Here is a 281,994-nt window from a genome sequence, read left to right as displayed (position 1 = left end):
TGGCCGTGAAGACACATAATAAATGTCATGAGAGCTGGCGTTTAGATAAAAGTGGATCTTATTACTTCATGCCCCTCATTGACAAAACGAGGTCAGAATTCAGTTCCTGAAAATTCCAATGAGCCCCTCTGCCAGCATTTTCCTAATTGACCCAGGGGGCTGTGGAGGATGGGGCTGGCAGTATGGTGCTGTGTGTCAGGTGAGAAAAGCAAAAGATGTGAGGACACAGAGCAAAGTGACCAGGCTTAACAAATTTCACTCCTTATATGGAATAACTCTTTTAAAACAGAAAATCTTCATTTTCACCACCAAAAAACCCCAAAAACCCAAAAAAACAAAACCAAAAAACTTTAGCCCTTTCCTGTTGTCACGGGAAACCTTCGGTGAAATCAAGTGAGACAATTGATATTAATAATGAAAGCCCTCCAGTTCTATAGTAAGGGGCTGGGAAAATGTAAATATTGCTACAAAAAATCACACAGGCACTTTTGCTATATTATGTTAATAATCTTGGTGGGGGGTTATCTGTAGATTAACCTTTTCTGTAGCACACAGTCCTTGGTAACCCTGTTCAAAGTAATAATATGATAACCAGCAGCAGCAGTTATTTACTTTGAAGCCTACCCAAAAACGCTTTTGCTGAAAACACCTACTAATGTCAGCGCTTGAGCAGCTGTTACAGTGGCAACTCCCATTTTATGACTCACCTCCTAGGTCACGGTTAGGATCAGCAATGGGCTGTTCCCCTGTGCTAGCCAGGCCATACCCGGAGCACTGGAGAGAGAGGCAGCCAAGAAGCCGACTTCTCTGCCCAGAAATGTTTTTGCAGCTTGCCCTTCTTCCGTGCTTGGCCTCTCAGCTCTGCATGGACACGGAAAAAAGGGAAGAGAGTAAAGTACATGATTCTTTTCCCACCAAATAGAAGAACTACTTCCTCTAATCAATCTCATCCCACCTTGGGAATTTTGACAAAATGCCGCTGATCTGCTTCTATTTCTTCCCTGTAGAGTGTGTGCACTTTACTGGGTGAGCTTTCCCTCTTATCAGTGCTTCCTCTTCCTGTCTCCTTAGTTTTGGTACTTTTTTTTATTTTCTTGGCCAAGTTGTGCAAAGTACTTGCAGAGGAAAACTGACCCAGATTATTCATTTTCCCTGTGCCCCAAGCTTTTTTAATCGATGGCACTAGTTCAGTGCAGCAACTGAATAGGATTAGTCACTTTTCCCTCTGGATTGAGTTTGGAAGAGGCTGAAAAGATAAATTACTGGAATTCAGTTGCCTTTGGGGCTTTGAGCTTAATTCACAACAGAAGGTAGCCAGTTCAAATCGCTCTGACTCTTCTGCTAAGAGAAGGTGACTCAGATTAGTCCTTTTGTACCATCTCAGTTCCGAATACCTTTTCAGCATTATTTCTGGCTGGTCTGTTTGGGTCTGAGCCAAAGCACCCTTATATTCCAGCAATTTCAGTGAGTTTTGTGTCAGATCTTTTGTGGGGAGCAAAAAGAAATTATCATTTCTTTGGGTCTCCTAATGTCAGCTTGCTGGTAATGTCACACTTGCAAGTGACAGTGGCAAAGTGAGAAACATGCTGATACCTCACACAGTCCTGTGATGACACACTTTGTCCTTTCTGTGTGACCCTGTGATACAAAGTGAGGTGGCAAGGAAAAGTTACAACAAGCTCAGGACTTACGATACAACTATTTGAATAAAGCTAGACAGAAACTCTTCCAAAAGAGGAAGGAACTTCATTCAAATGAGACAAAACGTAACAGAGAAAACACAAGTGGCTTATGTATGCAACATAAGATAGTGAATTTACCCGTTGGTTTCCTGTTCACAACTACCTTGCCGTAACTTAATAATGCTGTCCAACTTCCCTTGCTGTAATTTTCTCACACAACACAGCTCTTAGTCCTCAGAATTATATCTTTTTCAGTTCCTTACAGAAGAATGAAAGGGTCCACAAGCAGAAAAAGACTTGTTTCCTCTCCTTTTATTCCAGTACAAAAGAGGACTTAGTTGTGAAGGAAAAGTTTGGGTCTCATTGTCAGACTCTTGCTATTTACTACTTGGTTGTGGTTCTGTTTGAGATTAGTCCTGGGACCTGAAGGCCTTGCTGGGAGACTCAGTGCAGACAGAAGTGCTGAGATCTGTTTTTGCCTTGTTAAAGTCCTGGTTGAACCCTATAGATGTAGAAACGGCAATTAATTCCAAAAGCTGAAGTAGAGAAATATAGCTGCATATAACTATACATATCTTCTGCCTCTACTATGCTCCCTTTGTGCTCCTGGTATATGGTCTGGTTTGTTTTGGTAATTGAAAAACTGGAGACGCTTAGATCAATTCAATTTCACAGCCTCATAAGAAGTTTCATGAGATATATTTCCAGGGGCTTCTGCCTCACTTCCAGGTGATAAGATTGAGTCTTAGAATTGCTTTACCTTGAAGATAGAATGATTCACTGCTTTCTCAGTTTGCCCAATCTATAGCTATTACTTAACAATCAAGACTGAAAGATATGTGGTGCTTCCCTTGTCTGTGTTTCTGGCATTGACTCCATATTTCTGATCTTCTTTTTCCATCCTGTAAAAAAAAGAGAATGATGTTTATCTGGATTTAGACTGAAAGTATAAATAGAGGTGCACATTCAGACTTCACTCATAGCCACTCATTAGTCTTTTTTGTCACTTCCTTTTTTGTGCCTGATGGATTGATCTCCTTTTAGGCAGGATGCTACCTTTCTGTTCTTCCAATGGTCTTTGTGCTTCCTTTGGGCTTTGCAGTAACTGGCTGTGCTTTTCTTCATAGAATCATAGAATAGTTTGGTTAGAAGGTTAAAGATCACCTAGTTCCAACTCCTCTGCCATGGGCAAGGACACCTTCCTCTAGATCAAGGTGCTCAAAGCCCCATCTAGGTTCCCTGGATTGCTCTTTGACTTTTTCTCTTCTGGCAGTGCATGCTCCCCTAGTTCAGATGTTTTCCCTGTTTCTGCCTATTTTTCAGTTTACAGGAGCTGTTACTTTATTGATCATCATCAGTTTTCCATTTCTACATACCCCTTTTCTTTGGCAGCAGTACTCAGGTTCTGAAGAAACTCAGATAGTGGAGGGATTATACTAGATTAAGCAGTAAATGGACTATCATCAAACAGTACTGCCATAGGAGAGATCCCAGGGTGATGGCATTCCTGTTGTCAAGTGCTCTGGAAGAGATGAAAAATGTGGGCCAGCATGACCCAGACAAATGGACTCCTGGAAGTGATGGGTGAAACTGCAGCAAATACACTGCTTTTGCCTCTTTTCTCTTGCTAGCATGCAGGAAAGCAAAATTTGACATTTAAACTTGTGTTTGCTGTTTATTTGTCACCACTAAGTGGCCAGTGGCAATGTCCACTGCTGGAGAAAATCCATAGCTGACATATGGTTAAGTTATGACATGTCTTTGCTGGGATAACACCAGGTGTAGCCCAGTAAAAGCCAGTCTAAAAGACTGCTTTGCCAGCACAAAGTGCACCTCCTGACATTGCATTTTGTCTGTACAACTGTATTGCCTGCACAACTATCCATGAGATCTTTTTCTGGTGTAAGCTTAACCTCGGAGTGTCTCTGTCTTGAAACAAAATAGGAGAACTACTGTAGATGGCTTATTAATAGTGCAGGCTCACAGTTTATGCCAGATTAAAAAGGACAGTATTTATCATTTGGTCACCAGAATGTTAGATTGATATGGAATACATATCCTGGAAAATCATTCATTGTGGAGATGTAGATCTGCAATAAGACATATAAAATGTCAGTCAGTTGTACTGAATGGGCTATTTAAGAACTCAGTAATAAGTGGACAAAGTAATTTTCCTAGTATTTGAGATAAAAGAGTTTCTTGCTTTATAAATAATATTTACACCTACAGTCCTTTCTTCCTGCACCTTCAAATATTTCTCAGTATCACCATAAGTGTCTCTCTGGTTCAGATGGATTAGTACAAGAAATTCTGCTTTGCTTGCTCATATGCTGAATTGGTAATATTCTAGCTTATTCTTTCTATTAAAAAATGAGAGATTTCCCATCTGCTATAATTCTGTGGATTTCTAAATCCATCTGAGGAAAAAAATCTACATGTCCTAACTTCTTAGAAAATGTATTTAGCAAGGATTTCAATTGAGTCTTTCAACCTCTGGCTCCTCATCAACAAAGGTTCTTCTCAACAGAGAAGGATCAGGAGAGGTGTTCAGGGCTCAGTAATTTCACTCTGTGGCTTGACTGCAGTTCAAGACTTCAATGGTCTTCAACTGCAATTTTTCTCCCTAGGCCTTCTTATTATCAGGGCCTTCAAAAGGAAGCAATAGAATCACTCAGACTTTTACAGATCCCTGATGCTGCATTCTTGAGAGGCCAGTGTATTGCAATTCTTTTCTTCTTTTTGTCTGACCAGTACATGAAAGCAAAGAATAGAACATGCGTCTGATTGTTAACCAGCACTTATATTTAACACCTGAATCACGTAGTTTTTCATCTTTATTAAGTGATAAAATATTCTTCATTTCTCATGTAAATAATTGAAACAAAAAGTGTAAGTTGTTAAAAACTCCAGCTTTAGAGAGCCCTTCATTTCAAAACTTCTTAAACATTATTGTCTATATTTTTCTTCCTGATATAGACCACGGTAACTCTTAGATTATGCCAAAGGTTATAGAAGTGTTCACAGCATGGACTAAAACTTCACACATAACACTTTTTCATTATCCCTTCTCTCATTCATGTTCATGAAAGATCCACATAGCATATTCAGCAATTGCTGACATGGAAGTATAAGCTTAGGAAGCCTAAACATTTCTGAGTACCTGTAAAATACCTTTGTTGTTGTTGTTGTTGCTGTTGCTGTTAAATGACCTTGTGCTGTTTTGTTCCGTTCCCATACCATCATAAAAGGTGTCTTTGAAATGTGACTTCTTGCTAAGCTAAAAATAACGTCATGTCTATGGCCTGAAGGGCAGCTAGATATTTCAGACTTTATCCACACAGACACATTTCACCATTCACATAAATGCAACCATACAGATACAGTTGAACAAGCATAACCCTACCTGTGAACTCCTGTCCCACCATAAAAATGCTGTCTCCAGTTCAATTAACAGTCTTTCTGGAGCAATATAAGTCGAAATTGGAAAAGGGTTTACTTCTAGAGCCTTTACACAAGGTACTGTATGATTATATAACATTATATAATATAACAGCCTCTTTGGTTGCACAGACTTGCTTTGGAAAATTTTATCCGTGGTGTAATGAAGTTTCTTTGCCAATCTCTTCATTCAACATTTCTGTTGAGTTAGAACTGGAGCAGGAGGAGCTTCCTTTAATGCTGTGTTTGCAGCTCTTTCTCAACGAATTTATTGTAGCTTTTCTACCCCTCTGACTTTTTCTTTTATCTCCCTCTCCCAATAGCCTGAAGCACTGTCTTTCTCCGTATTTGTATGACCACGATTCTTTGATTGTTTTGCACCTTTTCAATTTCTTCTTCCTTTTCTCTTTACTTAACCCTCTGCAAGTGATTCCCTGAATTTTGGCCAGTATGTCCAGTCAGCCAGATCTTTTTCTCCCATCATCTCCAAGCATACAAAGTGGTCAATTTCCCCCATTCTTTCCCAAGTAAATGCCACTACATGAGTTCCTTCTCCATATTTCCTGTTTCTTCCAGGCTGCTCCTTGAAGGGCCTTGCAACTGTCCATGGAAGCAGCTTTCTCTTGACTGATCAGTAACACAGGAGATGCTCTACAGCCTCTCAGGTCCATGGCAGCCTGCAGTTGAGGACCACTACCTCTTGCATCAGTTGATGTGATACAAATAGGAGCCCTCTGGACATGAACTTTTCACTCCTACAGCAAAATTAAGGCTTAAGGCATTACCACAGTATGAACAGGGCATAATAACATAATTGCTGAATTTTAAGTCCTGTTTCAAGGGTTTTAACTCCTTTATTTTTATTTTTTTTTAACCATACCCCATGTCAATAGATATTTACATAGAAATGTCTCCCAGCCAAGAGACATGTCTGGGAAGAATCCAGTGATGGGTGTGCTTAGAACAAAGCAGAAGAACATGCCTCCTATAGAGAATACAATGTTTAAGGTGTCAGTGAAACTGCACAGCTCTGTGGCACTTTGGGTGGCAACTGTACCACACCCTGAAAGGGTTTGTTTTCAAAACTGAGGTTGAAAAAAATATATAAAAGACACTGAACAAACAGATATCAAGAGTGCTTCCTCTGCTAGGTATAGTCAGAAGGAGAGTTGCTCTTTGAAGATTTGCACATAAATTGTCGTGTCCTCAAAAATGAAATTTGCATTTCAGATCTCAGAATTTATGTATTGAAACTACAGGCAGTCTTTACAGTGTAGGCTGATATGAAAGGCATATTAATATGATTTTTTAAAAACAGCTAATAAGGAAATTGAGTCAATTTTTTCTAGGAATTTGTTGGAAAAGAACTTGGAGATTTTTAAATAGCAGAGACAGGACCAACACCTTTCCAATGGCAATGCTAAATTCTGCCATTATTTTTGCTTTAAACATCTGCTAATCTCAGAAGATGCTCACTTATTTTTTGTCCATGACACAGAAAGATGACACTCATCCTACTAAATATCCAGTGTCACACGGGACAAACAATGCAATACAACCATCTACAAACCTGAGAAACTGTGGGTTTATTTAAAATGACAGTATTTCACCAGTTTGCATTTTATTTACATTCATCGAGCCTCATGTACTGACTGATGAAGTCAACAAGATTCTTTTCATCAGTTTAATATGTTTCAAATCAAGCCATTGGGTAGGAGCGGATTTTTAGAAGCAACTCATTAGTGGAAATGCTGCTGCTTTCTGTAACTTGAAGATTGCCATTGGGGGAATCCTTTAGTTGCCTTAACATCCATGCTGTAGCTGTGTGTTGTGGAGATGTTACCCAAGTATTGTAGATTTCTTTAATTTACCTGTCTTAATATCCATTCAGTTATATTTTTTCCATTGCTGTGAAATATTATTTTCCTGTCTTTCAGTTTCTGTGCTATTGGCAGCCCTTCCTCTGTGCTTATCAAAAAAGCAAGAGAGGGGACAGTGTCACACTTGAATGATTTTTTATAAGGTTCGATATACTGTGGGTTTCACAATAAGTTAGCCTGGCCAATGGAGTTTGTATATATAGATTTTTCAGTTTTGTTGCAGCTATGGGATTAGGCAGCACAGTAAAGGGAAAAAAGTGAAGAGAGGGATTCTGACTTTGCCTTGGCATAACTCTATTGAGTTCAGCAGGCTTACTCCAGATTTACACTGGAATAAAGGGAGCTCAGAGTCAAGCCCAATAGATCACTTTACGGTGCTTTTGGAGGCATCAATTTACTCAGTCACTTGGAAAATCTTACTCCCCTACTGCCAAAGATCTGGGACAATCACAATTCTAATATATTTGTGGGCCTGCTCTGTGCTGTGTAGATGCTTAGTAGAATTAGGAATCTGTTAAGCAAATTTCATACAGCAAGCCCTTCCCTCTCTTATGCTCAAGGGCAAAGTAGAAAATAAGATGCACAGGGAATTTCCCACCCCTGTAGGAAGACAAAAAGCTAATGAGTGCTGCTGGCCTGTAGCAGACCTGGATGCAGCCTTCCAGCCACTGCTTGCTTACACAGCCCTCAGAAGCAAACTCAGACCCAGGTCTGAGTGCTGTTGTTCATGAGGAAAAGGATGCCAAGAGCCTGCTGTGAGGAGCCCTGACTGATAGGATTTCTCCCACGCTCAACAGCAGCTTTTCTCCCCTTCGTTGGCTGGACAGCATTTTCATTTGTCTATTAAACGGCTTAATATACCTCCCTTGTTCTGTAATTGAACAGGCTTAAGCAAACTTGGAGATGTAGGCAAAAAGGCTGTTTGCTTCCTGTGTCAGTGGCAGCTGCATGAAATGTCAGCTTATCTATGTTGCTGTTTGGAGTTTTTTTGACAGATTCGTTTGGTTGGGTTTTTTTGGTCCTCCCCAAGGTGTGAATTGCCACTTGGCAAAAATATCTGGACACTAGAATGTGTCATTTGGTGCCCTAAATGTTTATGTCCAAAGCCCTGCCACTGATGACACAACATGCTGCAAGAACCAAAGTCTGTTGGCTGGAGTCCGAGCTGGTTTCCTAACTCACACCTGTGCATTGGCAGACAAGCAGCCATCAATCACTGACTCCTGTGTATCCTGGGTGCGCTCTTATGGGCAGGGCTGGAAACATTTCTGAGTGCTGAGGGGAGGGATTAGGTAAGAAAAAACAATAGAAGAAAAGTAAGAAAGCAAAGGTAATAGATTTACAGGAAGCAGGGCTGCAAAGGATATCAGGAGGCTGAATAGACAGTGCTGATGTCATTCCCAACAGAAGAGATTTAAAAAAATTTCTTTCAAATGTGTTACGGCCACAGAGCCACAGATACAATTTATGGGAAACAATTTACTCTCTACATCTGCTAAATCTTAAAGCACCTTCCCAGAGTGGTAGACAGGAGTTTGAGTTGCTGTACAAAAGTTGCTATATCTTGTTTTATTTGAGTACGTATAAAGTACCTGTATAAAATATTTATCTACAGGATAGAAGAGTATAGGCGTGCATGATTTTTGTAACAGTCTGACAAGAAATGGAAATTTCCTAGAGTAGAACTTGTGTAGCCTGCTTGAAATTTGGCTCATAGCCAGCTTGTACTACTTTCAGGTTTATGGATGGATTTTGTGTTTAAGAAGTAGAAGTAAATAAAAGCAGATTTTAAAAAATTGACTACTATGCAGCTAGATCATCTTTAGAAAGGTATCAAGGCCATGTCTCCTCATTAGTTTCCTTCTTCATTAGTACTAGAAGAACAAAGAACAGCATTTACTCTATATTCTAAAGATTAATTGAAGTGGGGGATGGAGCAGTGAAATTGAATTAGTAAATTATTAACCAATTTCTAAGTAATAAGAAATAATCTATTACAGAGGCTATCCCTCCATCTAGAGATTTGTCTTAAGCATTTTTCTTTAGGAGAGATGGAAGGAATAAAGGGATACAGACTACAGACAATCCATCAAGTCAGCTGTTGGAACATGAATAATGAAGACCTTTGAACTTGGCAAATCTTCCAGATCTCTCTCTCTTAACTGTGACTTGCAGATTGTTTCAGGGTTGCTGCTTAATCTAATAGGCTCTTTTTAATTTTGCCGCCCCCCCCCTCCCGTTATTAAAAATGTTCCTATTATAATCTCAGCATCTGACAGCGAAGGCAACAGTTAACAAGGCCTGAATCTGGCAGTGTGTCAGCTCAGGAACTCCCTCCAGCCTGCAAATACAGCTCCACCCACTCACATTTTCAGAAGAGAAGCCTGGTGCCAAGGCAGTGCTGGCAAGGTGGCGACTGGGGAAGTGGAGGTTCTGGCTGCTTTGATTTCTGAAGCTATGAACAACCGGGTTCTTTCTTCCTTTTTGAGTCAAACCTCACTTTGATGGCTGGAAGGTTTCCTCATTGCCTGTTTCTAAGATTAAAACTCTGATTTACTTTTAGAAACCAAAATAAGTAATACTAGTGTCCAACTGAAACCAGTAAACTTGCCTCATGTAAAGTTCTGACTAAGAGGAAAGGTCTGGCTCTCGCTAAGAATACTTCTCAAGAGCCTTGTGGTTTAAAAGTGTTTTGAAGCAGCTCACAGGGGTTAGAATTTAATCCGTCCTTCCCTCCTGGCTCCTGGCATATGGGATGCACTTACAGCATGTGTGAAAATTTTGGGAAGGAGGAGGGGAAAATGCTTATGGGATACTCACAAGCATCTTCACCCACCCCAGCTTCCCAGTGGAGGTTATGGCTGTTCTAAGTCCACGTGGTCCCCTGGTCTGGGAAGGGCTAAGACCTTTACACCAGGTGCAAAGCTCTGTTTCTTTCTGCCTGTATGGTGGTCTCCTTCTGCCCTGCTTCGTAGATGTACCTCTCAGCTCACAGCTGCAGCCCACAATGCAGGCACAGTCTCTGCTCAGAAGTACAGATGTGTTTTGTCCCAGTGTCTAACTGTGCTCCACAGTTTATTGGGCCCTAGGAATGGCCTTGATGGATTTTAGAGATGGGAGTGGGGAGGCCAGAAGTTGGGTTTTTTGGAAAACCAGTGGTACCTACTGTGCAAACAAACACTGCTGCCTCTCAGACTTTTGCTTAGGCTTTAGTGCAAGCCCACAAATGAAGTACTGCATTCTTTACTCCCACCTCTGGTGTTAAATGAATAGCTGCTTGACTCATTGTACTTTATGCAGAGTTTTAATGAATCACTTCAGTTCCAGGGGTGAGCCCCTCTCCCCAGCCTGCTTCCCTGTGTGTCAACACCCCTGTGTCCTTCCCACCCTAGTCCAATGGCTTAGACCATCTTTCATTCATTTCCAGGGCCTGCCAGGGGTGGGAAGTCACAAAAGGACACAGGTGAAATTGTCCTGTGCCTGGGGTTCATTTTCACCCCAAATGGTGCTGCTTTTGTTCCCTATTAGCCTACAGCTCTCAGCTCATATTCAAGAGGGGCCTGAATCCAATTTATCCTTTACTCCCTCCCCGTCACCATGATTGCTGGCTCTTGTAAACAAGAGAACAGCTACACACCTCAAGTAGCTGGTTCAGAGTTTCTTCAGAATATACCCTACCTATGAAAAAGTGAGAGGAAGCTCTTGGGCTTGTTCTGTTCAGCTTCACTGTGTAATTGGGCCCTAAACCACCTCAGACCCAAGGGCAGATCCACAGTGATTGCCTGTTGTCTGGCAACACTGACTGGTGATGATTTCTCAGCAGAACTTTCGCCTGGAAAACTTAATTCCTTCTTAAAATGCTCTCACGACACTGTGTGCAAAGATGAGCTTCAGCAGCATCCCCAGCAGATGCACTTCTGGATCTGGCTCTCCCATCCCTCATGCCTCATGCAAAGTTCTGCTCTTCCTCCTGCTGTACAGAGACACGCTGCAGCTAGAATGCATAGATGGGGAGGGCCTGCACAAAATTTTTCTGACTACAGTGCATGTGGTGCCCTTTCTCAACACTAGTCTGCATTCGTTCTTCCTCTGTGACTCAGGGGCAGGCTTACAGTCTCTGAAAAATTCTGTTTTCTCCTTCTTATATCCCAAGCCCTTTGAGTTAAACCATGACAATGGAAGATACAGAGATTGCAAAGGAACAAGGGATTTTCTTGTAATTTCAGCATTTATTTCCTTCTTAAAGATGCAGTTGTATAAAATAAGTGATGTCCTGGCAAAGGCTAGTGTTATGCTGTGCCAGACAGTTTTATCACCCTAGCCCATGAAGGCTCTAGTGTACAACATAAAGCTGCTTTGCTTTCCAACGTGCCAGTTTTTTTCACTGCCAGACCTCACTTGGCGGCGCCAAGGAGTTTTCCTTCAAAATCAGCCCGTCCTCAGCATCCTTCTGCCCTGCTGTGGGTACCACGGGCGCCGACCGGAGCCGCCCCGAGCCGAGCGGCACGGCGGCGGCGACAGGAGGGGGAGCTCGCAGCGCGCCGGCTTTAATCGGCGAATTAATTCAGCAACGCTGCAAAATCACCACTGCGGCTGAGATGTCCACAGGGCCTTTTCCCGCACCTCCTCCTCCCCCACGCCCCGCAAAAACAAACAGGAAAAAAAAAGGGAATAAGGGGGGATTATTTTGGGGTTCGGGTTAGGATGGAGACTCTAAACTGAATTAAAAGGGAGGTGAGAGGCAATGCGGCTGCCGGGAAGTGATGGAGAGAGGGTGGGTCTTAATATATATTTATGGTGCTAGCAGCGATGAATAAGATGCTTCCAGTAGTCAATAACACCTCTCCTCTGGTAGGCTGGGACAGGTTCACAGCTGGTGTAGGCTCCTCAGTTCATCTGAAGGATCAGGGTTTGTGCCCACTTACACTGGCACTGAACTTGGTTGTGTATGTGCTAGGAGACCTGTGAAGAGAGCAAAGCCCATGCCAGTGGGATAGTCTTTGTTTCCTGAAGTGAGACAGAAAAGCATCAGCTACCACTCTCAACATAAAAATCACAAGACTCATCAAGCTCTCCTCTGGAGTATGAATTCAAGAAAAGGGTACTCAGGTCTGTGCTGTTACATGGGGTAATAGGGGCAGAATTTGGGTTCATGCACAAACTTCCTGCCACACTCGGGCTCAGCCCAAGTTAACATCAAGCTTCTCAGAGTTAGGATGCTTTCCTGGAAAATTCCTCTCAAACTGGGGGCACCACAGTTTGCTTCTTTTGCCTTTGTTATTTTTACTCTTTTCTCTGATAAGCCAACTGAAGGCAGAATTTGGGAAAAATTCCTAGCCTGTCAAAGCACCTTCCCGAAGACATTTCTCCCCAAGAATGCAGAGGAAATTGCAGTTTTCAGAATGCGTTTGTCCGGACAAACCTAACACCAGTTGTTATGGATCCAAGCCACAAGGAAAACCTGTGTTGGTTTCACAGCGGTAGCGAGAGCAGGTTTTCCTGGAGGTAGGAGCGAGCCCTGCCTGCCGCCGTGCACAGCCTGCTGGTGCAGAGCTGCAACTGAGCTCACCTCTAAAGTGGGCAGTCGTTTTCCTAGTGCAGACAGCCCTGTAGAAAGTTAATCTCCTAATATTGTAGTGATAAATTGGAGAGAGATTTCTTTTATGGCCCCCCTAAGTGCCTGCATAATTCTCCTGTATAAAATCCATGAAAACTCCCAAATTTGATAACCGGCAATCTCTCATGAGAGATTTTTAAGGTTAAACATCCCCCTCCTTATCTATAAGCTCATGACCCTCATTATTAGTGCAAGCTGAGCACATGACTAGTAAAAAAGAGCTTACCTCTTGACCTGGAGGAGAAAGAATCTAGAGAGATCAAAATATATAGTGCCAAATTAAATAATTTCCTGATGAGCTCTCACAGATAGAGGATTGCATCTTCCCTTGCCGTGGAAAAGGAGCAGGTTCTCTGCAGGCACAGAAAGCTTTCTACAGATACAGACCTGTGATACATTTGAACAGAATGAACCTCATTCTAAAACCTATCTAAAAATGTTAGTAGAATCATGAACACTGACCTTAAAATGAAAAATGATTTGCAACCTTTGCAGAGGTGTCTTTATCATAGTGCCATATTTTAAAGTATTTTATCCACTCAGCTACACAATCTTACCATTCATTTGCAGTTGTCATTTTACCTACAAAAGAGTTCACTTAATATCCCCCAAAGCAAGAGAAATGTAACGAATATTACAAGAAGAAAATTATTACTAGTATATTATATAGAAAGGCTGTAAAGTTCAAACAGAGGGAGTTGTGTGTGCACACCACGATTCATGCAAATTAAGCTTAATAGTTTAACGCTGCATTAAATTTTGCCTCCTGAATAAAAATGCTTCTTTAGTTATTTTTCTAATAATCTATGTAACTTTGGGGAACTAATTAAGGCAAACCATTTCCAATGTGCCTGTTTAGCTGCCTATATCAAGCGGCCTGATTTTTAAAAGTGCTGACTGCTGAAGCTATAGTAAATATTTTGCATCCCTCACTACCTGGTAATTTTTATGTGGTCAGTATAAATTTAGAAGCCCTATGTCAGCTACCTATGTGATACTTGTGGTTTAATTATTTACCTGCAAGACCATAGCTCTCAGTAAGAAAATTAAATCTAAGAAACCTTTTTCGTAAGCTTATTTAAGCCTATTTCTCCTTTCCTTGTCCCCCTTCTGCTCTAGGAAAAGATGCCAATCTATAAGACTTTCAATGTAAAGGTGTTTCTGTAGCTGCAGGAAAATGCTGATATTGCTTCTTGATTGCAAGAGGAGCATGTGACACGTAATTAATCCGCATATGGACAAGGATTTCTTCCAAGGGTAGAAATGGAAAACTCATCAAGAGCACATATGACACACTGAATCCAACACACATGCTTCCCTAGGACTTCTTGGCTGCTTCACATCTGGCTGGCTTGGAGTGCAGGCAGAGCAGCACATGACTGCCTGCCTGCTTTCATAGAGATGATTGCTGGTCTGAAGCCTGGCTTTGCCTGCAAGGCTTCAGTTTCATCAGCTCAGAGAGTGCTACAGCATGGTTTATCTTGCCTGGACTAGGGTTTTGAATGTATTCATTTGTTTCCAGTGAACTAACACTATCCAAAATGAATGTTTTTAATCCTAAGCCTTTGACTTGGTGTATATACAGGTTTTGTATTCATGTAGCTAACACAAATGCTAGCATGATTTTTGAAACTTTTGTTATTTAATCCAGGGACATAACCTGGAGAAGAAAATCCCTGCTGGCATCTGGCTTGAAAACTGCATATGGAGACCTTATTTTGACTACTGATACAGATGCTGAATTCTCATTGAGTGTAGCAGAGGATCTGCTTTAGAAAGGATAGAGGTGTCATGTCTTATATCACTGTGTTGGCTACTGGAAGCAGCTATCCAGTCACAGGGAGAATTACTGAGGTCTCAAACAGGATGCTGAGATTCACATGGCTGAGCACCTCTGGAAAGGTTTAGATTTGGTTTTCCAGAAATTTATATTATTCCTCGACACGTAGATGAACTGGAAGACAAACTAATTCTTCATTCCTGAATGCCATACATTATATGAAGATTTACAGAGCTGTTTGTAGGAAGTGCTTTGGCTGTGCTGTTTACTGCTTCAATGAGAGACCAAGCAAGATTTTTATATTCATCTTCCATAATATTTAATGAGCAATATTTATGCTTATGTCAGAGATATGCTTTGAGCCATGATTATTGTCTGCAATTTTGCACTCTAATGTGATGTCCAACTTCAATACTCACTGTTACGAGGCACCATTATGAGTCAGTGGTCCTTGTCGTCTGATCTTACACAATGTAGAGAATGGTTATGGTTTAGGAGGCTGAAAAGGTCTGTGAATGTGAGTAGTGAATTATGAAACTGTGGAATTTTTGTGTCCTGAATCTGAGGAGCAGCCAACCAAAGCAACATACCTACAATATATATACACACACAGACATAAAAATGCACACATGCACACACACAGAAACAGTACAGGTCTGGAGACAAAAATTCAACTCTGTACATGTGTCCTGAATCAAATATACTAAAATAAATCTCAACACATCGTCTCAAAAGCATCCCATGAATAGAAAAATGCTCAGACCTATTTGACCTTGCTAGCAGGGTACCATGCTTCAGCTGCTCTGTAGTATCTCACCTGAAGTATCTGACTCATCAGTCATGCTGCCTCCCTTGTGCCATGGGCCAAGGGGATGGGCACAGTCTCCCATCTCATGGGATGCTATTTGTTGGCTTTTGAAGGCAAGAGTCTGAGCTCTGTTTCTGAGGGAAAGAGATGACACAAGGCTAATTCAAAGAAAATATAAGGTACAAGACCTTGGTGTAGCCAAAACACTGTAAATGTATCAAGGTGAAATTTGCATCACCTCAAGACAAGGACTGCTGTACTTTGGAAACCAAGAGCCTTAATGAAACAGGGCATCGTTTCTCTTTAAATAACTGTTATCTGTTACAGGTCAGATCCAATTAGCACTTCAAAATGCAATTGATAGGCAATGATTGAAAAAGGACTTTAGGCTTCCCTCACATTCCCTTCCCTTAGTAGAACTGTGTTCAAGGTACAAAACTTTCATTGATATCTTTGCACAGAGGCTTTTAATCCTTTCCACGGAAAGATGGAAGGAAAGAAAAGCAGAGAGTGAGAAACATTCATGCACAGGTTCGTGAAAGGGGAGGGAGGGGGTTTAATGTCAAGGAAGTTGTCAAATCCGGAAAAAAAACTATCAAAAAGGGCTTTCACATTAGCTCTCTTGGGGAGAACAGTTCTTCAAGCAAGTTCTCTTGGGGCTGAATCACACAATTCATTAGAGACAATTGCTGGGTAAAATAGTAGCAATGATCTTTGAGAAAGAAAGGTCCAATTTCCACTTCCCATTTTGTCATAAGCTGTCAGGAAGTGTTACACAGTGCTATTTAACAGCTGTTGCTGTTCTTCTTAAAGATGGGTGATGTAATGCTGGTAGAGAGTCTTGCCCTCAGGAGATCTGTGAAATGGGATGGAAATACCTCGGACCCCCACCCCATAACGCTGTGAAATTTTAATTGCCCTGGTTTTCTTTCTGAATTCAAGAAATTCCATTTTGTTCCCTGGGGCATTCCTAGGTTGGATTTTAATATTTTTCTTGCAGGGTTCTGTCACCAGCGACAGTCTCTTTGGATGGTTCCAGGTCTGAGTGAGGAGGCAGTGGAGAAACAAGAAAGAGGAGATGATGGTCATTCAGCTAATCAAAGCAGGTTTTTTTAATAGCTAGTCGTAGGTACCACTTCAGCATGCTTTTGTTTGACTGCTGACAGGCAACAGTTCTGTAGTGACATCTACACTCTGTTAGGAGGTTTGGAAAGGAATTAAGACTGCATTTTAAACAGGGTCTCACTAGCTCTTGTTGACATCCTCCTGATTGACACCAGCATAGATGAGAGGAGAACCAGTCTTTAGGGCTAATAAAAAGCCCCCACGTTACTAAACTAATATTTTTGTACGTAATTAAAGCTGGTAGAGTGTTGGTGCTACCTCAGAGAGATCTGGATCAGTACCTAGTCACTTTGGTCCATGCTCCTACTGCTCTCCAGGCAGCCAAATGACAGAGAGATGGAGGAGCTGTGATGAATGTGTTGCAAAAAGCACTGGAGTGCAAGAAGATGGGGGAAGAGGCAAGCAATTCCCTGCTTCAAAGCACCACCCAGCAAAGACTTCTAACTCAGTGGTGCAGCTGAAGCTGTCAGCCCATATCTGATGGAGATGGTTTGGATGGCTACACTGAGTTGTTCAGTGTTCACTCCACTCTATGAGCCCAGCTGATGCTGTGAGGTTTGTGTAGCTCTGTCACTATCAGTGCTGTCAGCCCACTGCAGAAAGGTCCTAGCTGGCAGAACGGTCCTCTTGCTCAGGTTATCCCACCTGCAGCAGCTGTGGAATGCCTTTTGTTGCGAGGCATCATTAGGCACATGAGTCTCACTGGAGATGGATCTTGTGGGAAACTGCAGTGGACAGCCTTGTTCTTTAACACACTCAGCATCTCCTGGGTTTGTGCATTAAGAAGACGTTTTTAGGCCTGCATGCAGATAGTAGGTGTTACTTTGCAAGAGTTCATATTTTAAGGTCTCACAGTCATTGGTTTATATAAACTGCCAATTCAGATACTCCTTTCATCACACAGCTGCAAAGGAGCTGTTATTGGGACACCTTTACCACTGATCCAGTCCAGCAGCAGACTGTGCAACCTGAGACTCTTAGGAGGAAAGAGCTCACTCCCACTGCCACTAAAGACAAGTCTATTTTCACAGTGTAACGGATCAAATGCCAGTGGGAAGAGCCAAGAATTTTCAGGCTTCTCAGAGGAATATTATAAACAAAGCAGAGTAAAAGCAAAGGTGTATAAAATGCCTTAACAGTGCCTTTTAAGAGAGTTGCCATGTGTTATTTTAGCCAAGTCTTTATTCTTTCCTACTTAATGTCATGTGCTAAAGTTCTCAAAGCTGCTGGCAATACTCAGTGGAATAATTTTAGAGCAACCTTAATAGAATGAGCAGAATAAAGGATTGTTCAAATATATTGTAGCAAGATAGCTTTTTAATAGAACAAGTTATTCAAAACAGTGATGGCTAGGGCTTGTGAACGGAAAAAATCTCCCCTGTGTTTAATTACCCCAGTCTGTCTTTATTTCTTTTGTATAATTCTAAACACTGTTCGCTTGTGCTGGATGTAGTCCAGTTGGAAAGTTGGTATTTGTTCAACGATGTGTTCTATTCACAGGCTGGAGATCCAAACTGGGTGAATACAGCCAACCATCCTTTCTGACCTCCCACATAATATAGGTTATGCCATTACACCCTGCAAAACCTGCAGTGGAAGGAATTACTCTTTGCCACTATTCCTGATTCAGGAAAGCATTTCTATTTAGAGCAGTACTTAAGCACACACTTAACTTTAATGATATGCTTAATTCCTATTTAAATATGCAGTGAAGTGCAACTTTTGAGTTTTCACTTTTGTGAGCAAACATTATGGAGTCCAGTAACTTGGAAAGTGTACTTTATGACTCCCAGAGCAAAGTTAAATCTGAAGAGTTTATTCAGAACAGTCAGATGGCTTGCTGATGTGACCTCCAGGGAAGTCAGTTTTATTTGGGGATTTTCAGGCCTATGGGGCTGCACTGGCGTTGCCATTTGCAGTATGAAGCTGCTCAGGAACTCTTAGTGATATCCCTTTTCATTTCACTCAGTAGATAGGATATATGAATCAATAATATTTCATTAATTCAGTAACAACCTCTGTTAAACCTCTCAAAAGACAAGAAAGAAGAGAAGCTGATTTTGTCTTAATTTCCAAGGTTTTTTTCGCTTGCTTGGGGAATGGAGAAAATCTCTGCTGCACCATAATACCCTACCTAATTGAGCTCTTAGATTAATGTTTAAACTTCATTTGCAAGTCCATTACCAAATCTAATCAGTTACAAAGGTACCATTAAGGAAAGGATTTTTTTTCAAATCCACTTCTAATTCACATTTCCCCTCACAACTGTCCAAGGCACTGGCAGTGGCTGCAAGTACTGTATTATAGATATTGTACTTATACCAGGAGGGAAAAAGAGACTACAGAATATTTTCTGTGGAGATAATAATACACAAAATTACATGAAATTCATATGCTGGTATGAGCCAAAAAGGGATTGGTTAAATCTTGAATCTACTGAAACTTGCAATTATCAAAGAAAAACAATACTAATGTTCAGCCTCTTTTAAAGTGACGATACCACCTTTGAGAAGGTGTTTGATTGCACTGAAGAGCTTTCCCTAGATCTATTACGTGCAAGAGATGTGCAGTGCTATCCACAGATTCTTCCTGCGAACTCAAATCCTGGCACAGCCCAGAAATTTCAGGTCTGTGTAATTTTAAATGCTCATGTAGTCCTCAGCCATGTTGCTGATAAATGCTCTTTGCATTCGAAGTGAAATGTTCCTTTTGAGCTGCACATCAGAGCAGGACCACCAACTTCTCAGTACTTGGGATAGCAGACAATATAAATGCTAACACACAGCTGACCTGACCAAAGCTGAATGGATGACTTCAAGCCAAAGGCTGTCTCTCCCATTACCTAATCCCTGAGACATCCAGACTCCCATCCTCATCAGCACTTAAAAAAAAAAAAAGCCCTGGACTTTATTTTTGTAACTGTCCTCAGAAGATAAACAAAGCTGAAATGAAGATCAAGAAATGAGCAGTATGATATTATACAGACATCACTATTTTTAGGCAAATCAAAATTTTGCTGTTATGTCTGTGTAAGAGGGGAAAGCTCTGCCTACCCAGGGTGGTCAGCCCCGAGCTTTGGAAGGCAGGGCTGTTTAGAGGTAGTTGCTAGTAGTCAGGGGCTTAGTGACCTCTTCTAAATCTCCTGATGTATATATTCATTTCCTAATCCCTATGCACTCTTTGCAGCCTGCTTACCCCATCAGCCTAGTAATCTCTACAGAAAGCAGTGATTGGGAAGGAGTTTTACAGAGTGCTGAGAAGAAAGTAACCCAACAGCTACAGTAAAGATAATACTGTGCTAAAACAAGGATATCTTCTGCTGGTCAAAAATTCTCAGATTAGGGACAAGAGAGGCCTTTCCACCAGGCTTCTTGGCTTAAGAAGCACATAGCATAAAGCTCTGGAAACTCTAAGGTCTCTCCCATGCTGTATCACTGGCCTGCTATGGTTTGACAAAACCAGGAATGATAATTGTTGTATTAGCACTCACCTTTGTAGAGCACTTGGAGATTTGTGTATAAAAAAGGCGCTGTGTAAGTACTTCTGCAATGATTTGCTGCTGCCTTTCTGTCTCCACGTGCAGAAAAGAACAAGAGCAGAGAACAAAAAGAGAGGCAGGTAAGAATGATTAATAAATATTCAGCCTACGATGGTCTCTCTCCCCAGATAAATGTAATAGTGACAATGAATGCAGAGGAGGAGAGGGGCCAGCGTATGGCAGAAATGAAAGTGTAGACAATGCCGGTATAATATCCACAGATCCTTGTCTCCATGGACTTCAGTCACCGCTGTGCGCTTGAAGCTGGTCAGAAGAATCCCCAGCAGAGGTATCTGACTACAGGCCCTTAACATAGGATCATTCTGCCTGCTTTAAACATGAATTAAAAGGAGGGAGGAAGAGCCCCAGGGTTCAACGTCAACAAGATCTAAACTACTTGACATTCTCGTTCTGAAATGCCAGCTCTTAAATTATCAAGGCCTTTTTTCTTTCCTTTTTTTCCCCCCAAGAGCTCTGTATTTCCCTATGTAAGAGTGAGCAAACATATTATCAGCAAATACCAAGGGGGTGGGGTGTGTGGGTGTGTGTGTGTGTGAAAAATCGGCTATCTAGAACTGATAAAGCCATTTGGCACAGACACAGCAGCTATCACTTCTAAATGGCTATGGGCTTTCCGAGGTTGAACAAGCTGCAGGGATAAAATTCTGGGGACTGGCTGCTCTGAGGGCAAAGGGGAAGCTGTGACATTCCTGCTCGCTCCAGTGCCCGTGTTCCTGGGACTGTGCCCTAACGAGAGGGGTGATGCTGCCCTGCCGTATGGCACCAGTCCGTGACACTGCGCTAACAGCGTGCTTGGGACCATTACTTAAGTGATAATCTCACCGCTCCTTTGTTTTATGAGGCAATAATCTGATTCCCATGTGCATGAAATGAGGCCAAAGGGTAAATAGTTTGTTATAATGAGGGAACAACATTAAGACTGATGAAAACTAGAGGTCAGTGTTATTATTTCTGTTATGACACCCATTCATTTAATAATCCTTCTGTTCATATCCTAACAGCGGGGATCCATGTCCTGGCTTTTCAAGGCAGTATCTGTCCCCTAATAAAGGCAGATATTATCCTGCTGTCTCTCGTATCTAGCTCGGCTCGCTCTCGATGTGGTTCCTCATTACAATCACATCTGAAAGACTCCCAACATGGCTCTGTGGTGAAGGACTACTGGAGAAGGACCAGGGACACTAAAGGGACATTATCGGCATGGCCTCGAGGTACCAGGAACTCATCACACGTTTTCTGTTTCACAACGAGCTTCCCACTTAGAGGATGCTCCTTTTCTGCTGCATCTTCCCCTGCCCCCAAAGTATCTACTCTCTACTGACAGTTTACCATTCCCAGCTGGGAAAATATTCCCAGTATGTGTTAGTACATCAGTGAAGCATTTCTATAGATCTTTCTTTGGGTTGTTTTTTTGTGGTGTTTTTTTTGTTTGTTTTTTTTTTTTTTTTAATTTTTTTTAAATTTTTATTGGTTTTAGTTTTTGCATAGTTGGTCTACTTAGAATACATCTGAACACAGCAATATTACTGGGTGTTCTTAATCACAGAATAAAATAAGTAGTGTCACGCTTTCTGAATAGGAAAAGTGTATGAAAAGTATGTAGTGGTATTTATAATTTTGTAAACCATCTAAATAAATAAAGCATTTTTATATAGACATTTATTATAATATACAATCTGCAAGTATCCTGGATCCACCCATCTTATTCTCTTGTCACCTAGTTAACCTCCTGTTAGGTAAATTCCTTCTTCATCTTACTACTGGCACATATTCTTCTGCCTGTGGAGTGTATTATATATAATTATTATTACTATTTCTATCATCATCATTGTTATTATTATTATGATGCTGTGCTGGCTAGCAGAGGCAATATAGTGGAGTAATGGACATGGAACAGAATGTACGTCCTTTTTTTTCACATCATCTGTGGGCAAGAACATTATTATAAAAACAGATGGGTGATAGAAAACAGTAGATGAATAGGGGCCTTATTGTATGTTTTCTAACTCTTTTAAAGTACAGTATTCAGTATTAATGTCACTTAAAAAAAATCTTACTATTATTAATAGTGAGAAAATTTGACTTACAGTTCCAGTGATATCAGTAGAAGTAGGGTTGGCTCTAATGATCCACATCCAAGATCTTTACTTTGCTTAAACACATTTTTTCAGGTAGTCCTAAAGGCCAAGTTTTCAAGAGGTTTGATGAAACAGTGAGGCAGGTAAGACAGATAAAAGAGATCATCTTAGAAAAGAGCATTTTTATTATAGGAGCTAAATGAAACACTATTAGGATTAATTCCTTTCAGGTCTTCTAGAATATTGTCTCTTGCTTTTGAGGGAAAGAGGGAAGTTGAAAAGCAAAATTATTTGGTACTGGTAAGGGGAAACTAAATTTTATGATGGAAGTCAGTCTCCTGGTTATGGGAAAGATACAGTATCTACAGAATAATCCAAATCTTGGCAAAATATAACTTGTTGGGTGGTTTATTTAAAAAAATAAAAATTCCTACAGAGTGGAGAGTTTATGACAATATAGATGGGCTTCCCTGTTGTGCATCCATCCTACCAAAGTAGCTGAAATCCATTCTATTGACCAGATGTGGATACCAGACAACTGCATAATGATTGACTGAATGTCAGTGAATCTGACAGAACTGCTACTCAAAAAACTCTGTGGAGAATCCCTTTAATTTCAATGGTCTTTGGACTGGACTTAGTATTAACTGTTTGTCACACATAATAAGGGGAATCTCCAGATTTTTATTTCATTTGTTAAACAAATGAAAACATTTGTTTAAGCAAGAATTGAAAGCATAGATTTTCAATTACGAAAATAAAGAAAATCCATTTTCCAAGCCTTTTAGTAGGGAAGAATTTAGCAATGGAAATTCTCAAGACCCCAAAAATAAATTAATTTCTTGCCCTCTAATACTATTACTAAAGAGTAAAATTATAACTCAGGTAGCAATCTTCTGAATGTTAGAAGCATCTTCCACTCCTTCCTAGATGTCAAAAGCACCAGTGCATCCTCTTCCAGTCATTAATATGCTGTAGTACCAGAATATGTTCCTTTAATTCACTGATGCGCAGAAGTTAAGGTGAAAAGGGATCATTAGATATTTGGCATAGCCTCCTGTGCATCACAGACCATTATATCTGTAATGAAGCCAATAATTTGCATTTGGCAAAGGCACAGCCTGATTTGAAGATGCCATGAGACAGAGAATAACTTGTTCCTTTGGTCATGTGTTCCAATGGTTGATCACCTTCGCTCCTTAAAAAAACCCCAAACAAAACCCTTACTTATTTGATTTGAACTTGCCTGGCATTGGTTTCCAGCCATTAGTCCTTACTACAACATTCTCTACTAGGCTGGGGAGCACTTCTATTTCCTGCTCACAAGAGAGGTACTTTGTGCTATAACTCAGTGCCTTCAATATGCTTTACAACAAGCTAAAGCACTAAGCCCTTGCATCTCTTGCTGTAAAGATTTCTCTCCTTTCGGATTTGTTTCAAATACCCTGTAAACCTATGGACACCAAAACCAGATGTTGTATTCCAATATAACTTGCTCCAGTGTTCTACCCAGAAAATAATTTCCTTAGTCCTACACAGTAATCATCAATTTAGAAGTCCCAGTGTAAGATTGCTCATGTATTATCACCCAATTGCCTTTGGAGTCCATGCTGAATTGCTTTTCTGCTATAATCATTTTCAAGTCCATTCTTCTACAGGATGAAGTCTATAACTTTGGCTTGATTCCATACTGCTAAATGAATTGCTTTACATTTTACTGCATAAACCCACATTTCATCAGAATGATCCAGGATTGCTAAGCTCTTGGTCAGTTTATATGAGTGGTCTGTACTAATAATTGTCTTTATGTCATCTGCAAATTTTATTGGCAGTGATTTTATATTCATTTCCAGGACATTATTTTAGAGATGTTGAATGCCACTGATCCTAATGTTGATGCTTACAGAAATCTGATAGAAGCTCCTCAATACCATATTATACAGTTATTATTACTTTTTGAACTCTTAGTAGTGTGTTTCCCAGTCCACTGTAGGCTATCTCTGTGGAAATTGCATAATGCCAAATTTAAACGAAATGGCATGAAGTACTATGTCAAACATATCAGCCAGTAAAAATAACCACATAGCTATAACATTCAGTTTGCTTTACCTGTTTTCCACAACTTCTGTTGATTGGCAATTATTATATTTTGGCCCTCCAATTCTTTATTAATTGAGCCTTGTATCATGATTTTTTTTTCTCCCCTGCGATTGAAACCAACCCAACCACTCTGTACATGATGTGGTGACCCTGGAACCTTGGGATGACACCTGCTAATGACCAACACAACAGCTATGCAGTTTATTGTCTGGTATATATGCAAACCTAATACAGGGCAAATCTCATATGTAAAATGTATTCATAAAACTTCTGCAAAAGCCAGCTTTGTAGCAATTGATCTCACAGGTGCTCCTGAAGATCATGCACAGCTCACCATAAAATAACTGTGGACACAAGTTATTGTTCCACACATCTGGGAGCCAGCCAGGACTGTGGATTGTGTGGTCTTGAGATGCTTGGAGTTGCTAGCACAGGCCCAAGCTGCAAAAGTGGGACAGACTGTCCTGCATCACACCAGCATCTGAAGCAGGCAGGACCATGGGAGCATTCAGGTAGCTCTCTCCTCCCAGTGACAAGAAGTTTTCTGCATCCCCTCTCAGTAAATGTTTGGGTGGGTTTTTCTGCCTCTGTACTGCTTGACACAGATGTGTCTTAAGTACTGGTTGGCACTTTTCACAAGGGCTAATGTGATGTTTGTCCTCTCTCTCACATTCATCCCAAAAATAAATGACACAAAAATTAGCATTAAAAATAAAAAGGTGCCCAAAGACATTATTGCCTTTTTTAAACTACATACACATCATAAGATATATGAGCAGTACTCACAGGCAACTGGTGGTATCTTTTGTCCTATCCTATCTACAAGTCATTGAAATTCTGAGTCTCAACAATTTCTCCAATTTGTGCATGCCCAATAAACAGCCATTAGCACCTGGTGTATTTTTATTCTGTGCTGGAGAACAAAAAAAATAGTGATAAAAATAGAAAAACCCCACAAGGAAACAAACACTAATGCTATTGAGTATTCTGAATAAAACCAGAACTCGTTGGAACCCTACAAGTATAGGTAGTTGATGTGCCAAGAGTACATCATGAACCTCCCTGAGCTCAGTCAAGGTTTTACTGGTTTAGATGGATAGAACAAATTTTACTTTTTTTTTTTTCTTATTACTTGTATCTATTCAACATGAGTATCCAATTAAGATTGCCTGGATCAGGACTCTGATTTGTTTGCAGTGCCACTGGTGGAGAAGCTCTGACATGAAATTAGGCCTGAAGTGTGGTGGTAGGAACCCACATAAAAGGTGCTCATGGAACACCCCCCCGAGGACATGTGGGGTAGCAGGAATGTTGCAAAATACAACATGTAGCTCCACAGACGAAGGAAAAGAAAGCCCAGTGATTCAGTCCAGGGGATTAGGAAACCAAGTGTCTGCTGATGAAGGGCCATGTTTAACAGTTGAATGACACAGACAGTGTATGATCCAGGCGATGATGGACAGAACGGGAAATACTCAAAGACAATATTGTAGTCATCAGCCTTGCTGCTGGAGGTGCTGTGGGCTTGTTTCTCCATTGCCAGTCATGTTTGCATTGGGCAACACAGCTTTCTGTACTTTTAAAGAAAATGAAAAAGCAATATGGTATTGCAAGGTCAGCTGCAGGCATATATGTTATCAGTGGTATCTGGAAACACATGAAACAATAATCTCTTTCTTCACACCAGTTCAGTGCTGCCTTCTTGTGTAAAAATTGCTTACACACGAGGAGCTGAGAGTGGGTTTATTTTTCTTCCCCTCTGTGCAATTCTTTCATGACTTGTGCAGCCTTATGTCTTGAAGAGTAGCTCCTGCAAAGTTGGTCCATTCCCATGAACAGCTCTGAAGGCGATGGAAGTGGAAATGCCACTGTGGGAAGCACCACCCTTGCACCTTCTGTAGGTTTTAAAGGAGGTGTTGGACCAACAGTTCAGAGGGCAGAGATAAGAGTGGTGATGGCTTTCTCCAGTCCTTTTGTGACTTGTCCAACACTCATAGCAAGGATGACAGCAGGAACATCTACCAGGAAAGATGTGGACTAGATCTATCTAGTGCTGGTCCTAGCACAGGTTGTCTCCAAACCGCAGAAATACCATCCTGCCTCTGTTTATCTGCCTCTGTGGGAATCAGCTCTTTGCAAAAGATTAAAAAAAAAAGCTTTAAGGCAGGATAGTTGCCCTCCTTTGACGGGTGGCAGGCACATGGAGTCTCTCAGGTGTGAGAGCTGCAGCTCCTGCTGACTTGCATCTGTCCCCAGGGGTGAGGCAGGCAGCAGGTGCAGGTGCTGCTGGCGTGGGCAGCCCATGGTTTCTGTAAGTGTGCAGCCTGTGCAGGGACGGCTGCCACAAATTCTTTTCATGGGAGGGACAGGAAACAGTGCTTCTGTAGCACAGTGGAAAGCAAACCATTCACTGCTGTCAAGGTTTCGTCTTCTCACAAATAAGATCTTTGTTTAGAAATGTGGCTTTGTAGTTCTGTGAGAACTGGTAGAGTTGCACTTCCAGGAAAATATTAATGATTAACCATAAATAAGTAACGAAGGGTGAGACCTTTGGGGTGTCTGCTGAGAGATAGCAGTTATTTTGTCATAGCTGACAAAAATCCTAAGTCCGTGGCCTGTGAATGCTTAGTTCAAACTTCCACTTACGCAAAATCAAGGCATATGTCACGTTATTCTCCACATTTATCCAGAATATTCTTCCCTCCCTTCAGTATATAACCCTGGGGATTCCTACCCTGAACCTCCCCTGGCCCCCCGCAGCAGATCAAGGGATAATGACTCAGATTTGCTCAGATTCAGTGAAACGGGACTGAAAAGTTTATTAATTTTTCCAAGGTAGGAATTACTATCTGATCTTCCTCCTTATTCCTCCTCCATCAGCACCAGCTGCCACAATGTCTATTGCCCTATAAAACACTTTTTGTTGGATTCTGGTGCCCTCAGGTGCCCTTTTCCTCCCCCCGCCTCCCAGATGAACACCTGTGAGAGGCAGATGGTACAGCTAATCCAAAATATATTTCTTGAGTCCATGTAGAGAAGCTGCCAAGCTGCTGATTTTTTGGCACCATGCCTTGTGGCATCCATGGCTGGTGAGAGACGCAGATGCTGCCTGAAAATAGCTGAAGAGGAAATTCTCCCAGTGTCTCCAGAGGTCCAGGGAAGGCGGCTGCTGCTGCTGCTGCTGCTGCTGCAGGGTTCATGGGCAGATGTCCCATTGGAACCCTTGTGGGAATGCCTTGTGAGCAGAGCTTCTTCCCTCATGTCTTAATCATCCCTTCCTCCAGCTCCACTCCAACAGGATCCACGGGCACTGCCTTTCCTTCTCGCCCTGAATGGTGAGAGGCCAGCTCTGGTTGGACATGGCCTGGCAAAAGAAGGAAATGTGTTTGCATAAAGATGGGAGCTGTTGCTGGGAGCTGTTGTTTCTGCCTGCAGACTTTGTGTCCATGCGCACTCAGAGTCTCCAGCAACAGACATCTCTGTGCGTTTGTTTTCAGAAAAGATAAGCACTGGCACATATTTATGTCTGCCAGGGATATATAATACTCACTCTCTTAACCACTGAGCTTTGTCAGAGTGGTTGCACAGGTAAGAGAGGGCAACTCCTCAGCATCCAGCACCCCCAGCCCTCTGATCTGCTATGACAGGATCCCTGGGACAAAGCACCACCAATAGTGGTTCAGCTCCTTCCTGACAGGAAGAGTGCTTTTCCAACATGTGGTTGTGTCTAGGAAGCAACCTGGTTCCCACATGAAGAAATGAACTCTGTGGTAGGATTCATGCCCAAGCACAGCCACAATACCCCTCCTGACATTCAGATATTCATCTGGGCCTATCACAACTGAAACTGGAGGCCAGCAGTCATGAGGAAAAGGAGCTGAGACCAGTGCATCAACACATAAGGCCAATAAAAAATATCAAGGAGTCAAGATACTGTGCTCTTCCTATTATGTGGGGCTTCAGGGCAGTGCAAGTCCTTCCACTACCTGGCTGGTCCTGAAAGGCACATTCTTACTGCCAAGGATCTGCCAAATGCTTTGTGGATAAGAAGGAGAGCACAGTCCTTCCCTGAAGAGGATAATGGTCATTGGCAGACTAACAGTAAGGAAAAGGAACAATTAAGATGAAAAAGGCGTGCCAGTGTTGGAAAGTGTGTGGTTTACCCTAGTATATTTTGAGAAACTGGAAGAAAATGATCATTTTCTTTTCATTATTTATTCTTCACAAGTTCTATAGCCTTAAGACCTGTAACTCAGAGTCTAAGCTCCTTCATTGCCAGTATTCAGTTCTTTTATGCACATTTTGCAGAAAAATACCTCTTGCTCCTTGCCCTCTCTTCCTCCTCCTCCAAAACCAGAGCACTACACCCAGCTCCTTAAAAACACAGGCTTACCTAACCCCACTGGGATCAAATAGACTTAACCTGATTTAGGTGCCTAAATACCTTTGAGGATTTAGATATTAATCAGCTCTTTTAATGAGCTCCTGGAGTCAAAATGCACAAACAAGATCTTAAAGCCAGTGGCTCTGAGACCCAGTGCAGAATAGGCTCTCCAAATCCAGACACCAAGGCAAAGGGTCAAGGCAATTCTTGAAAGGTAGTACTGAGGTGGATGTAGGGGTATCCCACTTCCAAAGCAGAAACACTCTGTCTGCACCGGGTGATGCAGTAATGATCAAAAAAGAGTAGTATCTGCAGCAGACCTGCTTTCTGCATTCCTTTTATGGCAGCCTCTCCTGCTTCTGTCTTCAGAAGGAACCTGATTTCTTGTGAAGAGAAGGTGATCCAGAAGCAGGAGGGCACCACAGAGACTTTCAGCTGTGCCAACACAGTTTTGGGAAAATCCTTCTTCCCATTAAAGGACACAAGTAACAAATCAACATCAGCCACAAGCAACTTAGTACAGAGGCTCTAAGGAATTCACAGCTGTGGCTGCTCTTGTTGCCTTACCACAGAATGGAAAAGAAGCTCCCTCTTAAAAATAATAATGCTATTCTCACAACCACTAAACCTACTCTACTAAAGAATATAACCCAACCTGGTACTCTTTGAACAGAAAGCAAAATTAAAAAGAATTTAAAAGATGCCTTTTGGCTGGAGAAGTTTAAAAGAAGAATAGAGAGTGCTATAAGCAACAAGAGGCAGTATTGCTGTTGCAGCAGCTCAAACATAAACAAGTCTGGGCTGTGGGTTTTGGTAAAGTGTCACAAGAAAAGACAGGGAGAAATTTTAGTAGGAAAACAAGATTGGTTTTTCAGCAGTTTGTAGGCAGCCTGTGGGTATGAAAATGTAGATGATGAGGGCTAAATAGTGCTATGCTATGAACTGTGGCAGTGCCAGCCCCAAGGCTCAGTGAGGACTCTGCTCTCCTGAGCAGATGGCAGCTGAGCACGAGGGCACAGACATGCACAGCAGCACCCAGCCTCTCCAGGAAGTCACTTATCTGCTGCCTTGCTCAGGAGGTCTGGCACAACCATGCACACATGATTCATGCTTGGTCTGCTTTGTTGAAATGCAAACAGGTGTTATAAAAATATGAGATAGTCCTCCATGCCTTTCACAGGGGATCTTGGCTTTGATCATAGAAGAAATCAAAATTTTATATTATTTTATATTATTCAGCATTTCACTGCATCTGGATTGGCTGACAGATCTCAGGAGCGTTTTCTAACAGTCATATCAGGCTGGGGAACCATGGGCCCCTGACTTAAAATAGTGCAGGCAGCATGACAACAATTTTCACTGCGAGTTCATCTAGGAAAAGCCATTTCTTGATATTATTACAGAGAAGGGTACATTGATACTAAGTTGTGTGTATGACCTTGGAAAATGAAGAGGTAGTTTAACAACATCTATTGCAAGAGCTGATTTCCACAATAATCAAGACAGGTGATAAAAATAGTTCATAGTAATAGTTACCCATGGCGAATCCAACTCCTGGATTTACTTTCTCAAAGAAATGTTGAATGAGCTGGAGACACGAACGGAATAAAAGAATTGGCTCCACAGCTGGCAGAGCTGTCTGGTGCTTCTCTGTGCTACTCAGGCAGGACTGGGGTGTAGAAACTGTTTTGTAAGAACTGCAGCATTACATGAGGCAGCAGAGAGCCCTTCTATCTAACCACAGCGTGACCCCTCAGCATTGCCTGCTGCACCTGAAGACATTTCTCTTTAACCCAGTACAGGGCACAGCTCACCTGCTTTGCTGTTTATCAGGCAGCAATGGGCCTTGATAGCAGCATCTGCAGGATACATTAGAAGGGGCAGAGGGAGCTGGGATAACCACAGCTTGAGTAATAGCAGCTCTTGGAGGAGCTGACACTTCTGTTTTATTCGAGTGGCAGTCGCCAGGTTTAGGGCTGTGCTGGGTTTTGGCAGCAGGCCTCCTTCAAGGCAGCTGTTTTAGAAATCCTTGCATATTTCATAGATTGCTCCCCATTCAAGTCAGCACCCGTGCCCACTCCAGCCCTTCTCTTGCTCTAAGTGATGTGGGAATACTCAGAGCAGCAGATCTGGAAAAGAGCAAATGGTAGTGAACACCTTTCCCTGGGCACTTGTGGAAGTGTCACTACACCTGACCGTACTCCAGGCCACTGCTCTCTGTAAAAGACCTGCTCATTTTGAGGCTTCTAGCTCAACCCTCAACTCCTCTGACACAGCAGCTTGGATGAGAACTACCTTTTCCTTCAGATGCAGCCAAATCCTGCTGGACAGCCTGATCTCCTGGTTGCTGGAGGGCAGGATTTCTCAAGTTAGGAAGGCACCTGAAGGCCAATTTGACATTTCTACAGATTCTGTGAAGTATTGGTGCAGGAGCAATGCTGAACTCCTGAAATCAAGAAGAGCTGAGGACTAAGCCTGAAGAGACATCTTTAGAGTGCAGATATCTTAAAAACATGTCCCGTCTGCATTTTCACGAAAATATGCTCCTTTAAAGATTGTTCTCCATGGTTTCTTTTTCATTTTAGAAGTGCTCAGGGTGTAGGTAAATGTCACAGCACTTCCAGTGAAAAGAGGCATTAGTGCAAATCGTAATCAGGCCCGAGGATTCAAATCCTCCCTCCAAGTACATCATTGTGACCCTGGCTCCAAGGCGGGGCACTGCTCCAAGAATAAAATGGGGAGTTCTCTGAGGTCAAGATAGATTGGAAATTCAGCTCAAGCCCCACACAGCTGCACTGTAGCCAGTATGGGAATCCCTGCACACATATTCACCTTTTAGGTTAGCTTTCACTGCAATTAATTTCCTTTTATACTCTCCATTTCATGTGTACCAGCACCAGATTCTGAGCTGATGTAGATCAGCAGTGATCCATTGCTGTTAAGTGAGTGGCATTATTTTATAGCTGTTGAGGGGATGGCCCCTGGCTATTAATTTTGCCTTTTTCCTCTCTCTTGACAGGAATAATCTCTTTTAGAATTTGAGACTAAGTAAAAAAATCACCCCTTGGATAGCTGAATCTCGTCATTCCCTCCTGGCCTCCACTTCTGCTTGCTGCCAGTGGAAATGAGGAGCGCTGAGCACCTGGCAGGATCAGGCCCTCGGGTGGCTCAGGGGCTGTGCCAGCCCTCTAATTCTGGGGTAATGATAATAATCGGGCTTGCACCAAGTGTTGACACATATTTATTAATTGCAAGGTGCGGCTGGCTCTGCACTTTGCTAAGACAAACACTGGCAGAACAATGTGCACAGAGGATGCTGGAAGCCATCCAGCCATGTGTCAGCAGCAGCTGAGAGGGGAGGAAATTGCTAACTGTCCCACACAAGGAGGCAGGGAGCTCCAAATCCGTCTGGAGATGGAAGGATCTCCTTTTCTCGGGTTCAGCTTTCCTCTTGGAGAAACCTTTCCTGTTCCACCACAAAGCCCCTGACCTCGCCATGGCCCCAGCAGCTTGTGACACAAGACCAGGATGACACAATTGGAGCCAGGCTTCGTGCCAGGGCTGGCAGTGATTTAGTGACGTTCCTAGAGAGCAGGGGGAGGAAGGCCCTGGCCCACAAGCTGAAGGTTATTTGAGCAGAGTCATATATTTAAGGTAGGAATCACATGAATCCCAGAGTGGTGGGAAGGGAAGGGAGCTTGTCTGCCTGCCTGCCTGTGGAGTGGCTTATCTTACAGAGATAAACTGCTGCATGCTCAAGGGAGAAACCTGCAATGAGACTGGGACAGAGAAGAGCTTTCATTCTTACTTTTAGTACTAAAATAATAAGTAATATGTGACTACACTGAATTTATTTACTGCCCTGTAAACGGGGCCCAGTGACTCACTCCTTTTAGTGCTTTCCTTTATCAGTGATGAAGTTACTCTCTCTTGTGAGCAGCTACTTTCCTTCCTTTTCCTGCAGCCCGAGGATTTACATAGAGCAATACCAGATAAGCAAAGACAGTGCAAGACAGCTCAGTGAGTTTATACCTCAGCTTTGGTTGAGTTATGCCTGGCAAAACTGCAGCTAGCTTGGATGTGTCTGTGGGCTCTTCCTCACTGTGCCTCTTCCTGCTTTCCCACACAGCTGAGAGCACTTTGAAGCTGCGCTTACTCATGTCACTTAGAGCAATTCTCAAACTCAACTTATCTGCCCTGTCATAGCCGTGACCAGCCTGGCACTAATCCGGATGTTCAAGAAATATCAGCCAGTTACTCACAGCTGTCTGAATCAGCGAAGAGGAGAAACTTCCTTTCTCGTTTTAAGTAGTTTCTATATGTCTAGAGACGTGTTACAGAAACAGAAACTATACCTGATAAAGTGCCAGCATTAATCCATTTGATGTATTTAAGTGCGGCTGTTTAACAGCAACATATCAAGTTAATGTGATACTGATGGAATAAGAAATGGCATCAGAGGGTTTCAAAAGATTTCTTATCACAAGGAAAAGAAAGGATTTTGACTTCCCATTTCATTTCTCAGTGAATGAGAACACCTTTGCTATTTACATTATTTACTGTTTACTGTAGTAGAGTCACTATTGAAAATCAAAGTGATTTGCAGAGCCCTGCCAGCTCTTTTTATATCTCCTTTGCTGACTCAATAAGCATCTGACACTCCAGAATTGTAACTAAGCGTGCTGATTCTGCCCTCATTGAAAACATCTTTCTAAGAGAAAGGAATTGTTCTTCTTCTGCTTAAAAATGTGATTTGTCTGGCGAAGCATTTGTAAAAGCTTCTCCCCCCCAATGTTACTGTGGCAATTGTAAGCAGTTAGGCATGTACAGTAACTTGAGAAGCTCTGTGAAATCTTCTGATATGCAAATACACTGCTGTATACATGGCAAAGAAGGGTTTTGGGCGCATTTACATGAAACAGGGTTGCAATAACAAACGATTCCCTTATATGTCACTTTGAAACAAAACTTGATCCTGAAAAATGATGCGAAGTAAATATTCCAAAAAGCCTGTGGCAGTTAGGAAATGGTTCTGAGTTCAGAGCAGCTGTGCCCCAGGCTAATTCTGTTTCTCCTGATACAGCCATCTTTAAATAAAATAGAGCAGGATTGAAGCCAAGGAGCCTGAGCAAGGTGCAGCAAGGGAAGATACTCTGGTAGCAGCTGGCAAGGATGGGGCCTTTCATGTCTCACCCACTGCTCAGTAGAATCAAACTTGGATGAATGTCCCAATGGGAAAATGTGGCCTTCCAGTCTACAAAGGACACATTGCACCTGGTCCATATCTGCTCTTACATATGAATTCAGGCAGGGATGAGAAAATGGGAAAGAGGAAAGAACAGTCTAATGCAACACCACTATGGTGTTCTTGGATGGCAGCCATAGGCGAGTCTTCCAGGTAAGCCTGGAACACAAAGGAATTTATGAGCACATAAATCATAGGAGCTGAGGATGGGCAAGGCCACTGGAGGACTAGTCAATGCAGGCCTGCTTTCTACAGGGATTTTCCCAATTGACAGTTTTAAGAATTTCAAACAATAGGGCTTTAACTTTCCTTTGGAAGCAATTCAAGGTGGTTAGGGACCTATTTGAACCTTTCAGCATCTCCTTGTGTTTCATAAGACTAGCACTATATAGATTCCTAGCAGCTCTTCCTGCAGGCTTTCAGATTTTTTTTTCTCTGTTTATTGCAGGCTGATTCTACAATGAAGCAAACCCAGAAGTAGAGATAGTCACTTCAGGTTTGTCTACACTGAGGGTTTCCCCATATTTCCTCTCAGGTAAACTGAATCAACAGGAAGCAGTGTTGTGAAAGATCCCTGGGTGAACAACCTGGTTACAGGGAACTGGGGAAATGTATTAAAAGAATGGAACAAGAAATCCTGTATGTAGCATTGTTGTGGGATGGCTGCAATGTATTGCAGTTACCCTCTACCATAATGCAGTCTGTGCAGCAGGTCCCTAAGATTTGAGCCACTTCCACAAATTGCTCCTGGAAACTAGGCTGAGTTTCAACAAGGCAGATCACATCTTCAAAAGGCTTTGCTGGTCTGCAGGCTGTTCATCATAAGCTACTCCACAATAGATTCCCAAAGAAGAAAGAAAGGGCACACAGAAAGATTGAGGAAACTACCTCTGCCCCTTACCTCTGAGAGTAAGACTGTTAGAACAGGAACACAGACCTGCCTGTACTTAAATTCCACTTTGTGTTCTCTGTAGAGATGAATAGAGTCTGTTGGCATTTTGCAATGACTGTGAAGAATTTTAGTGGTTAATTATATCCTCTGTTTCTTTCCTTGCTATCTCTATGCACATTCACACAAGTCCTAAAAGGAGTTTAATGTTCAAAATGCCTAGGCTCCGGGCCAGGAGCAGCGCCTAGATAGAATACTGTGAAACATCTCCTCATGTGCTGTGTTAAAATGCTTGGGGACATACTATAAAGAGCTATGAGTATGCCTGCAAAGTCATGAAACGTTATGTCATCAGTCCTGCGAGCACTGCAAGGTTATGATCTCAGAGCAGGCTCTCAGCCAGAGTGGGACAGTAACAAATATAGACAGCATTAAGCATTCATGGACTGTGTCACCATTAGATGGTTTATATTTCAACCAGCTGGGTCCAGGGTGGGACAGAGGTGGGTGGCCAAAATGTGCAGGTTAGTGCAGTGGAAGAAGTGAGGGAGTAACATAGTGGGTGAGAGGAAAGGAAGGGTGAAAAGCAGGTGACAGCAATGGTGGCAAAGTGGCAGGACAGGGGGAGGCCAAGAGAAGATTCCCAAGGCAGTGGTGTGCTTAACCATTTCTTCTTGCCCTGGGTTGGTCACTTGCTGATGGTGAGTGAAAGGGAAGACAGTGGTGTGTCACTATGGAGTGCTAGGTGAGAGTCAGGAAGGGGGGGAGGAAGGGGATTTGGTGTGATACTTAAGCCATGGCTGGAGGAAGAGAGCTTGTGTTAGCCTATGGTTTGTTTGACTTGGTCACCACCCTTCACCTTCCCTTTCACATCAGTCTCACTACCGTTTAAATTAAAATGCTAATCATATGTAAAGAAGGACAGACACTTTCTACTGAGGTCCCCTGCCTTGGACTGGCAGTCTGGAGATCCATGTTTGGTCACAATCTGCCCTCTCCACATGTGTCTCCCTCCTGTGTTACAGAGACATCCTTGCTTACAAGCAGGGATGCCCTTGGGGCCCAGCCATTAAGGCTGTGCCCTGAAACCCTGGCCAGGTGAAGGTAGAAGGGCAATATAGTTAGCTAAGATAGAAAGCAGTAAACACATCCAGTGCTGAAATGGAAGAAGGGACTTACTTCCCAGCTTTCCCCAGTGCACTACAATTCTCTGGCTAGATCTCACCAGATACCCTGCCAGTCCCAAAGTATTCAGCAGTCTTGACTAACCTGAGGCAATCACAGTATAATATAATTTAGTCGGAATGATCCACGACAAAGCCCCCTCTCACCCATCAGAATTTGGCAGGTAGAGCAAACCCTGCCAGAATCTGACTTCTTTCTTTACAAAGCACTTCACCTCCAAGCTCCTGATTGAGCCTTACAAGGTGCCCTGACATGTTCTTGCTCCAACAGTTCATTAGCTGTGTTTTTCCACAGTGATTGCTGTATTGCAGTATTTCTTCAGGGCTTCCTGGCTCTCCCCAGGAGACAAGGAGATGCAGGATCAGCAGTGGGGCGGTGCATCAGGCAGCGCAGTCGTGTCCACAGCGCAGCTTTGCTGCTGATTCCAGCAGATTGCAGTCACGAGAGAGCTGCACTTGAGTGCAAGCCGGCACTGAAACACAGGCTTGGCCATCTGGCCAACGTGATTGCAAATGGATGTGCAGGTACTGATCCATTTTGGCATGACACAAAAGAGAGCGGGAGGGCAACTGGAGGCCAGTCAAACCAGCTGAGAGGCGTTAATCCTCACTCACAGCGCATTATTAGTGAGCAGAGCACAGACCCCAGTGCTCATACCCACTGGAAACTGCACTGTGTGAGTGCAGGGAATTTCAGTGAGGATAGAGCTGGGCTTGCTGGGAGCCCTGTGCCAACAGGCTCTGACAGTAATAGCAAGTGTGGGAGGTAGGAAGCATGCTGTTAACTTCTTGGGGTTTCCTGAGACCAGGTCCTTCTTCTTGGCTTCTTGCCCTCTTCCCTGGTACCAGGTCATAGTGACACCCTTGGAGCAAGCTCTGTCCCTTCAAATGGGTGTGAACGGAGGCCTGAAGATCCTTTTTGGATAACTTCATCTGCACACTAGCTCAAATATTCACAAGGAGGTCCTTCCTTGCTTAACTCTCAACCTGTACTAACCCCTCTGCCTGTGTATCTGTGTCACAGTGGCAGAGAACTACGTGGCAGGAAAGGGTTAACTTGTCGGGGGGGTGGGGCGGTTTGCCGGCAGAAGGGAGGAGCAGGGTAGTATTTCTGTATTAACATGCAGCTGGTTAATGCAGCTGAATAGCCCTGGCTCAGCTGTTACCTTTCTCAAAGCCAATGGCAAATGATGAAAAACCGTGGTAATATCTATTAAAAGTTTGTGGAAGGGGCCTGCTCAGTGGGAGCTTTTCTATCTCACATACAAGTGATGATTTAGAACAGAGAAAGATCCCCTCGAGGGGATTTTGTGAACCATGCAATGCTAATTAACTCCATTGTTGTATTTTGTTTTGAACATAAGAGTCCCTCTGGGATTGCAGCACTCTTTCCTCCTGCAATAGATTTCCATTTTGCACCACTGTATAAAATCTTCTCCACATCCCATCAGCAAAAGGGATTAACAATAGGGAGAAGCATATGTGCATAGTTTTATGGGGTTCTAGGGAGGAATGTCTCTCCCCTCACCTCCCAGATGCATTCTCAATGGGGGTCATTTTGTACATCCTTGCTTTCGCTGCTTCTTTAACCTTGAATTAAGAACAAGTGTACATCAGACCCTGGGTAGCATCTTCCTTTGATCTTTAGCATATTCAAAACACTTTGGAACATGCTGTGCTAGAGTTTGTTTTAGTGGTCAGGCTGTTTGGGCAGAAATGCAAAAGTTAAAGTTAAAAAAAATAAACCAAAACCCAGCCCCACCAGAAAAATCAACAGAAGCCATCAACACCAAGAGTGGAAGCACTGATGAAGGAGTGTTTTGCTCATATACAATATATTCTGAAAGGAAAGCAAGAGAATAAAAGCTCTCATCTCTTTGTAGCCCTTACTGGCTTGTGCCAACAATGGTCAGAAGAAATTTGACTCCCTCTGTGCTGGATCAGCTCTTCATTTTCTGGACTTCTGGTGTCCCACTTCAGTTTGCTCCAGTTTGCCCCAACTCTCTTCACTCTGCTCACTCCTTTTGTATTGAACAAAGTGGATCCTGACTGGCCATGGTACTCTGGTTATTAAAGTTTAGCAGCAACTTCAGTGAAGTCAGAAAAAGGACAAGAACAAGGTCTTTCAAGTGAATCAAACAGCTTCTTAATTTTTCAACTTCAGTCTCTGGCCTTTCTCCACTCTGAGAAAGCTCAGATCTTCATAGGGTGTCTTGGATATTCCTTTCTCTTCACTGCCTTAAATTTCACCTTTGTACAACCCAAAATTTAGAGAGTGTTGATTCCTGCTTTAAGCAATTCTTTAATTCTTTCTTTAAGCAATTGTTTCACTGTAAGAAATACTTAGCAAGCTGTCCCAAGGGAGTGGCTATTAGTGTACTGGTGTCTCACTTATGTCTTCTGGATGGTACTGGAACTGCACTGGGAACTACCTGCCACCAGCTGTAATGGAAATTTTGAATTAATTTGACTAAGAGAAGCAGAGATTTGCAAGTAAGAGACTTTTTTTGTGCGCCTTATAACACTGTAAATTCTTAAGCCTTGATTCTTAAATCATCCTGGAATATATTTAATATATTTAATTATATATATTTAATATATTTAATTATAATCAGGGTGATTTTTGAGCCTTCTGAATGAACAACTGGACAGATATTTAACAGCATCTTCAGGAGTGTAAATAGCACAAGTCATAGAGGAGCCCAAGCACTTGTGCCTTTTCATTCAGGCCCTTGAGGGCATGACTGCTGCCCCTACCCTCCCATTACGTCTTCAGTCAGCCAAGCACAATCCTGTGTATATTAAACAGCTTTATCAGGGATCCTATGGGGATGCTTATTGAAGCAACAATGTGGCATTGGTACTAGACTGATGAAGTAAAATTATTCTTGTAAGACTTGCTGTTCTCCCTGCAACATCTCTCGCTTTACTGCCAACTCCTTTTTGCTCTCCAAAAGGAGGAGAATCAATTAAAAATATTTATACTACCTCTACCCTACAACCTTCCAGCAGCACCATAGCTGGATGGCTTTTCTCTTGGAGCAGTGCATTCAGTGATCCCTGCAGAAGGTGCTCCTGACACCCTTTTTGTTCAAATGTTATGACATTGTCTTATGCTCTAGGGTCTTGAGGGCACAGCTCTCGATAAGCAATCACAGCAGCCCAGGGAGGTCCCCACCACCTTCTCTGGTGCTCTGCAAGAGGCTGCACATCCCCAGTGTGCAACCCACAGCTGGGCCTGCCAACCTTTGGTTTCCTTCTTTCAGCAGCAGCAGCATGGAAGTATTTTTGTAATTTCCATGGTATGGATGCAAAATGCCGATGTCCATTTGTCCTCTGCAACATATGGTTTTCCACAGTCTGCTAGAATGGGTGAGAAGCAACTCTACTGCTACTTGAGCAGCTTTTGCACACTGTTAGGAAGAAGCTAGATATGGAGAAGGGGGGACAAGGAAGGAGGGAGTTTATTTCACAGCCCTTGAGCTTTCTGGCAGCCCCACAGAACTCCTCCAGGTCAGGTCCCTGAAGTGCCCAAAGTCCCCCACTCAGCCGCCAGCCAAGTGACAGGAGGCAGAGGCGGGTGTCACGCCAGGATGCATTCCAAAGCAAAAGAACCCTTGTTTTAAGTCTGTACAACAACCTTTCTCCCAGAAGACTAGCTAAAAAGCTTTTAAAATTAATTTGCATAATTGGATCTTTAATTCTCTTTAAATGGAAACCAAAATGGCACTGTTCTCAACAAAAAAGACTTTCACAGAAGCCAGAGGATTGGTTGCAAGGTGGAGATGTGTTACTGAGCTGAAATTAAGCCCAGATAAAAGATAATTAGGTAGACTGAATAAAATTCTTCTTACAGACAGAGGACAAACTCTGAGGTAGCAACATGGACTTCAGTAAAATTACTTCACATTCATGTCAGCGTAACTGAGCCTTGGTCTAGAGTAACTACTTTAAGTTTCCAGCTCTGTGGTTAATTAGCAACCCTTTTCATTAATGTGGCTTTCTTTTAATTTAAGAATTTATCAGATTAATAAACACTGAAGATATTTTTGTAACAGCAAGGCAAAAGTCCTGTTTGTGCAAAAGACCAAGACACCATTTGAGTCAATCTGACTGTGATCATTTAATTCAGTGGAAATTTTGGCCCACTGAGATATTATTAGGGGAGCTGTGCATAGAAAACCAGAAAGAGTTCAGATAGTAAACCACTATTTTCATGTGTTTGTAGATGAAAAGCAACCCTTCTAATGAGAACAATGTATTTTATCTTTCATCCCTCCCTGAATTACATGTGCATGTTTATATGGTGTTTTTACCTTAAAAAAAGGAGGAAATTTTAATACATATAATCCACTTGTTTCTGAAGAGATGCTTTTGTTGTTAAAAATATCCAAATGGCAAGGTACAAACCTGTTCTACAAGACAGCTTGGTTTTCTCCCCCTGCTTGCAACAATTCATTCTTTAATCAAATACAAAGAAGCTCCATTGGTGTCCTCACCAGGGCTTTCAGTTAGCCAAAGCCTGAGCACCAGCTGAAGGTGTATGGCCATAAACTCCTTAGCCTGTGCTTTAAAACAGTAATGAAATAGAAACAGAGGAGCTGGGGCAAGCTGGCAGAATACAAATGGAGTATCTCTGTGACTTGTCAGTCCTCCTGGGTGCTCCACCACGGCTTGTGCCATGGAAACGCGGTCCAGGCAGCAGGAGCACATGGAAGCTCATAGCTAAATTCTGCTCATGGGTAGCCCAGTGTAAATCCAGAACAGCACCACCAGAGCCACCTGACTTAACTAGGATTTTCATCTGAGCAACCACAATGCCTGAAGAAGCAAGACATAGCTGTCTTAATAAAGCTGAGCTGTCAAGGTTAGTTGCAAGTAAGTACTGCTGCTTCGATCAATTTTAAATAGTTTACAGCTTTCACAGATATCAATATTGCCCTTCTATTGGGGGGGTGTACTTTAAAAAAAAACATTGTAAGAATAAATACTGTGCTGCTATAAATTAGAAAATCCTCATGAAATACAGTGAGAGCAACACATACCACACTGTGGCACCAGGGATGTGATCTGTTTCAAGAAACACATGGCTTTATGTTTAATGAAGGGAGCCTGTTGAAGGATTGCAGACCAGGAGGGCACACTAGATTTGTTGTTTTATTAGTTTCTGGGTTATGTACTTCTCCTTTCGCTGCATATCTGACAACGTGCCATATCATTCAAAACTGAATGGGCTGGGGGAAGGAAGGCAGAAAAAATAATTTATGAAGGATTGGAGCCCTTTATTTTCTACCTTTTGATAAAAGTGTTAAGAAAAAAAATTGCATTATTTTTTCTAAACTAGAAACAGATGGAAAGAAAAATGAAATTTAAGCACATAGAGAAGAACAATTACTCTCCACATGCAAAGGGAAGGAATTGTTAGAAATGCTTAAGTACACTCACCAACATCCAGTTCATTGAAATCATGCCCTTTAGATGCAGCAAAAAATCCTCCATTATATCAGGGCCAGATCTTGAAAATACTTCATGCAGGATGTATTGGAGGCACTTTCCATCACACATGGGATAATTTGCACTTTATGGGGTCAGAAACTTCATGGCTGTGATCAGACTGCTTACAGTTATGTGCTCCATGCTCCACCTGTGGAACTGCCTGAAACTAGTGAGTAAAGGGAACTGCTGGGGCTGGCATTTGCTGCCCCTCCTCATTCAGCACCATGGTAGGACACTGTCAGAAGGGTCAATCCTGAATTCCTCTCTAACACTGGCTGCCTGCAGGGAGGTGTCCCCACCACATTATTTTGGATTTTGTGATCTGGCAACCAGTGCTACTCCATTTCAAGTTTGCCCAGGTTCCCTTTGTCAGGAAACTGGTCTTTCCAGACATGCCCCAGAAACCTCTTGACATCAGGTTAGCAAGTTGTGCTGGTTTGTCTACAGATGCACAGGAGTGAGATTTGAGGCACAAAGTGGTGAACTGGAATCTGGGGCTCAGGAACAGGAAGGGCTGGATTATCCCTCACATAGGGATAGCTCACATAGGTGTAACATGAGGCCATTTGTCTAAAATGAGATTCCAAACACCCCTCAAGACATTCAGCCCAGCCTGTACACTAGGAAACTGGCAGAATGAGCCCACAGAAAATATGAACAACAAAAGTGGGGTTCAAAATCCTTTCCCAACCCCCAACTTTCGCATTGGAGGATGGCTGCAGGAAGGTTCACTTCTGCTTTTTATGTTTGAATTTCATAATCCCAGACTGACTCCTGAAAGACATATAAACCTCCTTCAGCCTTTAACATGATAACCTTCCACTTAAGATGTTGATTTGAGATGTGTAGGGACTTGGGCTCATCTCCCTTCAAACTCAGAAAGGAGTTAGATCCAGGCCTCCTAGAAATTTAAGGGATAGGTGGGAGTGAGACTGTCTCTTGACAGTCTAGCACTGTGTGGCAATGAATATAAACTCATAGAGTTGCAGCTAAACAGAAAGGAGCATTAATCCCCATCTCCTCTCTTTAGTCCCTGATTAGGGCAATGAGTGTGAATACAAATTGCTCTTCAGTTCTTCTCCTCAACCCCTATCCACACCTGAGCCTGTTCTCCTCTTCAGAGTATCATGGATTTCTTGCATCTGGTGGTTTGGTGCAAAGCACTTAACACTGGCAGGACTTTGCCTAGCAATGGCTTTGGTTGGAGTGCTTTAAGCCTGTTGCACAATTACGGCACTCTGGTTCCATGACATCACCACCCAGCTGGCAGTTCTGCATGCTTCCTGCTCTCTGCTTGAGCCCCTTGGAGAACACCTTTTAAACTGTTTGCTATGAGTATTCTGCACAGGCTCCAAGATATTAACAGTTGGATTTTCTCACTCCCCCACAGTGCAAATATCCTTTTATTAGCTGCTAGAACTACTGGATATGCTGATGACAATGTCATAACAAACTGCCAGCACTAGTTCAACTAACAGACCCCATATTTACAGCCTTTACTCCTGGTTATATAAATAGACTAAGGCTGTGGAAATCAAAGATTTCTCCCTCACCTTTGCTGCCAAAGAATAATCAGTAAAATAGTTGGCCAGGCTGAAGTGTGGGGGTCCCCTCTCGGTTGCCCCAGGCTTCTCTCTGACAGGGAAGGTGTGCACTTTTTTGCTAGAGAGCTGCATGCAGCAGCACTGCAGAGATGGGTGTCCATCCCCCGGGATCACCCCTGGGGGAACATCCTTCACTTTTAATGGTAGAGGCAGATTTCAGCTTTAAATCCATGCCACATTTTTTTCTCATGAGCTCAGAATAATAAGTTGTGACTCTTCAGTGAGAAAACCCAACACATTTTAACATTTCTCTGAAAACATTCAGAGAAAGTCCCAAGACCATGGGGTCTTGTTTATAATTGCTGTCAGGCTGATAAATCCTGGTGACAGAGGCATCTGTATTAAAAAATAGAAAAAGATTTCCAGTAGCACAGGAAAACTTGCAATACCAAGCTATCATCACCTTCTGATAGACAAAACATTTATAGTTTATTGTCAGGAGGACTCTGGCTACAGAGCCTTTCCCTGAGCCAGAGAGGACTGACCTTTCGCAGTAGGCACTATAAGACAGCAAACATGGCTGAGCTGTCAGAACTTCTGCAATAACCCCAAATCCCTTTTGATAAGGGGAATCAAAAGCACACAGCTCTCCACCACCTCCTAATAATGCCCATGACCTCAACAGTGCCTTACAAATCTGCTACGTAGTTTGAGAGCTAGGTGCAACACCTGCTTCCTGGCAACAGCCATTTGTTTTCCTTTGGATAGGTTCTTGGGAATCTCACACCTAGTTCTCCAAGCATCAAATGGGAGAGTTTTCATTTCCTATTATGTTATCCTAGTGCAACTTGTCCAGGAGGCCTCATTGATAGGACAGAGGTGAAGAGCTTGACAACTTCCTCCTAAATGACACCCTCTCACTCTGCTTTGTGCTCTGTGGTTCATTCCTCACTGGGTATTTTTGGAATTGTGTACATGTAGTTGAAAGTATGTAGTCTTTAAAGAGTCAAAGTGCATGGCCCTTACTCCTATCACCTTTTGAGGCATTGCTTAATAAAGAACTCAGAGAAGGCTCCAAACAAACCTGAAATGGGTACAATTGCTTTTTCCTCTGTAGTATGCACTTCTATATATTTAGAAAAACTTAGGTTGGAAAAGACCTTTAAGATCATTGTGTTCAACCATTATCCCAGCACCAATGTGTTCACCACTAAACCATGTCCCCAGCTGTCATATTCACATGGCTTTTGGACACTTCCAGGCTTTGTGATTCCCCCACTTTCCTTTCCTAGGTAGCCTGTTTCAATGCCTGACCACCCTTTCAGTGAAGACATTTTCCCTAATATATATATATATATATATATAAACCCTGCTGTATCACATCAGGGAGTTTAGCAACTGGTTCTTGCAACTACCTAGCCTGCCATAAAAGCAGCAATTCTTTCAAACTTCTTGCTTGATTTGCATCAAAAGGATAATTTTTTTTATTTCACAGAAGTTCACTAATAGGGCGCATGAAAAAAAAAGAAAAAAGAGAACTTAAGGAAAAAATGAGAACAAGCCAGATAATGAATCATGTTGGGAAGTCACCAGCCTTGGGTGATGGATGTGAAATGCAAGTCCACCTTTAGAACCGGGGTACTATTGCCTAAGCCACAGCACTTGTGTTCAGCTGTCAGCTCCAGGGGAGCTTAAAATCAAAAGGGGCTTTAGGCTTTTTGGGTTTAACTGCTATTTAAATTGGTTTAAACTGTTATTTGGATATTTGATTTCCACAGATCCCTAAAAGTCCCTAAGTGCTCACTACACCAGCTTGCTCAGTGTCTTCCTTACACCCAACCCCCTTCCTGTGCTTCAGTCATTCCTCTGCCTATGAGAGAGTTCTTTGCAAAATCACCCTGAGCTCAAATAATTTCGTTAAATAACTGGATATTACTTCTCTCCTTAGAAAATAAATGCAAACTTGATCCAAAGAGGGTAAGAGTTCTTCCATGTGTCTTTGATTCAGGCAGTGAAATCCTAAGTAGAAGGCAGGCTTCTCTGTTTCACATTTTTTGTTGGCAAGGTAGAAAATTCTCCATTCGGCACGCGGATTTGCTGCAGTTTGCTTAGACACGAAGTCTCCATCTGCTCTACCAGGGTTGTAAACCTCTTGGCTTGGGTTTTGCTAGTCCTTTACTTCCCTTCCCCTCTTCCCTTATTTGAGGGTAAGAAACAAACCATAGAATCATTTAGGTTGGAAAAGACCTTTAAGACCATTGAGTCCAACTGCAAACCCATCACTGTCAAGTCCACCGCTAAACCGTGTCTGCAAAATGCACATTAAGTATTCAGTTCCTGTCTGCAAAAGGAATTTCAATTAAAATAAACAAAATTGCTGAACGAAAGTGAGCATAATAGCATTTTATTGCTGCACAGCAGGGCTGTGAAGGTAAGTAAAGATTCCGAGGTTGGAGTAAAGGGAGATGTATATGTTCCCAAGATAGATGCACTCATTTTCATTTAAAAATGTAAACCCAAAAGATGACTGTGACTGTACGTTTCCCTCCTCCACCCTGGATAATTGAATCCGTTTACCTAGAGTTTGATCAAGTTACAGCACAAAAAGTCCTATTTAAAAACAAGGCACTCCTCTTCCCCTTTTTACTCACATCTTAATGCTTTACAAAGCAAAACTCCAGACACTTTGTGAGTCACATATCACTACCAAATAAGTTGCAGTCATTGAATGGTGCCTCATAAAGGAGGCAGGAAACAGGAAAAGCTCAAAATAAAGCTGTTTGTAAATTAAAGAACTGAGGGAAAGAATGCATAGGAAATGAGTCCCTTATTTCTTCTTCAAAATTATTCTGATTAATGAGGAGAAAGATCAATAGCCTATCTGCAGCTGCCATGGGGAAGACAGGGTGAAGAGTGAATCCAGATCCAAGTATCCCCGCGGTGCCAACACATCACATTCTGCACAAGCTCGATATAATGAGCTGCAGGGTGAGATCTCATGCGACTGCAGTACTTTACCTGTCTGTCCATTCAGTTCCTCATTATAGCTCGATGTGCTCAGTTACAGGGTACCAAAAGGAGAAGTGTAGGCATAGATTTGTGAGTAGTCAGAGAAAGGATTGCTTTCATTCCTGTAGCACTGCTTTCCTCCTGCTGTAACAAGAGTCCCAGACACTCCAGGCTTCCTCCTGCACTGCTGCTGCATGCAGCTCGGAAATCATGTGTGCATGTTTCCACAATTCGGGGCAACATCCAGGCCCATGGCATACTGAAAGCAGCAAAACATTCCCACTGACGTTTTTAAATCAAGCCCTAAATGAAGCACCTCAGATATCGCTGCTTCCTTTATTAATGTTCGGTTTGGGGACTTTGTAATTATGTTTAGCAGCTTTTGTGGGCCAACAGATTCCAAGGCAAAATGACCTGGCAGGATGCTGGGTCCATTTCCACTGTTTTTGGAGCGCTGTGTAAGGAGAGAATGACTGTTTTTTGGATGGAGATCCTGGGTGAAACAAGGCAAGGCATCATGCTCCCATCCACTTTGGCTTGCCCCAGAGACAGGGAGAAAGTACCCAGCACTATTTCATTAAGGTTTTGGCATGTCTCTTAATGGCATTTGTGGTAGTTACAGGGACAAAGGAAGCATTTATCCCCGGTTGTTTTTCCCATCTGCAGCCATTCATTTGCAGATTTGCCTGGAGATCAATTCACACTGGCAAGAGAGATAAGAGGGACCCCTGACGCTGGACTTGGGAGATTACAGCAGCCAGGCTGCTCCGGGGGCAATTACAGAGCCGCAGAAGGGTGCTGTAATTTTGAGCATCCCCTAACACGAGCATCCCCCGACACAGGCACCCCAGGAACGCTATCACAGGCGACCTGCTTGCTCCGGGCTCTGCCGAGCTGATGGACACCAGCACTCAGATGCAGCTAGGGAGGGATTCCTCCTTCCTACAGCAACCGGGCGCAGACAAAGCAACACACAGGGAAAGGCTAGTGCCGACAATTATTACCGATTATTATACCGATTGGTTAGACAAAACTCGGTTTCCATTGCCGGCTCTCCAAAGACATGGTCTCCTTTTTGGCATAACCCCGCTCCAAACGGGGAGGCAATCAAAGGGCTTTTAGCAGAAACCTCTTAGCAAGAGACACTGCTCCCGCAGCCACAGGAGTGACCGGCAGTCAATGGGACACAGTTCTTAAAGAGCTGCCTCCTTGGCTGTAAATACTTCCAACATTTAAAAATGCTTAATGTGAGTGTCTGTGAAATCAACGAAAACAGCGATACAATGCTCGTATTTAGATTTAGTGAAGAAAATATTTTCATTTAGTACTTAACTGTATCCTTACACTTGGGTTTAAGCCACCCTTAAAATTGGCTCAGGCTGCCACAAAACAACAGCTTAAACCAATTTAATTGCTGTCTGCTGCAATCCCACCCCTGGTTATACATTCCCCATCTCCTTTCTTACGCCAACTCTCGTGCTTGTCCAGCCCTGCTCTGAGCCATTTGGGCATGCAAGCCAGACACACACCCTCGACACCCTAAAACCCACTCTTTTCCTACAGATTTAGCATGCTGGGGTGACTCAACACCAGCTCAGAGGCACACTAGAGGCAGTGAAAAGAAAGGCGTGGAATTGCTCAGTTGAGGCAGGGTGGGACCATGAAGTTCAGGAATATGACATCTCATCCCTGTAGTCCTGCTCCCTCCACCTCTGCCCAGGCCATTTCATCCCATCCCGTGCTAAATTATCCAAAATTTAACCTGACCCTCCTCCCTAGACACACAATACATACACACACATACACACACGCGCAGTTTCTGCAAGGTCAGTAAATTCACTCAGCTCAGCAAGAGTCCTTACCAGCATGGAAATGCACGGCTGGAGGTGATGGAGGTGAGAAGGGCTTCTCCCTTTAAGCACCAGGGAGCCATTACATCATCTAAGCCCTGCTATCAAGCCATATCTTCAGGCGTCTGCATGCATTTGAACCCCTGTTACCCTAAACTCCGGGCTGGAGAATTACAGACAAAGCTTTAAGCTGAAGAGAATGGAAGAGCTGAGCAATAACCATGCTTCCTAGGGAAGGCTCCTGCAGCCTTGGCCATGTAGCAGCTGTTCTACCTGGTCATTCTAATAGCCCTGTTTTAGTATAAGGATACAAAGGACTAAGTCAGATCTTTCTGGAGGAGATGTAAGTCCATTTACAGGAAATTCAAAGACATGGAAGTAGCCAGAACCTAATAAAAATGAATGCAAAAGGAAAAAAAAAAAAGGAAAATAAAAGAAAGAAAGAAAGAAAAAGGAAAATAAAAAGGCCAGAAAAAGCAAAGCCCTATAGCAAGAAGATAGCCAAGATTTCTGACAAGATACCCTTCTCCCAGTCTGGATTTACCAGTGTTTTGCAACATCGACAGAGCCTTAAATATGAAGATAAGTGCTCATCTGTAAAGAAGTTTTCTCATACATTATGCAGCATTGTCTCATCCACACTTCATATACATCTGTCTGTACCTATAAATAGAAATTATGTCTCATATACATTATCATATATTACAACCTCTGATGATGTGGTAAAGGAAAGGAAATAAGCAAAGGAAGTAGTGTGCTTCACCAGAGCAAACTCCACAGAGCCTTGGTTAGTCAGCTTTGGGCAAACCAGCGCTGGAAATAGTACAAAAACACGTGGAAAATCAAAAGGATGAGAGAAAACACAGTAAACAATGAGTTTATTGCATAACAAACAAAAGACCAAGTAATCTTGTGGAGAGGCTAGAAGACCAAAAAGAATCCTTGCATGCTTAAAACTGGAGTATTGCACCAAGTGGCACAGCATAAGTAGGGAGAACAGGCCAGAGCAGGTCTGCTGGGCAGCACTGGGAGGAGGAAGACAGGATAGGATCCCTGCAATGCTGAGGCCAAATCCAGAGTCAAACTCCAAATTCTCAGTCTGAAAGATAGGGGCCTGAACTGCTGATTGCTTTCCTTTTTCAGAGTGTGTCACCTCTGCATTGCTGGAGGGCTTTTTCCCCCTTCAAAACAGAAGAGAAATCTTCATTCTCCTGCATTTTATGAACTGATGAAATATCTTCATAACTTGTTCTCATCAGTGTTTACTTGTTTAGTATTTCAGCTTGACCACTGTGCCTACGGGGCTAATGAGCCATGACTGGCAATACAATTAAAGATAGATTTGATGGCATCCTGGCAGACAAAAGTGTTTTAATTAAACTGAAAGAAAATTGTTGTTTATGGGCCAGCAGCCCATACTGAATAGACAAAAATAAGCCTTTTGATAGGAAAAATCAGTGCTACATCTGAGAGATGGGGAAACTGAGGTTTAATTCTTGGCTCTAGCAGAGTCCATTATTTTGGACCAAGGGCATGTTTTGATTTGTCTTTTGGAAAATGTGAAGAGTTCAATCTCAGCCTCCCTGGAACTTTTTTTGACTATTTTCACTAGGGAGGGCAGAGCAGAGCCAAAAGGAAGCTCCACACTGGTTACCATCAGCACCACTTCCTAGTTCTCCCCACAACTTCATTTAACAGCAAAACTCAGAGCTTAGTTGTTTAAAGGCCAAGCTAAATCTGAACCAGGCAGGGTTGCATTGAAAACCACAAGATTTATAAAAAGCCATTCCCTCTCTCACCCTGCTAAGTCTCTAACAAATAGCAAAACTTGCTTTGACTTTCCTAAAAGTAAAGTTTGCTCTTTTAATCAACTTCAATTACTTCTCACCAGCTTTGAAAATAGTGTAGTTTTGAACATTGCTCGATTCATTGTGGAAGGAGATGGAAGGAGATTTTGGAGAGAGAAAGAATGGTAATGAATCAATTTCTGTAAGGCAGAATTATCACATATAGGCATTTCAAAACCAGGTAGGCACCTTCCCCTATTGAAGTTGTGCAATACTTTGCACTTAAATACTATATTATCACTTGCTGCACTTTGTCAGCTTATACTGCTTGATCTGAAAGCTCTCACTGGATGCCACAAGTTAATCAAGAAGATACTTTTTCTGGTTTTATCCAAGGGATTCCTTTTTTTTAGCCTTGCCAGGAAAAAAAACAATCAAAAAACCAACCAACCACAAAAAAAAAAAAAAGAAAGAAAGAAAAAAAGAAATAAACTGCGGAAAAGTGTTTATTATAATAAACAGTGCACATACATCCACAGGTGTAATGGTATACATTATATCTGGAGCCTGACAAAACAATGACCTGTGAAGTCGATGAAAGACATGAGAAAACGAAAGTTACAAGACTGACAGTGTACCCTTCTGAGCTCACCCTGAGTGAGTGAGAAGTGTAGAGGCAGAGGATCATTTACACAAGAACTGAAGTTGATTCAAGGCCACCATTACCTCCCAGTGATCATCTCTCTTTCAATTCAGATTTAAAAGCTACAGTGCTTTGCAGGTCTCTCATACTTTCTGTGGGTGTCCTTTAAGCTGCAGGTAAATCCCTCTCATTTACAGTAAGCTTTCACCTGAAACAGAAAATACATCCTACGGTTTTTTTATCAACTGTCATCTAAGAACTGAGGCACCTCCTGTGGCTTCAGTTGCTGAAATAAAACAGCGTTTTATTTTGCAAAAAGGCTCATACATAGAAATACTCATAATCTTTTCTCTTTTTTTTCCCCTCGTGACACAAGAGGTCAGAAGCATTCGTATCTCCAGTCCACAACCTCAGATGACACTGTTAGCTAGGTACACATTCAGAATACATGGTTTTAGTTGGTGTCAGCTCAGGAAGAACAGGAACACATTTAAGCTCAGAGAACAAGTCTAAAAAAAAAACTAAAAAGGAAACTAAAAAACATTGCAGCCAAATTTCAATAAATAGAAATGGAATCATGCCATCTCAACCTCAAATAAGAGTCCTACTTACCCTGGCTCAGCAACCAGCTTTTTTCATAGTCTGGTCAGCATGGAAAGTCTTCACCCCTTACCCACTCCTCATCCAGCTTCCACTTCCAGGGCTGCCTGTGGATGCCATCAGACCCAGAGGACAGGTCACAGAAAATCTCTGGAGCTCACTCCTCCATTTCCAGATCGCTTCCTCCTGGCAGAGCACAGCTGCTTGGAGCACCAGAGCCAGGCTGAACACAAGGAGTAAATCAACACCTCTCTTTGCTTATGCTACTAATGACACCCCAGATTACTAGCACTTAACTGAATTTACCTTTCCGTGTGTTTTTTACATTTTGCTGTTCTATCAGTTGAGACAAAAAAAAAATCAATTTCTGTAGGGCAATTTAATTTAGGTTTACATGGTGTTTTATATTCAGATTTTCAGTGTTGCAACGTTTGTATGGCAAATCTGTGCAGGACTGTTTTTTAAGTACTTTTGTGAAATTAAAGTAAAACATACTGAGAGTAGGCACTTTAACAAGCAAAATGCTTAAAAAACAAATATGTAGGAAAAACAATATAATAGATAAAAGTTATTTGGCCAACTGATCAAGATTGGTTAGAGAGATCTCATACATATGCAAGAAATACAGTTACATGTATAAATATTTGGAGGACTGGTGACACAGATGAATAATTAAAAACTTTTTTTCTGATGAGTTTAGTAAGATTGCTTACAAAATACTGTTGAAATCTTCCACTCTGGGCAAAACTACCTACCATATAAAAGGTCTTGCTTATGAAATACATCTTCACGTGCTGAGCTTTGTGGATCAAAGATGGCTGAGCAGATCTACAGGCTGTCTGTAACTCACAGTGCCTGAACTGAACCATGGAGCAGGCTGGCTGAGACTGTGCATGGGTTCTGTGGTCTGTCCCAACTGCTCAGGAAGGGTGGAGCACTGTGGTAGTTGCTGTAGGGAAATGGGAAGTAATTTCAGCCACTACTCAGCACCTTACCACTTCCCTGGAGAACGACCGACTGCAATATATTTTACGTTTCCCAAACGATTTAATAAAGACACAGAGATATTTTTCATTTTCTCCTTGCTGATGGGCTGTGCTGCTTTCTGGGAGCAGCAATGTTTATTTGGAGGAACAGGTCTTTAAAAGGTCTTTAAAAGACAGGTATTTAGCGTTAGGAAGTTCAGCCTGAGGAGTGATTTGACTTTAGCAGATTTAAATATTTCTAATAACTTTAATCATTCTTATTCAACAGTGTAATAGCACATACGGATTAGGCAACTAACATTTCAATATGTTCCTCTCTCACTGGACAAAGCAAGTCTATAAATTTCAGGGCTATGTACTAGATGTCTAGTGGAAATGTCTTGTTCCTCTTTTACCATGGTGTAGGGCAATGCTAGACAGGGAAAAGCTGCTCTGTACTTTGGGATAATAATTTATGACTGCAAGGTGACATTTTGATCCTTAATTCACCTATTCAGACAAGTTTCCTTTGCTAGACCTACAGAATGTTTGTACTGACATTTCCCCCTTTTTGAATTCCTAAGTGCCTCACCATTAGTTCCTGTTAACATTATTTTTTAAATTTCACCTTCTGCATTGATGGAACTACCCCTTGTGGGCAGCACTGGAGGTGGTTGTGCTTTCACCCAACACCACATCACTGGGGACACTTCTTGGAGGTTTAACCAAACCCTCTTTGGTCTGGGAGGTGCCAGCACGTGTCCAGAGCAAAAAATATGTATATTAAAAATACAACAACACACACACTTACCTGCTCCTGGGGGCTCGACAGGGGAAAGGCAGAGGGGAGAGGAGAGGAAAGGATGTATATACATTGCTGGAGGAAATTTGTAGTGCATGAATGCAGTGTTTATTTCTATAATTACTTTTTGTTTCTTCTTGGTGTTTGACTGCATCTCTCGTCCTTCAGCCTCCAGAGTTTCAGTGCCACCTCTGAAAATTAGGCAGAGTGGTTACACCTAACAGCTCCAAGCAGCACATTAGCAGGGCTCGAGTGACTACTGGCATTTTTTGTTTGCAGATTTCACTCAATCTTTTATTCAAATTGAAAGGAAGAAGTTACAAATAGGATTATGTTTTTAAGACAAGTAAGTCTGCACATGTTACACTGCAAAAGATTCTTCTTCTTCCACTGGAAAATTACTGATCAAAGTTATTCCAAACTGCATTTATTTTAAGTAGATAAAATGGCAAATGAACATGGTAATGAAATATAGTATTTCATGATGTATATTATGAAATGAAGAGAATGAAATTATTTCTTTAAGTCTATCAATTATTAAATTAACATTAAAATGTATGTATATAAATAATTCTATGAGACTTTCTTATTAGATTACCTTGATATGACAGAACACATTGTGATTATTCTTTGATGCTTTGCAATAAGGATTCAAATTCTAAGTAGATTTCAGGAAGATTTTCTTTTGAAACAGCAGCAAGAGGTAATGGGCAGACAATACTTAATGAAGCAGAACAGGAAACAGAAGAGACTTTTTAATTTACTCAATTAGTTTCCTGTGTAAAAGATGATGAAGTTACCACCATACAGGTTTTTTGGGGGACGTTTCATTTGGTTTATTAGATATTCAACATCAGGGCATTTAATACAAACTGTTTTGCTACTACTTGCAATGCTGGAAGACCAAAGGAGAGTGCTGTTGTGAACTTTGAGATCAGGAGATCAGCAGAGAAAGGATTTGTACCTTACTGTAAGTGCTGAGCACCAGGGAGACTACATTCTCCTCCACATAAAGAAGAATCAAACAGGTTTTCATCTCTCTTTTTGCAAAGATGGCAGCAATCTCTAGTGCTAGGGTGGACTCTTTCCTTCTTCAGTGAGATGTTGGAGCACCACACTGAGTGCTGGGCTGTGAGCAGCCTGGAGCAGAGGTGACTGGTATTGATTGAGCTAAACAAGGGTTTTGGGTGCCTGAAGCCTGAGTAAAGAAGCAGATTTAGGAAATGGGGAGCAGCAGAGAGGAGTAGGGATGGAGGTTTCATGTGGTTTCAAGGACAAAGGAAGCAGGATTTTTGCAGATCCCTGGCACTGAGCAGTGATTACTAGAGAAATGTTCATATAATTGAGAGCTGTCCAAGAAATGTAAGTGGAAGAGTTTGAAGGTGGGCAAGTGCACAGCTCAGCTGTGCTGTCAGCAAGGTGTTTCCAAAGCTGATGAGCAAAGCACTTCCTTTGCCTGTTTATGACGAGTGAAGAAAGGAGCAGGGCTGTATTGAAATATGTGTGGCAGGAGCCCCATTCATGTGAAGAGGCTCCATTCAGGGCCTTACAAAGGCTATGAGTCAACTGCAAAGAAAGGAGGCATTTCACAGAAACTGAAGTGTGACCCTTTGTTTTGCCTGACCCCAAGGTCCCCAGTGACACAAAAGGGGACCCCAGCACTGATTCTGCAGCAACAAATGCCTGTTGTGAGTGAGTGTATTTGAGGAGCAGTGACAAAAAGGAATGACCCCAGGTTCTTGTTTCCAGCCCTTGTTTCCCAAGGGACTGTCAAGGAGGGAGTCCTCCGTGCAGCCTGACTGAGGTGGCGAAATGAAGGCTCTTCCTAGTGGGTGTATTTCTCTTGAGAACCTCTCCTGAAATGTATGATCTGATGATCATCCACATGTACTGTTAGGACACCTGGATAACGAGGTTTTTGGACTTTGCTCTGCAAAGTCTATAGAAGTTAATATGTCTTTTATTCAGTTGTTAAGTGAAGTGGGGTTTGTCTAATTTAGGACTGCCAAGAGATTAGTGTCTTAGTAGCCCTGCCGTTGTTTCAACCAACCTTCCATTAGTCCATGACTACCTTCTTTCACAATCAAAGTGGACATGAAAGGGATGTTTTTCTTTGCTCTTTTCATTATTCCAGAGAGCTCTAAGTCCCTATTAAAGTTCACGATGGAATTAGGGTGCAGAATGACGGATTTAAAGGTATCATAAAACTCTTCCTGGTAAGTAGTAGTCCCCAAATATATTCCAGTTGTGACCTGAGAGAGGCTGCTGGAGGCATCCCAAGCAGCCATGCATTGGCTCTGCAGATCCTTTGAGCTGAGGAAATTCATTTGCATATGGATGCCATGCTAAGGAGGCGAGCCCGGATTTCATTACTGCTAATGATGTGTGTGGGAGAAGTGATTTGGTTTACAGCCAGTGCCAGGCATGGCACAATGAGGAAGTACTTGATTCATACAAAGCTCTTTCTTGTTTCTAAGACCTAAAAATCAGGGGACTTCAAGCAGCTCCAGTGTTACAGATGTGGTGTCTTCATGACCATGAACAGAGCTGTGACTGAGGCAAGGGAAGGAGAGAGAAGGAAACATCAGGATGTAGTATTGATGTCATGGAGGAGAGGATAGGAGGAGAAATGAAAGGGAATGAAAAGCAGAAGAGAGACCAACGGAGGATGAAAAAAAAACAGCAGGGAGAATTGGCTTTGCAGGAACTGTGGCTGCCAAGGCTGGATGTTTTGACTTTGGAGGCGACAGAATTTTCACTGGATCTTTGCTATAGTTTTCAAAACTCAAAATACAGGCCTGGAGTAAGTTGTCCATCTTCAGATACAAGTTTCTGAGAACTGGAAAGGAGAAAAGGGAATTCCCTACCACTGGAGTTGGAGTAGTTGGGAGTTGCTGCACTGCCTGCAGGCATCTTCCTACTCCACTGGAGCCACATCTGCCTTCCTGTTCTAACAAACATTGCTTCAGACAAGGGCGGTCAGAGAGGGGCCTGGGGGCAGATTTTTGGCATCTGCTTCAGGGGTCCAGGGGGCTACTATGCTCAGACAACTTCAGGAAGAGCTATTTGAACTGGGATCAGTGTCTTGGGTGGTCTCTCAGCTGTGAGTGATAAATTACTGGGTGAGTGAGTGGACTAAGTCAGAGGGATTAAGGCACACCATACCAGCATGCTGAAAGTTGTCTAGAGCATGCACCGACCCCAGGGCATGTGTTGGGACAGAATTTAAAAGGTCGAGAGGGCTTGGAGGAGGAGGAACCCAATTCTGGGGTTTATGGGTCCTAACCCCTCAGGTATTTTATACTCTGCTGCTATCATTGCACAGGGAAGGAGGGCTGCGAGCTGCTATGCATCGCTTGGGCAAGGGATATGACCGTCCATCTGCAGCCCACAATATGAAAACCTGAATGAAGATCTTTCAAGAGGAATCACTCCTGCCTTATTCATGGCACAGCAGCTGGTTGTAATGAATTTTAACTGTTTGGCTGCAATCACCCACAATGCATGCAATCAAAAGGGTTATGGCCCTGCTCACTCCTGCAGCAGCCTGGAAATGCTATCTCTGAAAAGACAAGATGGTTTTGGGAACCTTGATTTAAGCATTGTTTTTCTGCAATTTCCTGAAGAGGGAAATCAGCTGGTCAGTTGGACAGGGGGATGTGAACGCCATTTCAGTAATCTGTGAAGGGGGAATGAAGTTTGAAGAGTTCCCAAACTGATTTCTGCTTCATTGGAGTTGAACTCAAAGGGTATGAACAGTGACATTTAGCTGGGGTTACTGGAAATTAAATATTGTTTACTTGATATTGCAATTGAATTCAGAACAGCTGTAAGATGTCTTTAAAGAACAAGCCCCAGCTTTAGCATTTGTGTGTCCCTGAGAAAATACAGATATTTGCTGAACCCATGGCCTTTGCATGTGGTTTTAGACCAATTGTGAGCTCTTGAATGTTTTAGTATGTGCAAGTCACTTGAAGATCTTCATACCCAGCTGTCTGAGAACAGCACACAGGCTTCACCAACTATGAAAAATGAGAAAGATGATTTGTCATAAAAGAAGAAGCAGGAATCAGCTAAATTTAGAGCGGATCTGAAGAGCAAAGGTGAGACAAAATAAAGTCCAATTATTTCCTAGACCAAGGGGGAAAAAAGGAGAAAAAGAGATTATGCCAATGCATTAATTTTATTGGGCCTCTATTGGCAGACTGAATTGTGTTGGGGATGGCTCATTTCTCCTCAGCAACAACAGCAGGTTTTAAATAATGCTTCAAATTTCCCAGGTTTAGCAGATGAAGAAAAGTAATTACTTGGGAGACAAATAGAGCAGATTTGCAAACAGAGGAGAATGTTTTATGGCCAGACTTGGAAAGATTTGGCTCCTGCAGATGCCAGAAGACTCTGCATCTGCTTTAATCAATGTGGGTTGGTCTTTGTTGATTATTTCTTTGAGATCCTCATGGTTCTTAAGGCAGTATTTTTATATTATTCAGGACAATGTGACTGCACAGCTTCACAGAGAGGGCAACTTATCTGCAAATTCAAAGTGCACAGCTTTCGAACTGTAAGAACTTCTGGTTCAGAGAAGTCTGAATTTTGTGTTTTGTTTTGTTTTTGGAATGTCATTGTTCTTCCATGTCTGTATTTAGGATCCACTGGCCTCGAAATGCTGTATGGTTGGGCTTGGAAACACTTGGCTTCTACAGACAGCAGAAGACTCTCTATTTGCTTTGCTCAAGAGAGTCTGATTATTTCTTTGAGACCCCCATGGTTCTTGGGGTGGTAGCTACAGACCATCTTCAGCTACATCAACATTCAGCTTTTCTTCATGCCGAGGGGAACTCAACAGCAGATTAAAGCTGAATGCATGCTCTGTTTATTAGCAAAGGACCAAGTGGAAAACAAAAGAGCCCAGAAATGCTGAGCAGTGCAGTGGTGGGTGTAGAGGCCCTGTGGTGTCACCTTGACTGCTTTAGTTTTCATGAAGGTTGAACTGGGTTGGAGTGTGATGGGATCGGGTCTCCCTGTATGTTTATAGTGACACTGCTGTAATGTATCTTCTTTAAGATAAGATCTTCTTTAAACAGAAGAGGCAAGGAGAGAGGGGAGAGGGCAAACAAGCAGTGTATATAGCATCTGTAACGTTTAATTATATGACAGAGGGATTTTCCAATATGCCTTGCAACACAAAGAACATTCAGCTATCAGCATCACAGTATATATTTTCTAAATCACTACACCCACACATTTCCTTAGCCAAGTAGAAGTTTTCCCTCCACGGCTGCATATCTAAAATTAGCCTGAAGGTCAAATCTGAATAGAAATACCCTTATCATTGAATGTGCTGGGAATGATTGGTGCAGTGGGCTCAATTTTCCCATCGAAAACCTTCATTTATTTTTTTTTTTAAATAACAGTTGCTTTTACAGTCAAAGAGCTTGGAGAAAGGCAAAACGAGGCCTGCTGTATAAAATCAACATCAATATTCTGCTTTCACTGCAAGGCTATTTTTATTGCCAACTATTTTAAATGTAACAAGATGGATATAGTGAAGCCACAGTGTAAAAGATGCAGCAAGAGGCTTCTGAATAGCAAGGCTGAGCACAGACATGTGAAAGAAAGGCCTTGAAATCTGGAAGATGTTTGTATATGAAGAAAGACACAATGAAGAATTCTAAGTTAAGAAATGCATTGTTGAGAAGAAGTGAATAGTTCAGGTCTAAAAGTAGTTTTTTAACCTGCAGTTGTATTATGTGAGGACTAAGCAGCCTATGGTGCATAAACGCAAAAGCACTGTCCTGCAAGAAGTGCATTTATCAGCCACAGTGTTTTATTGAGTGCTTTAATAATACAAGTGTACATCAACTGATCCACAGTCAAAAGTGGCAGGTCCCTAAGAAATTTACAAGCACTTTTTTTTTGTTGTTTTTTAAGTAAATCAAAATACATATTAATTTGTTCAATGCAATAGCCTTTTGTGTGGGAAACAGAAGGCTAGTGATAAACACAGTCTTAGTAATGCACAGTGATTCTTGATTTTAAGCTTTTATACAAAACTTGTTCCCAGTAGCATGCACCCACCATTAAAGACTTCAGTACAAAAAAATAACCCTAAACACTACATTTAAGTAGAAATGAGATATAATTCTGAATTTGTTTGTTTTCCCCAAAATCACATGAAAGGAAAAAAAAAAAACAACCCCACACATTAATACAAAGCTTTCTGATAAAGCTCTATACTATTACAGATCCAACATTCTTTGCACTGATAACCAAAATTCCCTGTCTACATTTGAGGGAAACAACTTTCAAGTTAACAGAACAAAAAAAACCCCAGAACAAATAAAAATAAAAATAAACCAAAATGAACCAAAAAAGGAAGTAAGGACAACCTTTTGTCACAAAATGGTTCAAAATTTAATAAAAAATAAGAATGAAGGGAAGGGCTTTTGATGCACTTAGTGAATGTGCTTGCACAGGTCCAGCAAATCCTAGAGGAGGCTCCTATGTGGCGTATCGCTTGGTCCACTGTCTGGCCATTCTGTCGTGCTCTGCTCTGTTAGTCATGTACTGAGTGGCAATGCTTCCAACCAGGGGGTCAGCTGAAAAGGAAACACAGACTGTGAAATGCGTGTCAACCTCAGGAGGGTGAAAAAGCTGTTTTTAGATCCACGTTCGTTCAGTTCTCTTAGGTCTAACTGCAAGAACAAGGTGCCTACATACACCAGCCTTGTTTTCAAAGCATGGAAGGAAGGAGATGAGGGGGAGATGGACGGCAATTAGCTATACATGTCCCGTAAACATATAACTGAAACAATTTTCTAGAGTTCTACCTCACAAAACAAATGCTCCAATAATTTTATTTTGAGCTAAAACTCACCTTCAGGTGATGTAATTTATTTATGGTATTAGACTCCCACAGCTATTCATATTCTCACATAAGAAGAGGAGGACCTCTAATTCTATTATCAGGTTGAATGTTGTTTTGTTGTTTTAAAATACTTTTAGTTGCAAAGCATAAAGAAATGTAAGGAATTAGGGCAGCAAGTATTATTTTCAAAGCAACAGAAGTTAATTCCAAATTTTGGATTTGTTATTTAATTTATGGGATCTTTCTGAGCATTCCTATGGCCAGAAAGCTGCATGATAAAGTCTGGATCTATGAACTGATTCACAAATAATTAGTAAAAACCGATCAGTCCCCTAAAAAAATCGAAGACAAGACGGTCCCATAAGCGACTATATTTCATCAACTCTTTTCTTTTTCAGACAGCATTTTTCATTTCTCAATTTAAGCAGACAAAATTTATAGTTTTCCCCTTTTTTTGAGAGGAACCCATACTCTTGATATTTCTGCTGCAACACTGAATGTTCTGAGTTTGTTCTGAGCGAGTCCAGAGGAACTGATACCACACTTTTCCCTGACTTGGGACAGATGAGTAAGACTTCTGTGAAAGCCAGGTAATAACCAGCATTGTTGTTGTCTGAAGATGGTGCCATTGAACAATTGAACATTGGCTTCCTCTGTACAGTTGTAATCTGAGCGTGGTGCTTGCACTATTAACCACCAAAATTCCCGGGACAGGATGTCAGGCTTTCTGTCAAGCAGAGTAAATCCGAGCTTTTTTGTTTGGTTGTTGATAACAAGAGTTTATGATAGGGGAAACATTGGCCTAGTCAAAAACTGTTTGATTGGCTGACTGCCAATCTCACCGAATATTAGTATTATCTAATGAAAAAAATTCTTTGCTTTCCATGCATAACCTGTACTTTCAGGAAAAGCCTGTGATTTGAATGTTAAGTTTGCACATTCTAAATTAGTAAATTATCCCTTGTGACATCACAAGTTATCACCGTGACTGCAGTGTACTAAGTCCCTGTAGTCTCAGTCCTGCAAACACCTACTGCATGTGCTTACCTTTAATATCTTAATATATCCAGAGGAGGTCACTGAAGCCTGGACTTGATTATTTTTATATGCATGTGTGTAAAAGAAGTGTATCTGGTCTAACACAGAGTTTGAAAGTTGTAGATTAGAAAGTATATCACACCTTTAAGTCCACAGCCAGGGAGAAAAACTGTGTAGGGAATTATCTGAGGGATTTTGTCCTGTGCAAATAGGGGGTTAACAGTCTACAGGCACTTAAGTAGCAAAAAGTTATTTGTGGCTGGAATGAGTTTTGAGAAGCACTGCAGAGTAAATGGGGAGCCTGAGCAATAGGAAAGGGAAACATTTCTCTTTGCAAAAGATTTCCCTGAATAGCAAGAGGGAAACCTTGTCACAGTGTAATGGTAGCTTGGGGATGAGCATGAAAGCACTGCTGCAAATTCCCACATCCTCCTCAGATACAAGGCCCCTGTGCAAAGAAACACTTCCACAGACTCATGGAGAAATGGAGACTAAGGGTTGAACTTGAAAGGAATATTTGAAGCAAAATTTGAAGCATATCCTGGTTTTTGTGCTTGTAGGGGAAGGTGGGGTTTGGCCTTGGAGGCATCTGGCTGGGAAGGGTTGCAGGAATATCACAGCATTACCATCTGGAATGCAGCAAGTTCTTATTGAGGGTTAGTGTGTATTTAAAGTGATGACTCTGAGATCTTCATAAAACCTTGTCTGAGTCAGTGAATAGTGATGTGCTGTAGTAAAGGTATATCTAGTTCAAATCTGGAAGGTTTTTTTATATGCAGGATGAATGTTTCTGTGGAAGCATGTCTTTCACATTGAGAGCTGTAAATAGATTTCCTTGATATACTGCAAAGATACTGAGGATCACATCATCATCATCCCCAAACCCAAACCTGGATGATAATTAGAACATTTGGTTTCCTAGTGTGGGGTTTCATCTGTATCTCCTTCTAGGACCAAGAAAGTATCTCAATAACATACATCTTACAAGGCTTTGTAAGGTACAGGCTCTTCCCCCCACCTCCTCTCAGCACGGGAGGATGTCTCCTTTGCTTTGGGGTGAGACAAGCAGTGAGAGGTGTTCTTGGAAAGGTGTGGAAATCTGTTCAAGCCCAGTAATGTAGAGAACTGGGCTGTTTATTTATCCTTGTTGTATGTTCAAGCCTTTGTTTCTGCAGTGTTTTGTTTGGCAGTTGAAAGAGTGGAGTTGACTGCCTGTAAGATGTCTGAGGTCTACAGAGCTTTTGTTGTGAGTATGTAAATTCCTGCCGAGTGACCCGAGAATCAATTATCAATCATCTCAGGTGCTTCCCCAAGCCAGTGCCTCCCTCCATTGGTGTCTGCCTCCATGAAGCAGGACTGTGGAAGCAGAGAGAGGTCCCTGCTTGCTGTAGCATGAGCAGGACCAGCTGCACCCATAGCCAGCTGTCAAACGAATGCTACTAAAAGGTACTTTCAGTAATTACAGCAATGACACTGATTTTTTTTAGTTTGACTGTATGTTTTATTGGTTATAACAATATTGAATAAAAAAGCCAAACCCATAGTTTGGGAAAGCCGCTTGCTCATTTGAGAGCAAGGAATTTATTTCAAGGAATAGAAAAATAGTTATTGACAGCGAGGCTCAGCTATTTCACATCTCTGTCAGAGGGCCTGGAGGTGTGTCACATATAGATATTTATGAGGACTTTAAAAAGGACACTTCAGGAGGTGTTTGAAGAAGTGGCTTATTTGAGCAGTTGTTGTGAAGCCATAAAGCCATCAGGAAGCACAACTGCTTTGCTTGGGAAGCCAGGACAGCTGGCGAGGGGGGAGATTTAAACTTCAGAACAGAGCCACCCAACCAGGGGTGCACTGGCCAGTTTGAAGCAGCACACTGCATTTGTGCCACAGGATGTAAGGACAGTGTTTGTGAGCTCCAGAAATGCCACTGGTGTCTCCCTGCATCTGTGTGGGCAGCTCCAGCCAGCAGGTCCAAGGAGACACATCTCTCAACACTTCATGAGTAATTCACTGTCACGGGCGTAACACATAACACAGAGATTACAAGATAAATTGAAACATCTTAATTAAAACAATCAAAAGATTTAACTGCCAACATGCATAAGCCTTTGTTACAGTGCCCAAGTCCTACAAAATATCAAGTATGAGGAAGAAATCCTACAAAATACCAAGTATGAGGAAGAAACAATGGTCTTCATTTACACCCCTAAGCTATGTAGCACATGGCTGAGCACCACCTGGTGCTCAGCTGGGCTGCAGTTTGAGGATTATTGTGAAATATCCATTAGTAAGGCCAAATATGTATTTATAAAACAACCGCTGAATAAACTATCTAAATAAGAGATGAAAATTGGATCTCAAAATTCATAACAAGATATTTCTTTTGTTTCCATTTCTCACTACCAGAAATCTTTCTTATTTTCCATTTGTATATATCTGTGGTTTTACTCTCGATGCTAGAAATTTGTTTCTATAACTAGCAAACTGCTCTAGTTTTTTTGCTATTTTTTTTCCTTAAAGAAGGAGCAGGATTCATCAATGAATCAAGGTTAATTTCAGAATTTGACTCTAAAAAGGACTGTGTCCAAATGACAACAATTACCAGGCAATAGGAGCATAAATCTATGCCAGGAATGTGTTACTGAAACAATCTAATGAAAGAAATTAAAATAAACCCACAATAAATTAATAAAAAAAGCATATCTATGCAACTTGTGTCCTGGCAGGAGAAGTGTACTCTTGGATCACCAGATGCACGGTGGCTGGCTTGAGAGGTGGGATGGCACCCTCTGTGCACAGCTCCTTCCCTGTCCTGTGGGCAGGAATGGGCTCTGAACTTCTAAAAACCCACCCTAAGGATGCCTCCATAACCTTTAACTTGTGTGAAGGAGATTTTTTTTATCCCGTACTCTGATTAACTCCATGCAAAATATTAACACACCAGGAATTACAGAATCAAATTTCACGTCAGAGGACAGCACATGAGTAATGAAAATATATAAAAAAGACACCATATTACACAGGCAAGGATAGAAGCTATGGTTCAGCAACGTAGTTTACAAGGAAAATGTCAATCTAAAGAACTAGACTATGAAAAAAATCCTCTGGATGATTTACAGGAAGACTGCAGCTGCTAAATCCCTCCTCACCTCACCATATGTAATCCTCATGCTATATCAGAATTCATGAAATTGCCCTGTATTTATGTGGTTTTGAAAGCTGGGTGAGCTGGAGCTTGTCCCTAGCTTAAAAAGGTTGGATGCACTGCTCTAAAATACCTTGTCATCTTTTTTTCCAGTCACTTAATATGACTGTATAAGGAAGAACATTTGTGTCTCACATCTATTGTAAGGCTAATCAAATTTACAGTTCAATTCTAGGGAGTTAATGCTATTGGGGATTTGGATGAGCTGAGGTTTGGTCATTACAAAATTTCAGCTGTGTTTAATGCTAGTTAAACTGCTTTATCATTCAGAAGACAGACTATAATTCTTCTTTAGAAACTACTTTCCCCTCAAATAAATGAAAATATATTGCTACACTGTATTTTTCTCAGCTTGTATTTTTACAGCTATTTCTATGTCAGCAAATAGCAATTTCAGAGCAGAATTCATCTCCTGGGCTTTGCAATGCTCTTTTAAAAATACAGCAAACATACTCTAGTGAAATAGAAAACGTAGATGGTGTGTTTAACAGCTTGATTTCAATGTGCCTTCCCCATCAGCCACACAATATGCAATGAAATTCCAATCGGTAATGCCAACATGGTTAAAGAGATACACATTTAGACTTAAAACGTACATTACGGGTGTTTGTATGCATTTTATATATTTTTTATGAGCATTTATAAAGCAGAATTTTATTTCCATAGCAGTATTTTGCAGTTTTAATAGAGAACAGCTGATGGAGCCAGTTACTACACCACCACAAGTGGGTTCTCAGAAAGACTTCTGGAGTACCTTAAAACCTAAAAAACCCACAGCCCTATAAAAATCTCACAGTTTCTTCAGCCAAATATTTAGAATGTACTTTTTTTCTTGGTCCAGGTTTAGATTCAGCTCTGTATCAGGCTGTAAAGAGTTGGGCTCCAGCTGAAGAGCAGAATTAAAGTGGAAGAATTTCCAAAGGTTACACGTAATTTGAAAGGTCTTATTCCTTCTCCTGGACTTAATAATTCCATGCTTATATAGGTGTGAGAGCACCACACTGAGAGGCTCTACAGAACTACCTGTACTGAAACAGCAGCCAGGAAAAATTAAATGTTTCCTATTCTTTGGACAGAATGTGTGACATGAAACAAAAAATTAATTTTTCTAGTTATTTTAACTTCAGTTACACATTTAGAAGAGATTTTTGGTTTAGGGAATACTACTTTTTTTTGTTTGTTAGTTTTAGCTCTCTTACCAGATATTATGCTGTATTTGCTTTATTTGTTTTTCAATTAAAAATACGGAGTGCTTGAGCTTTTTTTTTTTCAGGAAAAGTCAATGTACTCTGTATGTCATCTACAGCATACCTGCATTGGAGTCATCTCTATACAGCAGTACAGGCAGGATTGGTTACCCCCAAACCAAAACTCCTTAGAATACAAGTTCATCTTTTCAGTAACTACAGTTTGTTTGGTGCTTTCATTGCAAATAGCAGTACAGGACATATATTCCCATATTGGCTTGCAGTGAAAGCCAAGATTTCTGAATTCAATTTTTGTTGGTTTTAATATTATCAACCTTTAAGGCCCAAAAAGCAAAGTAAGGAAAAAAAAAATTAGGACCAGGGCAAGAGCAGAAACTAATACTTCACCAAAACACCAGTTTTCTTAACAGCAAATGCTAACAGTTTGATTCACACCAAAACTATTTAATATATAGTTATAATTTCTTATATTGTTTTCAGTGGTATCTGGGTTAGTGTTATAAAAAGACAAGTCAGTGAAGACTGCAAAGGCAGTGTGAGACATGCTATACTAAATATGTCAGAGAACAATTTAGTATGCCAAGGGGAAGGGATTAAGAGAAGATGGATTGTTTGTGAGTAATTTTATTTATTGTGTCACTTTGCCTCGGAAAGTTTTCATAGTTAGCCACATATCACCTGTTTCAAACTCAGTGAACTCCTAGAAGACCATGTCAAGGATACTGTGAGTCTTGATGCAGAAGAGGAGATATGTGAAATGCATCACGGCATCCTTCGGTGATCTTAGAGCAGCAGTGTTGCTCTCTTTTGCTATCATTAATAATAATGCACAGACTAAGTAATTCTGTGGAGGCAGACAGGTGAAGTGGCACACCGAATTACTCCACTAACCCCTCACCTTTGAAAAGAGTGCCCAAGCCCAGGGCACGAGTGAAAAGGAGCGCGGCAGCACTAATCCCTGTTTGTGCGGCAATGAAACGCGCTCGCGGTCGGGAGCCTGATCAACACACGCGCACCACCGGGAACAACAGCGTGATTCAAGGCAGAACAAAGGGTGGTAGCAGGCCTCTGAATGGCTTGACACAGCCTACAAGCTGAACTACAATTTATTCCCGACTTTCACAAAATCACAATTTCAACTATCCACATAGAACGTATTTAACCATCTGCGGGGCTCTTTGAAAGCAACACAGAAGAATGATAAAGTGATCAATAAACACTGTATTAAAAAAAGAGAACAAATAAAATTAGTTGTTTCAGTAAAGAAAAATGATTGTCACTAGAGGAGAAAGGAGCAAATTCTTGAAAGATCAAATGTCTACTAGGAAAAAAGTCAGTGAAGCTAATATCAGTTTTAAAAATTTTAGTTCACAGTAGAAACCATACAATATGATACATAATGAAACCTGCTTCTCATTTCAGGAACTAGTTTTACAGATTTGTCTGGTCACTTCTGAAGATTCAACAGAAACATTCTGATACATACATACAGAAAGTTAAGGGGTCTTACAGTGGTGCCTTAGCTTCCCATCTGTGAAGCTGGACTAAAGCTTTTCCATCACTCAGGCAAGGTATCTGGATACTTTCATAAACGTGGCTGTACAGATGTACATCACAAAAAAGACCTCTATCCATGACTTGACTTGACTCTAAATTTTGAGCTCTGTAGAACTGCCAGAAATACATTTGACTTCTGTTAAGTTTGCAATGATTGCAGTTACACAAATATTAAGGCATACGTGACTTGATTATGATGTCCAAACTGTTGTCTGGAGAAAAAAATGTTACCTATATTCAAAAATAAAAGAGCTCTGCAAATCTAGTTTAGGAAACATCCATTTACTAAAATATCCATTTTGTAAGCATGGAGGGAGAAATTCATTCCTCTCTCTAGACTTGTGTTTGATTGCTGTCAGGCTACCTACCACAGACCTGTGTGAAATATGAGGCTGCCTAAGAAAAAGATGTTTCAGAAATAAGGAGTATTATCTGGCCCAATTTTATTAACGCAGCTCTTAAAGGAAAGTGTTGGCAGTGATTCATCTCTGTATCTTGCCAAGGGAAATCATTCTTGTTTAAAGAGAAAGATTTTTTTTTTCAGTCTTCAGTTTTTAGCAGGATTTCTATAAACTTTACTGGCTGACTGGGAGTTAGCTGAGGTAATCATGGATCAGCGAGGCACAGTGTACTGATTTTGAAGAGTTGTCTTTAATTAAGGAAGAACATGCACCTATTAGAAGTGCCAGTATGCTGGAACAATTAAAATTCTGAAATAACACACTTCACTTTGATGCTTGGATGCGTCTCAATATTAAAAGCACAGATACATTAGCAATGTGTCTGTTCATAATAACGAACTCAATTGAGAAGCAGTCGTTGCTATTAGGAAAGGAATTAATAAAAAGGTGTTAGTAACTGTAGAACTTAATTTGAAAGACATTACATGGCATGTGGTTTGATAAAATTTGAAGAAGTTACAGCAATATGCATTTACCTTGTGGAAGATGGCTGTGAGTGGATAATAAGAAAATCACAGCCCTCAGATCTCAACATGTTGTCAAGCAACCAAAATGCTAAGACCCATAATTAAACTGGCTTTTATCCATAGGGTCATATCTGTATTTTCAGAAAAGCACCGTGGATGTGATTTTTTTTGTGTGTCTGAAGATTCACCAAGGAAGGATAGCTACTCTGTAGGAATGCTTGTGGTTTTGGCATTTCTTCCCTCTAAAGATAATGGAACCAGTTTTCCTCTGGATTTGTCTCTCCTTACTTCCCACTAATCACCTCCTCCAGGCAAAGGACTGACCTATGAGTCTTACACATCCTGAGCAAACAGTTTAACCCCTAAGCAACTGTGGGTAAAGCTATTCTCTGTGACCATGCTTTGTGAGGAGTTACACATCCCATAATTACACGTACCAAAGGGAGATTGCTCTGCAAGAAAACCAGGAGGTCCAATAGGATCCACCTACCATGTGGGTTCCCAGAGGACAGGGAGGAGAGGAGGTGTTACTGCATGGTCTGAGACACTGAGAGGCATTTAGACACTGAGAAAAAAAGGAGTCCTAAAGACATCTTCACTCTGAGAAGAGTGTTTGAATGTGAGCAATATCAAAAATCTTCAACTTAAACACACCCATTTTAGGTCAGATGCAGGAATCGTCTGAATTCTGCTCTTGAATCTATCCCTTTATACCTTTATTGCAATTCATCCTTAGAAAACAGAAAAGCCTACGTATGCTATGAATGCTGCTTATTTTGGTTTAATCTGATTTTCCCCTTCTCGTCCTATTAAATCTCATTATTAATTTGTCAAATTTAAATCCAAACCTAATTACTAATTTGTCAAATTTAAATCCCAAACTGCTATTAAGAATCTCATAAAAATGTCAAAAGAACACAAGAGGCCTTTATTTACAAAAGGCGGGGTGAGTGAAGAATTTTATCCCTTCTAAAGGCCTACTAAATAAAACCCTTTCATAGCCCAGGGCCTGAAATCCCTTGGCAAGTTGAACATCCATTGGAACAGGAATAGGAACTTAGGCGTGCCTTGCATGAACACACCTCTTACTGTTACCCAATAACACAAAAAGCAGTCAGGGCTCTCCATTCCCTATTTGTACAGGCAATGACTGAGGAGTCAGCAGGTGAGGGAGAAAATAACCCCATTTTAGCAACCAACCGGACTATCCACTTCTACATTAACTTCAGAACATGAATATAATCATGCCTAATTATGACCAGGTTCTAATAGGACGGGAAGGAAAAAACAGGTTAAACAAAATAAGTAGCGCTCATCATGTAGGCAAGTTTTACTCCTGGATTAGTTGCAATGAAGCTACATTGCAATGTTGAAAAAAGATTGAATTTGTGATATTTTACAGCAATAATTTCTTATTTAGTAACAGTTAAAATAACTTTATTTGGAAATCTTATCTTTCCTGCCTGAGGGGTCACATTGACTCCACTGGCATGCCTGACTAAATGATAATCACTTTGCAAAATGATTTCAGGCACTGGCATAAAGAGTCCTAAGATTGAGCTGTAGAAAAAAGCTACACAAGGTAGAGATAAAAAAAGACACGGAAGGTCATTAAGGAATTCCTTTTGCTACTATAATATTATGTCTTACAGTAAGTTCTACTTTCATGCCACTTTATACAGCCACTTTATCTAATCAATATTATAAAAACCCAAGCAATGAGGATTTCAGCCCCTGAGAATTTTCTGATATCTAATTCATCTTGGAGTTGTAAATGCTCCACTCCATAGAAGGGCCTTTTTCTAAGCCTTGTACAGATGGAAAATTCTAAAAACAATTTACTAATCAAAGCTCTATTTCTATATCCCACATGAATATGAAATCTTACAGTACAGCCCATGCTTAAATTTAGGACAATGGCACCATATATTTCGGTATTTAAGTAGCTGTCTACAACTCCATCTAATGCACCTGAACTTAATTTGCTGTGAAAACAGGCATTCTGAAACACGCACTGCATATAATTTGTTTTATTTGTTGCCTTTGATAGATCTGCAAAACTGTAAAAAATAAACAACTGTTTCCTCCTCCCCTGCTGAATAATGTAGAAAATTAGCCATGCAAAATACGAGAGACATGTCTTGCAGGGGTGTAAATCATCACTGAAGGTATAATCTGAGTGACTCAGGAATACTAATTTCTGAAATCTTATACAAGAAAGTGAGACACTAAATGATTTAATAGCTAACATATCCAGGCTTATAAATTTTGCTTTTCAGGACTGACTCTACATTCTTATTGGGAATCTGTTAGCCAAATGTAGCAAGCTTCCCTTCAGGAGCCTAAAGAATGTGGAGCAGTGTGATTTCTATGGTGAAACAAAAAGAATTGTATTTTCAGAACAGGAAGAATCAGTCTTAAAAATAGTTGTGCTAATTAGGGTCCTGAGGGTGGTTCTTGGGCAGTTAGAAACATATGGCAAGAAATTTAAAAATCTGTCCTTGCCTTCATGTTAAAAAAGGTACACAGGGAAAAAAAATCAACAAACACACAAAACAAACCCCCACTTAGAAAAACGGAACAAAGTCTAAGTGAAAAATCTGGAGTATAAAAGCTCAGCAGGACTGATGCCAGTTTATTCCATCTGAGATTTGAGCTATTTTTACTTACAGGGAAAAATGAATATTAGATTCAATTACCGTGAAATTAGAATGTGATGTCTAAATTTATTGATTTTCTATTTTTATGTATTTTTCCTTTGAATACATACAGTTATATTAGTGAGAAAAATATATTCAGTAGTGACAAATGATGTATCTACTTCATACGAAAGAAAAAAAAAAAGATTCCAATGTGGTTAAAGACATATCTGTATTGGCAGACAAAACCTGCATGAGATGAAGAAAATACATTTAATGACTGCAAAATATTCGAGAGTATTTTGAAAGGCAGTTTACTTTTTATCTTGGAACTCATTCAAATTAAGCTAGAAGTCTGTATTTTATATATGAGAAATAACGAAGAGCTTTATTTAAATATTTCACGTTGTTAAACATTTAACATTGATGACTTGTTTTAGTCTTGGTTCACCCAAAAATTTATTATGTGTATGCAATAAATTACCTGTCTTCTCTCTGAGGTAATGGGGATAGGAAACCTCCACTGGTACTATTTTAAATTAAACATGTTTATTGGAGAGAAAATTAATTGTAACCTTTTGTATTTGTAGCATCCATCACTCATGCATTTTTTCAAGTACTTTCGATTTTATGATGGTTGAGCCTAAGCTTAAAGAAACTCTGTGCAGAAACTTCTTGAGCAGAAATCAACAAACTTTTAAAAGCCCAGTATGTATATTTATCATATAGCTTTTATAAGTTTCATGTAAAAAAAACCCCAAACCCAAAAGTCAAGTGTGTATTTTTCCAGCTTTACTTCCATTTTGTGATAAGCCTGTATTTCATATGTTCTAGAAGCCCTTTCTGAGGAATAGTAAAAATGAGGAACAGTTAAGTGTTGTGACAAGACTCTTTTTCCTTATGAGTGCCCGTTAGATCTCTTTACATTTATTTCTTGTCACAGATGTACAAAGCCTCTTTACTGATTTGGATTTTAGTCAATCTCTGATTTAATCAGATGCCATTTAATAAACTGATGGTTGGGTATTATTATGTCTGAAGTTCAATTTTTCTCACATCTCCTTAAGCAAAAACAAATTAGGAGGAGAAACATTATTGAAAAGGACAAGAAATCATTAACAGCATGGTCAAACCTTTTCCATTTAAGGAATGGTTGAAATCTAAGGTGATTTCTTCAAGAAGAAAAAGACCCACAAAACAAGATGTGACAGGTAATTTGGTAAAGAAGATTAAAAAAAAAAAAAAAGTGGTCTTGCTTAACTTTTCCATGGCAATAAAGGAACATAAAAAAACCCCCACCACATTTAGCAAAAGTTAAAAGAAAGGAGATGCTTCATACACCAAATTGTTAAGCACACACAAAAAGTATAGTGCAGGAATACCAAAGGCGATTTAGGAAGCTGAGAAAAGAATTAGAAAATTTGGTAGCCATGCACCACCTGATCTATCATTGCAAAGGCTGTACTGCTCATGCTTCAGCACATTATCTGATTGTTAGCTGTGGCCAGGAGGGAATTTCCTCTCCTGTGTATTACTGTGTGAGTAAAGTGCTCTGAGGGACTTGTACACTTTTTTCTGAACCACTGAGGGACGAGCAGTTGCAGGCAATGTACCTGACTCAATGAGTGGCACTGCTCTTCTGCTAGAGTGACTGTGCTCCTTCCAGTCATTATGCTTTGCAGAGCTCCAGATGCCAGTCACGCACACACTTACCCTGTTGTTCTGGGTTTTTTTCTGATGTATAGCTAATGACTGCATCATGCCTTGGATATCACAAAATCCAGATTTTATTTTTAAAAAGTAACCTTTACCACTCGCTTTCTAAATTACATAAACCCACCAATTTTCTTATGTAAATATTTCTACACACTTTTCAGAAAAAAAAATTATTTAAACAGACTGTAGATTTCTGAAACCATAATGAGGGGTTTAAAACTAAGTATTTCTCAACAATCTTACTTCTATAGTTGTGTTAATCTTTTCAATGAAGTCTTGTGAGCTTTGAATAGCCTACATCTAAACACACTAAGAGCCTCTATACTCACAAATAATGGTCTTCTACCCATAAGGTGTTGTCAAAGTGCAACTGAAAAGAGCAGTGATTTAGGCCAACATCAATAGTAATCCTGATCCAAGCCTCTTCCCCCTGCACACATAATTAGGAGATATTCCAAGACATATTTTCCTGAGAACCACTAAAAGGATGACAGTTCACAAATGTTTTTCCTGCTGTTATAATAATCCCCACAGTCATGAGTTCATGTTGAGGGGACTTAGTCAACTGATAAGAACAAATCTTGTAACAGTTTCATCAGCTTTTCATGGCAAAGGAAATTAATTCTATTTCAATGAGTATCTATATGCAATTTTCATAATGCGCTGCTACATTTCTTGTATTTACATCTATTTAATTTAATGTTTATAGATCATGTCCAAGGAGTTTAAGACATATAGGTGAATGTGTCTGCAAATATTTAAAGACCAGATGTATAGCAAGTCTCTTCCTGGCAGTGCTGAGAGGCTCCTAGTGAAACTTCAGATGTTTAAATCCCATGGGAAGTACTGAAAACCCTGCCAGCTGTCAGCCAGCAGCTTTAGGTGCCTAAATGCCTTTAACATATTGGTACTGTGTGTTCAGCTCAAAATATAGAAACTGTAAGTGGTTCAAACTATAGAAGTTAGTACTGTATACACACTAGAGCACAACTGGTACAGAACAGTATCTTTTTAAAAAAATGGAAAGAGAAAGCACTGATGAACTACCAAGAATTTGTAAATATCGACTCTAGATTCTATGATATGATCAGTGCAATTATGTAAATTTACCTATGTAGCAGGTTCTGCAGAACAGGGAGGGGAACTTACAGTATTTATAGATACACAAGTACTTTCTTGCAAAAAGAACTTTGTTGCAATTGATGGGATCACTTTGCTCATGTTTTTCCCAAGACAACCCCACCTTTGTCAAAGTTATTCTGCACTCGCTGAGAGCAGAACAAACCTCATCAGTTTTATACTGCATTTTCCTTTCATGCTCCCTTAGGACAACTTATTAGGATGGCCTTTATGCCAAACACCCATTTGCTCTGCTCCCAGCCCAGCAGCACCGAGGCACCAGAGCAACCACACACTGCACTCTGTCTTTGCTGAGCCAGAGCCTCCTGAGTGAGCTCATTTTGGTCAGAGACAACCCACGTCAGAGATGTAAAAAGGAACAGAAAGGTTATGCTGCAACTCAGAACAAACCAAAAAACCTTACTCCCTGAACTGATTCCTGGCTGCTTTAACTTTCATTTACTTTGTGTTACTCATTGCCATGCTTGAGTGACATGGCATAGAGTATTTTCCTGCTCCAGATACAAAGAAAGCATTTTCCATTGTGCTGAAACAGTCCAGAAACCTGCCCACTTCCTGACAGAGTATAGTATACAAACTGTGAAGAAAAGGGAAAAAACAGCTCCAAGCTAAAGAATATAAATAATCTGAGACAACAGAGCAATTTCATTGTTTACACGACCCTCTGCTGCTTACAAAAAGGATACATGGGAAAATGAGATTGTTTTGTTGTATGTCTGATAGTACTGTGCTGTGACATTGCACCTGGTAGCCTGTGGGTGCCAGGAAAGAATCAAAGTAGCAGGGCTTAGCCAGCCTCATAAAATTGGACAAATTAATATTGTTTTACCGATTTAAAAGTATTTAGGTAATTTTCCAGAATATTCCTCACATCTGACAAATCTACTCAAATACGTATTACTAAAGAATGAGTATTTATAATGAGTACTTATCATTTTCCTGCCTTCTACATGTCTTGACAAAAATGTTCAAAAAGGACACAAAATTTTACTTGAAACCACGACAGCATGTACTTGGGCACAGGAAAGCCTAAGAGTCCTTTTCGATAAACTGAACAAAGCTGATAAGATGTTAAATGAGAAAGAAAGGAATTCGGATTGGATTCTGAAGCAGTTTCTGATAGCAGCAAAATGTGTAGATTATGGCTTTAAGGAAAAAAAATACAAGAATGAGGAAAATGAGAAGTGGCTCATCCTTTGAACTTGCTGTCATCCAGAGTTTCTAAATTGACTTCACAACGGGGGATGAGGGAAAAAAGAAGGAATGATAATTGGGAAGTCTAAAAAATTGCAGAAGAAACACCTGATGTGAACTGGCACTGAGAGAAAGCAGCCTCTGCTATGGGGAAGCACCAGATGAGGAAGAACATGGTACATGATTCCTGCTAGATCAAGATATATGGAATAATGGGCAGAAACGAAGATACATCCAGGCTGCTGGCTGGTGAGGAGCACAAACATGTTCTTCGTTACCTAGGGCTGGGTAGCTATTTAAAGTTTGAATGTGGAAGCCAAATAGCAGAGCTGTGACCACAAGTCAGCCAAATTGCCACTCAGAGCCAAATACTCCAGCATGGAACACATTTTATTATTACAGCTATGTTACATTTTCCTATATTAAGCTGCCTTGGATTTATTTTAAACTCTTTTTTTGGACAGGCTAGTGTTTTCAAGTATCACAGTAATTCTGAAAATAGATCTTTTTTATTGACACAGTGGACATCTATTAGTGTATTAAAATGCATGCTGGTATGGCTGGGGTTTTGCTGGCTGAAGAAGTAGAGCTATTCCTGTGGAACCTGATGCATCAACACACACTTGGTTTTTAAGTGGCTGTGGCAATACTGGCTCTTGGTGCCTCTGTGCCAGAGATAATCAGCCCAAAGCAGTGTCAGGAGCATGGAGTGTGTCAGTGAGCATCAAAGTCTGGCAGCCTCACTCCAACTCCTGGTGGGAGATGCATTTTCCTGAGAGGGTTTAAGTGAATCTACCCCTCTTTGTCTGGGGTGTGCAGAAGACAGTTCCATGGGTATTGTATTGTATATTGGGTATTCCAGGTATTTCTGTCAATACCTTATGAAAATTTGTAGAGATGGTAGAATTGCTATGAGCAAACATTTGGATGAAGCTTCGGTTTCCCAAATACCAATACAAATTCAAAATGCAGAGGTGCTCAAAACGTTCTAGAGAGCAGATCTATCCATGTTGCACTTGGAGGTATGAACCTGGCTAGAGTAAAGCCTAGCTGGCTTTGGGGATGGCTGCTGAAGGCAAACCTGCCACAGGACAGGGCAGTGGCATTGCAGCAGGACACCATTCCCTCCAAGAATGTATACTGCTGTCTGAAAGGCTGAGAAATCACTAATTCAGCTCCCTCCCTTGCATGTTGTCTGACTTAAATCTCTCCACCTACTCATGTTTTGCAGAAGTTCTGGAAACAGCAGCAATTCCAGCAGCTTTGTAGCAGGGCAAATACCATTCAGGCTTTTAGGGCTTTTAAGATTATGTTGAAAAGTCACTCTCCAAAGTGCTGTTTTAGATCCCATTGAGGATCAAAGACATGCATTAAATTACACTATTGAATCCTTTTCTGCAAAAGATGACAGAACTGGGATTTTATACCCTCAGCAACAAGAGCACAGAACCTTGCACACTCTTAGGAAAATGATAAGGGGGGAAAAAAGGAAAAAAAAAGAGAAAGAATAATGTAATAACTGAATCCCATTTCAAAATTTTCTTAAATACCAGTACCTTCTTGCAGGTATGTAAGGGCGTTAATATCTTCTGGCAGAAAGTTTTGGCAGACCTAAATCATGCCAAACCACATGGATAACTTGTAATTGCAACAGAAAAAGAACAACAGCATGTTATCCAAAATTGCCTGTTATACCTAGTCCGTGATAAAAACAAGAAGTTTCTGGGGAAGATAAAGGCAAAATGTAAGGATGACTCATATGAATAAAGCTTAATGTCTTGTGTCCCTTAGTGAGACACATAAAGATCCCCACAACCTTTGGATCTTTGACTTTGCTTATCTGTGCTTAGCTAAATGTAAGTCATTAAAATGCACAGCCACATTACTTCATGTGGGTTAACAAAGTATGAAACCATCTAGTAAATTCATGATTCATGGCAGTACTTGTAAAAAACAGCATATCCACTTCTAACCGCGGTACAATATATTTGAAAGCCACAGTGTACGTTGCAGAGTTTTTTAACATAAATAGTCTACTTTTCAGATGTGCTGTGCAACTGCAACTGCTATAAAAATTGATGGGTCTCACATTGAAGTAATGTAGTGCTACTTGTCCAAAGCAATGGAGTGCTACTCATTTACTCTTATAAGTACATTTAATGTGAGGACATGGATGCTTCAGCCTCAAACTGGGTTCACAGCAAACTTTACAAGTAACACTAAACAAACTGCCTCACACTTTCTGGTGCGTTTAAAAGGTAACCAGACAAGCATCTTTACACTGATAATATGTTACTGACGTATCTGAGAGCAGAGCAACCAATTTGACTCCTGCTGACCCCACTGAAGTGGGTACTGCATGCAGGTTTTTTTGCATATCCTTTGTCAGAGGTTAATGCCCTTTCTAGCAAAAGCTTTTTCTTTCTTTTGCTCTTCCTTTGTTTGTTTTTTTTCCTTTTTCCTCCTTCCTTTTCCTCTTTTCCTTTCTCCACTATTTCACTCAACTGGGTTGAAAAGCAGACAAACAATGAAAATGACAGCGCTAAGACAGAAATAACCTTCAGTGGGGCTGCCAAGTGAGATAGGCACATCCAAAAGGGAGCAGTAAATGTTTCCACCCAGATAGCAGTGATGGTGAGCAGGTTAGTCTGCCTAGCTGTGCCTCATGCCCCAGTGAACTCCAAGAGTCAGGTGCATTCAGGAAGGATGAGTGCAGTGAGGATGAGCAGGGGAACAGAAAGCCTCTCTTACAGAAGGAGGCTCACAGACACAGGTCTGGTAATGTGCAGCAAATAAAGACAACAAGGGAAGAGGATGGTTCTTCACTAGTACACCAGAAGTGAAAACCAGAAAAATGGTCACTTAAGGTATAGGACAAGAGTTGCTTAAAAGCAAGTGGGTATAAAATCCTTGTGAGTCAGTTCAGGTTAGGAATCAGGCAGAGGTTTCTAAAGAGCACAGCAAGTGAGGCTCTGTAGAGCCCTTCAGCAGTTCCTTTGGCTACAGCTGCCATCTAAGTGATCAGCCTAATGTCTGTGGGAAAGCAGTATCGTGGCTGGCCACATCTCACATCTCAGTCTGCCACTCATCCTCTGTGTGCATCCCCTGGCACATCCCCATTGCAGGAGCTCACAGAGGGGCACGGCAGGGAATTGGGCCAGGAGCAGCAGCAAAGCATTTGGTTCCAGAATGCCAACTGAGGGATAAAATCACCACTGGCCATGGCACTGCAGGGGGGAAAATGGTAAAGAGCTAAAGCCAGAGGATGACACCTGAAGTGAAGAGGCTGCTCTGAGGGAGAGGTAGGCTTTGTTCTGATGTTCTAATCAAGGCTTAGCTGTGTGTTATTAAGCAAACAAGATTCCATGTTAAGACTGTTCAGACATCAGGGATAATCAGGCCAGCCAAGTTCAGATTTTTGAATGTGAAGAAGGAGGCCATGCAAAGAAAAGTGTTGCAATGTTACAATTTATTTTCTCTGAAGTATTTGCAAATGATATTTTTCCTGGGGCTCAAGAACCTTTAGCAGGGCCAGGATGGCAATGATCAACTGAGAAAAATAAACATTCTAACCCTGATTAGCATCATCGGCTCTGTAACTGTAAAAAATAATTAATTTGCTTAGCACTTCAAACTCAGTAAAACACAAAAATCTCAGGGGCCATCTGCACTTGAAAGCTCTTTGGATTAAGGCAATGTGGGAATTTACACTCCCCAGGCTCTGCTTGAATACTTGAAGTATAGTTGACTTCTAGTACAAGCAAGACAGGTTTTAGTAACTTAATATATTTTCAAAGTGGGGAGAGTCCACACACGGACTTACACAGAATAACTCTGCAATAATTTACTGCCCACACAGGCCAGCCCTAGATGCTAACACTGGAATCAGGCATTTTCAGCACTCAAGCACAGAGCCTATGAACATTCACTCACTCACTCACTCTGTTTAATGCAGGTGAATATTTCTACCAGGTTTCATGGGGTTGCTCACGCACATGCCAAAGTATTTACAGGACTGGAGCCCTGATTTCCCTGATAGAAAGGGATGTGTGCTGTGGCCTCAACTATCACCTTAAAGAAAAATACTAATGCCTGGACTGCACTAGTGTATCCTACCATCTCTGCCATCCCTCTGATACATTTGGCTCTCTTACACTCCCAGATAAGGCACACGTGTTCAGTCATACACTAACCCTATGACACCCCTTCCTCCCATGGAAAAGTCAGCCAGCTGTTACAAAATTCAGACCTTTCATTAACACAGTTTACTGGCTGCTACTGCCAAGCAAAACAGAGACAATTAATAATAATCAGGACTGAAGGGTCTGAGACAGCTTATGAGTAAAGGATTGTATTAGTTGTTTTAAAAGGACAAACTTGCTCCTGCCTGGAGTGATAGGGAACAAAGGGCAGTGATGTATAACCAGGGAGGAAAGAGACTCTGTCCGTGGCTTTTGTAGATTACTGTGTGAATGACAGGAGAGGCAGGAGCAAATACCTCTTTTCATTTGCTCAGCCTGCTGGAGAAGAATAGCAGCGCTTGCCAATGAAGCTGCAGCTGTGCTTCAGCGCCGTTTAATCACTGTGTTTGACTGAGGGTTAATTAGCTGCCATTCTTACTCCTATTTGTTGTTCTAATGAAGATTTGCATAAATGTAAGAGTAGGGGGTAACTGATACTTGATTCTTCGCTTCAGAGGCCAGGGTGGAAGACTCGCCCATCCTACGTGTTTATGTTTGTGGGAGATTCAATGTTGCCTTTCCATTTGACCTGATCTGCTTCTGGCTGATGAATGGTGAAAAAAGAGTTCAAAGTTGCTTATCAAATCGAAACTCCTGTTGTGCTTCTGCCTTTAGAAAGGGGCAGACTAGTTAGATGAAGGAGGATTGAGGGATTAGAAAATTACTCCCAGCTGACAGAGAGGAAAAAATATATATGCATGTTTCTGCAGCTACTTATGTGTATATACATATGTGATATATTTCAATGATATATGCATCAGTGACATCTTTCTATCCATCCATCCATCCATCCATCCATCCATCCATCCATCCATCCATCCATCCATCCATCCATCTATCCATCCAATGGCAAGTAACCAATAATTTTTTAATGATAAAATATCACCAGAAAATAATGGGATAGGCAGTACAACTGCAACGTATTAGGCAATACAACAAAAAGGAAGGACTTGTAAATTTCTGCAAGCCTTCTGTTGTACATCACTCACATTCAAAGTTCACTTTCAAATAAAAAGAATATCTAACACGAAACAGGCAATTTCCAAGGAAGGTGAAAATAACTCAGCACTTCCAAAATACCTGCCATCAGTGTCTTGTGAGACTGGGACACAAATAAGGAAATTGTGTTAGTTCATTAAAAAAAGAAAATTTTACCATGAAGCAGTGACAAAATCTAAAACTACTTCATAATTAAAGAGAAGATTTGAAGGTGAAGCATCACAAAATTCTTTTATTTCCTGTGTTCAGGACAATGCTTATGGCTGCTAACTGAAAGAGGCTAAATGGAAGAACTTCCCATTTTTGGTATGTTAACTCGTTGTACATGATAATATGGTATGGATAACTGTTTTCAGTATTCCTCTTACACACTTGATATGCTGAAACTGTTGTTTGACAGCATGTGTAAGGATTTAAGATTGAGGAGGCAGAAGTAGTGAATTTCTGAATTTCAGATCACTGCTGGCAACTGTCCAGCTTTCAGGATGACTGTATCCCTCCAAAGAGAGCTGACCACAAGACAGCATGTATTTACTGCCCATTTCTCAATCCACACAGCTTTGCAGTGCTCTAGCTCTTTACCTGGTCTCTAAGACACGTGAGCAAATATTAATTTGGTTTTTGTACACTTCTGTCATCTGCCTGACTACCTACAGACACTTCTGTGTATTTTTGGCCAAACACTAACAGAAATCAATCTTTCAGAGACGTTAGCAGAGAGCATTCAATCCATCTGAAATAAATGTGCCTAAAATGGTAACACTCTTATCACTCCACCTCTTAGCTGAAAGGAACACCACAGATTTCAGTGTTCTATACAGCAACAAATCCACATGAAAATAAAAGCAGTTCATCACGTTTTTGCCTGCTCTCACTTTATTTTGAGTTTTGAAACACTTCAATATTCTTTACAGCTTTTGATTCACCCCCTGATTATGCCAGATTCTCACATTCTGCCCTTTTCTAAGCAATTTTTAGTCCTTCGGGCAAACTAAAAATAATATTGTAGTATATAATAAAAATCAAACCAACAACAACCCTCACGACATATAAACAGATCACATAATTTTCCTTCAATGATTCTTTAGTAGTTTCTATATATTATGGTTTTCCAAGGCTACAGTCAGAATTATGCATTGGTAAATAGGGTAAGAGAAAGTGAAAATTACAGATCTAGTGGTCAATGGCATAAAACAAATCTAAAGGAGCTGAGGGGAGAGGTTAAGTGCTATGCTAGTTAATAAGAATGACAGCTTGCTTTGAATACTCATGCTGACTGTCCAAGATATTGAATAAACCTAATTTAAACCAATTTTCATTATTTGTAGAGTCTGCGTCAGGCATCTATCATTGTCAGTGCTATTAATATTCTTTTCAGAGACCACATTATCAGCATATTTAAATGAAAGCTTTCCTTTTCAATATTTATTAACTCATTAATATTTCTTGGTGGTAATATCCTGGTTGTAATATCCAAATTAGTGCATACTAAGGTATTTTCTACTGATCAAAACTTTCTGAATTACAAAAAAATTTATTTTCCAGTACTAAAATTGCCCTTGAGCTTCTGAAATTGCTTTCTTTTTTATACTGTTTTTATGAATGGCATTTAAAATTTACATTTTTGTGTTTTTTTCAGGTACCAGTAAACCAGATCACTGACCAGATATTAGCGAGTGACCAAACGTGAATGACAAACAAACAAGGATATGAAAGTTAATTCATCTTACCGGGGTTACAGTCTGTGAGGAGGGAGCAGATGGAGAGGAGAACTTTAGAAATGGTTAACGCTGGACTCCAGTTGTCCTTTAAAATGTCCAGGCAGATGACGCCTTGGCTGTTAATGTTACAGTGGTAGATCCTTGTCCGGAACGTTACCTGGAATGGACAGCGTGTCTCAGTGCAACAGTGCTCAAGACAGTAATTACACAGTAATTACACAACTATTAAGCAATGAAAAATCATAGGAACAAACATTCTGCTTTCCTGGCTGAAATTACAGTACTCTGCTACTGCTGGTTAAAGACTGGGCAAGACAAAATAAAGGAAATAAACTCTGCCTCTTGCATCTGTGGCCAGCAGTGAAACAGGTTTGTGCAGGCTGAGAATGGTACACATTCCCTGAGTTTCCTCCTGCCTTGGTCTTATCCATCTCATTATTTTGTATATGGCCAAAAGAAAGCTATTCCAGGCCCTGATCTGGTTAATGTTCATAACTCAGGTCCACAGCTCTTTCACACTTTGAAGGAAGTCAGAACAAGACAGATTCTTCTACTGTCTTCATCTGTTCATCATTTGACACAATAGATTAAGCTGTAAAAAGAAAAAATGCAGAGGCATCACAGCAGTGACTCCTGAAAAAAACTGAAGTGAAATATTTTTGAGAAAGGCTGCTCAAATAAAATGCTTTTATTTCCAAATTTTAGGTTACATTTTTATCAGTAGAATTGTTTACGAACACCTTTTGGGGATTTTTAGTAGTTTATTTTGATGATTTCTGTATCTATTTTATATGGTCTTCCAGGTAATCCTATAGGTAACAAATCAAGGAGATTATTTTAGCCCAGAAAAATCTCCTCCTTTTTCAAGGAACCAAAGAACACTATTAAGCAAGTTCATCAGTTTTTCTTTTCTTTTAATTTCATTTAATTTCATTTCTTCTGTATCTAAAGGTATTGCTAATTGTAGGATAATCTGACAGTTTGCCACTCCATACCCTACATATTTGTATGTTCTTTCATTTTTCCCCTTCCCTTGTGGTTTTGCTCATTGTTTTCCAGCCTAAGTACTTCACTTCTGGGGCTTCTATGAGAACTTAAAATATTTCTGGCACAATGATCTCAATTAATCCAAATGCTATAGCCAGATGATCTATTTTCTCCCCTTCATTAGAAGCCCAAGCACATGCAGCATTTGGAGGGAAGGAAGTCTTCTGTGAGATCAAAAAAGTTATTTATTTAAATAATTATAATTTGATGATAAAATTAGATGTCTGTCTACCAAGGGAAGCTATTTTGAACAAGGAAGCCTACTAATGCACAAAAGCCATAAATTACCTTACACTAACTGCATGTCAAAAGTGCCCTGAAAGGGAGATGGTGTGGAGGACCATCCTGGGAAATGTAGGTGCTCATTATTTCCCCAGGTAGATTAACTCCAGGAACTCTTATACTTCAGTTAGAAGTGAATCATTGACTGCTTCCTAGCAGGATGTCCCAGGACTCAGGTGAACACCTGCTTAATTTTAAGTATTGTATGCTAACTTTTCAGTACATTGTTGAAATAAAGCTTATGCTAAAGCATTTTACCGCAACAAAGGTGCTTCCCTATACTTCCACAATGAAAAATTTGAGGACTTCATTCAGTGGCACTTAAATACACCGAGTAATAAGATATGTGTGATCTCACTGAATGTGGGGGAAACACTGAATCCATTACACAGATAAAATTATACCCTCTAAAATATTTATAGACAGGTCAGTCTGAGTTGGCAACCTGCTTGGGAGAAGGTCATCAATTTCAGCATGTATTTTAAGTGTAACTGTTTTGCTGCCAGCAGAGAGGACAGACACTGCCACACGTTCCCCTGCCTCAGCTGCTTCAGAAGCACTGGGAATTTGGCAGGATTCAGAGCCACTGAGATGAATGGAGGTAGTTCATGTTTTTCATGAGCTGTTCAACACTCCATTGCCATCTCAGGCTGGTGGATAAATATATGTGGGACTACACCTGTTTGCAGCTGGAAAGCTATTTTTAGAAAATACTTAGACCTGAAATATAGCATTTTTTCACTATGAGTACATATTAAACCTGTGACATTGAGAAAGGCAAGATAAGGCTTGCTGCTTACCACTGACAATGTCTCCAACTGGCTAAATATGCCAGCACACTTTAAAATGACTGCCTAAGACAGAGGCATTTTAAATATTTAAATAATCAACATATCAGTTATTTTATAATGGCAATATGTTATAGTTTATTAATAAAGTTTAATATTGAAAAATCAATTCAATTAATTAATGAAAAGAATCACAGTGTTTAGAATTGCAAAAGAAGCTGTATTAATGACAGCCTTAATACACTGGAAACTGTGGCCTGAAGGTGGCAGGTAACAGAGTTCTTACCCCAAGGCAGCAGAATACAAATGGAATGACACATTGCTTTCCTCATCCATGTATTGCCTCAAATTGCTGATAGTGTGGGAAACGCTGACATGTAATTTTCTGGATATTGTGCTTATCATACCCACATTATAAGGTTATGCAGAGCCCTCCTTTTATACGTGTAGAGAGAAACCATGTGTTAATACCTTTCCAGGGAAACTGCATTTTCTTTATTGTGGTCATATTTTCACCTTTGATGCCACTTAAATGTTTCCTTTAAATGCTGGACTCTAATTCCATTTATCCCCTAATGAAAACACCTAAACAATCCCATGCAAGGGCTCAAAGGAGTGTGTGGGTCTGCAGGCAAAGCCACCTTCAGATAATTAAATGGTAGAGGAGCAATTTATGGGTTTTCTTGAACTATAAGTGTTCTCTGTGGGTATATTCTCTTTCATTCTGGAATTTAAATAGTGTACCTAATTTTTGTTGAATAAAAGTATAGGTCAGGAAAACACAAACGATGCGAAATAGAGAAAAATGGGACTGCCTTCTGAAAACTGTGAGTACTACAAACAAACTTCCAAAAGGTAATGATAAGGATGAGGTAATGATAAGGAATTTACATTCAATCAGTTTTGGAAGTAAAAAGTAATAAATTCATCTGTTATCTTCTACTGAATGCCAAACATGCAAAGCTGTGGCTAGCTGTTCACTGACTAAGTTCTAGGACTGCAAAAAGGCTGTTAATAAAACCTAGGAAGAGGAAACTAAGATGGATTTCAGTTGAGTGATTGGAGGCAACTGGTTGAAGGCAAGATAAGTAATTTCTGGATCTCAAGAGTGGTTTTGAACACCAGCTTTCCAGCATGATGCAGCCTTAAAATAACTTACTATCTCTCTTTTGCATGGAGGTCTAAACACAACAGTCTCTATGGTGCCTGGTACATCATCTCATACTTTCAGACTCCACTGAATTCAGTTGCAATCTTCTTCAAAAATGTATCAGGAGAAAGAAATGATTTCCCAGTTTTACAAATTACATGCAAAGGGTTACAGTGTGCCCTCAGGGTTTGCTTTCATCAGCCTCTTCGGGTTCAAGTCCTCACCTTCTTAGTCACTGGAGCCTGATGACTGTGTAGGGAGAGAGGAAAGATTCCCAGAGCCAACAGGAGAATAAACAAAAACAACCTCCTTCGCTCAGGTAACACTGGAAGCAGAGCTGAGATCCCAGGGCTCTCATTCCCGTGATTTTGGAAAGTTCCTTTAAAAATCTTTCATTTCTTACAGGGATGGAATCCTGCATGCCTGCCTGAGATGAAATGTCTGTCTTCCTCAAATATTCCCCAGGAGTTCTGCTTTAATAAAACTGCAGTGGCACTACCTGAAGTGGAAGAAGTTGTACTGCATACAGAAAAGGTTATATATATATATATATATATATATATATGAAATATGATACCATTTATGATAATGTTCATAGAGCTTAGGAGAGAGTAAGTTGTTCCCATCTCAGCTTGTCAGACTTTATGAGCAATACATTTGTCTGGTCAGATAGAGAAAACAAAAACAAGATTGGGGCTACACTCTCTGGTCATATGAGAAAAATACTCTAAAACAATCTAAATGAAAAATGTATATAGCTCTGAACGACACACCATTCATGCAATAACCTTCATATTAATTAGTACCCTTTAATTTCTTTGTAAGTGCACTTCATTTATCTGTGAGCACTGATGCTGCCTTTTTAAGACAGGGTGGACTATTTCCAGTTTGTTATTATAGATTTGTAGCTTGCACATGAACAATTGTGAAGATACTTTATGATTTATCACAAAAAGTGTGCAAAAAAATGACTGTCCATATGATGCTCACTATTTAAGAATACATTTTAAGTTTATGCCAAGAACTGAACTTCATCCAGTTCTCAAAACACTTGATTACATTTAATTTTACTTGGTAAGAAATAGATATAATTTATTTTATTGAAGGAAAATACATGGTATCTGCATTAGCAGGAAATAATAAACTGTAATTATATTTGCTTGACCTACAGAGAAGTCTGATATGCAAACTGTGCTGTGCTTCTTTGGCAAAATGCATCATGCAAGACATCAGCAGCCAAAAGTGGTAACAATTTAAATGGATATAATAGCATCCACATGAGTTAACCTTTAATATGACTGAAAATGAATCAGTATGCAATGTGAGTAATTATTCATTATATTCATCGTAATTATGAAGCTGAGTAACTGCTCAAAATGTCTCATTGAACAGTGTTGCAGGGGAAAGGAAAATGAATAAGCACAGCAGCCCCAAGCATGTATATTACATATATGCACTCATTTTGCACACAGATTTAACAGTAGGAAAAGTAAAAAGGGGCCTTGATGACCTTTAATGTGTTCAAGAGGGCAAATAAAAAAATTTCCTAAATAGTAAAAAGTTTTCTGAAAACAAAGAAAGAGAAGGAGAAGGAGAGGACAAGAGAAATGGATTACTGTTTGGGTTAGGGATGTTCAGACTAGAAACAAGATGGTAATAGGCCAAGCATCAAAAGCTTTCTCTGACAAAGTCACTATGAGTTTTCATAAAATAATTTTCATATAATCAGCATAATCTTTCTTACAATTAGTCGTTCCATATGGAAAGTCAGCAAAAAAGTTCTTTTACAAAGAATGAGGGTTTTTTTAAAGATTTACCGGCCATTTAACTTTTATAAAATAAAACCTCCCTTTTGAAGTTTAAAGCAGGCTGTACTGTCCTATGTGTACACCTCTCTCAGTTCACCAGAGTGCTCCTGCATGGTGCTCCAGGCATGAGACTTTATCCCCAGATTTTATTCTAAGAAACAGGGGCATCTTCTTCCTCATTCAATTCAACAGCCTTTGGGGATTTAGGTACTCCATACATGAGAAGCCCTAGGCAGACTGACTTTAGAACTAATAGTTTTTCTGTCCTGATCAGTTCATCTGCTTTCATGTTACAGTAATGATGTACATAAAATTCTTTCTCTCACATCTGTGTGTGTTTATCTCTGTGTGTGTAAAAAAGGACAAAGAAACAATATTGACATATTATGTATTTTTAGATTGCATGGATTTTATGCAGTAGTAAAACGTGCTTGATACAGCAGAATTATGTAGCTTCTGAAATTTCCAACAGACAAGTTGTCTTCTGAAAATATATTTGACAAGCTATATGAAAAACAATGCTGTAAGGCAGAAGATATTCTCCATAAGATGCCTCTACAGCCTTCTTAAAAAGCTTTGAATACTGGGCAGCCACAGGAAAAAGGAAGAAATGATAAACCACCTAAGTCTTGGTGAAGGAAAACAGGAGTTTAGTTAGATAGAGCTGTTTGCATTAAGATAATAAATCAATAGAAACTACTGATATAAATTAGTGTATTATAAGCAGAGTGAATAAGGAGGCTATTCATTAGAAGAATCATTGGCAATTCAATTTGCCAATTACTAGAAGAATTATCAGATGAATGAATTTAAAGGAAATCTCAGAGATTTGCATGGCATTGCCTTATCAAATACATGTTTTGCATTTATTCACTATAAAACATAGCTACTGATTCTCTCCTCAGTCTAACATATTTCTGCTCACATCTATATCCTCCACTTTAAAACTCTCATTCTGTCATTTTGAGAGACATTCTTAAGCAGCCACCCGGGTTTGAGCTGTCCAGAGCCCTGTACCACTGCGTGCTGGTTCAGCATTGCCTGAAGTCATCACAGACTCACAGAACAGTTTGGGCTGGAAGGGACCTTGAAGATGATCCGGTGTCAGCTCTCCTGCTGTGGGCAGGGACACCTCCCCCTAGACCAGGTAGCTCAAAGCTCCATCCAAGCTGGCCTTCAACACTTCTATGGCTGGGGCATCCCATGGACGTGACCTATGGAACAAACTCTTTCACTGCAGGCGGTGGAAGCACGGGAACTGCACTCTGCAGCTCACACGCCTGGAAAGAGCTGCTCCAAGGAGAGCAGGATTGGAGCTGATCCTGCTGGCTCTGACAATGCCCTGCTGGTGGTAGGTTGTCCATTTCTCCCTCTCAAAAACTCCCCTGCATCTGATTTCTGCCTGCAAACACCCAAAGACTTCACTTGCTGGGAAAACCTGCCAACTCCGTTTATTGTCATGGATGAAGGATTCCCGGGCTGCTCTCAGCTAGAAGATGCAAATAGCAAGGCTGGCCGAGAAGAACAAGGGAGCACGGAGGCACAGCAAAGGGGCCATGGGAGGCAGGGCTGTGGGAATGTGCCGGGTGAGGCACTGCCACACCATCAGGAGGAGGAGGAGGATGGGGAGGGCAGGAGGCAGCTGAAAAAAGCCGTGAGCAGCACAGCACGGCACTGAGAGCTAATAGGATGTGACAGAGGCTGTGAGAGAAGTATGACGAGGCAAATGAATGTAAGGGATAAGGCTGACAGGAGACCATTGGATTTGAAGGCTACCCTTGTGATGGCAATATCTGGGAAGGGGGGCAAGAGGAGGTAGACTGAAGCCCTGCCTGCATCAGGGTTGCAGAGATGGTAAAAAGGGGTCAATCACATGGTCTGCACTTAAGGAGTTTCACAGCTTCGAGAGTAAGTTGTGTTAATAGTGATAAATGCAATTTAAATTGCATGTCTGCCTTGTAAGGGTCTTTTGAACAATGTAGGTTAGAAATACCAAGGAATGCTTATTTTTTTGGATCTACTCCTGTTAGCACTGTTTTTCTATTACACTGCGGATAAAAGTGCTTTCTTAACAGCCAATCACATATAAAACAAGTATGAACATGTAGAGTAGAAGCCAGGAACAAAAAGAATTGCCCCTCAGACACGAGGCTGAACTTAAAAAATAGGTTGAAAATGTCTACTACGGGAGAAGAATTCCACAGAAGGATATTTAGTGCATTGAGATTAGTGCTGTATTACAATTATGTATAAAAAAACCTGAAGAGATGTCTAATATTGCCATTAAGATCAGACTCTATAAACAGTGTGCACTAATTTTTTTAATTTAAAAAGGAAAAGGGCCTCCCTTGCAGTCCAACAGCTGATTTAAACCATCTAGGCATTCAAGTGCTGAGAACAGTTTTTCAGTCAGCCGACAGGCATAGGAGATTTACATGGAGGAAACAGAGTTTTCTGTTATTTTAATTTTGATTTAGAGGTGATGTAGCATATTGCAGCTTTCAAGTCCTATGAACCATTTTTCAGTCAGCTGAGATTAAAGTCCCTAGCAAGATTAATTGTAAAGTTGGGATTAAGAGATTCGATAAATCACTCAAATTCAAAAATAAAGCTAGCAGAATACTAGGATAATGATAGATATATCCATATTGTATCAGCCACAGCTAAATTGAATTGACACTGTAGTAGACTGAATGTAGTCAAATATGAGAGCAGAAGTTATTAATAAAGATTATTCCCGATGAAAATGCAGACTCCACTGCAGTGACAGTTCCTGGGAGGAAAGTTCTCTTGAAGAGCATTCATTTTTCTACAAACACCTGTACAAAAGACTGGTATGGCTTCCTGATTTGTCAAAGCTTCCTGCTCCAGAGGGACAGTATGCAGGATAATGAAATTATTGCCTTTCCTCCAGTTGTGTAGTGTACACAAAGTTGGGGTGTTTGTACTGATGGCTAAATTTTAAAGGATCTTGCATCAAAACCTTGCATACTTGGGGAATTCACCGATTTCTTATGTGGACTGAGGACAAAAACTGAGGTGAAGTCCTTTCTGTCAGACCAGGCTGACTAAAAGATGCAATATCCCCTACTCAAATACACGTGAACATATACCTATATAACCATACATCTACACACTTAGATATACACACACATCCTCCCACAAGAGACATCTACGCATGGCTGGATCCCATTCAGTACCTCAAAGAAGGAGCTTTGGGGTATTGAATGGGATAGAGAGAGAGAAAGCTTTCCTCTGTTAAAGCCAAGGGGTGAACTGTCTGAATCCATTAAGGATGAAAGGAAGGTAAGCTAGCAGGAAAAAGAAATCTCAAAGGTATTTCTAGAAAAGGTAGAAAGGGTCATTAAGCCCCTGAAAAAAATGCAAGGTTATTTTCTTTTATTCATTTCTGCTCTGAACAGGGCACAGCTTTGTCTATTTTTCAATCCCCTACACTACAAGGGATGTGCTGTATTTTTGGGCTGAGGTGAAACCTCACCTTGTGACCAAGACTGAAGCCTCAGCAACATCTGGCTTTCAGCAGAAAGTGAGCACATCACCACATCTATGCCTGACTTTGTGTGTTCCATACCTTCCTTCTGTCTGGCATCTCATAAAACCAATGTGACACTGAGGATGCAGCTGAGAGGAGAACAGTGATCGCCTGCTTTCTTGCTGACTCAGACAACCAGGTGCTCAGCTCATTTCTGCAGTGCTACAGCAGCTTCCTCACAGTGGAGGCAAGGAAATATTTAAAATTGATTAGAGCCTCCCAGAAAGCCAATCCTAATTTGTCAGTTCTCAGATGAGCTGTTCTAAAAATCTTGGTTTCTGGTTGTAGAGCTAAATCAGAGTTAGGCTGGGCTGGCCCTCCATCACTGCTACTCAAGCTGGTCACACAGAGATAAACTTTTTTGGGGAAGAACAACTCCCTCCTCTGTATGGGTGTGCTACAATTGTGAGTGAAGCCAAATGCCACTGATTTATAAGGAAAGCAGAGCTGAAAAGGTCAGTGACCTCTGGCCCAAAAAATTCGGAGTCTAGTTTCAAACATGTGACAAAGCTGAAGTACTGAAACAGACTGTCTTCAAAGAGGAAGAAATTAATAGTGTGAGAGCAAATTATACTCTGACTTACCACATGGTTTATTCTGTGATGGTGAAGAGTAACTTAATTTGATACAATGCTTATGGTTTAACTTTGGAAAGACACTGACAGGTAAGGACAGACGAAAAGAAAAATATGGATCCATAGGAGAAAGACTTGTTGGTGCAGACTGGAAGGGAAACTTAGTAACAGTGATGTGTTGCTATACAAAACCTGAAATGTGAACTGGATCACACAGGAGAATTAATGTGGAAAATGGAGATAAAACTTGAAAATCTTAAGACTGTTGGAGGCTACAAAAGTGCAAAACTGAAGAAATACCTAAAAGTGAAAATTTAGATAGATACTTTGTTAACCTGAATGAGTAATTCACTTTTATGTGATAAAGGCAAAGTAGAAAAGCAGATAACTATCTAGAAGAGCAAATGAAAATTACTTTGTACATTTGTTAAAAAGAAAAACCAAAATACAGGTTGAACATCTTTACTTGTGCAAATGTGGTCTCTTGTTTATTTAACTTATGTTTTCCAACATGCAACAGGGTGCCCAGTGATCAGAACAGGCATCAACAGTGCTTATAAAAGCAATCTGGATCCCTCAGAAAATATCAAGGACTTTATATAATACAAATCAAGCAGTGGTTACACCACAAAAATATTTTAATGATGGTAATAAAAACAAAAGACACATACCCAAAATCCATTTTCAATGTATTTTTCTTATTTTAAAATTATTTTACCCTCCTCAAGATCCATATGTGACATACACATGCATGATAATGGAATGCACAACATGTGGGAGTAGATAAGGAAAGGGATCTTTCTGCAGATTTTAACACACTGTGGATTAGGCCCCTTAACAGTGACTATGTTATGTGACATGGGAATTTGCCTTTGGAACCCCAGGCTGGGTCAAGTAATTGCATCTGGGAAATACAGTTTCTGTTTCTTCCCAGGTTTTTTGTGGTCACATTTTTGGAAGATCAATTTTGACAGTACTTGTTTAAATATTTCCTTACTTCATAGTGAATGAGGGATGAAAATGGCCCACAGAAATCTCAGGAGTAATTTATGAATTCAATCATAGTGAAAAATGTGAATTAGACCCTTTCTGCTGTGTTTTACAGGGAGGTAATCTTGCCAACACTCAGGATACATTCTACGTCTTTCTCAGTACATTTCACAGTCTTGTACTTTATCCCTAGGTTTTTTAAGATTATAGAGCCTTAAGGAGTTAGAAAAATTAGAATATGACTACAAAGAAGTCTAAAATGATCCATGCCCATAACCCTATAAACCATGATTCCGAGAATAGCACAAAACATCACAGATCTTGTGGTGAAGTGGAAGAGATGCCAACACCCACTGACACAGACAGCACAGTATTGTGAGGCCATGTGCTATGTTCCATGTGCTCAGAACCTTTCTTTTGCTCGAAATCAGCCTGGAGAGAACATACTTAGCTATTCTCTCCCAGCAATGCTGACTGGCAGCAGATACCTTATGATAAGCAGTGGTCTTCCCATGCTGCTTTATTCAAGGGATTCCCCTAACTATCTTACCTATGAATGAGTTTCATAAGGTCTGGGAAATAGGTGTAATGGAATAGCAACAGTTTGCGAGGTCATACAGCAGCACTGAAAATGGGGGTAATTTAGAGCCGTGGCTGGAGTGAATAGAGTCAGAATCCATGTGTGTAACACATGCTTATGGCACAGTCACACCTGACATGAGCCCCCTGTGCACATGCACTCATTGCTTTCCTACAGATGACAATTTCCCTCATCATAAATACTGGCCATTTAGTAATGCAGTACAGCATCATCAATTCTCTTATCCTTTATCAAGCAGCACATTTTCATATTATTTATATGCACACATTTCTTACAGTGACAACTGGCATCAAGATAAAGGCAGACAATAAAATCTATTACGAAGCAGGACAAGAACCACCTCTTTGCCTGACATTTCATTAATAAGCAATGCACAGCTGCATTACTCATGTCTCAAAATAACACAGTTGCTGAGCACAACTGAGTGCAGATTGAAAAAGACTTTACCTTGTGGTGAAATAGCAAACTGGACCTGCAACTTCTATTTGAAAAGGGTGTCTATTGCATACACTGGCTCAAGACTCAACAGATTCAACAGAGACAAAAATTCAAGATTCAACAAAAAACTTCGCTATAACTTGTCTTTCAGAGCTAGTTCTTAGGTATTAGTTCTCTGAGAGAACTTCAAGCTCTATTTTATACACCATAAAGCCATTTTATCCCCTAAATAATAGAACTTCAACTTTTTGGGGGGACTGAATGCAATCCTTTCACGGCAGCTAGCACAAACAGACCAAGCCCAAGAAAGAAGTAAATAAATAGGACTTGTTAAAGCAGACCTTGTACAGACAGTGGGCTGGGCTGGGGGGAGGCAGGAAGAACAGGACAGGGGAAAGAACAGAACAGGACTGGTGCCAGCTCCGCGTGCTCAGAGCTTTACCTAACTGAAGGAGACATTACAAAATTTCAAATTCTTTCCTCACTGGGTAACAACAGCTGCCTAAATCTGAAACTATGCAGTCAGCAAGGTGTACAACTCCTCTAAGACCTCTCAGTGACATCAAGGCTTCTCTAAACTGGAACACCATAAGTGGGAAACAAAGTTAGACCATCTCTAACACTGCTATACTCGCCCATCTTTAGGTTACTGGCTGGGAAAGTCCAATCTACAGAATAACAAGTGCTTTGCATTCACTCATTTGTTTTACAAAACTTTTCCTGATAATATCAATGTTATCTATTGCTGCAAACATTGCTACTGTGGCATTAAAATTCTCTATATAAGCAATATTATTATATTTCAATAATCTACTCAAAGTAATCAAATAGGAATTGGCTTCTCTCTCTTTTAATGCAATATCCTTCTATTATAGATCAACATGGCACATCCATCCTTTGATAAATGCATCAGAAACAAGGTAAATATTTTTTGGTCTCATAGCTCCTTCTGTAGGGATCTTCCAGACACACTCTCCAGAGTGGCAAGGTGAACAATATACCTTTTTCTACTTTGTTTCATGGAAGACAGCCTCATCAATTTATTTGATTCTATTAAGAGCTCTGTGGGATAAATTTTCCTGGTTTCTGTTCCTACTAGCAAACATGTGTATTAAGATTGGCACTCAGTCTTCCAGATAAGGTCTTCCAAGCATCTTGTATCTGACATTGGTAATTCCTTCTCTCTGTAGGCCAGAGGATGCATTTTAGGAGGATATTTGCCTTTTTTATAAATATATTAGGCAGGCGGTTTGCAATTAGCTTTGCAATAATCAAGCAATAAAGTTGTGTTCTGACATCCTCCTCAGCAACTATTACTATTGGTTATAGATGACAATCTGCATTGCCACATTCCACCCATTTCGGTTTTTGCAGTCTTCCTAATCACTAGATTTTTCATGTTTGACATTTCAAGTTGATCATGGTAATGATCTGTCACTTCATGTTGTTGATACAGTTCTTTGTTTCTGGCTGGTATCATTACAGACAGCATTACAGAAAGAATCTCTAAGGATTTCTGGAAATCTCTGTCACTCCAGTTTCTTGACTTTGGTGCCATGTTTCCACACTCTTCCAAAAAACGGATGTAAAGCAATTACTTATAATATCTTGCACCTGCAGATATTATATGGGGTAATAGTGAAATAGGTGCACATTTTTGTTCAGACAGCCATACAAGCCTGGTGAATTATATGGGTCAACAGGAAAGATGAAGTATCTTCAAGTATAAGTGCTTTCATATTAGAAACAAATCAAAATTGAAAAAATAGCTACTGCAAATTATGCAACCTTTTGCTAAATAAATCCACATCCATTCAGCTATACTGGCAGCATGCATGCAAATTTTAGCCAGTTATCTGAATTCTTTCTATCAAAAGAGTCAAGTTTAAAAATTCATTATTGCTTTGGAAGTTTTATGTTTCATCCTAAAATGATACACCGACACACACATTAAAAATATCAGAAGGAGAAGGCTCCTATCAGACTTTGAATATCCTTCTACTAACCTTGGGTGGTTTAAAAGGGTAGTCCGGTGAAAAGGTTATGTCAAGGAAGAAAACTCCACCTTCATATACAGACCCTGGAGGCCCCAGTATAGTTGACCTCCATTCATAAATGTTGTCTCCTTTGGGTCCAGCACTAAAATAGAAAACAAAAATATAACATAATAACCACATACAATCAAGGACATACTGCATCAGTTATACTCTACCAGTAGCACTGCTGGTTTTGCTGTAACATCAGAAACCAAAATTGTGTATCACATTCATTAAGTTAGTCCCCAATAGAACATGCATCTGATGTCCTGTCAGAGGACAGGAGCTGAGCTCTGTCAGAGAAGTGATATATTCAGCCAGGTAGAAGTATTAAAATCACATCATAAATTATTCAAATAAGCATAGAAAAATTCCCAACTGTCTTATCTCAAATATTTTAGTGGGCAGACGTGAAGTATTTACAGTGCAAGGATATAGAGACTTTGCTGAGATGTCTTGTCACTGCCTGGCTTCACGAGCCATCCTATTTTCACCTACCTCCTCATCCACCTACGTCCTCAGTCAGTAGCAGTGTAATTACACACATTACACAGCACAGACTGTACTAAACACTGAGCAGGGTACAACCAGCCTTGTTCCTAACCTAAGGTCTCCAGTCTCTACTACAGAAGGCTGCTTTGCTCTGCAATCGTTGTCCTATCCTAAAAATAATATAAATAGTTACTTATGTTAAATCCAATAGGAAGTGTTGGATTATGTTAATTCAAAGTCCTTGGTTTAAAGCACAGTATTGAAATTATATCTAAAATGTACAAAACATAATACTGTATGAAACAAGAAAAATCTCTCACTTGTATGGTGAATTCCTGAAAAAGATGAAATAAAATACTACCTAATAAAAGTTCTTGGGCACGACTCTTCTAAAAGCCAACACAGCCTCCTTTCATATGACATAACACCTGTCCATACAAATACCTATTTAACTCAGGATGGCCTCTTAAAGCATATGAAGACTTCTTTTCCATTCACAGCCTGCTGATTACAGTCACTGATACAGGACCTGAATTTTAATTAGAGTCATTTGGAATGGTGACTTCCAGGTACCTGATTAATATTTTTTAGAGGAAGGCAGTGATGGTCGGTATCTCAAAAAAGTGATGTGGTACTGTCTTAAGGCATGTCTTGTGAAACAATTCTTGTTATGTTTGCAGTAAAGGTTTCTGCAGCGTACAGGGGCTTGTGGAATCACTCTGTGTGTAGAACAGCTGAAAGCTCTTGGCTATGCTCCATGCCTCACAATGTACCCAAGGCATACAATTATTATACGACATCATGTCATGTTCACTGCTCAACTATTCGTTTTGTTCACTGGAAGTTAATAAAACACACTTTCACCTGCAATTCCTTGGGCTCCCTTCATTAAAACTTCTGACTGCATGATTCCCTGAATACAGCTGCATGACTTAGTCCTGTGCAGAGCACTTCATTAGTCATGGTACCTACATCCATTTTCTATAATAGCTGTTAATGCTTCTTGGCTTTCTAAACTACCTTGCTTTCTCAACAATAATGGGTTACAGAGACTATAACATTATGGAATATTCATTTTCTATCAGCCATAGTAACAAAACTAGCAACTGTTTCAAAGATAAAATCTGCCTTTTTAAGTGGCACAATAGCAGAAGTGTTGCCATCCATATTTCACAGTGTCGATAATACATCAGGTTGCTAGCTGCCAAACAAATTTAATTTACCCAGTTCTCAGTTTGCATTAACCTTTGAATAATAAAGCACAGCTGAGACTGCTGTAAGAAACAAACCAGAGAATGAATAATTAAAACCACCTCCACTGCCTTTAGAAAGACCAATCCTGAGTCAACAGGGAAGGTTTAATTGTGACTGAACTAGGCATTAAGGGGCTAATTGAACTCTTTTTAAGCCCAAACAAATGCAGTCCTACATCAGTGGTATGGTATACAATGTTCACAGAAAATAAAACTCTTAAAAAAATGCAGGCAATTATTTAAAATAGAAAAGACAAGATGCAAGGCAAGTCTAAATCTTACACCAAAAAAAGCCCACAATATATGAAAGAAATCCCTTCTTATTTGCTGTAGGAAAATGTTCTAACACTTAAAGAAGCAATGCCTCAGTTGATGCCAGCAGGTTAAAATGGAAGTGATATAAATGTCATACCCAGAGAGATCGTTGGAAACAGTAACAAAAGCTAGCCCGAGATCTTTCAGAACTTATTTAGCCAGCAGGGGATGGTTGGGCCCTTTGTAGATTTGAGTAAGGCTCACTTTTTAAATCATAACTCTCTCTGATAGTGGCATTTTCGTACTGTATATTATTTTTATTTGTTTTGCCTATTTATTTAATTGCATCAACATTTGAAATGAGCAGTCATTAATTAGAATAGTTGGAAAACGCTCCATCTGCCAGTTGAACTGTTTCGGCACGTCCAGCTACAAGCCCAGTCTGATCACATTCTGAGGATGCTGATTAACATTAATTGAAGGTTTTCTTTGCAAATGAGAGATGAAGCTTTATTAAGTATTATTATTAATTTGAAGAATAGCTTAAATTGTATGGAGTGTGGGAAGACTGCTGTTATTGACGCTGCCTGAGTGCTTGCTTGGCAGCAGGGCTGTTCAGCCATGTGAAATACCAGCCCATGTGCACAGGCAACAGCTGGTATTAAGGGCAACAGCATGCACAAGCATCACAGCTTTTCATTTGTGCATTAATAACACAAAAAGTTTGACAGGTGTATTATCTTTATTTTCCTTCTTTCGTAATTGTTAAGCCTTTCATTTATCCACATTGCTGGCAATCTGAACAGGCTTCACCAGAGAAAATTCCCACATGTGCAAGATCTCAGCCAGAGACTTACTCTATAAGGTTTAAAATGAAGAGCATTTAATTACCCTTCTCTCTACATGGATATCTGCCTGACACACTGAAGCCCAAATGTTTTACATTCAGTATGATTTATATTCCAGCCCCATTAAAGTTACTGGCAACCAAACCACAGATCTCAAAGAAAGTGCACCAAACAGCTCAGTGCCTGAAGTTCTGTAATCTTTGGAAGGACAGATTCACATATACATCCTCTCAGCAAAAGGCAGACTGAATCTGTCCTGAACTCAGCTGACCCAGGGCCAGAGCACACACCTGCTGCCTGAGACAGACTTACTGCAGCAGCAGTCAGCTCCAAGGGAGAGGTGACGGTGGCTGGGCAGCTCCAGGTGGAAGTGGATGAAGTGTAAGTGGCTAGGAGCACAGGTGTGCTGTCACACCAGCACTGCAGCCTCCCAGTGTGAGCCCGGATGCTGACAACAGTGACTCTGCAGGGTGGGGCAGTCAAGGAACCAGCACAGAGGTTGTAGGGTGGCTCTGAAAATGGTGTTCCCTAAGTTTCCAGCGTTACCTTCCAGGTGGAATACATAACACAGGACCAAGGAGGTGCAGCTGAGCCCCTGGAGACTTGAAGTTATTAATGGCTTGCCAAGAGCCAGCTGTCTGTATTCCCCTACAGCTGATGAGACCCCCCACAGAATACTGTATTTCACCTCTGTAGAGGTTTGCTCAGTGGAAGAGCTGGAATAGGTGGACATGAAGCCAGTTTTCTTCCAGAATGACATCCATATGAGTGTATGAAATTCAGGACAAAGGAGTGAAAATACGTAAAACAGTATTTTTATTTCACTCTCCTTTGCCTCTCCAGTATTTCACTTCTGCCATGGATTCCCATAGATATTTGCAGGTGAAATGTATGGACATCAGTTACATTTGTTAGCAAAACACTTTAAATTCTACTAGAACTGAATTAACTTTGCTTCAAATATGCTTACCACATGGAGTATTTTCAATTCCCTCAATGTTTTAGGCAGGCAGCCACTTGAAAGTAGTGCTGATAAAAACTGCTTGTCCAGTGCAATGCACTATAACACCAATCTTTCCCTGCATCTAAAATATCCTAAAATATTAAATGCAAAATAATTTATTAGGAGAGTTGTAAGAAAACAACAGCACCCATGAGATATACCAGATGAAAACCTAACTGGAGAAGTTATTAAAGTTACTGATTTTTAGCTCATTTATATACAAATGTACTTAATTTCCAGAGAATAATTTCAAAAAGTGAAAATACAGAAGGTCAAAAAAATAAGAATGTCTACCCTGATTATCAAGTAGTCATACAAAACAGATTAGTCAAATACTGTTATCATTTTTAATCTACCTTGTATTTCTTGATGAGGGGGTCATGTGCTTTCCCAGTGTCTATGACTGGAGGTAGGATAAACTCATAGTGTGTTTTTGGTAAGGTGGAAAATTAGGACTATTTCAGTGCCTTCCCTTGTGTTCTTGGTCTCTGAATCCTGCCAGTATCCACAATTAAAGTAGATACTCTTCAGCAGAAGGGAAAGGCAAGCCTGTAGCACAAAACATGTAGGATTTTAACTTCAACTGTTTTCTAGATCTGATACAGGAAAAGTACACGGAAGTTGTCAGGCCAAATAAAATAGGAAAGCACATTGGTTGGAGACCTTCCTACTCCTCAGGACTCAGAAAGAAATGGAAAGATTCTTGTGGAGGATGTGAGTTTTTATAACAGTGAAGAATAAAGCAGAACCAGGATATCATACTAATGCCCATGAACTCACTTTCCATGGCATCGTCTATGGCAATTCACTCCTATTATAGCATTATGTAATCCGAATTGCCTGAGCACACAGAAACACACATCAGAACCAGGGTGCAGTCTGTGGAGGATGCAGTCCCTCTCAACTATCTTTGGTAACTTATGACAGTAGGAAAAAGAAGGATACATGCAAGGCTCTTTCCCTTCCTTGTCTTTTATTGTGCAGGGCCTTGCTTCAATGTTTAGGAGCTTTCCCTCTGAGGAAAGAAGCTCATTACAGAATTATCTCCATTTCTAATATTACAACGGTTTCTTGCAATCCCATTTCTTGCACATCTAGCAGATATGCAGGAGCAGATCCTGCCTCCAGCTGCTTTCTGCAATGCTTTTGGGAAGCCACTTGCCTAGAGGGCAAAGTGGATACCAAAGTATCGGAAGATTGGCAAAATAATTTAAGAGCACAGCTGGCGAGGGGAGAAGATGGATGTGGCAAACCAGAAGACTGCAGACTCAGCTTTCCATGAGATACATCTCTTGAGAAGCAGATATGAAGTTTCATTAAAATTAACTCAGTATACCCTCTGCTCTCTGTTTTTGCCAGTAACAAAACTCATTCTAAGCAAAAGTGTTGCTTTAGTCTGCACCACAGCTCAAGGGTCACCCTATACTTGGGGACAACCATAAAACAAGCAGTGGGGAAATTGTTGCTGGATAATCTCAGTCTGGGAAGAAGCAAATCAGCAGCAGCTATGCTGATACATCACCAGGTGATTCACACCCACCTCCAAAACACACCCAGCCCTATTCAACAAAATGCAGAAAGTGCCACTGAGAAGGCAGTGGGATCACAGTCCCGTAAGCCACTGCCATGTTTCTGTAATTTTGGAATGTACACAGACAGTATTAGGATACAGGTCATCTGCTGAATTTCTTCTGCTCTTGTCCCAGTACTCACTCCTTTGCAACCTGGGAGCCCAGCAGATCCACCACCTCTCGAGCTTTATTACTACCTTGTTACTAGCCATTATTCTTTGTAGTATTGAATGTATTTTCTAGCTTCTGCCTGAGGGTGGTTTGTCCCCCATCCTCTCTCTGTATGGTGACAATTCATTGCTCCTTCACCATGGTGGATCCTTTCTCATTTCAGGCACATGCAGATCCCACTCCTCCTAACACCCCACTTCTTTTTCCCTCATCAAAAGCCATCAACCCATCCTGCTATTTTTTCACCTTTTTCCGGAAGTGAGGAGAGGGTGAAAAATGGTACAGAGGTGGTTTATTACAGTACAGTAATTTGGTTTCCCTCCTTCCCTGGAAAATGAAGAGCAAGCAGAACGGGAGCTGCAGCAACAGTGGTGGAGGGAAGGGAAAGGGAAGCACAGCTGCCTACCCAGATGCTACAGTGATATCAGGAGGTACTTTGGTAAATGTATGTAATAAACAGTTGCCACAGCAGCCAAAAGAATACACTTCTACAAAACAAAAACAAAGAGATAGCAGCGAGCACTGAGACTGCCTGTGGCAATGGGCACTGTTATGTGGTTAATAATACCTCTGCTATGAATAAAATTAGCAGGCTGGTCTCCAGGCAGTAAAATCAAAGAACAATTAAAGAAAGAAACCCTTTCAGAATTAGAGATAAGTGCTAACTTGGGCTATAATACTGATGACTTAAATTTTCCTCGAGAAATAAAGCCCCCACTTTACAATGTATAATATTTTTTAATGTCTTTTTTTCCTCTCCCTGAAAATCTGCTGAAAATCCCCAAAATCTTTCCTTTCAATTAATCAATTAAATAATGTATTAAAACTGTCATCATCTCATTTCCTTCATCTAGATGGTGCAAAGAAGTGCCATTATTAAAATGTTGGAAGATGCTCATTGTTTTTACTAGTTATAATCTAGACCAAACCTAAAATTTTTCAGCATTAAATTTGAGGCCCAAGAGAGCGAGTGTAAGTACTCTAAGTGAGCTAACTCTTTACTCTAAGTAAATCACAATATATTTACATTTTAAAAGAGTTGTTCATTTTACTTGAAATAGACTCCATAGTTAGTGAAAAAGCTTGCCTTACCATGACCTAACACTTGAATTTGGGTCGGTCAGAATATCAATATTATTAGATAAGTATGATTTTTGAGTAGGTATCTTTCATTAGACTTAGTTATTTATAATGGAAACAGAGGTTGAAGTGATTGGGCCACTTGTCACTCAGAAACGCTTTGGCAAATAGAGACACATCAGATAAATCATTTACACCACTTAATTTCCACTACAGTGACAGAATTCAGCTGAAAATTTTGAATCTGACTTTCTTCCAGTTCTTCCAGTTTTCTGACTGAGACCATCTTTCATTAAGGAACACTTTTTCGGTTTTTTTAAAGTACTTTTAGGCAAGCAGCAAGGGAAAGAGGATATTAAGACATTTTTCTAAGTCAGGCTGCAATTCTTTCAAACTGGTTATATCCTGCTCTTATCATGGGCTTTTTATTGAAGCCAGTTACCATTTTCATGTACACTTTGCAATCAATATGTTTGTGGTATACCTGACTGGAAGAACATACAGGAAAACAGATCCCAGTGAGCTGCCAAAGGAGCAGGTATTCACGCTTATTGAGACCACTGGAATTCACTATGGTACAGCGTTTTTTAATTGTCAGCCTTCTGTAGCTTTAGCAAGGTATTTCTAGAGGTTTATATATCATCCAAAGTGAGATGCAGCTTAACTTTAGGGCTTCCTGCCTCTTTCTTTCTTGCAACAAACCTGCAGCACACCAGGTCAATGTGACCAAAGTCTGTACGAAGCAAATCCTTTCTTCTTGTGATAAATTTTATCTACCCTCCTATCATGGGAGCCATTAAAAATTATTGGCTGAAGCTGTGTTGTCTTTAAAATTAGTAAGTTTGGCCCACAGTATTAATATCAAATAGATTAAGACCAAAGTAACTATCACTTAGTTGATTTCGTTTTTTCTTCTAAATAATATTGCAAAAAATTATTAAAAGTATCCTAGTGCTTTAGCAGACTGGCTTATTCAAAGAGTACTTTGATGCTTTTATTCTCCAAAGCCCTGTCCTCAGAGCATTCCTGAGATAGAAGCCATCATGAAGAGAACTGCTTCTTAATGCACAAAATAGTTATTTATATTATACTATCTACAGCAATTTATTCACTGCAAACACCATTACACAGTGTATGATCACAGCATGCTGAGTATTCACAATGAGATTTTAAAAATGGCAATTTTGTTAAGTATTCTCCGCTTTGTTCAGCTGAAGAAAATTACATAAAACCATTCACAGAAGGCTTGCCTTGCTCAGAGTAGGAAACAATCATTCGCCTCCTATTACACACCCATGGGCTCAATTCCCTTTTGCCACATCTTTTGTTTCTTTTTCTTTTAAAATAATACCAGTATCTGAAGTTCCAGCTCTTTTAAACTACCAGAAATTGACTGTATAGTTTAAAAAAGATAAAATATTTTTCAGACTGATTTGTCTCCATGGGAAATTATATCAAACTTGATTTGTAGCCTTATTTTAGTAAACGAGAAAACCACAAGTACCCAGGAATGAAAAACACTTCAGAAGAATGAATAGGCTGTCCTGGGACCTTCTAACATGACCTCCAATCTTGCAAGTTGCCAAGTGGTATTATTTTCATGTTACTACTAATTTGCTTTTCCTTGAGTTTTTTTCTTGCCCAGGACTGTAATTTATTTTTCAAAATATAACTACTTTTTAATTTCACAACATTTCCCTTTGCTGACAACAGTTATAATTTACCATTATCTCTTCTCTAAGTTAATCAGAATCCATGACATGCAACAGTGGGGTGGCACCACCAGGCACTGTATTTTTAAATTTTAAATCTAATTTAAAAGGATGAGGTGACTAAGTGCAGACAGATAACACAAAAACCCCAGAGCAGCTGGAAGATTTAAGAGGTGTAGTAGGGAAGAAAGCATTCTTCAAAACAGCACCGACTTTTTAGTTTCTGTGAAAACCTTAGAGGCAATGCAGGAGAGAGAGGTAGACAGGACTAAAGCAGACCAGCTCAAACATACTAGAAAGACTTCTCATGAATGGGTGAAACACACTGAAAGCTTTGGATTTGAAATGCATTTGATATGTTGATTTGATCACCAATAAAAAAAATTGTGGCAAATTCTCGCTTTTTATCAGAAATGATGAAAAATGACAAAAAAAGCCACACACGATGTATTAGTGATGAATGGATCAACTGAACTTCAACTAACATGTCCTTCACTTTGAGATAATGGACTGCTGATTTCACGTCTGAAATTTTTTAAAGTCATATCCAAAAAAGACCTTACACTACTTTTAAAAATATTAGTGTAAAAGTATTCTACACTAGTCAGACATTTCATCAACTGAGAATGATTTAGACAGGATTATTTCTATATATGTACATCCACACTTTCTGATTATTTTGATTGCTACAAGCAAGGCAGTAATATTGTTCAATGTCTGCACATTTTCTGTTCCTCAGAAAGCTGGTCTTCTAGCTGATCCAGTTGTCATTGAATCTTTCCTCAACTCACAAATGATTTAGCCAATGGCCTCTAAAGAAGTTTGATTGTTCAAGACGGTAATATTTAAGAGTCCTTAGGCAGTTGTCTAAATAAGAAATTTTGAAACCTCATGCCACAAGATAATTTTGCAACTTTTTATTCTGAAGGGCCCGATTCTGAGATTTCCTTTTATGACACTTTATAGACTTTAGTTTTACACATGAACCACTTGTAAAACTGTTCCAAAATATTAATGGGGGGAAGAAATGAGAAGCAAATTTAAAGAACTATTTGCAGTTTATCTCAAGCATATAATACAGCTTAATAATACTTGTTGAAACCAACAAGTCTGCTCCTGTCCGTTTTGTAAACAGAGGAAGAGGCTTAGATACAGACACCCCCCCATTTCAGTGGGAGATTCACACATGCTTACACGTGAAATGCTTGTTTACACAAGGAAACAACTCTTTATTATGGCACAGATTAACTAACATGATGTTAAACACATTATAAAACAAGTCATTTCCTCCTGAGTAAACAAGCCCATAAAGCCAACAGGCACAGAAAAAGGAAATTTGATTCTGAAATCCATATACTTCAAAAGCAGATTCCTTTTATTTAGTCAATTTAGTTGAGAGGCTGTCTTATTTCTCCAGATCTCTGGTAAACAGAAGAAAACACACTTTGAAATTACTGGCAAATGGACACGTTTTCACAACCTTTCCCCCCTTAATTTGAAATAATTCTCTTACTTCAAATATGGAGACCAGCCACAGGTCCAAGGTGAAAGAAACCTTAAAATGTCTCAACCCTTGGCTGACTCTGATTGCCCCCATTGCAGCCCACACCCTGACTTGTCAGAAGAAACCACCACTTAGAGGCAATTTTCTTAGCATGCCCGAGGTATGAACTTTACACCCCTTGACTGATGAACCAAAATTAATGGGGATGTGCCAGAGTCAGACTGGGACCCAGGAACATGGCTTCTTATAAGTGAACAGAATATTGTCAAGACTTTTCAATGTCTCTGGGGTGAGGGGACTTACCTGGATACATGACAGGGTAAACAGAAAATTAAACATAAAGGAATTTCTTGTTTTTTAAATAGCGTCATTTTCTCCTAGGATCTTTTGGGAAAGTACTTAGGGCTAAGGTTAGGAAGAGGCTTATTTAGGAAGTCTTCTGTTCTGAAGTGGCTGAAAGTCTCTCAAAATCAGACCTGCAGTTACCAATAGCTGCTACAATAGTCCCAAAAATGGTTATGCCACAGACTTCACTATAAGAACAGGATTGTTCCAACGTGTTTTTCAGTAAGGCAGAGCTCCTGGGAAAACTGGGGCTACATTCTCCTCAGAACACACACCTTCACCATGCCCCATGGATCAGAACTTCTGATTAGAAAACCGTTATATAAATGGCTTTGTTTCATCCCTGCCTGTACTTAAAAGCAGGATTGAAAAATACCAAGTGGTTCTGAGAAGAATGATGGCAAAATTGGTTTAAGAGAAGGATGCTCGTTTGTCATATAAAGGTCACAATGAAAGGGTGTGGCTGGAAGGAGAAGTGCTCTGCCTCTGTTCTCAGGATGGGAAGGCAAACACCCAGTGTGTGCTGGTGAAAGCAGCCTTCACCTTAGAGCTGGAGCTGAGGAACTCAGAGCCCTGTAAAATTCCTCTCTAGATTTCAGGTGACACTTCCACTGCTTTCAGGGCCTCACACATCATCCACATGAGAAATGACAACTTATCTAACGAAGAATCAACATTTCTAATCAGTAAGAGGGAACCAGCATTCCAATCTGTAAGTCATAATCAATGACTCTGTCACAGAAGAATTAAACATCACATTTTGAAGGCGGGTTTTTTTTATAACCACTGCGTATGTTCCCTACATCAAGATAAAATACCAACAACAGTTGAAATTGCCATTATAATTTCCTTGGCAACAACAACTTGGAATCCTTACTCAAACAGATGTTTTTTGCATGATAAAAATTACATTTGTGTTGCTTTCTTTCCCGTTTTCAGTTCCAGCTCATCTCCTTGGCTCAGCTGCTGGTGATACCTGCTCTCATCATTGTTTATTTACTCGTAGTATTACTGTCTGTCTGCACTAAGTGACAAACAGCTGGTCTTTGAGTCAGAGCTACCACACCACTAGGAGAACCCCAGAACGCTACACTAGTCATGAGGAAATTCACAATGCAAAAATAACACGTGGCTTAACCTATGAACACTAGAGCTCTATTACTTATCTTTATCATGTGATACTGCTTATCTTTATTGTCCTAATCATGCATGCTTAAATCTTGTGTATTCAAAGAAAACAGCTGGAGCAAATGGCTATGAGCTACAGAAGTGCTCATCCCGTGGTCTCTGGTACAGTCCTAGCCTAGATGGCTCCTGTCCAAGCTGTTTGTACTTTGAGACTGCATTTAATGCATTTAATGAATAGGTTTTTTTACAAACTCATCTCTCAGTGGACAAACACCCCCAACTCCTAAGATTATCACTGCTGATTCCAGCCCTGCTGAGAAAGACTTAAAATTTACCACTTCACATATTAAGAGGAAAAAGTGTTCCTCTGTCAGATCATATTGAATCACAACAATGTGCATAAGTATTCTTGTCACAGTTGCTGCCCTTTTACTGGTTTTGATGCCTTCAAAATAATCTTTTTTAAAATTAATGTACTTGCCAATTGTACATTCTGGAAGAGAGAACAGCTGTTTCCTCACAACTGTATCCAGAGCCTTTTGAAGAAAATTTTGTTTATTAATAGTAATCTGTTTTCATAGCTTTGCAATTTCTTAGATAATAGGGTAAAACACAATCTTCCTTTCATGTGCTCTGCACAGTGAAGAGACAGACGCAATTGCAACAGACTACTTATGCTAAGGGCAAAACTTAGTACTGCTTAATGTGACTTAATGACTAAAAAATGTGTATCATTTATAGATGACATCTAGTACTCTGCTAAGTTGCTATTATTATGGTCAATGAGTATTCTTCCCTGCTGGTTAGTAAAAGGGCTTGGAATTAAATCTGTTTTCATTTCACTTGTTCAAGTAGACGCACTGAAAGCAACCGAGCTACCCACGTAAGTAATGCAAATGGGATTTAGTCTTTATTCCCAGTCTTTTTCTAAAAAGAATCTCACATATAACAACATATATATTAACTTGAAACACAGAACTGAGAGAGAGTGAAAAAAACTCAGGACTGAAGAAAGGCTATTTTACAGCTACACAGACACGTAAACACCTCCAGGAACTTTGCTTAATAAGGCCAGCTACTTTCAGCTATCACTTCACCACCCGTGACAATCTTTGCATGAAAGCATTTCTTTCTCCCCCAGGCAACACTATCAAGTTAGTGCAGTTCCCTTGAAATACATAAATGCTGTATTTAAAATTGAATGTATAGCATATGGAGGACTGGAGCTGTGCTCTGGAAAGCAACCCCCTCACCCACCCAAAGGCACTCGTGTACACGAGCATGCATCCCTGTGAAACGTGGTAAATGTGACTGGGGAAATGTCAGAATACAGAAATTTCCTGCAGATTTTAACTCATAGCAAGACACACTCTTGTGTAAAAGATACCAAAGGGTCCACAACTGATCTCGAATAACCTCAGAACACGATGTACACAATGAAGTCAACTCAGCAGTGTTTAATTCATGAAAACTCTTCCCCTCATGGAATATATTACTCAGCTTTTCCTAATGATACTGAATTGATTTACTTGTTAATTTACCAAACTAGGTGTATCCAACCCCAAAACAGAGAAGCTGAGAGTAAAACAGAACTTTCCTGGGAAATGAAGGCTCAGTTCTGTGTACTCAAGTGTAGATCTGGGTTTCAATGACACCAGGGATAAAACTCTCACAGACTTCAATACAGTGCACAAAAGACAGCATTTACAAACCACTTATAAGAACATAAAATGTGCATGATGTTGTGCCTGCAATTTTCAAATCACCTATTTTTAATGAGTCTTGTGGAAAAAAAAAGTCTTGTGTGTATAATTGTACATCCAAATTTATGTTGACCTACTTTAAATTGTTTTCAGTTTATCATGTTAGGAAAAATATTCTAAAACTGTAACCTCAGATGATCAAAAAACCCCACCCCAAGCCTTCAAAATAGAAAAGCAGGGTATAGTGGTTTGGTCCCTGAAACCACCAAGCTTTGATCAAGGTTTTTTTGTTGCAGCAATATTTCAGAATCACATAAAAATATGAACCACACTTGTTGGTTGACTTCCATTCCCGTTGCTTTAGAGGGTGTCTGTGTTTGTGCAGGATGATTTAAATACAATTCTCTGACATTCAGAACTGAAAGGTGCATTCCTGTGTGAAATAAGAGAACTCATTAACTTGGGAAGTCTATTAACTTGTTTGACAAATCTAGATGTATTACATTTTTGGTGTACATTTCTTCATAAACTAATACTCCCTATTTAAAGAATATTTCTATTTTCATTTGCATTTTTACACTTACTTTCAAGTAATTTTATCATTGATAGGGATTATTGTTGGGTTCAGGACTCAAATCTTATTACAATATAAAAAATGAAACCCTTTTACATGAATAGTTTCTCTGCAGAGGTAAAAGGTCAAACAGAGTAGCACTAGACGGGAGAAAATGAATTAGTAAACTGAAGGAAAGATAATCAGTCTGGTTTCAAGGTTAACTTTCTGTTCTTTATTGCAGTGAGTTTTTTTTCTCCTTCTTTTTTTGAACTTCTAAGAGCATGCCAATTCCATGTTTCAGCCTGCTGTGCTACGGTAGCAGAAACCACACAAATAGACAAAAAGTCTAAGAATCACAGCACCTTACAAAAACCCACCCCTGCCCCTTAGTCACTCCCTCTTAAAAAATTTAGAGCAAAGAAATACCCTTTCTGTTGAAAATAAGGAAACTGAAGTCCTGGCAAATTGACAGGTAAAGTATATTTATCTTCCCCAAAAACACGACTGTGTGAATAAGAGGTGCTCCCAATGTGAGCAGTCAGCTGCCTCTCCGGATGTGATTGTAAATTCTGTGTTTAAATACAGAATCATAATATTTACAAATAGAAATTACACACAGCATGTCCTTCAAAATCTCTCTGCCATTGTCTACAGTTTTTTTTGTGGTAAACAACCTAGCATAAACAGTGGGTAGTAAAAGTGATTTAAAAATAATTTTACATTTTGCAAATGAAGCAGTATTAGCAACAGCCATTGCTCTTGTGTTGAGAATTGCTGTCTCATTTAATTCCTTACTTTGACCTCATAAACCAAATAAATACATTTTACTTCACAGGTTGAGGAAAATCTGCAGATATCAACTTTTTTTTTTCACTTTGCAAGCTTTGGAGAGCTTATCTAAAATGTCCCTACACCTTACTGTATGGATAATTTTATGTCTGAACTTTCATATATTTTTTAAAAATGACAGGAGAGATTTAATGTGGCAAGTGCCTCAAATACAATTTAAATTTATGTTTCTCAACTTAGGCAAATTAGGATTCCTCAAGAATGTTACTTAAAAGTTTTGTATTGACATTTCTCAAAAAAATCACGTCTTTTTTTCATCCCCTTTCATCTCTGTTTTCCTATTATAGCTTCAAGTATTTTTCATTTGTCAGCTATAAAACATTACAGTTATTCATTGCATATGGCCTTGGCATACTTGTTACAGCTACCTAGAGTACATTTCAATACCAGAATACATTTCTCAGTTTAACACACTGCTAATGAATCAAATAAAATCCAAGTGGTTTGGGGCTTCAGCTGACACTAACTTATTACCCCATAATCACATCATGAGCAGAAGTGGCTCTGTACCTTTTGCTCCGTGTTTGGGACCTGCAGTGAAACTCACCTCAATATTCTTGCTCTGTGCTTTGTAATTAATTCCAAATCTTAGAAAATGTATCTACATGTACATTGGAAATTTCTTTTTTTCAGGGAAGGTCGTGTTATGCTAGCCACCACAGGTGCCCAAAAATCAACTTCCAAAAAATGCACATTTAAATACACATCCACAATTATTCTGTCATTATTATTTCTGGCGTTTTAAAGACAATGGTTTGCTTCATTAAAACATTTCACACCAGCCCTCTTCACCAGAGACCGACCCAGAACCAGAAACTCCTGACTGAGGAGTGGGGGTGGGCGGCCGTTCCCTTGCCAAAAGTATTTTCAAATCCTTTAACAACCCACGCTTTAAGACACTCCACATTCATTCATTCAATAACATTTCCTATACAGGCACACGGAAGCAAAAAGAGAAAGGTTCAGAGCAATGCCTGCTCCTTTGCTGTGGGCTTCCCACACAACGAAAAGGACCTGGAGCTGAGGGGTGAAGGAGTAGTTTTATAAAGCTCCTTCTCTGCAGTCACATGCAGCACAACTGGCAGTCACTGCTCTACAACAGTTAAAACTCCATAATATGTTTCTACGGGGTGATGCCAATGAAAATATTCACAGTACTATAAAGAGGAGTCATTAATTATCTTCAGGTCATTACCAAATATTAGGACTTGGTACTAAAAATACGTATGGAGGTGAACAACAGTATTTTGTGCACACGAGGCTACTTAAGGACATACAATGCTCACTACCCACGCTTCCAAGAAGCAGCTTACTGTTTTTTGACAGCAAAGTGAAGAGTTATATTCTAGGAATTGAAATAAATTTCTTTTATAGCATTATTTTTCAGCCAGTACACTACCAGAAGGCATTAATAAGGAAGGCCTATTTAGTTCTCAATTACCCAAGAATGGGGTATTTCAGAATAGCATTAAGAGTTTAGTTTCAGATTTTCAGGGACTATTTTTGCTTTTTGTGGTTACAGAGCATGTGGTATGTACCCAGAGCAGGCACAGAATACAAGACTTGTTATCAGCTCACAGAAACATTATAATCGAGTTTTCATCTGTTCAGCAGAAGTTCGAAACCAGGATGTCTTGTGTGAATATCTGTACCACACGACAGTGGAAAAGAGTTTTTAGAGCTTGGGGTGAAGAGACCCAACCTCCTCACACAACACCTTCATGTGCTGCTGGCTGTCTCTTGTAAATGATTCTTTTTAACTACAGAAGTAGGTTCAGCCTCACTGCAAGACATCCTGCGAGGAAAGGAAAATGAGAAAACCGACTGTGGTACCTCTAATGAGTAGAATACTTCAGCACATATTCAGATACACTGCTTATAAGGAATCTATTTACTTTAAGATAGGCAAGAAAAATCTCTCTTAATGGGCAGAATAAACACTATCTAGACTGAAGCCTTTTGTAAGATACTTCGATTGGCAATTTTCCCTTGATGACTAATATAATATCTTTCATATGAGGATTCTGCTGCTCTGTGATTTTCTGTCCCTGTATAAGAGCTATGAAAACCAATGGACAAAATGCATTCTCTTAAAAACAGAGCTTAGAATAATACATCCATTATCACAGAGATCACACTTGTTTTCTCTAACCAGATAAATGCAACCAGACCAAGAAAGTAAGGTAAAATACCACCAAAAAAACCAGCATATTTGCCTCAGAACAGATGGCAATATCAAATTATATTTAATTTCATAATTTTCATTTTTAAAAGGCTTTTATATGCTCTGTTCTTCTTCCTTAAAATGGGAAGTACCTGTCCCTGGAGGGTCTGTACTGGGACCAGTATGATTTGATATTTTCACCGATGACACAGACAGTGAAATTCAGCAGGTCTGTGCATGGCACCGAGCTGAGGGGCACAGCTGGTATGTTTTGAGGGAAGGAAAGTCATCCAGAGGGACCTTGATAGGTAATGGTTTTAAACTGAAAGAGGGTAGATATAGGCTGGATATAAGGAAGAACGCTTTTTAAGAGGGTGCTGGGACCCTGGAATAGGTTGTCCAGAGAAGTTGCTGATGCCCCATCTCTGAATATCCAAGGTCCAGCTGGATGGGGCACTGGGCAGCCTCATCCAATGGAAGATGGCCCTGCTCATGCACCTATTTGGAATAGATGATCTTCAAAGGTCCCTTTCAACCCAAATTATTCTGTGGTTCTATGAGGCTATCACGTTGTATCATATTAAAAAATACACTGGACAATCATAATACATCATACTCTATAGAGCACACACACATATCCATGATTTCATTTTCACTAGAATAAACACCTACTTTTCTTTATGTTTCCCAGTGTGCTCTTATCAGAAAATACACTCTTTCAAGAGTTTGTCAATACCAACTAGAGCTGCTTGTAGCAGAATGACAAAACACCCCCCTCTTCTAGCACATGCATACATAAAAAAACCTCTCATAAATTAAAGTAATGGGACAAACATTGCCATGATACAATTCAGAGCTGTACTGGCTTACTGAGGATTAAACTTGGCTGAGGAAGATCATTAGGAAAACAGAAGGCTACAAAATTTTTTTTTTAATCATGGAAGTGGATTGTAGAAGCTCACAATGGAGTAAAAATTAAATAGCTGAATAAAGATAATTACAAAAAACTCTGTCCCAAGATTAGCACTGTCAGAATGTGATCCAATGTAAAGAAACACACACTACCAGAGAAGAATAGAGTAAGATAAAAATTCTCCCAGGTTCAACGCAAAAGATGTTTTCCCCTTAGAGAAAACTGCATAAAAAGCTTCCTCTCTTCAGAGAAGGCAACAGAATGGAAGAGAATGAAAAGAGGCAGGTAAAAGCTCTGCATTTCCAAACATAATTCAAGGTTAGAAAATGAAAATGTTTCATTACAAGGAAAAAGACAAATCTGATCAAAGTCAGTCAACTCGCTTATTTATATCTCAGTAAACACCTTGGGTCTGCACTTTGTCAATCTGCAGAAAGCAAAAGATTTTTCTGACCTCATAAATTGGCAAGAAATGGCTTGTGTAGTGATCTATGCAGCTCAGCAGATACTTGGCACCATTCATCCTGGCTCTCACAGAACCAAGTACACCTACCATAAGGGCGATTGCTGTGGAGTTTCTAAGAGTCAAGAGGAAAAAGCCTCCTTTAAGCCACTGGTGTGTCACAGTGGTGTCATGCTTACTCTGCTCTAAACTGCCTGACACAGCTGAAGATAGCTCCACTGAACACTACAAGGGTCTCAGCCCTGGACACAGCAGGGCAGGACTTCCAAACAAATGTCAGCAATGTCATGAGGAATGACACCTTTTTTACTGCCTGAAAGCTTCATTCACTTCCCAATCATTTGGTATGCAGGTGTCACCACCAAAGAAACCTCTTCTAAAATTTTCATTCTAAAGTTGAAAACTGTGCAGTCTCTCTCCCATAATGGGATTGGGCCACACAAACACATTGATCGTGAAGCAAACGTGGCTATGGAGAGAGCTTCTCCCACATATTGTTTCTAAAATCAGTACAACTATTTTGTATCTTCCATATGCATTTACCTCTTCAGAGCACATCTAACCTCAGACTCCTTTTAACTCGGTTTTCTGTGTCCTGATGTTTTCCTTTAAATAAATATTAGTGTGGTCAATTGGCTCCACTACATTACTGCAGCCTCTGGAGTGAGCAGGACTGGCCACTGAGCACATGCTGTGACAGCTACCCTTTAAAGCAAAAATAAAAGGCTGTCAGAGAAGATGCACCTGGTTTTTATTTAAGATTTCAAATTACCCCTTCAATGGTTTCTGCTTGCTGACAAGCAAATGCATGACCTAGGAATCAGCAGCTAGAATTACCTATTTGCTGAAAGTGTGTATTTGCTGACTTAATGTGTTTATCATTTATCACATACACAGAGGAGTTGACAAATACAATCTTCATGTCCTTAGTAATTTTGTGGAGCAAGAAATAACTCAGTTCATTCTTCTTCCTTACTTTATTTGTTCCTAACTATGGTACTGTGCCAAAAAACAGCTCACAGCTATTTCCCTTCTCTAACATACAAAGTCAAAGTAAATTTCCAGCTGGCAAATAAAATGCAACGTTGATTAGGAATGCAATATATTTGAAACATTTGACCTTTAAAGCACAAAAATCTTGCATCTGAAATACAGTTTGTCAAACATCCACAAAACCATATAAAATCAGGAAACACAGTTGTTAAAGCTGATTAATGATGACTTTGCAGTTTCATGGTTTTTGTATATATGTGTGATAGTCCTAACTTTGTGAAAAGAACACGGCGAGGTTCTTGATTTACAAATATGCTCTACTTTGAAACTCTTATGGAATTATGTCATATATATACTGATTATGTTTAACTAAGATCTGGGATTTTACCTTCAAACTGATGAAGTGCATCAAAGAAAACAACTGAGAGCTTGACACTGAAATACACTCTAAATATTTCCAGTTTCATGCTATTAATAATTGTTGTGTCACAAGTAATCAAACTCTGAATTTCTTTTATATTATTTAGAAACTCACCCCCAACAAGTTCTAGAAGAACCTTAAAATTCTTTTCCCAGCTGAAACAAACTGTTTTGTGGGCTCAGATATCCTCTATCGGGTGTCTAACAATAACAGGCACAAAAATCCTGAAACACTGGATATGAGAAACCTTTATTTATGTACCATTCTGTGACTTAAATTCAACTCATTTCCTCATTCTGCCTAAGTGTGGACTCAAATTCTATCCATATGGGAAGGAAGGCTTATTCAGACCTTATGTTTCAGAGGTTACTGCAGCAGTTAGCTCTGCCCAGGACTTTCTGCAGGGTTCTTGGGGGAAAAAAAAAGGTGTGAAAAAGGGGAAAGCCTACAGATATGCACAAGTTCTTAAATTTTTCCCCTTGTGTTACAGGATATATATAAAATTATGGCTATGATGGTAAAAAATAAAGCAGACAAATTCTTCTTACAAAGCCTATTATGCCAACAATAGGGTGAATATTATACTCACTGAACACAGGCAAGTTGGTAGTAGAGGCTCTCAGTTAACTGTATGATATTTGGAACATATTCTGGGATTCAGATTTTCCTCTTAAAGGACAAAAACATTTACTTTTTGTCCTATCCTGCTTTAACAAGGCTGGAAATAACTTTGTACTGATTCTTAAAAAAAAAAAAAAAGCTCCTTCCAAATCTAGTTTTGTATTTTTTTAGTTGAATGCATAAAACCACTCGCCAGTAGAGGGGGTATAGCTCAATCATTTCTCGTGCTGGAAGAGACTGTCACAATATGAAGGGGAGGACAATACGAAGAGGAAGAAGAAGAAGAAGAAGAAGAAGAAGAAGAAGAAGAAGAAGAAGAAGAAGAAGAAGAAGAAGAAGAAGAAGGAGGAGGAGGAGGAGGAGGAGGAGGAGAAGAAGAGGAAGAAGAGGTTCTGCACATTTACATGCCTTTAGAAAGAGGAGCAACAAGGGGAGAAGGGCTTCTGGAGTGCACCAGGAAAAAGCCATAGAAAAATATTCATTTCAAGCTTTTAGCATTTTAATATAAGCCAACCAAAAGCAGAAAATGTCACGAGTACCTTGAACTGATTTCAGACAGAAACCTCTTCTGCTAAGTATTTTAGCTCAACAGTGTAAATATCCTACTTATTTTCAATGCATAAATTCTGTGTGTCAAAAAATTCCAGGAATAGACCCAAGCATCATGTAATTCAATAAGTTTCAGCATTGCAGCAAAGTAAGATGTTGATGTATTCTCCTTGAGAAATCATGGGCAAAACTTTAATACCATTATGTGAGTCCAATCTAGTTGAACTGGAACACTTGTATGACATTTTGCAATGTCCCCATTGGTAACTGCAAGTCCTGGTGAGGAAAATTCCCTCCCAAAATAGAGAACACACCTCAAGGTCAGACAGGAGATGTGCTTTTATGCTGCAGAATTCCTGGCTGCCATCAAACTAACTGCAACTAGCAGAAAGGAAATTTTTCAGATTTCCAAAAATATGCCTGAAGAATGTTGACAAATATATGAGCTGTCATTGACAAGCAAGCTCAGGCTCAAACTACCAAACCAATCTCTTATTAAAGAAGTCTGGGGTTTTGAGTAACTATATTAGACATTTTTATGTGAAGACCTCACAAATACCTTTGAGGCCAAGGTGTGGCTGCCCAGCACTTCCCAAATTAGACTCTCAGGTCATGATTCAAGAAACCTCTTTAATACGTACTCAATTACTAACCCAAACACCTATGTGTTATTCTGAGCTTCAGAGTTGGACTCTGGAACTGGCAGCACCCAACGCAGGAAACCCTTTCTGAGTTTGCTCCAGCCCAGTAAGTGAGGCACACCTTGCAGAGCCTTTCCAGAAGGATCCTGGTCGGGGATGAATTCTGCTGAAGCTTTGTAACACTTCAGAGAAATACCCATCTTTTCTCAGACTTCAGCTATACAGTAGGTTAAAATGAAAGAACAACCTTCTGTGATGTCCTAGAAAGTTAAAAGGCTTTGTTACAGACCAGAGCAATTCATGTTTAAAAAGCAAAATACCCTGATGTTACATGTCAAACTACTCCTATATTTTAAAAGTGAAATAAATTCCAGTACTGAATTTATTCCAGGCATCAATCAGTTAAAGAAGCAATGTGTACCTGTAATACACATTTTTCACTTTATCTCTGTTAATGATATTCAGGGCAACCCCAAGAGGTGGTTCTTTGTACAGGCCACATACATGTGATGATTGTCAACATGATGCAAACGTACTTAGAAATAATTTTGCCCATAGGAGAGGCTTTTTGCTCAGGATACACTGCACAACCAATACTCAGCAAAAGGCCTGTAAAACCAGAGGAAGAATAAAGAGAGAGAAAGAAAGAAACAGAGAAAACACTGCAGTAAAGAATGGAATTATTTTTCTTGTACTAGGCTAAACAGATGCAAGTTCTGCCTGAGAGTCTCTCTTCATCTCTCCAGTTGCTTCATTTTCCCCTTAATCTTTTGTAACTGCAATATTCTCAAATAGTCCTTGCCTCCAGTAAATTGCACCTTGCAGCTCACATGCACCCCAGAAGAGGGGGAAGACAGACAAAGGCAGAAGGCCCCACTTCACCCAAAAAAAGGTCACACAATTTTCTGGACTTAAAATGTGTATTCATAATAAATTCTTCCAAAGTGCCAGGAGGCTAATTATATAATTAATGGAAAATCTGACATTAAATGAGTTAATTTTGTTCTCCTCAGTGTGGGTAACATCTAAATTTGAAATTTCCTCTCAAACTGTTAATTAATTTTTCTAATACAGACCATAATTCTCCCAAGTGAGAGAAACTGTAGGGAAACATGTTTTTGATCCCAGGAGCTCCGCTGCCTAACAAACTTACAGGGTCAACACTAAATGGAGGAACATCTATTTTCTTTGTAATTAAAGCAATAGGGAGACCCATGGCCAGTTTGCTGCAAAAACTTTCCATGGCAGTTCCTGGAAAAAGCTGGGGGTGATCTGTTCAAAGGACGTGTTGTGGCTTTAGGGTCTCTGGCTGTATTCATGCCAGTCTGTACTGAAATCTGAGAGATCTGGGTTCAGTTCCTGACTGTCAGAGGCTCCTGGGTCATCAAACAGGGCAGAAGAGTCAATTAATTTCATTATGTCTCATTTCCAGTTGTAACATGAAGATATAAAGCTCCTTTATGAGGAGGGGAGGAGAGGGAGAACAATCAATTACAAAATATTTAAGAATGAGTAACTGAAATTCTTCCCTATGAACAAATAATAAAAAAAAAAAAAAGAAAAAGACCTCCTTTTAATTAATTAAGAGAAAAAAGATATCAGTGTATATATATTATTTTTTTTCCAGCAAAGTAATCTGGTTTATTGGAAAAAAATATTTTGAGTTAAAATGAAAAAAAAAAAGAATGAATGGCAAATTTCACCCAGTTCTGCTCACTCAGGATTACTCACAAGTACAAGGATTTGAAAGAAGTAAATCTGTAATTATCCTGAGACTTTGTTTCACACACAGGCTACAGTTTCCTGAATAACTTCACCTTATTTACTGCTGCTGAGAGCAGCAGTCCTGCCCTCCCTGTTGTCCATGATTGTGTGCTCCAGCTCTCTTGTTTGTGCTGGCATCAGTGCTCGGGCAGCTGCGCAGCTGGACTGAAAATTAATCTGACTACAGAAAAAAAGGGTTTTTTTTAGCTAAAGCAGCTCTCTGAACCGACAAGCCGTGTGCTGCTACAGAGAGAAGCAGCAATGAATGGCTGGCGGATAAAGGAGAGTGAGGGACAAACTCTTTCAGTGACCCCAGGGACTTAAATAGGCTTAAATCCATCATGAAACCACTTCCTCAGCCTTATCCCCACTGGCCAGAGGATCCTTTTCTGTCTTTGGTGGGGGAGAGCATCTTTGCAAGGCTAAGGAGTTCCTTCCCACAGATATTGCTTGTACACACATAGGAAATGCAAAGATATTCCAGACAATTTCTCCTGGAATAAAACAAAGGCAAATGACATTTACCACGGGACAGACTCTGGCCACGGCCAGTCATCACCAGAGCATTGCATGTGCTTGGCTTATGTCCCTTTTGTGATAATGCTTTTTTATTTCACAGAAAATATATTAAAACACAATATATAGTAAGTCCCCAAATAATGTCAGGAAAATATTTATTTAGTTCAAATTAACGAAGTAAAAGGGATCAAACATATGACTTAATGAGGGGAAAAAAAGTGGGTTTTGTCTATAAAAAATGATTTGTCCAGGGAAACATTTGAAAAATAACAATCTAAGTACTCCTACAAGGGATCCTCAGTATTACAATTACGAAACTTGTTACATTTTTCTGTGTGTCTTTGAGGGAGTACTGATTTTAATACAAACATCATTAGAATAATCTCATACATAATTCTGAAGAGGCTTACTTCCCTAAACTTCAATTTTGACAATAAATGTTTAGTCCTAGCAAAAAAATTTACTTATCTGATTCTTCTCTGAGTACTTAAAAAAAGGGTCCCTAGTGACATTAGCTGCATATTCCTTGCATTTATAAAATATTTGCAACAGAAGTGTTGTAGAAAGTAAAGTATCATTTCACTGAATGTCAAAACATAACTCAGTAATACCCTTAAGTTTAATTTTTAATGATGCAAATACCACACTGATACTTCATCCTCGTCTTGATTACATTTCTAATACTCTTTTATGAGCAGCTTAAAAACAACAGAGTAAGAACAATGTCTTTACGTGATTTAAAAGCACCAACAACTGAAATGAATCTTCTGTGTAGTCACGCTTAAATCAATTAAATAGATCCAGATCTAAGGAAAGTTCTCTAATTATACTTCAATTACTACCCAAGCTTAAAAAAAATAAAGTAAGAGAAAAAAAAGCTAGGAGTTATCAGATGCTTCATCTTCCTTGTTATTACATTGAATATGCAATTTTAAAAGACATCATATGTTAAAAGACACCAATGAGGAGTTCTTCATTTATGCCAAGTGAGCTGATCATTTTCTAATGATGAAAGTATTTCTCTGAGCAGGAACACTTAAATAGAAATGTTCACAATCTTCTTCTCCAGCTAATTAAAAGCACTTGGTCTGATTAAACATAAGTCTGAGCAATGTTTTCCATCCCTATCCTTCCCCATTCCATAATAAATCAGTGCTCTTGAGTGAGCCGAGGCTCTTGCTTTAAGTACTGACCCTAAACTAATTTTATTTTTATTATTTTAAGAGTTCTTAAAAAATATTAGCTCAAGTGAAAAATGAAGGCATGAAGTCTTTGCACGAAGGCCTAACAGATGCTGCCAGCAGGACACTTTAATGAGTGGCCCCTTCCCCAGGATGGAGCAGGTAACATTTTGTGTGAGCGGTCGCACGGGCTCAGCAGCTGGAAGGGAGCGAGCTGCCTCCCTGCACGAGGTCTGTGCTCTTCCCCTGCCACATCTCTGCTTCTGGCACTCCTAGGGCTGAATTAACTACCTACACTTCTCCTGTTCTCACTAAATTATTTTACCTGGTTAATTTTTTTAGTTGTAAAAGAATTAACCAAGCTGTGCCACAAAGAACAGTACTGCTATTTAAGCTATGGATAAACAGAGCTTTTAAAAGTTTTGTTTCAGGTAATAAGTGTTTCTAAACAGATCTGAGAGCTGTACTTCATTCTCCTAATGTAAAAATAAAAATGTTTTTAAATACATTGTCTTAATTTTTTTTTTAATGTTACCACTGTAAATATTAAAGAAACCAGAATAAGACTCTGGTGCACCTTTTAGTACTTACAATACCATTTGCTGTTAAATTTTTAGTGCTATGAAAAATCTTTTTGTTCAAAAGCTAAGAATTATGCATGCAGTATATTTTCAAAGGAAGCCCTAGTCTGTAAGAACAAAACACCACACCACCAATTTAGCACTCTCAAAAATAGATGTCTTAAGATCATAGCCTGCTAATGAAATCTTTTCTTAATTTTGCCCGTGGAGTTCCCATTCACATCATACAGCCTGAGAGATGACTGAGACACAAGAAATATGATAATTATTACTTTTCATAAAAGGCAGAAAGAACAGCTGTTAAGATTACCTTCTAAAATGCCTCCAGCCATCTGAATTCAGAGTAGCACCTTAACAAGGGCAGAAGGTAACACCTCACAGTATCAGAGGCTGCGAGGGAAACACAGGAGTTTAAAGGAAAATAGCAGCTCCTCTTTCTTGAATTTGCAGCCTAAAAAGTTTGAGGTAATTGTACCACTAACAGACCATGTTTAATCTTTCAAAGTACATTTGACAGATCAAACACAGAAGCTGTAAATTACCAGTAATGTCAACAATCTTTCCATCAGTGTATCAAACCACAAACTCAGAGAACACAACAATAACTTGAAGATAGGAATCTGAGGAGACTCAGACTCTATATTTATTTGATTCTCAAGTACATGGTTAAACAGCAAAAGACAAATATGTTTGGTTTTCTCAGCAATAACAGGGATATAAAAAGAGGTATATGCAAAAACTAGAATACTGAGTGTTAGAACAATTACATTTCCCAAACATTGCAGGTACAGAGCCAGACACAAAAGAGCTGGAACACCCACATGAAGGGAATGACTGAGGGTTATTTCAGTGCAGCTACTGGAAAAAGGGGGAGTAGCCCAAAGGCTGATCTCACTTGTGCTCCAGTGCACTCTGCCAGGCTGATCATGATCTTGAGGGAAGAGTGGGACCATGTGCAGTATGGTGGTGAGTAGTGCTGGAACACCTGTCTAAATCTTCTATACTTCAGAGAGCATCCATTGATCTATTACTGGTATTAAAACACTGGGATGTGAGCTTAATATTTTTGAAAACTTTTGTGGAACCATTTGTAAGCCTGGGAGTCTGGCCTGGTCAAAACCTGACAATTGCAATGTCAGGTTTACTCACATGCATTATTTTGGTACCAAGACATTTCTACTTGGAAAAGGCTTTTTAAGGCTTTAATCATAACTGTAGCAGTGCAGTTATTTCCTTTGCTAAAGCAAAAAAACCCCATGAACATAAGGAACCTCTGTATCAGAATAAATGAACTACATTATGACAATTGTTTTAAATACATGTATGGATTTAATTAAAGTGATAACATTTTATAATGTAAATAACACAAAACCAATCAATGATAGCCAGACATAATTTATGCTGTAACAAAAATAATAAAACCAGGCAGTAAAACCATGTGCTATTTCAATTACTACAACTTCTGTTTTCCCTGATGTTGAAGCACTTCATACAATTACTGCATTTTCAGTGCTCAGTGTTAAAGTCTACATAGGAGAATCAAGGCCATACACCAATGTATTATTAATTTTCCTTCTTTTTCTCTACCATGAAGTCTCTTTGTGAAACAGGATTCTTTGAAATTATTTCTTATCAATCAGAGCCCATGGTTTGCAATCCATACAACAAACCCTGTATAATGTTGCTACTGTAACTTTGTTTAAATTTTTCACACCACACATCTGCAAAGTCTACATTACCATATAACCAAACGCCATAACCATTTTTAATGGATGGGACAACATCTCTCTTCCTCGTTTTTCTTCTTACAACAGAACAGTGCCCAATACAACTTGAGGCTGGTTTATTACTGGATGACTGTGGATGTTTCCTGCAGCAGCAGGAGATGAGCATGAATTTGGCATTGTAAGAATGAAGGGATATGGGTCCAGCAATGCTGAGGGTCATTACTTCTCACCCTAAATGCCTGCAGTCCACACCGAGCCTCTCAGGACTGGGTTAGGTGCCTGAGGTCCCCGCCTGTGAGAAAATCGGATGCCTCAGAAAGGAATCCAGAGCAGACAGTAAGGTTGAGCTGGGAGCTGTTGAAACTAGCCAAGAAAAACACTAAGGGAAGGGTGTGCCTCAAATTCTTCTCCTTTTACAGCTTAGGTATCTTTTTTTTTTTTTTTTTTTTTTTTTTAAATGGCCTGTGAGGCAGTGCTTATGTCAGCTAGGGTTTCAGAGCCCCAAATCCACCCTAACTTGTTCAGGTACCACAACTCCTTTTACAACGAAAACACAATAGGTGCTCGCTTCTAAAATACTGCTGGAGGGCCAGAATACAGACAATGTGGAATTAATTCCTGCTTAGATTCCTCCTCTAGCTTGACATAGTTTAAACCTGCATTTCTCACTTCCCAGCAGAATGTTCCAACCCTTTTATGCTGGGGAAAACCCAGGGGTGGGAGAGAGGAAGGGGTCACTGGCCTCCTTCTGCCTAAATTGTGCCAGTGTTGCAATGAAAGCAATTCACTTAGTTACAGCAATAGGTAAATTACAGTAGTCTCCTGCTTTTCAGACTAAAGTTTGAAGTCTATTGCTTTTGGTATTATATTATTCATTATTCTCATACTGCTATTCCCTTGCTATATAACAGTCTCTTGGGATTCTTCACACTTCTATTTAAATTCCAGGGACACACTGCTTAGCAGTGACATTCAATTAGTTCTCCACTTAATAAATAACCGTATATAATTGAATATTTTTGCAAGTATTAAACATAGAACATGTTCATTGTTAAAATTTAAAATCCTTAGTTATATGCTTGGAGCCAGTGAATGACATTGTTCACATTGAAATGAAATGAAAGGATTACAACATGGAATGCTTATGTTTAGAAATGAGTCGTTTGCAATTTCAAAAAATAGGTAATTTACAAAGTTTAAAATAAAACGCATGATTGCATTGTTCTAAGCATTGAGGGACTGAACAAAAGGCTTCCGCTTTCTTATCAGCATCAATTATGGCATGAGTGTGAATAATATGAATTGTGATTGAATCATTACTAACCATTTTTGCATAATTTCCCACTTTCACTTCACCAATAAAACATTTTAGTAGAAGATGAAATTATATTTCTTGTAAGAGCCATAAAGAAAAACCACAGAGCTTGATCTGTGACAATTAAGAAGATACAGATGATCTCTCCATCCCTAACAATAATAGCTAATAGCAGTTACAACACTCCTGTACTTTATTTTCTAGCCATCATCCCTCATGCAAAGGTTTTCACCTCAGTTTTGATGAAGGTAGAGTTGGGAAAAAGTTTTTCTTCTGCAGTCTCTTAAGGTAGTCCTTCTTACGTTTTCAAGACAGTCAGAATCTGGGGACCAGGTTTGCCACACAAACTGGCTGCCTGCAATTTGTTTGCTCTTTAGAGAAGCCACGGTGGTTGTGGAAAGAGAAGCTGGCTTGCTTTTGCCCTGTGTTACAGGGTTATACTCAGTTGCACAGAAAATTGGATAGCATCTGGTGGGAGGACAGAAATTGTGGCTCTACGTGTGTGAGAGACATAAGCAGGCTGGGCTCTGCAGCCTGTTAATGTAGGGGATGGGGGAAGAGTGATCAATCCTGTGTTAATTACGGAGCCAGCAGATCATTCAGCAGCTAATATTTCTTTTGTCTGGAAGGTGACTTGAAACAGTGACAGCAAAGTATGATTACCATATAAACACTATACATTTCCATACCTTTCAAATATAAACCTTAATTCGCACCAGGAAAAAAATGAGATTAAAAGAAACTTGCACTGGAAGCATGTGATAATCAATCATCCAGAAAAAAATGTTTGATTATATGTATTGTGTTACTTAAGTGCTCTTTGAAGGCAGATGAGATGAAACGTATGTTTAAATATGTCAAACATGCTCAAGGAATATTTTAAGCAGCTCTCGTGCAATGAGATGACTTAAGGGATGGGCTCATGGCACTGTAGACTTGGGCCCTCGTTTCAATGTGGAATATACTGAGCTGCTGGAATTTGGTCACATAAATCACTCCACCTATGCACATATGGGGACCAGGGACTATAGGACTTGCTATATTTTCAAGTGAAAATATTTTTTTTTCCAAAAGTTATTTAACACACTGAAAGAACTCACAGAATACACCAGGAAGAAATGCAACACTGTTTGATAAGGATTTCTCTCCATCTTTGTACAGATACCTCTCCAAGGATCGTTTTTTTGTGATGTTTTCTTTAGGAGTGCTTGGATTAGTAAAAAGGAATTTAGATTTTTTGTCCTCTGATTTTTATATCTTGTCATGTGTCAAAGGGACTACTGATGCACATAAATCACTGAACAAAATTTAATGAAGGACAATGCAGATATTTAACTGTAAACACCTGCTATACATCTTTCAAGGAATCCTGGGCAGTAGGGGGCACTGAGATTTATCAGGTTCTTATTTGTGGCAGCATCTTGATTTGAATGAAGCTAAGTGAAGCATAAAGTAAAGATCTGTGAGACAAAAAACCACTATGTTATTAGTATAAGAGTTTTTCCTATCACATAAAATGTGAGTGACAGGTGTAAGCCGGTAATGAAAAAGATGAATGAAAAAGAAACTCTCATGGTTATTTAATCATCTTCCAAAAGGCATTTTATATGAAGGCTCCAAATTTCTTTATACCACACAAGAGGATAAATAAAGCAGCCTAGGTGAATGTTCATGCTTTTGGCACTCCTTGTAAATATCAACTGTGTTAAGATGAAACCAAAGCCCTGCCCAGTAAAAATGCTTGAAGATACTGAATAGTCAATTCCAACATACCAAAAGAGGAAAAAATCAATCTCTAAGAAATTTGCAGAAGAATTATATGTGTTCTACAGTCCTGCTTTACCACTCAGGAAAGATAGTAGAAGGAATTCCTGACAATCAGAATAACTGCATAAACAAACCCACTATCAGTCAAGTTTACAGACAAATTTCCGTGGTCTTCCTAGGGAATTCAGTTGCTTCAAAGGCTCAAATCATTGGCAGATGGCTGCTCCTTTACAGACCTGTGCCACCTAATGTGTAGTTAAAATGTAACTTACTTATTCTACACCCTTCATTTAGGTGGACCTACCCTAGGAGCTGGATTATCCTTGAACCTTCAGGGAGTGACACGGGGTCTTACTGGCCAGAGTGCTGCCCCTCACATATCTGGGCTCTGTGGCATTATTTGAAACAAAACAAACCCTTCCTAACCTTTCCCCCCCATGTTTAGTGTTTTTTGTGCAGCGTTTGAGCATTGCTTCCCTTTTACCTTACCATACTCATGTGGTTCTATGCAGATCTGCCTATCTGCAGTGTGGCAGAACATTTTTCATAGGGCAGGATGAATGGCTGCTACACAAATTGGAAGGCTTTTTATGGAGGACACCCCTTGTGGCACTGCTTCCCACTACTGTAACAGCACACGTCTGATAGCACAGCCAAGATGTGTAATTCTGTATTCAGAAGCTACGTGAGAAGCTTCTTTGAGCTGTAAGGATTCACTCATTCCTTGAACTTGTGAGAGTATTTGTTTCTCTAAAACACATTTTTCCAAACAATTACTTAAGGTAGACACTTTAGATATTGCTGTGGCCATTATTAAATCTTTGCTTGAAGATGCTGGCAAACAGTTTCTCCCCACCACCAGCCCCACTAGCACAGCCAGAAACACCTAAGTTTATAAAGACACCTACAATATCCATAGTCCATGAAGATCTCTCCCTCTCCATGGTGCCAAGTATTGTCATCACCCTCACAGGACTTGGGATGGGGAAGGCATGGATGTGCCATGACCCTTCATCCTCCACACTGCCAAGCAGTCCATGGGAATCCAGGGAGGCACAGTACAGGGAAATGAGTTCATGTGGTCCCTTGGTCTGTTCAGCCTGGAGGAGATTGAGGGGAGACCTCACTGCAGCTACAGCTTCCTCACAAAGGGAAGGGGAGGGACAGGCACTGATCACTTCTCTGTGGTGACCAGTGACACGATCTGAGCAAATGGCATGAAGCTGTGTCAGGGGAGTTTGGACTGACTATTTGGAAAAGGTTTTTCACCAGGAGGGTGTTTGGGCACTGGAACAGGCTCCCCAGGGATTGGTCACAGCACCAAGTATGTCAGAGTTCAAGAAGCACATGCACAACACTCTCAGACACATGGTGTGATTCTTGGGATATTCTTGGGTGCAGGGCCAGGAGCTGGATTTAATGATGCTTGTGGGTTCATTCCTACTCAGCATATTCTATCATTCTACAAAAGGCAGTGCAAAAACCATGCCATACATATGGTAGTATTTCTTTTGGAACAGCCTTTGATAACCTTAAAAACAACTGCCCAAACTTCCTCATCACTGTTTTTTTCATGGACGTCGTACCATACCAAGATGTAATGTGGGTTTTCTTGATATCCATTTTTTCCCATAAGTTTTCAACTGTAATGCTCAATAAATACTTAAGTGCCAGCATGGAGTGGATTATTGCTAACATGTTGCAGGAAAATTGCACAGTGCTAAAGCTTGCAATAAAAATAAGCAGAACGCCCACTGTTAATACACTGTAGTTAAGTGTATTAGCTGTTTTCAAAAGCATTAACTCCCACACAAATAGCAATGCTATTTTGTCCAATATATTATTATCAGACAGTGAAAATCAGTTGGGGACTATCTAAGGCCTTTATGCCCACAAGTATTAAAATAAAATTGCTTCACAAAATTAGGAAATTGTGTGGGGACAGCACTTAAGATTTTACCAGGTGTAAACAAAATAATAATAATAATAATAAATTATGAAATTATACACTACTTGTAGAAATTACTCTTCCCTTTCCCCACCTGATATTCAGAATCACTGAAAAGAAAATATTTGTTTCCTCCGCCTCTCATTTTTTATTGCACTTTCTGTCTCATCAGCTGATAAGATTTCATAATTTTTGAGCTCTTGTACTTTCCCTTCACCAGAGTGGGAAAACCAGTATTGGATAATAATGATACACAAGAAGAAGCAATTGTTAATGATCCTAATGCGGCAGTGTAAGCTCTTCACGAATCCACTGATTATCCTTTTGTTTCTACTTCCTGTTCATCTGTCTCAGCAGTGACATCATGAAAATAATAATAATTTGCACCCAGATTCTCAAAGTGGTTTGCAAATATTAATTAATTGCAAACATAATTATGCCTCTGAGACAGATTTTATGTTCCTATTGTGCTCTGGAGACCCACGTGCCTCTTTCCTTGAAGCATATTTCTTCTCCTTACAGGGCTATTCAAACCCCCCTTAAATTAAGGGGAGAAAAAAGAGAAACAAAATATTGGGCAGTAGAGGGGAGGGAGAGAAGAGGGTAGTGGGGGAGGGAGAGAGAAAAGAGGAAAGAGAGATGAAACAAAGCCCTCATATTTTACTCTGTGCTCTACCTACCTGAATCAGGAAAAATTCTGCATTTTCATGGCATTTTCTGTTAGCAGTAATATTAAAGATAACTATGTATTGTCCTGAGGTACTGCTATGTGGCAAAAGATAAAAATATTACTAAAACGCCAGAAAGCCGTGTTTCAATTTTACACATTCATAGATGACAACAATGACCTGGCACCCAGCAAGCTCCCCTTCACACGTGGCTGTGGGTGTGGGTTTGGGACGAGCTGCAGGGCTGCACTGTCACACCACTGGGGTGCTGCCACAGAACAGCTGTAAACCCTGCTGCCACATCCCCTCTCTGTCACAAGCTCACATCACAAGTTCTCAATGACAACACAAAAAACATTTGACAATGCACTTTTTAGGGAAGCTGCTGACACATTTTCTCCCTTTTTGGGAAGCTTACTTAGGTATAAAACTAGGATGTGTTCCTCTTGGAATAAATATTAGAAGAAATGCTTTTTTCACAGCCCCTTTCACTACAGTGAAAATAACTCATGAAAATACTCTGAGAAAATAACTCATCATTCTGAGGGATAAAAATATGGTAAATACTGTGGGTTACCTTTTACCTCAGTTTAACATCATAGATAATCAGTCAGATAATTCTTCCCTGCAAGCACTACTCCTTTGACTTAAAAAAATAAGGAAGAATTATGTCAGTCCTAAAAAAGCTGTCATTTAAGCAGCTCATCCTCTTAGAATAAGAGCAAGTAGAAGAACAGGCCAATTAGAGCCAATGAAACAAACAGCTTCAAAACTCTGATTGTCACCAAATTATCTATTTGCCCTCATGGAAATATACATGCTTCCATAACACAGGTGCTTTACCGAAGGAACAAAAATACTATGCAGTTCTCCAAATGCCTTACCAAAATCAAATGCTTCTCCTGTAAACAGCACATGGGCTGGTGAAGAGAAACACAACAAATAGAGCTCGAGTCATGTTCAGGACGCAGCAGAAGTGCATGGGATGATAAGTTTAAGATATTTTCTTTAAAATGCAAGTAATTAAAAGTGTTTGAAATCACCTGTCCTGACTAGCAGAATGCAAACACATTAATATCCTTTGAAAAAAACACAATCTTACTTTTTCTTTTCTTTATCCAACAGCATTAAAGTACACTGTATAGAGGTCAAAAAGATTTACAAATAATGTATTAAATTAATTCTACCAAAAAGTACACTCTAAAATGAGTATCTGACTTTTAAAATGAAAGCAACATCTTGGAAATTTTGGTCAAATTTAGTACTTCGGTTTACTAATTTTGTTTCTGAGAAGACTAATTGAGCAGATGACAGTGGTTTTGTTCTTCCTAGTATTTCTACATTATGGAATACAAAATCATGGATGTTTAAGAGGAAGTTTCCTCTTCCATATAAGAGGAAATAGCTAAGGGCATTGAAGGAATCAATAAGGAGGATAAAATAAATTGTAGCTTTTTTTACCCAATCATCCCACATATCTTCAAACACATTTTTAGAATACAAAACAATCTACAGACTTATAAATGAGAATGTAATTCTAAGAAATTGAAAGCCTGAGATTTGAAGCTGTAGGAGAACTGCAGAAAAGGAACTGTAATATGCTGGCAATGATCTCTGGAGCGGCAGATGGCAGGAGAAACTCTGTCTCTTACCTTTACTCACCATATGCCATTTGACTGATTAAACTGTATTTATGTAGCAAAAAATATTATAAAACAATACACATAACTATAGCTCTTTAGTGCACATCATCACACTCCTATTTTTTGGTGTTGTGGTAATCCACCTGCAAACTTCATGCATTTGTCTAGGTTTCCTCCTCCTTGCATGCAGTTACTTTATGTTTCTGCATCCCTACAAAATAACACGCCCCCGATGCCTTAAGTTTTTAGCTTTTATATTTTTTCAAATCCTGTGCTGTATTAGTGCATAACTCTGAACTCCATATAGAGTGTGAGTTAACTGTCTTCACATTTTGGTCAAACATAACAATCCTTCCAGGCCTGAGAACCAAGGATACCCTTTTGCCTCAGGCCCTGAAAAATATAAACAAAAGTGAATCGGGGGTGGGTGGAGCAAACTGGGGGAATATGTCTTCATTACCTGACACTGTAATTGGACAATTAACCCCTGATATGCAGATAGACCAAATTTACATCTGTTTGAAAAACTCATCCACCTTGGGTGTAGCCTCTGCTAGGCTCTTGCACTGCCCAAGGTGTCTCTTTTGAAGGCCTTTAATAAATACCTATTTTATTTTCTTAATTCTGTCTAGCCTCTGCTCTTGGTAGCCACTCTAAGGCATCACCCCAAACTGTTAAAGCTGGGATCTTCCTATCTGGCTGATAAAAATCAGCTGATATGAGAATAGGAGGGAAGACCTCAGGACTGGGGCATTAAAAAGGTTTGGTAATTCAACAGGTGGCAAATTCTCTCTCAGCAAGAACTGATAGTGACAGAAAGTGCATTTTCTTTTGAGAATGTGCCTCTTCTATTTTGCTTGATTTTATCACCATAGTGACCAGTCAGGTGAGCACCAGATCAGCTTTTCATGCACCTTGCACATCCTTATGGCTTTTCTTTCTCACCAGTACCCCTCCCTTCCTGCCCCAGCCATCCAGGACACCACAGCACAGGTCTGTAAGACAGGAGCTGTTGAGAGTCAGGAGAGAAGTGGGCATGTGTCACTGCTTTGTATTAACACTGGGTGATGTGCTCTAACTTGCCTCAATCAACATGCAGTCATTCATTTACCCAAACTCTGCCGAGCCTTACAGGGAGTCCAGCACAGACTTGTGGCTGCTGCTTTTAAGCTTGGTCCTGGCACATGGGCTGGGCACAGTGTCCCCTCTAGAGTTCTCCCTGGTAGGCCTTTTATTCATAAAAATGGCAATACTCTGTAAGAAAACTGTGAATGGCCTGTAGGTTGGAGTTGAAGTTCAATCTGCTTTGATCTGATTTTCTCATTTTCCTGAGCGAGGCAAGGATCATTCCCACCCTGCCGATGGAGTCTCCACTGGTGCCAGGTACAGCCTGGAGTCAACTGGGCCAGGTTGGGGAGGTACCAGTGAATGTGAGAAAACTCAGTGAAAACTAGAGCCCAGCAAGACTAATGCAGTTTAAGGAAGGCAGCAGAGCCATAAGGAGTGTGAGAGAGTGAATCAGCTATCCATATAGCTGATTTTATTTAAACCAGGCAAAACCTCTCTCTCAAATAAGTCAGCTAAGACCTCTATGCAAAGGACAGAATCAGCAAACTGGGAATGACTGGTTCCAATGATTGCACTGCTAGAGAACTCCTCAGTCTGACTTCAGTGTGGATTTACCATCTGCATGAGCTGACAACTGCAGCCCATTGTTAAAAACTGCTTCTAACAGCTTTGGGCCATTATTCTTTATTTTGATATCTTCCCAGACTGGGAATAATTCCTTCCTTTATCTACACAGTTACTCTGAAAGTATTTATAGATGATAATTAGGTCCCTTCCTTCCATCCTACTGAGTTTCCTCTAGGCTGCAGGACTGACTTACTGCTTGGCATATTATCCTGTCCTTCAAGCCTACTTCTGCTTGGGAAAAAAACCTCACCTTCATCTATATAGACAATTGGAACCATTTCTGATATTGCAGGATTATTTATAAACAACAGAAAATAAAGTCTAAAAAGAGGAAGTGACGTGAAGTAGTTATTTTTCCACATTCAAAAGATTTTCTTGATGGCATCTGTGCATATTCATTGGATAGGCTGAGATTTTTGTTAGTTAACACCAGTAAAAATACACAAAAGAAAAAATAATAAAAGTTTTAACAACATTCAACAATGAACTCGGTGAACCTTCTGCTAGTTATTGGATCAGTTATGAACTTTTTAAAAACAAATTCCAAATTACTTAAGACGTACAATTGAAATGGTGAATCATAATGTCTTGTTAAAGTGTCTTCAAGGATACAGATAACTTCAACTACACACAGATCTTGTTTCCTTATTCTAATGTTATTGATTCTCCTTCCTCTGTGACTACAAGTAATAAACCATATTCTTATTTTACCTAGCTCTGGATTTAAAGTGGGGCATTATCCTTGAAAATTACAATGCCAAAATATGGCCTAAAGTATCCTGATTAAAGTATTTCCAGTACTAACATCTTATGGGGTTTTTTTTACGGATTTGGAATCAAATAAAACTTTGACACCATACATAAAACTAACCAAAATTTGAAAGAGGTGAACTAAACTGAAACAGATACTTAAAAGCTGGTTCAAATTTCCCTGGTACACAGAAATGAATACAAAGTAGCAAAGCTGATTAGACTGTCCCTATGAAAAGTTCCCCATTTTTATTTAACACTGCCAATTTTCAGGCTATTCATAAATTATTTTTACTCTCTCTGTTCCAAAAAATGAAATTAGACCTCTTTTCATGCTGACTGTCTATCAGTTAATTTGTTGATAAATTATTATTATCTTTCTTCAAAAGTAGAAAATATTATTTTATTTGCACACGTGGTAATGATATTACTGGGTCTAGATAAATAAAATGAAAGTTAGACAAGATATGCTAGTGAACTGAGTTCTATATTTACCAATAACGTTAAACTAAAACTGGAGAAGAGTGGTATTTCGTTACAGTTAAAAAAATCCCAAAATGCTACGAAAAAGGTTTTATTCAACCCTTTGGAAAGGGAAATAGGGTTTCTTGCACTCTCTAGTGATACAATAAAATAATATCAAATTAAGCATAAAACTAAAGCTACAAACCCATTCTAATTGAATGAAGGAATAACTAATGAAAAATCTGTTTTTTCCTTAGATCTAGAAAATACAACATCGTGCTTTCAGGTTTGTTTCCCTGTCTAAGTTGTGAGATACAAGATTATTTCAGTGACATTTACCCTGGACAAATCACAGACAGATTCCTAATCCACTTAAACTATTAACTCCATGGATTACATGTGTTAAGTGAAAAAAACAAAACAAAACAAAACTGAGCCCTTCTGTACATAAATATAGAGTTAATTTTAAAAGCCTCACACGGTTTTCTATCAAGTGGGAGCAGGATAAGTCTCAGAGTACATTAGTTTTGGATATAAGGTCTTTATCCCATGTAACAAATATGTTAGAGTAAGGCAGTATTATATGTATTCTCCTTTCTAAAAATTATCAACAGTTTGTTTTTATGCCTCTTTTAAATCAACCAACTATCCAACTAAGACCTTCCTTTTAGCTATCAAAGTTTGGAATCTTTATCTATTAGTTTTTGATAACCTGTACAACATTTAATTGATTTCATTATTTTATACATACATAATATACATGGCTGTAGCATAACCTACACTGTAAGTCTATTTAATCTATATGACTTATTTATGAATTCAAGAAAAACTGTACTATATTCAGTGTAATTATAATGCAAATTGCTAATTTGATAACAAATTTATATAACATCCTAACTTCACCGAAGTCAGGTAAATACAACTTAATTACTCCTGTAACAGTGAAAACAGTGTGAGGACTCATCCAATGTAAGTCTGTTCCCACCAGTTTCAAGTAAGTCACCTGAATAAAGACCATTTCTTAGGATTTGCAAAACCAACAAGGATTTTATCATAATATTTAGAGTTAAACTGATTATCTTTAGAAATCTCCCCAGATCCTTCCAGCTAGTTACACGAGCCTGTTGTTAGGTTGTCTTTCCTCCGTGCAGGACCACAATAACTTGCTTCTGGGTTTTTTTTCACAGTTCAGAAAAATCTACGGTGCTTTATTTAGTTTACTTTGCTTGTATTATTTTAAATGAAACGCTGCCTTGGGCTAAGGAACTTCTGCTCATGACAATGCAAGGCTACAAAAATTAGTCCAGATAGTAGAAACCAGATTAAGCCTGTGTTAATCTAAATACCAGACCCCAGATTTCCACCATCACACATTTCTTTATGTATTTAGCCCACGAAAACAAATAATTATCTTTAGCAATCATCTCCATTTTTCCTGGAGAACAGACGACACTCTGTGCAATCACCCCAAACTCGTCAGTCACACAAATCCTCCGAGAACAGTGCTCACTGTCACTTCAAGTACAACAGAATTTATTTATTTATGTGTCCTGAACTGAGCTATAACCATCAGCAAAGCACAGAGAATGTTGTTAAGAGCTTTGTATCAGAGTGGAGACCAGCTATGAGGGCAGAAGGTGGAGCTGTGTAAAATTAACATTCCGAAACCCAAAACACTGATTTGTAATAAACTGTATATGTTTTATGGGAGATTTTCATATAAGCTTTTATGTATAGACCTACTGCTTCTCATTATTATATTAATATGGAATGATAATTACTGGAAACCAAGTAATTAAAAACTGTACCTGAAAAATGCCTTATTTGCATCTAATTTTTATCCTTTCTCAGTCTATTTGTGAAACATTTTTTCCTAGCTTATATCTTTTATTTATCCTCAAAATATCTTAAAATAATCTAGGACTAAACAAACAAACGAGAAAACTACAAGGAAAAAAAAGGCAGATTTAAAAAAAATTAGACTCATCATCAGCTAAGATCTGAGAAATTTCAAGCACTCAAGAAACATTTGCAGCTAGAAACCCATTGCTTAAGTTTGACTGAATGCTACTCTTTGCCATCAACCACTTGATCTAGATCTCTTTCATCATTCCTGGCCTGAGTAAAGAATCTTTTCAGGAGTGAAATTATTTTTGCATGAAACAAAATTGTCTTCAATATTTAAGTTATATAGTGTCATTTTCTTAAATGAATCAGCTTTAGTTTCTTCTTTCAACTAGTCTAGCATAAAAAAACCCACTTCTTCCTGCATGAAGATAATAAAGATCAAGTCTTTACAAAGTACTATGGACATCAGACCAAATGAAATATTCTGCTGCCTGATGATTATCTCTCCCTAAAAGATTAGATAATTTATTTGTACCTTCTATTATATCCTGCATTTTTTTCTCCTAAATACTTTAAGATACCCCAAAAAATAAGTAATTTAAAATTATTGTGTTTATTTTCATTTGTGGCATAAACATGCAACTATTTTAGAGGTAGGTATTTAAATTTCCTTTTAGGCTATTTCAGTAGTATTATAAAAATAAAAAGCAGCTGACTTCTGTATTACTGTAATTGTGCTTAATTTCTTGTAATGCCAAGCTGCCAAATTGGTTGTGGTTAGTCTGAACTAGTGACACTTTCCTTCTGATGACTCTGCACTAGAATTTGTTACTAAATGTTTGCATTTTTCTCCTTTTCTCATTCTTAATTTAAGTGAAAAGATAACAATTGTAATTAAATTGATCATGGTGTCTTCCATACGTATGTATTGGTATGCTAATAAGTTTTACATCCACCCATATAAGCACGAGGAGAACTACTTTCATTTCTTTAGTGATCAGAAGTGATAAAAATGTGTTATAATCAATCTCAAAAATCAAACATACCATTAAAGCTAAATTTTCCTAACAGAACATTAGGTTACACGAAGCCGTTTCTGCAAGTATATGATTTATCAGCTCATGATATCAAGGCCTGAACAATACAGATACTGTAAAATGAAGTTCTGTCTCTAGACAGGAGTTAACTCTTTAATCTCACTGGTATCTTGCTAAGTGACTTTTGGCAATTAAAGTAGCATTTGTAAAGTAGTACCAACTATTGATTTGAATAGGACCCAATCTGGCACTTGGGGTCATTATAATAATATACAATTTTATGTTTGCTTTTAAAAATGAGGATAAGGTTGCTTTTCACTCCACCTGACATGGTCAAAGAACTCGAAAAATAACTAACAAGGATGAGTATTTAATCCATGGGACATTGGGCTAAAACATACTCCTTTTCCTCAAATGGCAGCTATACTATTGAAAATACTAAATCAGCATAAAGATTGAAAGATGTCAGAACTACTGATGGCTAAAACTGAAGCCGTATTAACTTTTATTTTGTTTGCACTTAATTGGCAATAATTTTGAAGATTTCATTTTATTAAGTATCTTAGGAAATTGTCTTTATCTTTCTGTGTGATTATGGGAATACAATCAAACATAGTAAAAAAATAAATCTAAGACATTTAATTTTTTTCCTGCAATATCTAACTGCAGCAACTGAAATACTTCTGGTGTGAGAAACCAAAGCAGTCACTGTGCACAAAACAAAACACAGAGCTCTAGCTATACATTTCTTATTGAATTTAGCACCTCTGGGTAAATGCATTCAATTAAATGGGTCAGAAATGCAGAGCTCAGTATCAATTTATTCTCTTTAAAAATTATTTATTTCAACTATTCTCTATATACTACCTGGATGCTCCTGGAGGCACAGCATCTTTACTTTCCTGATACTTAGAAACTTCTTTATATGATGATCCTTGTAAAATTAAACAGTTATATTAATGATTTTCCAGCAAAAAGAATTATTATTAAATAAAATTGCTTGAAATACCAGTGTGCCAGAAACTTAAAACTCTATTTTGTGAAATTTAGATACTTCACATCCTACTGATGAAGCCAGTAGTTTCCTGAAGCTTTTAGCAGTAGTTGCAATTGAAGCAGAGCTTGCAGAGCAAAGTTTTCAGGCTACTGAAGCAATAGGGCTCTTTGGTGCAGATTTTTTAAGATATTCAGGCATTGATGGGCAAGGTAATTTCAGTACCATTCTGTTAAACATATTCTGTTTTCAAAAATGACACATGCAGAAGTGAAAATAATTTCAAAAATGACACAAGCCCAACCTCACCGAACACTACAAAGTTTTGCTGCTAAAATACTGTGTAAAAAATTAGCAAAGGCTAAAAAACAGCATTAGTATAGATTTTTAAAACACGACATCTTACTTCATAGAAGGAATTACAGTATCTGAATCACAGAGTTCATTGTATGGCTTAAGAAATTGTGTAGCCACAACAAGGAACCAGACAAACAACTCCACAAAATAAAAGTTTTGCATGCATAGACATGGAAGTGAATAACTGGGTTAAAGATGCATAGATATAATGCCTATGTCTCCCAGTCTCCTTAATAATTTTTTTTATTGCTTTTTAATTTTTTTTCAATATGTCTTAATGAAAATAGGTGTTATGGAAGTCATAATTGCTATCTGCTTATGTATTTTTCCTTCTCACTGTAGGCAAGCACACAAAGCTACAGACATGGGTGTCTCTGTATTCCTTGGGAGTCCTAGATCCCCTCAGCTTCCAAAATCTGTGCTGCTGAGAATGATTTTTTCTCAAGCATCCAGCTAAGTAGGGTTGACTGACATCTTCACAATTCTACCTCCAAATATTTATATGACGTCTATCCTCTTGCTAACACCAACTTATCACAGGGCAGTCAAAGAGGTTTAGTAGCTCATCTGTCCAGTAACTAGAGCTAAACACACTGATCTCACCAAATCCACGAGAGCTGCTTATTACTTTTCATAGAGCAGTGACAAGAGACCCAAATCAAAGACCAAGGCTCCTTTAGGTAATACAGAGATTGCGTTTCATGAAAACATGGTCCCAGTACAAAAAGGTAACACAGTATCTTTCTAAACAAAGGAGTAGTGAATCCTACTAACATGAATAAATCTCAGTGTAAATGAATCCAAAGAATCCAGTGCACTTATAGGCAAATGGAATTTCAAGGAAGAAAGGATTACAGAAGCTGTATCAAAAGCATTTTAAGCACTGCTTTACACATAGTCCATTAAACTGATGAAGGCAACACATGATGAATTTACAGGATTGCTCTGACAATCTTTGAAGGATCTTACCCACTACACACATTATCCACAGAGGAAATACCAAGATATACATATCAAAGGAAGTAGTTTTTACTGTCCATGTAGTGTTTCTCATAAACATTAGTTACTCCTGTGCCTCTAAGGCTCCCATTATGGTAATTTCTTCCCTTCGGTAAAGAGGCAGCAGGTCCCGGCAAACAGATGAAACATTACACTGCTACTTTAATTGAAACTATCACTTCTGATACACCTATGATTTCCTTTTCCCAATATATAACTGAAATTCAGGATCACAGGCATGGACCTTTTTCTCAATATTTGAAGAAGAGGAATTTTGTGGTTTCCCTTGACCACATGGTGGAATTTGATTAGGCACAAACAGCTATCCTAAATTGTATTTTTTGAGTCCATGAAACTATACAAGTATTTCTCAGACTGCTTAATGAAACAACTATTAACAAGCAAAAGAAGATAGCTGTTATGACACCACTGTGATTAGAAAAATTACTAAGTCAAAACAGTAGTTTCTCTCACGAGTTTTACTCTCAGAATGAGTTCACAAGCAATTGAGTTTTGCAGCAAGACTACAATCGTTTTACCACACTTTATTCACTCGCACTGCAGCATCAGCACAGGCATGAGAGACCACGAGCACAACTATTATCACCTCACATTTTAACAAGTAGGTGGCAACCATCCCCCAATGTCTTTGAACTAAACAACTTGAAGATGAGATTAAAGTGTTATCTTCTCTGCTACATCCCACAGAAACATTTCAGATGAAATGAGAATCTCCACAGGAAATGCGTAGTAAATATAAGAACTGCTTATAAACTGAATACCATTTCCTAAAAAAGGCAAAGTTGGCCATTCTGAATTTTAGAATATTGGGTTTTTTTACATTTACAAACAATACTCATGCCTTGCCCCTTTCCTGCCTTTCCAATCTTTATTTTATTAGACTATCTTCAGTTGTTTTTCTTTTGGCCATCGAGACAGAGTGGTAGCATAAACCTGGCAAATATTCAGGCTGCATTGGTAAGCTTTTAAAGCTTGAGTTCTATAAATAACTTTAATAAGTTATAATAACTGAATTTTTATAAATGACATAGGAACATCCAATGTAAGGAAAAATGACAACACAAAAAATGGCAGATAAATGCCACATTTATTTTTTACACAAGAATTAACTCGCAGATAGGTTTTTCAGAGATCAAGGAAGTCTAATGTTTTACAACCCTAAAAAAGTAGATGCACAAAGAAGGCAAACATGATTCATCTGATACTCTTAATTTTCCTTTTTTCATTCATCTTTCAATGCAAAGCATGTCCTCCCAGTATGCCTGTTGATTTGCTTTCTAAATATGCAGGACTAGATATCCCAGAATAAGTGCCCTTAAATGTTTGAAATAACACAGTGATAGAGAAGGACTGACCAAGTTTACAAATCTGAATTGTTTTCACTCAGCTTTTTACTGTGTGATAACATCTACAGATTGACCTGGAAATCCACCATGACAGATGCTATGCACACAAGTGAGATGAATTAATTCATCTTCCAGGGTTTATGGTTCATTTTTAAGTTAATGGTTGGTCTTTCTGGTCCTTATGAAAAAAGTCGAAACTCAAATGAAATAGGCATTAAAGTTTCAAAGAGCTATGAAAGTGAAAACATTCCTCCATAATATTTACTGTCATTGCTCTATTATTTAAATCTTTGTTTATTTCTTGATTGGGCTTTTAAGGCTTTACTGATTCTCTCAGGTTTAAGAACTACACACATTTTCTCCCAACAGCTTGGGCTCAAAGCGTTATGTTCCACCTGTCCATATGAATATTACATATCCATATGTGATTTTCTTTCCTTCACTTCTGTTTCACTCTATCCCTTGGGGCAGATAATCTTAAATAAATCTGAATAGAAAACTGAGAATGAACAATACTACTTCTCTTGAGTAGGGTACACTTTCCTTTAAAAAAAGCAAAACAAACTGCCCCCCAATATTTTTCTCCTGTTCCTGTACAGTTTGGACAAGGTCACCCTGGGATTTCTCCCTCTGCAAAGTGACAGCAATAAGGTAATGACAAAGTATAAGGAAAACTTCAATAAAGCAGCCATCCAGCTTTCTGGATTTTAGATGATCTGCCTACCCTGGAAGGATGGATTTTTCTCTTTTCTGCAGTAGCACCAATCCAAACCAAGTATATGAGGCATGTATCTGAATATGAAAAGGGAAATTTCTGTATATAGTTGTAAAAAAATATTAGCCAAATGCCTGTAAAAGCAGCAAGTGAGCTCAGTGTATTTAAAGATGATATAATATCTGCAGTTTATAGCATCCTATAATCCAGTTCTTAAACTATGAAATATTTAGTCTTCTAATAAGATCTCAAGGCCATAGTTATCTATTAATTAATCCATTTTAATATCTTGATTTGTGAGATAAGGAAAAAACCTCATTGCTTGCTTGTATCATGTGATACCACAAGCTTAATTAAAGCTGTTTAAAAATAAAATCCATTAGAGGCCATAAAAGTGCCAGGTGTACAAGTCATTATCTCAGGAGAGAAAAACACATTTCACTGGCCATAAAAGCTTAATTTTTCTAATACCAGCACCAATAAACCTTTCAGTTAATCTGAAAATGCAGAGTGCTTGTAAAAGGTAAGCACAATGAAAGTAGTATCTCGGACAATGTTTCTTCTAATGAACAAAAACGTAAAATGAACTGCAAGGGACCTCCCAGCACTGACTGAGCATAAACAACTGGAGGATGTGTCTGCTGCGTGCATCTGTACATTGTGGGGAGTCACTTTAAATAACCCACCCATTTATCAGTTCTTCCAGAACAATCTTACACACTTAGCATGTATTAAGGGGAAAAACAGCGGTATACCAGCCTTTTCTGTAAAAAGCAACTTGGGATACACAGTGAAGAACGAGGGCAAGAACTCAAAGTCTGTCAGTGTAGGCAATAAGTCTAAAGCAATTACTACCTGCTACGGAAACACTCTATTGATTTGGCCACTTAAGTTTGATAAATGGGTATCATATAGCAGAAACCATAAGAAGGAAGAAGCTCATAATCCTGGCACTGAATCTTAATTTATTTTAAGAATGTCAAAGTCAATATTTTTAAAAAACCAAAACCTTGGTATTTGTGATAATGCAGGCTGCTTTCAAATGACACTCTCTTCCCCCCATTATGGCAAAATGTCACAGGCATTAGTGTTATATGTTATAACATTATAAACTGTTTTTTCTATCAGAGAAGTTGCAATATACACCACACAATTGTCTGCAATCTGGAAAACAAGAATAATACTTGTTGTACTTATCAATTAGGATAGTTTTAGAATCTTTCATATCATCTGCTGGCAACAGCCACATCCATGTGCCATTAGTATTTTCACATCATCAGTTTACTTCTCCCTCTGTGATTTATTATATAGGATTCAGATGGCTGAAGGACTGCACCACAGAAATGATAATGAAAATGCTCTGCACGTAGTAGAAACTTGTTTTAAACTTTAACAGCCTATTGAAATACTTTGCCTTATTGGTTTAACTAGTTAATATCTGTAAAAACCATTCTAAAATGCATATACTCAAATCACTATTGGATACAGTTTCATTTAAAGAATTTCTGCAAATTCTATCGAGAACTTTTAGGACAGTAGTATGTAAAACCAGAATAAAGAATTCCTAAGCCTTTATGAGAAAAAGAGAATTATTCCCCCAAAAGGCACTAGACATTTTCTAGATCATCAGTAGACAAGTTTGGGATGGAAATTATGTGAAAGTGAACTGGAGCAGAACATTTGAATGAACTGGCCAAGTGTATGGGTCCTACGTCTGAGCAAACTTCTGGTTCAGTTTTTAATTTAACAACATCCTAAAATTTCCACCAAAGATTTTGCATTCACCTGATGGCCATGACTGAGGAATATATATTCATGACTTAAATAGGTAGTTCCAATACTTTCATTACCAAGCTGAAAGGTGATCCCTGATAAAGCCACAGAATTCCTAGAAGACTGGTAGAAAGTGAAATGTTTAGAGGAGTTTGCAGTCAACAGGGCTTGTCCATAAGGCGTAGTGACAGTAAGAGAGGAACCTAAAGCTCATGAAAACCTAACAGGAATCAGTAAGCATTTTCAGCATAGTGCAGTGCATTTACAAGAGATACTGGAAAATCTGAAGAGCTGTAAGTAAAAGAAACATAGAGTCAAGACCTGGGAAACTATGAAAGAGAAACTGCTGAATACTGGACTCAAAAGGTAACTTACATGGCAAATCAAAGTGCAATATGTATGTGAAAGCTAAAGCCAGATGAATTGAAACCAGAAATAAACCATGAATTTTTAGTAGTGGAACTGAAAATTCACTGGAATAAATTCCCAGAGGAAGTAGCAGATTTTTTGATGTCTTCCAGTCATGAAAATATCTCTTTCTGGAGGACCAAGCGTGAGATCAATCCTGTGGTAGTGGTAAATGGTAGAAATAAGGGGCTGTGATAAACAGGAGGTATGAATCTAAAAATGTGAAAACCAGAGAGCAATGGCATAAGATTCTCCTGTATCCTTTCATTTCATAGTTACAATTTAAGGTATTGACCCCATTTTCCTCTTGAGAGAAACGGATCAGTAGAACAGGCTTAAAAAAAGGAAATGGAGTTTGGCTCTAAAATTGGTAACTACATCTTCTAAAAGTGACAACATGGATTCTGTGTTCTGAATGAGAATGTAATCTACAAACAATTGTAAAGTTTGATAAAACAGGAAGAGATATGAAACTTAGGGCCTGATACTTTTAGGTACCTTGAAACAAACTCAGGGGATTTTAAGACCTATTACAAATGCAGTGAAACTATTGTATGCAGCATTTACACTTGCTAGATCAGCAAAAAGAATGTAAGTTCAAACTGGTCATTGAGCCAGGGAATTATTTCAGAGTGGTTGTGACCCCCTTAACCAAACTAGCAGTACTGTGGTACAGGCTCCAAAGGAGGAAAATGTTGGAGCCATAGCCAGGCCAAGAACTCCTCTAGAGCACCTACAGAGAAATACAGTGAGACAGCGAGCTCCATACGAGCTTGGAACACCCACTGTGCAATCAACACCTGAATACGGTGTGGCTTTTCCAAGATTCATTTGTCAAGGAACAAATGAACACACTGAAGTACCACAGATCTCTGCATAAGTCTAACTGGAGTTATCTCCTCTGCACTGCATGCCAGCTGACTCTCCTCTTGAGCTGGGACACCTTTCCAGGTAGGAGATATCTTTCTTCTAAGACTGAGAGATCCTTCCTTACCCAAGGCAGTGAGACATTTTATTCCAAGAGATTCTTGGTAAATGACTAACAGCATACTGAATTAATACTAACAGAACACATGTAGTTAATTACATTCGAAATAAATTGCTGTCCAAATCTGAGACTAAGACTGGAAGACTCCAACGGGAGTTTAGAAAGTCAGAGGGCATATCCCGAACCCTGTGATTTGTTGAGAGGGTCCCCTTAGCCTTTTGCATCTCTGATCTCCATGCAAATAATTCTAGCTCAATTCTAGCTCACTTTTATGTATGTTTTATCCATATAAGACAGTGAACTTTGCAATCAAACCTTGCTGAGTTGCATTTCTCCAACATCATATTAAAACCACTTTTACTATTACCTTTAATGGTGATTCTTTAAGTGATCTAAATAGCTCAGTTGTGACAATGTGAATAACATGAATGTTGCCCTAAGAACTAGTAAACAAGTACTTAAAATGAGAGAGAGGAAGAATGGCCAGATAGAGCAGTGAGGTATTCTTTCCAGCGCTAGTCAAAGGTCAGTAATTACACAGAAAATCTGTGAGCAATGTCACACAGCAGGTGAGGGAGGAAATGCAATACGATTAAGAGTTCTATTTAGGCACACTGTTTGAAAGGTCTGCCTGTTTGTCATTTCAGATGAAGTTGTTGAGGATATCACACTATAGAAAGGTCCTTTTAGAAAAATATTCTTCTGATTTGCATCTAAAGATTAGTGTTCCATATGCCTGTACTGAGAACATGATCATTAGAATTTCAGTCACGTTAATGAGTCTTGTAAACTCATCATCTTATGCATCAATTTTACTGCTGCTCTTCCACACAGATTAGCAGGAGGGAGAGCACTGCAGAACACACTTCGGATGCAAAGTGCCATTTTGACAAAGCCAGTGGATGGCACTGGGGCAGCCAACACTCTGTGACATCATGGGCCAGCCAGAGGAGTAAGTGGAACTCAAAGCTATTCCCCAACAACAGTTCCATTTCATCCCAGAAGGGCATAAAACTCCATATCAAGCTGCTTGAACAACCCTTATAACCATATATACTCACAATGAGATAGCAGTGCATGTACCTCACTCTGAAGGTATGACTGCTGATTTCTGTATCAGAAATGCTGATGTTCTCCTTAAAGTACCTTATCTGGAACTGAAGGCACCAGATTAACAAAAATTTAGGTGAAACTTTTTTATTGAAAGTAAGATTAATTTTCATACTCATTTCAGGACTTGAGAAAAAATTTTCACTTGTAAGAAGAAAAAAAAAATCCCACAACACCTTTATGAAATTTCTGTGGATTTTTTTTCTTACTAGGGTAACATTGCATAGATTCTTCCATTAAAGTGCTTTAGTAAAGGAAAAAAATTGGACTGACTTTTGCCTAAATAGTTTGTCCATATTTTCAAGTGGTTTTCCTAGCAGGCTGATCTAAGGCTCACTGAAGCTCAACAGATTCTTTCCTGTTCAGTACAAGACAGTTTGAATCCAGCCTTTCTCAATTTTTTTGGGGCAGTTTTGTCCTGTAACATTCTTAATAAGAACACAAAGCTTTGTTTAATTGTAATTTAGATTATTTTCTTGGTAACATTTTGCCTTTTATACTGAATATATTCTGGTATTCAGTGCAATTAATGCACTCTATGATATTTAAAGGATAGCTTTTAAAAGTTTATTGGATGATTTCCTTAATCAGTTTCGCTTAGGATTTTTCTCTTCCTGCAGAACAAAGTAGATTATATTCCTCACCGGAATTCCTTTACTTCCATTCCCCACTATGCCAGCAGTAGCTTTCAAAAATTATTTTTACATGACTGCAGCTTTTCTCTTTAAACATATGATTTTCACTGTCAAATGGGAAAGGTGACTGAAATAGCACAGGCTTACTCTCATGGCTATTATGCCATTTTTCATGGTTGGAAGTATTGTAATGTTCAAGGGAGCAATTAAAATTGTTCCGCTGTGTAGTAATAAAGAATATGATTCTCAATTCCAGCGTCAGCCAAGAAGGTTTTATAAACTAAAAGAACACTGAATGTTGCAGTTTTAATATGCTATGCAGATATTTACTCTGAAAATAATAAACTTCATTATAGTTTCGAAATTCTAGCAAAGAAAGTGAAAATAATTTAAACTTAGAAGGCAAAATATTTGAGGAATAAGATTTAAAATCTATAAATATAAATAATGTTGTTTTACAACTGATAAACATTTTCTTTCAGGAATATTTAAATTTTATATCACATACCATAAAATATATTTGGTTTCAGTGGCTTCACCAACCTCTTCAATACTGCATTTTTCTACTAAGAGGAACAAATTTAATCCTATTTCTCCTATTATATATTAATGTTTACAAAAATATTGAACCCATGAGAGTCATATTTCTAGGATTCAATTTCAGTACTTGAAACAGCACTGATTCAAAGGCTTTTATAGAAATAATATGTGAAAGCATTTCAATGAAACATTACTGCTTTAGGTTTTCCCTTCAGTCCCTTCATGACACACTTAACAGTGTTTCTCACACTTTCAAAGACATCTGGTCTCCTAAGGAAAATATAGACAAAAACTGTAAAAATAAAGACAGGTATCAAAGAAAAGTGCAGTAACGTTAACACATGGCACATGCACAAATCCTTTTTACCATGCATAAATCCTTTTGCAAGAAACATGGTTAGAGGTTAACATAACTTGTAACACCATCCTTTTCTCTTCACCTTTTAATTACTCACAAGCTCTCAATTTTATACAGCTGCTAAGCAAACTGCTCTCCAGCTTGGCATTACATGCACATCTGAGACCAGGTATTCCAGAAAACTACTCTGGACAGAGCCAGCAGGGCTGCAGAAAACCTTTATTCTGAACCATGCAACTCTTAGGCATTAAACCCAAACTTTTTCTAACTCCAGTGTCAGTGGGGAGAAAGATGTCAGTGGACACAGATCACAGGAAGGTTAAGGATACACCAAAAGCTGCAGTGGCATTAAGTGGTGTAGCATGGTTGAGTTGCATCATATTTCTCCAGTACGACTCTTTCTGTCTCCTGTTTTACATATATGTTGCAACGATCTGCAAGTTACAATTTCTTATCCATAAAACTAAAAACACTAAGAACACTGCTAGTAGTAATATCAGACTCGACATAAAATCTACGCAGGCTACCCTAGATCCACAGAGTCAAATAACTCACATATTACATTTTGCTCTGAAGAGATGAAGCAGCACTTTTCAGAGTTATCTCATTTAATTAAATCCTCCACCATTCTAATTTTGTCAGTTTTATAAAAGTAATTCTGTTCTTTGATGTAACTGTGTCTCAGAAGGAGCAGAGTGGGCACAGAGCACACTGACACTGGGATCCTGGATCCTTTTTCTTGTGGTAGATATTTCTTCAGCAAGGCACTCAGCATACACCTTTATACATACAAGCAAGTCCTCCAACATATGCTGTGCATCCATAGAGCTAATCTATGCATCCTGCTCAAGGCAGCCCCTGCCTGGGGCTGGCACAGAGATACAAATCTCAGGCACCTCCACAGAGCTGTACATACCCTCTTCCACTCAGGTGATGGAGAAAAGAAGGGGATAGCCCAAGGAATGCCACTAGGTGCTTTGCTCTGTTGTCTTTAAATCTTTGGAGCAAGATTCCCTTACAGTGAGTAAGCATTGAAATATATAACAAGGATGGAGAGGTATTACACAGTAAAGAAAAACTTGAGGCAATTCTCTTTCTAGTATTTTAGTACTATAATACTTTGATATAATGTTACATAAATGACACTTCTGGAGAAGTATCTTTCCATGTAAATAAGAGATAGACACATTAATTCCTATTAAAAAATTTAAAAATAAATGTGAAGGTATCAACAGGAGTGTCTAAAGACAGCCATAGCCCTACTGACAGTACATATAAATTACTGCTACAGAGCCAGCACACTGCATTGTAGCTTTGGCAGAGAGCTCAGAATTCCTGAACTCTGGCCCAGGGGAGCAAAAGGTGAAGGTCTTAACATCTGGCTCATGGTGGGAGAGAAGATAGTTTAAGTTTCCATTCTCTTCAAGCTGGCTAATATGTCAAGCTGCATTTTCAGCACAGTAATTGATCTCTTGATTAAAACAAAGTGTTCCAGATTTCAAGGGGAAAAAAAGGCACAAACTCCCATATATAAAAGAGGAGACTATTTTTAAAAAGTTTGGAACTCTCAAGGCATTCAATTCTTCTATATTTAACTATGCTCAATTTGAAAATGAAAACGAACTTTCCTGAGGTTGTCTGTAATTTTTTATTTAATCATTCAAGGTAAATTTTATAGGTATTCTTTGCTTCAAATCCATTCAAGAATAAAAATATTTTTGCATACTAAAGTAGCTTTGTTTAGTGTTTGTAGGTACTGAATGTACAGTAGGACAATTTCACACTATCTTTTTATCAATTTTCAGTGGGTCAATTTAACAGTAGGGGAGCAAGTAACACCTATAATGAAAAAAAGCCAATGGTAATGAAATAACCATTCTTTCATGTTTTCCTTTATAATATCTTGTGCGTGTATACAGAAGTGTAACTGTCATTTGAGAAATAACTGCAAGACAGAGGTGTCAAAATAGTCACTGCCTAAAATAAATAATATCTAATTTTCCTCCAAGCAAAACAGACAAGACCTGTATGAGATATAATATCCTGTGCTGAGGATGAAGGCTAAAATGGGATGGGGAAAAGAAAGCATTTAAAAGTCTTTAATAATATAATAGGGATTAAAAATAGAAGAGAGTTGGCATACAATAAAATCCAAGTACTAAACTAATCACTAAGAGCACAGGTGGAACAACAAGGACAACAAAGATCTGTGTGCCTGACATTCTTCATAAAGCTATGCTGTCTAAAATTTTTTATCCAAGGATTTCATGCTTTCTGAGAGATGCCTTACCATTATGCAGAGGGCAACAAAAGCAGTACAAGGTCCTTTGACTTCACATAATCAGCCACCTTAAAAAAAGAAAAATCTGTCCCAAATCTCTTTGTCCCTACTCTTGTGCTCTCAGGTTGTGTCCCAATCTACCCCACCTTTCAATTCATTTCAGTTTGCTTAAACTCCTCTGTCAGGGCAGCCAGTGCAAAGTATTTGGAATATGGAACTCCTGAAAGCGAGCTTCAGAGCTCCAAACACACTTAAGCAGTTAAAGACAGCATTAGTAACACAGAAAACTGAAAACAACAAAATAAATCCTAAATAATGGGCTAGATTAGGTACTGCTGCTGGAATTTTGAGCCTTCTTGGACTCTTTCCTTACTGGCTGTTTCAGAGTTGATGGAACTATTCCAAAGTCTACAATAATTTCCCACACTTAACAAAGCCAGAGAAACACAGCAATGAGAAGAAAATTATATTCTTTTAAAAAACTGCAGTGTTCAAATGGCATAGCAAATGCAAAGGAGTTAGGTCTGCACTTCTCAGGCTTACTCAGGCTGGCAGCAAGGAAAGTTTCCAACTGGGGATCAAAGGGATTATTACATCTGATATGTGACAAAATGTAGAGAAGGGTACACCTACTGAAAGAAAAGTTTTGGTTTTGTATGCACTGTTCTGGTCTTGGGGTCTCTGTTTTTTCTCAGGGTTTTATTTCTATTTTTTTAAGAAAGTGAAGTTCTCATTCAGAGAGATGTTTTCTTTACAGAGGTTTTTTTTAAGGGATAACTTAAAAATGTGAAAAGTGGGCTTTCTGCTTTCCAGATATTACTAAGATCTCTTGGTTTGATTTATTCAAGCCTTTTATTCTAACATTCAATTGACTTCTGCAGTCTCTTTTGCACAGCCTCAATACAAGAAATGGAAAGCCTCACAAATAAGAATAAACTGTCACAAGATGAAACTGAAAATTCGGAACTCAAGTTTCTTTCTCAGCCTGTGAATGGCATGAAAACTCAGCCTTCCTTATCCTCGGAGACTCATTTGTATAGCTACAAATCACAGGAAAAATCTTTCAAGATGAAATATGAAAAATTATAACAGAAAAGAATTGCTTAACACACGCATAAGAGTATGACCTGAGTGGTAATGCTGTGATTTTATTACATTTACCACATTTTTATTGCATTTACCACCTGAATAAGAGCCTGTCTTTGAGGAAAAGATATTCTCTCAGAAGACGTAGCTATAATTACAGCTCCTTTGAAATGAACGTTATACAAGTCCTTAGAAAGCATTACACACAGCTAAACAATTTCTTCAGCTAATATACAACAGAGCCTGTAAGCCCCCTGGTAGATGCTGCATCAAAACACGAATTGCATGTTGCATCTCTTCATGAATTTCTCTTAAAATTTGGTATCCCTCTGGGAATGATCCTCTCTTTACTTTGTTCTTTCTACGTGCATAAATAGTACTTGGGAGAGAGAAAGGTGGGTGGATATCCTTGGAGTGCATGGACATTGTTATCTATAGCTTTGGTAAAACTTCTGTAATAAATTACTCTAGTTATGCGTAAAAGTTTGCATCACTCTATCCTGCCTGTGCAAGCACGTCTTGGTAAGTAATCTTTTACTACAAACTGTTACACTTCTGTTATTTTTCGTTAACTCTGAGCACGATGCCCTCAGGAGCCACAAACTCCATTTATAATTGCAGCTACAATTTTAAATGTATCACCTCATCTGTACAATGGCTTACACTGACCATCACTCAAAAGATATAAACTGAGATTTGTCATATGCTTCAAGAGAACACTGTGGCCTCCATGGGGAGCGAGTCCAGAGGAGGGGGCTGGAGCACCTCTCCTCCTCTCCTATGAAGACGGACTGAGAGAGTCAAGGTTGGTCACACTGGACAAGTGAAGGCTCTGGGAAGACCTTAGAGCACTTTGCAGTACCTAAAGGGGCAACAGGAGCTGGAGATGTACTTTTCACAAGGGCAGGGGGTGGTAAGATAAGAGGTGATGGCCTTAAATTGGAAGAAGGCAGATTTAGATGACATACCAGGAGGGAATTCTTTACTGTGAGCATGGTGAGGCACTGGAATAGGCTGCCCAGAGAAACTGTGGACTTCATCTCTGGAAATGTTCCAGGCCAAGCTGGATGGGGCTTTCCACCTGGTCTAGTGGAAGGCATCTCTGTTCATGGCAAAGGGAAACAGACAATCTCTAAGGTCCCTTCCACCCAAACGACTCTAGGTTCTACAGATACAATTCCATCTTTATTGCTGGCTTTGCTTTTTCTTTACTTAGCACCATCCAGCTGCCAAGAAGATGCACACTCTTGTCTGCCTTTGGGGAGTCCACCATCTCTTCTGGCCTTTCCCACTCAGTATCTACCTGCTCCTTCAACAGGCAGCTGCACAGCTCTTGATTCTTGGCAAATGTGGCACGAATTCGTTTTTACATTATATAATGATCTAAAAATGTATCTTACTGGCTGCTTCAAACCACCTGATACTTGACAAAATAAATTGTGTGGGCTAGACTGTGGGGAGTCTTGAAGGAAAGAGCAGCAATTCCTGATAAATGCAGACAAGTTGCAATACTTCAGATTTTAAAGTAGTTTTTTGGATTTTCAGTCTCCTCTCCCATCAGGCAACTTTTTTCATTATACTGTAAGTATTTTTTCAGTTCTTAAAAAATTACCACATTAAGTATGTGCACTTCTATTTTACACATGTAAAAATCTTTGCTATATTGATATATAGGACATTAGCAGTGTTTTATGGCACCCAGCCTATTGCAAATACTGAGAGGAGAATTGGTGCTTTCTGAAGAGACACTGTGGTCCAACACAGCCAAACCCTTGTGACACTTAGTCAGGATCTGCCTCTTCTCCTGCACATGAGCAAAGTCTCTTACATCCTCCTTTTAGCCTGGCATGTACTTGTAAAGAAACCACTCATGAAATACCCATTAATGAAATACACATAAAATGTGGAAGTGAAGCATATAATATGTATTAAATACAAAGCTATTTCAAGTAGAATATTCTCAAATCTAAATCAGATCCTACAATAGCTCCAAGCTCTTTACAGCAACTACACACACTCTGCACTCTCTTTTGCACCCTTCTGGACCACCCAGAGTATTTTGATAAGAAAGCTCCTATCTGAAGCAGATACCTCCTCCTCCACAGATCTGGGGAAAATCAAGCCTTGGTTACACCTTCAGAGGGAGCATATTCCTCATCCCCTTCAGCCCCACTTTCTGCTGTCTCCTTATCCATGCTGTGCTGCTGTAGAAATCCCTGGGTAAGTGTGATCCACAGGGGGAGAACATGTGCAACAGCGAGTTGTGCAGCACCAGCCAGTGCAGATAAATCACATGCTACGGGTGGACACAAGTATTTGCCACACAGCCTCAAATGAAGGTAGCTGATGTTCTGGCTTGTAAACCTGATGATTCTAAGCCCATTACTAGCTCCTACTATGTTGATTTATTTTCCATATTTGCCTGCCACAGGATCCTAGCACTTCTTTCAGAGGGCACAGTTGGACACTAAGGAAAATGCCCACGAAGCAGGACCCAACGTGATTAATTAATTCTAATTTCATTCCCAGCTGGAGAGTGGTAATTTGATTGATTTTGGGTTAAAGTCAAAATCAGAAGTATCTCTGACCTCTGAAATGTTACATGGGCAATTTTTGCTAAATTAGGACTCAAATCTCTATGAGTTGGACACACATTTTGTGTGACAGATACTTCTCACAACTGATGCATCACTTAAAGCACATGCAGTAAAAGATATGTTTAAGTATTTCAGTAAAGCTTAAATGACAACCACAAAACACTGGAAAAATACTCTAAGATACTTATAAGGGCTTGGTTCAAATAACAGAAACAAGAAATTAGGGTTGAGGCATGGAACTATCAGAAAATCCCTTAAACCCACATGAATTTCAGGGGATTAAAAGACGGTTTCAGGCTATACTTTGAATTTGGGGGCATCTATCACGATGAAACATGCAATGAACAGCATTTTAATACTAATCACATGTGAAGGTGTCGATGATTTTAGCTTAGTCACATAAACAAAATCGACCATGAGTAAATCTGATGTTTTAATTCACGAAATGGCAACTGGAAATCCCGCTTTGCTAATGCACCTGACCTTGCTACGCTCACGCTGCGTCCTTGCAGAACTGCTGAATGCTAATTTTTTAGCATGCTGTCCTTCAAGTGCTGCTTTAAGCCCCTCTGCTCCAGGAGCAGATGAAGCGAGCTGCCGACAAGCTGCAGTGCTGGAGCCCACACAGTGTGGTTAACAAACAGCCTTCTGTGAAACCACAAAGCCCAGCTAAGTCTCTGATTAAGTCAAGCGAAATCAGCATTGTTACGCCAGGATTACGTTTAGATCCAACTTAAGTTTCAGGCATCTCTATCTATTGAAACACAGATGTCTTGAAAAAAATTTGTACTCTCACTATGAAAATATTAGACAAAGCTAAGCCTGGCCTTGGAGAAAATTTGTAGAAGGGGAACAAAGCAGCAATTAACCCCTAGGACTTGCACTTCCATTCTCTCCCCTTTCACTGCTGACTTTGAAGATCTTTCTGTTATTATAGGAATGACAAAGTTTCTAGTCCATTAACCACCAGCTTGTGAACACCAAGAGGCAGACAGGAGAAGGTGCATTAAAATTAGGTTTTGTTCAAGAAAGGAAAAATAGAAAAGGTGACACATAACTGTACAGAAAAGAAGCTGATACCAGATCAATTCATCATCTGAAGCTTTTAAAAGTATTTAAATATCTGTAGCTTCACAGGACTCAGGCTTTGGAGACGTCCTGTTAACCAAGACTTCCTTCTGCAGTATTTCTTCCTTTTTTACCCCAAAAAGATAAAATATATTATTTGAAATGTCTGAAAAATAATTGAGAACAATTTCTTAATATCTGTTATAATAAAGCTGATAAAGCAAGCTGTACTGAATTTTATAATTTAAATGCTGTTCTAATATTTTACTGATTCAGTGTGGAACATGATGTATCTATCGATATTAAATATTACTATCAGAAGCAGAATATTTTATTTGTAAAAATGCTGTTCATTTTCATGGCACTATTTTATATATTTAATTCAGCTTTCTACGTTTTAAAATACATTCTTAAGGGACAACATCTTACAAATAATCAGATTAATGCCCTATCGATTTAATACGCTCACTAAGAGCAGTAGTTTTCCTAACAATCAACCAGCTCTTTGAATCCTCTTTGGGAAGTTAAAAAGACATTATTTTCATTCCTAAGATCTTTGCTATTACTCACTCCAGACACAGACTTGCTCATAATATTAGCTATCAGGAGATTAACATAATGTGCTAAAAGGCTAATAAAGTCTTTTACATGTTTTGTATTTATTATTTGAGAATTTCTACTTTACAGCGCTGTGACAAGGTTTTGGAGGGAGGGAGGGAGGTTCTATGAATTGTCTTAAATTTTCAATGAAAGATTAAATGAGATCTGTATTCACTTATAATCTGACACCAAAGAATCTTCTTCTTGAGCTCCCTGTGTGGAAATATAAATTTTCTGTGAGGTAATAAAGTTCCTGATGTCTAATAGAGGAGAGAGGGAGAGAACAAGAACTGTTCTTCTGCTCCCCAAGCCAATTCACATAAGCACAGCCCTGAAATGCCCAAGCTCCATTTCCTGCTCCAGTTAAGGGGTGATTATTTATACAAATCCAGGCAGCTCCCCAAGGACACAGCAAGAGTGCAACTCCCTGGAATATATGCCATAGCACAGGATTTCCCCAGACATCTTCACAGGAAAAGGAAAGTGAAGATTCAAGCCTACTCAGGCCATAAAGGAAACTGCACGAGGCCTTCTTGCATCTGAATGCATTTCTCCCTCTTAAGGGAAGAAAATAATACCAGTTCTTCTTTTTACTCTTTTATACATATAATCCTTCATTTTTTGCTTTTCTTACAAATTCATGAGGGCAATTTTAAAAATGTTTGAAATTTTTTAAGGGAAAAAAAAAAAGGAAATAAAAGGAAAATGAAAGAATCTGAAAACTTGCATGTCAAGCTTCTCCCTCCCTTCCTAAACTCTTCTCCAACTAACATTTTTTGTTTGGATGTGAAATTACAGATTCCCAGTGAGATTTCCCACTGTATGAACCTCTGCATCAAACATTTTTGAGTGGTTGCATTCCCTGTATAGTGTATAAACACTACAAGCTTCATCCTAAAGTTCAAGTTTAGGACTACTTTTTGTGTACATGACCAAATATGGTTTTGTCCCTCATATACAAGGAAGCTGTATTTACATTTACACAAATCTACAAGAAGTCCAAGACTACAGCTTTCTGGACACTAATTCCAAAGCTCAATGCTTTAGAGAATCCAACTAGAGCACAAGCAGGAGGCCTTATATGAGCCAGGAGATTAAATTCAAAAAACCCTGTTACCTATAGCTGGAGATATGGTTCAATTGCCAAGTTGGCTTTTCCATTATTTTCTTTGCAGATTAACTGGTTCAGGAGGCCTGCTTTTCCCAAGAAGAGCAGCCTACTGCTCTACCAGATGCAGAGACATCCTTGGTCACTCTCCCTGCCTTGGACACATCAGGAGTCTCACAGCAGTTCCTGCATGATTAACAGAGCTATAAGCAATGGCTGGTTTTCAGAACTGCCTTAATTAACCCTGACTCCCCTTGCCACATCTTTTACCTTCGTGATCCACAGATCCAAGCAGGCACTTCCAATCCCCTTCCACACCTCCAGGAGCATCTTTAAAAGGTGGCAGCTGCTAGTGTCATTGTCCTCAAAATAATCCAAGTAGCTTCTGGGGATACGTGCATTGCTTGGTGTTGTGAGGGCAATGGTGTCATTACTCCAGGACTGAAATTCCCACAGCAAAATGCAATTGTAGGAGGAACCACTCTCAACATCTGCAACATCTTCTGTCACAAGGACACAAAGCTGCCCAAGATGCAGAGAACCACCTTCCCTCTCCCCATTCTTCACAGTAGTTGCTCAAATAGGAAAAAGCTCACAGATCTCTTCCCCCTTGTCTTTATGAAAGCACAAGAGAGCAGAAAACATTTTTTGCTACTTGACCATAGTTTGAGAAAAAACCATCAGCTAGACCCAAGCAGCTCAAACCCAGTGCCAACAGCAAGGATGTTGCCATTTTTCTCAACATGAGGCAATCATAACCTGGCAGATTAATATTCAGACAATACTTATCCAGTGAAGCTATGGACCAAGGGACACTTATCTAACAACTTCTCCTCTTACATCAATAAACATCAGCAGTTGTACATCCACAGAGCAGACAGATTTTGTTCATGAAAAGATTAATGTTACTAATTTAGTCACGTTTCTTCAACTTGTTAAATTCTACGAGGCACTTACACAGGAGCATACAAATATGCCATTTATACATCAACAAAGGACCAAAGCAATTACAGAGCATTTTTAAGTGTTATAGTACATACTGTATTGTGCAAGTGAGGAACAATATATCAATCTCACTGTTCTCCTAGTTGAATATAAATGTAATGTCTGCTTAATCCAGCCATTCATATCTCAGACAAATACTGTAATTACTTACTGTTACTCTGCAATATATTATAGCAGGATGGTATCCCTTAAAGCAAATGGCAAGCGATAGGCATTTGTTAACACTAGGCTTGAAATATGTATATATAGCATGGTTTGAGGAACAATTCTTAACTTAAGCTGCAGGACATGTATGAGAAGATCACCTGTAAGATTATTCCAGGGAAAAAGAGCCCGGACTACTGCAGGTCATTAGACATGACATACTCATCACCACTGGGGCTGCAAAGAAATAAGGGAACAGCCACAGGACATGCTACTGTAGAACTCAGTAACAGTATCCTACATAGGCAAAATAAACAAAAAAAGAACCACCCAGCGTTCAAAGAATCCTAATTAAGTTAAAAAATCAAGTGCTTGGAAGATCATCAATGTCAGTTTTACTGTTTTCCATGCACTTGTATTTTCTACCATTGTGCAGTTGTCTTCTGCACGGCATAAAGATAAACTACCCGCCTCATCACTGAATTCTGACCAACATAAAAAAGAATTATCCCAAGTACTTATTTGTTTCACATTTTCAGTATATAGTTATCTAAATTTATTCTGCATTTACCAGTAATTGACACGAATGTCTCATATTCACTGACTTAATGATAATCTAAGGACTTTTAGAGATAAGGGCCATGAAGAAACAAACATAAAAAATACATGTACAACCCCAGAAGCATTTCTCACTTTCTATTTTCTTTTCTCTCTCGAGTGGATTGGGATTGAAGTAGAGTAAGGATTTACTAAAGACACTCACTGTTCTGCTAAGATGAATCATTTCACCTCACTCTCAAACCTAATTAGCAATATGTTAGCGGGTGAGAGAACAGATAACAGGCATCTAATCTGCCAAATGCTGCATCCACAGAGGCCCATTTATCTAACCTGCGTGGTGTTTGGTGAAAATCTGGACAGATTGCTAGGCCCTTAGAGAAGACGGCCTTTGTATCAGACGTGACCTTGCAGTTTCTGAAACACCGGGTTTTAAGTTTCAAGTATTGAGTATTTGGGTATAAAACACTGAGCTCTGAGGTAACACGAAAAATTGATTCACAGCAATGCACAGTGTATCTATAAAAGAAAAATAATCACCATTTAGGAGCCATCACTACCATTACTTCATGAAAGTGACTAATCTCACCCAAAAATACTGGGTTTGTAGCTTGGGACTTGCTTTATTTAATGTTCTAGGTAATGACCTAGGATAAAAATAAAGATGCACTAATACATCTTCTTGAGTATAAAAGGCAGGAGGTAGAGTCTTCCTAGAGAAGGAGAATTTAAATGTCCTGTGGGAAGAAATGCATGATCTTGAAGACCCCAGAGAAAGAACTGGGTTGAAAGTAACAGTCCAAAGGGCACACGGGACTAATAGCAAGAATTCCTGGTATATACTGGGAGCTCATTAGCTGGAAACAGCAGCCTATTTTAGTCAGTTGGAGGATGACAATGAGCCATTTAATTGAATCTGACCATGAAAAGGGCAAGGCAAGGTATTTTCATAAAGAACAGGGAGTATTCATACCATTGTATAGCCTGTACTGAGATCTCATCTGAAGTATTTTGTATCATTTCAGTGTCCCATGTTAAAAAAAAAAAAAGACTTCAAATTTTAATTAGGTGCTGAACAGGACTGTTACAGAGATCAAACATAAACCTATCTTATAGGAGGATGCTGAAGGGACTTGTTTTTTTCATGCTGAAAAATGCAGCCCGGGAAGAAAGATGATTGCTTGCAGCAAAAGAACCAGCGACAAAAGATTTGCTAAATCTATGAGAGAATGTTTGGATTTGAACAAATGGATAGAAACTGGTATTAATAACCAGTAATTATTAAGGCTGGAAAAAATATTAAAAATTAAGGCTGAAAACCTCAGAGGAGGTTTGTAGTCATCATTACATGAATGTGGCCATACAACAATATCCTGAAAGGAGAGACTGGGGTAGAAAAATCTGGGTGGAAAGGGGTGAAACCTAACCAGTCTGTGAAAAAGACTTTATGATGTTGCACACCATGACCTCTAAAGTTACTTAAAATCCAATGTTTCTATAGGCTTAGCTGAAAGATCCTCATGCCTCTAAAGAGCTGACTGCAGATACAAGTAGCGCAGCCCGTACAGTGGCTGAAATTATTCTAAAAAGCGTTTTTCATTCTGAACTATATTTATACATCAAAACAGCCAACTATAAAACCTTAATGAGGCACAATTGCCCAGTCATATTTTCAGTACCCACAGCAGAATTATGGTGATGCAGTTCAAAATCACATTCGGTGTCACAAACTATCTGTGTCTAAAGAGAAAAAGTTGTAAGTGCTCTGCATCCAGCGGGCATATTTGGCTTTTAAATCTGATATCTTGTTTGAAGCAGCCAGCCCATCTCAGGAAAAATTAAGACCATAAAAAAGAAGTCATCTTAACCTATATGACAGAAGATGCTAATAGCTAGGACAATGACCTCTGGATATTTATTCTCTATTTAATTAGTTGCCTACTGAATAAAGCCACTAAATAAACCAAAGGTGAGAGAAAAAATAAAGCCTCTCAGCATGATATATGATAAACAATGATTCCATATTAAATCATTATCATCCATTTACTCTTGCTTAAGCAGTTACAGCAAGGGCACTTACATCTCCCATAATCCAAGCTAAGCAATCCAGATATAATTAAAGTTTGATGAATGCCAATTTCCTGTACTATTTGGTTTTATCTCATTAACATGGTTTTTTGTGGTTTTCTATGTTCTTCCTATATAAAAGTTGTTCCAGATAAGATATGGTATCTCAAGATAGAAATAGTTTCACACAATTGTTGAATGGAGGAAGTTGTTGAGTTATGAGCTATAATATGGGAGGGAAAAAGAAGCCTCATGACCTCCTGTAATAGTAGGATTTCTAAAGGAGCATTTCCACAATATTGACTGAACGTTCTAACTATTTAAAGATGTGAAGAGTTACAATCACAATAGTTGAAAGGCATCAGATAGTCAATGTTCAAATTCAGACACCATGAGGGAACCACGTCCTCATGTGGAAGGAGAGTCATGGCAGCCTAAGCAATTTCTCAAGACACACTTCTCTACAAAAAGAGTTGTTCAAACTGTTGTGCTGTCTGTAGAACACTTACACAAACACAACAGGAGAAGATAAGCACTCAATAATTTAGTGTTAACAACAATATAATTCCTTCTAAAACAGCATGTTGGAAACACTCTGATTTTAACTCTATGGAAAGAGCTTGTTATCTCATTATTAAGGCCTGCCAGAATAAAGTAAATAATGACACAAAAGCTAGAGTTCTTAATATTAATTCAAATGTAAATTTTCAACAAAATTAATCTCTACTCAAAGAGTAATTCCTCTTTGTTAGAAGAAGATACAGCATTTTTCATACGGCACAAAACGCTTTGATTCCTGTTATAAATGTGAAGCTATTCAGGCAAAGCCAGTCAGTACCTCCAGAATGTAAAGTCACATCACAGCGCTTCAGAACACACTTTGAAAGCAGGAACATTTGGAGCTTTACCCAGAACAGAACAGCATATACACAGCCTTTGACTCTCCTACTGAGACACTAATGCTTCCATTCATCAGAACACAGTAAAACAATGCAAAATAATAAATTACTAAGCAAATATCAAAAATATAACTAAATAATATGCAATTTCTTCATAGATGAAGCCTTCAAGGACTGAGCTGAAGGCGTGTCTCTTAAAAAAAGAGGCAAATCGTATCAGCTAGTTTGTGTATACAGCCCAGTGCCAAACATAATTACTTTATATACTTAAAAAGTGGTGTATATGGTGAAGTTTCCTAATACACATAGGGATGTAGAGAACAGCGATTCTGAAGCATTAGTTTTACTCATACATAATGAAACAAAATTGTTACATTGGAAAAAATATTATTAACTTTGCTAGATTTGCCTAACTAAGGAAACTACAGGATCGTGTTATATACATGCACGCCTTTAAAGAATTGAACTGTGAACTCATAGTAATAGAGGTTCACTCTAAACTCCAAATTACTTTGCAAATGCAAGGGTCAAGTGATATCCTAGAATCATTACACTTTTGCCAAACTGTCTTGGCAACTTACTAATACAAACATGAAACACATTCACTTGACACAGTGATTGATGAAAATACTAATAGTATTCAGTTTAGTTACAAGAAAAATTACTCTGTCTCTTCAGGCAAGCCAGAGGATTTTTTTACGAAACTGAGTAACCTCAAAGTTGTTTTACAGGTTACAATCTACATTCAAGGATCCCCTTACATTTAAAACTGCCCAAATCCCAAATATTATGTGAACCATGAATATAAGAAAACTTGCCTCTTCCTGATGTGTCTTATATCCTCCCAAACTGTTGACACAATAACCTAATGTCCTGTCAGATGTTGATGTTCTCCACAACTGCCCTCTGCTTTAATCCAATCCTCACTAATCCTCAACCCACCCAGATCACACCTTCCAGCTTTTGTTCAGTTTTCCTCCAAATAATTTTGGGCAGGAGTGCCCAAATGTGTGCACAGATTGGCTAAGAAATTGAATGGGGGCCAAAGTAACTTGATTTTTAACAAGTTTGTCCTGCGGACCTTCTCTAGGCAGAAGGGTGGGGGGGGGAAGTGATGAGAAAAGCTCATCAACAGCTCTGCTGAACTGTTGCTTTTCCTAAAACTTGAAAAACAGACAAGTGAATACACAGGGAGGCAGAAAAAGAGTGAACATCTCAATTAATGAGAAAAATAAAATATACAGCTTACAATTATTCAGGCCAATTCAAAGAAGCAGAAGAATTTCTAAGAATGATAAGTTGTATTTATTTTGCCATTTGTGGTCAAAACTACTTAACCCTGCTAACTTAATTTACATTTATTTCTTATCTGTGCTTATTTTTTTTTCTTCTCCCGCTTGAGCCTTTTTTTTCCTGCTTTAATTTTAAGGCACAGTAGGGTTCCTGCCCCATTCCTAATAGCTCTCACTGACAAAAGAACACATGCCCATAATAAAATAGTGAAAAAAATTATAAGCAGAAAGCAACCAAAGCAAAACAAACCAGTACCCAAATATGCATGTATCTATCATCTGGGGAATTCTTGTTGACTTTTTCTGCGGCTAGCTTTTTCTTTGGCAGCTTTCTGTTCCCTCAAAAAGCACCAAGCTCATTCAAAGCCTGGCTAAGTATGTTCAGCAGTAATTCCACTTTCTGTTGGTTTTAAATGGCTAATAACAGGATGTCTCCATAGAGATGCCAGGGAACTCTGCAGTGGTCCAAGGAATGATGTTTGATTCCCTTGAGGAATTGGTCCAAGAAAAGTCAAGTTGAAGACAGTGGTGCTCGAAACAAATTGAAGGAAAAGGATAGTGCCTTATTATACCACAGGCAAGCAAGGCCCCTAAAAGAGCTTCTAGGTCAGCTGTGCTTCAGGAGAGAGCATTTCTCTATACAGGAAGATTCTCTGCCTCCTCCAGAAACTTTAAACCCTGGTGTTGTGTATATGCAGCACAATATAAAAACCCCAAAGAAGCCAGAAAACACAGGGTGCAGCACAGGCTGGGATCAACCAGACCAGGGAGCAGCTCTGTGGGAACGGCCCTTGGGGTGCTGATGCACAAGCTCAATCTCAGTGAGCAGTGTGCTGCTGCAGCAGAGCCAACAGCATGCTGGGCTGCATCTGCAAGGGCATCACTGCAGAAACAAAGAAGTTGTCATCCCACTCCGCTCAGCACTTGTCAGGCCACACCTGAAATTCTGCGTTCAGTTTTGGTCCCTGCTATACAAAAGCAATGTGGACAGGCTGGCAAGGGTACAGTGAAAAGCCACAACTGAGCTAAGGACTGGGCAGGCTGCCATGTGATGAAAGACTGAGAGAACTGTACTTTTTGAAGAATGAAGGCTTTAGGGAGACCTTATCACCATGTTCCAGTATTTAAAGGGTGGCTACAAAGAAGATGCAGACTTCCTTTTTACAAGGAGTCACTTCGAAAAGACAAGGGGAGATTTCAATTACACACAAGAGGAAAATTTTTCACAATGAGAACAATCAGCCATTGAAATAACCTCTCCGGGGAATAAGGGGTAAATTCCCCAACATTGGACAATTTTAAGATTCAGGTGCACAAAGTGCTTGGACATCTGTCTAGACCGTGCTTTTGCCAAAAAAGGTTGGCCCAGATGATTCTTCAGGTCCCTTTCCACTCAGTGTTCTGCAATTCTATGAATACAGCTACAGTAGATCACATATTCTAGTTTCTATATTTTGCCACTAGATTACTATATAACCATACTACTCAAAGAGCTGGGAAGTTCATAATACAGTGCTACAGACTGACACACACACACACACACAAAATATGTTTCTAAGTGAAATCTATTTACCCTTCTAACAAATTTCGTGGTGCATCATCTACATCAGCCATTTCTCAGTCAGCCATTATAAAAGCAAATTTCGATCAACTTGAAACACCTGCACTTGAAATTCCATGTCAGCAACAAGCTGATAACACAAGAGGAAAGGAGTCATTCTTATTAATAAACAGTGTAATGGAGGTGATACAATGTGTGGCTATTGTTCTTTCTAGTTGCTTTGCAAACAACTACATAAATTAAATGCTCCTTTTTTCATTATCAAATCTCTGAGGTTATGATGTGCTGTATTTTATTGGTTCAGCAGTCTCATTCAAATAGTAGCTATCTAACATGATCCTTGCAATTAGTACCTTATGTACATTCTTGAACCAAATTCTTCCTCTGGGATTTAAAGAAAACCCAAGGTCTCAGGAGTCTCTCTTGTAATTCAGATACACACTACACTTTTACAGCTATGCAAATTAGCTGCAAGAAAAGCTGTGATGTACAGCAAAGCAAGAGATCTGAAAATTAAAATCCTGTAGGAGAGAAAATATTTAAAATTTCCTTTACATTTTTCCTTTTGTTTGGTTAATCCCTAAAGGCGTAAGGGCAGCATGTTCCATCTTGAAAGTCCCTGTAGAATCATGTACTACTGAGTATAACTACAAATGTGATGCTCTGAGCAGCCTGATAATGGTTTTTAATTGGCTCATCATTGCAGCTTCAGCCCAAAAGCACAAAAATGAATTTAGAACCAATATTAACAGGTGATAATTAAATTATGGGGTCTGCATGCTTAATATATTGGAATAAGGCAGTTGAGGCAACAAAGACCATTAAGTTTAATAATGGAAATCAGTATCTACCTTAAGTACTATTTTATAGCACATTAGCAATGGTTGATTAGTGTTAAATCAAAAAGTAAATTTTGTTTTCTTACTGAAACTTTTCTCATTTCTTTTTCTCTTTACCTGTGTATTAGCATGAATACTAAACTAAGGATGCTCATTTAAACCATTGCAAATGAGCAAAACACATAAATAAACAAAATTAATTAATTAAGTGTGATGACTTGACTACTTTGTTTCCTAAATAAGATATTTACTTGAATAAGCTACTTAATACTCCTTAATATTAAAACACACATAGACTGTATGAGTACCATGGGAAACTGTTTTGAATCAAACAGTCCTAGTAAAAATATTCATCATTAAGTCAGCAAGGTCCATAACCCAAATTTCCCAGTCTCCCCTGGTAAAGCAGAACTACTTGGGTGCACTGTTCTTACCACTGTAAGAAACAACACCATGTACAGATTAACCCTGCACTTCATCAAAGCAACAAAAAAAAACCTGATAATGTCTTGGCATCACTTAAATTCAAAAAAGGAAAATACTGGTTTATTGGTTTGTTTGGTAGAGTTTTTGTTTTGTTTTGTTTTTTTCATTTTCTTTTCTATGCCTTTACACCTCAGGAAAGAGGCAGGCTTTGATTTTTCCCATCTTTTTTACACAGACTCCACTATACTCCACTATATGTCTTTTTCTCCACCTCCGCTCTTTTCTCCATTTAGTTTATCTTATCTAATGCAGCACTATCTTTTCAATCTTGCAAAACTCCGTGTCTCCAAATTAAAGTTTTCATTCTGTTTGCCTTTCTGCTGCTTGTCATTTCTGCAGCCTATCCCGTCAGCTTGTTCTTTCCCTTTACACCAGAGTGCTAGGGCTCCTTCTTCTACTCCTGTGTCTGCCTCTTAGGCTTGAGCTCAGCAATCAGCTGCCCATCTTTCGGCTCACACTCAGTGAGAGCTATCAAGTGCTTTAGGAAGAAACTCAGTTTTTCTGTGAGACTTTTCCCCATTTGTGAAGTCTCTCAATTCCACTTCTCTCTTCCTGCTTGAGCTTAGTTTTGATCAGCACTTGTACCTTTCACGCTCTTGAGGATTTTCCATGTTCAGCCTCCATCTGAACAACTCTTCTTCAAAACCGAGCCATTCATTCTGTTACTTTCTTTTCCTGCCTTCTAACTTTTTCCAACATCTTTCATCCGGATGGACATATAAGAATTCTGTTCCTCCCTATAAAAAACAGCCCCAAATCCCCACCAAACCCATAAAAATGGTCCATGAATCTTTAGAGTGAAGCAGCCATAAAGTTAATACAAAGTTACCCATTCTTTCTAGTGAACCTGAGAACATACATAACTTAAGCCATGAAGGAGAAATATGGAGGTGTAACCAACTGTTTAGGCAGCTCTGCACGAAGCTATTCAGAAGCCTGGGCACCTGACTGTTTGAATGAAAGCACACACTGAGCTTGAAGGATTGAAATTATCTGCGGACCATGAACCACAAGGTTATCGCTGGCCCTCAGGGAACATATTCCATAACTCTTTTCAAAGGTGCATGGTTTATTAATACATACTTTTAATATCCTAAGTACTGAAGTCAGATTTCTTGTAAAATGCAGAAGCCGGAGGTAAGAAGGTGGAAATGGCACTTCAGAATATGGAAATCAAAGACTTGGAGAAATTGCCTACAAGTAAAATGCGATCTACAGAAATTTCATATGACATCACTGCCACCCTACTATTAATGTCAAATTCCAATGGAGTGCCATGAAGCAATGAAAACTGTAAAAAGATTAGGTAACTGAACCAATGAAACATTTTGTTTATTTCTGAAACCCTTAAGCCAGTAAAACCTACCAAAAACCTCCAAGATACAAAGTCATTTCATACTGGAAGTAAATTTTTATGTTAGAATATAAAATTGTTGCGGCACCTGGGATTTTCACCAAAGCCAAAGGAAAATAAACGTTTAATGTGGTTGATGAGGTTGTGGTGAAGGCTAAGGATTGAGCAGACCTTTAATTAAAATTAAGTTTGTCAGTTGTATAAAAAATGTTAGATACACACATGTGATTGTAGCTCATCCTCATCCTTATAGCTCTAAATTGTTACACTCACCCAATGAATTCTACAGCTAAGATTTTCCTATGTATGAGCCCAGTGGTATTGCCTTATTTTAATGTATATCATCCCAAAAGAGTGCTCATGATATTCTGTTTTGTACCACCATTTATCATACTTACAAGACATTTTTGCAGCAGACAATCTATTTTAGATCTGTTTTAGATATTTATTTTTCTTATTGATAATATTTCTTATATATCTGCATGTAATGCCACTTGATTTTATTATCATGAGTTCAACTTTATAGGCCTTAAAGGAAGAATAAAATGATAAGGAATATATTTCAATAATCTATGAAAATTATTAAAATTTATTCCATATAAGTCATAGTACTACAGTTTTAACATCCAGTAACTCACAAGCTACCATGAATTGAAAGGAATGTCTTGCAATATCAGAAAACAGCATTTTCAGCTCTACTGATTAAGCTTTTAGTGGCTCACAAAATATTGGCTCTTAGATCACTGAGTAAGGCAAAATAAAACAAAAGCATTTTAGATTTTGTTTTTCTAAATGTGTGTGGTGCAGGGGAAAATAAATTTCTATTTTGTAGGGTGATACTTCCACATAACAAGTGAGTCTAAATCAAAATGAATATAGACAAGAATGAAGATGAGGCAGGTAAACAGGCATTGCAAATGAAATTTATCTGATAGTTCCACAGTCTGTCACAAAAATTCCACTGTCAAACACCCAATTTATGCACAAAGCATATCCCATGTACTGCACATCCTTCAAAAACATGGTAATAACTCAACACCAAGATGGCATTTGCATCCCACATGCAGAGAAATAGAGCAGAGAAAATTAATTCCAAAAAAAGTATTTATGTATCTTCCAAAATGAACCAGTAAAAGCTGAGAAACAATGTTCATTAAAGAACCTTCAGCTACTGCTTAAGAAATTCCTTTGAACTTCCAGCAGAACAATGGAAAGGTCTTTCAATGAGACGACTCTGAAGTCATTGTGCCATTCATACGCAGAGTACCTTACATACTACTGTGGTCTTTTGTGACCCAGTAAGAATTAACAGCATTATGGGGCCAGTAATACTTATGTGAAGTGACAGCAACACAGAACTCACTGAATTCTTCTGCAGTTTTCATTGATTTTGACAGCAGTGTCATCTATGCTACTGAGACAGAAACCTATCTAGTTGTCCCATGGCTTTTAAAATGCGCTTTTATTCTGTGTAGAAATCTTAAACAGACAAAAAACGTTAAATCAGCATTGCCAACTCCAAGTACTGAACTAAAAATGATAAAATAATAACATGTATCCATTTATTTAACTTCATTAGTAACTTTTAGACACACACTCTTCTGGTTTTCTTTCTGGTTTATTCTGGAATCAGATTCTAATAGGAATTAGACATCTTATTCTTCTCAAGCAAAGGCTGAGTTTTTTAACATGCATGCACATCTCCTAAAGGACTGCACACGCACACACACACAAGAAGGGTGAGAGTCCCAATTAAACGTTAAGGCTTGACAACATGTCTATACATGCACACACGTCTTCTCCAAAGGGAACCTGTATAAGGCTAAATAGTAGTGGAACTTTAAAAAAAAAAAAAAGTAAAAAAAAACAGGCCAGGGATTGTAGCAAGCAAGATTAAATCAATAACAAATCAAGTGTCAAACAATGTGAAGTGTTGTCAGTTCTCACGTCCAGCAAATGTGGTTCCTCTCAAATGCTGTGGCAACAATTGTCTCAGGTTGTTCACAAATCCATCTAATTGAATGCATTCTTTGGGCTTGCTATTCAGAAAATATGTTTTTAATTCAGAGTCAGATGTGGTGAAACGCCACACTCAGAATTCCTGCTTCTTCTGTGTCTGGAGCTCACAAAAATGGAAAGACTCAGGCAGACCTCATTTGCATGGAAGTTTCTGTGAGCAGATGCAACATCGGGCCACTCATGAAAACAGAATGTGGGATAACACATTTCACTTTTCAGGGGTCACGAGTGCTCCCAAAGCCTTTCAGTTTTGACCTCTTCACTGCAGACTTAGCTCCACAGGACCTTCCATGCAACACTGCACAGCATCCAGAGAGATCCCAAACCCCCCGCAGCAAACGCTGGAGCCAAGGAAACCTTGGAGGGGAGAGGAGCAACTACAAGGAGATGAAAGCAGCACGGAGAAGAAGAGCTGAAGGATATATTTAGATAAACAGTTTGCAGATGAAGTGTCCTAGAAGAGATTTGAGGCCACGTGTCTCACTTGCTTTTTGTTTAATGCCTGGATCTTGTTGTATACGGCAAACTATTTCCTTTGTGCAGCTTGTTATTCAGCTATTAATAATCTGAAACTCAAAATTCCTCTGCTATTATTGCCTAATACTACTATTATTGATTTATATGACACTGCCAGACAGAGAATTTAACAGACAGAGCTGATTTCAATAGAAGTTTTTATCAGAATGACGGTATATAATTATAAAATAAAATAGAAGTTGTAATTTTAAAATATTAAACAAATGGAAAATGAAGTATTCATATTTATGAAAATAAAGAAGACTGCAGTTATTGCATCAAACCTTTAAAAATCATTACAGTTTTAAGTTTGGAAATGGAGAATCCCTGGCAGCAAAATGTGTGAAGACAGAATGTTTATTTATTAGTGTTATTTTTAAAAGGATGTTCCAAGTCAAACTCGACAGCTTGTTTACAGTGGGGTCCTGCCCAAGGGTGGCTTAAAAGATATTAAACAGGCACACACGGAGAATATCATGTTACTGCACAAGATACAAGTTTGCCCATGGCTTGATTTTACCGTGACTGCTTTAATGATTTCTTATTTATTTTTCAGGAAGCACTAATCTGTTTTACCTTACACTCCCTCTTAAAAGAATAAGAATTGCAAGGCAAAACCTTTCAGGTATACAAATACATCTAAAATACACACACTTACTTATTTTTCTAGCTGAATCAACTAGTAAGGTGATGCATAGAATCCATGTTAAGTGTCTGCTGATGCTGAATTTCTTGCAAATATTGAATTTATTCATAGAATCGTAGCTTTTTCATATTTATAGCAATTTTAATGAAAGCGAAGAATTTTTGCAGATTTCTCAGTTTTCAAAATGAGTCTTAAAAGGTTGGTGGTTTCATTACAGAATAGTGTTTGGCAGTCCCTCCTACCACAAAGTTTTGGAAAGGGGACAGCTTTAAGAAGGGATGAATTCCTGGAGGCAGTGCTCTTGGTAACATCATTTAGGGGAGAGTTATCTCAGAAATATGGCAGCTGTTTCTGATGCTAGGAATATCAGGTTGGAAACTGAGAGTGGGCTAAAGAGAAACTACCATGACAAACCTGATTTAATAATTACTTTAATTTATAAAAACTTGTCTTCAAGGAATATTTAAGTCATCACACCAATATTTTCTCTATTTTACGAACATAGTTTTCCTAAGAGTTTTGGCACTAATTCTCAATAGGAAAAAGAAAAAAACACTTCACAGAAGACAACCCCCCAACTCCAGGGCCTCCAATCTAAAGTGGCCTCAACTTTAAATAATGTTAGAGCTGCAAGTTCTTAGCCATGTTTAGCTGAGCAGCATTTGGCTGAGCAGAGCTTACTTGAGGTTGATTATTAAAACCTCAAGTTGAATGAAGTGAATACTTCATTCCAACACCAAGCCACATCTGCTTGCTGAACCTTCAGATGGGACATAGGCAAAATACCTCCTAAAATATCAAGTTCAATATTAGTACTTTCTAATTTTTTGAGGTGTGGTTATGCGAAACCAAAATTCAATTCATGTAGATGATGTTTCATGTGACATATGCCAGGTAATTTTTTTGTGTCCATATGGTGCACACAGCTACAGCATTCAAAATGGGTGTCTACAGGAGAGAAAAAGTGGAAAGGAAATCATACATTTGAACTTCCAAACTACCACACCAGAATTTCCTTTTACTGCTGTACGTCTGGAAATAATAGATGTGATGTGCAACATAAACTCCTATAGGACTTGAAAATAAAACACATATATGAAGCTACAGACGGTGCAAATTATATTAAAAGACATACAACAATGAATGCTGTGCACATATGGAGTAAGTGGAAAATTTTCAGACAAAATGTAGCCCTAAATTACTTTTTAATCAGCATCACTGACATAAATGGGAATGCACAGGTAAAAATTGAGGCATAATCCAGCCCCTTGTAGCTATGTTTGCATTTTTCACTTGAAGCAGGATCTAATTTTCAATATTAAAATAGCATTATCAGTCATTTAGGTAATATAGCAATCAATTTACCACCTTTCTTATCCCAATAATAATGTTTATCAAAGAATTATACAATCCAAGATTAAAAAATGAGTTTTGCATTCTAGATCAATTTGTCAAGACAGTAATTTCTACTTTGACAATAATAAAGAGATTTACTGAATTACTGTTAATGTTGGCATTTAGATGGAGCAATCTTTTACAGTGCTCTGGAAGTTTACACTGAAAACGTGGCCTGACATGCCTCCATTTCAATGGTATGCTGGCACTAGTTCTCACGTTTTCCCTGATGTTTTTGTTCTTGCATACAGTTTGCTAGTACAGGGAATTGATCTAGCTAAAAAATAACCTAATGTGTTTTTTTTACCCTGTAACTTGGCTTAGGTGATCTGGTTCACTGCATGGCTGCATAAATACTTCTACCAACACAACCAAGGAGTTACAAGGACCACGTAAGCCTGAACTGCAGCCAAAACCAATTACATGTCAAACTAGGGTCTACATTTGAGCAGACAATTTTAATGTACACGATGTAAGGGATGTTGAGAGGTCTGTAAATGTTATGATTACCAGCTAGCTGATAATATTGATTTATGGTGGCTGCTGTGAGAAGAGTGTAAGGGGTTAATTCAAGTGCATTATTTAAAGGGGTTGGGTACAACAGCTTCATATGGGTCCACTCGAGAAAACAGATGTCACTGAGTTTTAAGTTTTACAACTGTAAATGTTTCATATATATGAACTTCTCAAGTCTGTGTGAGTTCTAATAGAGACCATACCAGAAGCACTCCAGGAACAAGGACTTGTACAAAGACTTTGAGAATTAATAAAATGTCTATACTTCAGACACAATACTAGGAAGCTGATGGTGAAGGTACAGCACTGGAGAAAATGACGACACCTTTCCCAATGCTTTTTGCCTTTTTTTTCCACTGATCCACAGTTCCAAACTGCTCTCCCTATTACTTGGTGGGCAAGAAGCCAGAAAAGAAAACTAACCTTTTACTAAACTAACAAAATCAAAATCAACCAACCAACCAAAACCCCAACACCAAAAAGCCCACCCAACTGCAAGCTTCTGCCTTACTACCAGGTACCAAAGAAGCCACACAAAAAGAGTTGGTTAATATCACTACCTACTGTCTTTCTGTCATTCACCTACTTCTCTGCCAAAAAAAATATTGGGAAAGAAAGAACACAAAGCAAATTACTTGTCCCTTATGATTTCTTCTGGTGAGTGCCTCCTGTTGGGTCTAAAATGCTGTTAGGTCTAAACATGGAGGAGTTTCATAAAGATTAACTTCAGTGTATAGAGATTAGTTTTCCTTTTCAATTAGTGGTTAAAGACATCAAGAGAGAGAAGAAGCCATCTCTGTAAAATTGCTTTTTGGATGTACCTTCCTTTCCATTTGTTCCAGAGAAAGACAAAAGCATAACTCACCCAAGGAAGGTTATACACTAGTTCTACCCAGCACCATGTCACCATGCGATCTGTTGTGGAGCAAGATAATCCTAGGGCCCAAAATAAGGAAAGGAATCATGGGCTCCTTCCCCTTGAAATAGAGAACAGCCCCTTCTCTGCAGAGAGAACAATGCACAGCTGCTCTGTGGATCTCAGGCACTGAGCAAGTCCGTGCAGGTGGCTGTGAACTGAGGGTGTGAAATTGCAGCGCTCGTACAGTGCGAGGTGTCAGGAAATTTGCAAATTCACAGCCTCGGCTCCCGTGCCTGGGGCCCCGAGGCCTGTGAAGCCAAGAGGACACAGTGCTGTGCGAGGTGTGTCACCTGTCCAGCAGCGCCTGCTCTGCTGCAGCACTCGGGCAGGATCTCTCTGGCCGCAGCTCCCAGACTCCGGGTATTGCTGTAACTGCGAGTGCTCGGCTGGCTGCGCTTGACAGGAGAGGATCTGAACAGAGTTTTCTCCTTCTATAAATTCTATCTGTAGTGTGCTTTTGAAAGATAGTATTTCCTTAATCTAAAACGATCAGAGGTAGTACATCTCTGTTAGTTTCAAACGTAAGAGCCAAGATTCATGACACCATAGTTTAATGCTGCTCTTATCAGAAACCTGCAGAGATTAGAAACTGTAAGAAAAACATTGATGGACGTTTTCAGGCTTTCTGGATTAGTTTGGCATTAACTACCAGTGGCTTGCTTTCTTTGACAACTCCTTTATAATTGGGCACAGATGGATGAAAATACACTACAAACACTGTGAGATTTTCTTTAATCATTAATTTTCACTTAATTTGCCAGATGGCTTTGGTTTCTAGTGTACACTTTATTTGCTGTTGTGTCACTTGCAGGGTTTTACTTTTTCTTGGTTAAAGTTTTAAGTCTCCTGAAATCTTGATTTTGTTATTGTCCTTCAATCTCTTTCTAAAAACTAAAGATGAATTAGTCTATTTGATTAATTTACTTTTAATTTCTTGTAAGCACTTCAGCTTTCCTTCTCAGAAGCAGAAGACTTTTACACTACCAATAAAGTTTAAATACTTGAAGTTAAATTTTCCCAAGCTCATATATAAAACGTGACTGCAAAAGTAGCCTTTCCTAATGCTTGTGCATTGTCCATGAAAATGAGGCGTGTTCATTCACACATTTGCATCACTTTTCCTACCTACTTTTCTCTCTGCCTCACCTCACACTGCAATGGTTGATTTCACATCCCTTTGAGAAAGTATTTGAATGGAAAAATTAAATATTCTATTCAGAAAAAAGTGTTCCTTGAACTGGTGTTTTAACTGAAGTTAGGACTGACTTCAGAAATTATTAGTGTTTCACGTCAATTAATTTCTGAGGCTATGTTTATTCATCAGTCAGGTATGCCAAGATGCTCCTTTATAAGCTTTTCATGAAGTCCCTCTCTTTAACCAGAATGCTATTGTTTTTTTGGGTTAAGAAAAGGAGATAGATGCTAAATATGTGGAAAACATTTTTCTGATGTTGAGTAAGGTGTACTGGAGTTTCTTGTCTTTTTATAGCCCAAGATTTACTCTGAGCTGTTAGCACACTTCCCCAAGGACAACGTTCTGTGAGAAATGCGTTGGACACCAGGGAGGGCAGCCTAGGAAGAGCTTCTCATCACAGGCAAAACCAGCAGAATCTTTTAAGTGTCATGCCTCTGATAAGCAAAAGGATTAAAGGCAATGCTGAATTTGAACCTGCACATTTTCCTGCCATGGGGCTCTTTGCATTTATATAACATTGTTTTGTTCTTAGTGACTGTTGCTTCAATGAGGCACTGATGAGACTCTGTCTGAAGGTCATGTTATGCTTTCTGCTGATGCATTGGATGTAACATTATGCTGAACTGATGAATGAAGGCAGAAAGAGGAATGGAGAAAGTGTTAAACGGATATGAAATGGAATATTCAGAAAACAGCCACAGGCAATCAGAACAGGGCAGGGATGAGTGAACAAAAGAACAAGGTTATCTACTCTCATATGTTAAAAATTCTCAGGGGGCTCTGTGTCAACCTTTAAAAAAATAAACCAGAACAATGCAGGAACAGAAACAAGAAAGGAAGAAAGGAAAAAAAAAATCCCCATTTCTTTCCTGTCTGGAAATGTTACTTTATCTTCCGTTGCAGCAATGGATGCCTTTACAAGAACAAAAGGGAATGAACAGGAGGTATAATTAGACTTTCCAACACTTAAACAGTTACAACACTATTTTTTTCCCCCCAGAGAAAGATGATTCAAGTTTCTTAATACATGGTATTTAACTTAAATAATGCAGGGAGCAATGCAACTACAGCAAAGGCTGAGAGCCAAGATTCTTTTTAAATAAAACTTTTTACATAGAATTCTTTTTACATAAAAAGTCATTTCGTAGACCAGTTTGCCTGCTTAGGCAGCTCTCAAACCGAAGAAGTAATCGGAACAATATCAAAACATTAAATGTGCATTTCCACTGAGATTCCCAAGACTTCTACTGAAAATTCCCCCTTGTGCACTCATCTTTATAATAAGAAAACAAACTCTCCTTTGGATGAGTTAGAATTACAGCTATGAATCCAAGTTCCTACTGATTTTCACACAATTCCTATTTTTTCCCGTTTCTTTTTGACAAAAAATAAAATCACACCAAGAAAACACTCCTAATATAATAACTACTATTAAAATTTCAGTAAAATGCTCCAGATCTTCAAATTAATGCTCCTGTAAAATTTAAATAACACATCAGAAGTTTCCAAATGCTATTAAAAAAAAAAAAAAGAAAAGAAAAAACATTTGTATGTAGAATCTAAATGGTACAGGAAGGTATATCAGTTGTACTACTCAAACCATGTCCTGCAGAAAACACACTGGATCCTGCTGAAATCAATGGAAGCTCCACATGCAGAACTGAGCGTGGTTTTGGAATCACACTGCAGCTGATGGCAAATGTTTATGTCATTTTAATCCTATCTGATACATTCGTGGCAGATATGGATTTCGAGGCAGGTATAAATCAACAATAATGAGCACTAGGTGTGACACTTCAAAGAAGGGGATTAATACATATAAGAAATGCACAACTGAAATTAAGTGGTTCAGTCTTTCTTTTTAATGAAGAGAAAAAATTTAAGGCTCAGCAAACTAAACAGATTTTTTATTTGACTAATATTAGCTTTAAATGGAATGTGTTGTTAGCAATGGCATTTAAGAAAAGGGAAAAAACAGAGTTAGTGAGGCTTAAAAACAGCAAGGGAGTAGAATATGTTCCAGTAAGAAAGCATATGAATCACAGAGAACTGCTTTCTGTTATAGCAACAAGATCAATTAGATCTGCAACAGCTGAAAACCATTAACTGCTGTTGGCTGCTGTTAGCATAATGGGTTTTTTTCTGCTCCTTATTCTGGTGTCAGTTTATCACTTTACTACCCAAACAGTTCTGCCTGAAGCCCTGGTAATCTTAAATATAGAATTGTTAGGAACAAAAGAAAATCTCCCAGCATACAAATTGAAGTATTAAATATTACTAACCTTTTTATAGATTAAACACAGCTTCAGCTGCCAAAATTGTTCAGTACAGTGTCAGAGATGTCTTTGTTTTATGTTTTCATTTTTTTATTTTGTCAGAGGCAGAGACAGTTGCCTAATGTTAGTCAAGGTAATTAATTTCTAGCCAGCCATATAAGGGGGAAAAAATTGGGGCAAGAAAAGCTTCCACAGAGCAGCCAGCAACAGCACTTCCTATTTCTTCTCCTACTTTATGGAAAACAAGCAAAATTAAGTTAGTCAGACCTGTTCTCATTGTCTCAGAGGTCCTGTGCTACCACATGGTATGTCCTCGCTGTCCCCAAAGCTCTGTACCAGCTGGGCTTGGTCCTTTTCTCTCTCAAATAAGCAACACATCACCTTCTCTAAATTCATGCCATCTTTACAAATAGTTTATCTACAGCACAGTGTTCCTGATCTTGAGAAGAAAAAAATGGTATGTCTTTTACTATATTTTCATTTAAATATTCATAGGATAACACTCAAAGTGACAGGCGGTCTTCTAGATGAGGTTTGTTTTCTTCTGCTCATTAATGGCTCAACCTCAGGCAGCATTATTTCTGTAACTTGTCAACTCGGTTTTCTCAGCTCAGTGCTATTCCCTTTCTTCATCATCTTGGTGGCTGTTTTTACAGGCCTTCAAATTGTTGAATGGGAAATATCAGGAACACCACTGCTTACACCCTGGGCTAAATTAATGCCTCTTGTATGAGGAGCCATGTAAGCACGTGTTAGATTTTTTTTTTTGTAGTGGGTGGTAGGGGAAATGAAATGCCAACACTGATTTATGTTCTCAGAGTTCAACGAAGAGATAAGCCTGTCTGCTTCAAACAATGAGGTGTGGTTAAGAGATCCACAAGATAGTACTAAACCAACGAAAAACATTTACACAGGACATTCAGACACTAGGTTGATCAAGCCAGGGTCTGCAAAGCAAAACAGACCCCAGCTTTGATGAGGAGTTTAATGGTTGTGTCTGTCGGGACTTCACAGTTTAGATTCCTGCACTGCCTGCAGGTTTAGAGCAAGTCAGCAGCAGTTTGCACAGACCTCTGGTGCTCAACACCAGTGTGCTTGTTTAACACCCCTCTCTCTGTCCTGGGCATAGTTATATCATTACCCCCACTGACCACAGGACAATTTTAACCTGTTTTCTTTATCATCTTAATCAAAATTCTCTTCTTTCTATCCTTGTGCTTTAGACAGAGGCCCCTCTGTGGCTAGGATGGGACTGAGAAGTACAAACATTTAAGATGTGCTTTCAAACCCTAAATACATATGTATTTAAAGCAATATCCCATGGACTCGCCCCCACTGCATCGCTTGGCTGCTTGGCATCATCAGAGTATCTGAGCATCTGTAACTCAGCAGAAATTGTATGAAATTCTAGGAAATAATGTTGCCAAGAGCCACCTACAAGCACGAAGAGGAAATTTGTCATGAAAGACTCCATCTTACCTTTTTTTTGAGTGCTTAATGACATGTAAATAATAATAATTTAAAAATTGCAATATTTCATAATAATTTATATAACAATTAACCCATATTTTTTTAGTTGTCCTAACTTACATTAAAACTTGCAATGCTATAGCTTTACAGTTCAAAACCATTTAGTATTTGCCTGTGTCTTAGAAAGGAAAACATTTAGGCAAAGTCCCTGTGCAGCTGAGGGAATGGGGTGGAGGATAGACAAGGTGCAGATGGAGAATAATGCAATTATACCTACAGATCAGTTAAACAGCAAATTCTATTTTCACCTCAGATGTACAGCTGTGTTAATTATGAAGTGTACATTTACAATAGCCAGCCTGGAGTGTGAGCAATTTAGCATTTTGTTTTTCTGAATGAGATGTATTTTTTATAAAAACAGGAGAGTGTTTCAAAACTTTTCTCTCTCAGAGCTTGGTGCACAAGCCAGCCCTGTAAAGAGGGATCTGCTTTCTCTTTTCTTTGTTTCTGTTATCAGGATCAGAATAAAAGAAGGAAGAGGGCTATGAAGAGGGTGAAGAGGGGAAGCTGTAAGAGGAGCAGCTGAAATCACTTGGTCTGTTCAGCCTGGAGGAGACTGAGGGGAGACCTCAGTGCAGTTACAGCTTCCTCCTGAGGAGAAGAGGAGGGGCAGGCACTGACCTTTTCTCTCTGGTGACCAGTGACAGGACCTGAGAGAATGGCCTGAAGCTGTGTCAGGGGAGGTTTAGGTTGGATGTTAGGAAATGATTCTTCACCCCAAAGGTGTTTGGGCACTGGAACAGCTCCCCAGGGACTGGTCACAGCACTAAGCCTGACAGAGTTCAAGAAGCACATGGACAACATTCTCAGGCACATGGTGTGACTCTTGGGGCTGTCTAGTGAAGGGCCAGGAGTTAGATTTTTAGTGATCCTTGTGAATCCCTTCCAATTCAGGATAGTCTCTAATTCAATGAAGAATTTTATTTGGTAAAGGCCATTTTAAGTTTTACAATGGTTTAGCAAAATACTTCTCAAGTCAAATATTTTGAAAGTATCTTGGTTTGTGAACCAGAGTGCAAGTAAAAAATAAAGTAGGTGCAAACAAGAAACATTTTCTCAGGAGAGAGTGTTTGAATTCAAGTGCTGACCTTAATCTCCCTGGCAGCTCATAGAATAATGCTGCCCACGTTAGAGAGTGGGGATGACTGTCGATTGCTCTCAGTACAAGGAAAGAGAGATTAGAATGATATTATGGACTTTTTACCCCCCTTCCAGCCTCAAAGAACATCCTCTGACTGACTAAAATGGTAAACTATACAACTTGATCAGGTATTTTATATGATCACGAGATTAGGGTAAAACCAGGACTGCTTTGGAACTTGCAGAGTTGGAATCCTTCCATGTACAGCCTTTCAAGGGCTGAAACAAACTGTGCTGCCAAGATAACAACAGTGTGGCCTGAATAATAAGAAAGTATTTTGGACATGAATTTAATTTCAAGTTCATAATTAAGCTTTAATGAAAGTTACTCTTTAGGGAGAAATCCAGGCTTTGGGCCACGACAGTGCTGCCCTACCTCTATGCAAAGTTTTATATCACTATATTCTAAGCTTACAGTATTGATACAGGATCTGATTATACCCTGTACTGTACATAAAAGAAAGAAATCACTTAAGGTCTTTCCTACCTGCTGCTGATGTAACCAGCAATTTCTGTTAGAAATTTGCATGTGATACTATTAAGGGAAAATTACCTTATGTTTGCCACTTAAAAAAATCTTTTATCTTTCCCCAAAAGCAGACAGTTTTTACTCTGAATGACATGTGAAATTTTACATTCACATAGCAAAGAACTTACTAAATAGGCAGTAGAATCCACTGTGCAAAATAAAATAAAAAGAATATTTTTTAAATTAAGGAAGGGAGAATTGGTTAATTTGATTAAAGGGAACACTCAGGGACATGGTACTTGAATTTATCACTCTTTGGCAATGGTAATTTTGCCATATTATCTAGAAGAGTGGAGCAAAGGATCTACATAACAAGTAAAATTTCTCTCCTTGCATCCAAAAGATCATAATGCAAAAGTAAAAAAGAGACAAGCTTGTTAAGGAAGGGAGAAATTATAACTTAACAAGGAGGCAGCCCACAGCTGTCACTCAGGAACCAGACTGGAAAATGTTCTGGTATATTATAATTTTCTAAAAGTTTTATTTTTGTCAAACTGAGAATAATCTCAATGTCTAAACCACCAGACACCAATAGCAGAAATAAAGGATTAAACAACAGTTAAAGTATGGGACCTAAATAAATACCATTTTCAGAAGTAAATTCACCTTCTTACATTCATCTACTTCTATGTTTGAAAGCTATGCTTCAAATTTAAATGTAAATGGATCAAACACAATGCTGAAGCCCTTCTAAGCAGTTATAGGAAAGAAATACTAATCTTGGCTTTTAGCGTGTTTATAGGATTTAAAAAGTCACCTGCAATCATAAAAGATTTTCTAAGCTGTACTCTGAGACAATTGTGTGAAATACCTTCATTCATAACAATGGAACTTTTATTTCAAAACTTGGCGATATTATTTAGTTTTAGCATCTACTTCATGAGGTACCTTGTGTTAAAAAATCCCCTGTGGACTTCACAAAATATCACCTGGCATTCTGTACTTCTGTAAAGGAAATACTACGCCAAGAGTGTCCTTGTGAATTCCCTCCTCTGCCTCTTAGACAGGCAGGAGGATTTCTTGAAGGGAAGGATCAGGGGGTGTGGGGAGGCCCTGTTGTGAACACTGTCTTTTCTGTGAGATGAGGCTTTTTTGAAGAGAATGGTTTTGCAGACGTTTTCTCTAACCTCGTGTAGGCAGTCAGGAATGGTTTTTTCGCATGGAGAGTGTGTTGGTGGAGAATCTTCACCCCACTTCTCGCATGCTTTTTCTTGGATGTTGTCTGAGTAAAAATGAATAATTTCACTGTTGATCACTTTATTAAACATGCCAGCTGAAATAAAGTATGTGCATAATTGTAAGGCTACAGGTTTAAAGAGAGAAAGCTGTAGGGAGAGAAAGGAAAGTGCTTCCTTGCCTTGGAACTTACACTGGTATCTTGAATGGGATACAGCACCTCATGGGCAAGGGAGCTGCTTCCACGCAGTCCTAACTGCTTCCCAACCAAGAGGTTTTGCCATTGGAGCTATGCCTGGTAGGGGCACAGTATTTTCCACCTTAGGACTTAAACTATGACAGTGGCAGAACCTGAAAGCATAAATCAGCCTGAATCCCATGAATGAGATCAAAGTAATGTCTTCTTTTTTCTCTCTTTCCAAATGTTGAAAAAAGTTTTTGGCTCAAAGGCTTTGTTCTAATAGTAATAGTCATCAGAAAAGCAGAATAGCCTGATGATTACTCTGTTTTTTAACAGATGACTCATCCTTTGATGAATCTTGAGGGAAAAGAGCACTGGGTTTCTTGTCTTTCCTGGAGTAGCTTCAGGCCCTCGTGAGTCAAGCCTCATGCACTGAGAAAGACAAATCTGCAATGCTTACCACTGTGTTAGTGATGAGTGTACTGTGCATCAGCTAGCACACATTCCTTCTTGAGGCATATATTTAAAACATATTACTTCAGCAAACATTAGATAATTAGCAGCTCTTAATTGTAGCTTAATTTCTTAGCTTTTCCTGTAACTTTTAAAATGCTATCAGAAGTAAAAGTGGTTCCAGTGCTTCAGAGTTGTTCCACATTGCACAAAAATGCAACACCGAACGGATCTGTCAGAAACCCAGTTAAAATGTTTTACAGTTTCCTCACTGGGCTACAAAAAGGTTGAACAGCCAAGCCAAAAAGCCTTTAATGAAAATGCTACAATGACTTCGCAACAGTTTCACAATAAACGTAGATATTTGTCGATTTTCTGTGCACTAAGTGCACAACAAAAAGTTGGTGCAGGTAACAAGTTTGGTTCAGCACGACAGTTCAGTGGGCACACAACACAGAGTACAACAGCACTGCTGCTCTCTGGACAACGTCTGCACAGGCTCAGATGTGCCTATTGACTACACGGGGATTTCTACAGCGAGGAGCTGCTTGTACTAATGAGGCTCTGACCTACGCAAGCTGCTTCTGTGACTCAGCACCACAATACAAATGCTCCTTTCAAGATGTGTGCTACATGCATGATCACAGCAAAACCGATGCATGAGACGAAAGGCGAGGAAATGAGGGGGAAAAAGCTTCCTTAGTCATTTTAGGTTCTTAGCATTGCATTTGATTTTTCAGCCCCAATACCTTAAAGATTCCCAAATCCTTTTTTCTATATTAGGCTTTACACCATTCAACTAAATGACTGAAATTTAATTATATTGAGTGCATATTTGAGTTGTAGTGGAATTTTCCCACATATTTGCATGTACTTGTATCCAATAAAATCTGCTGTATTCTTGCAGAATTTAACTTTTAGAATATTTCAGTTTCTATTTTGCTTGCTTGCCAACTCACTTCTTAAAGATGACAAATTAAAAAACACAAGCCACAACCATAAATCTGTGAGGATCTTATTGTTATCTAGGCTTTTAAAACCAGACAGAGAAGTATTTGAAAATGTTTTTTCATATGAAATATTATTGGAAGAAAATCTCCATGGCTTCCACTGTTCTAGCATCACTGCATATGAAAAATTTCAGGAAATTTATCTTTACAACCACCCTGCAAGATAGGAAAACATACTATTCCTATTTTACACATAGGCAATTAAAACACACCAAGACTAAGTAACAGGCCATATTATAAAATAATGTGGAACTGAATTTTTTCTTCCAAATCCCACACTAGCACTCAGATCACACAAACCTAATTGCTTCCTTGACTAGAGATAAATAGCAGGCAGCCTACCCAAAGGTGTATATTAATGTTTAACTGTAGAAATCACATTTCACGCAGATTTAACAGTCCTGCAACTATGTTTCCCCATCAACTTAACTCACGCTTGAGAAGTACCCGAACCTATAAAAAAGCCAACCAAAACTACCTCAGTTATGAATCAAAGGTACAAACAGATCACATACTAAGAAGGAGGATATTAGCCTTTCTCTGCAATAACTTACAACAAGGATGTTAGCTTTTCTAGGTGATTGAATTACGAGTTCAAGTTCAGAAGGCGTCCTCTGCTTGTTCCCTCAAAAATGACGTTAATATGTAAATATTACACTTGCTCACATCCAGTTTATTGGTTATCTGTGTTGTTATGTAAGAATAACCCTTGTTGGCCATTACGACTCCCCCAATCACTTGTGTGAATCATGCACAGTGCAAGTAATTTTATTCCTATCAGTTTGCTGATTAAAATATTACGCAGTAGAGAGTGAAGAACTGGAATCCAACAGAAAACGTGCCTGGTTTACAGGTGTATTGACATCCCTTTGTTTCCAATTTCTAATTCAGTTAGAAAGCCAGACTGATCTCATATCGTTATTTTTATATAAAAATGTCAGACAGTGCTTTGTCAAGCCTTACAGAATTCTGTATATCTCACAGTAACAATATTAGCTTTCATCAAACAAAGTTTTAATCTAATAAAGATGGATGCACAGTTAAACAAATATTGATTGGCTTTACACCTCCCTCCTTTATTTCTGTGTCAGTGGAGAGCTGCACTACATTACTTCACCTACAAATGATGTCAAGGACAGGCTATAATCACACCCATAATTTTTGTTAACTTTGCTTATAGACAGGAGTAAGACATTGAATTCCAGTTAAATTTAAAAAAGAGGGGGAAAAAGGAGTAAGAACTTCAGTTGGCTTCTAATTCTGACCTAGTTTCCAAGTTTCTCCCAAAATTTACGACATACCTCACACAAGGACAACAGAGAAAGATTTTAGTTGTTTCCAGATTATTTTCTGATGCTGTATTTGCCAAAATGGTTCAGGGAATTGTCTGAAGAGGGAGGAAAGCGAGAAGGGGAGGAGTACAGGGGGAAGAGGGAGGACAACAACTTACTCTAAATCCTCTCTTCCCATGGAAGCAGAAACACCTCTAAGGTCAGGCTTCATGAGTTTCAGCTGTAGGCTGACTGGTCATGCCATCTGTGACCTTGCAGAGCACTCCCATGACATTAACTTCAAAAGTTTGCTAAAACGGAGCAATTTCAAATGACTGAAACTCATATGTGCATTTACTCATTTTAAGTGAATACAAAGTCTTTTTATCAACCGTGTTCATCTCAGACCTGAACCATATTTCCTCACGTTTTTGAACAAGATTCATGTAGGAAGCAACCTAAGGCAAGTATTGTATTTGCAATGTATTTTAATTCTCCACATTCTAATATGTACAATTCCCAGTTATGTTTTGTTGGCACCCATGGAAGAAAAGACCCAGCTGCATATTCTAGAACAACTCTGTAAAATAAAAAGGTAATACCTTGAATAAACTTAAGACTGCCTTCAAATTGGCCACGTATGCTAAACACACAATAGCTACAAACTCCTCTACACAGGAGAAATAATCAGGCCTAGTTGTATTAAAGAGAAGATAAAATACTTACGGATAAGATTATAAGGAATGTGAGCAGATTGTTGTCTTTATTCAGAGTCTTATCACGGAAAAGAGGATATACAAGATGTAAAGTTGTATTTGGCTAGACTTAGACTGGCTGAATGAATATAAGCCACCATTTCAGTTTATTTAATTTAAAAAGCAGGTCAAAGTGCTGCTTTCAGCTACCTATTAATATTGAAAGGATCTTCTGGTTATTACAGTTATACTCCAAAATGTCTTCAAAGCAGTACAACTATACTAAATCGTATGCCTCACTGAACAAAAAGAATGATGACCAAACAATTCTTTTAAGATTTTAGAGTACAAAAAGGTCATTAATAACACTAGACCAAAAAATAACCAACTTATCCTTCCATGTTATTTTCACCCAAATGTATCTGAAAAAACTACTTCAGACTAATGGGAAAGAAATATTTCCTTTAGAAATAAATTCTCCCTGATCCTTCTTCCCTTCTACCCTGGTTGTGAACATCTTTTTTCTCTATACAGCAAGTCCTAATAAAATTATTAACCAAAGAATAAAATATTCTGGAAACACGATTTAAATTATATTCTAACAAAAACAATGGCAGCATTAAATGTAACCTTACACAATTAAAACAGACTGTTGTTTTTGCTGGTTTTTTTAAATTTGAGGGATCAGAGCTCAAAAAGGGGAACAGCAGAAGTCAAATCCTAGCAAATTATGTTTCGCTTACTACACCACCTACTCTGTAATACCTTGACCTCCTGCTACTCAATTTCATTATGTCTTTCTGCCACTCATTCATACTTTACTTACACCAATGTTAAAATGGGTATCAAAAGCTAGAAAAGAGGTTCCAGAATTAGAGGTCGATAAACACTGTTGCAAATGGTGTAAGACAGACTCTTTGTATTACAAGTTGATATTAAGCTCCAGTTTTGAAAACTTGTACAGACTGTGAAAGGTGAAGAGGACTAAGTAGAGTGAGTGAAGTTAAGCAAGTGACTAAGTTTTTGTAGGATGACAACCTTATTACTACATCAGGTGAGGTTTGCTTATTTCTAAGGCCTAGTGGGTTACTATAAGCTCAGTTTTGGCTTTCTCCAGATGAGATTCACTATAATGAGATGTCCATAATGTTCCTCTTCACCACACCAAAACATGAGTTTGGTTTGGGGTTATTTTGAGAGAGAGAGAGAGAGAGAGAGAATTTTTTCAGCTAATTATTATTAGCTAATCAAAACGGAAATTCACAGGCTATTAGCCATTTACATTAAAAGTGGATTGCTTTGTGGAGAGAAGAACTGACAATCATTCAATATTCTTGTAATAATACTGTAAGTATCTGTTTGATAACAGCAATAGTCTCACTTGTTCAATTTATAACCAATCAATAGCAATATTTTAATATTTTGCAGTAAAGAATTCTATTAAGAAAGCACCATTTTGTGCAGGATGACAAAGGCTATCTGTTCACAAATTAATGCTTTGCTTCAGGATTAAACATCAAGAGTTGTCCTCCAAACAAGGACAGATTTGATGGGGAGGCTGAGGGGAGTACAGTGCAGCCCACGTGCCCTAGGCAATTTCCCCATCTGTATTCTAAATGCATCTAGCCCTGTCCAACCCCAAAGACTCTCTGTCTAAAAAAATAAATTAAAATACTGAGCTAAGTGACTTCAAACTTATTTGCTTTTTACAGGTGCCTCTTAAGAAGGGCTCCAGGCTGAAGCAGGGGAACACTGTGAAGAGTCCTGCCATTGAGGAGGAAGGAGTGGCACAGACAACGTGTGATGAAATGAATGCAGCCCCCATTCCCTGTCCCCCTGTACCACTGTGGGAAGGAGGCAGAGAAAATCGGGAGTGAAGCTGAGCTCAGGAAGAACAGAGGCGTGGGTGGAAGGCATTTTTAATATGTGGTTCAGTTTCTCATTGCCCTACTCTGATCTGATTGGTAATAAATTCAATTAATTTCCCCAAGTTGAGTCTGTTTTGCCCGTGATGGTGATTGGTGAGCAATGTCTCCCTGTTCTTCATTATATTTTCTTTTCCTTGTCCAGCTGAGGGACAAAGTGATAGAGAGCTTGGTGGCTATCTGGCATCCAGCCAGGTTCAATCCACCACACACTGTTTATACATTGCTACTTATAATTGTAATTTTCCATATATCATCACGGCATCTAGCAAACACAAAGAAAAACTATTTTCTTCATATATTTGCACCGACAAAACACTTAAATACATTATCTGAAGCAAGTTATTACTTAAGCATTAAACTAATGAGACAGTCAAAATACTGGAAAATTATAATTTCATCACAAATCAGATCACAATGTATCTCAGCTAATTAGCAGAAGAAAAGCAGTAATAAATTACTTGTGTTTCTTGTTGGCCACTAAATCGGCTTTCAACATATTTTAAACAGCACTAAATATGAAACCACTGCTTCTTACTAACAAAGAGTTGTTAAAATACCAAATTTCTACTGGGTTTAAGTGTTTATTTTTGGACTGTCCTATAGAAAATAACAAAGCTTCTTCTGAAGGGGAAGCAACGGATGTTTTCAGAACATATGGCATTAGTAGCATTTATCAGCAATGCTGATAGAATGGTTGAAGACATAAAGACACTACAGATAAGACTTCCCAAGCTCTTCAAGCCCAAACTCAAGGGCAGGTCCCCAAGGCATCATGGATATTCACTGAAAGTTCAGGTCTAGGACAAGGCTGGTAGCTTGGCTATTCCCAGAGGAGGGACTGTATTTCTCATACTCCCCAAACAGAGGGTTCTCAAATCAAGTTATGACTCAACTTCTGCTCAGTCCAACATCTGGTGATAATCCAGGGAGCTCACTTTCACCAGCTGTCCTGTGCAAGTATTAGTCTCCTTCCATGGCTGTAGATCAGTGCCATGACCTGATTACCTCCTTGTTATTCCATAATACAAATTTCCAGCTTTCCATTCTCCTTTACTGCCTTTTATGTGATGGTGCAGAAAATTAGGCAGTAGTCTCTCAGGAGTTAAATAACCAGAGCAGGACTTCTGCTTTCTGTGACATTCACCCACTGAAGAGCTGCACTGCTACGGATGAAAGCACTAAGCAGCATCTTTTGGTGAACTCGGGGAAGGTGAATAAATAACAGTTAATGTTAATCCCGATGCTGGGAACAAAAGTATCTGTGATTTTTATCCACTCTACAGGGTAAATAAGCAGATCAGCGACACATGCTTCTTACACAGACAAAATATAGTTTGTTTGAGAACCAGAATGTTCAGAGGAAGGACAGTAGTGTCTTAAAAAAACCCCAACAAATGAAAGTGGTTGTGGTAGAGAAAGAGCAAGAGAAAAATGTTATCACACTGCATCACTGTCACCTCTTTTGCTGTTCAACTTCACATTGTTTTCCACTGGAGCAACTGCCACACTGAGCTGCAATGAGGAAAGCCCCTAACCTGTGAATGTCTCTGGTCAGGACAAAATGAGACTGGTGAGAGAAGAACAAAGATGATGACTACTTCTTTTAAGCAAAGGGAATGGAAGCATTTTACAAGTTGAGTCAGAGCGCTGACACACTTTCCAATGCAGACATGCTCCCTCCCCCACCACTTTCTACACAGACTCATTCACAAAACAAAAAGAAGTAAGTCAAAAGCAAACACAGAAAACTGCTCGGTTATCAATTCACAGTAGCAACTGCTTCCTGAAATTAATTTAAATAGCCAGACTTGCCACCCCCCCGTCCTTGTTAGTTTAGGTCTCCCTCTCCTGTACCACAGTATTCCCTTAATTTGCTTTTCACTTGTAGTCCAAGCATCCCCAAAAGTCTCCAAAGTGAGTTTATTTTCCTTTTCTTCTTGGAAGAGAGCAGATACGCCCCAGAAGACTTTATTTGCATGTGTAAACCATGAAAAGAGCCTTCAAAGGGTCAGCAGCGGATGGGGGATGAATGGTGGTTGTGGGACTCTGAAGAGGTGAGCAGTGCTGAAAGCAGAGAAGCCATTGGAAAAGATGATTCAACAGCATAGGAGAAAATACTTATTTTAGGCTTTTAAGCTGTGCTGGAAAGGGTACGGTAGCCCCTTGCTAAGGAGCTCCCTGGGGAACAGCTCATTGTGCTAGCAGTGGGAAACATGAAGGCAGGGGAAGTATGAGCTCAGATGCAGAGACAATGAGCACAAGGCTCCTTCCAGAGTGACTCATCCAGCCGCTGGGACAGAGGAAACCGATCACTCCGTAAGTTAGCATCCTTTGCTAAATATCCAAGTAGCGGCACTTGGCACTGGGGAAAGCAGCTGTTCACTCCTTCTAACAGCTCATGGGATGGTGCTGGGGAATGGGAGTTAAATAGAGGTTCTGGGGAAATGACATTTGGTGACAGGCAAAGAAGGAAATAGTATAGTAAGGTTAAAGGCACTAATTTAACTTTACATAAAGAATAGGGAACGGGATCAGAGTATTCCAATAACACAAAAGTACATCTAGAGCAAAGGAAATTTTTTCAAACTTGTGGGCCACTCATGATTTTTCTTGTAATTAAGAGTTAATTTTTACATAATTTATGTGCCAGTAGTGCAGTTTTCTCATAACAAAGCACTATGTAATATTTAATAGAAAGGAGAGAGTAATTTGGAAAATCATGCTGGTTTGGGGTATTTTTCCCCCCACAAAGTTATTAGATTACAGGTAGTAAAATGACATGCAAACTGATTGGGAAAAAGTCCTCAATAGATATTTCTCAGCTTTTTTACTTACACATTTAGTGTGTTAACACTAAAGGGTCTGCAGGGAGGAATCCCTTTCTTGATAAGCACTGGTGTGCCATCCTGCCTTGAAAAACTAAAGAGCTTCTATTCTTATGGAAAGCAAGTAACACACCAGGACATGGAATTAAGCAATGCAGCAACTATTACATTAATTTCACTATTAATTAATCAGAACCAATGGTTTGAGAGTAAGATATTTTACTAGAACTTGCTGCTTTCAGTTTTGTCTTATGATCTAGTGTTTAGGAATGTCTCTTCTGAGCAGTATCTCTCATTCCTGTCTAGACCCAGAAGGATTTGAAAGGAAAGAAAGAAGGAAAAAGTAATTTTTATTCTATTCTGCTTGGTTTTACTATTATCTTCTCAAAAATATCAAGGATACAATGTAAAGCAGAACACTAGTTTTCAATTATATTAACCTAACAAATTGGATGCAGATAACTGAGCCACCAAAGCTCTCCCTGGGTGACGAGAATCAGACTGGATGAGAATCAGACTGTGCTCTTGAGCTGACCTACCACCTCCAGCTGCCTGCAGAGCCCTGCAGCTCAGCCACATGTGCAGCAGGGTCTGGGAAGGACCAGGGCTACCAATATCTGGAGTCCACTGCTGTTCCAGCCATCGGGGGGGGGGGCAGGTGCCAACTGGTCCTATTTGATCACCTTTGGTCTCATTTTACATGTGAGAGATGAAGCAAAGGACAAGTGGGTCTTGAACTAGATGAAAGTTTTGAAAATCAGAAATCCTCTTTTCCCCAGACTCTTAACAGGCAGCCATAAAATAATTAAAGGGGGAAAAAAAGAAGAAATAAAGAACTAAAGAAAAGAGTGAGAGGTTAATTTGCAAGCAATGTTATTCCTCAGAGAAACACATCCATCCATTCATCCAGAGGTGACTTAACATTCTGAAAACCATTTAACTGTTTCTCTGTTGGAGTAACTGAAAGAAAGATAGGCAAAAGAAGAGATTACTTTGTCCTCTCTTCTCCTTTTCTCCAGGAAATACAATTTCCTTCAAAGAACTGAGATAGCCCACCAAGACCAGCCACTGCTCTTTCCGAAACAGAAGCCTATGGCTAACAATTCCAAGCCATTTCATTTTTGAGAAACTGTACTTACAGATAAATAAAGAACAACTGTCTATTGATGTCCCATCAGTGAAACCAAGAGAAGCACTCGTAATGTTAACACTAACACATCTATTATTTTTCCAGGACAAAAAAAAAATCATAAGACTGCCTTTTTCAAGAAAGACAGCTCATAAAATCATTGAGAAATCTTTCTTCTGCTGGATAAAATACTTCTTCAGCTCTGACAATCTGGAAAAACTCTAGCTGTTACAGTAAGCACAAAATAAAATGAAAAAAATAACCCTGAAACAAATAATCTTACTTTTAGCCTTTCACACATTCTCAATTTCTCCTACCAAGAGCAGAACAGCCTTGAGAGGATGAGCAGCAGTGTCTGAAACCATGGAAACTGTAGTTTGCCTGTTTTTCTTAAGAGTTGGGCAACAGGCCCTGTCTGAAATCTAGTTTCCACAAGGTTTTGCAATTAGAGAACTCAAGTATGAATGCAGCAATTTAGTGAACAAAAATAAATAGCCTTTCATACTTCAACCTAAAAGTTTCTATGTTATTATGGACGTCTTTTCAGAACCACCCTTTGAGACTCTGATTATTGGATGATCATCTCATTTTCTGGCCAAGAATACCTGCAATTTAAAGAAAAGCACGATAATGGGCTGTACCGATTTGACACAGGTATTTTGCAAGACAGAATTTTTTGAGGATGGAACAAATGGAACAATGTAGAGGACTTCTCTTTTCAGGTTACATACACACCTTAGAGTCAGCTTATTATACCTTTTGGTCCGTTGAATATATATAGGTGCAATTTAGTAGAGATGCTAAGAGTCACAGTTCATTTACGTTCCTTAGCTGACCAGACCTTTAGTGAAAAACCTTAGATTTTTCACTTTTACTCCCCAAAAACTTACCAGGCACGATGAAGGACATGTTTGCTTTCTCTTTTCTTTTAAACAAAGCCACATCTTCGGGAGAAAAACTGTTCCCAGACTCAAAATATGAGCAAAGATCCAGGACCAACGAGAGAGACTCACATTCAAACACTGACCTACTTCCTATTATAGCTTTCCTCAGAGCTGAAGAACACACAGTGCTTCCTTGGTAAAACTGAAATGGTGTGGCATATGCTCCTGTAGACAAATAAAATGCTGACAGGCAATGCAGTAAACTGAGCCACACCACTTTTTCCTCCTGTGGAAGCCCTTTAAACACCAGTATTACATTATTCACTCCAATAATGACGGAGTACTTTATAAATGGGACAGAAAGTCAATTATTCCACACAATGCACCATCACTAGCAGGACTGTAAGATCGATGTGCCCATAGCCTATTTTACAAATACTTGAACAAAAAACAAACAAGAGAATTAAGTTCATAGCTTCTTAACACTTTCCAGAGCTGGTAATGTATGTACTGTAACTCACAAAGGCTATTTATAGAGGCGAGTTTCTGCACAACATTCCTAGAAAATCGTTTCTATTAACCCTCGGATACCATGTTTGTTGAAGCCCTGAGGATGTGTTACAATTAAAAATTGGTGTGAAATTTCAATTTCAACAGTGTTTTTTATTACCCAGACATAAAATGCCAGTTGACACTTTGTGATTAAGATGAAACACGGAGTATCATTTGATTAAAACCAACAAAAGAGCAATAAAAGCCATCAGTTCTACCTACCCCGGTTTTAAACCCACACTGGGAGACCCCAGTCACTGGGATATACAGCAGACATACATGTTGAGAACCTGAACAGCATGGCTTTGACTTGCAAATTTAAAAGATCAGAATTAATTTTTTATCAAAGCAGTATAGATTTAATATTATTTTTTTCAGTAGTTTGGAAATGAACACAATTACTAGCATTCATTACCTCAATTTTTAACAAATAAAATGTTTCAAGTGTTTTTAGTAGCGTGTACCTTAGTTGTGCTATGAAAAATAACATAAGTTCTATGGTGATCTGTTTGCTGGTTTATCCTCATTATTACAGTAAAACATGTTTATTGTTTTGTTGCCTATATACAACATACTAAATCCACTTAGAGTTGCTAAATTTAGGATTATCCCTAGATGAGTATATTAAACCTGAAACTGAAATGATTCTACAATATGCTACCAAATCTCTTTAAATAACTGAAATGTATATTCATTTAAAAATAATGTTCCAATGGATTACTCCTCTATTTTAAAGAAATTAATTAATAACATCTATGCATGGTGTTTAGGGGTGCAACAACTTCATCTAATTAAATAAACCTTACCAATAGCTTCTTTCTACAAATTCACATCAGCCTTTTAAAGTTAGACACAGCATGGTTAATTGCATTTAGAAAAGAAACATGCCAGAGGGAGGTTTTCTGTTATCCTTCTAAAAATACTCTGTGCTAACTATTTTTGCCAGATACTTAAATTTCATTGTCTAAAACTACAGTAGAAATCCTGTCTGCTATACTTAGGAAATTTCATTGAATAGATCAATTAAATAGTTCATAAAAATCTGCAATAGCATTTCTCTGCTGTACTGTGCTAAGCTTGGCCTTGCCTTTTAAAGAAGAGGTAGCACTGAACCCAGTTCTACCTCAGTAATTAAGGGGAGATGAACAAATGTATTTGATGATACAAGGTAATAAAAAACACTTACAAATATTTGTGGAAATTTAATTTAAATATTATTCAAATTCTTTAATACAAAAGATATTCCAACAACTCTGGGCATAGTGCATTTTCTCCAATATGAACACTTGTGTCTAATGGTGAGGCTACACCAAAGTTTCTTTGCTAAAGGTTATCAGAGTGGAATATTGATATATTAACTTTCTCATATGAAAGCCCAAGTGGAACCCAAGAGTGAAAATCTGTCATAAGAGCATATGAAATCCCAGACTATATTACTGATTCAATGCTTTGATACCAATAATTAAAAGTGAGAACTTGCAGAACGTAATGCTTGATCAGCACAGGTAATGAATTATAATTACAGAAGTATACTTAAAAAGCATTGGTGACAATGACTAGATAATTTCCATTTATACTCTAAAGAGTTTAATTAATAATTTGAACCTCAACCACATCCTCTTCAACATTCACAAGCTGCAGCCATTACGCAGTAAGGTTGGGGAAGAGAAGCAGGCAGTTTGCACCTGTAAATTTTAGCTCCCATGTCAGGGAGTGAGCCCTGTTTTGCACTAGGGTTAACCCAGAAGAAATAGCCCTGGCTTATTTAGCTGGTTATAAATATGCAAACTGTAACCCATAATAGGGAGGTCCAAGTGTGTAATTCAATGCATTTGTTGCAGTATAGTGGTATTTGTAAAATATGCACTGAGACATAAATATATGAGATAGAATCTGCTTTAGAAATTCATAGAGTCACTGAATAAATCAGAAGTTAAGATAAGCAGATAATTCAGCCATTATTGCATTCAGAAGCATTTCAGAAGGTGAAAATATAGTATATTCAGGACACACACAGTTTAGCTTAGTTTTAAAAACACCCACAGGGAAACTGATGATAAAAAGCAAGAACAAGTTATATCTGAGTAGATGCAGCTTTCATCAGAGAAACAGGTTCACTATGTGCAAATATTGTAGGTGGTTCCAGATTAGTATTTAGGAAATGTGCCTTTTTAGGATTTGTGTTCCAAATGTTTTATGTCTTCTTTTTCCCAATAATCAATGTATTTGTATTTCCAATGAACTTAGCATCTTATTGTTTCTTCATAACTAACAAATAATAACTGTTTTGGGAGTAAAATTTGCACAGGCACACCTGGTAGTATGATTCATATGAGAACCAGAGAATAACTTAGAATCACTGGCATCTGTAACTACTCTCGGTGGTCCTTGTGGGTTTGGAAACCACTCAAGAAAATTTAGAGTTGGGAAGCCCATCAGCATCATGCTGTAAAAGAGCTGTAATTTCTGTAACAAAATCAGTCAGAGACCAATTCTAAGTGGAGCAGTTACAATCCAAAATGAGTAAGGAGTCAAGTTGCAGGTGGTGCAATTTGTGATGATAAGAACTGAATTTATGTCTAAAAACAAAAAATGTTTACACACAGCATGACAGTATTATTTATTCAGTTTTTAGAAGTATGTAACTTGGACTTGACCCTATTCTGAAATCAGAAAAGAAAAAAAGGAATCTGTGCACTGATAACGAACTATTAATAGGTAGTCCTGATTCTACAACTTCCACAGTCAAGGTTATATGATTATAAATCTCAATTAAATAGTCTGACCACTTTTGTTGTTTCAAAGGAAATTAAGCAACAGTAATAGCCATGTTGGAAAACTATGACTCAAAGAATAAAGTAAGAGAAACGGTTCTTATTTTTATACATCAATTTTATTTTTATGTATTTGACTTGAAATACTGTAGCCATATTATACTGTAGCCATTGTTACAACATCTGACACCCTGTCCCATTGAAAGCATCCTTCTTTCTGAATTCTGATGACAGGAGATGAGACAGTGGCTAAGAGAATTCAAGACCCCATCAGCAAAGAACTCTGCTTTTACAGTTCCTGGGTTTTATGGAGCACTAGTGAGAGCTTTGTAAAAAGGTTTTAAATGTTAAGCATCAGCATTCAAAAATAAATGCTCATCTATTCAGAAACAATAACCAAAAAAAGCTTTAAGAAGAAAAATCATTTAAGGGTTTATTTTTAAACAGCTATTTTTAAAGTGAGCAGTCCTGACATCAGAACATTCTTCCGTCATCATAAGAAAAGGGAGTGTAATTTTGAGGGATCAAGCTGCTTGCTTTACTTTGAGTTCTGTAATTCTTCCTTTCTAAACTTAAGAAAAGCCACCACAGTGTAAGTGCTCAGTGGTAATTGACTTAAACATCTAGAGAAAATAACAATTAAAAAGGTACAAAGGGTTCCTCGCTGTACAAATACATTAAAGTAGGTAAATATGAATTCTGAATAAATGAATTTTTAATACATTCGCTCTTTGAAAAGAACTCTTTTATTCTGTGTACACAAGTGTCACAAACTGTTTATGAAAACAACTGTTCTGAAAAGTAAATAAGACACTGGCAAAGCCTGTGTTGTGTCCTACTTCTGTGGCTCATCTAATAGTAGATAATTCACTTCTGTACTTTGTGGTTTCACTGCTTCAGCTCAACTACCCCAGTGCGTGGATTGAAGGGTGACCTTCGGAAAGACAATGTATTCCGGTAACTAGTTTCAATGTTCATCATATCCAAAGTGGAAATACTGATGGACAATAGCATGTGATGACATATGTCAACCATAGGAGAGAAGTTTAACAAGCAGGACATGCCGTGCCACAAGGAAATCTGGCTTCCATTACTGGCTCTGATACAGCTTTTCTTTATGTGACAAATAATTTCATCTCCCTAAATTGCTTTTCCCACAGTTTAAATGAGATAGTAATTGTTTACTTTTCCAGATACTGTGAGAACTAATTTATTCATACTTGGGAAAGCATTTCAAATTTGTAAAGTGGGAGCCTTGACTGGACCTTAGCATAAAGCTGTCCTGTAGACTGGGAATAATTCTTGTCAACAGCAAGCAGTCAGGCTCAGATTTGTTTACAGCGATTTGAAATCCCTTTCCTGCAACTTCTGCCACAAATAAGAGAAAATGTTTAATCCTGGTACAACGACATTAGCAGTCTTAATTATATGTGAACACACAAAACCAGTAATTAAATATACTGCACTAAATTTACGGCACCTTTGTGGTCACTAGGACAAATACAACAGGTTTTTATAACATGTAGAGAATTTCTCATTCTACCACCAATCCCTACTTCACCCCTACGGTCCCAGAGTCCGTTTTTACCTTCTTGGTAAAGACTTAAGGCTCAGGTATAACTGCTCCAACAGTGTCCCCTACCCCCACAATGGCCTGAGTGTAAGCTGTGAGTAGTAGAATATAAAAATACACATAACGTTTTAAAAGAGAAATTTTTTTTTTTTTTTTTTTTTTTTTTTTTTTTTTTTTGGTGGCACATCGTGGAAACAGAACCTGAGCCTGAATCATTGTCAGAAAAAACTGTCTCAGCACATTCACTGGGGACTGGGCAGACCACAAAGATTCCTTACATGCTTATTCCATCAACCAAAAGGAAGATGGATTTGCTCATTAAATCACAAGTAAGTTATCAGTAACTGAGCTCTCAAAAAAACCCACAAATTAAAATGACGACCTTTGAAACTCTGAATATGCCTAGTTTAACAGCTGCTAAAGAGTAAGAACCATACAAAGAGGCTTACTGTCACGGCAGCAATTTTACAGAATCTAATAGTGTGAATGGCCAAACCACTTCTCCTGATATCACAGTTAGGTGCTGCTAAGAGAGACAGTTTAATCCTAGATTAATTTTTATTCCAAATAATTGGAAGAAAGCTCTTGATAACAGTCTTGCAATCCTGGCATGAATCCAGATGGTCTCAGGTAACGTATTTATCATTCATGCAGCACTTCCACCATTTATTTAGCAGAAAGCATGAATATTTTAATCAGCTGAGATTGTATTCCTATACCAGCAGTATTAAATTCACTTATTTAGAAGCTGAAACTAATATAAGTTGGTATGATTTAATAAGGAACCATATGGTCTTGTAAAAATATAATCTAAATATTTATATATACAGTCTTCAAGAAAACCAACTAATTTTGAAAACAAACAAACCTACCTCAAACAAAATTTCGATTTTTTTTTTCTCTCCAATTAGGTGCTTCTAGAAGAACTGAGATAATTCAAATCAGTTTACTAATATTTTCATGATCTTGAAAGGCCTTGCTTTTGCCAATGATTAACAGCACATATAGGGACAGATCAGTTTGTGTTCTTTATTTCTTTATCTGTCTAAATCCACAATTAAAGACTAAGGAAAAGAAATAGCTGCTGTTTTAGTGTGCATGAGTTTTAGCCCAATAGCCATGAAATACGGGTTCAAAGTCATTGCTGCAATTTACTAGTCTCCCTAAAAAAGTAAATGGCAAGAATTGTCAAAAGAATAAAGTGCTCACAGGAAAAGGCCAGCTCTGGTGCACACTCAATGCTGTTAAATTATGGAGTGGCAGTAATGAAGCACAGATTGTCACCTCTTGCAATTTTATTCTCAAAACCCAAAACCAATAATTAATTCTAAATTAAACATGGAGGTTACAGTCATTGAAGAGTTGCAAATACCACTGAAAACACAAAGAAAAACATCAACACAAGATGAGATGCTACAAGCTGCTGCTTTAGGAAAAATAATGGTGCTTCTTCAGAAAGAAACAGTGGCCATGAGCAGCAGAGGTGTCACAAGGTACATTAGTGTAACTACTGAAAAGGACTGAGTGACAAAAACAAAAAAAAAAATCAACTATGAACTTCACAGAGCACCAACAGAGACTGTGACAATGGATGTATCTATTTATCTTTTTTTTTTGTCTAAAATGAAGACCAACAAATCCTACACAGCCTTCCTTATGCTGTTCTTCGATTCGGTTACAAAATATTTTGAATTCTGTATTATACTAATGGTGACACAGTTGGTGACACAAAGTCCTTTCAAATTCAGACAACCAAGAAGCTGACCTCTGTGAGATGTGTTGCTTTGAAATATTACTAGATAAATCTAATACTCCCAAAATGAAAATATAATTTCCTACCTAATTATCCATAGAGTACTTTTTCTAATGTTTCTTTATCTTACTTAGCTAAGAGTATTAAAATTCTGAAGAAAACAAGTATTTGGCTGTGTATTAATTACACTTACAGAATGTGAAGGGACAACCTTCATCTAAAGGATGATGTTGGACATCCTTCACTGTTTTGTGAAGAAGATAGCAGCAGAATAACTTACCATGTACCTTGAATTTAACCTGCACACACTGATGCCATAGGGAAATAAACCCAGTGGATCCATGTAACAACAGAGGTGGCTAAGGGCCTGATCATAAAAGCTGGAGAGGATTCAGTTTAAGCAGCACACTAACTCACTCACTGTCCTTCCCTTCCAAAAGGTTTTCCATGGCTTTTCTCTACCATCAATCCAAGTTATTGCCAGGAAATAATAAAAACAAAGAAGGACCTGAAAATCCTGCAGTTGATGCTCTCTTCCCCTGGATTCTGAACAGAGCAAGAGATTTTCATTTTACTTCACTGAAGCAGATTTTACATAAAACTTTGAACACTTAATTTAGAATTAGACAACATCAAATGCTCAATCTGCACCTAACAGAGAACGTCCCAAGCACAGTCTTGGTGTTTCAAAGAAAATGGAGTAACTGAGTGAAACAGAAACCTTCTACATTCTGGAGTGGTTTTTTCTAGGATGTGGTAATGCTGGGTAGCAGGGATTAACCTGAAGATTTTCCTCATTAATCTCCTGCTTTTGGAAATTCTATCATTTGCAGAGCTCTGTCCCCTAGTAGCACAATCCTCTCCCCGTCCCATCCAAAACACTGTATGGGAAAAAAAACCCTCAGATGATTTAGATAATTTTAATTCTTTCTAAAAATTTCCAGATCCTTATCTACTTATTAATGGATATAAATTGTCCTTAATTTTAAGGGCTGTGCACGCTGGCAATTTATGTTTTGTAACAATGAAGAAAAATAAGATAAATGCACCATCATTTTCATGCTTTCTTTCCCAAGAGTGTATTTATCTGAAGAACACCATATTGATGGATTTTTCCTTGTTTCTTTCAGCTGTTTTCTGCAAAAAAAATACTAGTACATCAGCAGCCAAACTCTCATGCACATGCACAACCTAGATGCAACAAAGCCTTAAAGAGACAATAGAAGTGAAGCAAAAAATAAATTGGGGATATTTCAGGTATAAGCTTTTGTTGATTACAACAGATGACAAGGATTTGAATCAGTACAAAAACAGTAACTGTGTCTTGTTTTGTTAGAGCAACAAACTCCTAAAAACTGGTATGTTTTCTGAGTGCTTGAGCCAGTGATACCATCAGCTGAGAATCTGATGACTCAGAACACTGTCAATTTCGTTTGCCGACATGGTTGAGCTCACTACCCTATGTCACAACTGCTGAGCAGTTTATCTACAGTAAGCCCAAAGAATGCAAACTTTCTTATCAAAAATTAATTGTTGTGCCCAAATATTTAGGAAGAAACAGTAAGTTTCAAACACACTGGAATATTTCTCATTATTGAAAACCAACCCTAAAGCTGGTGGCAATATAAATTCACCACCCAAAGTAGAATTACTTGCATGAAAGACATCTTATGTCATACACAAAGAGTGTGGTCTCTTAAACTTTCACTAAGAGAAGAACGTTCAACTCTGAGGCTGCAAATCATGTGCATCACTGTAATATATGCTTCACTGATATATATGATATTCTCCCTATGCATCGCTTCTTAGTGTAGCTGGGGAAGGGAAGAGGAGGAAGCTAAAGAAAACCATTAAAAAAAATTTGCATATTTCTTTTAGCTGCTGATTTTCCTGACAGTTACTAATGAAATACTTCACGGTCCTGTTCTTTTTATGTAAAATATACTCCCAAATACAACCTCTTTCTTCTTCAGCCTTCTCATTTATTTTATACACATGGACAACTGCACACTTACATCTTCCTGGTGTCTCACCAGTTTCTCTATCAGACCAATTTATGATGAAAAGCAAGGCTGTTGAGATAACAGGGATGGTGAAGACAGACAGGTATGAATTGTGTATCAACCTTTTCACACTTGCCTTCATCTGCCCACCTCAATCTCCTTCTCCCTCTTCTAATTTTTATTTCTCTTAAAAAATAAATGTCACGCATTTCTTATTGGTAGCACAGAAAGAAACTTACCTTTACACATCCACTTGTCTCAGTGTACTCTCTTCCACAATGATAAACTGACAAATGATGAGCCTTACTTGTAAGGAATTTTCCTACCCTTTTACAGTATAGATTTGTGGAGACTCTAGCCTCCACCATTGTCAAAAATGATTGATTGGCTGTTGAAATATTAATATTTTCATATCCTTTTCCATTTTGGTGTTTTGAACTGATGCAAAATGAGATCACTGTCCAATACTGTAGGTGACACACGACACAAACTGTCACATCTTCTGTTTTCCTACCACTCTAATCAATCGTTCAGGCATGTAGCTCTTCCATCTGGACTCAAGAACAGAAGCCCCCCTTCAGATAGAGAGGACATAATCTACAATTCTTTTTATAATTAATTCCTTTAATTCTTTGCAAATTCTTGCCAGATAAAGCCACCACCAAATAAACTTAACTACCGCTTCTCAAAGACCACTCAGACACCTGCCATTATTTTAGATATGCTGGATTCTCTAGAGCAGATCAAAATATAACCCCATCTCTTTAAACACCTGCCAGCTCATGTCTAGCAATCAGCCCTGTCTCCTTCCTTCAGCTCTCCAAGCACTATCCCCACCTTATCATTATGCAAACTGATAGGTAAAGCAACGTGTTTTTATTTGGGTATCCTAGTTCTTTGTATCTGAATCATATCTAAATACATTCTTTGTCACTGGCCCATGACTTACATTTTCCCACTGTTTGTGAAGTATATTCCTATTTAGGATCATATCAAATTTCTTCATTGCACCTTCGTTTCTCTGACCTTTTTCCTTCTTATTTCTTTAGCAAATGAAGTTTACCACATTCAAAACTGTTTAGAGTGCACCTGCAAGGATCAGTTTCCTAAGCTCTTTGACTTAGCACACAATCCCCTTTTTAAGTTCCCCCCATTAACACCAGCTCCTCCATCATACTTAAATACAAACTATTTGTCTTTGCTTCATGCCCTATTTCCACTTGACCATTACTCATCTTATCAGCTCTTATCTTCAACTGGCCAGTATTATTTCCCTCCATCATCCACTTGTAAAATTCCAAATTGCCACTGTCTAGGGCGCTGGTCCATGCTCACATTTACCTGACACTGTGGTAAAGAATGTTAACTCTATGGCATTCGTTGAGGATTGCCATACAGATGTAGTAGAACAGATCTCAACTTAATTTTAAAAAATTAATAAAAAATTGGCTGTTCCATGCCCATTTCCTGGCCAATCTGTCCTACTATTTTTTGTCAGATCTGGCATTCTGATCACTGCTGGCAATCATCATCAATCATTTAAACCTTTCCATTTTCTTTTGCATCGTAGGCAGGTATACTGTAATTGATTAGGTGACAGCCTGTGCTTACATAAGCACGAGTTCATTAAATCTTACTCATTCACCCACATCAACACTAGTTGATTTTATTATGAAGCCTTTTCAATTAAAAAAAAAAGACAAGCTATTTTCACTTAAGAATTTGAAACTCACATTGTAACTGATAGCAACTTTTAAAATAATTTTTAAATCTTGCATATAACACTCTACAACATACTAGAGGATTATGTTCACAATAGACTATTACAGTATCTGTAGTCTGTTATTTTGAAATATTTTAAAAGATTTTTCATAACATATTCTACAGTACTGCCTCAGCAGTATCTCAAAATCCCTTCTTCTTTCAATCTTGACTTATGTTTTCATGACAATTCCCACTCAGACTTACACCTTAGCATAAGGAAATGGTTTCAGTGATCTTTTCATTTATTACCTCCAGCCTGGACTATTTCAATTTGCACAAGCAAAGGCAGCAGGAGGCCTGCATGGATAAACATGCAACTCCTGCCAAAACTGAAGCACAAAAAGGAATTATGCAGGAAGTGGAAGCAGGGTTGAGATGACCCAGGAGAAAGCTGGGGCTTGCAGGACTGGAGCCAGAAAAGCCCAAGCAACCCAGAGCTGAAGTTGGTGCAGGTGTGTGGAAGGTGAGAATGGATTCTACTCGAGCAGCAAAGGGAAGACAAAGGAAAATGTGCATCTACTGCTGAATGGACACAGTCCCTGGTCACAAAGGATATGACAAGGGCTGAGGTACTTAATGTCTTCTTTTGCCTTAGTAAGGCACATAATACCTGCCTTCAGGAATCTGAAGGTCCTGCAACCAGGGGGAAAGTGTGGAGCAATGAAGACTTTCTCAGTGGACAATGATAGGGTTAAGGAACACCTAAGGTGTGCACACACAGGTACATGGGACCAAACAGGATGCAACAAAGAGTGCTGAGGGAGCTGGCTGATGTCCTTGCAAGGCTACTCTAAAAAATTGTCTTTAAAAGGTCACAGCAACAGAAGAAGTTCCTGATGACTGGAAGAAAGCAAGGTGAACTCCAATCTCCAAGCTTCAAAAGGCCAAGAAGGAGGATCCAGGGAACCACAAGCATGTCAGCCTCACCTTGATCCCACCTGAACACAAGAAAACACTTTTCTATTACCATGAAGGTGGTCTAACACTGCAACAGCTTGCACAGAGGCAATGCAGAGTCTCCATCTTTGGAGATATTCAACTAACTGGACACAATCTGCTCTAGCTGATCCTGATTAGAGCAGCAAAGTTGGAGTAGATGATCTTCAGAGTCACAAATATTAAAACTACTCTTCCAGACCAGCTTTCTATATACTTATCCTGAGTTCTGTATCTACCATTAGATGCTACCAGGTTTCATTTGCCTTATGTCTTATACCAAGTGTATTTCCTTTTAAAGCTCCCAGTGGACCTGACACTGGCTTCAAAGGAATCTACTTCTACCAGAACAAAACATGTACTTGGTCCAGCAAAAGCAGCATAAAACATGTGACAGCAAGTGAACATGTTTACAGAGGAGGGAATCTGGAACGAATTCACATATCAAATCAGATTAAAAATGTCTCGTTAGTTTTAAAACATAGCATATAATTGCTCCTCAGGCTATGTCTTTCCTAACATTATAAAGAATTTATACAAAAGAATATTTGTACTTACAAATACACCTCAAAAAGGTACTCAGAACTGAAAAAACACCACTCCATGAGAAAACATGCTGGTATTTCAAAACTACTTAAACTGCAGTATGGAAGCAGCCAGGAGGTACTTTAAGGGATTTGATGCTGCCTGCATGGCAAACAACTCTCATGGTGGAACAGAAGCCAGTAGGGGTTCCAGAGCCAGCAGCTCTGAAATTATCACTGCAAGATCCTATCTTCTTCACCAGGGCACATTTTGCCTGACTCAGAAATCTGGGTTTGTTTTCAATTAAAGCATGAAAAAACAAGAGCAAAAAATTTTGATCAAGAAACTTGAATCCCATGGCCAAAGAATATTATGCAGATTAATCATTTCTGTTCCCATGCTTTTGTTGTTTCTGTCAGGGCAGGAGAGTTAACAGCATATTTGGGCAAATACAGTGAGCACGTGACAGCAGCAATGCTCTAAGAGACAACTCATGTCTGACCTTGTTTCAGACTAAGACTTGGATCCATATAGCTGATTTAACACTGCTACAATAAACAACATGGATAATTTCCTGCTTTGTCTTAGGTAGCAGAAACTGGAAGCTATCTGCAGCATGAATCACAGATATTACAGCATTACAATCTGAGAGCATAACAACTGCAGTGAGTATGACTGAGCTTTTTTGTGCCTTTTAAAAAGCCCTGAAAATTACTGTAAATATTTTTCAGCAAATAAACAGCTAACACTATTGTTATTTAATAGGACCGTTTTCAGACAGCTGTTTTTGGTTTGTACACCTACATTTTTTCTTTAATCAGATGTACAAAAGAAATCATTGAAATCATGTAACATAAGAGAGCCAACATAAAGCCAATGAGAACAGATACGGTGAGACTACACTTCAGCAGTGGACAAAATAACAGCCTCCATAAGAATGATTTAGGAGTCTAAAAAGATGTGGTATTTCTTAAAAACAAAACAAACTCCCCAGTTCCCTGGTAGAAAAACCTATTAATATTTCATGCAATAGTCTCCAGGCTTTTCTTTTGTTGAACTGCTAAACTTGAACAAAACCAAATAAAAATTTTCAGTGAAATAAAAGTTATCTTCTGTACTCTCCCAGATACTTTAAAAAAGTCCAAATGAAATTGGCAGCTGTATAAAAAACCTCATTTAATTTTCAGAAAAGCTTTTAGGTACTGTTGCAGTGAGAGATCAATATTAGCTGCCTGACATAATGGTGAAATAGTTGGGTACAAAGCAAAAATATATAAGTGCAATCAAAGTAAATGAACTGCGATCATACCAGCAAGCCTAACAAAAATAGCTTTAATCCTGAGAATATTTATGAAGTGTATGTACACTTTTTCATTATAAAATTTCACTTACAGCTCAAGGCATACCAACACAACACTTTTTGATTGATACACAAAACAGTTTGATTGAAATTATCTCCCAAGTGAACTTGCAATAGAAAGCAGATGAACTTCACAACCAAACAGAATGCTTTTGTCTAAAATCCAGGTTTCACATCTTCTAATTAGGACTGTCTCCTGAGTGAATTAATTAGGATTAAGGAACCACACACATTGTATTCAGTCCCACTAATAATATCTTTTAAAATAACCCTTCAGGTATCTTGGCAGACATGGCAAAATTAGTATTTAATATTTCTTCATTGAACTAATTAGCATGAACAAAAAATATGAAATGCAGGATTTGTAAAAATATTTTCTCATGAAATTATATGTAATTATAGCCTTTTCCAGGTATGTGTGCCTTTTAAAATGGTACTTAATCTCTCTTCTCATATATGAAAAATGGGAAATAATAGCAGGACCTATAAAGCTTTTCTCGTATCAATGAGCTGCAGAAAACTCATCCGTACTTAATGCAATATTCCCTTTGCATTGTGAACATATTAATAGTACAGAAGTTGCAAGGAACTAGAGATTGCATGAGTATTTTATATGCATTATTCACTACAGTTTCCATGTGTCAACAATTTTAAGTGTCAACAAATAATTTTGTGTCTGGTTAGACTAAAACTGACCTTTTTGATTCCATCTTTTACTAATTTGCAACATAACATAATCATGTTGGCTAGCTACCTTGCCATTATATTAATGTTTTAAATAAAACTGTTTCTTTGCTTAAGACTAATGATAGGTGTTCATTCTCCAACAAAGTAGATTGGCCATGACATCAACAAAAACACCATAGCCCTGTGCATATTCTTGGATTTTTCGACTCTTCACTTTGCCCACCTGATGAGTCACCTGCCAGCAGAGCTCTCTAGTGAAGCACCTACAACCCTCAAAACTATCAGACAATTTCTCCTTTATAAATGTTCCTACTTCAGTAGGGACTATATAAAGCCTCAGGAAAACATTTGTTGAAAGCAAGATCCACTTCGAAAAAGAGATTTTGGCAATGGAAGTAGGAAATATGTCACCACACACAATAAAGAACACCACAGGGAGTGAACTGATGAGAAAAAAAGAGACAGACAGAAATAGGAAATATTTGGAATTTCTTTGGAAAAGGTTCTTCTTTGCAAGCAAGGTGGCACATACCTTGGAATCAGTATCTAGTTAGTTATAAATGTTAGCTAGTTCTAAATGGCAGCTAAGGGAAAATGGAGTAATTAAGGTAGCCACAGACAGAATACTGAGCAAATGTGGGAAAACATGGCTTTTACTGGTTTTGGAAGTACCTATTCTTGGTATTTGTTAAATACAATATTCCATCTGGAGTAAATGTAAAGTGGAAAGTGGAAAGATACCTAAAATGAAAAAGAAATGTTGTCTTACAGAGCAGAGGAGATAAATACCTACTGTATTTGCAGAAGGTGTTGTTCTGGTGTTTATGTAATGTAATGTAACTGGAAAGCAGAAAATGGGACAAAGGATGAAAATTCCAAACTCTCAAAAAATTGTGTCTCTTCTAATTACTCTTTACTGCTCTGATTTCAGTAAAGCTTTTATTTTGAGAAGGTGGGGGGTAGGGGAGGAAAAGGAAGGCAAAAAAAAAAAAGGGCAACACAGCAAAAGAAAACTTTTACTTCTTAAAATTGCAAAATCATCTACTTTTCATTTTTGCAACAGATTCTGTAAACCTAGCCAAATCCTGTGCTTAGTTAAAAACAGAACAAGCAAAAATAGATGCTGGAAACCAGGCAAGATAGCACAAAAGTGAAGCCAGACAATGAATTCATATAAAATCATGGGATATGCTTTGTGAACTGTGGAATAACTCAGGATGATTTATCACCAAAATAAAGTTAGTCTTCCTAGAATACACTTGAACAATAGTGCTTGCTGGTACTGAGGTGGTGGAATTGAACTTCCTCAATGGCTATCTTTTGTGGTTAAGGAAAAATGTTTGCATAGCCTACCAGCAGTTCATGCAAGTACCTCATTGTACTCTGATACTCCATGACAGCAGATTTGAAACTAAGCCTCGTGAGTGTGCTTGATGTTAAATTTTATTACTGCTATCAACCTGACATTAGCATTGCCACGAGGCTCTTTGAGATTTTGTGGACTATGCTCTGTGTAGCTAATCCAAGATGTTATATTAAAACTTCCCAATTTTTATGGCAATAAATTATAACAGAAAAGAAATTCAAACTGTCCAAGTAAGCTTAAGGTATGAGACACTTTCTGTGCTTTACTTGCTCTCTCTTTTGCCATTTTTTTCCTGTTCTAACTTACAGATTTTATTTTCTTTTTTTTTGGCAGTGAAACTGAGCTTGCATCTCCAAAAAAGAATGAAAAGCAAACCTAAAAAGACATCCCTCTTTCTACAAACTTCTGGAAGTACTGGCAGCCACAGAAGCCCCATTCACACAGGCAGTCATGACGAGCTCTGCACAGCACTGGGTCATTCCACTGAGATGATGCAAACCCGCCTCGGCTGCCCTGCCTGTTTGCAGGTGGTTGAGAAAGGAGCTTGCCTGTCTCCAGAAATACAGTGGAGAGAAGGAAACCTCAAACATGAAGTGCTGTACGAGACAGCCTAGACATGCCTCTGCATTCATATGCACAAAATGCCTCCTGGTCAATTCCAACATCTGGTGTATACTGGGATTTAAATAGGATACTTGGTGAGCCCTGTCAGGATTTTGCTCTACTCCTGCTCAAGCCAACAGAAGTGAAGGCTTAGGCCTCAATTAGGTAAATACTTTCTACAACTTCTATTTTAACTACATGGCCAATGTTAACAATTTATTTCACACTGAAGGACTGGTTACTTGCTGCTGTGCAAGGCAACACAAAATAAGTTTGCCCTATCAGAAACTTCGTAGGATAAATTCATAAAAGTTTGTCCCTACAATATTAATCAGAAAAATCACAGAAATATAGGCTTGATTTCATTCACCAAACTTAATATTTCAGGAAAAAAGCAATCTACCAATGGCATTCAAGAATCAAACATGGGTCTCAAGTTGTAGAATACTGCTATGGTCAGTAGTACTCTATTTTACCAATTAGTCCACAGAACTGCCACTGGTGTTAATGTGAGCAGAGCAATATTGAATGCACTCTCATTTTTGCCTATGAGGACACCTGAGCCAGCCTAGGTCACAATCTTGTTTCTGACAGTGGCCTCTAAAGGGACATGCACAGAAGAGATCACAGCAGGGTCACTATATAAACTCCATTTTCCAGTACTTTCCATTCTGCAACAGAGGGACCTTCTGCAGCTAAGGCAAGCATGGCTTCTACATGCATCATGGATGTAGCAAAAATTTATCTTCTGGGCACTTTTCCAGTCTCTCCTTAATTCCAAGTGAAGTTCCAGCATCCACAGCAACTGTCAAAAAGGACTTCCTTAGCTTAAACAGGTATTCTGGGAAACCCTCCTTAAATGAGTCAGCTGCTAATTTCACAAGCCTGTCTCTTTGAATTAATTTAATTCCAGAAGACAAAGGGTAAGAGGCTTCTTCAATTCTGACCACAGTTCTGATTATGAAACCCACTTCAAATGGCCTAAAAGCCCATATATTAATATAAACAAATAATTTCACTTTTCTTGGGTCCTGACCTCTGATGTGGATCTGTTAAAACTGAGTTCCACTTTCATGATTTTTTTTCATGTGAGCTATATCCACGACAAATTGAAATCTTGAAAACTTCTCAAAATACATAGTAAACCAGATATATTTCTCCATGTGAGAAATATGAAAATCATGAAGGAAAGTTTTAAACCTGGAGACACACAAAAAGAAGACTATATAGGGTTAATATCCTAGTGTAGACAGCAGCCAGTGGGTGAATAGTTTTGCAAAAAGCTGAGAATACAGCCAAAGAATGAGTAATTGCATAATGGCTTCACTATTTACCTTATTCATTTATTTATTCACTCTGCACTGAAAGCATGAATGTTGCCTAATTATTAAGAAAACAAGGAGACAAGCAGTACACAACATCAGTTGATTATATTTTATATATCCAGTTGCATTCTTTACATAAATATAAATTGCTTAATTGGCTAATTCAGTAGACCTTAATGTGCCATTGCTGCAAAGGTGATCAACAGGAACCTTCTTGGCAATTATCTGACAGAAAAACAAAACAGGCTGCAGATGAAACATTAATCACTTCAGTTTATCCTTTTGTCCTGTCTGTGTTGGAGGGAAACCACCAGGAAGTTAAATACAATGCTCTAACTTAAAAATGCCTTTCTTCAGATTAGGCTTCAAAATGTTCAGGCACATTCTTGCCAACTCTGCACAACAGCTTCTCTCTTCTACAAAGCTGCACTTACATATGCAGAAGAGAATGTAGGGGAAAATACTAGCAAGAGCATCTTATGCATTAAAAAAGTTTACAAAGACTCCAAACTAATAATATTTTATGACAGCAGATGGTCTGATGACACGGCCTGGCTGCAGGCACCAAGTGCAAGGGATCAAGAACTGAACATAGGAAAAAATGATGCACTTTCTCATCAGGGCAAAATGAGGAATAAAGTTGTCCATAAAGCAGTAGTAGACCTCCTGAACCATTTTAGCCTTGTGTTAATAGTTTTCAGAATCTCTTTGCTTATGTATCATTATAGATAAATGAACAGTGCAATGATGCAGCCAACCAGGAGCAGTGAAAGTTGAGAACAAGTGTGCCTGAACATCAAAGCCATGGTATGACAGCAAAATTTTCAGAGCAAATGAAATTACTGAAACCATGGAATTTATCCACTTATTTTTTTCTTATTTTGACTAGTAACTGCTATGTTTGTTGTGAACATTACATTCTGCCATGTTTGTTGTAAACCACAATGGCTTTGCCATCTCTGAGGGGTACAGATATTCTTTTTACATTTCTGTTCTTGGAAAAAGTCAATACTCTAGCAAAGGCATATACATTTCCTGACTTATATTCCTTTTTCTGGAAATACGAGGTTTGGACTTGGGCCTAATGATACAAAGTGGCTAAAGGCCAGAAACTTAGATGTGCCATTTTGTGCAAATGCATGTTGTCAAGTAAGTTCCCACCTCTAACAGAGTATCAGAGGTAAATTCCTAGTGAAGATATAGCTGCCTATCTTTAACAAATGAGCTTAGATATATTTATTATAAAGAGCCTAAGACAAATGCATCCACAGCTGTTTGACCACCTACCAAGGCCAGAGGAAAACTGGGCATATGTCTACATACTGACTTCTGCATTTTACAGCAGAGCATCATAGTGAACAAGTAATTTTTATCAAAAAGGAGCTCTCTCCCTGGTAGTAAGTGCCAGCAGAGAGATCAGAAGCATCTGGGGATGGTAACACCTTAAGCTGTTGCACTACAAGCTGCCAGAACTCATTTGTCAGAGTCCAGAGGCAGCAGGAAGCTGCCGTCATGTCCCCAGATGCAGGTCAGACGAGATGTGCACAATTCCACGGGCCTGAGGGATGCAGCGTCCTTTTCAAGGCTTTTTCCCCTTCAACCTCTTGGCTTTCAATGTCACTTGTGACTCAAAGCAAAAGTTAAAGATTAAGTCCTAGTAAAAGGGTTTCTCACAGCCAGATTCCTACCTCCACCCTTAAGATAGAAAAGAAAATCTGATGCAGTCCATAATAAGTCACTCATCTGTTCCCTCAGAGCTATTTTAATTAATTCTCATGAAGCAGAGCTGGTTTTAAGGAACCAGCTGGGAGCAGACTGCTGCCCAGCAGCAGGGCACCTCCTCCCCATCCCTGGCCCTGAGCTGGGGAAGGGACCAAGCCCTGCAGCACTGCTGGAGCCCAGGAGCTGCCAGTGGGGCAGGCAGCTCCAACAGGACCAGCCAGAAAACACCTGCCCTCAGCTTGCAGCAGTCCACCAAACTGTCTAAAACAGCATCTTAAATCTCTCCAAACAGACTGATGAAAATGTAACATAAAGGTGAGAATACTTCAGAGGAACTAAAGTCAAAATCTCAGTAAGTGTTCTATTTTTTTTTTGATGGCTTGCATACACCTTTTTTTTAAAAAAAATCAATACCTGTTTAGAATTCCCTGAGAAAAGCAGAGGAATTATAGCAGATTTATTGCGAGAATTCAGAGGATTCAGATTCAGAATGACTGTCTGCCGTGCTACTAGGCAAGTAGGATAGATTTGCTTCCTTATCATAAATAGAACAGTAAATTTAAATGACAGTATTTTAAATGTGAATTTTGTAAAACACACTTTAAATTATAGGGAGCATTCAGAAGCTCTATTCTAAAGTTAAACCCATGTACGCAAAGATAAAAAGAAGAGAACATAAAGTATTTTTACTCTGTCTTATTTATTAAACTATTTACCCGGTAAATCCATACCCTTAAATCAGCTGAATTTACACATTAGAGATTTAGCAAGTACTAGATGTTTAAAAGCCTGTTTCACTAGCACTATGAGACACATAAACAGAGAGGTTCCCTGCTTTTGCTACCCTAATACCTTCATGAAAAATAAGAGGAAGCAACTGAATGACTGATCGCAGGTCTGGCAAAAATACATCATCTTTAAATTACACCACTTCACATCACTGTATTTTTATTTGACAAAGGGCACCCACTGCTAAAATAGCGTTTTCAGAAATGATTGTGAACAAATACCTGACAAATGATAAGAAGTTTGGTTGTTTGATGTAATAAAGCTGCCAATTACAATTTGGTAATACAAAGACAAAAAAAAAAAAAAAAAAAAGCCTGAAACTTGCAACAGAGCAGACTAATATGGAAGTGGATTAGCAAAGCCAGTTTTGCAACAAACTACAGCTAACAGCTAGAGTTAACTAGCATAGCAAGTACAGCTAATGCCTTTATTATCTGTGTGCAATAAATGCACCAGGAAACGAGCTGCTGAGATACAGTGGATATATGTGTACATATACACACATGCACATAATTATCATTATAAGAATGGACCACTGAAAGCCAGCATACATTTCTTGGCTCTCTGCTCCAATAGATGACTTTAATACCACCCAGAAGTGATGGCATTGCCAGTGTCCAGGCTCTCTAGTACACCTGCTCAGGGTAGCAGAGTAGCAGCACAAAGAAACAGTTCCGTTTCTATTCTACATCTCTCCATCCCAAAAAATATGTCTGGAATCTACTCTGACCTACAAGAGGGGTCAAGCCCCTGTCCTGGCCTTCTTTTTATACCAAGCAGCTAAAAATCAGAGGTCAAAAGCACTATAGATGCATTTCTACCACAGGGACCACTGGGTAGGAGAGCAGCTTTATAGTCAATATGAACTCTTTTCCTCTAAAAAGGTAGGCAGAATTTGCAGGCAGACAAAACAAGCCATATCTTTTGTGTCAGGAGCAATTGTTTTGCTTAATTAAAAAAAAGTTAATAGGAAGAAAAATAAATGTCTGGAAAATGATGGAACCAAGAAACTTCAGACAGAACTTGTGAAGTGTAACTGGAGGTTTAAAGAAAAAGGCCCAATTAATTTTAATTAATTACTTTTGGGATTGAAGAATGGATACACACCCACATTTATGCAGTATACTACTGCAGAATGATGCATATATATATCACTAAAGCAGATATAGCTACACAGGAATTGCCTGTACGGTGAAATTATGCAAACATACTACACTTCATATGAAGTTATTTTTTGTTTGTTATTTTTGCTTAGTACTTGAGGAATTATTCCAGACTGTTAAAATATGGTTCATTACCTGACACATGTGATTGCTATCAGAAACAGTAAAATCTTAATGGATTAGTTAAGCAAAAAGCTAGCAGCCTGGAGTAGTAAATGGCATCCTATTCAAACTAAGGAAAAACACGATTTATCAGGTGAGCCATCTCTTTTACATTTCTAATCCAATCCAACTCAAATTTCGCTTGTGAAGTATAGTTGAAGTTAGAAAGGCTTAATAATCTTGAAAAGTGCAATAATCCAAAAAATTGCAACAAATTTAGAAAATTTGAAATGGCTATGCAAACAGCCCTTCCACAGAGCTGGATGGTTTCATGTGGGAACGAGAGAGCACAGAAAACACTACACCACACCAGGCTAGGTCCAGGTCTAGGAGGCTCTCCTGTCTGTGGTACTCCTCTGTGTGCTGCCCTTTGTTTGCATCCACTACAGTCTGGTGCTGTGAAAGCTGTATGCTTGGGAGAAGGGGTGACAAAAGACCCTGCACTCAGAATGCTCGTGCACATGGAATCTTCTTTCAGGTAAGAAAGGAGAACTACTTTATACCAGTGTTCTGAAAATTCCTCTCTGTAACTATTATATCATAGAATCATAGAGTGGTTTGGGTCAGAAGGGACCTTAAAGATCATCCAGTTCCAACTCCCCTGCCATCGACAGGGACAACTTCTACTAGACCAGGCTGCTGTTCAACCCTTTCCAACCATCCAGGCATGTGGCATCTACCACCTTTAAGGGCAACTTGCTCCAGTGTTTTGCCAACCCCATTGTAAAAATTTCTTCCTTATACGTAGGCTTAATGTAAGCTCTTTTACATTAAAACTATTACCCCTTTCAGCCACAAAAAGCCACAATAAAATCTCCACAGAGCTTTTTCTTCTCCAGGCTAAACAACCCCAAATCTCTCAATGTTCCACATAGGAGAGGTGTTTCAACCTCCTGGACACACTCCAACAGGTCCCTGTCTTTCCCATGTGCAGTACTCCAGTACATCCTATATGCATTTTTCCATTTTTGTTACATTGCAGTAACATGTAGTGATACTGGGTAATTCAAAATGACATTCCCACTTGTCTGCATCAGTTCCCACCGAATGAAATCTAAGTGCTACTATAAATACGTAATTATGTTTTTAATATTGTCTCAGAAAGTATGACAGAATCCAATTACCTAAGTATGGCAGCAGGGGCTTTAGTCCTTTGGTTAGATCACTTCTCTCAAAAGCACTGATTCTGCAACCCCTATTTGTTCTGGCACTCAGTTTTCAATCCATTCATTTAGAGAATATACATACATATAGATTGAGTTCAGCCATAAAAATTGCAACACAAAACATGAAATTGCTGCATCACATTTTGAAACGAAGTGCATAAATGTGGCCTTTGACACGATATGACTATTCAGATACTCACCATGTTGAGTTTGAACAATCCTTTGCAAAACCAGCACTGCAATTTTAATGCCTACATTTGTTCCCTATTACCTGGTTTGATTTTTGTGATACACTGAATTCAAGACAGTAATAAAACGAATTCTACTTTTCAAGGGTGCTTAAACTTCTAGCTGAGACTAAGCTTAACAAGAAGCGAGAAGAACAATGGTATGCTCAATAGAATAACTCCAGTTATTGATTGCAAGAACATAGCTTTAAAAAATGGTACATTTAACACATTAACTGGGTTGCCATTACTGTTATCTTGAAATCCAGTATGACTTGCACAAAGATTAAATTTAACACTTCACTTTTGAAACAACTGATTTTAGTGTGATTAGCATATGAAAAAAAATAAGTTGATGTAATAAGGAGGAACTTGTTCCATATGAAGGCACTGCTGTATCACTCAACAAACAGATTTGTCTAGTGATGCAGCAGTTTGTTGCCTTCTACTATAATGCCTATGCTAATTATTATACTCCCAAGACATCCTGGTATGATGCACATTGGATAAAATCTTGTACAGACTGATGGGAAAGCATGATGTCTTTATCTGGAATAAATATAAGACATGGTGAAGTTTCTCGAGAATCTGAGAATAATATAAGCCACTGGCTCAACCACAGCCTGTACAAATCTGCCTAGAGATGGAGCTACATGGGCTTTTACCAGAGGTTGAATGCTACCTTAAGGACCCTGGCACGGCTTGACATTCCTCTGATATTGTGGTCACGAACAGAGAAAAATGTCGGGATGCTAAGGATACTCTGAGAAAAGAACAGATAATGTACTTCCATCGTCCTGACAGAACTTCTTTGCTTGCAGCTGGGACTGTGTGCTCTGGCCTTTGGCATTGATTCATCCTCTCTGGCATGTCTCCTGTTGACGTGAGCTCTATCTGATAATCCTTCAAGGAAAGACAACCTTAGGTGATGTTTCACAGATGCTTCAGCAGCCCTTAGCACATTTTCCCAGAGCTTCATCCTTGTGGACGCTGCATTTATGGCTTCTCTTGAGATGTGCACACAAAAAAAGGTAAACAAATTGATATTTTGGGCACTACATAGAGCCTTCTGTCTGTATTTTAAGCAGGACAGGATATGCAAAGCTCTATACACAACAGTGAAACATCCAGTTCACCACTTCCCTGCTGGTTTCACACTATTTAATGATTGAATAATTTTAAAGTTCAGAAAAAAGGATCCCACACTATATAATACGTTGTTTTCTCACTTTCCTTCTCTTCTTGCTGTCAGTTTTTGTGGAGATTTGCCCTGCATTTACAAGCACTCATCTGCAAAGAAAACATTCATATCTGTTCTTTTCTTCCGTCCATGCTTTTTCTGCCTCCTGTTTCTTCCAAGATCTATTTTTGTAGCAGAGTCCCCTGACTAGCCTAACAGAGCAATCAATACTTGCTTTTGTTATTTCTCCCCAAGGACGAAACTTGAAAAGCTGATTTGTACAAGATAACTGACATCCTTTTGTCTACTGATAATCCATCTGAAATGGGATCAAAATTTTTAAGCTAAAGTAAGGCAACTCCACACCCTCCTCCAAAGCTTAATAACAGAATCCATCACAGGAATTTATCCTAACACTGTCCTGCAGTTTTTAGCTGAACAGAGAGGCAAAATGCAGCAGGGGATGCACCCTGCTCTTGTATGAATCTGTTAGTGAAAGCTGCATGCTGACCCAGAGAGGTCTGGCAACCCTCAGTACAGAGCACAATAACAATCCTTAGGATTCCCAACCGTAGCCTAGAAAGTCAAAGCAGGACAATATTGTGGGAAAAGAATTGAATAGAGAGAAATTTTTAAATTACTGAAAATTGTTTTTTCCATTGTTGACATTTTTAAAATAAGATTTGTAAATAAAACGGTATCAAAGAAATATGAATTTTTGCTAAAAGGCATCTTGGCAACCTTGAATACCGCCAATGGTTTGAGCAAAAATACCATAAAGAGTAATGATGTGGTTGATAAGGAACTTTTAACATTCAGAGCCTCGAACAATACAATTTTGGTATTTAAAATGTTTAATTGAAAAAAGTACTTGAATTTGACTAAAATATATTATGCGGATGCTCCATTTGAAGCACTGCTTAAAATATGTAAGTTACTTTTTTGTTTTATTAGTGTGTCTTTCAGTGTATAAAAAAAATCAAATTATTATCATTTTCAGAAGATTACTTATATCTTTGTTTAGTTTCTTCAGAATTTAAAATAACAGCATATAAAAACTGAGCACCATAGTTTTGAAAGCAAAATAGCTGCAATATGAAATTACATAATAACTACATTACATACAGCAGGCTGCTTAAAATTGTCCAGAACTGAATATGCTCATTTAACATAAATGGTTGATTAAAATAGGATCCCACTTAAGAATTCCAGAACTCTGACCTGGAACTTCACAGAGCTGCAAGTAAGCCAGCTGAGGTTTGAATTAAATAGGGATACACAAAAAATAACAGAAGTGATGTACATATTCCACATGCTACTGCAATGTTAGTCCTGCTAAGTTCTAAGTCCTGCTTAGTAGTTTCAAGTCCTACTGCAGTTTTTAGCCCTGCTATAGTCTTCATTCTCTTTAAGCACTTTGCTGGCATAAATCTGGAACAACTGACATCGAATCAGTCACCCATGCCTACCTCTCCCTGAATCCTTGCCTAGCTCCATCATAACGGTGACAGCTTGCTGGATGGACACAGCTTTTACTTTTGTAAGAACTCTCAGAAAGTCCAGTTGGTTAAGAAAAACACACCAAGTCCTCACTCTCCCCCCAGTCATTTACAACCAACCTCTCACCCACCCCTCCCCGTTTCGCTGTTTTTTAGAGCCACAGCTCAATCTTTCCTAGGAGCAGATCAGCTCACCCTCTTTGAGAGCCAGCTACCCAAGTAAGCGCCCTGGCCACCGAAGGCAGGAATTAATTACTTAGCTGAGGTAAAATGCCACCAAATTCTTGATACATTTTCCCAGGAGGAGAACAATTTAGCACCTTTTATGATAATACATAGTAACTCCAGTGTCCTTGCAAAGTTAATGGATATAGATGGCACGCCTTCGCCGACATTGCAAGCATTTCTCTGTCCTTTTTAAAATAAAGCTTGAAGAATACAGATTTTTTAGATCCCAGAACTCTTCTAATCTGCAGTGACATTTTTCCCAAGGATGAGTAAAAATGTGAACAGATGCACAATCGATTTCCCTCTCCCGCACATTAATGGATTTTCAATAGTATTCTACAAAACAATTAACAGCTTCTTTATCCCAAACAAAAATTAGCATTTTAGCTTCATGACTGCCACACTACTAAACCAAAAGAAATACCATCCCATTCTGAAAGCAGAAACTTATTTTCACTTGTGTTCAGTGCCCCAAGTTGAGGAACAATGCTTGACACAGTAACGACTGCATCTTTGTTTCACAACTTTAATGTGGATTACAGTTATTTTTAAAAGAATAGTTAAATTAATAATTATGCTACAATGATCTGACCCAAATGATTACATTCTTGTAAATAAATGTAAATGTAAAGAAAATGTAAATGTAAAGAAAACCTTTTCTTTTGATGCAAGATCTACTCCCACAAGAAGCAGATTGTCAGTGTATCTCTAATTGTACTTGCTTCAATATTGGAGTGAAAATGCCACTTTCTTTAGAGGAGTGATGATCTGTTCTACACATCTCCAGCATGCTGAGTTCACTATAACACATCTATTGATGAGAGCTGTTTGCTCTCATCCTTTGTCCTTTCATATTCAGTTATTTTTTCCCCTTGGATCTCATACAAGAGATTACTGTTGCTTTCTCTGACAATTAAAAGCTTTGTCATCAGATATAAAGTTCTGCTATTTCTAAGACACTAAATAAATTGAGCCCACCATCCTATTAGAAAGTGTATGATCTTTTACTTGGGATTACATTTCCAGGATTTATTTGTCCTATCTTTGAGTCCCAACTCAATTGCCTAGAACAAAATTTGATGGTCCATGGCAACAGGGCTGTAAAAACTTACTCTTCTGTATAGCAGTGACAAGTGGAAAATGGTTTATAACCACTTTGTCATCTAACTCAATAATAATTTTTATGAAAAATAATTATGTTTTGCAGCAAAAGTAGCTTCCTCTCTTTATAGGGTAAAAATGCAATTTTCCAATTATGAACTTAATAACCAACTGTAAACCAGTAACACTGTATTCCCAGCCTAAAGAAAATTCTATCTAGCTGCACACAGGAGCAGAATGAAAATTAACTTTTTTTTTTTAACTTGTGATTCTTTTTTTCAGCCATATGCCCAAACCAGAGTAGCAATAAGTATGTGAATCTCACTTACCAGCGGAAAAAAAAAACCAAACAGAAAGGCTTATCATCAGTAGTAGCAATGACTCATTGGAAAAAGAAAACTCAGGATAACCCAGATAACCCCGGGGAACTGTGTGAAAGACTTTAAAAATCCCTTTTTAAAGCAACAGCAGGCAGGCTGCAAAAGAAGCAAGCGATCTAATCCTAGCATTCAGCCTCACAAGCTCCAAAATACTTTGGACAGCCTGTTCCTTCCAGCTGCTAGAGGCAAGTGGAGCTTCAAATTCATAAGGTACTTGGTATTCAAAGACTGATACAGAAGGCAAGAATCGTTTTGCAAAAATCTAAGAGGTAAGGAAGAATATCTTTAACTGTGCAGTTTTCTAACATTTCTTTTTCGTACAGGTAATGCATTATCTTTCAGTAATTTTAAGAAGTGGGCTAGTTATTAGCATATATTAAGTTCTTTCTTGCAACAACTGAATTCACTGTTCTGAGTTGTTTTTTTCTAATTTATTCTTGCTGGTGAAGCAGTTTATTTTTTTTCTCCAGAGCAGGTGATACTCATGGGCACATGGAGCAAAATATCTGCCAGCAAGCAGAGAACCTGATTAATCAATCTTTGCATTTCATACATCACTCTATGAAGTTAAGTCCTTTCAGAGAATATGTTCTTTCTTGTGCCTTACCAATAACAACCAAATGCACATAAAAATACATTGGACTATATGAACCCCTTCAATGTACCTTCCTGTTCAAGAATTAATAAGTTTTATGTAACAAAAATACCACACAGGTCCTAGCTGAGGAAACTGTAAACAGTCAGGGCTATTCAAGTTTATCCTGAACAAGGAAAAACATGTAAATACATATTTAGGTATAGCATTGCATAAGACTGTGTGAGATATATGTCTGTAAAAGGTTTGTTTGAATCACTACTGTTATTCTGGGGGAATTTTTTTGTGGTTTTTGTAAATCTGGAGACTCAGTCTGATTCACAAACCAATTTAATTAGGCCTTAAGACATGAAACAACAAATGAGAATTGTAAATAACACATTTTCAAATAAATACACACAAGTATACCCCATAGGGCTCCCAGAACATCAGACTGGTAACAATTTTATCTATCATAACAGTGGCACAGAACACTTTCTGTCACATGCAAGGAAAGTAATCTGTAAAACGATGTCATTCAAAAGCAGTTTCAAAACACCTTAATGATCTGCAAGGCAACCCCAGAGGTACTAGACTTACAAAGGATGGCTGTGAAATGAAAGAAATCACAATAACAAAAGCACAACGAGAATAAAAAAAAAATATGTACGTTTTTATAATCTGCTGCCTTTCTGGGCAATTGCTGCTTAAATACACACTGTCATAAATTACATGACTGCCAGATGCCAATGTCTACTGCAATGTTAGTAACATTCTGCTTAAACATTTGCTGTTCTCAGAAGCATTTCCTCTTCATACCTGACATATTCATCAACTTACTATCTTTCCCACCTCCCTCCCCCACAAGTATGAAGAAATACTGGAGAACTATCAACACTTTTGATGGTTCTTACTGCATCTTATTGAAATGAGATTTTTAAACTGCTCAAATGCTACTTTGTTTGAATGTATGTTATTATTGACTCTCTTCCACCTTTGCTAGTGATCAATGCTCATCTATTTTACAGGTTTCCAACAGCACTTTCCTGTGTAATTACAAATACATTCAAAATAACATCTCTTTGCTTGCTTACATTATATAAATTAAATTCTCAGTCATATATACATAATGAAGTGCACACAGTTGTCACTGCCTGAGATGCTTCCATTATAAACTCAGCAAAGCAGTGGGAACATTGCAGCAGTTGTAATATCAGCTCAGTAATCACCACTACCATTGGAGTGAGAAGTTTAGTGTTCTGGGGGAAAAAAGTTAGATTTCTATAAAGTAATTCACATATTTCATTACGGTTTTAATATTTATGATCTCTTTAAATAATTTCCTCACCTAACTTCATACCAATGATTTTATTCTGTTTTAGCAGTGATAACAGAATCATAGAACGACCTGGATTGGAAAGGACCATGGGCAGGGACACCTCCCACTGAACCAGGTTGCTCAGAGTCCCATCCAACCTCACCTTGAAGAGATGGACATGAAACTCTATGAATCTGAAGATATGTTAGACCATTGAAACATAGATGAGGATTTTCCCAAGCTGTAGTCAACCACATCATTCCTTCTTCTGCAAAGCTTACTTGTGCAGCAGCTCTTAATAGAGTACTCCACAAATTAGACTCTTACTCTTCCAATTATGAATTAAACAATGTGAAAAACTTATTATAAAGAATTTTCCACATAATTTGAAAAAATAGTTCTGATGAAGAAATGATTGTTTAAGCACAGCTCAGTCACTGCACCAGCTATGGGATGTCAGTCATCTAAGACTCACACTCTGGAAGAGGAGGAGAGAAGGTCATACTTGTCCAATCTGCTTGCAATATAAGAATGTAGAAAATAAAATGACAGGGCTTTAGGCTCAGTTGAAAAAGGAGGATTTGAAACAGTCTAGCAGTAAGCTGTAAAATCAAGTCTCGGTGGTCTGTGGCTCACATTTATATTCATAACCTGAAGTAAACTAAATCATCACTGACAACAATTACAACTTTAACACAGATGGGAGAAATGGAAAAACCCTGAACCGCCTAGGTCAAACAACTCGAACTTCTTGATAAGATCAATACAAGTAAATATCAGCGTTGAAATACCAAGAAACGCAAAGTCTTATATGCAAGATACAAATATGAAGACAGTACATTCAGAATAACAACAAAATTTGATTTGGGAAGGAAGACTCAATAACGTGCCACAAAAATCCACCTGAACACAGGCACCTTTGTCCTGGGGTACAATGCAAAAATGTGTATTCTATCACCATCTGTTAAAATGTGGGAGGGGTGGTGATCCTTATCTCTGTGGGAGATATCCTCTGCTGATGTGCCATCTGATAAGATCGGGGGATGATCATCGTTATCTATTCACAACCCATCCCTCCTCCAGAAGATATATTCTGTTAATGGGCCATTAAGTCCTATTGTGTGACTGATAAGATTACATCATCCCAATGGGAGATGCCCCAGCCAGGGGGAGGAGCCAAGCCTTTCCTACCTAGATAAAAAACTGGGGTTTGGGACGCGAAGGAAATCCTTTCCACTGGATCCCAGAGGAAAGTCGGACCTTTTCCACATCATCGCTGGACCTTCGGAGGAAAATTGCACCTTCTACAGGAGCACTGCTTCAACAGAACCACATCTGTCATCCAGGAGGACTGCAGCCACCATTTAATGGGACTACTACCAACACCCTGACTGACAGGGTGTCAGGTTGTATTTCTGACTTTGTCGGTGTTTTTTTCTTTTATATTATTGCATAATATTGTATTTTATTTTTTCTCTTTTTTCCTATTAAATTGTATTACTGACTTGGAGTCTCGCACTGGGTTTTACTTTCAAACCAACACAACCTTACACAACAGTAGTCAAAACCTAAAAAGCTTACTGTGAAAAAAGAATACTCCAGGAACTGGAATTATTTTGCTTTCAAATAGGAAGTTATGGAAAAATACAAAGCAATGAAAGTTCATGAAAAACGCAATGTAGCAACAGCAGAATCAGCATTAACTACACTTAAAACCCCCCAAAACAACCCAGACTGTAATTTACCTGAAGGATAACTGAGACAAATAATCAAGGACTATGCTTGTCCCCTTCATTAATTTGTTTCAATCAAAAGTCAGTCTTTTCAAGAAGAGATGCTTTAGTTCAAATGAGAATGAACTCAGAAAATCTTAATGTCATGCGATAGGCAGAAGGTCACACTTGATGATCACAGTTGTCCCTTCTGACCTACTGATCTATGAATGTTACATTAACATCTTTGAAGCCTGCATTTTATTTATTAATACTGAGAGTATTCTGCATGAAATAAAACTAAAAAAATGTGTCATAATATGGCATTTGACTTGAAAAGGGCAAAGCACAAAACCTAACTATCATTACTTTGTCACATACACAAATGCTTAAAACTGCAGCTACGAAATATTTTCATTATTTTTTCTGCTTAATTCATTGAGTCCCAAATGATCTATTCGTCTTTGAATCCTGAAAGGAATATCTATATTTAAGATACACTCCCATTAACGACCAAAGGACAATCTGAAGATTGTCATTATTTGGAACTGGTGAAAACAGAAAATTTGGTAAAGCACAATCCAAAAGAGATGTGAGATTGTGTGAGCAATATGTAAACTCTACTTCTCTTTGCATTAGTACTAGAAATAATGATAATTTTTATGGTACATTTTTTAGTTTCAAGATTAATACAGCTTATAAAAGAAGTTCAATATTACTCCCTGATGTATTACTATTCTGCCAGTGTACAGCTGCCAACAGTAGTTAAATCTGATTAAAGCCCCCTGCTGAGTTAATCAATCTGATAATGTCAGACATTATTAAGGAAGCATACATGATACGGTCACACTGTCTATTATCAGTGGCATGTACACCAGTGCCTTTGTCTTCACAGAGCACTGAAGCTATTTAAAACAGATAAGCATAAAAAGGATAAAAAGCATTATAAACTTTCAGTTTCAAGCATTTGTATGCTAATTCCTGCTAAAATACAGCTATTTAATACAAGATACCTTTATTTATTTTATGGGTTTGGGGAATACCGAAAAACCTGAAAATTTTAGAGCAATGAAGTGCAGCTTAAGAACACTTTCCATCATTCTGAACAATGCAAACACATTTCTGTGTAAGTCAGTCTTTTTGTATTAGAAAAAAAATCATTTTACAGAAGCTATTGTCTCAATTTGAGCTATATTCATACACAAAAAACACAGGTCTACCAAACACTACATGCTACTTGACCTACTCAGAAGTCAGCAGACATTACTTCAATGCTGTCATTACACTAATACACCCTAATGCCGAAATAATTTGCGTTTCAAAGGGAGCTGCTTCTTTTCTGTTTACATTACATTGAAACGCAAAGCCGTATCTATTTACATTGAGCGGCATTAAGTCTTTGCATTTCAGCACTATCAGCAAAAGTATCTATCATTAGCTCTAACGCTAATCAGCTCCTCAACAGATGAAGGTGTAATACCTGACGCAGCACAGTCCCTTTGCAAAGCATGTGAAACATTGCAGAGGACAAGGACACCCCGGTTGTTTCAGAACTACACGTGCAGGGGGCCTGGGGGAAAATAAGGGCAAAAGAAACCTGGCCAATGAAACACAAACTGCAACTCTTAAGGAATCAGCATCAAAGCTTGAGACAAACTCCTCTCCTAGGACTGGTGGAAAAGCAGTTTCTACAGTGGCTCAGGATCCAAGAGAAGTTGGATGGTGATCCCAATTCTACTTCCAGATGATTTCCTAGGAACCCAGTGTAAAGTCCCAGATAAATACATGTAATGAAATCTGACTGTTCCTGACTCGGTTCAGCACGATAACATCAGTTATCCTCTCTACACTGTTATCTCTTTTATTGACATGTCCTATCAATCTAATGTCCATTCCAGAATGAAATAATCAGTAGCTTGCAGGACACCTACACCTGAGAATCATAAATGTAAACCAGATCTACATCTTCTAGCCAAGAAACAGACTGCCTTAATTTTAATTTGTTTTGGTGGGTGGGTTTTTTGGTTGGTTTTTTTGGTTTTTTTTGGAGGGGGAGGGGGGGCAGAGGATGGACAGACAGGGACGATTACACCACAAACTTGAAGATCAAATATACCTCGTTTTGAAAAAATTCTACATAGTATCTTTCTACCCTGCTAGAAGTAGAAATTCTTTAAACTGTTATGTAATGTACATGTAATAGTCAATCCAAGTTCCCTGAAATTTAAATCAATAGCTTGTCTAGGAAGAAGTGCTCAGTTTTGATCCAGGGCAACAGAGTCTTTACAGACCACTCTGAAATATATCCATGTGTTTATAAATACGAGGCACCTCTCATAACAGCAAATCATAAAAATACAACTGAGCAGCACAATAGTTCTTTTTCCATCACTTTTTCTTTTACAAGGTTTTTGTGTCCCATGTTTGTTTCCTAATATTTAGCAGCACTTCAATTGAAGTATTTTTCCCCACTTAAGAATTAAAGAGAAAATAAACCAAAATGCTGCTTAACTGATGGATTAACTCTAGTTCAAGAACTGAGAGGAAACAGGTATTTCCAGTTACAACAGTCGGATAAAGGCTAAAGTACAAGATTTTTTTAAAACTGAAACTTATGTTCAGTCAAGGACATCTAATCCTTTTCACACTGTCTTTTAAACGGCAGATTTAGCCGAAGTTAGTTCATTGAAGAATAGTAACAAAATTTTCAAAACTTGCTACAATTTAAAAAGAAACAGAAGTGAACCAGTTTTTAAATGTTACTACGAATCCTATTTATCTCTTCCTCCCCTGCCCTCACAACCCCCAAAATCCCCAAACTGAAGATCAACTGGGTAAAAATAGGAAACAAAAAGACAGTGTCAGTATGCAACAGTTTACTATGGGTTTATGCCTCAGGGCTGAGTTCTCATGGGGATTCTCTAATGTCTAATATGGGTTGTATTTGCATATTAATATTCCCACAGGGCAAAAGAATCTTCTTTATTAGTCATCTGATTTTCAGGAACTTCATATGAATTCAGCGTCTCTGAAACCTCTTTCCTTCTGTCAACACTGGCTGAAATTTGGCCACTGAGGGTAGGGGACAGTACTGAGGGTAGGGCAGCAGACAGCATTGAACATATGCAGGCAAACTGCACGTCACAAGAGCACTTACCTAAAACCACAATATCTGAGCAAGACAATAAAAATTCACACCTCTACACAGACCCAAAGTAGGTAAAGAAATCTGGAACTAAAAAAACTCCTAAGTTTAACACCAGTAAAACTGTCCCACTCACAACAGAGAGACTTAAATAGCAGGCATAATCTGAAATCCCAATTTCCTTAATAATAATAATAACTGTCTTGACTTCCTTCCCCAGAATGCACCAACCCCTACAATATAATACAGTTTTGTTTTGATTCTCTGTTCTACCTTTAAATGTGGTCTATGCTAACGTCATACAGCTGTATGACTTGGAAGGTGAGTATTAATTCAACATACCTGACAGCTAAATTATCAACAACCGTACGTTTGCACATATGCTCAGACACAGGAGAAATATGCTATTAATTCCAGTCAAGCTTTTAGGAAAGTATGAGCATTGTGACAGAGGGCACTTTTATCTCCTTGGCTACAGCACACTAAAAGGTATGTCATTTATCTGTTGATCCAGAAAGATACTGCACTGTCTTCTTGTCAAAAAGATAGCCGAGGAACTTACAGAGTGATCACAGTTCTGCAGGAATTAATATCCTCCCATCCTTTGACCAAAGAAATCTTGAATCTTGCCTGAATCAGGCACTTCACTGATAGTCAACTGCTTTACCAGGAACCAGCCCTGAGACTACAGCCCCTCACAAAGGCACACCTTTTCTTAAAATTACTGCCTGCATAACAACAGCTCTATCAGATCTCTGAAGGCTGAAGTTCAAAGACAAACTCCGTATCACTTATAGAACGCCAGTCAGCTCACTGTCCTCCCACAGCACCTGGTATTTGGCAGCCTGAGGCACAGAGCAACGAAGTACCACGAAAATTGTCTGCTCTAGCTCTTTCCAATACAGCACATCCCTTAATATTGGAGACACTTCCAAAGCTCAGTTCCTTCTTAGTATTAAACATACCCCTAAATAGAGACTTCTGCCTATCCAAAGGAAGCTGAGAAGTGTCTTTTGACCCTTTGTGTTGCTTGTGAGCTTATTCACTAGAGAAGCTGTTGGAAGAAATTGGCTCTCCTGTTTTCCAGACGATCTGTTGAATACGTGATGAAAGGGAACATGTTGCCCCCTGGCCACTGGCACACGGAAGGAATAGCTACAAGGATTATAAGTGGGCTCTGGGCCATATGGTGTGTAGGCTTATTGTAGGAATTTAGCATTTTTTAGACTCCTACTTTCCTGTCAAATTGGTTGAAATTAGCCACTGAGCTTCCTCTCTGAAGACTTCGGAAGGAACATGGCGATTGTATAATCTTTTGCCATTGAAAAAAAAAAAATTACATAAAAATAATATAAAAACTAGGTATCTGCTCATGATAAAGGAAGGAAGAAGTAGTTTTAGGAGGTGCTTTCACAAACTGGGATATTTATTGGAAGCTGTAGCTTTAATAAATGTGAGCTTAGCATTACAGAAATGAGCATATATTACTGCATACAAGCTTACTGCTATGAAGTTTTAAAATAGAGTTCAGAAGCTAAGCCAGTTTAAGTACTCCCTTATCCTTCCAGAGAACGGTACAGAGTACATATGACTGTTATAAAAAAATATAATCTTATTTGCTATTTAGCTATTTCTAGAAACTCAATATTATGCTTGGATGTCTGCAAATATTACAAACACTTTTGTGAATGAAACAATACATCAAGTAAAATAATATAGTATTGAGGTCTATACCTGATGAAAGGCTTCTAGACAGTCATACCAGAAATGAATTTATTTATGTATAATGACTATATCTACTCAATATGTTCATGTTTTATTGAGGCTCAGTCTGGAGAGGATATAAATTGTAAATTGGGATTGCAGACTAAACTGAATGAGCATAGTCAGGTGTGGAGGAGGTCATTAAACATGGCACAGTTCCTCATCCACTGATGCAAGCAGCACATGCTTGGCATTTCATTTCAGTCGAAAAAGTTTCACATAGCAATCTGCTTAACAATATTATCTATTCATCTGTAGTAGTTTTAATGGACCTTCAGTTGTCTACCAAAATACCTTCCCACACTGTTCCCCATCAAAAGGTGAAGTTCAACTCCACAGACCTAAAATTAAGCTTGTCATCAACCCCTTTAACAGGGGGTCTTTGCAATATGCCCGAGTACTCTGCATCACTCATGGTGAAGGGAGGTAGTCAAGCCATCAGCTCAATCAGACCACAAGAAGGTAAGTACTGGCTGTGCACTAACCTTCTGGAACACACGCAGGCACAAGTTTAAAGCTATGAACATGAACAATTTCTGGAGCACTTATACACTCATTTAAGACCAACCTGACAACTAACGATTTCTTGATTAATGTAGGATGTGTAACAACTGTAGCATATAGGCACTTGTTGCAGGCAGCTTATAGATGCCAGGCATAAAGAACACTCTCCTTTGAACAGAGTTTGGCCAAATGAAAACAAAAAAACCCAAACAATAAACAACCACAATACCAACCACAAAACAAACAAAAAACCCCCCACAAACTTAACAAAGAAAAAAAAACAAACAAAGAAAAACAAATCATCCCAAAAAAACCCACAGAAAAACAGAGGCATGCATCAACTTGAGCGACAGCACAGAGCAATTGACATCGATTATATTATTTCCTATTATTGAGAGTTGGGAGAGGCTCAGGAGTAAAAAATGTCGTACAGTGGGAAGGAAAGTGGACAGTGATTTAATATCAAGAACACAGGTAGTTTAATGATACCAGGGAAGACCATATCATGTCCAGACTTCTAAGCACCAAAGCAGCAGACTTGACTTGCCATCTGTGTGGTATCCCAGAGAGGGTTTGAGGGAAACAGGTGCCCATGGCTCCTAAGAGTGTTGACCATGGAGGAAGGGCTGGGAGAAATCAGAAAGCAAGTTTTATGAGTTAGGCTGAAGCTTTGGGCTCAAAGTGCTGATCTGTATGCCAGGAGTGTTCCCAGCACTATTCCCTGAGCTCCTGATGAGAGCACAGTGAAGAAACTGGTGTAGGAAAGAGCTCAAATTTATTTTGCGAGGTATAACTTCTGGATTGAATAGAGTTGATACTTGTTCAGAAATCATGGGGCAAGGGAGCAAGAGGGGATAATCAATCCATACACAACCTTTTGGGATATGGAAGAATCCAAGCTTGCCATGTGTTCATGCAGTGCTTCTCTTTTATTTTATGTGAAAAAAAAAACCCTAAAAGAATGTCAGGATTCTTCAACAGACTGTGATCAAATCCGTTCCTGAAAGTAGTAATAATATATTGTCTCTCAAAGAAAAGAAAGTTTATTTGACTTACAATTACATTATACTGTCACTGAATGATCTGTTTTAGGTTAGGGGAAAGGCTGGTATGGCAGAGATAATATTTACCACGTTCCAACCATATTCAAGGGCTGGGTGAACCCTGTAACAAAAGTGATAAAGCAAAACAGAAATCTGGAAGGAAAAACAAGTAAGAAATATGGTGCAAAGAAATGGTCTATTGCTCTCCCTTGACACATTTAAATAAAGAAACATCCAACAACATCTTGATTACTGGACATCATGATACAGAAAGATATGTTAGGAATCAAGTACAATCAATCAGAATTCCACTTAAGACTAAGAATGACTGAAGAGTGGAAAAGACTCCAAGATGATGAATCATGAACTACAACTGAGGCAAAAAACAGATAAAAGAAAAGAAAATCAAATCAGGCAGTTAGGCAAAATCAGCCAAAGACAGCTGTCCTTATGTCAAGCATAGACACAGAGAAGAATAAATGTTATTAGAAGACCTTAATTTATTGACGTGGCTTTTAACTACAGAGCATTCATCATAATTATCAGAGTCAAATAAGCCCTTTCTCACCACATGAAATGATTAAATAGTTTGACTTTGCAATGGTAAATACAAGTGTAAATTTATTTTAAAGCTAAACTACAAGAAAATTAGGCTCAATGAAATTAAGAAATTAACAAGAGATTCACACACTCTCCATGTAGTAAATAAAAAAAAAAAATCAGGAACACTGATATTCGGGCTACGTAACTAGCACTGGTTATTTCAGGCACACAGAGTTTAATAATTGCCTTCTGAGTGTATTTTTGATCCACACACAGGGAGAGGACAAATATGCTGAGTGATGGTCAATAGCTCAAATTCCATTTTAACCTGTGGTAAAAAAGTGACAAGATTGATAGTAATGTGCCATCCATTCTCATCAGTCACACTTAGTTCTCAGACTTCTATTTTCCACAAATCCTGCTATACAATCAAAGAGAGAGAACTACTGAATTATTTATTAAAACTGACACCATCAATTATGATCCCATATAAAAAGTCACCAAGCAGCCATTTAAAGAATTAGAGTGCACATTTTGGTAGCTTTTGACCAGGTTAACAACCAGTCTGGTCTGGGACCAGGTTGGAAGCTCTTCTTATGGGTTTTAGGTCTGAGAAGTTTAACTTGAAAAAGCATCACTTTCTGCCACTACAAAGTGAAATCTTGTATGTCTGGCCAACAAAACTCTCCAATAATTCCTCTCTCTTTTTGTTCTTTCCCTGCCCCCTTACCACCTTTTGACATAATCTGAAAAGCTTGCAGAGGCATACCTAAAACAACAGCCTTGCAATAGTGTTTCTACATTGGAAGGCCAGCAACAGTCTGGCATCATCAAAGCCAAGAGTCCCAGAAAATTAAATGGGGTACAGGTGCTATACCTTGGCAACCAGCTGGACTCATACACCAAATTTCTGACCTTTTGGTACAAGAAAGGCATGCAGTTGCCTTGTTCCATTTCAGGACATGAAGTCCCTTTTAATTTACACATAATTTTCATGAAATTTCTATCACCTTTTAACTTCAGTGTTATTAAGTTCATGCTTTAAGAGATGTGAATAACTATACTACTGCTGTGCAGAAATTCCAAAATACTAACACAACACTGCATTCAGAAGAGTGGGTTACAGTCCCAAAACATCCTGTCTAGACAATTATGCAAAGCCATGGCCCACTGAGGTATTTCCCAGCATCACTTGGTGGCCCTAGCTCTGAGTAAATACAACCAAAACGCAGCTATGAAAGTCACTCTTTCAATAGCACCCAGCAGTAAGTGGGGAAACCTGGAAGTAATCTAATAGACAAATGATACATAATCCCTCATATATATGCCCAGCATGGAAAGGTGCCTAGATTCACAGAGTTTCTGTTTGGAATGATGTATAAGGCAGAGCATGCACCTATAATAGTAAATTGAACACGCCAGGACTGTCTGCTGGCTCAGAACAGCCTGTCCATACTCCCTTACCCTTCAAAGTACACAATTGCTGCATGGGAATCTCCTTCAGTCTCCCTTCTCCCAAGGCACACTGAGAATTTGTTCAAGAGAATACTGGTGGATGATGTGTAAAGCATTGCCAGATGGTTCTAATAAGTTAGCAGTATTAATAATAACAGTCCAAAAATACATTCTGGAGTTGATAATTTTATCCATCTAAACCTGAGTGACAAGTCCAGAGAGCTCATCTCCGCTTTGTAACAAGAAGGGGAAGAACATAAACAAAGAAATAAACAAAGGGAGGTAACTCAAACTATGGAACACCACAAGAGATGGCTATCTTGTTACCAAAAATACTAAATAGCTATTTTTTGGCGTACTTAAGAAGAACAGAAGCTATAAGAGCAAGGAAGATGCTCTCATCCTCAAGTGCCCAAAACGTTTTTGTTTGTCTTAACGCTATTGCTATTTTAGGTAATTACCATTGCAAGCACTTTCACCAAATTCTTGCCACTTATAACCCAGTAAAGTCCCCATGAATACACTCAGTTATCTCCCTAATTTGCAACATTTATTATCAACAAAATTACACAGTCAATATAGTCCCGTTTAGCTTCTGTAATATGAAAAGGCCACTGCTACATCACATGCTCTACTACTGGCATTTTTAATGATGAACAGGTTCACTAATCACAAGGCATAAATAAAGTTTTTGCTTACACATATTTACAACATGAATGTTTATACAAGAACAAACTGGCTGCAAAGGCACTCTTGTTAAATTTATCCTCTGGGTTGGTTACTTAAAATTAGATAACAATTTAAAAGCTATTTGCAAAAGGTTTTTCAGCAAGATTTATTTCTTACACGAGGAATCGTGTGCCTGTTTAGGAAGGAAATTATCTCTTTTCAACAGTACTTGGATCTTCAGCAGCAGGACATCCCTCTCCTACTGTTACCCTTACCTAAAACAATGTTGAAGTTTCTCTACCTGCTCGCACTAAACTGTAATTAAATAATAAAATTCCAACTTTAATAATAAAATTACTGGAGCAAATCACTCAAGTCAAAGTCAGAAGCATAAACTCTTAAGGCTTCAATTTAAGAGAACCAAAGCTTCACAGTATGGAATGCACCAACTGCCCACAAATGAAATTAAAATGATTTATAAAGTTGATGGACTTCAAGGAACAACTGTTTGTTTTTGGTTTTTATATATATATATTTGATCAAATTTAAGCAAGAAAAACCAAAACGCACCAAAAGGATGCAAAAACTGTATTCCATATTGATCAATACACTTAGGCTTAATGCATAAACCTTCAAAGAGTCTCTGAGATTCGAAGTTAGGTTTTGGTTTAGGGTTTTTTTTTTAAACAAAAAGTTCTGAAACAGAAAAACCATTGTTTAAAAAAATACATGCTCATAAATTTTTAAACTTTGTTCCTCAACTCCATAAACTTTTAAAGAAATTTCAACACCAAATAACATGTATATGATATTGACCCACATGCACTTACTTACTTGACAGACTTCCAGATTATTTGTCTAGCAAAAGATCATAATATAAATATTTTTTTAATGTGGTCTATATGCTGAATTAATGTCTCCCAATCTTTTACTATACATCCCTCAGATAATTTCTTCTTTGGTGAAAGATGCTTCTATTTTTCACCTCAGGAAAGCCACTCCTGACTCTTAAGAGTCATCTTCTGAAACTCAGTACATTTGAAACTTAGTGCATGTGACATGACTGCCATGAGCCAATACAGGTCCCAACCTTTTATTAGTGTATTCAATGCTAGTTCTTTATGTAACCTACACAGTGCTCAATGTGCCACCAGCAAGGCCTTTTTTGAGGACTGAATAGCACTGTAAAGCAATTAAAGTTTAAGCATGTAATTTACTCCAGATTTTTGTTATCTATTTAGTTACTGCTTTTAGAAGAAAAGGAAAGGACAAGAATGTTTACTGCTTTGATATAAAAGAATATTTTGAGTAATAAGTGTGGGGGTTACTTAAACTATTCACTACCATTCTGCCAGGGAGAGAGTGCTAGTGCAGACAGGGATTCTCCTTCACACAGACCAGAAGCCACATCAGTGCCAATAACAGAGGGCTGGCAATTCTGCAGGATGGCTCTGAGGTTAAGTGCTGATCGATCTCTTCCTGTATTTCGGGGCGGATGAGTTTGAGTATGTGAAATAGGCAATAAGTTTAGGAGGGATTTCAGCTGCATCTATTTAGAAAGTCTTAAGGTGCTGCTCTTAGTTTTTATTCAAAAGAACATGGAATGAATCCAAAGGAGTCCAGTAACTTTCAAGGGTGTAAAAAAACCCAACTAAATTGCTCAGTATAAAGAAGAGTTCTTCAAGACTGTATATACACTTCAGTATACAAGCAAGTGGAAGCACTTAACAGTATTAAACTTCGCTGTTATTAAAAGACAACAGTCAGCCAATTTCATTTATTAGAAGTCTAAATATAAAACAGTGCAATCCAGGTGATAAAAATAGTTGCAGCTGCTCAAATGAAGTGGTTCTGTAAAATTTTCAATCAAAGATTTAATTAGTGAATTTAAATGTCAGGCCAAATATTAACTCCTTTCAAAAAGGGTAAAAGTTGTGCACATCCCTTCCATGGCCTCTCTTAAGTTCAGCCTTTAGTTTCAGTCAGTTATCTGCAAACACAAGCCATATTCTGCTCCAAAAAGAAAAGCTATGTCTGGTTTATTAAGGTATAACAAAAGCAAAATTTGGAATGAACATGTTTATAACATTACATACAGAAACTCACAAAATGTGAGCCAACCACCACACACTGTCAGTTTTTAAACTGCATCTCATCTTCATTGTATCAGCCCACAAAAAAGACAGAAACTGAAACTTAGGTTCTTCTAATGACCAACTCAAAAACATGCTGGACTATTTATGCTTTTCAGCAAGAAAAAGGAAACAAACAACCCAACCCCGAAAACAACAAACAAATTACAATTTAATTATCACAGAATTCCAGAAACAGCAGAGGTTGACAAGGTCCCATGGAGGTCATCTAGCCCAAACCCCCAGCTTAAGCAGGACCACCTCCAGCCAGTCACTCAGGACTGTGTCCAGACTTCTTTTGAATATCTCTGAGGATGGAGACTCCACAACCTCCCTGAGTGAGCCGTGGCAATGCTTGGTCAAGCTCACAGTGAAAAAAATTGTGTTCTGACGTTCAGACAGAACCTCCTGTGTTTCACTTTGTGCTTGCTGCTTCTTGCCCTGTCACTGGGCACATCTGAAAAGAGCCTGGCTTCACCTTCTTTACACCTTCTTGGTATTTATACTTCACTTGCATTAAGATCTCCCTGAATTTTCTCTTCTGTTCTCTACAGAATTTCGTTTTACAGAAGCTGTACACCAGATTCCATCAAACATTACACTGTACAAGATATGTCTATCTTGCCCTCAAAAACATCTTTTGGGATAAAGGAAGTTTCCCGTGCAATAAAATAAATGAAAACAATAAAATTTGAAGAGGTGAAGAAGTTAGCTACAATTAGTTGATATTTCCCCAACACACTACTTAGTTTTTGGACTTTCTGGGCTTTTTTTCTTCAGGAAGAACTGAGGAATAAAGAAGCAAAATGGACACCTAGCTGAAGGCTTGTCTATGTATAAACTTTCACTGTTCAAGAAAAACACATAATTTAAGACTACTTTTAGCTGAAATGGTCAAAAAGTTGAAATAACATTTAGAAACAAAGTTTACATTGATTCAGTTTAAAAATCAATAGACTTAATATAACCCTAAATAAGACAGAAACTAAAGAATTAAAAAAAAATCTGGACACATTTTAATTAAAATCAGTTTAGAACTAATTCAACCATTCATCAGCTTTTGTAGCCTGCATATTAGAAAAAGCTGATGATTCAAGTCGCTGTGTCAGGGGTATGAAAGAACACACAGCAGAAGCTGGAAGAGCATAAGGCTTGCAAGCCAACTGTTTTGCTAAAGAGTGGGTGAAATTGTGGGCAAAATTAATCTGCAAACTCAGTGAAAATTTTAGGACTGAATGGCATTTACTCTTGAAAAACACATACTAATACACTTTCTCTCCACATATAACCAGCAAATTTACGTTTTTCTATTTAACAGACAAGCATTTTTTGTTTCTTCTATGTTTTATTTTTTGTTTTAAAACTTGTTTCCAACAAATTCACCAAAGTAAGACTGAAAAGCAGTAACAGCAACCATCATGCGATTGAGTCATTACTTATCACACTGCACTATTTCCAATTCCATTTTGTGTCAATCGATACACAGCCAGAAAGAATGTCTATTTTCAAGCCTTTGTAATTGCTACAATATAAGTGCTGAAGTTACTTACTTGTATCTTTGACAACCATCTGATTAAACATTTTATTGTTCAAAACCAATTGTCTTTCTGCCAGATATTTTTTCCTCTTTTCATGTTTGCATTAAGCAAGCTCTAATCAGTTCAGTAGTTTGTACAACATGTAGCATTCGCCACACGTCTGCAACACATCCATTCATCCCAGAAAAAAACCCTTTCATGTATTTTTTTTTTCTTAGCAACTCAGTGTAAATGGCTACTAAAATCTGACATTATCCGTGCCCTTTATGATAAGAAAAATGAAAGCATATCCTGAAGTAAATTAATAACCCATCGAGACAGCTTCTGTAGTTGGACAGTCTCACATCACTGTGCTACTTACTAATCATGTCTGCGTGTTTTCTCTTTGAAACATTCTTCTGTTGTTGAGCTATAACAAACAAACCATGTATGGCTGATTATGCCACTGCACTAACAATTATGAGTTGGCCCTTTTCCATTTTGCTTGTTAAAATCTGCATTAGTCATGTGGAAAGCTACTAAGCCACACAGATTCTAAAAATGTTACAGGAACGTATGGAAGTGTTTAGGACTGAAAACAAGCCATTTAAGCACTTATGTTTCTTAGCCACAGGACTATAATGCATATGAAATAACAATTAACAAACAAGATGTCTCTTGCCAGTAAAATACCAAACTGTCCTCCTACAAAGCAATAATATATGCAAACACCTTAGCCACGAATTTGTGAATTGTCACAGAAAAGATCATTCCCTTGACATAAACCAGTAAAGTAAGTTTATTTTTATTTCTTAAAGTCTTGAAAGTAGCAACTCTATTAATTTACCGTGCTTTGGGAAAATTCTTGGCATATTTATAATATAGTCTGTCTAGCAGAGTTACATCAGTTATTAATTTAGTCCAGAAACTGCATCAAATTAACATCGTAAATAATTATAAAAACCCCAAACAAACAGAACCCACCAAATTCACGGGAATATTAGCAACAAAGAAATTTCTAAACATAGATCGGAAGTTTTCACGTGAATTACGAAACAGTTTGACAGTGCAGGAAAGAACAGCAGTGAAAGTATAAAGAAATTTACTGCTGTATCAAAATTAACAAAAAAGTTCTCAAGGCTAAGAAACTCCTGCAACCAATAATTTTCAAACAGTACAGGAGGAAAAACCAAATCCTCTCAAGGGGTAGCGGGTGGAATAAAGTACATGCATTCTATTCAATTGAAATCTTTTGAAATCCACAGTAAAATCTTAATCTTGAAGACCCTAGGGTGAAAGGGGCTATGTAAATTGAATAAAGTCAGCCCGAGTTTTTGGAACAGCCCCATTTCTGGGATACAGAACTGCAGTGTTGCATACAGCTCACCATCTCCCTTAAAAAGCTGTGAAGCTACCAGGATATCAAAAAATCCAACCTGCTAATTTATAACAATATTTGCATGTTTCTGCGCTGTTTCTTTGGGCGCTGAGCTGCTTGTAGTTCCCCAAGCCCAGGGGGAAATTTCGTGATCTTTAAAACCACCATGAGATAGGTGGAGCACAGAATAACCCTTAGAAGTCACAAGTCCTGATTGCAAACCCCTCAGGTGCTCCAGGAAGGTCAGGTCACAGTGCATAAGCAGTCACATATAAGGTAACAGTACAACTGCTACAAGTAACCAGCAACATAGAAGAATTAGGATGTGTTGACAAGAGGAACTAAGTTTAAAGTATTTCCCTTCAGCCCACACATGGGAGGAGGAGGAACCCACTCCTTTTAAGTTCTGTAAATACTCAGCATGTTTTTACTACAGCGTCCATTAGTGGTATTTATGCACAGCGATGACCTCATTCTTTAGCACAGTGAATAAACATGAGAGGAAAAAAAATAAAGTATTTGGGTTGTGTATTTATCAGCATTTGGCTCATTTAAATACTACTTGAATAACAATTATCTTTCTCAGCTGAGCACAGCATCAGGTTGGCAGACTGCTTCACTTCTTCTCAAAGTGACAATTAACCTTGATATCAGTTTGCAAAGTGCTCTGTACTGGCAGCAGAATAAAATTATCATTATCATATAAATCATAAAGATTCTACTGAAACTGAGATAGCTGTCATCCCTCAGCTATTTGTATTCAGCAAGGAGCAAGCAGGTTGTTGTAGAACATCTTCAGAATGCGTCATCCTACAGCCACCACATTGTGAGCTTTTGAGGCTGCATTTGTAGCTACCTGAAAATGCACGCCCCACATGTATGGCAAAAGACTCATGGTTAATATACATTATTAATTAAAAATCACTTCTGGAGGTTTGTGATGCAGAAGGCCATTACATTTGAATCATGAATTTAAATCTGATTTACACCACATTAATTCCAGGCATAAATGAGATTTTCGAGTTGATTATTGATGCCTATAAGCTAGACAGTATTCCAATAGCAGTGATACCTGTGATCACCTGACCTTACTCTTCAAAGTCTACAGTTTACCAACGACCAAAAAAAAGTAGGAACAAACCGCCCCCAAAATTAACTTGGTAAATGCTGGATCAAAATTCAGAATAGCCCTCTTGCACTCGTACTTAATCACTGTGTTGACAGATTGTTGAGGAATGTACTCAGACAACTAGAATTGTAGTAGTCATGACCACAACAGCCCATTGAAATCCCACACTAAGTAAATACATCTTCCCTTCTAGGCAGCCTGGACATGCAGAGAAGGAAGAAAATGGAGTCGTCTTCTCTAAAAATTTCCTACCTTCAAACGTGCAAAGACAAGTGACTGTGAAAATGTTTACAGGCATTTCTGACATGACACTTCATTTTTGTAATGTGCACACTGTGTGTCAAAGTGTTTTACTGTTCTTGCTGCTACCAACAGGACGTTGCTGTGAATAAGACATGGCAGTGAAGCAAGAACTCTTTTAGCAATAGTTTTATAGACTGACAGGTCTTATTTTATGTGTAACAGAACACAAATAAACAAACAGCCAATCATAAGGAAGGGCACCTTGGGTGTTGGGTTTTTACCCCCACTAGAGACAAGTATTTTCCCTGAGCCAAACTCCAGCAGATCTCCTACAAGTACCTCAGGAAAGGGAGAAAAAGAACATGCTCTTTATACCCGAGGCTAAAAGTGACTCCAGGCATTGTTTTTGGCAGGCAATTTGGCAGATTGTGTGCAGGAGATACAAGATGCTATGGTTGTGTTTCTGACCCAGCCAGCAATATGAGTTCTCTGAGAGGTTCAGTGCCAAGAAGTGCACTACTCCCACCAAGTATTTTGAATGAGCAAAACCAAGTGTGTTCCACGATGCCTGCTGCAGAAAAAGCAACATACTCCAATATAACATGGAGCAAGGCTAACTTTTCTCCTGTAATCAAAAGACAGACACTCTTCCAAGAAAGGTCCAGTCATGAATGCCCTGCTTTTCAAGCTCTCCAACAAAATCTGAAATAATGGGAAGGTTCATTTTCACACTACAGTCTTTCTCAAAATTCCTGTGGAACGCTCAAGCCCAGTTAACTCCAGCCAACAGTTTAACCTAGAAGGCTTAATGAATCCCATCCATGGTTACTTCATGCTGCTACAAAACCTGGCACTGCGTTATTGCAGTGATTCTGAAACCGGTATTTCTACAAATTCACCCTGGCTGCAAGCCCCAAATTTAGAAGTTTCTTAAAAACCCCTGGTTTGCAACCCTAAATGCCACAGCTAAGAGCTTAGCAATCAATTATTTATATCAACAAATCTGAAACCGCAAACTAGGCAGACATCTAATTTTTCACTCCTAAATTTCTCTGAAAATTAAATGCATTACATTCCATCAATCTTCTGTGCAAGGGTTATAACATGTCTAATTTTGTATGCAATACATACGTTTATCCCATTTAGGCTACCTAAGATAGCAAATAATGAGACTGCACAGAATTTTAAAGTTATCTGGATCCCATCCTATGTTAAAGTGACCATACAGCTGATACTATTAGTTATCCCCAGCATACTTTAATTACCTTTAAAAAATATTTGTCCATTTAGCTCAGAAGTATAAAATCCTAAATACTGCCTTCTTATGTGTAAACAGACTAATCATAAACTAGTGTAATAACATACTTAAAGATAAAAGCCACTTTAGAATTTAAATACCTTAAAGTGTAAAATCCAGTTTGCTACCATGGGTTTTTTACGTTACCCATAGAATTATGATATATGCAGAGGATACTGTGCTGGTCTCATAGAAAGAATAGAATTTCCTTTGACAATTTTAAAGTTAAAATAAAAAGGATAAAAATCTCTATTAGATTTATGATGTAAGTGTTCAGTGGTGTTTACCGTCAATACCTCCCAAACGAAAGTTAAATCAAACATCAGCTAATCTTGCAGAAATAAAAAGCCCTCCTCCCCCAAAACCCAATGCGTAAAAAAAATGAGGCAATCATTTTGAAAAAATAGAATTATTCCCTGTTTCTCCACTGCATAACAATATTATTTTCTGATAAAGGAAATTTTACTATTAAGTTACTGCTGAATTTTATACAAAAAGACTGCCTACAGCAAGATAATCCAGAATAAATGCCTTTAAAAGCTTTAAAATTCTTAGAGGCTACACTTAGCTCCAAGTTCCATAAAAGTTACAATAAGATATAAATAATTTTAAAACCCAATACAACGATAACACCCAAACCAGAAAAAGCCTTTAGAAATTTAAGGTTTAAGTTGTCAGCTGTGTCGTTACTCCAAGAGTAATTGCTGAAACCCTGTACAGCTTATTCTTCAAATATAACTCAATCTACTAAATTGAACACAAAGCCTTGTACTTCAGTCTTACTTACAGAAACACCATCTTGGCCTCCACAATATTTACAACATAAAAAGGCTACAAGTGTCATGAAAGCATATTATCACTCACCTATAGCCCTCTTTAGGCACAGTATGCATCTCAAATTAATGAAGGCCACATAAATATGGCTTTTGTGCCAAACAGACAGTAAATTATGTATTTGACTACACATTTCTCCCTAAAAAACCCCCCAGAATGTTAACATTAATCAGAGGAAACTTCAGATTCTGGCATAAATTTGACTCTCACATAAAAGGTAATATTTAAAATACATAATGTCTTACCACACAAACACGAGCTGCCATATGTGAGGCACTGCTAAGCGTGGTTTCTATTAAGCCAATACACAGTAACTGGCTTCTTTCCAAGCAACATGGAAGTATTTAAAAACCCTGTTTAATCCAATTCCACAGCCTTGAAACAAAAATAAATTAAAGTGTTGCAAGAACTGTTAAAATGAAAAATTAAAGGCATGTAAATAAGTGAAAAAAAAAATTGTCAGAGAAAATGAAAACAAAGATTATTTCAAGTAGATATCTTAATTGTAATTAGTAACATTTGGCATGTTTATGATATGATTCAAAGCTGCAGCCAATTAGATACCCCAAAAAGCTTGTAACAAAGCTGCAAATGTGTAAGTACAGCATAAATAAGTTTTATTGCTCACCAAGAAAACAGCATCCAGATCAATTTCATAGTTTCTTTCCAAAGTATTGCAAAGCATGCTCTGTTACTAGTTCATGACTTTTTAGTCCTAAACTGCAGCTTTTCAGCCAGGAGATTTTGGAAAACAATTTCAATAAATTCAATCTATTAACTGTTAATCTGCACACATTCCATATACACCAAGACCAAAAGAAAAATCACAGCATTGCCTTAGACTGCCATGACTATGCAAAAAAACCCCAAAACTAAACCAGCAACAAAAAGCCAAAACAAACAAACAAACAATAACACTCCTAAAACAAAGTGCACTAAAATTTAATAGCTGTTAAAAAGCCATATAATTGTGGTATTGGAACTGAAAAAGACTGATTTTTTAAAAAAACAGATTTCCAAGTTGAGGGAATTTAAGTATTACAGGGAACAGCAGAATTCAAATTCTGCTCAAATGTGGTTTACTGAAGACAACAGTGTTAGGCAGCTATGAGATTGTGCCATTTATTGAAGAAAACAAATACTTCATTATGCTGTCAGTCCCAACCAACAGACAAAATATCTTCCATTTCCCTCATTTATTCAATAATGAGTAAATTACTAAAGGGTAATGAGCTGCTAATAAAAGCATGTTTTTTACATGATTATCATGAAATGGCAGTGTCTGCTTATTCAGTGCAATAGTACCTGCTACAGTCACACTTTCAAATAATTCTCCTCTATCAAATTTCTGTAAAGAAATTCACACTTACATAGTTTTCATACTAGAAATTAGTCTACATTTGGGGGGGGGGGGAAGAAAAACCCCACAAAAATAGCTAACTATATATAAAATCTACACATTCAGGTATTTCTTTGCAAAGTTTCCCAGCAATGATATCAAGTCTCAATCAAGGTGGTTTTGCTTCCCTTGCTGGCAAGCAGTGATTGTTTATTTAACTTACTTATTTTAGGGTTTGGGGGGAAAGGTTTTTTTTGTGCGTGTTTAATGAGGGCTTTATTAAGGAGATTACAAAACCATGGATGTAAAATATTAGTTTTAAAATATAAATCAAATTCTGGCTCATAGGAAAAACAACAAAAAAACCCAACAAAAAAAATCTCCTACCCTAAACCAACACCTTTGTTAAGCAATTTAGGAGAAGACAAAAGAAATGTCTGTGAGAGGCAGTCTGAAAAATTCTGGAGCTGAAAGCATTGGGGACTGCTCTTGTACACCGTAGGAGACTGACTTACAAAGACCAGCTGCAACTCAAAATGAAACTGCTGGAAAAAAAATTTTCTGTTCAGAATTTCCCACACTAAAAGCATCAAAGTGTTTCGTTTTACCCTTGCTACAGTTCTTCACACTACCTTCCCCAACTCACAATTTAAACCAGAGATTTAGTTATTTTCTACACTAAGCACATTGCAAATATCAAGGAATCTACCCATGTCCATCACAGGCTGCTTTTTGAGCCTTTTTCTGCCCTTTCCTGCTTCAAGGAATGTGTGATCTTCCTGACCCCTCCTTATGCCCCAATCTCATTTCTCTGCTTCAGCTGTGCCGTAAGATGTGCTCTGGCATCTCCCTGACCTTCCAAATCTGCACTCACACGGTGCTTGCTGAAGTACTCTTATTCTTCTCTAACACTAGTTTCTCTTTTCTTCTCCTCCTGGGAGAGGAGTTGTCATCATTCAAAAAACTGGGAGAACTGGCAGAAATCATGTGGAGGTATTGTTCAGCTGGGAGGTATTAATGGATGTTGTCAGACAGTGCCTTACATCGTCATCACGGAGTGAAGTTGCCAGACCTGGCAGGCAGCCAGTGGCAGGTTCCCTTTACCGCCTTTCTTTCTTTTATTTCCTCTCCTGCCTTCATCAAAGTTGCTAACTTTTCAAGCCACCAATAGCCACAACACATTCTGAAGCTTTTGAGCGTTGCATGTAACCAATCCTAAAATCACCCCAAAACTGCAGGCAATAATGCAATCAAGCAGATATTGAAAACTCAGTTTATTCAATGACAAAAACAAAAAAAAGTTCAGTGTTCTCTAATAAATTTTCATATCAAACATAGATTTTTAAAGATACTAGATGACTAAAAAAAGCAGCTATATTTTAGAGGGCCTTCCAAGTACACTGCATATCTTGACACATGGAAGACCCATGAAAAGAAACATCTGTGTTATTTTTAGAAAACAGATGCTTTGTAAACAATATGACATTGAAACGTCACTTTTACAGTGAAAATAAACAGATTTTTTAAAGAAATGTTTTAATACAGTTACATACTTCAGAGCTTAAAGCACAAATTACGGTTCTGCACTGTCTTAAAAGAAAATAACTAAAAGAATGAAAAGGTTACATATCAAAAAGTAATCTGACACTTTTCATCCAAGGTACTTCAAGGTACCAAAGTAACAAAATCTAAATACCTAACCAGTTAAAAAAACCAGCAAACTAATTTAAGTGATAAAACACAGCATGGTTGCTATTTTAAAATACAATCCCAATGTGATTTTTAACTTGCATATCTTTGGGACATTTTTCTCGCTGCTTTTGAAGCAGAAAGGGACTCAAAAATAAAACATAAAGCAGATGCAGTGAGTACTCAAACTTTTCAACCATCCTTATCCAACAGAATCCTGCATCCTAGTATAAACCACTTCTACATTTACCTTTTTGACTAAGTTTTGCTATTTGCTGTTAATTCTAAAGAGACCAGGCTAAGGTATATACAATATACCTTATTGTTCTGTGTCACATGTTCTCAAGAAGGTGACTAGCAGCAGATCAAAATAAGTCTATACAGGCAGACAGTAAACTCCATGAGTAACACAATGGGAAGGGAACCTGAATTCAGGCTGGAGATATTTGCAAAGAAAAATGTCCAGAGAAAGCATTTCTTACTACAGTTTTTCATCCTGCTCACACATTAGCATCACAGCCATGTGCCTGTGGCAACAGACTGATGCCTCCCCAAGCCAAACAATCAAAATCACAGAGCACAATTGCAGGGTAGATACTTGCTGTACCTGCTGCTCCAGGTCTCTCCACTTCTCTCCCTCTGCATTTCAGAGCAAGGCTGACCATCTTCTCCCTCCCAGTTTTTCCCTGATATTGTGCTCCCTGTTGTTTTCTGCTCCTGACACTTGTGCCACCTCTTTAGCTTTAAAATAGCTCTAGGAAGGAGTTTAAACGTGGCCCCAAAACCAATAACTGAAATTGCTGGAATTCATATAATCCCATGGAGTTGTGAAGATCCCAGCCCCAACATTTCAGCAAAAACAGAGTCAAAGCAATATTAAACAGCAATGATGGACTCCATACAGTCATTAATAATAGAAGAGGTATCCATGAGGCACACTGACCTCTCTCCCTAAGACAAATTGAGAATTTTGCCATTCCACTTGGCTCTTCTCAACACCATCCCAAAAAGAACTGTTTCTAGTATTATCAGTGTGATTAGTTTTCAAAAGCAAAATACTAGAATCACATATGCTGGTTGCTTCTCAATTTTGCAGACAGTATAAAAAGCAAGTTAATGTAATGAGTCAAACAAATGGAAGAGATAAGACTACACACAGGATTTTAAACTGATTGTTTTGGAATGAGAGTCATTCTGCCCACTAAGCTGCACAGTCCTTTACAGTGTATTTCTAGGCCTCAAGCATTACTTATATTGCTAGAGGGTAGAAGAAATGAAACGTAAAAAACATAATAGGAATTGCAGTAAATGCACAAAAAAGAGAAGAATGGTGAAAAGCACACTAGAGAACACCAAAAGAAAACATGAAGGGGAAGATAGGTAATATCAGTGACTTAATAGGAAAATTTGGAGCACTTGCTCCAAGTGGTGTCCACAGAGAGCGGCTATTCATTTCATGCTGGCTCTCCTTGTTTCCAGCTGCTAAGTCCACATTGAAAGAAGCTAAAAATACATGAAATCCTTTCCAAATATTATTTTCCTATATAAGCAATTGGTATAAGTTGCCACAGAGATGTTGTTCCCTTGCCAGTGAGAAGGAAAATAGTACACAAGAAGCTGTATTCTGTGAAATCTTTTGTCTTATGCACAATACAGCCAAAAATTTGGGAAGTTTGAAAAGGCATTATTTTAGCTATAAGGATTTCCAACTGTTCCCCTCTTTCAGAAAGGCAATATAGGAAAATGACACTTAAATATGAGGATCTTATCACCTGTGAGAAAAGCTATACTCTGCACTACTTAGGAGCATAATATGTGTGCCATTTCTAGCAATCAAGCTTTGATATTTCAATAAGAGGGGAAAAAAAAAGACAAGAATGGCAAATGTCTACAATTTAGGTATACTATCTCCTGACAAACTGAAATTTCACAATGCTGCAGATTTAAAACATAAATGTACCTGCTTTGCATTCAGGACTGTCCTTGAGAGTAAATGCAGCTCAATGCAAAAGTAAAATGGGGGGAGGGATGGGACAACACATACTGAAAACCACCCGCTTCTTTCGGTTAAATGTGAAGTATAACAGGCTTTTTTATGACATGCCTTCCTCCAAAAATAGCAGTGATTACACTGCTCAACTCCCACACCCCCCCCTCAGCTTGGCTTTTTTACACGTAGAACATTATACATTCTCAGTCCTGAGGAAGGAGCCAAAGTTTGTGGAGCCAAGAGGACTCTCTCCATTGCCCAGTACCCAAACTACAGAAAAGGAAGTAGGAAGGCAGGCAACTCTAATTTCTGATAGTATTAAATCTTCTCTTAAAGCCAAAGTGACAGATTTTTTAGGAACTCTGAAACCCACAGCTTTCCACAGTTTTGGAATGATGCTGCAAGTCCCAGCAGCGATAATCTGCCAATTCCAAGGCACATTTGTGAGCAAGACTTTTTTTGTCTTCCAAACAAACACGAAGATTATACAGTCTATTCTCTTCACAGGGATGAGGCGGGGGAAATGTTAAGATCACAGCTGTTGCAGCAGTGCAAACTGCAGCTGGCCTTGGAGCTTGTAGCAACTGTGTAGCCCACCATGGGATTGAGAGATGCTTACTGTGCTACAGATACTGTTCCATTTGGGGCTTTTTTCATCAACTGGAGAAACCTGAAGCTATGGCCTGCTGTAGTTAATGAAAAGTCTTGCAAATCATCTTGCAGTATTCCACCTAAGTTCCAATTCTGCTCAAAAGCCTTCCCATCAGAACTTCCTAAGTAGTTGCTTAAGATAGCTGTATTCTTGAATAATACTTTCTTCACACCTTCTGTGACATTAAGTTTTCAGAATTATCACATTCCTGTTGTCCAGTCATGATTTATTTTATATATAAAAGAGTACATACAGTGGAGGCAAGATGGAATCGCAACCTTCCAAGTAGCCTACATCTGGAATGAGTTTACCTTTATGAAATATGGTCAGGCTTTTTAATAGGAAAAGCTATCATGTCTTTTAACAATGACCTAAATTTCACTAAAACCAAGAAAGGTTGGATCAATACTGTAGAGTAAGATATACTTGTACAATAGCTCAGCTTTCCTCATTATTCTGAAGAATAATGCCTGGTTGATACATTTGTTTCGTAACATTTAACTATAATAGAAAATAGATGAAGTTCAAATGAAAACACTGTTTAGACTATGTCAACAAAGCATAAAACTAAATGAAGTGATTCTGTATTGACTATGGAAACATATTTGCTAATATTAAAGTTAGTAATGGTTATCTATCACTCTATCTATCACAACATGAAGTAATTCTGCATCTTAAGAACTGTGTTAAAGCAGCAGACATGAAGTTAGATGTAATTTTGTGATTTTGCAAAACAGCATCATGGAGTGCACTTTATTGCTATTTTATCATTAGTGTAAATAATTCAGCAAAGCCAGAAAACATCCAGCTCAACTTGTTTTTTTTTGTAAATTGCAAGTCACCAAAGGGCTTTCCACTAAGATAGTCAATGCTTTACATTTGCACTTGCTAGCAAAAAAAAAAATCAAATATAATAGTTTCTTGTATACTGAAACAACTGCTTTTGTATAAAGAGAAAGCTTCAGAAAACCATAAAAAATGACACTGCTGTAAAAACCTGTAAGCCTTTTACTCCCAGTTCAAAGACTTAAGCATTCTTCTACAACAGACTGAAGTTTCATATTCATCTCAGTAAATCAATTCACTAATAGGCATCAGTCATCAACACAGAAGTAAAATCTGCCACATGAAACAGCTTTGATGTGATTGAAGACTCACACATAGTCCTAAGCGTGACATAACAGCTTAGCTATTAAAATGTTTTATCCAGCAAAAAACTGTTCGTCCTAATTGACTGAAATACTCTTTGAATGCTATTATTGCAAGGCTACTTGACTAAGCAGAGCTTTGGTACATAGCCACTTGACTTATATCTTGAGAACCAGCACAACCACATCAAATCTTGTTAGAGTATTTTCTTACACATACTTTTGTCAAGAGACCAGAAGAATAAAGCTGACTGTCATTTTTACTACCAGTTGCTTAGTTAATTCGATACTGAAACATACTGGGATACATTATAAAAGCTGCATGCAATCAGCCATTTCTATCAATCTTCCTTTCTAGTGCATTAACAGAATGAAACCTACTAACCACATCAGTTGAGATGGGTCGGCAGGACTGGGTGGAACCTATTCTGTACTGAGCCCAACCTCTCACCACGAGAGGTGCAGTAGCAGGGACTCCTTTAAACAGCAATGTGCAGCCCTGGCCCAGCTCCAACGCTGACCATATGTCACAAGCTGACAGATAAGAAGCCCGAGACAGCCATCTGAAAACAACTGTATACAGAACCAGCCACCAGACAGCGAGGGTTTCAAGGTCTATCTCATCATTCATTTCAAAGCCAATTTTAAACATACCAGAAGTAAACATACGTGACAAAATAAACCACAACCCAGGCCCCCTCACTGCCCCAACCAAAGCAAAACAAACCAAACTACAACAAAATAAAAAACCCAAAACAAACAAGCACACCATCATTATCAGAAAGTCTATATGATGCTATACTCAAATTCAAGAAGTGTCCATCGAATATCACAATTGATTGCCACAAACACAGTAAAAAAATTACTAAGTAACATTTTCCTTTCTACATTTTATTCACAGTATGTTAACTAGTTGCAAGAGAAAGGAATCAAATATACCAAGCAACTGCCACCAAGATTACATTTTACAGAATCAAACAAAATACTATATCCGAAACAAAGGGTGATTTGGTATTTGTCCTGTATGTATTAATGCATCACAGAGTTCATCCATTTATGCCACTACTTTGGTTACCAGAAAGTATGTCTTATGAACTCCATATATGTAGGCAACATACTATCTATCAGCTCTTATTCCAAAATTACTTAATAATCAGCACAAAGGAATAACTAAAATTTACTTCAGTCCCCTATGCAATTTCCACAGATCCACACATTTCATTTCCATATTCCAAATTAATAAAATCCAGTTGAACTTACCTACAGTTTGGAGGAGGGTCTAATGTAATTTCTGCAAGTTCTTTCTGAATTCTTAAAAGAAAAAAAAAGATATTATTAGGACTTTTTTTCAGTCTGTTTCTTTCAACTTTATGAACATTTCTACATCAATTAGTAGTAACAAAATATAATTCTTAGAATTTCTGGTTGAAAGCTGATCTATAATGTTTCGTGAAACTGTGCAAGAACATGTAGAAGTAAAAATCAAATATTTTCTGAAAAATGAACCTCCAATATGGAACAAATGCCATGAGCAGCCACCTAGAAAATCACACTTTTTCCATAGGTCAGGATTCTCAGCTCCTTTGCTCACTTATACAATTGCTAAATATCTCATATACCCTCCTTCTATTTCCCCTGCTACTATAAGCCTTAACAGTTCTTGCCCTCCAGAATACTTAGCTTCTTAATGTACATTGTACTGGCAGGCAAAACCCCCAACTCAAAGGAAAATTGCCCAGAATAAGCCCACCCAGGACTTCACAACTCCCTACATATTGGGGGCTGATATCGGGTTCCCCCAAAGGGAAGTGCTGCAGCTCCCTGGTCGGCCTGGGGACCTGCTCTGCCTTCCTTTTTACTGAGGGGAAAAAATTGGCTAAATGCTATCCCAGATGCAGTCTAATGAGGGCTGAGTAAAGGCAGATAAATCTCTTTCATCTGTCTATGGACTATGGCTCTGTTAATACCTCCCAGGAGGCAGCCCAGCCTGCTGCCTGCCAAGGCCCCCACATCATTCTGAGCAGAGATGATCCCCAGTATGGATCTGAGCAAGGGGCAAGTCCTCCCCACGTACATGGTGTTCATATGTCCTTGTTGAATTTCATGAGTTCTCTGTCAACCCTCTCCTGCAGCCCGGCCAGATCCCTCTGAGCCACAGCCTTGCCCCTGTGTGTACAAACTGCTTGTCATCTGAAAACGTCTCAGTGCTCTCTGCCACATCCTCCAGGTCACCAATAAAGACATTACAGGCACCCTGCCAGTGTTCTTCCTCCAGGGAGAGCAACGTGGTTGTTAAGGATTTCTGGGTATTCCCAGGCTGATGCTTCCAAGTCAAGTCCTTGAATACCTGATCTCTGCCACAGCTGGCAATGGGAGCTCTTTTCCCTTACACCAGCATCTGCATGAGAGCCAGTATCTTGACCTCTGAAGAAATTTAAGTATGCAGAATAGGATACAGAGTTCCCAAAGGAACTTGTGGGAGTTTACAGTTCCCAAAGACTTGCCAGATTATGATGCCATAAGAAGGACTGTGAATACCACCCTTCCTATAAACCACGTCCAAGGCTTTTTTATAGGCTGCTTCAGCACAAAAACATTAACATTTAGAAGGAAGAAGGAAAAGAAAAATCAATACATCCTCAGTATTTTCTTCTTGCCTTCTGCTTCACAAGATTTCATGCACAGAGCAAATTGCTATTCCTATTATTCCCTACACTAAAAAAAAAAAAAAACCACAATAATAACACTCAAATTCCTGAGGTAGGTGCTCAAGTCACAAGCCAAAGGTTCAAGCCTGACCTACACATATCTTGTTATTTTAAAAATGACTGCTACCCATTTTGCATATAAATACAGGTAAAGAAAATGACTTATCAAAATAAGCATTCAGATATATTAACATATATAATGTAAAAATAAGCAGTTTAATTCTTTTTATAATGTTACAGTCTGAACAAAATCTTGCATGTTAAGGAGTCTCACAGCTACTATCAAAATTCCCCTTATGCCACTATGAATCGATTTTATGGCTATAATGAATAAATGAACCAACAGCAGTAGAAGAACTGGCCTGAACCAGAAACGCCAGCTTTTATCATTCACATTCTGAAATAATTAGGACATACGTGGGCAAGATTTGTAGGCAGAGGTAATAATCATTCATTAAGACCTGATGAGATCATTGAAAAGATAAAAATACTCTTCCAGATGCTTAGATTTTCTTCTAACTTCTATGCATATAAATACAGGCAAAGCAAATGGCTTATGAAAATAAGCATTCAGGTATATTGGCATATATAATATAAAATGCCTCTGCATGTACCAACTGCTTGCACTCATCTTGGTGCCATCTGAAAACCTTAAGAGTGCACTCTGCCATATTCTCCAGGTCACTCATAAAGACATTACAGGCATCCTGCCAGAGCTTTAACTCCAGAGAGAGCAACTTTGCTGTTAAGGATTTCTGGTCATTCCCAGGCTGATGCTTCCAAGTCAAGTCCTTGCATACCTGATCTCTGCCACAGCTGGGTGTATATACCCTACATACAGAGCTGCTGTACACCCCACAAACACACAAAGTTATTTCTGTAGAGGGGGAGCAATTTAATCTTTACTTGTTTTTTCCTACTCATTGAGATGTTTTTACCTCCAGCATACAGAATTCCTCCAATAAATATCATAACTTTCTAATAAAAATAAAGGCACAGTCTGCTTAATCAAGCACGACATCATTGTAGTAACACTGAAAGTCATCCCATTTTTTAATTAGTGAAGTTAAAGCACAACAGAAATGTTGTTTTAAAACAGTTAGCCTGTTTAAATAATCCTAAAAAATCACAACTTTTAGCAGGGAGATCTTATAACTGCGGGAATGCTTAAAATATTTCTTCTGCGTATTACAAAATTCTGCCATGATTTTGAAATTTTTACTATCACAAATTCAAACTACAGAAAACCTAGGCTGCATGAAAACTTCAATTTTGTGGTTTATGAGTTCCTTTTGCTTTTTCAGCCTTGTTTGAAGTTACAGAATGATGGCATTGCACTTTTATTACAGAGTCAGAGATCATTCCTTTGTTTTACATATAGTAGTAAAAACAGTCAATATTTCACGGCATTAGAGTGAGTATGAGGCATGTCAAGAAATGATTGACAACTTCAACGACTTTAGTCCTAGATCAAAAACTTTACATTCTTCCTCCTAAATCCTAACCCACGTTCCTTACATTCTGAAAACAAAATGATCTCTCATTTTCTGCATCTGTTCTAGCTCAACCCAAAACTTCTAATGCCAAGAGCACTAAAACGGCCCTTTATCAAGCTATTCTGTGATTGAGCAGACACAGACAAACCACCTTTCTGCTTCAAGACATAAAAATTGATCAGATAGCCCTGTCTATTCATGTTCAAAATACATCATTGCTCTTGCAAACATCTAAGAAAAAGAGATGTTTAATTCATTATTATTTTTATACAAACAAGATAAACATTAATACAATACTGTCCATCAATTGCTCCTCAGCAAGCTGTCCATGTTTTGTCTCCTAGTCTGTGGTGTCCCAAACTAAAATTAATTTATACACCTTACATTTCTTTTGTTGCAACCTTAATTTACCTTGCATTCACGCTGAGAGCTCATTCATAAGCAGTTTCTGTAGAACAGCTGACACGTAGCTTGTTCACATGTCACAGCATTCAAAGTTACAATTAAATCATCGGACAGCATCCCAGAGAGCCTTGCACTGATAGAGACCTCCAGTGTGCAAGCAGCCCTTTGTCTGCACGTGCTCTGGCACTCGCCTGATATCCCCACTGAGCAGCCCTCGGAATCTGCCATACGAGAGGACGTGCCTCATTTCCTCCGCTGAGCACAGAGGATCCACCGCGAGAATACGCGGCCTCTGGCAACAAAACGGTATTTTCTGGGTCCTTTCTGGCATCTGTTTCTTTGGATTTTCTGCCTCAGTAACAGTTATGTTTAGCAATGCCAAAGAGGAAAAACCCTCTAAGTTAAAACCATTATATATATCCAGTTTATATTTAAACTAATAACTTTATGGTTTACTACATATTGAACAATGGGGATGATGGCAAGAAGTGAGGCCCTTGCTAGTAATCGAAGCCCTGGGCTCCACACATAAGACATTTAATTTGCAATGTCAGATCTGACACTTTGTTGGGTCTTAGAGAAGTCATTTGACTCTTCTCTCTCATATATATATATACATACACACATACAAAGGAAAAAACAACAAAAAACAAAAAAACCCCCACCATTTTGTTAACAGAAAAGAACAAACACAGTTGCCTTCCAGTAATGGTGCAAAGGTTAATCTACTCAAACTCAGAAGCATGAACATATATAGTGAATTTCAAACATTATTAATTCTCACAGACACATATTTACTACTGTACCAAGTCAAAAGGGACTGAGAGTTGTTTTCTTCATGAAACAGTTCTCTAAAGCTAAGAGAGATGTGAACATGCTAGAGAATTTCTCAACATTATTAATAGGAAAAGAAATAAAACAAAGGACTACATGACAATAAACTATTTTTACCACATCTACTTTTCTAAACTACATGTCTCTCTACCCATGAAAGCCAGATGAATCAATACCCTATACCAAAGAATATACTACTTAGAAAATACTTTAAAATGCAGTCACTAATAAGTATTTCAATACTAAATAAATTGTGACTGAGCAGGAAATTGATCAGTTGATGGTTATGTTCATACTGGAGGAAAAGAAATATTCTCGCCTACTTACTAAAAGATGGATAAATGACAAGGATATTTCTTGTAAGAAAAAGCACTCCATATTTTGCCGTCATGTTCAACATGCTAAATATCATTTCCAGATTCTGTGATAAACCTCTCAGGAGAAAGAAAGCGGGGGGGGAGGGAAAAAATGCTCAGTTTTGTTGAATTTCAAACCTATTTAATCTATCACTTATTTGCTCCTCCTTAAGGCTGAAACTTCTCTGAATAATGAAAAGATTACAACTAAAGTTGTAGAGTTCACAATTCATTGTAGGCACAGATATTTATTAAAAAATGTCAGGATTGGACATAAAGGTTTACAGATTTTCAACCAACTTCAGGAGCCAAGCAAAACAATACATTTATTTGTTGAGCTACTATGACAGCCAAGAATGGTTACACTTCTCTCAATCCAAAGGTCATGCTAAGATTTGCTACTTAAGAGGTAACAAGATGCCTGCTGTTTTCAAGGACAGCAATTCAATTCCGTGTCTGAACTGTGATTGTGATATGCAGCGAGTTTCTCAATCTTGACATGTTGGGTAAGAAAGGTTGCTATTTAAGGTGATGCCCTCTGGGTGAGGAAAATTGAAGGACCAGTACACTGCACGACATATGCTGTAAGCTATTACACCTGTATAGCAGCCAGTCCTGAAGTATTCACAGAGAAAGACAGCGTGTGATGGCATTCTGCCTTCTTGATGCCATCCACAGCAATGCTAACAGAAGAAACTCTGTATCTCGATACCAAAAATCTTACTCAAATGGAAATTTGAATAGTTTCATACAGCCTCTGTAATCAGATCACTTTGGAAAGCAGTTAAGTTGCATGAACAGCATATTCATACATAAGACACAGGAGCAGTTTACTATTACACAAGCAAAAGGCATCACAGTGCTAAATCTTGATTTATATATAAAACCTCATGCCATTGAAAATTCTTTAAATCTAACTGACTACATAAACATACAAACAAAAAGCAAAACAGAATAGATATGCACAAACCTTCCTTCATATACTGTAGGTATCATAACGCAATCCAAAAATACTGTGGCTACAATTCCATATGCAGGAAAAAGCTTTCCAAGCGAGAAAATCTGATTTCCAAACTCAGGTTAGAATCAAGTCTGTAGTCTGTAGACTTTAGCTCCAGTGAACTTGCTGGTGTTTGATGCTTTTAACAGGAAGTAAGTAATCTTGACGAAAGTCACAACTGTGCTACACTCTGCGGTTTGAGCCTTTTACTGATTTTAGCAGAGCTGACTCCTTTCACTATAATAAAGGTACAAGAGTACCTTTATTTTTAAATGAAGAATATTTTTAAAAGAGTACCTTTATTTTTAAAGGTACAAGATGAATAAGAGCCTTATTAATCCTGCACAATTTCTCATTCCTAATAAACTAAAATAACAATATTACTATGAAGATATTTTATACAGACCGTTTCGGTAATACTTACCACACATTGAGAACTTTTAGACATTTTTCCTTACTTTCCTTTATGCTACTCCTCTCATTTTTAGCCTCTACTTTAATTTCTGATTTAGCTTTCTTGAGACACTACTGATTTTAATTAAAAAGCACAGAAACAAAACTTGCAATACAAAAACCTAGCCAGATTAGAGAAGGTGCAATCCAATTCTAACACAATGATAAACTACTGAATATTAAAGAACAAAAAAAAAGGGGAAAAAATACTAATGATACTAATAAAAACCCCCATTACGATAAAAATTGTTCCTGTAATTCTTCGAGAAAGTGCTACGACAACCAGCACTCCTAAAATAAATTTTTCTTCAGAAATACTATATACATATCTACAGAGCTACCGTAAGTCATGTCAGCTTTTAAAATGTATAATCAAATGTATATTTCTTAAATATATAATCAATATTACTGCACATGTGAAACTAGCTTTAGAGTCTAACTGGCAAATGTACTGATGTCAGCAACTGATGGCATAATTAGTTTCAGCAGAACCATAAGCAGATATGATTAAACTTTAAAAGGTTTAAGTAATTTTATCACTGTAAAATGCTTGTTGATAAAAGCTCTAAGCTTTGAAGATACAAAGCTAAGATTAATAGACCAATTTCTGACATATCATTATTAATTTTTTAATAGGATAGTGTCCACAGGCCCTAGAATTGTAGCATCATTACACCAGGCATTGTACAAAGTTCAGAATACACAGACTGCTTTCTAAAGATGCTTGAAACTGTTTTTATGACCTTAAAAGTCATGACTAATCCAATATTTCTAATATTTAAAAAATAATAGTAACAGGAAGCAGACGAAAGAGAAGACCAGAAACTATAACAGCTGTTAGGATTAACTACATGAATAACATCATGGTTTGTAGTCAAAGCTGGGTGGAGTTTTTTCCCTTCTTGTCATAAAAGGAAGCACAGGCAAGTTTTGCTGGCCATTCTCTAAGTGATATGACCAGGTAATCTCCTAATAGTGTCATAGCAGGAATAGGTGTCCAGAAAGTATTTCTCCAGGGAATTAAAAATGAAGAAAAACTAGCTGTAAGAAAGGTATCTATAGCAGAAGAAAAGCATGACAGTACCTCACTGGAAAGACAAAAGATAGTTCAGAAAAGGATTTAATGGTAAGGGACAGATTAAGGCAAAACAAAGATTCGAATCCTGACGAGATGCACACGTTTATATACCATTATTTACAGGCTCTGACTACAAGCATATGTTATAAATTATGGTAGCAGGGGCTTGATGCTTCTCCTTTACTACAGCACCACAATGGTACAACTCCAGTGTTTTCTCTTGTAGTTTACACAGCCTTGGACTAGCAAAGAAACGGGATCTGGGAATTCTACATTAGGACAGTCTGCAGAATTGATCTCTTGTCAGATCATTTTATGAGTGCTTTTTAACTTCAATCACTATAATCCCACTTGCCCAGACTAACAACTCTACATGTACTAGGGAAGCAACACTAAACTGTAAATTCCTTCTGTCTGCTCTGAGCAAGACAATCGTTATCTGGAGATGAACATGATAGCATAGAATAATTTAAATAGCTATTCTATAAACCAACCTTTCATCTTAATCAGAAAAGGGAGGGAAAATAAATGGGTATTAAAACAGATCATAGTTTAAAAGTAATGAAACCAACATAGATTTGTTGTTCATTCAAGTATTTTTGACCTGACCACCTGGGAAAAGAAAAGGCAGTACTTCATGGCAATAGGTATTACAGTAGTCCTAACATGCTGAGTTACTGAACTGTCTGAAATGTTTATGGCTAATTAGCTGTAAGTTACACTGACAAGTTTCAACATCAGTCATACATACATATACAGAGATATATTTTATAAGGCTACAAAACTGTCTGAGTTTTATTAGCAATAAAAAAATGTCAGCTTTTATCACGCAAGCAACTATTAAAACCATGTGAAAGAGGCAAACTGGCAAAGAAAGGAAAAACTATACAGGTCTCATTACTGTGACCAGTCTCAAAAGGCTATTACACTGATACAGTTATAATAAAACAATCAGAAAATTAATATATTGAGTCAATACATGGATCTGATGGCCAGCTGAAAGAAGAAAAAGGAAAATAAACAACCAGGAAGAACACTGTACCTTTTAGCACTAGTTGACAATTTAGCAGCTGTTTTGCTTGATATTTTCCCCTCTTTTTTCTTGGGTTGAACTTGCTCCCTTTCTTGTTCCTGTTGAGCACCTTCACGCTGATCTCCATCAGAGCTGCCTCCACTAGTGCTTGGACTATCATCCACTCTCTGCCCCTCTGTAGACATGGCAGATGCTGCACTGAACAAAGACAAACAACCAAAGTTAGCTTTTTGAGAAGAAACTGCCTAATTGTATTTCTTACATGCTTAAGAAAAGAACACAGGGGATATATGTCTTTGTCTTAATGAAATAATGCTTGTGTCACAGTAGTTCAGTAATCCTTGTACTGAAGAGTTTTGCCACAAGCATCTTAATAATTCAGGAGCTGGCAATTTTAAAACCTATACCACTACCACCCCTAAAACACCCCAACCAACCCAGAAACAAAAAAAATATAAACACACAAACCAATCCCCCTGCCAAACTCCTCATATATATATATATGAAAACCAGAAGTTATTGAAGTGGGAAACATAATCCTGCAAGTATAAAACCATTAATTGTGAATTATGTTTTTAAACACTCAGCAGTACCATGAGTTAGCTGTCCCATCAACTATGCTACCAGTTCAAATCTACCAGAGTTAGTTAAAAACTGAGAGTTCTTACTATCTTAGGACTCTCTGTTATCCCATATGAAACAAATCTGTGGGCTCATTCCAAATCTACAATGTGGGTTTCCACATTACAAAATCCACATCTTGGCATGCTTGATGGAAATACAGAACTAAAAAGCTCTAACACAGGACTGTTTGTATTTACTAAAACGGTGAACACGTTGGTAGAGGATATAAGGAAGTTTTTTCCTGACATTTCATTCAGGCAACGTGAGGCAACAAACTTGCCAGAGAACATGAGCAGCAAGAAATCTCAGCATATTTCAGAAGTCAAGTTAATGCTTTATTCACACACTTCTGATACTAGTTAGCTATTTTAATTTCTTCCTTCATTTTAAATAGTATAACAATATGCCGACAGATGAAGAATTACAAGCCCACTGTTACAGCTGTCATGACTTCTCAAACTGTTTTAATGAAGGGCAGATGTCCACGAAAAACTCTTACTGAATTAGCATATGTGGTGGCACTGACTGATTAAAAAAAAGCAAAAAACCCAAACCAAACAAAAATCCCAAACCAAAACACAGGTCTTTCCTTTAATTCCAAATCTGTACCTTATATACCTATGATATATCCTTCTCTAGAGATTTTTAATAAAAAGCACACAGGCCCAAATGTTCCTTGCTTACACCCACGCAATCCCCATATATCTGGGTAGTTTTCTGATCAAATCTGTCTGAATGAAGAATTTGCTCTTTCATACACAAAGAATTTCAAATTGCTGTGAACTTCGACTCGCTTTTCCTCTTACCTATGTACAGACATTATCACAATTAAGAACAAAACCATTCACCTTGACTATTATATGTTTTAAGACTCGCTCAGGGGAGAATAATGAGATTTCAGGCTCAGATTCAACCATGCTTGTTCTGTGGATTAAACAAAGTTCATCTCCCTGTACATATTTATGGAAAGAGACAGCAAAGGAAAAGTAAATTAATATGAATGCCAACAGGGTTATGTTGAAAAGGATGCTTTTTAAAGAAGCTTAAGTGTTCCTGATAGAGAGCAGAAATAAATTTACTCCTATACTGAAAAACCCTTACCAAGATCTAATTCTCTCAAATAATACACACTATGGAGTAGAAGAAATAATCTCTTCAGGCATTATTGACACATCCAAATAACTTCAGGGGGAATTAGGTCTTTTTCATCTATTTCGTGAAGCTATACTGAAAAAGAATTCTGGAAGTATGGCACCCCTTCAAAATGTTTAGACATTAAAAGAAGCAGCAGGCAATACCAAGTGAGAGGTGACTAAAGTTTCTCTTAATTAGCTCAAGCTGCATTTTTTATTTTATAACAGAAAATAATATTTTCATATCTAAATATATATAAACACACAACATTTATATGCTCATTAAGGTAACTGAAATAATGCTGAGTTTCTGCCTTAAAATTAAAATACAGAAATTGTCCATTCCTAGAGAACAATTTCTCCTATAGTACAGCTACAACAATATATTCAACATAGTTTGTAAATTTACACAGGCTGACTTTCAGGTATTTAAATCCTGGTTGTCAGATTTCAAGGTAAAAGCAGCAGAACACTTACAGGTAATAAATGACAAAAGTATCACATTCTGACAAGTCAAAATATGCAACTATAATGCAATTTCGATAGTAAGTACCCATTTTCCTTGCTTCTACATAAAGTTAAAATACAATCTCATCTCTTTTCATAACACTTATGTTGGCCTTTATTTGCCCTAGATTTTACTTCTGACCTTTGCTTAATACATCTAATTTTAAAAGGAAAATTTCTCTCTTCACAATGTACATTGAACACTGCAGGCCGGAAAGTTAAAATCATATTTAATAATGCTTATATGCATAGGACATCTGCTATGAATAATCTTGGCTATAAATACTACTATTATCCAAAAAACAACTGTATTCACTTCATAAGTTCAGGTTACTATCCAGCAGATGAATACTGTAACAGTAGCCCAGAGCATATAATTACTGTAACATGTAATGCCAGCATTTACAAGAGGAAAATGCTTAAATATGTCACTTGATGTCTGGCTAGTTTGGGGGGGGAGTGGCTTTTGGGTGGTTTTTTCCTTTCTCCTTCTATCCCTGTCCCCCTTCTGACATCCAGGCAATCCTTTCTATTCCCTCTCCTCACAATACCTGCATTTTTAGGAAGTTTTGTTCAAGGGATGCCCAATATTGCAGTAAAGGCGTGCTTTAAGGGGCCTGAAATTAGACACTTCAAATTGGGTCAAACTCAAAAGACACACAAACATATAAACAAGTAAGAGAATGGTGGCGGGGGGGAGAAATCAACTGAGAGAATGACACTGTGAAGAAAGCATTTCGGTGCCACTAACACAGACAGAAATACAAGATACTCCTTGAAGAAGAGCTGTAATTGTATTTGCAAGTGTCACACGGAGCAAGAGGGGAGACACACGATGTCCAGGTTCCCTGCTGCCGGGCTAGTCTACATTCACACGAGGGTTGCTAACCTCCCGGCTGCTGTGCAGAGAAAAATGAGCAGAGGGGACAGAGGAAGGAACGAAGGGGGACTTAAAAGTCTCTCCCTTAACGTGAGATGAATCAGCACAGAGACAGATTACAAGTGTAACTACAACTATCAATTCGAAGTGAAGAGTGTCCCAAATATTTTGTTTTGTCAAATATATCTATTGGCACCTTCTCTTTCCTCCCCAAACTAAAACTAAAACCAAAACAACAATAACAAAAACAAACAAGCCAACAACAACAACAAAACCGACAAAAACCACACCAAACCAGCAGTCATTATCACACATCACACAAAAAAAAAAAAAAAAAAAAAAAAAAAAAAAAAAAAAAAAAAAAAAAAAAAAAAAATCCACCAGTCAGGGACAGCAAGATCCTAGCAATGTGCAGATGGGTCCCAAGGGCGGCAGAGCTAGTGATGATGTCTTTCTAAAGCGCTCGTAATTTCCTATAAGCCAAGATAAATTGAATATTTCTGCAGGGTCCACCACGAGCAGCAATGGCAGCAGCCGCCTTACTTCATCTTCATTAGAAACCATAAAGGGCAAAAAGACCACAACGTCGCGGGACGGGAGGCAGAAAGAGCCCGGCCTGTGGCAGGGGAGGGTTCGCCACCGAGAGGGGCACCCGGAAGGATGGGACGGGACAGGACAGGACGGCAGCCCCGGGCTCCCACGGCCGCGCGTGGGCACACGTCGGGAAGCCCCCGCCGTACGGGAGCGGCTGGGGGCCACGAGCATCCCCAAAAACACACACCCCCCGCACTCCCACGGCCGGGCGGGCGGCGGCCGGGCCACGGTGAGAAGTAGGAGACAACCGAGGAGAGGAGGAGACTGCGAGAGGAAGACGTCGGGGGCACATGCGGGAAGGGAGAGGGGTTGGGCTGCGGGGCTCCTCGGGGCGCGGGGGGGGCGGGGGGCGTAGTGCCTTTCCCGAGGGGTTCCAGCCCGGGGTGCCCACCGCTACGGCGGGGGGTGTGAGAATATCGCATCCCAGGAGGCTGATCGTGGTGGGGGGTAGGGGGTACCCGGGTGCCCGAGCGACCCAGGGGCGCAGAGAGTGCGCGGAGACCATGCGGAGCAGGGCCAGAGGGGTGGTGGGGAGCGGGGGTGGTCGCTGCCCCCGCCCGCAGCAGGGCGAGCAGGACAAATGGACACGGAAGAGTTGCTGAAAGGGTGTGGGGGTGCTGAGGAGCAATGGAGGCTGGATGGAGCCTGGGGGAGCGGGGAGCGCCGGCAGAGATGCCGAGGTGGCCGGGGGCGGCGGGGGGGCGGCCGGGACGGTTGCTATGAAAGGGCACGGCCGAGGATGACAAGGAGGGGAAGGGGGTACCAGGCAGCACCGGGGGGATGCGGAGAGGGGAGGGAAGATGAAGGATAAAGATAGAGACAGAGGGTGGTAGATAAATGTGGGGGAGAGGGTGCTGCCGCGGGGGAGGGATGGCGAGTGCCGGGGGGGGGTAGGAGCCCGGCGGGGGGAGGGGAGGCAGACGGGGCAGAGGTAGGTGTACCCCGGCAGAGATGGGGGGAAAGCCGCTGCTACCTGCAGGCGAGCGCAGGTCTCTCTCTCGCTGGTGCCGGGCACAGGCTGCGGGACAATCCGTCGCGGTCGCCCCGACTCCGGCCAGGCGCGGGGCTGGAAAGGGGCTGCAGCCGCTCACTGAGTCATGAGCCCGCTCCCCCGCACTCCTCGCTCTCGGCTTCCTCTCCCCTTTGCCGTCTCTCCCGAGCAGCAGCGACGGCCGCTGCTGCCGCTTCTCCCGCCGCCGCTCCTGCCCCCGCTGCCCGGAGAGAAGTGAAGCCGCTGCCGCGCGCGCGCGCGCACCCCCGCCGCCGCCTCCGCGCGCGCGCGCGCCCCCACCCGTCCGCCCGGCGCCGCGCGCGCGCGCGCCCGCCAGCCAATTATCCCGGGCGCTCGCGGGCGCCGAGGGAGGGGCGGGAGGGCGGGGGCGCGCGCGCGATTTCGGCAAGGGAGCGGGGGGGGGGAAGTGACGGGAGGGGGAGCGCGGGCGGGCGCGTGCCCGCGGGGGCTGGCGGAGGCCGCGCGCCGCCGGGCAGGGGGGAGGGGCAAGAGGCGGCGGCGGGAGCGCGCGTTAAAGGGAAGCACCGGGGGCTGGGCGGGGTCAGCGGGGCAGAGGAAGAAGGAGGAGGCGGGAGGGGATGAGGCGAGCGGGGATCTTCGGCCGGGGATTCGGGGGGGATGGAGGTGAGGGTACCCGGCCTTTTCTCCCTGCCGCCGCCGGGCCGCCGCGGGCCCCCACGCCAAAGTCCGGGAGGTGGGAGGGGCGGGCCGGGACAGGGCAGGGCAGGGGGCGGTGGAGGCCGGTATCAACTTTCTTGGCTCTTCTGGTCTTTTTCGGCTCCTTTGTTCCCCTCGCCCGTCGCCCCCTCCTCCGCCCCCTCCCCGGTCCTGCCGGCCCGCCCGCACCTCCCCAGCGCCTTTGTCTCCGCGGAGCCGCAGGGAGCAGCCGGGGGGACGCGGCCGCTGCCCCGGGCGGGGAGGGACGCGGTACCTGGGGAGCGGCGGTGCGAGGGCACGCGGTGCCTCCGCCGGCCTGCAGGGAGGGCCCGGGCCCTTGGCACTTGGTGGCCACACTTTTGTGTTACCGAGGTAGTTTCGACCACTGCACGGCCGGGCGGCACAAACCGGCCCCGGGCGCGGGCGGCACCGGTGACGTGCGGCATCCCGGCTGGAGATAGGCGCTGTCGCCTGACTGTGGCCAGGTAAATGAACCTCGCCTCCCACGCAGGCAGGCATTACCTCTGTGGAAAGCATCGCAGTCAGGAATGGGAGAGGCCAAGGCAGAGGCGCGCTTAAACGTTAGTTGTTTAGTGGGAATATTAACCTGGAACAAAACAAACGTCCAGCAGAACTGGCTGTCAGGTAACCCCGGCTGCGCTCGGCGAGTGAGACACTTCTGTCCCTGTGCCGACCCTGCTGCTTTAATCTTTACATAATATGTTTAGCTGTGTTATGTAAACCATCACCTCAAACCTTTCTTCCTCTAGCAGGGAAATATACCAAGCAAGGGTAAAGGGTTATGCCGAGTCAAAATGTTTTCGCTCTTTTAACAACTAAAGAGAATTAAAAAAATAAAATGTGTTCTCACCATTCCACGTGTAGGAGGAAAAGTTTCTCCCTGCTTGAGCTGTGAAGTATTGTATTTTTTCTGACTTATGGTTGAGGCGTAGGTGGAGTCTGTGCCACCAAACATACAGAAGTTGAGAACTTGAAGCATTGCTGAGATACATAAGGATTAGAAACATTGATACCTGCTCTCATATTATATCCGGATAACATAAGTGCTTTTTGCAGTTACCCTGTACATAAACTTAATCATTTTCTTTGTTGAGAAATTGTTTTTATATTACTTGGTTTATTTCCTCTTCCTATTTCTTTGCTAAATAATCCCAGTGATATTTTCACCTAAATTTAAAAATACCACAGTCAGCTAGTTCTTCCGTGTGCATTTACAAGACATTTCCCTGCTTATGATGGAGAAAAGTTCCTAATGTCAGCTAGATGGGTTTCTATCTACTAGCATACATTGACTTCTCAGAAGAACTAATGATGAAGTAATTAACAGAATATGATGTGTGAAAGTCCTTCAGAAAGTGCAAACCTCCTGCAAGTAATGCTTCTCATTGTGCTGAAAGGTGCATTGCACACTCTTTACACCATGGTTCCCTTTTCTGAAATCACTTAAATAATGCTTTCTCCTTTCAGTCATTTGAAAACAGACCTCCTGAAAACCATCCAGGAAGTGATAAAATTCAATTCTAAATGATTCTTCTAACCATATTTCCTTAATGTTGCTCTGATGCTTTAAAGGAGGCGTACATTTGTCTGTGTTAACTCCTTGGCCCATCTCAGGACGTCTCTTTGGTGGCAGTTCATGGTGCTTCATTACAGAACTTTTCTGCTAGGATTTGCAGGAAGCACAGAGAGAGGAGCTGAGTGAATAGCCTAATTGAGACAGGGGCAGGATGGGACCATACAGTGTCCCAGAATCTGGGTCATAAATTCCCAGTGCCAAAATAATCAAGGGAGCACTGAAGTGTTTCAGCACCGAGTGAGAGGTTTGAGTCATCACAATTCCTTTTGGTGTGTAACCTCTGGCCCAGAACCCTAAATGGTAGGGCTTAAATTAAGGACAATTAAACTAGGTAGAAGGTTTGTACTGCCTTATGAATAGAACATACACACTGAGGTGTGCCCTGTTTTAAAAGCAGAGGTTTTGAATGAGCCCTACCTATGCAGTGTAAAGAGAGTAGGGTAGGGTAAGCAGCTGCTCCCATTTTTATCCTTTTGACCTTTCAAAATAACGTGTTTGGCCCTCAGATGTTAAAGGTTGGATAATATTTCTCAAAATCCTTTGGCAGGCTTTTCTAAATTTGGATTATATAGATTGAATCCTGACCCTTTTGAAGTGAATGGCAGTACTTCAGTGTTAGATATCATCCATGCTGGAGCGCTAAGGCACACAAGTTACACTTTTTTTTTCCCCCTGTGCTTAGTTGTGTGTGATTTCTAAAAGCTGACGCTATTTACACCAACAGACAAATCCAAAGCAAGCAATGTGAGTTCTTTAGTCTCATAGAGACTTGGAGCTTCCTTGCTGGAGTTCATCTCACCTGACACAGGCAGCCACGCTTTAAAACTGTTATAGTTAAGGACACTTCTGTTAAGGACTCTTGATTTAGAGTGTCTGTTATAAGGACAGATATGTCAGTCAAAATCTATGAAGTTGGAGAAACCTGAGTAAAGTTTCCGTTTAGAAGTGTTTAATTTAAAGAAGTAATAGATCTATTTAGATTTTCCAGGTTTTTTACTTTTTTTTAGCTGTATTGAGAGATGTACTCAGTTATGGTGAGTTTTATTCATTTCTTTTTAGTTAAAAACTGGGGAAATATTGTTCTATGTCAAAATAAGAAATAGGAAAAATGCAACTTTGATGTTTTTTCTGCATTTCTATTTATGCACTCCTGTTCATTCCCATTTAAAAGGACATGTCATTTTTATATCACTGTTGAAGTCATTGAATGAACACCATTGTCAAGTTAAAACTGGTAAAAAGGGTTTGGTTTCCTGTGGTAGAGAAAAGATGAGACATCATCTCAACCATGGTATAGGTGAAGACATGACTATCTGTCTTGTGATAGCGTATCTCTTTCAAAACCTTAATATTTTATATTAAAAAGTGAGATGGTGGTATTAATTTGTCCATGATGTGCCTTATTGTTATATCAGTCTTTTCCAGCTAGCTCCTAATGAGCCAGTTTGTTTCATCCATCTGAACTAATATCAGCAGAAGGTTGGAGGAATGGGGACAAAGGTGCCTTTATTCTTTCTTTACCTGATTCCACTTTCCAGCTCCACAGGAGCTGTCATAGCCTGTGTTGTTCCCCCCATCTCTCCCCTGCTGGGAGTTGGGCCCCATGGGGCTGTTTGGATAGTGGACAGCAGGCAGCTCTCAGCAGCAGGCCCTCTCTTTCCCAGTCTGGTCTTCCATCCTGAGTTGTGGTGGGGGCACAGAATGAGGAGTTTCCACAGAATCTTTGTGCTGTTCCAGGGTTCTTCTCCCATAGCTGATTTTCCTCATTCTACTATGATGGCACAAAGCTGTAAGGACCATCCAGAGGATTTAGCCTGTTCTCTATTTTTTCCCTCTTTGGTAGTTCTCTTTCTCCTATTTGTAGATAGTTTATTCTCACACTGCATCTAATTTATTTTTTTTTACAGTCTTGCTTTGCTTTTGTTGCCACTTGGATGAATCCCAATCTGTATGTTGGCAAATGTAAACTGAAATTCACAGGTACCCTGATCTCTGAAGTGCCAGCTGTGTTTGAAAATGCAGTATCTGAGTGATTCAGAGATCAGGATTCTTCTTTTTGTTTCTCTTCTATCAGCATGTAGAATAAGCATAGCAAGGAAGATATTAGCTGCAGAAATTTAATTAGAGTTTTCAGTTAATTGTGTATGTCCTCATCACTTAGAAAATTACATCCTATATCAAGGAAAACTTTGACTGAATCCTGAACACCAGGTAAGCCTATTATTCAAACAATGCCTTGACAGGAATCTGTTTAAAGTATTTTCATGGCATTCTGAACTAAAATGATTGTGTGAACACAGAGGCAAGTTACTGCTAGCCTGACTTCTTTATTTGCTCTACAATACTGCAAACCCCCAAATCATTAGCATTTATTCACTCTAATATTTTCAGGCCATTAAATACAAAAGGAGTTGTAAGTTGTGTGGCGAACAGCTTTTAAGGTCTCTTTCATTCTAGCCTAAAAAACTAAGAATTTGCAGCCCCTCCTCCCCTTTGCTCAGAAGCAGAACAGCTCCCACTATCATTCAGCTGGAACCAGAACAAACAACTGGGACAATAACCGTGTGGCATCAGAAATCCTGGTGGCTCTCAGCTGCTTTGCTATCCAGGATTGTAAAGAATAAAGATAAAACGTATTAGGAGTGGGTAGAAGGGAAGTAATAACTTGCTTCCGTGTCCTTAATGAAAGCCTGTATTTTTGTTTAAGATAGGGAATAAATTAACTGCCTAGTGTCTGGAACAGAGGTTTGTTTCTATGTGCTGGTTTAGAGCCTAACTGCAAGATAATTGCACATGCTAATTCTGTGAGAGTTTCTACACAGGAATTGTTGACAACTGAATCCTAGACTAAGCCACTGCTTTAAAGATCTCATATTACATGTACTGAAGGGAAAAATCTTTATTTCCAGAGCTATTGTAATGCAGTGACCTGTAACTGGAAGAATTCCCTACCTTGCCTGTCTTAATTCATCACCATATGTGGGAGAGAATGTTGAAAAGTGAAGATAGGTTAGAAAAGAAAATTGGGGTGTTTTAGGTGTTATTTCCACACTCCGTTCAGCACCTCCGCATTCCTATTATTTTCTGTTGGTTTCATAACATCTTAATTCACAGCATCAGAGCTTGGTTTTCTGATTAAAGATGGGTAAAATTCTGAGGATTTTTCTTGTGGTTCTGTTGGGAAAGTTACATCTTTACACAGAAAAAGAAGCCGTGGGCATTCATGTTCCCTTTTAATGAAGTTAAGGTTCCAGAAGAATGTGGGCTAATGTTCTCTATGTTTAATGCATGATTAATGTATGCCTAGGGAGTAGGCTCTGCATCCACCACAGCAAACTAAGCCCCATTAGCAGGCTTGCTCAGTCCCTTCAATAGGAGTGACCAAATCTCTTTTGGGAACCCAGTGGACCACTATCAGTCTGAAGCAGACTGTCTGCCTCATATACACAGTGAAAAATACCCACATGTTCTCTGCTGGGGATTCCCAAAATGAAGTGGAAGTCCCCTGCAGTAATAAGTCAGACTAGTCATATTTTGCACTTGTTTCCTGAAAATCCGGGCCAAAGAACCTGATTTGGGCTGTAATTGGAAGGGATGAATAGGAATGTCTGTGGTTTGATAAACCTAAATTATTCTTTCTGCTGTATGGAATCTTATACACAACTGGTGCCAGTACAGCAGCTGCCAGCAGCTAAGTCCAAGGACAAACAAAGGAAGAAAAAAATCAAACATCTTTTGTCTCATGCTCGGTGGTAACTATTGCAGGGAATAAATGGAATCTCTTGCCTATAGGTCTAGGCAGAACTTGGCAAACTTCTCTCTGCTCTTCCCTAAGCTACATCTGTAGAACTTCAGGGAGCAGGAATTAAAACAGCAAGTGCTCATCTTCCTCAAATGCACAAAATGAAGCAAGCAGTGGGTGCAGCAACTTCAGGGTAGGGACACACTCTCTTAATCACACTAGAACTGTTCCTAAGACTGCAAAGTCATGGAGAGGCAGTGGGGAGGACACAGGTGAGGCGAACATTTATTTTAGGAAGCTGGAAAACACAGCACAGGAACATATATCTACTTCCTAAATAAGCAGACTTTTTTCCTGTTCAGAGTCCTGAGCTGCACAAAAGTGGAGTCTTGGACATCTTCATCTTATCATAATGGGTATTTGAAGGAATTTTGCTTAACCTCATAACTCAGTTGCGAGCCTCCATAGCAGTATTCATTCCTGTATTTTAATCCAAATGAACCCTTATTTAGACCAGCTTTGCATCATACATAGGCATTTCTGCCTCTGCAAAGTGCATACTTTCTGCATTTTACAGTTAATTTGGAAAAGTGGTAAGTAATTAGAGAATCCAGCACACAGTTTCTTTTTGTCTCTGTTTCCCATGTTTGGCAAATTTTTGGAACTGGAACCCATGGCATAGCTGAGGACTAGGCCCACAAAGGCAATTTGATATTTATTGCAATTTCTAACTATTGATCCTGTAAAAGCTAGTGAAGTACACAGTTGTCTGGGAATGCCACACATTTCAAGGGAGATAGATTAGCAGAGCTAGGTATTTAGACAGTGGAGGTCCACAAATATTTGGCTCAGTAGTTATCTACTTAATCTAGTCATCAGGAAGTGGCAGGGAAAGATGACAACGGCACATAGTCTTCCACAAATGTGGGTACATACCTCTCATTGGGGCCTTTACTGGAGGTAGATTAGCTGAGTTGGTTGGAACATGGTGCCAGTATCACCAATGAGTTCATGATCTCATGGTTCTATCATAAAAACCTTGCTGTCCAATCTGCTGACAGAGGCATCACTGATAATGTGGGAAGTAGAATTTTAATTCCGTCTGCTGCCTGAAAGGACAAATCCCCTTAGTTTATAACACTCAGAATCGTGTTCTAAACACTACAGCATTTTGGTGCTTAGCTTATTTGTTCTCTCTCATTGTGTCTCCTCTCTCTAAAATATACCTACATCTTTACTGGGTTGGAACTGAGAACGTGAGATGCCTAGCAAACAGGCTAAAAGTCATTCTCTATCTTTTGATCTTTCACTCTTTTAATATTTAATGATCCCGTTCAAAATGGAACAGCATTAGCAAGAGAGATTAGGAAGTCCCCTGTCCCCTTCCCTCACCACTGCATGTTTTCAAGACAGCAATATGAGATTAAGAGTCTCTCCAGGGGAACAGGTGGCTTGTGTCTCTGACATCCGCAGTCAAAGGTCTAACCGCTTCACAATTTGAACAGGTGCTTCTGCCCATGCTTTGGTGAAAGTGGGAATGCTTGCTCTGCTAGGACAACATCTGCAGGCAAGATTACAGGATCCTTAGCTTGTGAATCATGATTGTTGGGATCACAAATAGGTGTTAAATTGCTTGATGACATCAAGACTGGGATTCTACTCGTGAGATCAAAGGTATGACTTACTTAAACTGTAAAAACACTGCTGTCCACCACTAACTGGAAAAATACATTAAAATAACAAATTGTGTGTTACCGATTTAAACATGCCCTGCGACTATGTGCTGATGCACTAGTGAAATTTTCAAGCATCCAGTTCAGACCAAGTGAAACAAACAGACCTGACATCATGGGTGAATGGTCAATCTCAGTGAGGACATTTTTGTTTGAAATTCCTTCCAATACAGTGCACTATGCTCTGCCCTAGACATGGGGAACTTCCCTTGGGATGAGGCTGACAGTCCTGGGGGAGTAACATGGACCCCTGGGCAGGGTGGGGGAATCCCCAGGGGAGGGCTGAACAAGGAGAATAGGGCTGGCAGGTGCCTTCAGGACCCTGACACTATGTCAGTAGAACCACTTTCAACAGCCATGTATTTTTGCTAAGAGCATTTTATTTTGATTACAGACACACAAGGAGTATGATTCTGAGCATAACATTTCTGAATTTCTTAAATTTAGTTTCCAAATAGTTATGTATACATAAACCCTGTTTTCCTGAGAAGAATTATTAGCTTGAAAAAAAAGCAAAAAAAGCTGTTGGGAAAAAGGAGAAATCAGTCACTCCCAGGAATGCCCACTAATTCAGCTAAATTATTATTATATTCCACAATCAGCCAGCCAGGGTTTATTATTCCTTTGAGACAATGGGAGATATAATTTGGTTTTGGAAGAGATTCAACAGTAGCTTTTCCCTCCTGCACGCTGGCAGCTTGGATTGCGCTGTGTTACCGGACCAAAGTTCCCGGTGGCGGGGGATGCCAGCTAAAATGGCTTGCTGTGCTACATCTCTCTTGAGGTGAAATGCCATGGAAGCTGTGAGCTGCACAGCTGCCTCGGCATCTGCTCACAGAGCCCACAGATCTGAAACAATGGGCCAGAAATTGGATGGTAATTTAAATATAATGGTCTGCCCATTAGTGGTAATTAAAAATCCATTGGTAACAGCCCAGAAGGTAAGGGAGGCATGTGAATCAGACACAGGTTTCCTCTCACCTAGGTGGACCAGGATAGACTTAGAGACCAGTGTGCTTCTTTTTTCATGTGGACCTGCTGCAAACTCCTTGGAAATAAATGGAAACATTTCCATTGGCATTAATGGACTTTGGATAAGATCCTAATTGGCACTATAAAACCGTTTTTAGTGTTGCCATACATTATTTGTTGTATATGTATTTTAATAAAACAGTTCTGAATGTACCGTAGGGACTGTGCTCCTTAAAATCTGTCCCTGTTTTGAAACTCTATCAAAGGCAGGCTCTCTGGTATAGGAGACTTTAGCTTTACTCTATTTCTGAAGGAAGGCTTAAAGCTCTCTTGAATTTTATAGGGAAAATAGAGAACTGTGCAAAAGTTTGTGGGTTTCTTTAGGGAGAACCTCACATCAGCATTTTCTTCATTCTGATTCATAACAGTTCTTTCCCTCAACTGTGGCTTTGGTCTGGAACTCAAAATGCAAACCAAAACTGATTTAGAAGCGTCAAAGCCTGGGTGATGTGGTTTCATTTACTTCACGTAGTTTGATCACCAAAACATATCTATATAGACAAGTTTGCTCAAAACAATATCTAGATAAATTCAAAAGTTAATTAATGTCATAGTAAGGCTTTTTTAAGTTTTAAACTTACAATGAAACCCTAAACTGGTGTAGTTTTATGTGGCATCAGATTTTGTTGTGTCGTGGAGTAAGAATGGTCTTTTCTGTTAAAACGTAGAATGTAAAGTAAGAAGAGCTAAGCAAACTTGTGTAACTATACAAATGCACTTTTTTTAAACTTTTCCTCAGTTTCTCTTGCAAAATACGCATAATAGTTGCATGTTAAAATCAGCCCCTCTGCCCCGATATTTGTATAAATTTATGAATCCTTCAGGTTGAGATGCCAAATATTAATAAAACTCTTGGAAGCATCAGTGAATGCTACAAGATCTTTAATTTTCCACGGCATAGCTGTAAAGGCGACTTGAATACCATTTTGCACTCCAGGAACAGAAAAACTATGCATCTGACATCTCAGGTTGCAGCTTCATTCTTGGTAGCAACAATAATTGTACAGTTTTAACAAGGATGTGGGAAGACAGAGATCCTAAGCAGACTACAAATGATTATTATCAGAGTTTCAGACGAAGCTGGAAGTTTCTTTTAGGTTGTTTGTTTTGTGGTGTTCTCCACAGTGAACTTCCCCTGAAGGTATTGGCGTATAGCTAATGGCAGATGAAAGTGCAGTGGCTGAAGCAAAAAAATCTCTGCTGTCTTCCATTCTGGTAGGAGAGACAAAATGGCTTGCGAATTGGCTTCTGAACCTTGCAGTTCAGCATAAACCAAAATCAATGTTGGTTTACCTTAATAGGCCAAGATGTAGGCAGTGGTGGTTTAGAGCTGATTCATGAGCTGTTCAGCTCCCCACTGTTAGGAGCAGCCTCAGGGGGAAGTCTGGTAACCTCTGTAAGGATTCCTGGGAGAGGAGCAGCCAACACTTCAACACCTTCTGTTTAGTTTGTCACTATTTACTGCAAGCTGTAGATGTCATTCTTTTAGGTAGGATCAAGATTGGGACCCACGTTACTCACTACTTGCAGCAAAGATTTAAGGCTGTATGCCCTGCTGTGCTATCCCAAGGGATCTCAGTTTAGATCCGCATCTAGCCTTGTATCTCAGGGGCATAGAAGAAATCAACCAACTGGCTTTACTGCAAAGAAAAATATTACTGAAAATATTTACTTCGAAACAGTAATCCGTCAACAACATGTTTCATTTGCCAAGTGTTTCCCTTTTGCATGAATACCTGTCATCTTTGTCCATAGTGAATATCTAAGTTTGTCATATGAAGCCTGTTTCTGTTTTCTTTTTATTACCAGTTTTTCCTATAAATACAGTAGGTTTTGAAACCTTTTTTTCTCTCCAAAACACACTTTTGTCACAGTTTATGTTCTAAAGCCACATACTCTTGCAAAGAGTCATGGAACCAAAAGCACCCTGGGAGGGTATGTGCCTCAGCAAAACCTTCCTCTTCTTTTGCTTGCAGTCTTTTTCAGATATTGCATGTACACAAAGTATCAGGTAGCCTTCTGTCTACTTCAGAGGATTCTTCACATAGATACCCTATGTGAAAGTGAAAAACCACAGCCCCTCTCACTCCTCTATGCTTTCTTGTGATGCTTCATACTTCATTGTCCAAAGACAGGGATTACTTTCATAACTCGCCGTTGGCAGACACTGTTTCTCTTAGGACAACTCTGTTTAATGCCTGCTTTCCACATGATGTTGCCCTAAAAGGTTGTGATCCAAGGCAAAATGTCTTTCTGTGAATAAGCTGTTTTATCCCTCCTATCCCTTCAGGAAACAGCTGATAATATCTTATAAATTTGACTTGTCTGTCATCTTATGGCCTTATTCATTAATTTATTTAGTAGCAAACAGGTTTTGGCATCTGGACTGAAGTCTGCTTTCATTAACTACATTGAGATAATGAAGATGGAGCTGAGTATTTTAAGCTTTAAAAATCCACAAAACCAAAGTAAGAAAAAGCAAGTGAGAAGAGGTGAACTAGGGAGAAAAACAATGGTGACCATCTCACGTTTAATTCTGTTTGAGTAAGCCTCCAATTGTCCTTTCTCTGCCTTTGTATTTGCTTTTTGCCTTTTTTGTTGCTTACGTTCTACTTTTTCCCTGTTTTTCTTCAAATAAGCCTTTCATACCTGACCAGCTTGCTATTTTCTCTCTTCCTTCTCCCCTTTCCTTTTTCAACAGCTCTGTTTTTCCCTGTTGTCTCTTTACACACATTCTTTTTCTTGACTTTATCCCTGGATAATCTTCACCCCCCAATCCAATCTGTTGTGAATTTTTTTCCTTTCAGATTTGTGAACTTGTGCCTTAGTTGCTCACTTCACAGACTGTTGGTTGATGACAAATTGGGAGGCTGCTAATCAGAGAGCTCTTCTCTTCCAGATATTGAGTATCTGAGCCACCTTCAAAGACAAAGCCTGTCAGATACCTATCTACTGTTATTTCCTGCATAACTGTAGATGCTGTTATTACATCATGAGGGTACAGGTCTATGCAGTTGTAAGTAAAAGCAGCTATTTATGCTCCCTGCATGAAATCTGCAAAGATGCCATCTACACTAAAAGTCAGAATTGCTAAAAATCAGAGGCAATCATTGAAACTGGAGCCCTCTCTATATTGGGACATATATTAATCTGGTAATGCCCCCTCACCTCTTACAATAGAGCATTTATTACTACATGATCTTCCTTTTTAGTTTGAACACCTTATGGTGACCTTGTTTTGTACTTTCAGCATACCTGGAAAACTCTAGATGGAATTCAAATGCACAGTAGTAGCAGTCTCATTAATGACTGATTTCAGAAGTGGAAAATAATTCCAGATTAGCAGCAACTCCCAAAGATATTAGAAGTACTGTAAGGAGGAGATTTTTATTAAAATAGGAATAGTACTGTTAGAAGAGAATCTTCTTCAACTACCTATAATATTGTGAGGTTATATGGGTAATGGGCCAGACATAAACTATACATTAGATCTGAGGTGTGTGGATCTGAAGGGCCAAAACTAAAGTAACTGCCTTAGCTTTTCAGTACTTTCTGCTCAAGAAAAGAAGGGCCTCCGCTCCTAGGAGAGTCTACTTCCTTCAGTGTACTGATCAGCAAACTGGTCAGGTCAGCAGTATTAGAGCAATGACATTAACAAGGACACTTGTCTCTTTGGGGCCTTTCTTCTACTGCCCTCTGAACAATACCTGTGTGTTCTGCTCTGACCCAGCCTGTCGTTGTACAGTTTAGCACAAATGCTTTGGTCCAAGGTGCTGTTTAAGTGACAAAAAGGAATGCTTTGATAAGTCAGTCTTAGTATGGAAGGAGTCGCTGAAATACTGAGAAAGAATTTCCCTTAACTTTCAGCTATAAAAAAATAAAATCAGTTTACATGCAGAACAAAACCAATCTGAGTAAACACAAAATGCCAGCCATATTTCCAGAATCAATGTATTGGAATATTCTTTAATTAAATTTCAGTGAGATTCACAGAGTAGGCATAGAAGAGGAGAATTGTTTGAAAAAGCTAGCCCCAAGTATCTTATTGCTAATTGATTTATCACTGCTCCTTCAACACACTTTCAAGGAGGGGATTCTCTCTGTTCTGTAAAAGAAATATTTTTAGGTTTAAAAATTATATATACAAACAAAGGGCATAACTTATTTCAAGCTGAAATAGACCAGCTTTGGAAATGTGATATTATAGCAAGACTTAACCATGCTTGATTCAGCTGGGTAGTATGCCATTCCTTAGGGAATACTTCAAAGAATGACGCAGAGCAGCAGCAACTGGGAGGATACAGACAATTCACACAGACTGCATGCTTTCACACCCTTGTCTCAGATCAGCAATCCCAGATGGCGATCACCCAGAAGAGTTTCAATCTTTTTATATGCAATACTCTGCAGTCATAAAGTGGTTTAACACATAAACTCGGTAAACTCAGATGGGATTGACATTACCTTCAGTAGGATGAGCACTCTTCTACATCCACTTACTGAAGGAAATTAGCGAGATCACTTCAGGGACAGTTCATACCTCTGTAATTAACAGTAGTACAAAGTGGCTACAAGGACACATTCCGAAATATTGTTGAGGGAGGGATCTCGGCCTAGGAAAATAATATGCATCTCAACATCTGGAAGGCTAGCAAATACAATAATCACACCAGTGTAAATCTGTGAGGTTCATGTTGTCGTAGGTATGGTACTGTCAGTAAAGAAAATAACAGTGATTTTGGTATCTCCTCTGCCAGAGTGAAGCACTCAGCTTTGCTCCCAGTGGGCATCAGTTACCAATATTTATTCCTTCATGCATGTTAAGCCTTAGCTTTTTTATCCCTATATTACCTCAAACCTCTTGAGAGTGGATTATGACAGCAGAAATAGATGCAAACGAGTGTCTAGTCTGACTGTTTTGCGAGGTGAGTTGTGGAAGCAGTAAGAGCAGAAAGGATACAAAAAAGAAGAAGGTAATATTTCCTGGTAATTTTCTATCCCTTATATACAAACCAAAATTAAATAACTTTTGAATCTACCTGTTCAACCTGGCCATTATGGATTTGGTCACCTATATTACTGTGCAATGTGATTCCACATGATTTTCTATCCCAGTGAAAAATGCATTTGTCCATTTCTTATGGAGGGTAGTGTTTGCCTGGCATGGGTGACCCCATTGATGTGGAGACTGAATCTCCAAGCTAAAACACTCCTTGGCAGAAGTCATCATGACAATATGATTCTTCACAGCTGTGGAGCCAGTGTGGCTTCCTTTACAGCAAGCATCTTTACACCATCCTCTACTGTGTCTTTACTTCCACTGAGAGGCCTCTGAAGCACAATAACTCCTGATAATGGAATGCACATTTTAAACAGACTATTAATTAAAACAAATCTCATTATCAAAAAAGACTATTTCTCAAGCACCATGTTTTTCACATGAACACACGGGAATTTCTCCACTGCTCTCTGGTCCTTCTAGAATGCCTCTCCATCCCATATCCTGTCATTTAAAAATAATTTTACAGTGAAAATACATTTTATCTAATAACTTGTAACCTTTTATAACATGATTCAATTTAAAATTCTATTTTAATAAATTTTTTCACAGCAAAGAAGAGATACTAAACCATGTAATTCGTATTCATGACGGCAGGCATCGTTGCATCCAGACAATGCTGGGAAAATTTTGTGAGACAGAGATAGGCAAATCAATTATAATGAAACTTTTGTTTACTGGATTCTTCATGTTGTTATTTTAATGTCTGGACATATAACATGCATGTATAAGCTATTTTGGAATTATTTAAAATCATTTGTGGGACTCATCAAAAAACAAATTAGTCTGACATTTGCACTTTTGGGATTAAATTAAGCTCTACCCCCCTTGAGAAGTGCAAAAGAGAAGACTTTGGCTAGAAATTAGCAGTTTAGGGGAAGCCAACATATATGAGTTGTTTACAGATCCACTTTAAAATTTTAGCAAATGTCACAAGCATTCTTTTATTCAGACTCTGAGAGGCTTTGGAGAAAAAAAAGTAACAAGCATTAGAAAAGCAGTAAGGAAAACAGAAGTAATTTCCAACTTTCTGTAAAGCAGTTATTATTGTGGCTCCTAGATATTACATTATTTAGACATTCCTTCTCCTCCTGGGTGCATTGGATTTATTTTATTCTACCCATGCAAATAGTGTTGGGATCATATTTGAGCTCCTATTTGTATACTATAAACATTAATTGCAGCGTTTTAAAACAAAAGTCTTCAATCAGCCAGACCAGGTATAATTACAGCTGGGAATCCTGAACTGTTTATTTAAGCAGATATTTTTTTTTCTATTCTAAAGCCTGTATTCACTTGTGTGTTCTGGGAGGAAGAGAATTAAAGGCAGAGATGTAAAAGATACTGGATCAAATCAGATATCTTTACTAACTCAACATTTGGACAAACACACTTTGCCAGTAGTAAAGATTTGAAGATCTGGCCTATAACAATTCTTACAATAGTAGACTGTATTTTGTTCTTGGCAGAGCACCAAATCTAATTTGCTCTGAGTTTACAGGAGAAAAAAATACAAAAGTGTTCTGCCTCCCATTTGTTGCAGCAGCATAATCAGCAGTGAACTGTCACTCTGAACAGCAGCAGAAGAACCAAAAGAGGAATGCTGGGCTCTGCCCGTGCTGGTGGGTGATGTCAGGAAATCGCTGCTGGGTGACGTCAGGACATCAGTCTCTTGAGGACAAACAGCCAGCAAGCAACCAGCCTTTGTTCTACTCTTTACCCCCTCCCTCCTCTTCTGGCACAATAGCTTTAGCAGACAGATAAAACGTTAACAAAACACTAATGTTTACATGTGTTTTCAACTTTGTCTTCAGAACTAAGCAACAATAATCGGGAGTCCCTTTCTGACTTGGCTTGTGTGCCAAGGACTGCAGAGCCATACCACAAGTGACTTCATGCAGAAGTGCCTGCAGATGCCATGCAGTGGCAGAGACGGCTGTGACGTGTTACTGTGTGACAATGGTTCCTCGTACCTGGGGCTCACAGGTAGGGAAGAAAGGCTCCTTGGTCAGTGCAAGGAGCTAAAGCCAAAGGCAGTATAATGCCAGTGAAAATCTGCCCAACTCTCCATGGGGAGGTTCAGGAAGCCACTGCTTTTCCAAGCAGTAATAATTTGCATGTAGCAGCCTATGCACCTAGACATCTCTCAGGACCAGAGGATCAGTAGCTGAATGCTGGCATAAAACTTGTGGGACTCGTGTGAGAGTTCAAGCACCATAAATATTCAGATGTCCGGTGCGTGAAGAGAGTGATATGCCTCGCCTCCATTCCTTTATTTTGAATAACTGAGTGCCATTTTTGAAGGCAGATGTCTGGTTTCTAAAAGATTGCCTGCAGGAGCTCAGCCTGGAGGCAGGATGCAGCTGATCAGCTGCCTCCAGCAAGGCAATGGCTTAAATTCCTGCTAAATTTCTGCAGGAAGTGTGGAGCAGCCTGCTTTGGCAGATACCATGGAGGTCCAGCACCCTTATCCTTATTGAAGCACCGCCCCTTCACTTTACTTTCTCTAAAAGTATAGTAAAATCCCCATAGAATTCAGCCATGTTTCTCTGATTTTATGTCAGCATCATCAATTCCAAAGTCTGGCATACCACCCTTTCACTGTTATGCTTTTCATGATGATTAAGCGCATGTATTTTTAAGGTGAGGCTCTCTATTGTCTCCCCTGTGATTTCCAATACTGGTTAGCATAAGTCTTCTTGTATGTTCAGCTACTCATCTCAAAGGATAAATTACCAAGGAAGAAAGAAATGTTGAAGGAATGTACATCCCAAATCAACTTGAGGAGACAGAGTTTAAAAAGGCAGTAATGGAGAAAAAGCTTCTTCACATAAAAATCAATGAGGTGATGAAGGGTCTCATCATCTGGGGCTGTTCCCACAGGAGGTTTTTTTAATTCTCCTCCAGACACATCAGTACCTTAAAAAAGACGAAACACTTCTATCCTGGCCCACTATGTTCAGTTTAAGTTAGCTCAGCTGTGGTTTGGAGATTTGTGAATTTCTTTGCCATTTGTATGGGATACAGTTAGCCCAGGATAAAGACATCTAATACAGAAGAGATGACCATCTGCTAATCTAGAACAGATTTGCAATTCCCTACTGAAGGGCTCTGTTTTCCTTTTTGGCCTTGTACTATGTAATTTTGACTGTGCAGATTTTTAAATCTTTATTGCTAATAAAAAGACAGGAGTTTCCACTGAAGCGACTCTGTGTTCAGAATCTTTATGCTTTGTGGCCTTTGACGCACCACTATCACCTGTAAAAGTTCACACTACTTTGGGGTTCTTGGACTTAAGGTTTTCCACCCTGTTGTTGGCTTGGATTTTTTTGCTAAAGGTCATGGGAAATTGAGGCCAGTGCCGTTTAATATCTTTATTGATGATTTGGATGAAGGGATCAAGCGCACCCTCAGTAAGTTCACTGATGACACTAAGTTGGGCAGGAGTGGTGATCTGCTGGAGGGTAGGAAGTCTCTGCAGAGGGCTCTGGACAGGCTGGGTCAATGGGCTGAGGCCATTTGTGAGAGGTTCACCAAGTGCTGAGTCCTGCTCTTAGGTCACAACAACACCCTGCAGTGCTATGGGCTTGGGGCAGAGCAGCTGGAGATCTGCCTGGTGGAAAAGGACCGGGGGATGCTGCTTGACATCCAGCTGAACATGAGCCAGCATGTGCCCAGGTGGCCAGGAAAGCCCATGGCATCCTGGCTTGTGTCAGCAGCAGTGTGACCCACAGGAACAGGGCAGGGATTGTTGCCCTGTGCTGGTGAGGCCACACCTCAAATCCTGTGTTCAGTTTTGGGCCCCTCACTAAAAAAAGACACTGAGGGGCTGGAGCAGATCCAGAGAAGGGCAGTGAGACTGCTGAAGGGTCTGGAGCACAAGTCCTGTGGGGAACAGCTGAGGAATCTGGGAGTGATTAACTTGGAGAAAAGGAGGCTCAGGGTGACCTTTATCACTCTCTCCAGCTGCCTGAAAGGATGGTGTAGTGAGGTGGAGATCAAACTCTTCTTCCAGGCAGCCAGTGACTGAACAAGAGGAAATGGCCTTAAGCTGTGCCAGGGGAGGTTCAGTTTGGATATCAGGAAGAATTTTTCACTGAAAGGGTGGTTAAGCCTTGGAACGAGCTGTCCAGGGACCATCCCTGAAAGTGTTCAAGGAATGACTGAACGTGGTTCTTGGTGCTAAAGTTTAATTGGCAGGGTAGAGTTCAGTCAAAAAGATGGACTTGATGATATCCTGCAGGTCTTTTCCAACCTTAATGATTCTATGATTCTAAATGCATTTTTTTCTTAGCTCTCAGAGGGAACAAAAATTCTATCTTATAAACTACCTTGATAAAGAATTCTGAACACCTATATTGTCAAATTTTGTTCCTTAGTACTTCTCGTTATCAAATGTGGACTGAATAGTTCCCACAGTTACATTTTACTCACATAAGGTTCTCATATGACACTAGTCATATATTTATATTAATGCAATCTTGCTGTGTGACTTTGTCTATCTTTGCATTTTGAAGTCTTCAGATGAAACAGAAAAAAAATGGCATTCCATCACTTTATTAGCACAGTAATCAGATTTTCAGAGTTTCACAATAACAGGAGAAGCTTGAAAAGTAATTAAGAGATTCTCAACACAGCAGGAGTTTTTGTTAAAGGAGAAAACTAATTCAGACTGTAGTTTGCAGATACAAGAGAAGCTGGGGCTGGAGTCCAAGAGACTTCTAATCTTCAAGAAAAGTAGCTGCTCTGAAAGCTGTGGGGAGGGAGAGGTCATTCATATACTTTCGCTTTCCTTTAAAAGAAAGCAAACTATTAGGAGCTTATCTAACAATTAAAACATCTGCTTCACAAAGGAAAAGCACATGTCAGCTTGCATTGCCTTGATTGAAAGGATGCATTTTATTATATAAGAACTTGGAAATATAAAAAGTAGTACATGAATTTGTGTTTGTAAGGAACAAAGTTGATTTCCAAAGATTAATAACAGACTGTACATATGCCTTTGAGAAAGCACCCAACCACATGAATGACTGTTTCCAAATGCACGTTTATTTAGATGTAACCAGATCCTGTAAGTAATGTGTGTGTAAGTCAAACCGGAGATTTTGGTGATCAGCTTTGATATTATCATAATGTTCTGACATTTTCAAAACTGTTAATCTTCTAAACTTCATTTTTCCCTGATGTAGAGATAGATGGTAATGAATGGCAACAAGTAACTCATTCGTAAATCTCTGCTATCTCCTACTATTTCATGCCTCCCTTGTTACTGCTTCCCCTATCTCATCTGCCCTTTTCTGTGGCTAGCTGCCACCTCTCCTACTGCTTTGGTTCTGCAGTGCAGATACAGGTCTCTTTAATGACTTTCAACAGCTGTGCTTCGCTTAAAGCTTTTATTTTCTAAGCAAGCAGGAATTATGAAAAATTGCTTTAATAGAAAAAAAATGGTGCTGCCTCTTGTGCTAAATAATGTATCGATACAATTCATAATGTGGTTTCATTTCTTTAAATGTAATAATTACCCTTTAAAATGTGCATGTAGCTTAATCTTTTTATGGTGTATGATAATGGAGGAGTTTTATATGACTCAAAAATGATGATAAGGATGTGCATTGTAGATTATTGCTCTATCACCATGCATTTGAAGAGAGCTCCCTCATGGCAGTAAGATAATAATAGGACTGATTGCCTTGTCCTAAAACCCCCTGGAAAGCACCACTCTGGGTTATCTTAGGGCATAATACAGAGATTTGTTCTCCTGTGGGCTTTTCTTTGGTGGTAAGGACATTCAGCTGACCTGTGGAAGGCACTGTACTCAGCGGTTTGTCTAGGTCTCCTAATCCATACCAGAATCCTCTCACCCAAAAGCTGTGCCTTGGCTCTTCCTTTCTCATGCTCTCTAGGGCTGGAGAGAAGGAGAAATATATGACAAGAAGCAGAAAGTTAAAGTACTTCCTAGGAGATCAGTGGGAAACCAGTATGCACCCACTTCTTGCTTTTGTCCCCTCCCATCTCTCTCTCAGAGAAAACTGCTCTTCAGGCATGTGGCATTTCCTACAGGAATGAGTGTATCTGAGCCAATTACACTGGAGTTTTATGGACTGAAATACCTGGATTTGAGAGAGCTTCTTACACTGACCAAGTGCCATGTCATTCTTAGCCTGCAATAGCCAAGAAATCTGTATGGAGGGAGTACATTTTAAAATGCTAATAGAAACTGAGGAACAGGCAACGATTTTATCAGAAACTTTTATTTTAAAATTGGAACAAATCAGACAGTTTGGCTGTTGTCAAACGTCTTTTGGGAAACTCTTGTTGCAGATGCTGAGCCACAGTAGAAATCAGTCATGAGGACTGGGACAGAAAATACAACCGAATGTGATTCAGCACATCAGCACTGTATCTGCATGTGTAATCCTCCTAATAGCTATTTCAGTTACCACTATAAACCTGTATCCAGCCCGTCTTTATCTCAACTGTCTCAGCCTTCTAGTCACCTTACTCTAGTGATATCTGTTTGAGTTGTAAATCAGAAAAGAAATCTTTTTGCCACCTAAATTTTATAGGGTGCTCAGTTTATCCAGATTTGATGCACTGAAGCTTTTCAAGCCAGAATCATAAATTGGTGGAAAATGCACAAAATGAGGACACGCAGTAGCATAACCATCCTTTGTCCCACAGGCAATGATAAAATGAAGTGTGCGCTTTTCTAGGAGGTGCTAAGAGGACTCCAACTCTCTTCTTCTTTTCCTCTCCTGCCTACAGGAATTCCTGCCATGCTGCTTTGCTGCTGAATTGAGTTCCCTGCAGCCCCAAAAGATATCTGCTGGTAATACTGCAGAGACAAGCTGGCAGTCTGCATATTAATATTTTTAGTGATGTGGAATGCTCTCCTGAGATCATCATATTCAGATGTTCTAAGACGTGGGAAGAATCTCAGGTTTCTATAAACCATGTAAAAAACTCTGAAAAAGCGAATCCTATTTCAAAATTCTTAGTGAAAGCACTCACCCCTCAGTGTCAGGCTTTTCAAGCCAAAGTAGTGATTTTTGCCTCACCATTTTTGAATGATTGTGGGTAGCAAGTTGCATCACTACTGCTGCTGCCTTAGGCTTGTTTACGAGGATTTGGGTTTAAGGTTAAATCAAAGTTTGAGGTTAAATCAAAGTTTGTAAGCAAAAATCTGTTTCTTCTTTTGTGGTGTCTTTCACTCAGCTCTGGTTCTCATCTGTTCAAGTTAACCCCTGATTGCTGAGGTGATTTAGGGTGAATCCTCACTAAACGCTATTTTACATGACAAAGAGAAGTGCTGAAGAGAGGTCAGGGTTTCATTGTCATAATCCTATCTCAGGGTTTGGGGAAATTTACCTTTGCTGGAGTTCAGTCGGTATCCATGCCTTTGATTTGAGGAGTCTGTTATTCCAATACAGTGATTCACCAAAAAAAAAAAAAAAAAAAAACTATGAAAATTTGCAGCTCATTCCAGCCAGGAGTTCAGAGTATCTTTTGAGTTTTCGGGAATCACTGTAGGTTTTCAGCTGGCTGGTTCAGAGGTTTTCACCTTCCCTACCTTCAGATGCCTATTAGTTCCTCCAGAAAGACCTAGAAGTTTTGCAATAATGCTTCTTCATGCTATTGGAAACTACATACCAAGCTGAGAGACTGTGATATCTTTATTCTGATTATTTTAAAAATGCACATATTTCTTACGTGAAAAAGGTAGAGTCACACAAAAGATTGCTTTCACTTGAGTGGTTTTTATGTCCTGCCTATAAATTTATGACATAGCTCAGAGATGACATAAGTCAATAGCTGGTAATGTAGTTACAGACTATGGAAAGAGACCTGGCAGAGAATAATCCTATGCTGCTATTACACCTGGAATGAAACTACCTTGTGCAGAAATGACTCACACGTGTAGGGAGATGAGTCTTGGAGAAAAGGTACCTGCATCCTACAAATGCTGGTTTGTAGAAATAGTGCAGCGGTCTTTAAAATATCCTGTTAATTGATTGTGCTCTCTGGCACTAGCAAGAACACTTGGTGCAGAGTGAAGTTATACTGGAATTGAGACTGGCAAATCTTCCAGTTCTCTGCTGTTTCTTTTTTTTACTCTGTAATTGGTTTATACGTGATTGCCTTCATCTGCTGTCCTACCTTTCATTTGTGATTGGTATATGAGAAACAGGGGATGAGAAATTGCACTGCGCACAAACTTCTTTTGATGACATCTGGATAGTAGCTCATTTGGGGAAAATGCAGATAAGGTAGATTTAGATTGGATATTAGGGAGGATTTCTGTACTGTGAGGGTGGTGAGGCACTGGAACAGATTGCCCAGAGAAATTGTGGGTGCCCCATCCCTGGAAGTGTTCAAGGCCGGGTTGGATGAGGTTTTGAGCAACCTAGTCGAGAGAAAGGTGTCCTTAATTGTTTTTCTTTTTAAAAAGTATAATGAATGGCAATATTCAACTTCATTAAGAATGAGATTTTCCCCTATTGCTTGAACACCTTAATGTTAAACATTATCATATGCAAAACAGCATGGTACATATTAAACAAAGAAGTTCATACTGAGTCAAATAATTTACATAATTATTAGCAGGTCTCTTTGCTAGTTGTACAGCCTTTAAGAAAAAACAGTCAACAAAAAAGCTGAAGAGCATAATCTCCTTTTTAAATGCTGCAGAGGCCATTTTATATTTCTGAGACTTGGGAAATCCCACTGTCTCTTTACGGGATATATCTAGGGATAATCTAAAACTGGAGTTAATTAGTGCAATGTTTATTATTCTGATGTTAATATTATTTTTCCATTCATAGCTCTTGTTCGGGTATATCTATGAAAGTGTTATGTGTTAACTACACATCAGTTTACATCTAATCCAGCACGTTCCTATGCATCCTTTTGCTTTCTGTGTGGGTGTAGCTTCCCTGGTTTAAATAGAAGTAAGCTTAATCAAGTGTTTAAGTGTTTACAGCGTACAATAAAGGTATAATACATTAATACTGTTTTTGCTAGAATGTGCCTCTAACATTGTTCCTTTTCCCCAGCTGTCAACCACATACTTGATTTTCCTATCACTTTATCTCAAATTATTTCAGCATAGCTGTCCCGAATATTTTACAGATCATATGTAAATAAAAACATACTTTAAGTAACCTTCCTAAATTGTTGAGCAAACATATCAGTAAATGGAGAACAGTAAATAAATAAAAAGAAAACCCAGTCAAACACACTTTTACAAAATGCAGCCAATGAACTATATCTCCAGCATAGGTATAAGGTTCCAGAGTGAGTTGAGGAGGCGGGTAATGAGGGACTGAAGGGCCTCTGTCCCTGTCTTTGTGCTTTTGAGGATAGCTTTGCCATAATGCACCCAAGTATGTTTCAGTGGGCACTGAGGAAGTTTTTAGACACTGATTTCTCACTAACTCCAGAAGCCAGGCAGTGAGCTATTGGTAACTGAAAGCTCTTTTGCCCGATTCCCTCCCATCTTGGTTAAAAATAACTATAATTTACAAGGTTATGTTTGCTCCTGGTGAGTCCATGATCTGGTTCACCATACAGCCAGACAGACCTTTGCATACCCAATTGAGACACTGCTAAAGGAGCAAGAAGCAAGAATTACCTAAGCTGCCGTAATTGCCAAAAGAAATGAGCTTCAGGAGCAAAATAGCATCCTTACTATGGACAGCCATACCATGACCTTACTCCAAACTGGCATGGCAGGGGCAAGGGAGACACCTTTCCCTTTTGTAGAGCAGGAGTAGCAAGAGGCCACTTTCACAGCTCTCTGCTGTAGCCGCAGGCTTTTCCCTGGAGAAGAGCACCTGGATGGAGGGGAGGTTGTAGATAAGCCTTCCAGTCCTTACACTCTCCCGAGTGACTGGCTGGGACCTGCAGCTGCGCTTGTCACATCCATGCTCATCCCGAGGGGCTGTTGACAGGATCCTGAGAGCTCTTTGTTCACACGCTATTGACATTCATGGTGTGCTTCACGTTTCCCAAAGTTAATGATCCGGACTGTCTGCAGATGCAGGCAGACATCACTGCTCAGACCTGTGGTGCTGATGAGCTAGTTACAAAAAGTCATGTTTTACCTAGAGTGACTAAATACATATAAGGTTTGTGAAAATTGACCTTTCTTGTTGGATGAGTTTCAGGAAATAGTTTTTCACTTAATGACTGGCTTGAATCCACGCCAAAATGGTAAGTCTATAAGTCTGGACTAAGCAAGTAATTTTGAACAAATTATTTATTCAGTGAAGATAGCTGCTTTTCCTCACTAGTACATAGTTCATGGGCATACTGTGAAACTCTTTAACTTACTTGTAATTCAAAGTTATTCATACATTTCTTCACATAATAATTCTTGGTCTAAAACTATTTATGAAAAGATTATCAGTGCCTGCCATGAAGAGACATGAAGGAATGGAAATTAAGTCTGGTTCAGAATCAGCTTGAAAATGTAGATGGATATGCTCTAACGTGAAGAAACTCTTCACTGTTCAGTGAATGTGGCTGGTTTTCCTCAAATCATTTATTTGACAGACCAGTTTTTCTGGCATTTGACCAGCTCCATAATTCATAAAGAATTTCCCTCCCCCCTGCCCATCATTTTTCCAGCTCTGCTGAAAGCCTTGCAGCCAGACAGCTGTTCTGAACGAAGCGTATATATGGCCTCATATTGGTTCCTAGTAAATAGGTACACTGGTGTGAAACCACACGTACTACCTTGGGGCCATCTTTGCAGAGGACAAAAGGACATGGACACTTGCCTGCCCACTTTGTAATAGAATTGGCCCCTCTGGTATGAGCTGCAGTTAATAAACATTAGTATAGCAGCATGAACTTTCTGGTGTGAAGGGCAACACCTGTACCTGCTGTGCTGTCAGAACAAAGCTAGACTGCTGAACCTTTTAGCATCCCTTAACTGCTCACAAAGAGAAAGGTGAGGAGGGAGACCTGCTCTTTCCATTCCTAATTCTCTCCTGCATCCGGGCAGAGCTCATTTGGGCATTGCTCACTGAATCTTTCAACTCCTCTGCAGAGAAGCTGGCACTGCCTGGGGTTTCTGTTGGCGTCCCAGACCAAGACATTTATTTAAACCTTCAACTCCCTTTCCTCCAGTGGTAACATAATTCCTTTGGTTAACCCTTTGGTTAACCTCAAACCAAAGAGAGTGATTCCTTTCAACTCCATCATCTTTCCTCACTTCACTCTCCACTATTCCCCTCTATTCCCCTCCTGCAGCCCTCACCTTGTTCTTTTACCTGCTTCACTTCCTTCTTTTTTGGTTTTGTGATTCATAGCTTTTCTCTTTAGTCTTTGCTATTTCTGGGAGGAGGATGTCTTTCCTGGCCCCAGTTAGTCCTCTTTCAAAGTCTGGCTTA

General features: G+C 39.0%; 1 protein-coding gene and 1 long non-coding RNA gene across 4 annotated transcripts; one reads left to right on the top strand and one right to left on the bottom strand.

The window, feature by feature from the left end:
- Positions 1-58,270: 58,270 nt before the first annotated feature.
- Positions 58,271-257,059, bottom strand: LOC106859772 (ubiquitin-conjugating enzyme E2 E2). 3 transcript variants are annotated; one of them, XM_014887256.2, is made up of 6 exons: positions 256,740-257,059; positions 252,038-252,226; positions 243,926-243,976; positions 94,158-94,290; positions 80,929-81,076; positions 58,271-59,064 (listed from the first exon to the last, which is right to left on the bottom strand). In XM_014887256.2, the coding sequence occupies exons 2-6, from the start codon at positions 252,211-252,213 to the stop codon at positions 58,967-58,969; spliced, it is 606 nt and encodes a 201-aa protein (XP_014742742.1). In that variant the 5' UTR covers positions 252,214-252,226; positions 256,740-257,059; the 3' UTR covers positions 58,271-58,966. The 3 variants fall into 3 exon arrangements, with proteins under 3 accessions (XP_014742742.1, XP_088020227.1, XP_088020231.1); XM_088164101.1 differs by having other exon boundaries at positions 252,038-252,221; positions 256,740-257,019; XM_088164105.1 differs by lacking the exon at positions 256,740-257,059 and adding an exon at positions 255,716-255,804 and having other exon boundaries at positions 252,038-252,221.
- Positions 211,024-217,987, top strand: LOC148225166 (uncharacterized). Its single transcript, XR_015803373.1, has 3 exons — positions 211,024-211,233; positions 214,493-214,859; positions 216,547-217,987. It is a non-coding gene; the product is annotated as an uncharacterized LOC148225166 (long non-coding RNA).
- Positions 257,060-281,994: the final 24,935 nt, after the last annotated feature.

Source organism: Sturnus vulgaris, chromosome 1 (genome assembly GCF_052056855.1).
Source record: "Sturnus vulgaris isolate bStuVul1 chromosome 1, bStuVul1.hap1, whole genome shotgun sequence".
Lineage (NCBI taxonomy): Eukaryota > Metazoa > Chordata > Aves > Passeriformes > Sturnidae > Sturnus > Sturnus vulgaris.
The sequence above is the reverse complement of the archived record's forward strand: the minus strand, read 5'-3'. Positions and strand labels throughout refer to the sequence as shown.

What these genes read in the sequence shown, in the direction of transcription:
- LOC106859772 (XM_014887256.2), bottom strand. Translation starts at nt 252,213, where the DNA reads ATGTCTACAGAGGGGCAGAGAGTGGATGATAGTCCAAGCACTAGTGGA. An exon ending in ACCCTTTTAAACCACCCAAG is followed by an intron (nt 81,077 to 94,157) that starts GTTAGTAGAAGG and finishes TGTCCATTCCAG; the next exon opens with GTAACGTTCCGGACAAGGAT. An exon ending in CCTCACAGACTGTAACCCCG is followed by an intron (nt 59,065 to 80,928) that starts GTAAGATGAATT and finishes TTTCCTTTTCAG; the next exon opens with CTGACCCCCTGGTTGGAAGC.